Source organism: Molothrus aeneus, chromosome Z (genome assembly GCF_037042795.1).
Source record: "Molothrus aeneus isolate 106 chromosome Z, BPBGC_Maene_1.0, whole genome shotgun sequence".
NCBI classification, from domain to species: domain Eukaryota; kingdom Metazoa; phylum Chordata; class Aves; order Passeriformes; family Icteridae; genus Molothrus; species Molothrus aeneus.
The window spans coordinates 34,652,475-34,940,832 of NC_089680.1; the positions used below are offsets into that span (position 1 = coordinate 34,652,475).

Below are 288,358 nucleotides of genomic sequence, written 5' to 3' on the forward strand. Positions count from 1 at the left end.
GTTCTGAGGTCAACTATGTTTCATTAAGCAAATAAATTTACGGAAGTGCAGTGTGCTTAGTAGGGTCACTGCCTTCTAATATCTTTGAATACTGATCAGAAATAGGGGCAGGAATGTGTATGAATGAAAATGTGTGGTGAGAAATGAAAAAGTGTCCTGGAAATAGATTGTAAACTTTTCAACCACACATTGTCATTTCTCAGACTCCACTCCTCAGAATCCACACACTGGTACAGGATATCTCTTCCCTCCATCATCTCCCCTGGTGGCTGTTTCTCCTCTTTCTCACTGCTTTTACACATCTATGCATCTCATATTTGGTGTACAGTACTGCTGTCTTTGATCAGATACTTTAATGTGAATGTTATTGAGAATTTTCACATCTGTCATTTAACACAGTTTTTTTGTTAAAATGCTCATTTTAGGCTGGTTTTGTGAATTATTTATTTAAGTATAAAAACAAATATAAAATCTAAAGAATTTCAAGAAAAAATCTAGAAATGCATCAATTCTTTTTCAAACAGTAGTTCAAGTAAAAATAATATTTTTTTTCTACTGCTGTAATTAACTTTCTTCCTATTATGAAAAATACTGAGTTAGGAGCAAATACAAAGAGGAGGAACCAAGCCTCTCTTTTGGTCTCAGATTCTCTTTCACATGTAGCCTTTGTATTGAAATGCACTATCAAAACAAGACCTTTAGCAGCAAAAAAGAATCTCAAACATCTCATTTGGCCTTTCTGGCTCAAAGTTTCCTTGGAAGTTTATTTACCTAAGATAAGGTTACATTGTTGAAACTATCCTGTCAATTAGCAATAACATTTGACTTCAGATGTATTATTCTTCAAAAGCATTTTGTCAAGGATAGGGCTTGTAACTGATTTTCTAGAGAGAAGGGAAGGTATGATGGCTATAATTACATGTATCAATTAACTATAACTTGCTCAGAGTCCTTGTGAAATAAAGTGCAGAACAGCCTATATAATTAAAAGAGGAAAAGAAATTAAACTGCATTCTATACAAGCTTTTCAAAAAGAAAACACAAGGTAAGAATATTCCATTTTGATTTTCAGTGAGGTTTAAGAAGCTGGCTCAGCACTGGTTGCTCACTGTACTGTTAAATGTTTTTAAAGCTGAAGACAAATGACCTGAATTCTACTTCCATGGAGGGTTTGGGGCTTTTTAACTCTGTTATCCTAATCCATCTAAGGAAAGCACCGTTCTGTGAAGCATCCCTCCCAGATCTGCAGATTAGCTATGCTGTTTTTTTCCCACTTCTTGCAGTGGTGATGATCACAAATTTTAATGAGAGAAAGACTAAGAATGATGGGTTTGAGGCCTTGGTCTCATGGCTGTAGGTGTGTCCCCTCACTCCCTTCTCCTCTAGCTGGAAAACTGCTATGTGGCCTTTTTTTCCCCAGTATGAGCAAAGCAGATTTCTGGTACCACAGACTTGCTGCCTGCTCATCTGCAGTGTGGGCAGACACCCATGAAAGACTCAGTGGATGGCTGTGGCATCAGGTATCACAGGTGCCTTGGACCAGCACTGCATAAAATTGTTTCCCATGGAATGGGGCCCTTTTGTCACCTGGCTTTCTTGCTGGGGACAGGGTTCCAGAGCATCTTTCAAATTTAGGCAGCAGCCATCTCTTGGTCTACAGTAGCCGGTGTGCCTCAGCCCTCTTTTGGGGCTCAGCTGCGGCTTGTGGCTGTTCCAAGCTGCAGCCAGAGTGGGTGCTGGAATGCTGGAATGTGCAGTTCTGCCATGGCAGCCGGCAATCCCTAGTCAATCCTGTTGGTGTGGAGAGCTGCTGAGCTGGTGAGTTTCTCCTGTGAGCAGCTGGCACCCGAGGCGAGGCCGAGACCTGGGCATGGTTCAGCCTCTCTTCAGGGAGTGCTGAGTCTGGGGAGCACTGCTTGGGCCAGGCTGCAAACCCTGAGCCTGCAGCTCACCCCAGCTGCCTCTCATCTGGAGAGGTGAAGGGCTACCCCAGTGAGCAGCCATGACAGCTCCAAAGGGAGAGCACTCTGCACGGGAACAGGATGGCTTGCGCTGAGGTGGAAGGCCTGTGACAGTGATTTGGGGGAAGCTATGCCGAGGCTGCTAGTTTGGGAAGACTCTGGAGGGGCCAGGACCAGGAAGAAAGAGTGGGGCCATGAGATGGGGCGGGGGGATGTGTAAGGAGCTGAGGAAATCTCAGCAAGGGGATCCTGAGGCAAGAGTTGGGTAAAAAGGTCAAGACCACAGGTCCCAGCCAGAGATACCCCTGCAGAGGAGAGGACATGGCTTCCGTGGGCAGATACAGAAATGCCTTGAGCTCAGAGATGATCCTTGCAGAAGCTCAGTCTTTAGAGTGGAGAGTCCTTGCAGAGCCTGCAGAGATAGGGTCAGTTTAATCCCTTTGGTGAACTCCTGAATGCTATATATACTCATAACCAAAGAAGCTATGAGTCTCTCAGTGAGTTGCAGCAGTGAGCAGAACTCTATACCACTTTGGATAACCTGTTTTAATTGGCCATGCTGTATTTAGCAGATGAGTGAACTGCAAATGAGCACAAAAAGTAGTAGTTGCAAAAATCATGTCTGTAAATTTGCCTGCCACAAAGACAGCTGCATTCTTGAATGCCAGATGCTCATTGGGTCCTGAGTAATTCTGCTGAACTGATGAACAAATGCTTACAGGGTGTGTTGATTCTCAGCTGCTAATCAAGATAGTGAAGGGCTGCCAAGGGGTTTGTTGCTCATTAAGAGTATGACACTTACAGACTTCAAAACAATGAACCTTGAATCTCCTTTAAAAATAAAAGAGTGAAGTGACATGTTTTGGTAACTTTGGACTGAAATTTTGATAATTCCTCTGTCTGGCTTGAGAAACTTGATTACAAAAGCAGTGACCTTGCATAGGGTGTCCAGAGTTGTGCAGTGGAGTCTTGTGGTTGCATGTGAAGTCTCAGCTTGATTTTGCTTATGTTTTCCCTATTATACCATGTATATTATGTTTTCCTTATTATACATATATATCATTCAACAATATATGTTTATCTTTGTTTTGATTGAGTTCATGCTGGTTTTGGAGGTATGGCCCATTGTTACCTGGATATAATGCAAAGAAGTTTGAAAAGGGCTGGACAGATGAATGATCAACCCTACTGCACAAACTTCTTGAGTCAGAATTTAGAAAAAATCATGCAACTGTCTGTGAGAAATAAACCACCAAACCAAAATCAAACTTCTGAATTACCATTCTCTTATGGTTTTTTTTCAGTCTTATGATTTACTTGTTTCATATTTTCCTGCTCTGTATACTGAGAAAAGCCAGAAAATCACTTTCCAAGGGGAAGAAGGAAAGATAGGAAACTCAACAGCTAGATTTATGCAACTGAAGTCTTTCACTAGAAAACACAAATATTTTAACATATTACAAGGGCTAACAGGATAATACCCCATTCTGATTAAGAACTAAATACTCATGACACTTCTAAGAAAGTGATAGGCATCTTTCTCTGTGAAAGCAAAGTTTGTAAAACTTCAGGCTTTCACTCCCATTTTATAAAAATAATGACCTGACTTAAGAAAATGCTGCTTCCTTCTGGGTCATTCCAAGGGATTGTCTTCCAGCTGGAAACTCTGAAAGTCCAGGGTAAACTTCCCACATTCTCTTTGTGGTCTGCTAGGCAAAGGAAGGCTGCAATTCCAGCTCTGTACTAATTAGTAAACCATCAGCATCAATCTAGCATCATCCTATCTTACTGACATAACTTCTTTCAAGACAGTGGACATGAGCTTGTGCTCTGCTGAAGGATTCCTCAGAATGTACACAGGCAGCATTGTCTTTGTCCTGCAACAGTCTTGCTGTGCCACATAAGGTGAATCTGGCTCAAAGTCAGAAAACTGATAATTCATAACCAGGTTGGAGTGGACATACACAAAACCAGTGCCTTTGGCTTCCATTTGGGCTGCCTTTTTTTCCCCCTCCCAGACACTTTCTGGAATGAAGGTTAGAAAAATTGGCTAATTTTGTCTTGGTAACACAGTACCAAAAGATAGTAGATCACAATATAATAATCTTCCTCAAGGTCTCATTCTTAATCAATGCCTCTGTTGTCAGAGGCATCAAAAACATCATCAAAATTTGCCCAGTTGAGACTCTAGATACATCTGCTGTAAATACATGCAGAGCAGCTTTAGGCCAACAGAGCATTGTTCCAAATCAGTTTTTAAGCTGAAAAATGTACTTTTTATTAAAAGGTTGAGAAACAGTGGATTCCTGTGCACCAGTAAATGTAATGAGTAAAGTATGTAGAACTAATTATAGTAGAGCATTTATTACAAATCAGCTGTTAAAAATCTTGAGAAAAAAAAGGAAATAAATCACACAGACACAATTTAAAATCTATTCTAGTAAATAAGCATGGAAAAAAACCCTCAAGCTAAAACATCTTTTGCTGTTTAGAGGCAGATAATCCATTCTTAGTCCAGTGCACAAATCTGATTTACAGTGCATTTCAAAATATTTATCTTCTTTTTAGGGTTTCCATCACTGCCTAAGCCAATAGCCTGATGTGTTTGAAAATGTCTGGGCAGTAATTGTAATTGTTTTTAAAGTTATTTTGGAAAATAGTGAGCTGTGTTGCATTTTGTAGATTTAAGGAATGCAATTATCAACATTGTATATACAATCCAAGTGACCTGCTGGCTTCAGAAGCTCAGACCCATAGAAAAAAATTTAACAACAGAAAAATGTTTGTTTAATTTTTGTTCTGTAGTTGGTCAGTGCTAGGTGAATTATGTTATAGCCAGTTTGGCAATAATATGATTAAATAACAATTCCATATAAGTACATAACAGTGTTGAAGTAAACATACAAGGAAAAGAATGATTTTTCTGGGTGGATAATCTGACCTATTTTCATATGTCAGTATTTGATGAAGTACTCTGCTGATATGACGGCATCTGGGTACTCCTGTAATTCATCCAAAATTGTTAGCAAACAGCTAGGTCCGAAAACTCAACACAGGGTAATACATCTTAGGAGCTTATATGTAAATATGTTAGATAAGGACTGAAATTTCTTCGGTGTTGTTCATTATGAACTGATAGAGATCTTTCTCAAAGTATTTGGTCTCCTTTTTCTTCTGTTTAAGAAGAAACCTATATGAGGTTCCAGACTGAATATACTTTTCTAATAGGAATCTGTTGAAGAAGTTCTAGAGTGAGGAGATTTGAAGAATATGTTGGAATTTCAGTTCCAATTAAAAAAAAAAAGTACATCAGCATTTCTGACTTAGAACTAAAATTACAAGTCAGTCTCTAAAAGCTCTTAGCAGTCTGCTTTGAAAATATATACATGCATTAGGAAAAACACTCACAAAAAATTTTTTGGAGAAACAACTTTGAAATAAAATTTTTCAGCATACACTGCATAGCTAACATTCAATTGCAGTTTGACAGTACAAAAATATTAAAATCAGTTAGGGTCTCATTTCAGTTAAGCCTCACTCTGTTCTTTATTGTACCTTGACACATTTAACAGAATGTCTTTATTGTACCTTGACACATTTAACAGAATGTGTAACAGAAGTCAGTTAATGCTTCAGAAAGAATCTCCCAAGATCATGTGTAAATGAGCATATCCAAGCATGAAGTTATTTATTCACCAATAGTTGCATAAGATATGCATCCATGTTATACATAACCTCTGGGAACTTCTGGCTGTATTGCATGCTGCCTTTTCACAGGTATATTTTTCCTGTTAAAATGTGGCTAAAATTTTTTTGGAAAGCAGCTTGGGAGTGATTTTATGACAAAGTTACCTATAACCTCTTTTTTGCAAACTGGCCATTAGCAGTCCTATTTAAGTCTTAAAAGCTATAAGAACTTCATCCCATTGGTACGTGGAATCAAGTGCCAAATTATATGCATTGCATATTTCTAGATTGATTTAAAAATTTTCCTCTTTTCAGATTAGTTACAAGTTTCCTGTTGCTTAGCAGGAATCAATGCAGTGTCACAAGATGCATTTACACTGCTTTCTGGTTAGTATAAAATAAATATATATTTTTACAAATACCTCTTAACAGAACTACTCTTCTCAGAATGAGCTCATTTTAAATGCTCATTTACCTGTCCTGGGCTTTGAGCTACCTGATATTTCTCAAAGTCAAATCAATGAGTTTAAATTTCGTCACAAACTTGACAGCCTGTTCCTATATCTGAACTGAGACTTTTCCTTTCTGTTGTCATGCTCACCTCTGGATTTTACTTTCTCTCAAAGAAAAAAACAAATCTCAACCCTAATGAAGCTTTAGGATGTCTCTGTCAATACTGAGCTCATTTTTCTGTTCTGTGTAACCCACAGCATACCCTCTTTTACATTATTTAAGAACTTGCTCGAGGCAAGCCACAATTCTTACTCTTGTGCCATGTTCCTTATGTATAGAAGCCAGCAGAGACAGACACAGGGCAGTGATACCACAGAAAAGAGGGAATGCACTTGCTAAACTGATGCATGGATGAAATTGACTGGAAGAGTTTTGGAACAAAACTGTGTTCCTGTTTAATGGAGCTCTGAGATACTAATTTTGTGTGGCTAAACCAAAAAGCATATGGGAAGTGAACTGATGATACAGTGAGGTGCAGTCCCATGATTAATTTACAAACTCTTCAGATGTTGTACTCCAATCATCTCTCTGATGTGTTACTGCCTGGTTTGGTTCTGTCATTGCAGCTGTCTAAAAGGCCATATACACATAGAACTGCACACAAACAGAGTCAAGTATTTGCACATTTGCAAATCAGAGACTCCAAAATTCTTGTGCAACAAAAGTAGAACATCTGTCATAATCCAGCTGGGCACCGGAAACACAGACAGGTTTGAAAAAGTTTGGAAACCATTTGTGAACCTTTTGCTGAGAGTTTTGAGAAACCATTTGTCCTAGGTAACCTCAGGCACTTTCTAAAACTGATAAAAGTAGCTGTCAGGCTGTAAACTGGGTTTATTCACACTCTTCCATTTCCTCTCAAAACTGCCTTTGGGTGCCTGTCTCTGTTGGGAGGCTTCCGAGGGGGAGGTCACGAGAGGTTGTTGATGTGTTCTTTGATGTTTTCTTTGAGGTTTGAAAGGGTGTTTCTGGCATTGCTGTTGGAGCAATTCTGTCTGAAGGAAAGCTAAAACTCTTGATGATGTACCTGTGACTTGAGGTTTGAGCATACAGTTCTAGTGAAGAGAAAGTTGCTCCCAAAACTTTTTCAAGAAGTCTTTGTGGTGTTATCATGAACTGATTTCTTGAAGTGATAAAGTGGTCCATACAGATGCCTGGATTTCACAGGGGATGCCTGATTTGGAGCTGGGAAAAGCAAGCCCATTTAGGTTATGGGGATTTGTGTGGAGCAAGTGATCACATTTAGTCAATTCTAGACATTCTGTTTTATTCATTAAATTTGTATGAGAAAAATTAGGAAGATACAAAAGCAGATCCCAGGCTGTCCATGCTGTTGTGGAGTCCTATAATTTATGCTTTCTCTCTCTATTTATATCTATATATTTAATAATTTTAATACTATGTATATAATTTTAACAGTTAATTTCTTAACCCGTGGGGCATTCAATATTAGGTAAGATATACAGGACAGTTGCTGTTTGTAATCCCTTTTGAAGGTTAGAAGAAAAAGTTCTTTATTATTGATGGAGATTAACAATTTTTCCCTAGCAAGTTACTTGTTTTTTAGACATCTGCTTAAAACAAACAGGCAGTCAAATAGGCTTGGTCTGATCCCATAATACTGGGAGCCCACAACTGACCCTGAAGTCAGAAGAATTTCAGTGCTGCCAAACTTTAAGCAAATAACTCTTTTGGGGCTACAATGACTTAGAGCTGAGATTGTCTTGGTTTTCAGGTAGTTAATGCAGTTTTACTGGTGTTCTTTGCAGGTTGACAAGCAGGTCTCATCACTGATAGAGGCATCACTCATCCTAGAGGCATCTCACATCACTGTGAGAGGCAGCAAGCATTTGGTATCTGGTAATTAGGTGAAAATCTGCCTTTCAGAGGTTGTAGATCATGCAGACATTAGCAGAGCAGGAATAAGTAGAGACTTGGCCTGACTAACCAGGTCTGACGGTCCTTTCAGAAAACGAAGTAATTCTGACTGAGCCTTTGCTTTGAAATCAAACAGTTCTGTGGCAAGTGTGCACATTAAGAGGCAGTTCTAATGGTCATCACTGAACTTTGTTATTCTAGGAGAGTTAGATTCTCCACTTGTGTGATTAGCTATTTTGGGCCCTGTTGAGACAGACAGAGAAGTTGAAACTCTAATAATACTCTGCTTTGACATAGAACCTATTTTTTCAAAGAGCTGATAAATTGAAAGAGCAGTAGCTTAAAGTTGCTAGGTTTAATCACAGTTGTGGTATTCTCAGTGTTCAAAGAATTATAGATGCTGCAAGCCCAGATGGTAAAAAAACTGTGAAATGTCTAAAGTTGCTGTCTTGCTGAGTGGGTGATCACTTGAGAAACAGGGTGTTATAAAAGAAATCTAGTAATCTTAATAAAAGGACATTGCTAGTGGTCAAACTTATGCCATGTTAGTGAGAAAAGCACAATTGTGTCTTCTCTTCCTTATCCCAGGGAAATTTTAGATCAAAGACAGTAAAGTGAGATTTCCCTCTTTGCATGTTTATAATGTGTTCATTGGCTTCTCTACTAAGATGAAGCCAAAAATCCTTTGGTGTTGTAATTACTGAATTTATGGTGTGCTACTAAACTCTGTCTTATTCTAAAAGCAGTAGAAGTTGAGGTCCCTACTCTTTGCGCCAGTACTTGTGAGATCTATAAAAAATTAAACACTTAGCTTTAATCAGACTCTCTGTCTAAGTGAGGTTTCACTTGAAACCCACACTCAGAATGCATACTTAGCCCATCTAATGCTACTTATCATCACATATCTGTCACTAGCTATGTGATATTGAAACAGGCAGAAACTTTCTGAAAAGATGGAGTTAAGACATGCCCAGGAAAAACACAGCTCAGAATGTGATCAAAATATAAGCCTTCTAAGATCAACTGAGCAAAGCAGACATAGTATGAGAGAAGAAAAAGAAAGGTGCAAATCCAGATGTACCTTCATTGTTAAGTACTACTTTATCTTCACTTTACTTCCTGTTTTCCAACTGTGCTTTTGTAACTGTCAGCATCATTACAGCTTGAGACTGTAAGGATGCTTAAGTTATAGGCAGTAATTTTCTAGATATCCTACAATTGAAGAGCATCCTTAAAAATTAATATATTTTTCAAATTATTTTCCTATTTCTTTATTTCTAAATCCAAGTGGCAGGTTATGTGACAAAACACCAAAAAGGAGCTCAGAAGAGACAACGGCAGGAGGGGGAGGCTGCCTTGCCCATCAGAGGGGCCAACAGATCACTCAATGCCCATTTGCATACAAGAAGCCAGATCAAGGGCTCCTGAGGAATGATCTTATCTGGTCCCTCCTGAAAAAAATTAAGTGGCAGGGGAGGACCTTTATGTAAGGAATAGTCTCATAGGGTGTTTGATACAACTTTTCATGATCAGATAAGGCAGACCGGAAAACAAGACATTCCTGGAGCATTCTTAATGAAGGGGATATCTGCATTCTCAAGAACCTTCTGATAATTTTTTAGTTTAAATTGGAAATAAAATCTTTATTTCAGATCTGTGAAAACTAGACAAAAGTGTGTCTTCAGCTACAGTCTCATATAAAGGTGGCAAGATGAAATCTGTTTGAATGTGATTCCTGGGAACAGATTAATCGGGCCTCCACCTAAATGATTACAGGCCTACCAAATGTTCTACTTCAGTGTTCCATCTACGAGCATGTAATGGGGCTTTTTATGGCCTTTGATCAACAGCTGTGGCCTTGGTAGGGAGCTAATAAGAAACATGTTACAAAAATTTAGATGGGATTTAATTTCTGTTAATCTGGGCTAGCCTTGTGTCTTTTTATCTTCGGCTTCTAGTTTAGGGAGAAACAAGTTCTGCAGATTTGCTAAGGAAAAGTACCAAGAAGTAGCAATTTATTATTCAACTTGTAAACAAGAGACTAAAATTTGATCAAATTATTTTGATTTTATTTATCTTTACCTTTCAACTCATATATGCAGATACTATGTTGCACTTTTTGTTTACCTTGAACCAAGATGAATATTTCTGTAACATACTACTTTGCATTATAAAACAAGGCATATTTTGGAACTAGACATATGTAAATTATCATACTATCATTCTATCATACTATTAATTATCAACTTATCAAACTATCATATATCTTAGAACTGTTCACCATAAGCTAAATCAGAAATGTTGTTGATGTTGCCAACATGTCGAAAACTACAGTTTAAGGAGTGCTTACTTAAACACAGCTTTCTACATTTAGAATTAGAAATTACATCTTCTTGTTTACAATGTTTCCTTCTTAAACCTTGAGGAAGGGAGACAGGCCACTGTCAGACTTAGACATGTGGCTTTTGAGGAAGGGGAGGGAAGAAAAATGGAGTTCATTATAACCCTATTAGCCAGATATTTACCTCCTTGAACAGACATCTAAAGATAAAACACAGTCCTGTGATTAAAAGTGATTATCAAAGCATGCAAAATTGAGACATGATACCTTAATCAGGGATCCTTTGTACTAGTTTCTTACACCAACAGAATTGAAGAACTAACCTGTACTTCAACCTAAGTAAACAATCATTCTGATCATCCCCCAGCCTGTATTGATGCTGGGGGGTTGCCCCAACCCAGGTGAAAAACCTTGCGGTGCTTGGTCTTGTTGAACTTCCTGAGGTTCATGGGGATCCATTTCTTAAGCTTGTCCAGGTCCCTCTGGATAAAATCCCATCATTCAGGTGTGTCAGACACACCAATCATGTTGGTGTCATCTCCAAACTTGCTGAGACTGCACTCAGTCCCTTCGTCTATGTCATTAGCAAAGATATCAAACAGTAGTGGTCCCAGTGTAGACCCCTGGGGGACAGCAGTCATCACTGATCTTCATCTGGACTGTGGACCAATATTCTCTGCAGGTCACCATCCAGCTTGTCCCTCTAACTGTCCACCCATCAAATCCATTTCTCTCCAATTTAGAGAGAGAAACAGTGGCAAGGTAAGGCTGACAGGTCAGTAGTTTCCAGGATCCCATTCACCTTTTTAAAAAATGTGTGCAATACTTTTTTGATTGAGGACTCCAGCAATATAAAAATCAAGGAAGGTATGAAGTGTCAAGTAAGCAGGAGAAGAAATAAAACGGCTAATTTTAAGATTAATCCATGTAGGAAACCCACAATTTGTCTGTGAAGAGGAGAAAAATCACTATCTAATTGTTCAGTGTTTTGCAATGATTTTGGATCATATGAAGCCTGAAGCCTTGTGGTCAAACCAGTATCAGCTGAAGGCAGTTTATAACAAAGAAAGAGGAAAAAAGAATAAAATCTTTATTTGACCTAGTAATTAATTGTTTACTTTTGTAATAAAGTTATTTATATTTTACAGACCACAAAGAAGGAATGTACTTTCTGTCCTGAGAAATGAGTTTTAATGCAAACTGCTGAGGTCCTTCTATTAGACTTTAATTTTCTAAACAGTTTTACATTTTAAAAAGTTGTAAAGACTTCTCCTGTGAAACCTGAGAAAATAAATGGGCCTATGACTATTATTTTCTTAGTGTGAGCTATTTCATTAATGAAGTTCTAAAGATGGAAAAATGTAAATGTTATTTTTTGTGTTTAAGACAACAAAGGGCATATTAGATATATGAGAGATTCAAAAGCTTTGCACAAAATAGGAGAAAATGGCCTCTATCTTATCTTCCTCTAACACTTTATTTGTTGATGACAGTATAAAAATATTAATGTATAAAAATTGTATAATAATTCCACAGAATTACTGTTGTTTTTCTTCTTTTGAAATTTAATAATTACTATCCAGCATGACAGTGCTAGCAGGAAAACTGTTTGGAATTCTGGCTTCTGTTGTTAAAAAACCTCAGCATTTTTAAACAGGTCCTTAATGCAATGTATTTTGCACATAGGGCCAAAAACATTCTGCAGCTTTATTTGCTCTGCAACTTCTGATACTATAACTGTTGATGAAGTAACAAGCAAATCAGCATTAAACCTGACCACATTTCCTGTGTTTTTAAAAATTATGCTAAGCAAATAGTTTTATTAACTTTCTGATTGTTTCTTAAGGAAATTGACACAATGGTATCTAAGCATTCTCAAATAATAGTCAAGTATTGCTAATATTTTCAAAACACTTTAAATAGGTTAATAGATCCCATATTTCACAATTTAATAGATCAGAACTTAGTCTTGCAATTCAATGCTATAACTCACTTTGGGTATCCAGTTTCCAAAGTCTTGGATAATTATTTTCTGTTTTTTATTTTTTATTTCTTTCTTTCTTGTCTCCCATGTAGCATTGTATGGCATTGTATAGCATTTACTAAAATGAAAAGTTTTATGCAGATACTGGTCGAGAGAAAAATGCTCCAGATTATCACTTATCAGCCTTGAGTATGAAACCAGACTCTTCTTTCTGCAGTTCTGGCTTTGTTCAACTATTTCTCCCAGTGTTTTTGGCCAAGCAGAGTGCTTTCAGAAGACAGCCTTTTGTACTTCATGTGCAGCCTTGATTCACCCTCCAAGTCTCAAACATACAGAATGGGGCAGAGGTCATTAATGAAAAATTGTTTTGTGATCATTAAAGTATGCAACATAACATCATGGACAGATGAAGGGAGGGAGGATTACAGACTCATAGGGAGTGTCCTGAGGTTCAGGCTCTCCCTGCTGAAATGCTGTTACTTCCCTCAGTTTAAGGAATTGCCACGTTCACAGGAAAGGAATGCGGTGGTGTTTAGTCTCTTAGGCTGGAATCAACATTTACCCAAGAAAATGTTAGACAAGTAAGTAAATAGCTATTTACCCAACCTCAGGATTAACTCCATAGTTACAACGTTAACTTAGATGAACTCCTAAAGGATTTTTTCCTTTCGTTTGGTGAAGACTTTCATACTTCACGTCAAGACTGAGACTCAGTCCTCCCAAATTCTGCCTTGGATATAAAATGATACATGTAATACGGAACTTGCCCGGAGGTTTTGCTCAGATTCAGCCTCCTCTCTTACTAATACAAGCACAAACAGAACTGAACATCACTTGTGCTTGTGGCTTGTTCACAACCCCTACCTGCCTTGATCTAGAAGGACTCCTGGGCAAGGTTCAGGCTCCCAACAGTGAGCAGAAATTTTAATGACTGTCCTGCTGCTAAAATATACAGAATGTTACACTGTTGTGAGAGGAATGTTGGACTGATGATTTGGGATTTGGTTCTAAGTGTGTGTATAATTGCTTTGTGAACTGAAACCTATTTTTCAAATAAGAAAACTGAGAATTTCAAAAGCATGCACAAATTATTGCTATTTCTGATCTGAAACTAGCCAGGATGGTTTTAAGTAACTTTCTAAATGGTAGCAATTTTGCAGAGAATATTATTAGCCTTGGCTTTGAGAAGTGCCTTTGTAGAAGAGCTATGTCCTTTCAGCTCCCTTCCCTATTAGATCTGTCCTGAGCATAGATAAACAGGTGGCTGAATTAATGTTGCATAAGTAGGTTTTAGTTTCATATCTTTGTTACTCTTGAATGATTGACTTTGAAAATCATACTGCTTTCTCCAAGATGCTTTTTTCATTCAAAATAGACTGAAATTTTCAGCCCATCAAAGCAAGCGCTTTGAAGTAAGCAAGAAATTGGCAGCAATAATGGGTTGCTGTCCTCTATGTGTATCTTGGATGTTTTGACAGTGGTTTTCATAAATCTAGTTGGTGAGGGAACAGGGAAGTCTAAGATGAGTATTTTCACTAAGATCGTGTTTATTTAAGCTCTCAATTTTTTTTCTAACCTTTTTTTGCCTCAGAAACAGCTAGATCATTTTGACTGGAACATTAAGTATGGCCTGCTTGCCTGCAGAGGCTGCTCCTCCCAAGGTCTCAGATTGCATTACTGTCTTACAAAAACCCAAAAAATTGTCAGGGTGTGTGTCTTTACCCCTCACAGATAGGGATACAAAATAAGAGCTAGTCTTTTATTACTAGCATTAGCATAAGTTCTGGGGTAGTGTTATAGAGGAAAATCCTTAATCTTGCTATTTAATATATTACAAGCAGGCATCCTTGGGGTTTTTTGTAGTTAAACAGTAAAAAGTTAAATAATGCCAGGATTTAAAGTTGCTTACTGCTGAGTGGAATTTATCATTTGAGGCTCAATAATGTGCTAAATGCACAGTATGGCTTTTCATTCAGAGCTGGCACATGTCCTGCTGGCTCTGTTTGGGTGGAATTTTCATGTGCCTGCCTGTAAAATGCATGTAAACAAATACTATGGGGGGAATTACCAAGAATATGTAATGGCTAGATTCACAAGAGGGTGTTGTATCAGAGTAATGGGATATCTCCCTTAGTGGCACATGCCTTCACCCCTTGTTTAAGGTATTCCATAGCTTGGTGTTTGGGAAAAAAAATGAGAAAAAGCATAGGTGAAGTATCCATTCTAAGCCTCAGGACAGACATAAGTACATGTACCCTGGTCTGCACATCCTGGACACTGGACACACTCCACTGTTGAGGAGCAGAATGAGTTAAATGACATGAACAGCATGGCTGATTGGCTAAAGCTTGTGCAGCAACAACCTTGAAGCTGATCACATGGCATGAACTGCATCCAAGAAGATGGAACACCTCATCTTGTTTGTGTATGCAGTGTAACCACAGCACCCTCAGTTCACACTCAGGCACAATAACATGTTACCAATAAGCATTAAGTGGAGCATCTTTTCACAGATTTGAAAAGTACAAATATAAGTGCTTGAAACCAATAAAGGTCTTTGCATTAACACTGCAGAGTCCATGCCTTGTTCCGCTGTCAGGTTGGAATCACAGGGTAGGAGATGATGATATTTCCTTTTTGTCATGTCTGGAAATTTATGTGGTCTGAGTACATATACCAACAAGTGAGAAAAAGTCAACATCTCTATTCTGAAATTAAGGGTTAACCTAGTCCACCCCTGCCTAATGCAGCTAAAGAGGTATGCATTTAGGTACATACCTTCATCTAAGTTAGTTTCTTAGTAACTTCGGTTATTTACAGATATAGGTAGGAAGGCTTAAGGAACGAGGTTTCCATGGGTATCTAAATGGATGCAAGTCTTCAGCCTCCTTATGAGCTTAATACATTGACTTCCCCTGTACTGATAGTAACCAAAAAATACTTCTTTGTTTACCTGAAGGTCATCCTTAAACCATTCTCCTGTGCTTTTGTTAATTAAATAAGATTATGAATGAAAAACCTATCTTTTTTAATGTATTTGTGAGCTGAATGTTCTTGCAAAATTTACTCTGAATTTAAATAATGTCAGAAACTGTTTTAAGAGGGATGAGTCCTGAGAATAAGCATTGATTTTTGTGGGGTCTGACTAGCTAGAATATAGTAACTGGGTGTTTGGGGGCTTTTAAACTGTCTTCCAAGTTTCTCTTAGCTTCTTTTCCCTCTGGAGTAAGTTATGCCCTTTGGAAGCTTGAAAAGGAGGAATAAGATTTGATGCATGTTTATGCAAAACAATTCAGTTAATAGCTGGAGGGGATAGTTCTGAAAAAGTGGCATGATTTATAAAGCACAAGGTCAGCTTGGAGTTTTTGAAGCCTTAAGAAATGGATGATTACAGTGCACCATATCTGATCAGAGATAGCATAGTTTGCACCTGCAGTTGCTTTTTCAACCTTTGCACTCTGTGCATCCATTGATTGCTCAAAGGCCCCTGAGGCTATCCAAGATGATCTGGTCTGACCTGCTAAAATGAAGAATAAAAATATAAGGTAAAAACAAACAAACAAAAAAATCCCAAAAAACCTACCATGCAACCAACAAACAACAAAAAAAAAACCAAACCAAAAAAGTAGTCTAGGCAGAGAAAGTGTGTCAAAAGTTGAGTTAGAAGCTATTCTGTGTTGAATCAAAAAGCATCACAGCTCTTATTTGTTTTTGATCTTATTTTATATAACTAGCAAATAGTCCCTATGGCTGTGTAATAGTTGAAACATAGCTGTGTTAATGTCTTTGCTCAATCAATGTATTCAAAGACTGTAAGAAAATGGTAGAAATAAAGAGTGGAAAGGCAGTCCATAGGTTCTTCGTTTCTAGTGAGGTAAACTGTGTAGTTTAGAATACACAGGTATTAAATGAAAGATGATGACAATTCAGAATGGTGCTACATAGAGCTGGCTTTATAAAATATTGCAGATGCTAAGATGGCTATTTTTATTGTTTCTCTTCTCACAATTTTTACATTTAAAAATTAGTGGTATTGAACTTCCAGGACTGTTCTTACACATTAGAATTATAAATAGACTTTCCTAATTCAGCGCACTTCATCTTTTTTCCCAAATGTGCTTTTGCTATCCTATGGTAAATACAGTTCTGAATTTGTGTGTTAATTGGTTTATGACCTTGTATGAAACTTTTGCTGTGATCTTGGTACACAGGTTTGGTACACAAATACCTTATGCATTTTTGGAAGACAAAAAAAAAGTCATTCCAGATTCCAATTTTCTGGTGCTTGTACAGGCATTTTTTGTTACATAGTAAATATTTCTTTGCTTTTGATTTTCTTTTCCTCAGATGTATGTATTTTAAGCTCATGTTAATTTTCTGATGATCAGAAATGTTGTCCATAACAAGAAGCTGACATGGTGATTAGGGCAGTTAGAAGTGCCACTGAATGAACTAAACATCTCACTGAAACTAAAAATAGTGCTATTTCTTTAATTGTTGCATACTGATGAAGTGTGCCAGTCTTTTAACACCACTTCCCACAGAAACTCTTTCCCCTTCTAGAAAAGATAAATTGTGTGGCAGAGTCTGGACAAGAGTGTGCACAGGCTTGCTGATAAGAAGGGCGAAGGCCTTTATTTGAGTATAAAGGCTGTTTTTGCTCTACCTCTTCTTGTGATTATGGCTATGCTTTTCTAAGTTGCATCTCGTTTAAAATACTCATACTTCTGTTTTGAAAAAATATCTTCCATGGTTTTTAGTGCTTTTGTTCACCAGTAATGGGAAGTGGTATGAGAGAAGATCTTCAAAGAAGTTAGTGGACTAACTGCCTACCTGAATCTCAGCTCTATGTGCCAAATATTGTGGCAAGAAAATTGGTTTTGGAGTATTTTAAAATTTGGCAGATCAAATTTTGTACACAAGAGTCTAAATGCACAAATAGAGAACTGTATATACGTATTTCTGACCTTCTGATCGTAGATATTCCTAAATTACTGAAGCTAGTAAATTTTTATAAATAGAAAGTACAAATTAAAAATACAAACTAATGTCCTCCAAACTAACAGTGCAATTTAGAGGAATTATCTTGTGGAGTGCTTTGGGAGAGAAAGGGGAGGGATTGCACACATCAACTTACTGCTTTTAGTCTTTTGACCTTAAAGAAATTAATCTCTTTAATTTTTTTCCCTTTTATCTCACTTTGACCATGCAAATTATGGTGTTTGCATTTATAAAAGTGCTTACTTATTAAAGACACTTCTGAAAGTGTCCCTTCAACATTCAGCTGTGACTCACATGTCTTTCAGCGGTGTTCTGCTGCTGCTCTGTAATCTCTGAGCACTTGTCTTCATGGCTTGTAGCAATTCTGAAATTTCTCTCAAGTGATCAGATGTATCATCAGGGCTATTCAATTAACTTCTGCTTCTGTGAGGTTGGAGCCTGCCACTGGAGTGCACACATTTATGCTGTACTGACTGATGCAGCTGTCTGTGATAGGTGCTTTATCAGAACGAACTGCTCTCTACAACTAAAAATGCCCTGTGACAATCAGCACAAATACAGATACGGGATATCTTCTTGCCTTAAACACAGATAAAGGGCTTTTACTGCTTGTCCCCTTTTCTACTGCTAGGTGATCAGTATTAAAGGTGAGCAGAGAAAGAAACAAAAAACAAGTTTTGAAAACGTGAGTTCCCTGTCTTCCCTTTCTCCTTATTTCCATATCTTGTATCAGTGTCACAGAAATTGTTTATCTTTTCTTGTGAGCCTTTCCTATATCTGTGTCTACAGTTCAATGCATTTGTTCTCTGGTTCCTTCCTTCCTTCCTTCCTCAATTGAGTGTGGTAATTGCATCAATTCTTTCTCTGGCCATTTTGTAATAGCCTGTTCTCAGTAACCTGTCATAAATCTTTTCTATAAGGTTCACAGTTGTCCTCTCTTCCGCTGGGAATTTAAGTCATCTGGGTCTAGTGCTTTGTTGGCTTTCAAGAGTTCTAATTGCTTTCTTATCTGCTTTATGATGAGGGTAAAGCTTTTCAACAATTCACTCCCCCAAGCCTAAGAAAACATACCTCAGTCCCTAGGATGCTTTCTTCTTTCATTATGTGTGGACTGTCAAGAAAAAAAAAGTACACCTGCAACATATTGACCATCTATCACTAGTTTCCTTCTTTGATCAGCTAGTGTTTCTGCTGTATAATTTCTTTCTCTCTTTTCTCTTTTGATGGCATGCCTTTGTTTTTGTTGTGATTTTGGGGATTCTTTTTTTTTTTTAGTTTGGTCTGGTTTGGTTTTGGGGTTTTGTTATGTTGTGGTTTGTTAGTTTGTTTGCTTGGTTGCGTTTTTTTTTGTTTTTTTGCTATTCTTTCTTAGTAGTTTTTCCATTTATGAACTGTCTTAAGTAATTATATGTTAAATTATATGTTACAATTACTTTGGTTTCATCCCATATGTCTTATTCATTTCTTCTCTGGGAAACATGAATTTCTGACATCTTACTCCCTTTTTCCCTTGTTGATTCTGCTTTCTTCCCAGAATTTTATGTTATCTTATGTTTATGATTCATGTTTTTGGCAAAATGGCACACAAAAAGCACAAATGTGGATCTATACAATTTTACCTATAGCTATTTCAATAACTCTATCTATTTCCTTGCCAAGTGATTCAAATCTCTTTTTACTGATTGCCTAGAACTAAAAACCAAGAAGCCTATTGGTCCTATCCAAACAAAAAGACAGTCAAATTGCTTGCAGTTTTCAAAGTTCTCACTGCATGTTCTAAAGTTGATGTGTGGTGTGTTTGGTTTTGGTTGTTTGCAGCTGTTTTTTGTGTGTGTGCTAACACCTTACTCACTGTGGGAGGGGGAATGGAATGAATATTGGCTGAGTGTAAATGTCTGAATCCAAAGGAATTGCACAGGAGACTAGGAAATGTGAACTCAGTCTGAACAATCAAGTCCTATTTCAGCATATGAAAATGAAAAAAAGTAAAAGTAATGTAATGTAATGAAAAAGTATGTAATGTAAAAGTATGAATTGTAAAGGTTTAGTTATACTTGTCCTTTCTCTCTGAAATCTATCAAATGATAATCTGCCATTTGCAGAAGAAACAAAGTTATTTGATTTCCAGATACTCTCAGTAAAACATTCCCTTCATAAATGTTTAGCATCCACATTTATTTATTGCTTTTTAGTGGTATTAAATTTATTTCGCTATTACATTTATTTATTGCTATTCCAGCCTCTATGGCTATTTTTTTGGTAAAAGTTATATAGTCCAGGAGATTACATATTAGTCCAGGAAAGACGAGGTGAAGTCACTGCATGTGGCTCCTGCACATGGAGGGAAGGAGTAGCTGCTTGTTGAAAGAATCTGCAGGAGCACCAAGAGACAGGAAGTAATGTCTTTGCTGTTGTTTATTGTTCCTGTTGTTGTTTTGTATTGTTCAAAAGAATTTCTCCCTTCCCCAAAAGGGTAATGTCTTATTTATATCACTCTGAAGACTGTGATAATGAATGGGTTTCACTGATCTGGATATCTTGATTTGAGATTCCTAGTTTAAAAACCAAAAGAACTTTGGGTTCTGACAGATTTGTTGTACTTCCATAATAAGTTTTGTCTGAAAGAGGCATCTTTAACTTCATATATATTGCTAATGGTCCTTGTTTGTGTTCTATGTCCTTTTTGAACATCTCCCATTGCCCAAATCCACTAGGGAAGCTGTAGAAGTCCTTTATTTTGGATGGATGGTGAAGGATTTTAGATGATCCCATAAAAGGTGACCTTTCTCTCAGTGTTTGTGACTAAACTGTATCTAATCTGAGCTCATAAGACAGGCTGGTCCTTGTCTTATCGCTTGTTAGTTGGGAAAAGGGACAGACCTCACCTTTTTACACCCTCCTTTTAGGCAGTTGTAGACAACAAGAAGACCTCTCCTGAGGCTCCTTTTCTCCAGGATAAACACCCCCAGCTCCCTCAGCTGCTCCTCACAGCACTTGTGCCCCAGACCCTGCCCCAGCTCCATTGCCCTTCTCTGGACTCTCTCCAGCCCCTCAGTGCCTTTCCTGCAGTGAGGGCCCAGAGCTGGACCCAGCACTGGAGGTGTGGCCTCAGCAGGGCCCAGCACAGGGGGACAATCCCTGCCCTGGCCCTGCTGGCCACAGCATTGCTGATCCAGGCCAGGATGCCATTGGCCTTCTTGGCCACCTGGGCACAGCCTGGCTCATGTTCAGCTGCTCTCACCAGCACCCCCAGGTCCTTTCCAGCCACTCTGCCCCAGCCTGTGCAGCTGCCTGGGGTTGTTGTGACCCCAGGGCAGGATCCAGCACTGGGCCTTGTTGAACCTCACACCATTGGCCTCAGCCATGATCCAGCCTGTCCAGATCCCTCTGCAGAGCCTTCCTGCCCTCCAGCAGATCAGCACTCCCACCCAGCTTGGTGTCATCCAGGACCTGATCAGCAATTACCCAGAGCTATTAGACAGTGCTGGTTCCAGTACTGAGCTCCGGCCACAAGCAGCCATGAGCAGCCGGTTTCTCCAGGGGAATGTGATGGGAGACAGTGTCAAGGGCTTTAGTAAAGTCCAAGCAGACAACATCCACAGGCTTCTTTCATCCACTAAGTGTCTCACAATGCCATAGAAAGTGGTCAGATTTATCAAGCAGGACCTGCATTTCACAAATCTGTGGTGGCTGGGCCTGATCCCCCAACTGGCATGAGCTGCATGACCACACTCAAGATAATCTGCTCCATAACCTTCCCTGGCACTGAAGTCAGGCTGACAGGCCTGTAGTTCCCTGCATCTGCCTTCCAGCCACTCTTGTAGATTGGCGTCATACATACTAATTTACAGTCAACTGGAAATTCCATGGTTCACCAGGACTAATGGTAAATGATTGAAAGTGGCCCAAAGAAGTAGAGGAAATCTATCTGAAAATAAGGAAGACCAAGAAGAAAGGAACTTTTAGAGAAATACTAAAAAAATAAAAGAAGAGAGAGAAAATGAGAGAGAAATTGAGCTTGGCAATCCATTTTAGTTTTATCCCCTTGTAATTTTTCCTTTTTTTTTGCAATACGTAATTCTAAATAGACCTTTTATGCTTCAAAGAAGTCCAGTAATGACTCCAGAATAGAGAGTATGATGACAATTATTTTGAAAGAATGACTACAACTTATTTCACACAGTAATTTTTTTTAAATTTCATGGAGTAATTAAGTTTACAGGCTAACAATGAAATTATTTCCTCGTTGACTCCTTGGAAGGGAACTGACTTTCCATTCAACAGTTTCTAAGAAGATGGAGAGAGGGAATAACTTTTCAACAGCAACAATATATTTTTTAGCTGTAAGGTTGATTTATATGAGAATGGATTGAATGAGATCTTAGTTGGATTTTTCTGTCCCATTAGCTTTTAAATATGTTTTTATTTTATGAAACAAGCTTTTCTTTCACTTTCAGAGAGAAAACATTCATATGCCTTACCTTGCAGTTCATAATTAATTTTCGTGCAATGCTGAGGACTAACTCTGTGATCATGCCATAATATGTTGATTGTGGTGAAGGAGAAAAAGCTGTAATCAGCCCAAAGACTTTTCTTTCAGCAACCTCCAAAGATATATGATGATGCCCTTCAGATTGTTCATGAATGAAGAAAATCCAACTGAATCTCTGTTAATGGTATTCACATTCAGTCTATTTTGTGCATCAAATGGATTTAGAATCATAGAATCGCAGAATGGTTTGGATTGAAAGGGATCTTAAAATCATCTTCTTCCAATCCACCTGCCATGGGCAGGGAGACCTTCTCCTAGGCCGGATTGCTCAGATCCCCATCCAGCCTGGCTCCAGGGACAGGGTATCTACCACTTCTCTGGACAGATGGTTCCAGTGCTTCAGCACCCTCACAGTAAAGACTTTTTTCCTAACATCTGATCTACACTCTTTAGATTGTCCTGTTACTACATGCCCTTGTAAGAAGTCCCTCTCCTTCTTCCTTGTAGGTTCCCTTCAGGTACTAGAAGGTGATACGAGCTCTCCAAGCACCCTTCCTTTCTCCAGGCTGAACAACCCCAAGTCTCTCCATGTGCTGTGATTAACTTAGTGGCTCTCCTCCGGACTCTGTTCTAAAGGTCCATGCCCTTCCTACACTGGGTTCCACATAGATGGAGAAAAATTTTTATGGGGTTCAGTAGGGCAAACTGCTGGGTCCTGCATTTGGGTCACAACAACTCCATTTGTTCCAGAAAAATATTCCCAGAATTCTGGTGAATGAGAATTCAGAAGACTCCTGCTAAACACAAAATGCATTATGATATTTCTTTCTTTTTCTTTCTTTCTCTCTCCTTTTTTTTCATTAGAAATGTAGTCTGATGTTTAGAGCTTTCAAGACTATATCAGTTTCAAAACTCTCAAGTACTTCAGAATGGCTTTTAGGTCTCTGGCTAGTCTAAAACCAAAATCTTGAGTTTGAGAGTTGATCTTGAAATACCAGCTCAGGACTCAATACCTAAAACTTCCCCTAGTTCTACCTGCATGCAAAATGCAATCAGGGTCCAAGTACTCAATAGGGATATGCTCTGTTGGATTTTAGGGGAATGAAGTGCTGTCTTCAAGGACTTAATTTCAGTTTTGTTAGTAAACATGGGCCAGTGTAGCAAGAGACTGCAGCTGTATTATTTTGGAGGTGAGTTAAACTACTTTCAAATATCATTGTCCCTGTCTGTCTTCTGCTTCCCTACAGCTAAGAGAAATTTGGCATGGGTGCTATGGAAAAATACTTGGTAAAGAGTAAAATGTCATATTAGTAAAACCCATGCAATAAGATAGAAGCTTTAATAAATGTTTTTCTGTTTGGTCTTCTTCCAAGACAGATTTTGGCCAAAAATTAAACCCCAAAACAAACACAGCTTCTTGGTAACAGTAACTTCTAATATCAAGTAAGGAAAAATCTGTTAGGTAAAAGAGAAGCAACTGTTTTGATGCAAGTGGTGTATTAAGAAGTAGTGCTCTTTATCTCTGACACACTGTGCTTTGCTCTAACAGGAAAACAATTGTTTTTTCAAGGGACAGCATCACAGCATAAAGAAGGTGCTAGTGGACACAGGAGATGTGTTAGCCCTGTGTCTGAAGCAGCATGCAGGTGTTTCCAGCTAAGACAGACTGAGCTTCTGCAATGCGCTCCTCAGAAGTACGGCTCAGACTGCAGCACTTGACATGGCTGTGTTTTGCCTGAAAGGTTCTAAGTTCTGCTTGGGAGGGGAGAGGCTGGCCATACAATATGAATCCAGCTCAACTCTGATGTAGGACTGCTTTCATTCAGTTATTAAAACATGAATCTTTCTCTTTAGACCTGAAAAGATTTTTTTCTGATAATCCTACAGTGAAAGGTTTCAGTCTGTTTGTCATGCTAAAAATCATCTCATTTCAAAAAAATGATACTGGTGTGCCTTTTGTAGGAGATGTATCTCTGACTGTTGTTTGGCCAGCTGTTTCTTATTGTCCGGGGAACAAAAATTTGGAGTTCTAAGGCACAAACTACTCTTGCAACAGCCACATCTGTTCTGATTAGGTAATGCCCACAGAATAAGACTTGTTGAAGAAATGCAGAAGTGTTCATTTATTCAGATGATATCATATTTGGGTCTGAGGAAAGCAGTGGCTCTGTTCAAGAAGTGTCTCATTTAAGAAGGGTCAAAATTTTGAGGATGAGAAGGGATAGTTCTACAGAAGGCATCAACAGCAGAACATGAAGGCTATGTTGATACCAAGGAGTAATCACATTATATGTCCAATATCTCTCAGGAAACAACTGTCACTATTTTTTACTATTAATAGGTTGCTCTATTAATTCCCAGGATTAAAGCATTGTATGGAAACCCTATTCCCCTAAACTGTACTGCTATACCAGCAGGAGCACAGAGAGGCCGTTGCTTCCCAGTTCAACAGACTTTTCAAGACAACAGGTATTGTTTTCCTTAGATTTTGTTTACTGAACTAGCAGGTCCCATTCACAAAAACATGCATTTGATTCTGAGAAGATGGCCAAATCGAGCTATCTAAAGTCTCACTAATGTGCAGAAAAATGTGGCAGAATTAAGGGCTAGTTATAGCAAAGACTGCACTACACAGGACAAATATATTTGGACCTGGATAGTTACAACAGTTCAGATAGAAGATGTTTTCTGATTATGTGTCCAATATTTCAAAAGATAAAAGAGGAGAGATTCACCATCAGCCTGACCACTGACTGAAACAAAAATAAATTCTATTTTCACATTCAAGGTTGGGGATCTTTTTAGAAAGCATCCCACTATCTTACCCTACATGCAGTTGGCTTTCATAAATGTGAAATGCTGTTTTACATTCACAGTCACCACTAAGTATTTCACACACTTAGCGTCTCCCTTATCTTCCTTCTCTGCAGCCTGTGGGCTTCCTTTCAGTGGCAGTACATTTGACTAAAGTGTAAAAAACCATGCGAAATCCATCTAAGAACAATGGCTGGAGGCACTTCTCTTTCCTTGTGCAGACATGGCAGATCAGTCATCAAATGACAGATGAGAACAGTTATTCTGACAATTTAATTATTTTCTTTTTCACTTTCTACCTTGGTAAGAGGAATTATAACTATTCGTATAAGGACTTACAAGAAATGAAATTGTTTTAGTTACTGTATATATATGACACAATTTGCTGTGTCAACACAAGGAAGAATCCTCTACAGATTCCTTTTTTTCAGAAGGAGCTCCATACCTTTGCTAACATGAAAGATTAAGAAAGCTCAGGAGTGTTTACCTCCTTCACATCATTCTGTTCTGACCCAGAGCTGCCTTTTTATTCACTTCCACACTTTCATCCAGACAGTTTAAAGGACTTGAGGTGTGAGGTATACTAATTCCTGCTGTTTGCAGCCAGGTGTTTTATTACTATTGTTCATGACACACCTGGGGAAGAGAAATGCCTGTAACTGACTGGATAATCAGGCTTTAAGCCTCAACTCTGTATTAGCTTGGTTTGTTGCTGCTGGATTTAGTCAAGTATGAAAAGCAATTCTTATCTTACTTAGTCTATATAATATCAAGGATAAATTGTATCTCAGAATATATTGATTTGACCTGATGGTTTGACCTGTGGGTTTGACCTGTCTCACATGGCATTCTGATAAGCAATCTGTGAAGTACTGAGTTAGCAAAACCACAGCTAGAAGGCCTTCCAAGCATGTTGAGAACAAGACAAATTCATAACGATTGCAACTATTTGATAAAACACACCAAAAGAACAGAGTGCTGTTCAATATGAATACCAAACACCACTCCTGGGAATAATCAATTGCTACAATTTAAAAAAACCACACCTGCTAATCAGTAAGTTAATAGCAAAGAATTTGAGAATTATAAAGGTTCAGAGCTGAACATCATTAAAAAAACCCATGCAAATGGAGGAGAAAGGAAAGCACATGCTTGGATGCACAGACAGGGCTGTTGTGTAAGATTCATCCCTCTGTTTTTAGCACGAATCAGACTTTGGGGAGATTGCTGTTTCCCACTTTCTTTAGGTAACACAGGTAAAGAAAAATGTAGACCAGCTGGGAGAAAAGCCAGAGAAGATTAGTAGGGATGATTTAGAGATATATAAAACATGACTGTTAGGGAGAGAACTAAAATGTTGGGATTGTTTATTCTAGAGGAGAAAAACGACGTGATAAATCTTTCAATACATAAAATATTGCTGCAGAGCAGAAAAGGTTATTCATTCAGACTGGTACAAGAAGTTACGGGTTGTGCTAAGCAAGAGAGATTTAGGTAAGATTTTAGAAAAATATTTCTGAAGACAAGAATATTCATTGGAATAAAAAGTGTAGAGTATTGAGGGAGGTTAGACAAATCTCTCTCTTAAATTATGGAAGTATATCTGATTATGTGTTGTCTGTTCTGACTTGAAATGATGTTTAGTGGCTATGTTACTATAATTTGGAAACTCACTAGAAATAGGATGCTATATGTAAGCAGAGAGACAAAAAGCACGAAAAGAGAAGTTTCAGGAATATTTGTTTCATATGTAGCTCCATTGGTTGTTGGTGTAGCTTTGGTATGTAACAGTCTTGATTAATTCACTGCTGTTAAAGGACTCTAGACTTTTGTTGGGTCCTTTTTGGCATTTGTACAATAGCATACTTTTTGCCCTTATTAGCATTGCAGCCTGTATTCTCCCTTCCTAATATTGCCTATATTTCTGTAGTACAATAATTAGTGTGCAATAGTGCACAGTAATCTGTTCACTAGTTTGTGAATAAATAGCACTTCAGCCTCCAAACTCTCTTTTTAGGTGCATTCATACTGTTTATAAATGTGTACTTTAGTTATTCAAGGTAGGAATCTACAGATAACTCGAGGCACTGAATCTTTCTTTGTGTGAGATATCTTTGGATTTGCCCTCTAACCAAGAGTTTAACATATTTTTCTTCTAAAACTATATTTCCACACAGGGTGTCCAGAAGCCAAATGTTGTCTGTCCATAGCTGTGTGATACTGTATTGGCTTACTCAAATGGCTCTGAATGTTTGTGGTTTTCTGTGGTCACAAGGGACCACTACTCCAAAAGCCACATTGTAGAAATAGCAAACACTTTGTCACTGTGGAAGTTCTTTACTTGCTTCTCCCCCTCCTGTCTGGAACCTGAACTAAACCTGTGGTCTGACAACTGAAAGACCAACTTATATTTGTGAAATACAGATCAGACCAAAGGATCAGAATGGCCAGAACAGAAAGAGCAACACTCCACTATCTGCTGCCAGTCTCAGTAATGTTGCTGCTTTGACCACCAGTCTACAAGAAGTATTCTCAAAATTAAACAACGCAAGAGGTTGCTTACCCTGCTGTAGTTTTTATCATATGGTAAAAACTCCCAGATCTCTGCATGTTTTTGGTGCTGTCAGAAAACATGGACTTAATTTAACAGAGGAAGAATGGCAGCTATTCCACAGGTCTGTAGGGTAAATAAACATTAATTTAGCATACTGAAAGCAGAACTATTACAGAATATTATGCAGTGGCCTGTGTACCATGGTTGCCTGGCTAAGATCCTTACACAGATACAGTACCTTTCCAGCTCCCTCCTCAGCCCTTGGGGTCTCCTATTGTGCTTCTGTTCTTCCAAATCATAATTACACTTTCCTAATGAGTCTGATATGCTGACATTGTTTGGGTGCCAGCTGATTTTCACATGCTATTGTGCTCTGGTGTTTATGGTAGTGCTTGTCTGGTGTGGATTTTTTAATCTTAGCAATTTTCACAATGATTTTAGTTAGCAACAACAGGTTTCAGCCCCCAAAGAATTAGAGTTTGCCAGAAAAACTATTACAAATTGACTAGAAGTAAAGTTGATGGATGAAAATTGTTTTCTAAGAATAGAATTTGAGAAAAAACATGCTTGTTTTACTCTAATTGCCTTCAGAAACACTTGGTCCTGGTACTAATTACTTTGGCTTTGAAGACTGTATTGTCTTCACCTCAGTACTTTTAAAAAGCTTTTTATTTGAGTTCCTGTCATTACTCTCCTATCCCTGTTCTGAGACTGCAGCTGAGAATGTGCTGTCCTGTCTGCTTGTGAAATCATATGTCTGTGTTACAAAGTCCCTTTTGAAAAATATCTTTTTTTGCATTTTTAATATCCAGGTAGCTACTGAATTCACATCTATTTCTCACTTCATATTTCTGGTTAAGGTCAGGAATTCCAAAAATAATATCAGAGAGGAAAACTCAGAAGCTCATTGCTTTTGTGGCTTTTTTCACTGAGGCCAGTTTTAGCCCATGTTGCCAATGATCAGTCTGTACACTTTAGTTCTATATTGTATACTTAAGCTGTGTGTGCAACAAATGATGTTTTCTTAGCCTCTCCATACAGCCTATTAAACAGTGGTTGGAATACTTCCATCAGTAAAGCAAAACCTTTGGCATAAATAATATTGTCATTTGGATAGGCTAGACATACTTTTGCAAAGTGACCTTGTAAAAATATTGTCTGAGGTATGACTGAGCCTAAATTATATGACAGTGAGGTAGTATATTTTGGTCTCTCTGGTATATGAGGTCTCATCTTGTAGCAGTGAAACCACCTGAAATTAAACAAAAAACAGTAATGTGCATCAGATTTAGAAGCCGAAGAAAGCTGGGCTGAGTCTTTTGGGTTTTTTTAATCTATTTGAAAACTTTTATGTAAATTCTTTGTTTGGCAAAGGCAAACATTGCTTACTGCGGTTTTCCTGTCTGATGACTTTTATCTTTGTAAAATAAAATGATATGAAACACTGTGAGGAAAATCTTTTGACTACAGTATAAATATAAGTAAATCTGGAATAGTTGGGTCAGAATTATTTTTTCCTCCCCATTTACAGCTCTTTCAAATGCTTTTTTGTTGTCATTTGGGATAACTTGGTTATTTGGGTGTCCTCGATAAAAATATCTTGCACAGGATGCATATTTCTGTTTCCCCTCAAGGGTCAATCATCCTAAAAACTGCCTTCCTAATCTGTAGGGCAGGGTTAGGTATTATAGTTAATGGCCTCATTTACCAGCTCATGCCCCTGAATCGTTATCCAGATGTTCATACTTATTATACCATCCTGCCAAGTCTACTTGAACACTTAGGACCAACTCATGCCCTGACATTTGAAATAATTTATGTGTTTAATGTGTAAACTCTTTGGTTTGTATATTCTGTAAATGTAAGGGAGAGCATACTGTAGCTGTAATGGAAATCTTTTTTAAAATAACTGACCACATACTGACAGTTATTTTCTGCTGTTCCAGTGAAATAACTTTTTAAATGTAAGGATGCAATACCTCATTATACAGGTCAGACCACGCTTCCCAAGTCTGTAGAGAGTCTCTGTTCAAGCAGGTAAAGGAAGTATCCTTTGAATGCAATGTTGTATTAAAATCTGTTTGACTCAGAAGTTACTTCTGAAGAAGAACATATGTGATTTTGGAACCAAGTTTCAATAGTGGCTGCAAAAATGTGATCTTCCAGACTGTGTTCAATATAAAGAGGTTCAGCTTTCAGTGCTTTATTGCTGCCAAATAAAGCTGCCAAAACTAAAGGCTATCCTAAGGCCATTTTGTAACTGTGCCCTTTTACTACTACAAACAAATCACAAAGGGCAAGTGTGCAGCTTAAATAACCTTATGAATATTGGACTGGACATTCAAGTGTGTAATACCCACTGACATACAAATATGACCATCATATCATGCTTTGTTCCAAAGCCAGTGCATTTCATAAAGTAGAAACAAGAACCATAGTAAAAGTATATGAACCTGTTCATATCAGGACTTGTTTTCTCTTCCACGGAATTGTCTAGGTTAAGAAGTGTATATTTCTCACCTACCTTCCCTATAAAGCATTTCTTTTTTCATTTAGGTTTGGTGAATTAGTCTTAAAAATGCAATTTTTTTCCTGATGTGTTGATGTTTAGGATTATTTTTTCCCAGAAGGTGCTGTCCTGTTGTCTGTAGTCCTCTTTCATGTCTGTAAATTTAGAGTTGTTAAGGCAGGGTCCTTGTGCTTTTTTAAAACAGTGCTTTAAGAGTAGAAGGTTATTAGTACCAACCAATTTGTGTTTTAAAAAAGACCTTGATTTTTTTTCCAAAAATAGGAGCTTTCAGGCTTTTGTACTGCTTTGGAGCAGTACCAGACAACAATTGTAGGTTACAATCAGCAGATCCTCATTCTGTGGCCAGAGTGGGTACAATGCTATTTTGGTTTCAGGAATAATAATTTAAAAAAGAAAAGATATAGAGAAAGTGTTAAAAACATAAAAAAAAGTTTAAGTATAAATTTCAAGCCTACTGTCTGAAGCTTTGGCTTCATGTTTTTTGCATTTGTAGTATGCACAGAATCTACACAGCACATAATAAAATAAAATGCAGCTTCAGCTCTTGTGTGTGACTTATCTGGTGGTTTACAGATTCTTTAGCTAAGCACTGGGAAGCCAGGAAACATAAAGAGAGCTGGAGAAGACAATGGGGCAGAGGCTAGCTATAAATGCAAAAAGAATTGAAAGGTTGAGGAGGGGGAGGACATAAATTCTTTGTCTGGACCTTGGTAATAGAGGCTGACAGGGAAGGCATGATGATGAGGGAAGTGGTGATGAAGCCTGTGGAGGCAGAAACCAATTCTTATGTGTCTGTGTGAGATGTGTAAGAAAGACATGCCCAAGTGTGCAGTAGCTTTTTAAACACACTCTTCTAATCTGTGACTTATAAATGAAACTTGTGCTGTGTGAGCAGGTTTTTTAAAAACCAAAAGAAGTGAAAAATCAAATGGAAAACCCCATCTGTGATGGATACTGAAGTGGAAGTGAAATCCTGCCTAGAAAAAGTACTGTGAAAATCAATTCAGAGGAATATTTTATTGTGACATCAGCTGAGGTGTACAGGGCTCTGACAGGCTGTGTGCCACCTACCCTTCAGAGAACACCTCTGTGGGTACAAGGTGTCAGTTTGCATGAGGAATTTGTGATTATCAAGCTGGAATAATGCACATCTGCCCAGGATAACTGAAGGGAATCACTTTATGGCACTCAACTGGAAAGTAGCCAACTGCTGGTACTTGCTATACCAGTAGGGCAAGAATGTGCTACCAAGGGATGATCAGATGCATTCAAAAACTTTCCAGTTTACATTCTCTGTGCTGTATGTACGTCATCAGGAACTTTACAGCTACTATATGATCAGCTCATTCTTTGTTACAGTAAAAGATGTAAGCAAATACCTACATCTTTTACTGAGAACACACAGGTAAGAAGTCCCCTCTTCTTCTAACAGCCCAAATCTGTCATCATTTAAGTAATGACAGATGCACATGTCTCTGCCAGAATGAGGCAGAGTCTGGAGCTATCCTTTCTGTCTGAAGCTAGTTTTTATGTTGCCAAAACATAATTGTGTCTTTTGCAAACTTGATGTCCTCTAGACGAAAGCAGACAACATTGCTGTGTAGTTATTTTAACCATTATAGTTCAGACACTCTTCTACTGGGGAAAGGAGACAGTATGGGAAAAACCTCTTTCCCAAACCTGCTCATGCTGGAAGCCAGTAGCTAAGGGAAAGCTACATAATGTGGCATTGCAGATTACACCCCTAGCAGCCTAGGCATAGTGGCTATTTGACAGAAATAAACCAGGCTCTGTTGTAATTCAGGGTTTTTTCAGCTCCAAAGCAAAAAGGGCACATTGTGCTAGTTGTTGGCATCACTGACAGCATTTGAGGCTCTTCTCGAGGATCCTGCTATTAGCAGATGTGGCCTAGAAGGATCTTACCTACTCAAAATCCAGCTGGTTTGGAAATGAAAATGTTGACTTTACCAACATAATGGTATCTGCAAAGTTGAAAACCTTTTCCCCCACCCACTTCTTTTCAGCTATGAAAGTCACATTCCCTCTTGCAAAATGAAAGGCTCCATTAATGTTTATATTAAAAGAAAGACAGGTATGACTGGAGGGACTGTCTCACAGAACACTTGCCAACACTGGCCCACTGTGTTGGTAGCAAAGCTGATGTATTGAAATTGCAGGTTAGCTGCCACTAAATACTGGTAGACCTTTGGTAGATCTAACTCAAAATTCAGTCACAGCCTGGGCTTATATGATTTTTTAGCTTGATGTAATGAGCATTCAAAAATGCAGGTGGTGATGGTGGGGAAGTAGAGCATATCCAGCAATTTAAAACCCTGACTTGTCTACAGAAATTACATATCAGCACTGTGGTTTGCATCTTCAAGCTGGGCAATCTGTGCTCATAATTAGCATTTTTAGGAAGTAGAGCTTCACAAGCAGATGTTAAGACACTACTTTTTTATTGGTAGTGCATAGACAAATGTGCCTAGCTGTATGTTACAACTATGTAGAGATTATGTTCATGTTTATACAGACAGGTGATGTGGTGGTCATAAGGGTGGAACATGGGAGATGCTTAATAAATATTTAAGGAAATATAATAATTCAAAAATCTCATTACCATCGAACAATTCTTTCTTCAGCCACGAGACCAACTGTTCCTTAAGTTTTCAGCCACTAACCTAGCTCAATATGACTCTTTCACAGAAAGGGAGACACCTGCCCACATTGTATTTCCTGCTTGATTTTCAGAATTGACAAATAAAAGGTGTAATTATGAGCACACACATTTCAGTCTTTAAAAAGAACACTGCAATGCTGTACCACTCAACATTTTATGTAATTACAGCAATGCCAGATGATGAATGAAATAGGTTTGAGTTAAAATTATTCTCCTAGCCTGCCAGTATGGGAAACTGGCAGGATTGTTACTGGCAGAATAACAGGGAGTTACCTATGACACTGCAAACTACTTGTTTCAGACAAGTGTCATAATTTAAACTTCTTTCTGTGAGGCTCTTACTCCTTGGTGTTGACTTTACCTGACTTTTATGAAAATGTACTTCTGACATAAGCTTTTGTTAACTTTGCTCCAAATGTCTCCTAAATGAAATACAGAACTACTTTTGCTTCAGTGAAATGAATAAAATTTAGATACCTTAGCCCATTTCTAGTCAACTTCATCAACTCTCAGTTGACTAGTAATAATCTGACTTTCAATGCACACTTAACAAGAAAATGTCAACATTGTCAACATAGTTACTCTCTTGTTCTTGTCAGGTTACCAGTCCTGTGCAAGGTCCAGACTTTTCAAACCTCTTCCAACTGAGCAGAGTCCTAACCCTCAAGTTAAGTTTCCTTTTTGGGCTTCTCTAGTGCTTAAAACTGGGAATCATCTAATACAGCTTACTCAGAGCTGATGCAGGTAGTTGGCAAAAATATTCAGCTAAGAAGGGTGTTAGTCAACTTGTCCATTTTTTGACTCATGCATCCTACTTAAGCTTGCAGGAAAAATACGCAATTAGAACATTTTTTTATTCCAGGGGCAGTAACTGTCGTGGAATTGATTCTCAAGGTTTTTTTCAGATCTACCCCTCACTTTTCCCCATGTTCACCACCTTTTCCTCCTTTCCATCTCCACCAGAATGGGAGTTTGATATGCTCATTTCCTGTAATGACTGATTTAAAATCTTCTCCACAAACAAAGCAATGAATAGAGGTAACAGCATGTGACATTAGATGTTCTTCACTTTGCCAGCAGCAGCCTGACAGAAATGACTTAATGATTAAAAACCTTTGACTCACAAGTTTGTGAATGGCCATGTTAAGGAATGTAACCCCTCTTAACTTCTTTACACCATGGCACAGTATAATTCACTCAGCCTGAGAGGAGGATAATGACAGCTTTATACAGAATCTCACTTCACACCTCCAAGTTTTCTCCTTATCTCAAAGGTTGCACTATGCATTTAAGCAATAGTCTGTATTAATCTAACCTCTGATATTTGGGGCATATTAACCCACTAATGCAGGTTTATGTATCTCACACCTCAAACCCTATCAAGAAATTTGGCAGTGGCAGCTTGATAAGGACACCATACCTTACTGAACTTGTTCTAAAAACAACAGCAGCAAAAACACTCTCTGGTGGCACTTTTTAATGACCTTGTTCACTCTTCTTTAGCTATTGGCTATTTGGATAATTCATGTTCCTGTGGCACCATAATTGCTGTAAAGGAGCAATGAAAATTCCTGTTTATCTGTAAAAATATTAACATCCAGGGCTGTAAAATATGAGGAAAGTATATAAACTGGAAGCTTGAGCTCAGCTGAGTTCAATTTTAAATGACAGAATAATTGTTTAAAGCAGGGTTATATTTTTAATGAGACTGACCATATTTCCTTTGTTTCTGTACTGGACTAATTAAAAAACCAATCTTCATTACCTGCCATTTGACAGTGAAAATTCTACCAAAGGGAACCTTCTGGTATTGCATCAAGTGGTTTAAGCAACCATTACAGCATATTCAGATTCTCTTTTTTTATTCATGTGGTATGGATAGTGAAATAACACACCTAAAATGTATCATTCCAGCTTCCCAAGATGGGATCTGTACTGGAATGTGTATTTCAGAAGAAGGAAGCAATAGCCAGATTCTCAAATTAAACTTAGCTTGTTTCAAGAAAGCTGTGACCATTCTGAAAAATACTGCATCATCTTAATTCTGTGTCAGAGTGGTTCAGGCAGGCAAAGGTTTACCTGTCTTTTAAAGAACAATGGAAATAATGAAAATTGTACTTTCATAAAATCTTAAAAGCCTGCAGATGGGGTGTCCAGGTTCCAACCTGACCCTCACTTAGACAAATTCCCATTCATTATGTTGAAAACTTTTTGATTACCATATTTTGATTAAACAAAGATTTTGACTACTGTAATTAAAACACAGACAAAAGTCAAGTCAATTGTTTTATTAAATACATCATTCCAAAAACCTTTAGAGAAGCTGGATAATGAATGCAGTGAGAGCACTTGACCGTACAACTTAAGAAACAAATGATAGCTCTGCTTCAAAACTGCACGACAGGTTCTTGAGAGATTCCTTTTCACACTTGTCCAGTGGTATTTTTAGGATCAGCTTACAAAAGAGCCAGTGCTTTATTGCAGTCACTTTCCAAGGCAGCTCTGGCTAACTTTACACTCCTTTTATCTCCTTTCCTTTTTTTCTCTCATTATCTTCTTGCTTTCTTCTCTTCTCCTCTTAGTTACAGGATTCCGTGGATCATAGATCTCAAAAGTATCTTCATCCTGCATGCTTGCATCTTTCACCTTTCTGCTTCTGTCTTCAAACTGAAGCACATGTGACATCCTACAAAAAACAAAACTCCAACTCAGTGAAAGAATGGAAGCTACAATTTGTAATTATGATATGCATGGTAAGATTTCTGATTTATTTTTGGTCATAGCAAAAAAGAACTGACCTCCGTTTCTTTTGTTGGTGTGGTTTTTTAAAAATTTCTTAGAAGACCCTTATATTGTAAGGTGATAATTTTGTAAAGACTCCTTTTGAAAAATACAGCTAAATACAGATAGAGTTTTCTCTGGATTTTATTTCACATATTAAATTCTGTTTTCTTGTATTTTTTCTATTTAGCATACCTTCCAAAATATATGGCAAATTTTTCCCGGCAACAGGGAGTGTTCCTCAAGTTTTCCTATTAGTCACTTTAGACACCTTTCACCAGGGTGGAGGGTTTTACAAAAGTGGGGAAGAGTTTACATGGAAAATGCTTGAAGTAGGTACACAGAAGATCAAAAAGGGAATGCTTCATGTCCTGCTGCTTCATATTAACTTGGTTCAGATCATGCTTTTTAATTCTCAGAATACCAGACTAAACAAATACCTTGTTCAATTCAATGTTTTTCCTACTGTTCATTAGAAGTTTTCCCCCCATTAGATATTTCCTAATTTCAGCAAATTTCCAGTAATCTGAAAACATCTCTGTTACATAATGGAAAAATGGAACACGTGAACCTCAGGAGATTCAACAAGGCCAGGTACTAGATCTTACACCTGGGCAACTACTGATAACGACACATGGTGGAAGAGGAAGGGATTGAAGCAGCTCTGCCAAGAGGAACTTACAGGTGCTGGTGGCTGAGAGGCTGGACCTGACCCAGCCATGGGCACTCCCAGCCCAGAGAGCCACACGTGTCCTGGGCTGCATCCAGAGCAGGGTGGGCAGCAGGGCCAGGGAGGGGATTCTGCCCCTCTGCCCTGCCCTGCTGAGACCCCACCTGCAGGGCTGCATCAGCTCTGGGCTCCCAGCACAGGAAGGACACATGGACTCGCTGGAGGTGACCTCCTGGCATGAGGAGGCCACCAAGATGATCTGAGGAATGGAGCAGCACTCCTGTGAGGACAGGCTGGGAGCTGGGACTGTGCAGCCTGGAGAAGAGAAGGCTCTCAGGAGATCTTATTGCAGGACACAACAGGACCTACTAGGACTGATGGTGACAGATGCTTTAGCAGGGCCTGTAGTTACAGGACAAAGGGTAAACGTTTTAAACCAAAAGAGCCCATATTAAGATGAGATCAGAAAGACATTTTTAAGACAAGGGTGGTGAAACACTAGAACAGGTTGCCCAGATATGTGGTAAATTATTTTTTCAGGGCAAACTCATATATCTCGGCAAAACCCACACTTAACCTTTGGATTCTGTGTGATCAATTTCAAAAATGTCTTTGACTTTGATAGGACAACTTAAGAACTATACTGATCTGATCAATTTCTATAGAATGTCTTTGTCAACAATCTTCGTGACAGAAAATCCAGGAAAACGAGCAAGTTTCAAAAGGAAAGTTTTGTGGCCAATGAAGCACTGTTTTATTGGTCTCTTGCAACATGTACAACATTCTGAACTACACAGTTTTCAAAGAGCTTTGAATTTGAGCTAGTGCAAATCTCCATACATAAAGAAAGGGAGGGAGAACCAGCTCAGTTACTGCAGATAACAATATAGTACTATTAACAAAACCAGAAAAAAATCAAAGCTATAGACCATACGTGATCTGCTTGAATGCTTAGAAAATTCCTAAAAACAAAAATTGAATCTTTTCATCACAACTGATTCTTGACATATGTGTTTCATAAATACTTAAAGAGTTGTTTCCAGTGCAAGAAACTTAGGTAGTTTAGTTTATAACCCTGTCCACACTACTAACACCCAAACTTGTTTTTTTAGTCATCTCTACAATTCAGAATAACATAATGTACCATCAAAGTGACTCATGGTTTCATATTTGTAGTTTAATTATAAAAACATTGTCTCACAGTGGAGGGACTGAAGTAATTTATTTTAGCTAACATGCTTTCTGCATTTGTCATATTCTTTTCAATTTATTAAAGATGAGTACACATATCAAATCCCTCTGTCCTAGTATGAATAAAGTATAGGCCTAAGAGATGGAGTCATTCCTCCGTGCATGGTTTTAAAGTGTGTTATGGGAGTGTAAGTAGAAGTGTAGTCACACTTAGTCCTTTCATCAACTCAGGTTTTCTAAGAATACTATAGCACAGGACATAACCTGCAGGATACAACTAAGAGGAATTAAAATTAAATGCATCTCTAATTCTTGGATCAGGCCATACGGTGCCCCAAGTAGTTTGCAAATTACATGCAGTAGATTCAGACTAAGCAATATTTACTTCTCCCCAAGAGCTGAAAGAAGTCATAGTCTCTGACTCTTATTCATAACTTTCCACTAAGACACTCCCAGCTGTGATTAAAAATAAGCCAATATTAAGAAACTTTTTGATATTCCCAGAATCAATTTTAGATGCAGCATCTCAGAGGTAAAGCAAAATAAACACAGACTGCAGTGGAGATTTTAAGAAATATTTTCCTTCTGTGACCTTAAATTTATTTTTGCAAGTCACTCATCTTCCCAGGTAGACCTGTTCTGCACCTATACGAACAGTGAATCACAGTGAATACTGTTCTTCAAAAGCAATTAATTTTTTTTTAAAGGAACATAGCAAGCATTTAATAATTATTTCTATATTAAGCATTTGAATTTAAATTATTCTTACTCAAGTTCCTCTAACTGAAGTTTGCCTTTGCATAACTTTCCAAGTGCAGAGTTAGGGCGTAGTTCCACAAATACAAGTTTCATAAGACTTTTCCTTGTTCAATTTATAACTCTCTTCCCTTCTGCATGCTCCTGGGTTCAGTGAGGAGCTGGCTGCCCAGTCATGTTTCTGCAGTCACTGTGCTGAAACAGTAACTTTATCTCTGTGTCTCTGGTCTTCAGGAACCCACTAACTTGTGCTTATCACTGATTGTTGACAGCTCATTTTATATAAGAGAGATATTAAATTTTAAAGTCCACTTTTCTTCAAAATTTAAAGGATTAGAAGTAGTCAGTTCTACCAAGCAAAACTAAAACGAAAACAAAACCTCAATTTTGCAGCTTAGTTTTTTTGCTAAAAAGTTGTAAAATAAAATAGCTTGCCGAAACTGATTACTCTGGGTTTGAAGTACCTAGTTGTGCAAGTTGTTGTTCTTCCTAAATAGAAGACACAATCACAAGATTTCTGTTAAGATGCTCATCATCTTAACAAAAATGAACGAGCAATCTTCGCACAGATTTATTGCTGAAGAGGTTGATTTTTAACCTGACCAGATGACAGTGTCCTACAAGTTGACCACGGTCCTATCCACGTAATGGGGGGGAAGCTGCCCTGCATTTCTTTCCTTTCATATTACTAAAGAACACTCAGTAGTTGGCTCTCTTCTGTAATCCAAAAATGGAATGTCTTGAAACTTTAGACTGAAATACACAAATTAATTTAAGACAGCTTCAGAGACAGCACAGGATTTCAAAGGTACAATGATACTCTCGTGGCCTAGTGATATTCTCAGGTCAGTGAACAGATCAGGCTCTTTTGAACTACTCTAGTGAGACAGTACTTGTAAGAAAAGATATGATACACTGTAATCCCTCTGCTTTTGAGATGTGTGAGCCATGCACTGGATCTGAACCATATGCCAGCTGCTGACAGCTAGTAGTCATGTTAAGTGTAGCATAAAAAGAAGTCCTGTGGTCCAAAAGCTTTGGCCTTTCCAGAACTCCTTTTGGGAGAAACTGAAGTGGCAATCAGTGAACTGAATAATTTTGAATCTTGGCAAGAGTAAGGAAGCAGTATGCTTTTGCTCTATGGATAAAGCTGAAACCTCCAGGTACACTCATGCATCAGTGATTTTTATACTAAGTGAAATGAAAGTGCAAAGCTGTATTGCCTAAGACCACACTTGTTTTTCAAACTGATATGGCTGTTGTTTGCTACCACCTGCCTACTGCCCCCTTTGACTTTCCTTGCATAAATGGCCCTGCAGAGCAAACTTCCTGGTGCCTGGACGAAAACCTGGGACATTATCTTGCACTCAAATACATCAGCATTTTAAACAGGAAGTCATCAACAAGTGTGAGCAAAAGTTACATCCTGCCAATTCTGTTGTAAGGGTAGTAGCTTCTGGCAGAGCAGCAGTAAATTCTTAAACAGTTTTAGGCAGGTGCCTGCACTTTGGAGGGGCATGCATAAAAAATTGCAGTTGGTGACATATTCCTTCTTTTTACACTTAAATGCATACAAAATAAATAAAGCAACTAATCATGTTGCTATAAAATGTAGAGTATAATTTTGAATATTATGGCTGTGTTTTATGATAGTTATTGGTTCTTTTCATCAGGTTGCCTAAAATGAATGCAGAAGAATTAAGTATCTGTGTCAAGAAATTCAGTTGTATTGTATAGGCTGTCTAAAAAACTGGGACCAATATGAACCATAATTACTAGCAGTACCATTTGTTTCTGAGTTGAACATTGATCACAAGTAACAGGCTTCCTATATTCTCAATTTCACAATGCATCCTATATTTAATTGACATTTAATTTAATATTTCATTGACATTTAATTTAATATTTAATTTAATTCAAATGACAATTAAAAAGAAGTATGAATTTTAAATCAAGGCAAGAGAACAAGAGTATGAACAAGGCAAAAAGAATATCAAGGCCATAAAACAAAGGGAATTTTGAAGGAGGAAATACATTACCAACATCTAATCTTCTTCCATTTTTTAGAAAATGTTTTGAATTGAGATACTACAAGCAAAATAAGCCTCTTGGATCAGGCTGCTGTCATTATTCCTTGCAAAAGTGTGTCCAAGAGCTTTACAAATAATTTTGTAAACACAATGCAGCAGAAGAGAGGGAGTATTTTTGTGTCTCTAATGAAATCTGCAACTATCACTAAGTGCTCTGTGTCATACAACTCTTGTAAGCAAATTTTGTAGCTTCTGTTTGCCTTATCTCAACATCCAGATTTGTTTTCCTTCTTGTGTAACATAACCCATAATCTCTCTTTCCACGCAAAGTAGTTTTGTAATCCAAGTTTCTCTCCTTTATCATTAAAAGAAAATTAAAAGAAAAACAATTTTTTACCAAGTACTTGAAGTAGTTTTTAATTCTTACAGCAATGAGGGTTGATATCCTAAGTACCATGATGGACCCAGTCTCAAAGATGGATTAATCTCTTTAATTATCACTGTTCCACACAGCCACTTCAGTCTCAAAAAAGATGTTTCAGAAAACAATTTCCTTAAGTATTGTTTGTCTCATTAACTCATAATACTGGAGCTGTGCTAAATTACCTACAAAAGCCTGTATCCCTTTGTAGCACTTGGTATTTAAGCCTTACACTACATCACACATTTCCACCACGCCTAGTTTGCCACACCAGATGTGATTTCACTTCAAGCAAGTTAATAACCAGAGAACCATAGATACACTGAAGTTGGGAAGGACCTTTTGGATCAAAAAATTTGACCGTTGATCCAGCACTGCCAAGGCCACTAAACCATGTCCTGAAGTGCCAAATCTACATGCCTTTTAAATACCTCCAGGGATGGAGCCACTTCCCTGGGCAGCCTGTTCCTATGCCTAACAACCTTTGTGGTAAAGAAAACTTTCCCCAATATCCAATCTAAACCTCCCCTGGCACAACTTAAGGCTCTTGCCCTATCACTTGTTAACTGGGAGAAGAGACTGATTCACACAATACTTTCTAGGAATAATTTCTGGTCCTAGGTTTCTGCTGTGATTGTTACCACTAAGAGATTTCACTCTTTCTTTTTTTCAGTACATGTTTTCATCATTCCACATTCCTTGTTTCTTTTTCTCATCTCCCTTCCTAATGATCTTGTTCCTTTTTTTAATGCTTTCATAACACCCTGTATTTTTCATGTTTATTGACTTGATATTTAAAAAGAGAAATACAATTTGCTGTTCAGATCTAGCAAAATCCAAATAATTAGTAATTCCATGCAAGTTTTAAACACTAAAAAATGCCTAGAAGAGTAGTAAGAAAATAGTTATAAATACAGCTATGCGCCATATTGCAAATGTTAAATGTTCATATAAAACACTTACTACTTTGTAAGTAATTACTACTAATCTATGTAAGTTATTATGATACAGATTTTACACAGAAATTAAAAATTTTACTATTGCTATAAACACTGCCCCACCCTGCACTCTCCTTAGGTTAATTGCAAGACCCAGAAGAGTCCATTATAGTTTTCAATATTTTAACTTTCAGCTGTTTGTGCTGATTTTGATTGGGGTAGAATTAGCTTTCTTCACAGTGGCTGATGTGGGGCTGTGCTTTGGATTTGTGTTGAACACAGGGTCGATGATATTGTGATGTTTTTGTTATTGCTGAGCAGAGCTCACACAGAGCCAAGGCCTTTTCTGCTTCTCCTACTGCTGTGGTGGTCTGGGAGGGGACTGGGAGTGCCTGGGAGGCTGGGAGGAGACACAGCCAGGACAGGTGACCCCAGCTGACTAAAAGGATATTCCAGACCATGTGGCATCAAGATCAGTATATAAAATGGGGGGAAGAAGAAGGAAAGGGAGATGTTTGGAGTGATGGTGTTTGTCTTCCCTACTGTCATGAAGGATGGGGCCCTGCTCTCCTGGAGATAGCTGAACACCTGCCTGCCCATGGGAAGTGGGGAATTAATTCCTTGTTTCACTCTGCTTGTGTGTGAGGCTTTTGCTTTCCCTGTTAAACAGTGTGTATCTCAACCCATGAGTTTTTCAGGTTTTACTCTTCTGATTCACCCTGCTGGTGGGGCAGTGAGCGAGCAGCTGCCTGGGGCTTGGCTGATGCCTGCATTAAGCCATGACAACAATGGAGGTATTACTGCTGCTCTTGCACAAAGCAAAAATGTCCCCAGTATTAAGCAAGTAAAAGATGAAAACATGCTTTAAAAACATTATACAAAGTCAGCCCATACACTTCTGGTAACTTTAACTAGCCCTTTGAATTTGTGTATTACAGTTACTGGAGGACTGAAAATTGGCTTAACCTCTTCAGAATAACCAGCAAGTTTTGGATCCTTCACAGACTGAAGAATTAATTGCTTATAACTTCTCTTTGTGTTGGCCTATAGCATAAAATGATGAGAACAGAACTTTTGCAGATATTTCTAATATAATACTTTCTGAGATAGTTTATTTAAACTGTAATATGCTTAGTTTTATCACAAAATAATCACTGCCAAAATTAGAAAAAGAAACTAATAGTTTCACTAACCATGGGACCTCCAGCTTAAAAAGAACCCCTTTGTTGTTTGCAAAGCTAACAACAAAGTAGCATAATCTTGGTGAAGACTAATATAGTATTCTATCCTTGGATTGCTCAAGATAGTGCTAAAAATCTTTTTCTCTTAAAAGAACATTTAACTGTAATTAACCTTCTAAGAGAAGGGGAATCACCTTAACTATGAAAAAGCTCACCTTATTTGTAATAATCTGTGGGAAAATGTGATGACTTTTCATAGTATCAGGAGAACTATGTTAAACTATGATGACTTACTTTTTCAAGCAAGAAATATTTTTCTGAATAAAATTCAGTTATCCTATCTTGAGTTATCCTATGCTATCTTGATATTGCTTCTGTTCTATAACAATTAATATGTATAGTATATTTACACTACATCCTTGACCCCTTCACAAAAATGTTAAGTAGTTTGATGTGAGAAGATGTATGCTTTAAATAGACAACTGCTCCTGGTACAGTAGAGTGGTATGGAAGACTAAAATGCAAATTCCAGACAGCACACCCATAAAGAAAAGCTCTACATAGCATTTACTACAAGGACATGGGAGCCACCATGGTGGAACGCACCAGTGATCCATCCATTCGAGTATCCTGTCTCTGGCAATAGCTTGTACAACATCTGATACTCTGAAGTCAGTCAGCAAATCACCACCCCAAGTTAACACAAGCAGTCAGGCATTATTTTATCAACACAGCACAGAGCTGGAGTGAAAAGAAAGGAGAGAAGAATATTTCTAGCACAAAAATACTCAGATTTTCAAAACATTCAGATTTTTCTGGACACTCTCCCTTTTCTTTTGCCCTTCCCTCTCTCATTCTGAATATATCAAAATCCTTACTTCTTAAATTTGTCATTCAATGCAATGAAGTTGGGGTGCTTGGAAAGGTGTGTAAATATACAGGAAGCTTAAGCCAGGCTAATAAAGATTTAGAAGATTATTTTTTCATTCTTCACTAGATTTTCTGGCAATAAAAAAGATCAGATTTCCAGACAGTAAATCTAACACTAGATATCCCTTAACTGAAGCATGGATCATCTCTGAATTTAAGTCAAACAGTAGTCAATATTCAGATGCCTAGTCCAAATAAGCTCAGATACAGGGAATTAGCAAAAAATAAACAAGCAAAAAACCCCACTTTAAATGCTCTGAGTTTCTCAGACATGCTGAACAGCTACAGGCAATCAATATACAACGTCAGCAGAAGAACAATTTGTTAATTTGAATTACTGACTGAAGCAGTGGGGTAGGGGGTGGCATTTACAAATCAAGCAAGGTCTCTGACCATATTCTAGCAGTACAGGGGTGAAGGTGGAGACAAAACTGGAGAGAAAAAAGAAAGATTTACAGCAGAAGCATTTTTTTTCTTCCTTTAAAGGTTAGTGGCAGTACTAGAACCCAAACAAACGCTTATTTTTTTGCCAAACAGAAAAGAAACCTCTCTTTCCAATGTGTTTCTAATACAGACCTCTGGCATTCATTTATCCTTTGTAACAATCAAGTAAGTATTTTGTCAACTTTTAAAAAATGTAGTTGAGTAAATCAATGGCCTTAGCAGGAGAGACCTAATATAGAGCCAGTTTTTCCAGACTAGTGAAGGAACGCTGGCTCAAATCTGGATGGAGGAGGGGAGCAAACATGGCTTTAATCCATCTTTGTGCCTCACTGGCATAAATTACAGCAGCACTTTTTCTGTCATTCCCCAAGCAAGCATCAGCATGTAAAACAGACTGCAGCTTAGTTTTCAGGGGTTTTCTGTGTTTGTCAGTTAAGCTTCTGCAACTGAAGCTGCAAAGACTGCTGCTAATCTTGAGGAAGCTGTATTTCATAACCCTAAATTTGAGGTTTTGTAGGAAAAAAATCTGCATTTTATAAAATGTATATTAAACAAGGTTTATAAAAGAAATATAACCAATATTTTAGGTGTCTATCCTGAAGAACTTCACTCTGAAAATTTCAATAGTATAAACTACAGTAAATAGGAAATCCTGGAAATAAAATGGAATACATTATCAAATGTATATGGATTAAACACTAACAGTGTGCATTGTGATTTAGTTCTTACTAGAAATTAAATCTTGTAATATAAAAACAGTCTGGGTAACTTCAGCATTTACCAATTCTAAAATTACTATTTCAATTAAAAAATACCCCAGTCCAAACCAATTCTAGCCTATACTCTACAAAAGACATTGAAAAGTGATGCCTTGATACTGTTTTAAGACCCAAACTGCTCTGTTCCAAAACCTTTTACTGTAAGAATACAAGGTAAGTAAAATATTGTCTGTTTCCACTCCTAATTGTGCCATATTTTTCATGAAAGCAATCATAAATCTTCTGAAAGGAAACTTCCTTGTATTATGAACAAAAATGTTTCTTAAAGAAGATAGAGGGCACAACTCTTGATGGTGGATAGAGAATACCTTCATTTAATATACAGATTTATTTTCTGTTTGTTCTAGCGTAAAATGAAACTACCTCTACAAACTGGGTAAAAAATTGTACACTCAAATTGCAATTATTGTCCTGGCAAAAAGAATGCAGCATTAGCACCCAATGCTCCCACAATATTTAAGTGGCCCCACTGAAGTTTTCTGAAATTCAGAATTGGGAACAGATTACAGTATTTGACTTATATAAGCCAGGTTGTATTTTAAACGATTAGCACTGAATTTCTGTGAGTTTTCTGTCCACAGAACCAATAAATTAGTAAAACCAGACCTATTCCTTTCAATTTCTGCTAAAATCAGGTGATCTGATCTATGTAAAGCATCTGATCTATGTGCAGATCAAGATATTTTATGGCCAAGAAGAAGGTATGTTTAAAAGCTTTCTAAGACACATGAGATTTTAAACAGTGCCTTTAAAGTATGCATGTCATTACATTCATTTGAATTGGTTTTAATCCTCATTATCTTACATGAAGTTTTTTACAAATAACTTAGAAGACAATAGTTTTTTACAAATAACTTACAGGACAACACTAGTAATTACACAATATGGACATGAAGCCATCCATTAGGCAAGATATGAAATACCTTTTTGTTTAAAATAGAAGACCTTGACTGTCATGCAGTTTTCAGAACAACCTTTTGTACAAATTGGAAGGTACTTTCAGGTATTGACTTTTTCATTTTGATTTAAAAAAAGCCTATTTTTCCTATATCTCAAATTAACCAACAAAGACACAACAAAGGTAAGTAACCAGAAGAATTTTAGACTGAAAAATCATGTGAAAAACTACCACCTTATTCCAAATTCCTATTTTGCTCATTTTTACTTGTCCCACAGTATACCTGAAAGCGGAATGGATTTATTTTATTTCAAATAAAAAGAAAGACCAAGTTTCAGAGTCTAGACATACTTCCAAAAAAACTTAAATGACTTATTTACATTTGTTGCTTAGTTACAGCTGTCACAGCACTCCACAGGGAAGGAAAAAGCTGATCTCTCCTAAAGATTAAGAAGCTTTATGTTTCACATGTAACACCTTACATTCCACCCAGGAAACACTGCAGTTGTTCAGTTATGAAGAACTGGCATCACGTGCTATTAATTAAATGAACTATGTAGCATGCTGGCAGTCTCAGTCAAATTCTGAAAGGCTGCAGAGTACATTACTGAGAGCAGATAAAGGCCAGTGATGAGATCTGAATCCAGAAGAAGAAATCCTAAACTTCTAGCCAGGTGCAGAGTGAAGGAAAAATTACTGGGCTTCACTGTAACACAAACTCTAAAATCAGCTGGGGGTCTACTTGCAGCCCTGACTTGTGAACTGATGGGATTAATAACAGACCAAATCCTTCTACTGAGGATGATACAGATTTTGGCTGATTCCCTGGTGGCAGCAATTTTAATGCACTTCACATAATCATGTCCATCTGGTAAGGAACAACTTTCACATATTAATATTTCAGTTTCTACACTGAATATTGAGGGTCCAACAGAATGAATCTGGCATCTTTCATGAAGTCAAAACTGAAGAAGTAACAATTAAAACCGTATTTATCAGAACTGAGATTATCAGCATAGAAATAGTTTTCAAGCAGGAAGAGAATATTGCCTCAATGCAATGTTCATATTATAGAATCATAGAATGGTGTGGGTAGAAAGGGACCTTTAAAGGTCACCCAGTCCAACCCCACTGCCACCCCTCTGGGCAACCTGTTCTAGTGCCTCCACCCTCTGAGCAAAGAATTTTTTCCCAGCATCTAATTTAAATCTCTCAATTTAAAATCATCACCCCTCATCCTGTCTCTACCTGCCCAAGTAAAAAGTCACTCTCCCTCTTTCTTTTAATCACCCTTTAATTACTGAAATATCTACCACAATAAGGTCTCTCCAGAGCCTTCTCTTACCTATCCTGAACAACCCCAGCTTTCTCAGCCTTTTCTCACAGGAGAGATATCATTTTTGCATTCCTTCTCTGGACCAGCTCACAAGCGTCCCTGTCCTTCCTTTGCTGGGAGCCCAGAGCTGGATGCAGTGTTCCAGGTGGGGTCTCAGCAAAGCAGAGCAGAGGGGCAGCATCCCCTCCCTGGCCCTGCTGCCCACCCTGCTCTGGATGCAGCCCAGGACACGTGTGGCTCTCTGGGCTGGGAGTGCCCATGGCTGGGTCATGTCCAGCCTCTCAGCCACCAGCACCCCAAAGCCCTTCTGGGTATGGCTGTCCCCAGTCTGAGCCCTTGTCTGGGATTGTCCTGGCCCAGGTGCATCACCTTGGTCTTGCTGAACTTCATGAGGTTCTCAAGAACCCACTTCTCAAGGCTGTGCTGGTGCCTCTGGATGGCATCCCACCTTTCTGCAGTGCCACCTGCAGTGCTCAGCTTCCTGTCACTGCAGATGTACTGAGGGTGCACTCGGTCCCACTGCCTCTGTCACTGATGAAGATACTGAAGAGCATCAGACCCAAGCAGTGAATGAATGGGGATGTGTTTTCAATCAATCCAAAAAATATCCCATCATGATTTCCTAACCTCTGTGTCTTCCATGTATTATAAAGTTCTGTAAACTTTACTGGTTTTGTGTGCAATGTATGATATTTTAGTGGTATGGAGTGATGATCATTTTGATTTTTCAGTTACTTGACACAGACAATTACGTTTTAAGTTCAAGAATGTTGAGGAATACTAAAGTTGATTCCTGAACATTTTTGTGCATTTTGTCTGCGAGAATGTATGGAGATCCTATATAGATATATGCTAAACTGACTTGGCAACCAGGTGAGTTTTCAAAAAGCAGTGTGGTGGCTTCATTACGACAGAAAATTCCACCAACTCTAAAAGTTGTCATAGCACTAGATATACTTCAGTTTTCCAGTAAATCTTATAGTTTCAAGAAGCCTCCACTTGTTTTAAAAGATCAGAGGGAGAAGAGTTAAGTCCAGATTTTGGTTAAGGACATGACATGTCTTTTTATAGCAGAGAATCTGTTCCTTCCACAAAAAACAGTATTCCATATAGGAAAGTGAAGATATATTTCTCACATTTCACAAGCATGTAAGATTCTTAAAAATTCAGCTGGAGAGCCCTGTATTTAGGAGTAGACAGCCATGTTTAATGTCAAAGTGAAAAGCTTAATATAGTAATGGTTGGTTAGTTCATTTCCACTTATGACTATACTGGAGAAGAATATAATTACAAAACATATGTATAATGTGAAGTTTTGAATGTTTATTGGAGTATTCAGAATTCATGTGATTTTGGCAAACAAGAGTAGCAGTATGAAAAGTGGGATACAATTTAAAAAGAGCAATGGCTAAATTCCAATAAGAGTGATCAACAGTATGGGTACAGACAGAACTAAGTTAGGCAACCATTCAATAGGAAAGGATTTGTGGCTTAGAAAGGAATGAAAACCAGGTATGAAAAAAACAGCAACAAAAAAAGTAATCCTTCCACTCAACACAGACAGACTTAGCTGAGTACTGTATTTAGTCTCAGATTTCACATCTTGAAAGAAGCACTTGGAACTCTCAGAATTACTTGATCGAAGGGTGTTTTACAGTACTAAGTATCACTCTTATCCTATTTGAAGAGGAATATTTTGCACAGATTAAGTAAAACAATTTTTGAATGTACTTGACTGCATCAGAATTTTTTTATCCCATTGCTGGATTCTCTCTATGAAAAATATTTTGTCTCGCGTTCACAGGATCTCCATCATTAGTTTCATTATCTGCAGTTGCTGTAACATCCTTCTGGAATGAAAGCTGTGTTTGACTACAATTGCAACTATTTGTTATTATCATCAGAACTCTGAAGTGTCACTACTACCTGAATGGGTATCACATGCATGCAACTATATGTGTTACAGTAAGTCCTACACAAGCTGAGTAGCAGCAGAGTTCTGAATAAGTGTAGCCTGTGCAGTATTTTCTCATTCAAATTCAGGCCTATCAAGTAATCCAAGTGGCAAGTATCAAGCAGATTCCAGCTGGGTCTTCTGTTGTGACATATTCGGTTTTCATAATATTAGTCTCTAAGCAAATGACACCTCATTGTCACTGTGATTCACCTCACCTACACTTTTGGGAAAAGTCTTCTTGGTTAAGATTCTAAACCAAGAATGTAACTGAGTTCTGACAGATAAGCTCTACCCACCTCTGCAGCAATTTATACAATCTTTAAGAAAAAAGGATATAGTAATGCATCTGAGTCCTTGTTACTTGGATTGTAAGCAAATAATGAACCACTAGTGATCAAATAGTACTGGGAACATCTAACAAATCATTAAGAGGAAAGCACAAGCACTAGTTGTCAACATGAAGCCAGAAGGAAAATAATGGCTGGAAGAACTCAGATCAAGAATGTCTTTCTAAGGTACCCAGATGCTGTAAAATTGTGTCCACTTACTTATTGTCATACATTTTTATTCTTTGATCCCTTCTTTGAGCAGATACCATGTTTATGATGGTATTTTTGAATTCTGTAAGGGAAATTGGATTTTGATTGCTGCAGACCAATACAAATAATCATTCTCACAGAGCAGTAGAGGTTGCAATAAAATGTCTCAGCAAAGATTCTGATATCCCACATTAAAACTTAGTCTTATGCATTTCTCTTCAGCACTCCTCACAACATTTCCTCAGATGTGTTCTTAGACAGTAAAGTCTGGTAATAATTACCAAACACCATACACACTGTTTACAATAGAGTCATATTTCTTCCTTTTTTATTGCATAAAAAGTAGAATGCTGCTGAAAAGTGCCCAAATGTCTGCTGTGTGCCATGCCAATACAGCAGCTCAGCCAAATATGCAGAGAGAAGTTTGCCAAACTAAAGAAAACATAACAAATTGGTAATGGTTTCTATCTTGACAGAGAATGAAAATTATACCTCAATGTGTGGCCACTCATGGACACATAAAAATGTCTTAGAGGCAATCATTTTACTTCAGATAACATACCCTGACAGTAGAGCAAAGCATACTGGCAGGCTTTCCCTTCCCATAAAAACAGCAACCATGACCTACAAAATGGCCTGGAGGAAGCACGTTGTTTGTGTGTACCATATTGCACATGGCATACACTAACTGTATTTCATAAAAATCAAATAAAGTGAAGTCACTGTCTTTTGAGAAGCAGATTCAAATGAAAAAAGAATTTTAAAATTTAAAGTCACTATAGTTATCTCAAATATTCCTATACAACAAAGGTACTGAAAATGTAAACACTTAATCCAAAATATGCAATTTAACTTTCCCAGTGCTTCACACAATAATTCATAGCTTTCAGAAGATTTCATTGCTTTGTTAACGTTGTCTATAGCCAATGTGTGGAACATACATTTTACAATTTACTTGGCCTCAAAGTAAATTATTTGAAAACAGACTGCCTGTCAAACATTTGAGTAGGCTTCCTAGAAAGGAGATCAATTCCCCCAGCCTGTCAGTGTTCAAGAGGCAATTGGACAATGCCCTTAACAACACAGCTTTTGGCCAGCCCTGAAGCTGTCAGGCAGCTGAACAGATGATGATTGTAGGTCCCTTCCAAATGAAATAATTGCTCTATAATTCTTGGAGGACTTAAAAGCACTTTGGTAGCTCAGAAGGATCTCAAAGTATCAGTGAAATCCAAGGATTTGAAATTTATATTGTATGTTATCTCTCATCCTCAAAGAGCCTGAGGTAGGAAAAGATGTAATGAAGGAAAAAAACACTGTTTGAAGAAGCAACAAAATAGTTTTAAATCATCTGATATACAGAAATACCGGTTGTCTTAAAATATTTGCCAAGAACTTTGTTAAAGTTTCTATTTTATTGGTAATTTTGCTGTAGCTCAAATGGCTTATGCACACAACTATGGAAAAAAACCTGTAGGCAGAGACAGCCTATTTTGTTGGACCAGCTGTAGTGTTTGCCTTATAAATGGAGACAGATAGATCCTTACAAAACTTTTTTGCTAGGATTTCTTTTCTTTTTTCCAGTTATTTTATGCATTTTTGCATTATGCCTACTTTTATGAGCATTTAACTACATGCAGCCTAGACCTTTAAGATCATTTAACTGCATGCAGCCTAGACCTTTAAGATCACACTTCAAATCATATTGATTTTAATCCCCTTGAGGTGGGTAGTTTGTATCAAAGATGAATATGAGACAACAGGGTACAAACTGAGTCCTTGACTGGGAGGCATTAAGGCAGTAACTTCTGCAATGCTTTATCCACTTCAGGAATATCCCACTGCCTTGGGGTCACCCTACACTTCAGATGAGTCAGACTATCTCAATCTCATCCATCATTTACAAATACTTACCATGCTCAACACACAGTTTTAGAAAGATTTAAAACTACAGAATGCTAAATGTCATCTGCTCTCATGACATATTTTTCAGAGTGCTAAACCAGTACCTTTTAGCTGACTCCTAATGGAGCAGCTGTCTTCACATTCGGTGTTTTCTGCTACTCAAATTTATGCATACCAGTGTGACTATGTTAGTACAGCAGGATTTGTATTGGTAAACACAGAAATCCAACGGAAAAAAACTCACCATCCTTCATCATTATCTACATCAGGTTCGGACAGCTCATTTTCAGGAGTTTCTTCAATTGCCTGGGTTAACTTTGTTTTAAATCGGTCTAACAATGCCAGTGTCTGAAATTAAACATGGTTTTAGAGAAATTGTATATTTCTACACCAACAGGCATATACAACATCTTTATTATTTTGAGTAAAAGTACAATGAGAGTGATGTTTCATATGATTTGGAAGAAACACTTTAGAGAGAGGCAAGTGAGAGAGCAAGAGGTGATGGTGGATGGGAGAGCAGAACTGCAAGAAAAGCCCTGACTGAGTGAGTGGGCAGGCAATGCTGAGGCAACAAGAGAAGCAGGGAGGGGCCTGTCAGGTGTGAAAAAACACTTCTCTCACCATCTAGTGAAATAAAAAGGAATATTTAAGAAACAAATACTTGTAGCTACCTAGAGAATAAAACAGCTGATTAAATAACACTGCCAACAATGAATTTTACTTTTTGGACATGCTACTGTCCTCTTTTAAAGTAATCTACTGCATGAATTACAAACCATTCAAGCCTTGAAAACCCAGTTTAACTGATACTTATATACTTTCTGTTGATGATCTTTTAAATTATGTGTGGACATTGAAAAAACTCAATGTTTTTCTCTTAAAAAAATGAACCAGCTTAAATAATTCTGCAGATACAGGTTCTTATGCTGAATATATAAATCTCATACTCATTTAAATCTGCTGTTTTACTCTCAAACGGACATTGCCTGATCTTTCAGGGACAATGAAGTCACCAAATCTCAGATGACACCTGAAGGTCATACCATAGTTCTTGTTTCTGATAAAAAGGCAAAGAGCTTATGTTTGCAAAGCCCACAGCTTTTTTTTTTTTTTTTTTTTTTTCCTGATATTTGAGACATTCCTGAAAAGGAAAGCATCAGGGAGTAAGTGCCTAACTGAATTATGTGGCAGGCTACATTTGATTTGTAGGTGATAGGTTGGCAACCTATGTTGTAAAACACCTCTGTATGGCTGTGTAGTTTTGTTTGGTCAAGTTTTTCAAATTTAAAAGAATAAAAACTAAACAAGAATAGAAAACAGAAATAGGAAATACCAGAAGTGTTCACTGGAATCAAATGTCCTTCTGGGAGCAATCTTAACTTGAGGAGTTTCCTGGCTTTTGAATTCTTTCAAAAACATATTTTAGCACTGCCAAGGGCAGATTTTGACTTTTTTTGCATTTACTTTCTTTATTTTTTTTGTCTATTTTTCTGTTTAAGGTGAGAAAGCAGAAAGTTTTGAGGATATTTGGGCCTGCAAATCATTCTAGTTCTGTAGCTTTTCATACTATTGTAAACAAACACTGCACTTGCAACACCTGAGACAGCAAATCTTTGCTGACGTCATAGAAGGAAACAAACTTAAACTGACCCTCTTAATATGGAACTGTGACCAAAACCAGCCACTTTCTTTGTGTCTTGTCTAATTTTCTCTGGTGACAGCATTCCTGTGAATAGACCTGATAACAGAAATAATTTTGAAATATCATAGTAGCCATTTTTTTGCAGTGAGTCACTAGATGCTATACTGTGCTTTGAATAACTTTATAATTTGATCCTGGCTGAATAGGAGGTCTATTATCTAGTATTTTAGAGAAAGATACCTTTTCTCCCTCTTCCTTAATTATTGCATTGAGGATGGAAAATGGTATTTGTACTGTAGGATAAGTTACGATGGGTGTGAGACAAGAAGAGGTTCTCCACAAGTGAAATGGATTACAAAGAACTTGATTAATTATTGTTGAATTGTTGCCAGCAGAGTTACGTAAATAAAAATTAAGATCTCTTAGAATACATATCTCTATAATCTCATCTTGTTTTCCGGTGATGTCCAGGACAGGGCTGATATAAATTCATTAGACATGGTTTTAAGTCCCTTGATCCACACTGCCAACAGAGCTTTAGTACTCTTTGATTCAAAGATAATGGGATTTTGAATATACAAAGTTTCCATAAACTTCTTAGTTTAGGGCTAAATCAGCTTGCTGAATATATAAAGGTTTGCCAAATGCTGCTTTGAAGTGACTAAGCCTCAAGTTTCAAATCTCTTCTAGATTCAACATGTGAACAGGAACATCTTTGTAGCTGAACTGACATGCACTTACAAACCAATGTGTTTGATGTACAGCACAGATTTTACGTTGATGGTATTTCCATTTCATAGGCAGTTTCATATATTTAACCATTTCAGACTTTCCTATTTTAGAAAAAACAAGTGCCTTTGTAAAGCAAACCTTACTTTGCTCATATTTGCTTACTAGAGCCTACAGAAATGCTAACTAATTTTGAATAATAATTTTAATTGTATGTAAAACAGCGTCTGTTTTTACAGTGCTTATAAACCATTTCTTTCATTTCACAACAGGAAGTATCGATGAATTTAATATTTTTAAACTGTAATTTAAAATGTTAAAAACCAAATGCCAAATATGTAAACTTCTGTCCCAGTGTTATCTTATAGCAAGGAAAGCATAAGGTGAAGAAATGCGAATTCTTAAAAATGTAATCAAGGACACCTCTTCATGACTAGCATTTCCTTTCAGAAGATTTTAGCAACTAAACTGGGAGCCCTTTCAAACACACATTGAAAATTCATTTACCTGTCTACCTGGGTAATAAAAATACCTATTTTTATAAATAATAACTTTCTTTCTTTCTTTCTTTTAATAGAAAATGAAATGACAGATTTTTAAACTCTGCTTTTATACAAATAGAGATAAACATATTCAAAAATGAACATAGGTAATTTTCTGGATTTTTGTTGCCCAGGCTATCAAACTATTACCTGATCTTCACGGGAAACTCCTTTCTTTGGCTGCTGCTTTCGCTTGTCTTCATATTTTCTCTTCTCCTGAAGGTATTCTTCAACAACACTGTTTGGAGCAGGTTCCTCCTCTGAATAAGGAAACATATTTGGTTAAACAAATTTAGTTTGGTTTCATGATTTAGTGTCTTTTTGGAGATAAAATACCAAGCAAAACACTCCCATAAAACATTTCAGTTGTACTGCTTTCTCAGCAGTAGAATGATTTGCTACTTGCTGAAATGAAAAACACAACACTGTACTGGGCAGAGAATGAGTCAAAAGATTTTTGTTTCAATTATATTTTACTGTGGAGCCAGAGAAAGCAGGATAACAGAAGTAAAACCTCTGATGAAAACTGTTGAAATTCCTTTAACCAGATGACCTTAATTTCTGAAGAACTTGTAGCAGTTGAAATGTTATGTGTATTAATATTCTGTGACTATTTGCTCAAAAGTAAACAAATACCATTTATAGAAAATGTCATAGTTTTCCTCCTTTGTAGGCTGAAGTAGCCACAAATCAAGTCCTTGATTTTGCAATACGGAAAAAACTCAGTAACATTTAAATTCTTAACAGAGTCCATGTTGTTAATCAGGAATAAGCTCTTTTTTATATAACTCTTCAGGAATAAAACTATTTCTTATAAAGTGAAATATGGATGAGTCAAGAGCAACTTTGTCTTTTTTTAACAGTGTCTGCACTGCAGAGTATGCACTGTCTCATTACATTATTAATGAATAAATTATTCATTAGTAGTTTAATGGGACAAAAACTGAAGTGGAAAATTGATCAATACCATACTTTCACATTAATTTCTTCTTCTTGAACAGCATTAAGACATTGTACATATTGATTTAGTATGCTTAAAATTTATCTACTCATATTTACATAATTGTTATTCCTGGTAACAAACAGAAGAATAAACCTCCTGGATGTTCATTGCAGATGATGAACATTTGCAAATGAAAACATTTTTGGAGAAAATTGTTTCAAGAAATTTCAGGATATATGGCCTGGTGAACTGTAAATCTAAATGAATTTGTTGTTATCAGGTTTTTTAGATGACTGCTGACAGCTATACAGAAAAAGTTGCTGATTCCAAACTAAATTTCTCTTGCAACTCAAGTTTTCTATGAAGTTTATAAACACAGCTGTTTGTAATAAAATGAAATAAATTCGTAATTATATATCTACATATAAAATAATTCCTTACATATTTCTACAAATAAAATATCTTATTTCCTTTTTATCTTAATTTCTACATTGCATTTGAACAACATTTAAATGCTTTCTACATTGTATTTAACAGGTACCAGGGAAAATAATCGAACATACTTAATACCATTCAGAGCTGGTTTTTTTTTTGCTGATTTCCAATTGATATGTTGGATATAATCATGAACAGAGTCTGACAGGTACCAGCAAGACAAAGAAAGAAAAATCCATCTTCCAGAATGACCAAAATAGATAAATGCATACACACACACATTTAGGGATGATTAAACAGCTGCCTGAATGAAATCAAATCTGCCATAAAATCTTATGCAGCATACTATCAGATGAACTGAGGAGAACAGAAGTTCATAAAAAAACTACGACATATAATTAAAAAGCTCAGTATTTCCCCTTATTATGTCATTTTCTTCTACTAATTAAAAATCATGTTCTTAATTCAAGACCAACCCCTAGTCAAAATAATGCATTAGTTTTAGCATAAATGCATGTATCCAAAGTGTTGACTACCTGGAAGCAACATAATATCTTCTTTTACTAACATTTAGCCCCTATATAAATAAATTGAAGTCAAAATTATTCAAAACAACCTGCTTCCTTATAAAAAACAACCTTTCAGGTGACATTTAGCTAAATGAGTGCTTTAAAAGGAATCACATTTACCCCATGATGAATAGAATTGCCCATTTATGATAAGCAAAAGAACTGAGAAGAGCGTTCTTGAACATATTTGAAAATGACAGTCACAAACTGGCCATGAACATTTAAACCTTAAATCCACCCTCTGATATACATATTCTGAATTTAAAGATGTGATCCTTAGTCATATAGATCTTTTGACTAAAATTTAGTTTAATGTAGTGCAGCTCAAATAAAATTCTTAAACAAAAAGGGTGAAATTCCCCTGAAGCTGTGTGCTTGTGTGTTTTTATCACACTCCTATGTGTGCCACTTACTGTTAATACAAGTAATTTAAATTTCAGTTAAAGCCTTCTTTTGGTATTATTGTTTCTTGGGTCTTTGCCTGTCAGAGGCTTTCTAATCCTCAACTTCATGCTCTCTGCCTCCTAGGAAAGCCTTTTCATAACTCAGACAAAAGATAATCAGATCCACTTGAACTAACTTCAGAGTGACTCAACCAAAAGAGCTGTGCCCTTGTACACATCACAGTTTTCCAACTTTCATTAAAATTGCTTCAAAACATGCTTGTATTTCTTCATGAAGTCCTACAACCTATCACACACCATTTAAAGCAAGCAACAAAACAGGAAAGACTTTCAAGAGCCTCTAAGACAATCAGTTATTAACATTTTAAAACTTGAAAACTGCAATGATTACAAAACTATAGAGTGCTTTTTAATAGAAATTATATATTCAGTTTTTGATAAGCAGGAATTATTTGACAAAACTACTTTGTGCCTGACTGGTAACTAGCAAGCAAGGAAAAAAGTCCAGACGAGAGAGACTTGGTGGGAAGAAACCTTTTTAAATGTAAGAGTAGATTGCTGTCTACTACTTCGTATCTCCCAGTCTGCAACCCAGGCTCCCTGCAAGTCTTTTGCAGCTGAATTGAAAATAAGAGGAACAACAGCACTGTATGATGGACTTGACATTCATATCAAGCTTGACAAATTTAGGTCCAGCTTGCTCATTCAGCAAAAATACAAGGATCGTGACTTTGATATTAATCCCCTTAATCTAAGAGGATTTATTCAGAAAAAAATTAATGAAAAATGGCATAGATACACAGAAGTAAAAGAACAATTAAATTCATTTTAGGTATCACAAGGTGCAGAAGATAATTTAAGTTACAGGAATCTTGTTCCCTAGGAGGATCTCACCATAAGTGTAAATAGCATGAAGAAAAGAATTTCTTCTTTAGTTTGAACAAGCTGTTGTATATAAGGTGAGGGGGAAAAAAAAAGAAAACAGATTACATTCCTTATTGAAAATACATTTCATCCTACATTCAAAAGAATTTATAAGTAATTAGCTATTTATGTAAGCTAGCTTGTTACCACCAAGAAAGTCTTCATCTTACTGTGTCAAAATAATTTCTTTCAGATAGATTCTTCTATCCTGAAAGTATGGCCAGTACATGCCAACATGATGATGTAATCTAACCTAAAACTTTGGGTTTGGGACATGGTTTACAGTGATAGTCTGAAACTAAGGAGGAAATTCTAAATTCTTTAAAGCAGAAAGGAAGATACTGATTAAAAAAATATGAAAGACCTTATTTTGCTCACACTTAAAACAGGAACAGTTCAAATGATGTCAGTTTTTAACTAACAAATGGAGGAAGTACAACAAAGGCAAAACTTGATCCAATGGCATTGAACTGAAGTGAGTGGATGGTTTAGGAATGATCAGTTCCTAATAAGAAGTGAAGCAGAATAAAAGAAAGCTTGGTAATTTTAAGCTTAATTCCTAAAGCATCTGGTACATTTAACAGCATAACAAACACTCAACAAAAGATGTATCAGAAGTATTGTGTTTTCAAAACTGCAATTTTATCCTCCACTAAATGAAACCAAGAAATATGAATTCTAATTCAGCTGCCTGTAGTAGATCGGAACAGCATGATCACTGCTTATGCTCACATTGGTATTGCTCTTGAAGACTGGGCTCCATTCCTAGCACTGCAGGTAGTGTAACTTTGCCATAACAAGTCCACCAATTGTGGCACAGATAAGGTACAATTTGACACAAATGCAGGTCTGAGAGTATGCATGCAATTTTCCACAGTACAAACTCTTTTAAGCAAACCACCTTGTAGTAATTACTGTTCTTGTACTTAGAATCTGTATGAAACTCTACAGATTTTATTTCCTTTTGAGAAAGAGACAATGAAACTGCGCATAAAATACTTGTTGGAAAATGAAGCAAATTCGATTTGGTGAAAGTATTACCAGAAACACACATGAAGGGTAGAAAAAAAAAAACATATCGTGACAGAAAAAAAATCCTGATTCTGAAGATTTAATGTAATCATGAAAAAGCAAGAGCCTATAGCATTGAAAAGGATCAATGGAAGACTTATGACTTTTCTTTGATGAGATACAGCTAGCATTAAGATATTTACATACTTAGGTATTTAATATTACAAAACATTCTGGATATGCTAAAGCAATCCCATTAACTATTGTAATGAAATTTTTATATGTAATCATGACTTTATGCAGAACTGAGGTAAGGTAACAAAAAGAATGTACAAAGATGTGCATATAAAAATGCATCCCATTTATTTAGCAGGGTTTGTGTATGTTTGAAATGCGGTGGGCCCATAAATTTTCCTCAGTATCCAAAATGTATTCTTTAGCAACTCAGATAACACATTTCATGTGATAAAATACCTACTGGACAGAAATTCCAAAAAATGCATGGCATAGCTAGACTAAATACCAAAGGGTCAAAAAAATCCTCAAAACCTTCTTGTTGGAAGAGAAAGTAATTATGATTGAATGTTTTGGTGAATTAAAATAAGAGATGTAAAACACTTTCCTGTGTTACTTCAGTATATTCCACTTTCAGCTTATCAATATTTATATTGCATTCTTTTGGAATTGTAGGGGTATGCAGTAGTCATTTAAAAAATCTTACTGAGACTGAAATCTTAAAAAAGAGAAGTTGTTTTTGCTCCAAACCAAATAAAATCCTCACAAATTAGAAAAGAAATTCCAATATGCCATAATATTTCAGGAATTAAAATAGAATTCCTATCAGAAGTTACAAATACAGAACTTAGAGACACTTTGGATAACTAATAACCAAAACAAATAACTCACTTCTTCCCGAATTAGGAAAAAAAATTATTACAGCTTTAAATATTATGTATCTGAAACTTAAAATAGAGTTCAGCGTAAAGTAGTGTAAAAATTAATATACCAGAAAAACAATATGAAATAATTTTATGCTTGAGAAATTAGTAACATACTCTCCTGTATATTTTTGCTTAGGACTAGTTCTACTTATGTTTTCTACTTAGGTTTTCTTTGCACCTTCAAGAACTGTTTAGTTAATGTTGCTATAGCTCCGGCCTGCCTAAGATTCTAAAGAGCCACCGTTTGCCAAGAAGTTAGGTAAGAGTCAGGAAATATTTAGCAACTGTGAACAATTGAATAGATTTGCTTACAGAATGAGCTTCCATGCTTGGACTGATTACTAGATTTTCAGTTTGCTACAGTGAACAAAGCAACAGTTCTAGAACAAAAATACTAGTTCATTTAGCGAACTCAAACACTAAAATCTTACAAGTAATTCCTAGAGGTTCAAAGCACTTATCTGAAAGACCGCAAAACAGTGTGAACTGCAAGTTTCTAGTAAATGCTTTCTGACCTTTGGTAGGCACATGGTCCTAGTCTAATATACAGTTAATTTTCAAGTGTTGGTGGATTTTGAGTACATGCGTAAGATTATTACTAAAATCAAGGCTGGTTTACACTGAGGTTTTGTCCTCTTTTCTTCTGCAGACAGAGAGGCAAACAGAAAAAGCAGCAGGAAGGGGACTGCACAGGGATGCTGGGTATTAGGAGATTAAATGTAAAAAAAAATGTGGGAGAAAAAAAAGGTTTTGCAAAGATGACAGATGAATACTTTGATACAATGCAGCTCTACTGTATATACTGAAAAAATCTCCATACTTAATGCATTTATGCTGCAAAGTTCCCAAACCATCAAAATTCGGATTTTGTTATTTTCAAAATCCTGTTAAAGTCCCAGACTTCAAGAAAGTATCTTTCCATGTAAGACAGGGCTTAATTCTTTGAGTGCCCCTGACATTATCCAGACATTAAAATAAAACATAAATAAAACATAATGTTACACTGGAGCACTTGATTTTGAGAATTTTCTAAACATTTTAATAATTTGATTACCATATCACAATAAAAAACAAACAAAAAATGCCTCAGCACTAGATGCCTCAGTAGAACTCTTATCCTTGAATGTTGGTTTTCACATTAGTTTTAAGGTTTCCCTATTCAGACAGTATTTTACAGCTTTTCTGTTTTCTCATGTATGACAATTAAATTTCATAGTCTACAGATTATTTGCCCATTTACAAAAATGTTCTAACAAGAAAAACTAAAATATTACTTCCTAAATACTTCTACTGTTTAAAACCAACATATAATTAACTGGACAGATGCTGTTTGTCTGAAGCAGATTTCACTGAAGTACATTCCCAGGTTTACTCTACAGAACTTTGAAAATTCAAGAAGATCTTTTCTGAATATTTGACCAAGTACTTCAAAATGCTGAACTAATTCAGCACTCAAATGATAGTGTTTGATGTAATTTCTGGCATCACTACAACAAATGTCACATAATAGAAAAACATCTTATTGAAAGTAAGGTCTTGACAGCAGTCTGGCATAGTCAACAATACTATTCACAAATTGGAAGACTGGTTATAATCAAACATGTACGGAGGGAATTATTTTTTTTCTCTGACCTCTTGAAACAATGTAAACACTTAAATTTTCACTCTCCAGTCTTTCTTAATTAATCTAATCTCCAAATAAAGAAAAATATTAGGTAAATATAATATGAACAATTTGAAGAAGTGATACTAAATGTGATGCCAATACTAATAAAGATCAGTGGAGTAAACTTAAAATAGATGTTTCATGCTGCTGACCCTTCCTTAGCATCCTCTCAGAACAAGACTCAATCTTGTCCAGTATGACCTAAGCGTTATTCTCACCATTCTGTGATCTTCAGTGAAATTCTCCCACTATGGCTGCAAGCTCTGGCTGTGATGTATTGTTTATTAATCAAGCACAGAATCACATAAATGTGGTTACATAGCCTGTGAACTAACATTTTTTATGTTAGTTATTTTTAACATTTTATGCTTTAAGCCGGCTAATGCAGCCGGCTTAAAGCATAGGCAGACACAATGCAAGTGTCTGCACCATCTGCACAGGCACACCTGATAAAGCATGACAATTCCCCATCCCAAATTCCCCAACAGGATAGGCAGAGAACAATGGAGAAATCGACTGCTACATAAACATCAACTTCCTGATAGAAGAACTTTTAAAATATGTATAATTTCTCATATGTAAACTAATGTGGAACAGGTAAACTATTGTATGTTTAGCAGACTGTCTTCCATGTTGATAGCTCTACTGTACTGATGAAAATTCAGGCCAATAAATACAAAATGACTAAGTGGTTTTAACTTTGGCGCAAAATTTGGTACAACACTTCCGTTAGAGTTCATTATATTAAAGATAAAGTCTTTCTAAAGTCTATTCTATCATTCCTCAGTTGTAAATTCTGTTTCACAATAAAGGTATGCTTCATTCCTTTGACTTGAGATTTCACCCTTCCATCCCCCTCCCTACATAAATTACACATATCTTCAAGTATCTTCTAATAAATTTGTCCAAATAGTGTTCTGCTAGTTTTGGGTTGTCTTTTCCATTTTAATTGATTTGTTCATTATCCTTTTGGGTGGTACAATACTTGGAACTGAGTGCAATAGTACAACCACACTTTTACAGCTATTGCATTTGTAGCGAAAACCACACAGTGACAGCCACATCAGAGTGTAAATTCATGTTCATTTTCTAGTACAAACCTAAAACCTTTCACTACATTTTCATTAATAATTTTATCCTTTATTACTTGCATCTCATTTAACATCTTTTTAATTTTGCCTTAAATTTTAGTACATGTTTACTTTAAAGATTTCTAGTTAGGTACTCCACTGACTAGGTCAATAGGTTCTTTCCTGCCATCCATCTTTCTCAACAGGTACTGGAACAGACCCCTTCCTATCACAAAAAGGAAAGCCAAGATTATTCAAGATTATTTGTACCATTAGCTGTAACCTGCAGATTTTCAACTGATTTATGTCCTGCCTGCTATTTATTTCAAAGAAAATAAAAGCCCCCCCACCAACCCTGGTATATAAGCTCCCTTTGCTTGAATAGAAGGTATCCTTCCAAACTGTACCATAGTAGTAACTATTGCCCAAGTATTACTTTATTCTGTCACTGTAAAGGTGAATTTCCTCAAATAACAAAGTCCACCGACTGGCACCAGAACAGGAAGAAGTTTAAGCAATAGTGTAAGAACTGCCATGGCACTATTCAAGATAATTTATCATATATGTTCATATATGTTCATATATTTATCATATATGTTCAAAAGGACTACATTTTACCTTTGCTATACCTCTACTCACAGTTCTTTTTTTACAAGGCTAGTGACAACACTCATTATTTTGTCAGTGAGAGCTTATATTCTAGTGATTACTAGAACATTTTCAGAGTCAGCAATTCTTAACATTTGGTGCCAGATTACATCTACAAATTAATGATAATGTATTTTTTTACTTTGTCAAAATGCTGATCAAGTTCACCTGTTATTCAAGAGAATCCACAAGTTTTTCTAAAAATTATGTTGTATTTTATACCCCTCTTGCAAATTGTGTGTTATCTGAATTTTGAAAAAAATATTTTTTTATTTTCTTTCATATTTCTATGGTATTGAGAACTGAACTAAGAATTCACTCTAAAAGTGTGTCTCACCCCACAGTGTTTAAAGACACTTTTTAGTTTCTTCAGTTTGGCTAATAAAGGGTGTTTCATCCTTCTGGACTAAAATGTGCACTTTACATGCTATTATAAACGTAGCAATTTATTCACATTTAAAAAGAAACAGAATATAAAAATGGTCTGACAAAGAAGAGGGCAGCTGAAGATGCCATTTTGTCAAGGTTTCAGGAAAATAAATATGGTAGCGACTTTGTGAATTTGAGTTCCATCGGTGTCCTATGATACATGAAATTTGAAGTCAGTAGTTTTGAGTTCAAAGTTAACCATCTGCATTTAAGAACCTTTCCAAGTCAGAAAGTCAAAAAGACCTTGCAAGTGAAGCGGTCACAGTATGGATGTAACTAATGAACACTTAGAAGGAGAAATACTACCTGATTTGAGAACAATGCTATCTATACAACTTCCTTACATACTGGCATCATTACATTACTACCATCCCTAGGGAAAGAAAAAAATCTACATTTCAACAATAGTCCACATTTATGTACATTTATAAAACACAAAACCAAAAAACCCTTTAAAACCAGAATATTAACTGGAGATCTACACAAAACCTCTTACCTTCTTTCTCTTTAGGTCTTAAAGCTCTTTCTTCTTTTTTGTGCTTTGCTTCCAGCAGTTCTCGTTTCAGCTGTCGGGCTTCCTTCCGTAGCTCCTCACTGCAAAGAGAAACATTTACAGGAATATAATCTTCTGAGATATACAACTACTCAGAAGAAACAGAATCAAAGTTAATGGGCAGTAGATTTTTGATACAAACAAAGGGAAAGTATGGACTCACGGATGCTAAGAACATGGCTTAAAAATCACTTAGGACCTCAGAAAGTCCATATTTTCATTAGCAGTGATAACAAAAGGATATCTACGGACATCTTACTTTAAGACCCCATTAGAAATATGTTAAGGAAATGAATAATAGAACAAGAAATCCCCATTTGAATTTTAACATTCTAATTAGCCATGAGAAGCACACGAAATCTGAAACAGAGGTACTGCCAAATAAATATTGCATGTGTTATAAAATTTAGTTTGCTCAAGTAATAAATCTTGGTATTTTTCCTGGATTTTTTGGCTGGACAAGCAATGCAAATTGCAAGCAAGTTGTTCAGTGACAAAGACATGAAACGTATGTAAACATATATTATTAGATATGAAAATTAATTTCATTCTACAAATACCTAATGGGATAACACTAGAAAAAAGAAACTAAAATTTTCAAATCATTGTGCCAATATCAAATGAAACATTTTTCTTCATAAAATCACAATTTGTAAGGGACCTCTGAAGATCAGACAGTCCAGGTTCTTTGTTCAGTTGAGGGCCCAATACAAGAGGATGCTGAGAGCACTCACCAGTCAGGTTTTGAATATCCAAAAATGGAGACTTCAAAAAGTCTCTGGGCAACTACTTCTTAACCTCCCTCAATGCAAAAAAAGCTCTTCTGTAAATTGAATTTAAATTTTATTTCAGCTCATGCCAATTTGCAACCATCTAATGGTTACCTGTGCAAAAGAACTGATAATTAATTCAAATTATTCTGATGTTAGAATTTGTATTTTGCACTTTAAAATTTTTTTAGCTTTAAATTAGGTTCTGGTTGATTTAAATTTCATCACAATCAATGAACTGCAGAAGTTATTACAATGCAACATGCAAGCATTTTTCCCCTGCACTTGTTTTATGCACCTTAATTTTCATCTGTAATACCACTATGGACCACACCCTTTTCTAAGCAAAAGATTCGAAACTGTTGGGTGATGACTACTTTTGATTTTTATTGTCATTTGTATATATGCACAAATACAGAAAAGCACATGCAAAAAGCACTCCGTCTCTAAACTCCATGTGAGACCCTAGAGAGGCTCAAAGTCCTTGAGGTAACCCTAGCACACAGTCATTCACTGATGCTGGTACAACCAATATGAAACAAGACCACAGTCTTTCAAAACTGAAATATTTAGGTGGTGGCAAAACAATACAGATCACCTCACAGCTGGAGCATTTACTGAGATAAATGTAAATTTATAATGGAGGAACAATTCAGAGACTAAACAACAGAAAAAACATGGCATCTTCATCACTGGGCCTGAAGTTTTTCTAGAAAGCAAGTTAAGGTTGAAACAAGAATTAATTCATGGAAGAGCTGTAGTAATGATTAAATTATGATTTTTGATGGTATAGTATGTTATTTTCCCTTCTTCTTTTTCAGTATTATAATTACATTGCTTATATTTTTTTAAAGACAATTTCCTTCCATTTGCTTTTGCTGCCTTCTCATTCAGTAACATCAAAAGAAAATTATTAACTGGTTATCCTTAGATGGTAACATTATTTAGAAAGTGTTGTTCCAAGTAATCATATCAGAACAAAGAAAACAACCTAAAATACTCTTATTAATTTTAAAAGCAATTCTAGAATGTTATAAATAATAAAAGTATGTTAAGATATTACATAAGTTTAATTTTGACATGAGCAGAATCCTGTAACATCTTAATAAAAAAAAAAATGACTGAAGTACTTCAATATTGCTCATGTTAATTTCATAGCACGAGAGATGGATTTTAATTCAGTTTAGATAAACCAAATAAAAACCAAGCTATATTACAATATTATCCTTTCATCACGTAAACTAATAGCCTGGAAGGAAGTCCTGGATTCAATCCCCTCCTATTACAGGCAGCCACATCTTTCCCCAAACGTATTAATTCCATTAAAAGCACATTTCATGTTCTCATGCCTATATTTATTAATGATAATTTTCAACACTCATGATTTATATGGAAAGGTTATTCTAGAACTGACAAGCAGGTACCTTAATAATACCAGAGGCAATGAGAAAGAAAACAGAAATCTCTGTTCAGATAATAGCTTTGTTTTCTGCTAGGCACTCTTGAAAAATGCATAATATTCTGTTTGAGAGTTTCAATTCTAAGTTAAAACACAAACAGTATTTTCAAATAGAGACTCTCAATGATAAAACAAAACAATATAAAATGTCATATTTGCACAACTTGCAGAATGTGTGAAAGAATCAAGGTGAATGTTCTGCTCTACACTGTCAATTTTGAAGCCTTTTCTGATATTCCCCCTTCTGCTCCTTGGGGTATCTGTGAACATGCAATTCTTGGAATGGATAGCAAATTCCCCATTTGGCATGTACATCTAAGACTTTTATAGGGCTCAAGAATCTTATTTTTGTCTGGATTGCATTACTGTTCATCTCTGGTACTGCAAGAATTTTACAACTGTAAATATTAGAATAAAAATTATGGATTTGGAATATGCACTTTGTCTCTTTGCCAGCCTAGTTTTGCTGTAGAAGTCAGACATATATCTGTCTGTTTTCTGCAAATGGTGTATTGCAACGGTATCTCAAATAAGATGATGATAGAAAAATGGTGGCAAACATATTCAGCAGTTGGAAAACTGTAGATGAAACATTTTGATGTTGGAAAACTGTAGATGAAACATTTTAATACAGCTGCTGGGTCCTGTATGGCCACCTGTGTTAACAGTAAGGCTGACAGTTACTGTTGTGCTTGACTTTAGCAGTAGCTGTTACAGTTTGCAATTAGTACTGCAATTCTGTGTTTTAGAAAGAAAATGTTAAAAACTTCTGCACTGAATTAATTTATGCATGAATCACCAGTATTTATATATTTTACCTAGGAAAGATTTCAATGATGAAATCTAAAAGGACTGGCATGTTTATTAAAGACTACATGGCCAACTGTTACTGTCTTTTCACTACCATCAACCTGAGTGTAAATAGGTGCATCACATCACAACACTTCAGAAAACTGGCACTCTGTTTTAATTATACAAACTGAACTGTAAGCTATGTGGTATGTCAGCAGTCCCAATACTGTGCAGTGAATTGTCACAACTGACACTGATGAAGAATGTTACCACTTGACTCTACTGGGAGAAACTCTGCAAACAACAGGGCCCATAAGCTGAACATGCAGTATAAATCAGAGCAAAAAAGATACCAAAACAGAGGCAATATATTTTATTATGGTTACTAACACAGATGTAGAAGGAAAAACCCCCACAGGTTTCAGGGCACACGAGCTCTTCTTCAGCTAGTTTTTTTTCTCCACAGTTTGCTTAATAAAAGGTATTAGCTTTCACTATAAACTTTCTTTGCTTACATTGTTCAGTCACCAGTTACACTGCCAGAAAATGCAGATGTATGCATTAGGGTATGTATAGAAGCATATATCATATACCACATATCACATATTAAGGCTGATTTTATGCAGTATCTGGACCTTCTATGTTCACAGCAGATCCTGGAACAGATAGGAGACTAGGTTTTCTCAGTTTAAGATGAAAATCTAACTTTGCTTACCGCAAGATAGTTAACAACTGTTAAACAAAACAAGAAAAAGTGGAGACCAACAGCATCTCTCATCCAGACCAATGCTATGTCTATCTGGATTGCAAATGCCTAGCTTAATGTTTGATAGAAGTAAGTTTACAGTTGTTTTTTTTTTCAATAACACACCTCATTGCAACCCAACAGAACTGTTGCAATTAGGTTTTCCTCTTACTCTGTCACTTCTGAATGATGGGTTGCAGGAGGAACTTTTGGTTTTGTTCTTTATTATGATTCTATGACCCTTAAATTTCACCCTATTTCTATCATTCAAGCTTTTGAGATCATATAATTTTGCATTAGGATATTCCTGTCTCATTAACATTACCTTCCAACTTTATAGTATTTACAAACTTCTGATAACAAACTGTGGTGGGTTTTTTTGTTTAGTATTTAAAGTATTATTGAAAAACCTGGAATTAGAACTAGCCTTAAATTTGAAACAGAACAATAGCTTTCAACATAGTTTATCTTCTCTTTTGACCAGCTTCTTGCTTATTTTGCAGTTCTTGTTCTTCTTCTGTATTTCCCTCTCTTTAATTATAACCTCCAGATTAATCCCAAATAAATTTTATCATGAATATTTAGCCTAGAGAAAATCCTACATTGGCTCAGGAAATACCTATAGGCTGGTCAATTTATAAGAATCTTTTTTAGTAAATCAATTAACATGTTTTTTCTATTAGTCACTAATAAGCATATTTAATATTCTTGTTTTCATATCTAGATCATTGTCTTATATTGTTCTACAATCTTAGGGAAGCAAACCAAATCTGTAACTCTATATGAAATCTTTGAAGTGTGGTTTCACCAGAAAGGTCAAGCAGGTTCTAATATCTTAGAAAAGGTAATAAACCCTTTAGAAGTAGCAAGGGTGTACACAAAAAAAAAAAATCCTAAAAGTATTACTTGCAATGCAAAACTCACAAAAAAATGGACCAGAAAGATGAGCAATTAATTAGTGTGACTAGCAAGCAGTAAAATAATTTTTAGAAGAATTTTGCCTCTCTAAACCTAAAGCTAGAGCTGTCAGAATAGATTGTAAAAGGTCTTATGTTAGAAAGTGTATTGAAGGGGCAAAGATGAATTTTAAAGAGGAAACAGCTGAAAGTTTAATGCTAAAATGACTGAGTTAATTAAAACAAGAAAAGTAAAAGAAGCCAGAGGTCACCAGGTCACATGGGATTAAAGGGAATAATAAAGTAAAATAAAATCACTGCTGATTGGATAAATGATTGATTTGTGTCAGCTTTCTCAAAAGAAGATTCTAGAAAGTAACTCTCCAAGAACTTGATCTGATTTGGACATAAAGATGAAACAAAAACAGAGAGAGAGAAGCGTCAGAATGGTAAATTTAAACCAACTTTAAGTGTGATAAAGTTGCAGAGTACATCCTCAGAAATGAACTCAGAAATTACTGTTTCACTAACTCACCTTAAAACCAATGTTGTACCAGATGACCAGACAGTAACAAGCACTGCATCTCTAGAACAAAAGGGATGACCAAGGACAGCACAGTGGACGTCATGACAACTTCTGTTTGAAGTAACTAATCAAGTTCTCGACTTTACTTCACTCACGTAAAAATCAGCTTGAACAGTGAGTCTCTAAATTTTCTTGCTAATCCAATCCAGTAATTTCATTCAAACATACTGGTAAAGGTGTGGATGAACAAAGTCATGGACAATAAGATGAACAGCTTTATGTATTCAAAAAGCCTATACAATGTGCCTTTTAAAGAGAGGGAAAAGGTTGAAAAGTGGATTGAAAACAAAGCACAGAGTGAAAAAAATTAGCTAGAATAAGACAAGAATAAGCAGTTATATTGTTTATTTCAGTATAACTAAATTAATACTTCAGGTTAAATACTCTGAATAAATGGAGTGAAATACATTTATAGAAGATCCAAAATCAGGAATTCAGCCAATTCCAGACAAAATATGATGATTTCTCATGGTTTTACCTCAGGAACATGGAAAATCAGGTTCTCACAAACTCTAATAAAATTATCTTATAAAACTGAAGAAGGTCCTGCAGAGTGAAGTCCTACTCTTTACAAGGACTGGTACTCTAAAGTAACAGAACAAATTCATGAAAAAAGCATACAAACTTAACTAGTAACAGCACAACGAAGAACTCTACCAATCTGTTGTGGAAAACAGTCAGAGAAAATGCACATTTATTTAGGAGACTAAACCAAGAATTATTATAGTGGCTCTACAAGAGACAGCCAATATTACTCCATTTGGAATACTATAAATGAAACAGAATATCCTATGCGAAAATTGCCAACACGGTAATACACGAAACTCCAGGAAAGATGACCAAGATTATTCCCCTCATGAAAAATCACCCCTGACCTGAAGATGAAGAAAAAAGGAATTACTCATTGCAGAAGAAGATGAGACAAAAGAAACATGAAAAAGTGTAGTAAAACCACAACTTACTGCAAACTTTTATTATCTAGGCAAAGAGACACTCAGTAATACCTCAGTAATTCAGAAAATATAAAATATTTTTCATTTTTCAGATGAGACCACAGTTTCTTTGGGGTAAAAAATCTTCACATTAATAAAAGTATGTCTGACATTTACATGAAAACCAAGAATAATAATTAATAAAAGTATGTCTGACATTTACATGAAAACCAAGAATATCTATTTAGAACAGTTAGTGCTAAAAACTAATTTCAAAATAAATAGAATACTCTGTGCTTTGGGATCACCTAATTACAAATCACCTTACAGGTATTGCTGATGGATTCCTTTCCCAATTCTCTGAGGCCAATGGTACTGGCCACTGGCCAGACAACTCTACTTGCAGATTCCTACATCATCAATGGAGGTAAAGACACTTCAGACCACAGCATATGCCAAATGGAAATTTTTCTCTACAAGTCTCACTCTGACTCTCCATTTTATGCAAAGTGTCATCAGTGCTCATGATTACTAAGCACCAAGATATTTGTATCAGCACCAGAGTCTTCAAAAGAATATAATATGAGAGATGATGGAAATAGCTTTCTATATGTTCTAGTACTACTGGTATACCATAGGTTATTTAAAACATCTAACTGGACAGATTAAACTAAGAACATAATATATGCCAATTATATATCACCATTTCTTGGAAATTGGATAAAACACTTGCTCTGAGTTTTGCCTGCTGTTTCCCAACATCTGATAAAAATTTTTAACAGATGGAAATGATTGCAAAGTGAACAGCACTCCCTTCATGTTCTCCATTCTGCTGATTTAATCACAAACCCACTGAATCTGATAGTAATGAAACAATAGACTTGTTGCTGATGAGATCACCAAATGGCTTCCATAAAAACCTATCAGACACTGTAAAATATAGTCACGACAGATATAGTTATTTTCTAATCTACCATATTATCTGACAATACAAAATAGTAAATTCTATAATAGAAGCAATATTAAATAAACAAATTTTATTTGTAATTACATTGAAGAACCATATTAAAAAAAGAATTTCGCCAAAAATCTTTCATAGAGCTGGCTGGCCTAGACATTTACAGATTTTAACATTCTCCCCTATTACAAAATGTCAACATTATTTCTGAGTGAGTCTGCTCTGCAGTCTCTATATAAGTGGTATTTTAAAAACCCAAACCATGTTAAAATGATTTGCTACTGCAGACTACAACTGGGAACTCTGAGTACACAGTAGCTGGTAATTCTAATAATGTCAAAAAGGCTTGAAATTAGGTATGTCTTGAGGTGCTCTCAGGATCAATCCTGAAATGTCTGCAAGATCAGCTAAACATCCTACAGAATCTACCTAATGTATTCCTCCACAAACAACTACAGATTTTTTTTACTAAGACTTTAAATTAGTAGATATCTGAAGAGAAAATAATTTAATTTTTCCCAAATGTCAACTCTACATAAAATTGCTTTTTTGTCCATAAAAATGTCATCAACTTAATGCCAGTTTAAAGACTGTCTGCAGAATGTTTCAAGTCTAGAAACAAACATTGAGCCTCACTCAAAACAAAATCCCCCTCCTTCTTCCAACAGTACTATTTGAGCCTCAAAGGATCCAACAGGGTGATTCATCCAGCCTGGGGATCCTCCCTGGCTGCCCCCTCTTCTAGGGGCTCCTCTGATCCAGACAAGAGAGAGCAGACTGGAAAGAATTTTTCTGGCAGCAAGAAAAGAACCTAGCTGCAGCAACTGCTTTTCCCAAGCCCTCTTTTGTCACATGAAGGAACCTCATGTACATGATGTGACAGGGTAGAGATGCAGGACACTATGGGAAAGTCAAAAGCCAGGATTTCCACTGTCAAAACAATTTACATCATACTTCTTCTGAGGAACTCCTGAAGACAGAGATTGCTAGGTACAGGCTGGATAAGATGCTTTGGTAGCAGCATCCTGCTCCTTGTTTCCCTTCTCCTATTTAAGGCAGAAAAGAGAGACATACCCAGTAAACACAGCACTTCAGGGAATTACACTCCTGAGTTGCACAACGGAATGCAATCAAAATAAGCCAAGTAATATATTGTGAATTCTCTATCTCTGGAAAAATTATGTAGCTCACTCATTAATCAAGCAGTGTTAGCTCAGGCTACCCCTGCTTCTGTATCAGAACACAAGCTGGTTAAGAGGACCTTTTAAAACCCCCTGCCTTGATTTTATGATCTCCTCTCTCTAAATAAGCTGACAGAAGGAGCAGAACAGTTTCAACTGGGATTTTGGTGAGAATGGGCCATCAAGACCTTCTGGCTGTCCCGTAAAAGAAGAGATCCTCATGTCGAAGTTTGTTCAAAAATCAGATTTCAGACATCAGAGACAGGATGTGATTAGCTATTCTGGCTACAGATATTTTGTGTGGAAGGTGAATTACAATATAAATGGAGATCTGAATGAGTCTAAAAAATGCATCCAAACAAACAGAAGACAAAAGTATCTTCAACAGAATGAAAGCTACAGGTGTTATTTGCTATTTTTCATATGACAAAGACTTGCGGGTATAAAATGAAAATGCAAACCAGCACATTTAAAAGAAATTAATATTGTCCACACTGCTAACAATTTAATTGAGGAATGTATTACCACAAGACACCAAACAGATCAAAACCATGAACAAGTTCAAAGCAGCTAGGTCTAGTCACAGAAGAAAAATATACCACTGAAGATTAAACAGAAAAGGCCAAATGAACTTCTTAACTAAATAAGCCTTGAACTTCACATTGTTGGAAAAAGGAAAAGTTGCTCAGTAGTATTGTAGCACTACGCTACTTCTATCCACCATGAGAGACATGACATTTGGCTAAAGAGATCTTTGATCTAATTTGGCATAATTTCTTAAATCAGTTATGGTTTCTAAAACCTGACACTTATTATCTTAACTTAGTAACACACAAGCATGGAGTGATATCTGCCATACTGGAGAGCTCCATGTTTGAAAGTTCATAAATGTATTTTTTTTAATGGATTTTAGGAATTAAATACTGCTCATGTAAAAATATTCCTTACAGAAAATGGTTTGTCATTTTCTGTTAATGAATGGAGGGAAACTAAGTTTTTTTTGCAGCTCCAAGAAAGCTAATCCTCCTATTTTATGCAACAACTGTGAGATATGCAGTGGTAAAACAAAAAGCAAAAGCTTTCTAATTTTATGTAATGCATCAGTGGTCAAATGAGGAAGTAGATTAATAGCCAACAGATTAATTTTGAAATACAACCAAAGCCTGACTCAGTATTTATGACCTGTGGAAACTTCCTCCATATTGAATATTTAATGCTCAACCATCATGCCACATCTGATAGAAGAGTTACCTGAAGAATGAAGACTATTGAATTAATTACACCAATGTATACACGATCAGAAAAACTATCCCAGTTTCCCCACAGTGTTATCAAAGCATGTATTTCAGTGCATAGTATGTTCTGTACATTAGTTGTTTAATTTCAACTATATGAGTCACAAAAAACAGTGAAAAAAAAGCATTGCAATAAGACTACTACAAAAAAAATTATAAAATTAAAGTGACCATTTCTATAACAATTATTATAAACGGTGAAGTCTCTAAATAACCAAAAGTAAGGTCCATTATTTCAGAGTCCGACAAGCACCATTGCAGCTCTAGGTTATTTTACAGAGGAATATTTGAGCTGATCTGCTTCCTACTCCAGGTGGATTTCACATTCTTATGAAGTAGTTTAATTTCTAATCTCTTCCCATTACCCATTCTCTACTCACGTGAAAAAAGAATGGCTCCAAAATGCCTCTTACATTTCTTATCCCACACCTGTACATCAATTAAGCATGGACTATATGTGAGCCAGAAAAAACATTTTGATAGCTCTTTAGGCTGAATGAAAAAGAATTTCTAAATTGAGCTAAAGCACATCTCAAGAATGAATTCAAGTAGCAAAGACATTTTATTTTTTTCAGTAGATCTGAAACCGGACCTGAATCATTATGTTGCAATAGAAGTCTACTTCAGATGATCACCCCACAGGTGATCCACACTCAGGTGTGATTGAGAAGATTTTTAATTGACTAATAATGAACATTATCTGTATCAAGCCAATTTAAGGATGTTCAACAGGATGCTTTATTCTAGTAGCCGTAGCAATTTAGACATAACTAAATAACTAGAGGTAATTGACATATACAAGCATGTCAATTATTTGTATTGCAAGTGCAGTCTCCAATCCTTTGGTTTTGTACACTGCTTGATATATAAATAATTCTACTGGGTTATTATAGGTACAGGTTAATGTATTACACCTATCGCAAACTGAAATAAAATGAAAAAAAAAAACCCAAAACAAAAAAAAAACCAATCAAACAAACAAACAAACAAATGGACATATCTATTAATTGCATAGGCTTAAAATGTTGAGGCTGAAACATTCCCAAACAACTAGCAGTAAGTATACAAGGAAAACTAACCTTATATTGGAACATTTCTAAGACAGGTGCTACCTAGAATGCATTTTATACCATATGTAACTGCTTCAATTAGGAAATATTCTGCAAGTTTCATCTTTTTAGGCTTCAGTCAATTAAGTTTTTGTCCTTTCTAGTTGAATTTATTATAAAACAGCTGACCAAATTTTATATTTAAGCTGACATAGGTAACATTTTCACAGCTCATATCACAAGAACAGTTTGATTCTCCTATTAATGCCACCACTGACATTAATTTGATCAGTAGAGGGCTATAGAGGGCATTTATCTGTCACATATAAACATGTTGTCACATAAGTAATATTTTAAAATTGTAAATGTAGTACTTGATTTAATAAACATGCAACTGCTTTACTATAGTTTAAATAATATGCTACATAATATAACTCATACACTTTAACCATACAGTGTTTTACACTCTATGAAGTAATGCAAATTATTCTTGGTATAGACAAGTTCCATTAAACAGACAAGAAAACCAGCTGCAACACACAGAAATATTTCTATCACCTGCTGAAGGCAGTGCTCATTTGGATTAAGGAACAAAAAGCTAGTAACCAGTTCATCTCTACTTTGGAAACAAAACAGGCTTGTGGCATCATAACAAAGCTTGCAACACAGGTTTTAATTAAGTACAGAAAGATTAAGGGCAAACTCTGTTTCATGAAAAAGTCTTAGAATTTCCAGGAGTCTATTTATCCCAACCTCCTAGCACTAAATAGTGCATTATCTCTAAGCTGCTTGGTATTTAGAATCAGAATGCACCTAAAAATACTAAAGTGTACTGATAAACCAACAAAACTCAGTGCTTAAAAAGTTAGGTATACAGTTGAAATAATAATGATATCTGCACTTAGAAATCAAAGGATGCCCCTTTCTTTGAAATTTTCTTACTAAAATTACTGGCAAAGAATATTTATTGACAGTCAATAAAGAAAAAGATAAAAAGATTATACCAAGAAGTAGTCTTTCTACAACAACATAAGGTAAAAAAGTTACCAATATTCTTTTTACTTTTCATCTCATGTTTAATTTCTTCACCGCACCTGTTAATCAGTGCTAAACAATTAGGGATCACTGGACACAGATAACGGGTCTCATGATCCTCAATGTTATTTTTTCCTTATATTAAAAAAATTCCTTTCTATCATGAAGTCTCTGCATAACAACATAAAAAATAATACATATTTAGGGGTTTTTACTTCAAAATGTAATGTATAGTATTATAATACATAGAGTATATATAGTACAGTGTACTATATAGTATTATAATATAGTATTAGAGTAATAGTTACTTCTCTTTTATCATTATTAGCATTTTGGTAACTGGTTTTAATTTGCTGATTAGTCAGTCAAATCCTGTTCCTGTTTTTACTGAACTACTAAAGATTATGACTAAATATTATCAAGTAAGGAATGCGAATTGAAATACTTCATATAAAACACTCATGGCACTTAAGTTACCATATTTCAAATTTTTTGTGAGAGTCCATCTGATTTTTACAATTTAAATCTAGAAATACTTGGGAAAATGCTTGCAAACTAAAATCAGCCGTCAATCCTCATTCAAGCCAGCTGTATCACATTTCATTCTAAAAGTATTTTAAATCTGTAACATCCTTATAAATAGAAGGTTACAGCTGTATGCTCAAAAGTTCATATTCTAAAGGGTTAAATGCAGAAAAAAGAAAGTGAGACTAAATTGAGGGATGACAGACATGTCAGTTGAAGAAAACAAAATAATGGATTTAAGAACTTCTTCAGTGTTAATAGATTATTGAGGTAAGGTTTGTTATTGAGGACAACAAGTAAGTATTAGATGATATTTAAACACTGAGTGTGTTGATGCCTTTTTTTAGAAAAAGAAAAACTTGAGACACATGTGGCACACAGCCTCAGTTAGGAGGCTGCAAAAGGAGAGCAGGGGATTCAGCACATATTTTATTAACTCGATTTTCTTTTCAGCTTTGCAGTTCACCTTTAAAATAAAAGCTTAGATTCTGCTGAAAACAGCAAAATTTGTGGAAAATCCACAGGGAGGCTCCAAATCCTTGGGATTTGTGGATTTTCTGTTTGAACAGATTTTTATTGTTCCTGTTGATTGCCCCAACACTCACTTTCAGGCACCAGGCAGCTTGAGTTATGTTATCTGTGGGCATTTAAACAGTACCAGCAGGTAGCTTAACTTTCCAAACTCATTTTTCCTAGAAGGTAGAATGCCAAATAACTGTTTGGAGAGACATGAAAATGTAAAAAGAATAATCTGATCAGTTTTGTTAATTTAACTTGGTTTAATAATTGCCATTGACTTGCTAGATATATTAAGTTATAAAAATATTTTTATATGGACTGACACCTCTATTTTCATTCTTTTTGTTATTGCCTGATCACATACTATAGGAAAAATGGCTCTGTCTGGGCTAAATGCCCAGAACATTTGAAGCATCTCATACTGAAACAATAGTACTCTTTGTTGAACACCATCTGCTAGCAGATTTTTTTTTTTTAATCATTGTGTGTCTGCTAATACAGATGCACTGCACTTCCACAAAAGTGGAATTACATTTAAGCTCAGACTAAATACTATTCATGTAAAAAGTGTTTCATTTCACATAATGATTGAGCTGCAGTTATATTGATGCAACACACACAAGATAACCATGTTATATGTAACCAGATTATTCAGAAATATTTGCTCTTGCTCTTTTGATTTTTACACAGTCATCATTCATTCAGTGCCATAAATCTTACCTTTCAGTGATCATTTGTGTTGTGAATTTGTTGGTAGTTTTCATAACTCTGTATTTCTTCACTAGCTATTTTGTGTAAACTGACTTGGCTAAATTACAAATCAGACAGTAAACAGTATATTAATAAAAATCTGCTGACACTAAATAATTCTTATCTGCAGTAAGAAACCAGAAATGCATTAACAGGCTTAAAAAATAAAAATACGGGCAGAAATGAACACTGTTTTGAGAAGTGCAAGAAAAAAATCTGGGGAAGATAGTTAAAAGTGCAGTTAAGTCAATAGGAAGAACCATAGAGTAGCATGAAACCCACAGACAATGCAAACAAAACTAAAGACAGCATCGTGGCTATATTCACAGTTCTCTTAAAAAAAAATTGTGGAATTAATATTCTGATCGTACCAGTCCTGGCTGAAGTTCTACTGCAAAAATGATATGACAAATGTTAAAATGATTCTTGGAACAGCTAAAAAGGGATAGTTCAAAATTTGTAGCAAATTATTTTTAAAGCTGGATGAAGAAAATGCAGAAGATCTACTAGGTTACTTAGTTTATCTGCTTCCTTTTTCCTATGAGACACGTACCACTCTTTGGTACTCTTAGTATAAATATCTCAAACAATCATTTCCTTATGTTTCATAATTTGGAAAATATTTCTGATATCCAGTTCAAATATTCTGATTCTCCCTTCCTTTCAGCATCTTGGAACTTTTCTGTTTTGTTCTTTGAAAACTCCCATAAGAAATGTGCTATTGTACATGAGTAGACACTAAAAGTTTAGAGATGACCTTGTGTCCACTGACCAGTTATAACTGTATATACACTCAGGCAGTCTCAAATACAAAATGAAGCATATTAGCTTAACATTAAATTAAAATGCCAATTACAGCTTCTCAAGGCAATTGATCTTGCAGCACCATGTCAATTCAACTATAAGTTTTTTGGAGATTTTCTGTTTAGTACTCAAAATGCATTAAAAATTAAAATGGATAACTGGCTTCTTTTAAAGTTTCCTCATCCTTTAGTAGGTACAGTAAAAAAAAAAAAGTAATTTATAAAGAAAAGCTAGACAGCTATTTTCATGATCCTAATCAATTGATATTTCTAGGGAACAAAACCAGAAATTTCATAATCCACAATTCTACAATTTTTGGGGGTTGTGGCCATTGGAAGACAAATCCAGTACCAAAGCGGAATTACGTATCTTTTAAGTCTCGTACTTTGTGAGTAGGTGATTAATATTTTATATAAATGCTTCCCAACACATACTCCCAAGTGAATTTAGTATTTACACCACCACATCCTTAAAATTCTGACTGCAAGACAAGGCTGCTGTTCATATTTCACATAATTTAGCTGAGAAAAACTGTTAGTGTTCATTGTATTCTGAAGTAATAATGTATTTATAAATAGACTACAGGCCTATAAATGTTTCTCCTGTAAAGTATTATAAATAATTTTTAAGTTGTCTGTATAAAATAATCTCCCTTGCATATCTAGACTCAGAAATGATCAAGCAGTGATGAACCATTGCACATTTTGTTTAAAATATTGTTACAAAAACAAAACATAGAAAGAAAAGATAAATAATGATTTCTAGAACTGACATATATTGCAGAACATTTCACAATTAGTAAAACCAAACTCAGTTCAACAAAGCTTTAATAGCAAAGCAAGTAATACATTAAGAAACTTTCTTGTAACTCATTACTTTCCAAAGAATTTCCCTACTTCAGAATCTTTCTCAACACAGGATTTCAATAACAGCCAATACCTTTTTAAAGTGATCCATTGAAGCAATTACTGTACAACAAAATAATAATAGGAAATCAACAAGTTAAAACCTGGCAAGTAGTTTTTTTTTTGTTTTAAACTGTGGTATATAACACAAGCCCTTAAAAACCAGCGACAGTTTATTGGATTTTTGTAGGCATAACATGATCAAAGTGTTCCCTAAACCATGAAAACACTGAGCTATTAATTACATGTTTAGAACATTTTTAATGTACATTCCATTTAAAAATTGCACATTGCAAATAAAGAAAAACTGAACTCCATATTTATATGGAAGCTGCTGCACTCGTGTTTATGTCTCACAGCTACATAAATACATAATTTGTGCACGTTGCCTCCACCTACTCTCAGGGCATTTTTTTAAAGCTTGTTCACAGCTTCTTTTGCAGGCTAATCTATTTTTTCCTGATAATGAAACCTGCACTAGGCTGGCAGCTAGTCAGCTCTTTCAGGCACTTTTTTCACTTTCAAGTACTTAACATAACTTCGTGTAGTTTGGATGTAGGGAATGAACTACCCTTTTTCCCCTCACAAGATTACCATTGATTTGTCTTGTCCTTAACAGCTTCTCTTCTGTGTCACTGCAACTACAAGAATCCACTGAACTCTTCTGTTTCACTGTGTTAGCAGATAAGAAAAACACCAACCAGATGATTTCTGACATGAAAACTTAAAACTCAAAAATACATGAAAAATTAAATATCCAGTAAATCCAGTGCTAGCATTTATTTCAGGTACAAAAGTCCTTGATACTTGGTTATTCATCATAAGGAGACATTAATGTGTTTGACATCAGTTTTGGCTCATGGCTCGTGAGTTTTCCAGTAGATACTCTCGCAACAGTTTTCCCTGCCTTTCTACCAGTTATTTTTCTTTTCAGACTATTCTACCATCTTCTTTAGCCTTTTAACAATTCATCCTTATCTAAACTATTGCCAAATACTGTCTTTTGTATATTTGCGTTATCATTCTTGCAGAAGATTAAGCACTTGTTGCAAAGAATGCAGCAACCTTCAAATGATACATTATTGCACAATTTTTGATCTGGTATAAAACATAAGAAAAAAAAGTGAATGGATTCATTTAACATTTCTGACTGGTATATGACATACTGAAAAACCATACTATGTATACTTTTATCAATACCTTTGCTAAAACTACTTTGAAAGTCAAAGAGAAGGGTTAATTCATTAAGAACAAGTTTTTCCACAACTAGTTTAAAGTATGCCAAAGATTGAAACCAGCAGCATAAGAAGTGAGTCTTAGGAAAGTACAGCCATGTCCTTCACCCTCCAGGCTTCACATCTGCCCTTCCTAAACCACCCCTGACACGAAGCAGATATGTAAGAACCCTATGACAAATGAAAGTAATTTCTTTAAAATTCATAAGAAAGCAGTAAAATTGCTCAAGTAGATAGGACAAAATTAATAAATATTTCTTATAGAGGAATATTTAACTTCTTAGCTACATTTCACAAAGTACAGCATGAGAAAAAGAAGTAGTCTTTTAATCACAATTTTCCTCATGATATTCAGCATTTTCTACACAGGGAATTTCATACTAACAGAGAATAAACACTGCTGTAAAAATTGTGGGTTTAAGTTTCTCTAGAAAGCAAAGCAATGTAGTGAGGGCTTAGCCAGTAACAGATGTCATATAAATACCACTAATATACAGCATCAGATCTATAAAAAACCACAACAAACTAGAAAATTAATTCATTTGGAAAGAGGCATAAGTAGTAACTGCATCTACACCCCTGGCAGTATATGTTGAGGCATTACCTTCAGGCTAAGTAGACTGCAGAAATACAGCTGTTCACAACTCTCCAGAAATACATTCTAGAGCATTTAGGAAAGAAGAGACAAGTGAATATGTAATTTTTGAACCTAAGTTTCCTTAAAACAGAAAATCACAATTGTATTTTTAAGGGGATGGAATTTGCTGCTTCTGGAGAGGACTGATACCTTGAAATTACAGAAGTATAAGAGAAATGTATTAAATTTGAGAGAAGAAAAAGAAGCACAAAATGAAATTGACCCTAAGTGATGAATTAAGTCTTGTCTACCTTTGCATTAGAAAAGGCAACATAGGAAAGAAGAAAATAATGCCAGTTTTTGCTATTTTTAGCAAAATTAGCACAAGAGTGTGCTAATTGGTATTACTGAAACATACAGAGTCTGCCTTGGGTATAGCAATAGGAACAACAAGCTCAAAATGCTACCCTGGCATTCAGTAAATTGAAGTTGCCAGCACCACATGTCCCCTGTTGATTACATTTGTCCAACAGGAGATCAATCTCACACAACCGTGAGATTGTGTGTTTTGACTCCAATCAGACTCTATGGGCACAAGGAATATGAAAATATGCATTTGTTACAGACAAGTAAAAAGAGTTCAGGCAACTGCCTTTCATGCATCTACTGTGGTGTAAAAAGGTAAGCTGCTGCATTCCCATAACAACCTAGCTTTGTACATAAATGCTTCTCCGCTCCTTCCCCATAAACTCTTTTGCTTTCTGTTTTCCTGTCCCTTTTGTCTAGATTGAAATTCTGTGATAAAATACAGATAGAAACTAAAACTTCATCCTCAAAAGCCTCCTGTGTTACTCATCCTCCACCATAATATCCACAAACCCCCAACTGATACCACGTGTAAGCAGATGTCAGCCGATAGCCCCTTCTGTCCTCTTATTTTTCCCCACTGTTTTTCCCTACTCCCACTTACCAAAACAGTTAACAAGAAGAGCAGAACTACATTAATTTCTAAACACAACCTTGTGATTTTGGACTCTGTATGTGCATGTTGCATCAATGCCCTGACCCCAAATCTCTGATTGCCTACAGCTTGGAAATACACTGGCAAAGACTGTATCCTTTCCATGCTAACACAGGATCCAGCTTGAAATGGCATAAAATACAGTTAAATACCCTCACGGAGGGTATTGATACCCTCACTGTCAATAATCCTCAAGCTATCAACAGAGAATAAATTAATTTTCTTTTTAAAAATCAACTTTGCTGAGTGCTTCAAAATGAGCAGGAATATTAAGCATAATTTTAAAAATCATTATCAAGCGACCATCTTCCAAACAGGCAACACCATCAACTGGCAGCAAAGAAAGAAGAGCCATTTACAATTTTTACTGCTTATTTTGTTAAAAATAAGCACAATCTACCATCAGGTTGGATTATATATACACACATACAAAAATTAACTTTTCCTCTCCAGTTTTAATTGCCAAATGCCTTTAAAGATGAATACAATAACTAAATGAATAAAAAGACTTATTTATAGAGAGTAGATAATGTAAATGGAAAAAACCCCAATCCTGCAGTTCAAATGCACATCATGAAAAAATATTTCAGGGACCAAATTCAGGGTCTACATCATATTTTAAAAAGATAATGTTGGAACAATAACTGAATACAGCTCATGGTGTTAGTCTGGATGAAATTACTTCTGGGACAACCAGCAATCTTGCATTCCATGCCAGTGCAAACCAAACTGGCTTATGCAGGTAAGGAATGGCTTTAGGAGTTCTTTAGGAGAAAAAATCAATCTACTTGAGGGAGGAAACCCCATGATTTTTGAAAAAAATCTGCACAGTGGACTACCAAACATTATTTTTAAGAATGAAGACACTACATTTTTAGAGATTGGTAAATACATACAGAATATGTCTAAGTTGCAGTCGGAGTAGAGACCCACTTGCTATGTTGGGAAATGCAGTAATAATTTTGTTTGTGAAACTATCAGTTGCAACAATTAGCTAACAGCTTGATATCTCATCAGACAGGTGAGTAGCCAGGAGAATAAAAAGAGCATATACAATCTCTCATATATACCCAAAACCTGCAAAGATGCACATATTAAGTGATAGGCCCAGGGAAATAAAGGACAAAAGTAACAATTCATTAAACTGCTTCTTAACTGAATAGTTTTTAATATTGAAGATGCACAGATTACATAAAGTATTTTGAGATTATCACTACACATGCATTTTTACTCATGTTTCAGGCCTTTGTTTGGGTGGGTTTTGTATTGTTTTAATTTTGTGTGGGTGTAGGTATCCTATATTTATTCATGAAAAATTCCCAATTCATGATACCACTTGAAGATGAGTTTTACTACTTTGTGTCTTATCTGTTTTGAACTCAAAAACTAAAACCTAGACTAAACTGAAGTGGTATTACATATTTAATATTTTCAATAATAGAAACAGTGAAAGAAATAACTTCCTCTTATGTTTTTCCTGTAATTGGAAACTTCTGGCTTCCCCACGTTCCTTTTCATGACTGTTAGATTAACTTAATATCATGCAGCTTTCTTATGCTATTTTTCAATATAGATGAGCAGGAATTACATGCAAAGAGCTTCAAGTCAATAACCTAAAACATAGCAAGCTAAGCTTTATAAAAATGCTGGTCTGTAAATGAGTGCAAAAACATGTGACAAAACAGCAAATGTGAACTGCCTCAAGACATTGCTCACTCAGACTCTTCAGACAGTGCTAGCAGTCTTTTTCTGACCACACCTGTCCCACAGGAGTCTCCAGCGGAGTAGTGATGTTATGTTTTAGTCTCAATTCATGAAAAGAAAAAAGCACCCTTTCATCTGCTTGGGGGGCATATAAAAGACATTTCCAGCACACATAGTGAGTTTTCATTAAAATGCATCCTTTTCCTCTAACTTCATTTCCTTAAGATACCTCCAAACTCCTCTCACCTCCATTCTGTGCTATGTGTTTATGTATTTTGTAAGACGTTCTAAGACCTGGACAGTGTTTTGTCTGTCTCCAGTTTCAGTCTTAACAAGCCTCTCCTCTTACCACACAACCCAGTGCGTAGCCTTTTGAATTCAATGAGTCAGCAGCTTTTAGCTTCCACTGAAAAGCCTGCAGAGCATGCTATGTCTCCACCAAAAGGTGAACTGTATGCACTGCATGTAGAAACAACTATCAACATTTACAAAAAAAGGAAAATAGAGCCATTACCTACTTCCACTTAAGCTCACAAAATATTTAAACCAATTGTGAATCTTGTTCTAAGTTTTAGAACTCACACTACTACAGTTGTAATGTTGTGATTTTTTTTACTTGCTGTCAGTGTATAAGGCAGTGATAGACAATGCACAGAAACTGCCAACTTTAAGCAGAGTCAACAGCTAGCACCAAAGCAGAGAAACAGATACTGGCCAACTATGTAACTTCTCATAACATGATGTCAAGTGTTTGCACTGAACCATTAATGATTAATCCACAATAATTTTTAATAACAACAAAATAAGTAATTGTTAAAGTATTTATTTAATGTATATGAAAACATTTGGATCAACAATTAAATGAAGGAATTATTGCTTGACTTCAGGGAGGAGGGTGAGGAAAAACATTACAAAGATGGCTATATCAAACAACTTCTATCCACATACACAAAAGGATTAAAAAAAATACTAAACAGAGCCATAACCCATTAAGATCCCAACTTTTTAATTAAATGGTTTTTCAGATGACCCTGTTCCACTTTTCCAAGATCATGATTACAATATTAATGTAAAAAGTCAGTACCCTATGGAGAACAGTGGATGAACAGTGAATGAGACAATGAAATCAGAATGGTTCAACGTTCTAGAGGAAAATATAGAGGGCTAGGACACATGAACTCACTTACTGGAGCAGTCCTTATAAAAATTGAAAAAGATATCAGAATTGCACAAAAGATCCCTGTTAAGTATCCATACAAGCTGGATTTTAGGAAAAGGCACTGCCATTTTTAAGAACAGGACACAAAACTAGCAAAACCAGAAATACATTGCTGAAACAGTTCTGTTTGACCAAGACAATTGCTAGTACCTTAAAGTTCAGTTACTTAGTAGGAAAAACACACAGACACAAACACACAAAGGTATTTTGCTGATGGAAAACATGTTTGTATTTGGAATAATTAAGAGACATGATGGAAGTACCATTATTCGGAACATTTTGTTCTCAACAAGATTTTAGAGAATATGAAAGGGTGTAATCCCCCTCTGATGAGATGACAGACTAGATGACCTAATACATCCCTTCGGCATTTAGATTACATGAATTTGCTGCAACATCCTCAATTCTAGTAGGAATGATCCCATATTCCATGTATTATCTGATATGAAACTAATTGGTACAACTGGCTAACAGATATAATTGACATTACTGAAACCTACAGGATCAATACACACAGAGCGTTGAGAACTCTAGGAAGAAATCAGTTACTAGAATTCTAGTTAAAAATGATAGTGTAGAGTAAAAGCAAGTCAAGAAAGTGGAATTATTTAAACATACTTTTGAAGCTGAAGAGCTTTCCAGGCCTGCAGACCAGCCTGATAACTAAAAAACCTGAACACCATGAAAAGAGCATATTTAGAGATGTTGTCTACAAAACTAAACCCTGAATGAAAAAATAGAATACTCTAGAATTATCTGTTAATAAGGCACTGAGAGAAAAATCAGAAATTATAGTGCAAGTTCTGATGAAAATAGCTTAAGGAGTACTACATGACCTTTTAACCACTGATATTGCATCCAACAAAAGTATTTCAGACTTCATTATGAGAGGAAAGTTAGTCGGTTTTGAATTGGAGAACGACTGATAAGAGACCACTGATCACAAACTAAAATAAAAGAGAAAATAAGAGCAAACTGGCTCACAAGCATATAAAAACAGTGTGATATCTGAGCTGGTTCTCCAACACTGATAAAAATTATAGAAAGATTGTAGAATTATTACAAAATTGAGAATACTAGAATACAAAGAGATTGTGATTGCATTTGAAAATCCTTAAAGACATAAGTTAGTTGGCCCCAAATCACAATTCTGCAACACATAAAAAGGACAACATTGGTAGGAACCCCAGACTGGTTCACTGGGAAACTGAATGCAGTAACTTGAATTGAAAAACACTATGTACAATGAGGGATACAAACATACAAATAAAAAAATCCTTCTCTGTGTTTGGCAAAAACCAGAATCATGCTACACAAAAATGGTGCACAATTTCTCAGTCCAGCCGTTGTAAAGGAAGCTGCTATACCTCAACTAATGGAATCATAAATACATTTTAATCAGTCATCTTCTATTTAAATTTCCAAAAGGGTTAGTTGAGTGACACTCCGTCTCCTCATCTTTTGATTTATTACATGAATATTAGAAGACTAAGAATATGTCAATCTTTGCAAAGTGATTTAGGATTACCCAGCAATTCTATTGGCCAATTGCCTTGGTATCAACAAACTACTAAATACAAGAAAAATACTACTAAATACAAGAAAAAAATGAGACAGGAAGAAAGGGTATTTTGTAAAAAGTAAGTGATAGATTTTCCATTATAAAATATTGGTATGGCAAATAGTTAGTTAAGAAGTGCAACTTCATAGGCAGCACAGAAGAGAGTCAAAAAATTATTCAGCTACTGAATAAAATACTTGGTATAAAGAATCAAAGAAACATGAAGTGCTAAGGGGTTGAAATCAACCTTAATCATCTAGTCCCAACCACTCCTGCCATGGAAAGGGACAACTCTCACTAGACTGGGTTGCTCAAGGCCTTGGCCAGCCTGGCCTTGAACACTGCCAGTGTTGGGGCAACCAAAATCTCCCTCGGCAACCTGTTTCACCACTTGCGGCCTCTTTCAGATACTGGAAGGTTGCTATGAGGTCCCCACACAACATTCTCTTCTCCAAGCTCAACAACTTTCTCAGCCTGTCTTCACAGGGAAGGTGTTTCAGTCCTCTTATCAGCTTCATAGCCTCCTCTGGACTTGCTCCAGCAGTTCCTTGTCCTTATTTTGGGGGCACCAGAGCTGAATGCAGCACTCTAGCTGGGGTCTCATCAGAGCAGAGGGGCAGAATCTCCTCCCTTGCCTGCTGGCCATGCTCCTTTTGATGCAGTCCAGGATTTCCTTGGCTTTCTGAAATGGTTAATGTTGAGTTTCTCATCTACCATCACCCCAAATCTTTCACTGCAGGCCTGCTCTCAATCACTTCTCTGCCCAAGCTGTTGGTGTGTCTGGGATTGCCATGACCCAGCTGTAGGACCTTGTACTTTGCTTTGTTGACCCCCATGAGGTTTGCACTGGCCCAGCTCTCAAGCCTGTCCAGGTCCCTCTGGATGCCATCCCTTCCCTCCAGCTGTGTCGACTGCCCCACACAGGCTGGTGCTGTCAGTGACCTCGCTGAGGGTGCCCTTGATCCCCCTGTCCATATCCCTGACAAAGATGTTGAGCAGTATCGGCCCCAGCACTGACCCCTGAGGGACACCACTCCTCACTGGTCTCCACATGGACCATGAACCCTTGACCACAACTCCTTGTGACTGGACATCCCGTAGCCAGTTCTTTATCCACCCAGTGGTCCATCCCTCAAATCCATGTCTGTCCAATTTAGAGACAAGGATGTTGTGTGGGACAGTGCTCACCACTTTGTGCAAGTCCAGGAGCGGATGTCAGTAGCTCTCTCCCCATCCACTGATGCTGTCATCCCAGACAGAAGGTCACCACATCTGTCAGGCACAATTTGGCATTAGTGAAGCCATGTTGGCTGTTAGTGAAGCCATGTTGGCTGTTATTAATCACCCCTTTGTTTCCATGTGCCTTAGCAGAGTTTCCAAGAGAATCTGCTCCATGATCTTGCCTGGCACAAAGGTGAAACTGGCTGCTCTGTACTTCCTTGGGGCTTCCAGTTCCCCTTTTTAAAGAAACCTTTTTCTAGTTATGGAACTTCAAAGAGTACAACACTGTCTATTCTGTCTTTCCAAGAAAAAACAATTAAGAAGACGGACAATATAAATGTACAAATGAAATAAGAGGAAATAATACTGAGACATGAGGACTAACATTAGCAGAGAAGAGCAAAAAGATGTAGTTGCAAATTGGGCACAAATGTTTCACAGAAGGTATACCCACTCACTACCAGAAACCGCTGAAAGAAGTGCATTCTCCACATTTTCTTGTCTTCATATCATGATACCCGCTTCTTCAAAACACATTCTGAACATGTTCTGAAGGCACAACTTCTGCCTTCAAAAAACATGGATTACAGGGCTTATGAAAAGGGTAAGTGGGACAAACTGTGGTATAATGAAGGTCAGACTAGATGATCTAATAGGTCCAAAATCCATGCTTTTTTCCATTACTAGTTTACATGATGGGAAAAAGAAAATATTCACGTTTCCATATCTTTAGCCAAAATAAACATACCTCCTTGCCAAGCATTCAAAAATCTATAGTGCCCAAAGTTAACTAAGATTTATAAAACAGAACACAGACTTTTATATAAAAAGAAATGAGCAAATCATAGATATCTGATCAAAGTTTCCATCACATACTATCTCTTCAGACAATCATTAGTATGAAGGTGAATCAAGCAGGATTTACTAACTCACATAGAGAGAGCATGGTTTGCACTAACATTGTAATTTTGGATATTTATCTACAAAAAATTCAAAGGGAAATTATGGTGAAAATTCTTTGAATATGCTGTCCTTTCCAAAGCTTGAATACTATTAGACTATTTAAGCTCAACTATTCAGACAAATTTAATAAATACCATGGTTACTTGAGTTAATGTCAGAAACATGCAGACCTCAAGGAAATACTCTCCTCCCAGTCTCTTCCAGGCTCTGTGTAATCTATGAAGGATCAAGTGGTTACATCTTATTTGTGACCTACACATTTTATAAATGCATGGTAAACTTTTTTTAGAAAACCCATACAATCTTTTTAATAAACAGATAAAACCTTCTGTACTCTTCTGCACAAATCTGATGTACTTGATGGAAGAAATATTCCTATGTGTACTCATACCTCTGAGACAAAGAGGACTGCTGGACATCTCTGAAAGTACATGATGCCTCAATACATTGAGTCTATTAAGTAGGAGCTTGCCTCACCTAAGGTCCCTGTACTCTGCTGTAAAACTGCAAAACTCAATTTACCTTGACAGACAAAAACCCCAAAACAGACACTTTCATTGAGAGAAAGTATGCATGGGCTGAAATACTTGATTAAGCATTGTGACCGTCTTCACAAGGGTTCTTGGATGAGGGAAGAGATGAGAATGTTGACTCCATGTTCAGAAGGAGTCAACATTGATTTATTATTTTATGATATATATATATATATATTACATTATAACTATACTAAAAAGAAAAAGGACAGGTTTTCTCAGATGCTAGCTAAGCTAAGAATAGAAAAGAATGATAACAAAGGCAGCTCTCTCGGACTCTGTCCGTGATAGCTCAGTCCTTGATTGACCATTAATTATAAACATCCAAGATGGGCCAATCACAGGTGGACCTGTTGCATTCCACAGCAGCAGATAACCATTGTTTACATTCTGCCTCTGAGGCCTCTTAGCTTCTCAGAAGGAAAAATCCTAAAGAAAGGATTTTTAGTGAAAAGATGTCTGCGACAAAGCATAACTGGCTTTGCACCTCTTTTCAATCATAAGCTTAGATCAATTGAGACAGATCATGAAGTACCACAGGTTATCATAAGTAAACAGCATGTAACAGGAGTACTTCATACATGAATGTCAAATACTTCTCTTGATACAAAACCAATCTCTAGTACAAAACTCAGTTGCCTGTTATTTTTTGCTTCCTTTTGAAAGCCAATCTCTCATCCAAATATCTGCTAGGTACCAAATTATGAAGCACTGTAACATGTATACAGACAAGTGGAAAATACAGAGGCATTTAAGGTAAACATAGATTGAATTTCTAAACTGTTATTTAATCCAATGCAGTTTTAATTTATGTCCCTGAAGTTATTTGCAAACCCTAGTCTCAGCCAAATTCAGGAACCACTAAATGCACAAACTGAATGATTTTGCTATTCTAATTTATTGTATTTTCAAAGCAAAACATAAAACAGCATTTATTGAAATTGATTCAATTGTCTATAATCAACAACCATGTGTGGAGTTCTTCCTTGGATATTTTTTAAAACCTAAGAGCATGAGATGAAGTTAAGGACTACAGCAGTGCAGTGCAAATTGTCAAAAGCCATGTTTTTTTACACCAAGATGCTCAAGTACTCTACTCCACCAAAAAAGGCAAAAACCCCTCAAAAAGCAGAGGGGAGTCTGCTCTGAGAACCACAGCATGATCTCAAACAGCAATCACTGTACAAGTATAGTTATTGACCTTTCTAAGCAACAAAAATCCCCACCCTCCTGAGTAAGCGGATGCCTGTCTACCTCTGGAAGAAGCAGAAGTTCTCACTGAACTGAGAGTTCACATGCCTAATCCTGTGTGTCACTGCAGAACTGCTGCTGAGCTCCTGTTCTCCACTGGCTTCCCATGGAGCTCAAAGCTTAACTTGGCAGCTCAGAAAGTTCTCACTGTAAATGGTTCAAACTATTTACCATCACATCCTCCCACACACATGCAAAAAACCACAATGTCAAAAGTCATAGATATTTTTAAAAAAACAGAAAAATCATGGAATCCGTCACTCTTATGACAGCCATGACAAAAATGCAGTTTTAGCGATGGGTTGGCAAAAAGTTTATGTAACCCTAGACTCTTCCACGGAGTGTGAGTTAGAGTGCATTGTATGGTTTATTTCACACTATGGAATTTTTTTCCTGTTTTATAAAACTTAAAGCCTGAAAAGAGCCTTGGGTGTATATGAATTCCATTTTGGTATATTTTGCAAGAAATCGGTATGAAACAAATGAGGTTTTAAAATTCCTGCTATTAAAAAAATAAAGCTTGTAAATCAAAACACTGGAAATATTTTGAATTTATGGTAGCATACATTTAAAAACTCAAATCAGTCCAAGCAATGGATAACAACTTATCACCAACTGGAGAGGACATAAGAAAGAAAAAAAATCCAACCTAATTTGGGACAATGATCAACATAACATCAAAGTAGATCAGGCAGAAAAATTAAATAAGAAAGAGAAAAAACTAGGAGAGAAATAAACCGTGCAGATTTGAAAAACAGAATAATAAGATCTCACAGTGGCAAATTGCTACAGCAGTACATATGCCACAAAAAGAAAACACTACTTTAAAGTAATCAGTAATTTCTCTAGCTTTCCTTCAAAAACTTTCAGGGAGAGAGGCAAATCAACTTAAGAAAAGTTGCTCTTTTTCAATTTTTGTTGATTCTACCTCAACATAACAATGTAAGCAGAAATAATACCATCTAAGCCCTTGAAAAGACATTTGAAGAAGAGAAAAAGTCTGATCATGTATTTGAATTCATCATGTAAGTTCCCAAGGAAATAGTAGGAAGAAATGTGCTGTTCTGCATTAGGCTATTCTCTTCATTATTGAGAGAATGGTACTAGTGAAAGAAGTGGTAAAACATTGACTGTACAAGTGTGACTGATGCACTCTTTCATTCATATTGGTATAGAAAACTGTTATTGACAACATACTGGAAAAGCATATAAGAAGCTAGATTCTTACAAGTATGCATATCATGCACCTCAAATTCTAAAGGCAATAAGGACATAATTTTTAAAATAATGGAGATATATTATTCACACATACACTTTCCTTCCATTGAGGCACTGAGGTCTCTTGCCTTTCTCAGGAAACACTATTGTATCTTACTACTACAGGACTGGCTGACATAAAGGGAGAGAAAACTGTACATATGATCTTAAGTTTGGGGTTCCTATGCACTTGGATTTTCTTTTCCAGGGTGAGTGCTGCAATAGTACCAATTCTACATAAATCATATTATTTCATATTTTTGCAAAGAATAGTTTCTACCATAACAACAGTCCACATTTATCATTCACAATTAAGTAACAACTCTACCTGTAACTAACAAATGAAATAATTTAATGGAAAGGAAAAGATCAAAATATGGGAAAATACTGAATGTGTTATAATACATTTGGACAGCTGGAAAATAACAGTGATATTCTACAGAAAGATTTGAGATTTAGCAGAACGCATAGATGAAGTTCTCATTAACAGCCCAGCTGTTTTAATAGTCAGCAGACACTGAAAACAAAAGGTATTGCACTACTGTCCCCTCCTAAACTGCTTTTCCTTCATCTACCATGGGATCTAGTTTAGGCAGCCATACTTCTAATGGCTTTTGCTAAGTTAACTTTCTTACAGGCAAGTGAAGTAAGTCAGTGTTACTCTGATGAGTGCATGTTAAGCAGTAAAAATGCAAAAGCAGGAGCTGGGGTTACAGGGGTAAGAGAATGATTGAAAAGAGATTGGTAAATTAATCCTGCAGACCTGCTGATTATTACTTGGAACTACCAAATAAATTTTAATTTTTGCTAAGAAATTTGGTCACCTCTCTATTTTTCGGGTTTTTAGGTCATGCTTTAAATACTCATAATCACTAAGCTAGTTTATGGCATTTGCTGGGTTTGTTATCTGTTCTGCATCTGTCTACCCACATTGAGAGAACATACTGTTTAGCATACAGCCACAATATTGAGAGAAAAAAAACAACCATGTGATTATTACTTAATGTTAATGACTTTGTGGTACTAGGAAGTCCCTGTAATTGGATATCTTTTACATCTTCATTTTAATAGTGAAAAAGGTTTCTTTAAAAAAAATCCTCTGTTTTCTAATTCATTAAATATAGATTCCTGTTAACTGTATCAGAGAATCTTAGAGTATCCTAAGTTGGAAGGAATCCACAAGGATTATCAAAGTCCCAACTCCTGGCCTTGCATGGGACAACTCCAAAAATTACAGTACGTGCCCAAGAGTGTTGTCCAAGCACTTATTGAACAACAGAACACCTATTTCCTTTAATTGCAGATTCCTAAGAATGCAATAATAAGATCTTTTTCACTCTTTACATCAATGCTACCACAAAATATGTATTTCTGGGCTAATCTATGGGAAAAAGGACAGACTATAGAAAAAGACTTAAGATAAGAAATAAATTGTTGTACTGTGAAATATGAACACTAGAAGCTAAAACTTTTACTTAGGAGAGTTCCCTAACATATACTTGGAACAACAGTCCTTCAAAATTCCATTTAAGTACCCATTTTAAATACAAGTTTTTTCTTTTCCTGGCAAATAAAAGGCTTCAAACAGTAAACTAATATCACCATGACTGAAATTAAGCATGAAAAGAAAGTGCAAAGGAGCATATTTAGAAAAGGGAGAAAAGGACTTGGAAACAATACGACCAAATCTCTTCTCTATTACAGAATGCTATGACACCAGATCTTTTGTCCTAGACAGGAATGGAGCCTTTCTATGACAAAAATTTTGATTGATGGACAGCATGCATTATTTAGCAAAGCCTAAAATGACAAACCCAGCCCTTTGCAGATGATATGAAGAATCTCAGCTGATATGCAAAGGTTTTCTTAACTCTATGCCTTGTCATCTGTCAATGTAAGAACCTACAGATTTGTGGAAAACAGACTAGAGCACCCATCATTGCAGTTTTTGAGAGATTCTCTGAGCAGATAATAAAATTCTAGAATTTTTTAGGTTACAGTAGACCTTTAAGATCATTGAGTTCAACTGTTAACCCAGCAAATGCCAAGCTCAGCACTAAACCATGTCTCCAAGCCCCACACCACATATATCTTAAAAATATCTTCAGGGACAATGACTCTACCCAGGGCAGCTTGATTCAGTGCTTGACAACTGTATTGGAGAAGGAATTTTTTCTAATAACTAGTCTACACCACTCCTGGTGCAACTTGAGGCCATCTGCTCTTGTTCTGTTCTGGTTATGTGGGATGAAAGACTGCTACCCACCTCACTACAACCTCCTTTCAGATGGTTGTAGAGAGCAATAAAGTCTCCCCTGAGCCTCCTTTCCTACCAGGCTAAAACACCCCAGTTCCCTAAGTGGTTCCTTATAGGATTTATGTTCCTTTACACTGGGGGTAGATGTGTGTCCCACACTTACAAACATGGCTTAGTGGTGGATGTGGCAGTGTTAACTTTACAGCTTGATCCAAGCATCTTAAAAGTCTTTCTCAACCAAAACAACTATGATTCTATCCAGTGTACCCTCAGTAAGCCTGCTGTCAAGACCAAGCTGTGTGGGAGTGCTGATCTGCTGAGGGCAGGAAGGCTCTGCAGAGGGATCTGGACATTGATAGGCCGAGGACACAGATAAAAGGTTCAACAAGGCCCAGTGCTGGGTCCTGCCCTTGGGTCACAACAACCCCAGGCAGCTCCACAGGCTGGGGCAGAGTGGCTGGAAAGGACCTGGGGGTGCTGGTGAGAGCAGCTGAACATGAGCCAGGCTGTGCCCAGGTGGCCAAGAAGGCCAATGGCATCCTGGCCTGGATCAGCAATGCTGTGGCCAGCAGGGCCAGGGCAGGGATTGGCCCCCTGTGCTGGGCACTGCTGAGGCCACACCTCAAATCCTTGTTCAGCTTTGGCCCATAATCCTATGGACCACAGTCCCCCTTTGGACAAAGCAGGAATGGGTGATGACATTTTGGTAACATAAATGAGAAAACAGTATTTCAAATAGTATTTCAGATTAGTCTTAAAAATCAAAGCAAGAGTGCATCAAGAGCTTCCTTCTGCACAGCTAAAGGGAATTAAAAGATTATGCATGGAACAGAGACTTAGCCTGCAATTGACCACTATTATAAAAAAGTTTATTCCCTAAGAGGATGCACCAAATTTTCAGAAAATGAAATAATAAAAAAAAAAATTGATAAGGCTCAAATAAGTTTCAAGGAGCTAAACTTAAGCCAGAAAGAAATATTTTACTACAGTAAGAGTAACCACAAAAAGTTACTTGAACCTTCAGTTACAAGTCTGAACAATTCTTATTATTTAATAAAATAAATGTATGCAATCCTTCTTTAAGACTGAGTTGTGATATTCTGGTAATACTGTAAGTTATCCAGAATATTTGGAACCATGGAAGCTCTAAAATGCATTCATCTGCAACTGCTCTAAAACAGATAATTTCATTCCACTTACATAACAACTTGCATTGTTTGGATCTGATTGTAAGATACACTTGATAAAAATCATCACTGGAGACAGAAAAAAAGGAAGAAATAAAACGACATTTTTCATAATAGTTTCTTCAAATACATATGAATCATCATCTCTTTAAAAACTGCATTAAAATATTACTTCCTATTCAGAATTTCGCTATTTACACTGTGCTGTTGCGCATCACTGTATGGACAAGATAGGTATGTAGAACTGGCACTTAGGGACATGGCTTAGTTGAGGACTTGGGAGTGTCAGGCTTATGTTTGGACTTACTAATATTAACAGTCTTCACATCCTCAGTAATTCTGTAATTCTAAATTAAGAGTTTCAACATTTGTTATAAAATTTCTAAAAGTACACATTGCTGTAAAGATGAATTCAGAATTCTCTTTGAGAATTTCAAACTTCTGTACACATTAAAATATTTCAAGAATGACAAAATTTTAAATCGAAGGTATTTTGGAGCATGTGTTTGTATAGCATTATACAAATCACAAATAATACTTATCACAAATGCATTTAAATAAAATTAAGTATCTTTTGGAGTAGGCTAGCAGAGCCTGGTCAAACAATTATGGCATGAATGCTTATCCACAGTTAGCCTGAATGTAAGAAACACTCAAAGATATGCAGGTGTGAAATATGGACATATGATTTAGCCCTTTAGGATACAAATTTCAATAAGAGCACTGGAAATACATTTATTTAATAGACATTATGTAACTCCTTCTAAGGACCAGATAATGCCTTGGAGGTTTTACTATCAAAAAAGTAACATGAAATTAGGGAGAAATAGAACCTCATGAATTGTAATTCTTTCAAGAATTATCAAAACAGTACAAACAAGTAAGGTTTATTCCTACTTCCCAACAGATACTAGTGGACAAATTGGCTAGCTGAGAATTCTGCTGACCAACACATGAAGTTTAATAAAACTTTTCCCACCCCAAGTCCTTAGGGCTTTTTGTACTGTCATAGTTTATCAGCAAGTTATTTCCATGAACAGGAGACTGACATTGTCACTTAATCTTAGCAGGCATTCTTGCTGATCCTCTAGCCAGAGGGTCTAATGCTAACAGAACAATAGCCACCATTCAAAACCATCCTTTTCTGCCAACAGCCTCCAACTATCATTTCATCAGTTAATGAAAAAAAACCAACAATGAGCCTAAAGGTTACTGGGCAGTAAATTTGTGGAGGAAATGCTTGAATTAAAACAGACATCCATGAATGCATTTTCCCCTCCCCAATATTCTACCACCTTACTGATGACACAGTTTTTAAAAGATCTGCTTAATCCTTGAACTTACCATCAGAAAATGGCTACAACTACAACTCCAAAGCCTTGCAATGACCTTATAATAATATATCTGCCATGGACAGACTGCAGATAAAATTCTGCAGATGCAAAATAGAAGTATTTTTATGCCTTTGAACAAGTTAAGCTATTTATTTTTGTCTGTCCACTGGAAGTTTCACAGGAGAAACTTTTAACCATACAAATTACAGATAGGATTTGAGGGACAGCCACTGTAACTCACCTGGAGAGGAATATAGATTATGTGATTAAAAAATTGTCTCTGATTAAGGATGGTCATATTATTCGGATAATTTTTGTTAAAGACTTGCCAAACAAAAATCAGTTTATAACAGATAATATAACTGATAATAACTGAATTTTGATTAATACAAAAACCAATATAAATACTGTTTTCTTTGTAGGCATCTTTTTTCAATGTGGCTTACATTCAGTTACACAGGAAGGATATATGACAGTGCTTTAATAATGCCCTAAAATCTGTTAACATGCCACCAGCTAACAGCTCTTTTTTCTGGGCAGAGGTGTTATTAAAAAATCCAACAGCTTTGATTAAAAGGATTGATTTCACTGAATCATGCACTAGTTTTTAAAAATAAAGATTAGTTTTTAAGTCATTTTTTATGCTTTTAAACAAATTAAAAATTATTTTCAAATTTAATTCAATTACTTTTTCCACTAAAAATAATTATTGTGAAGATACTGTCCTCACTATGAAACAGACGGGATATCATGACATAAGAAATACAGCTATTTTAAGTAGACTAAAGGTTTTATTTTTCATTTAAGCACTTATTTTTTAGATGAGAAAAAACCACTTCTTTGATGAAACATATAATGCTAATAAGCAAATTCACATTTTAGATGGCTGAAGTGATCTATTTTTCTTTGGCTATTTTAACAAAATAGCTAGTTTCAGATACTTTATTTTGTAATCAAAGTAGCTAACAACATGAACTTACCTAAGAAATAATTTGGTAACTTTTTGTCTTAGGCTACTGTGAATGAGTACTAAATTGCTCAATGTTGAATTGTAAGAAAAAAATTAGCACATAAAGTATCTATGAAACAATCTGAAGCCTCCATAACATTTTCATTTTAAAAATAGCACATTTTGACAGAACACTCCAAAGTATATTGTAATTAATATCTCAAGTAAGTCTTGAAGAAGCTGTCAGTTTGAGTGTTTCACAGAAAATAAGCATTAAAAACAAAAATTTAAAAAATAAAAATACGAAATTGCAGTTCAGAATAAGCTGAACATATTAAGTCCATCCTCTTTTTCTGGTGGTGACTATGCAAGTGCTGACCTCAATTCACAATAAGAGTTTTTTCCATTTTGCTTTCTAGTCACTGAAACAGCCACACAACCTACTTGTTTGAGAATGCTGTCTTATAGGAGGAAAATATATTCATAAAATTAGCTTGGACCGTATCTCCTACCACAGCAGAAGTGGTATAAATACTTAATCTACAGTGAATTACAGTACACATGTACGTAAAATGAGAGTACTACCATAATACCATTTCTGTGACAATGACATGCTATACATAAAGTCATTACTATTTCTAGAGGAATTATTTGGGAAATAATGAAATATAAACACTGTACTAGGTTAGTATTTAATCCACATGCATGGAGAAGTACTCTCCAACCCATATACAACTCACAATTTCCAAACTAGATGTTGTGATCTCACAATCAATATTCAAATGTTAATTCAATCATGAAAATCCTACCAATTTACATCTTCTCTAAAAAACCCTACATGATTCCTGTGCTGCAAGGTGTCATAAGAACAGCCCCAGTAAGAACAACTTGGAAATATCCAGGAGAAAATGATGGGTCTGACCCAGCAATGTGCAATTGCATCCCAAACAATCAGCCATGTCCTGGGCTGCATCCAGAGCAGGGTGGGCAGCAGGGCCAGGGAGGGGATTCTGCCCCTCTGCTCTGCTCTGCTGAGACCGCACCTGCAGGGCTGCATCAGCTCTGGGGGCACATCATAGGAAGGACATGGACGTGCTGGAGCAGATCCAGAAGAAACCCATGAAAATGATCAAAGGATTGGAACATCTATCCGATGAAAAAATGCTTAAAGAGTTGAGGTTATTCAGCCTAGAGAAGAGAAGGCTCTGGGGTAACCTTATTGCAGCCTTTCAGTACCTAAAGAGTTCTATCAAAAAGATGGAGATAGTCTTTTTACAGCAGGACCTGTTGGGATAGGGGTAATAGATTTAAGCTAAAACAGTGCAGCTTCAGATTAGATGTAAGGAAGACATTTTTTACAATAGGTGCAGTGAAACACTGAAATAGATTGCCAAGAAAAGTGGTGGATATCCCATCCCTGGGGTTCATTCAAGGTCAAGCTGGTCAGGGCTCTGAGCAAAATAATATGGTGGAAGATATCCCTGTTAACTTGCAGAAGTGTCAGATTAGGTGACCTTTTTACATCCTTTCCAACCTACCCTACAATTTTATGATTCTCTGGTATTATAACTTTTAGCAAGATTATTTCTATTTAATAAAGAATGTTACAAGAGATGTTTCAGTTAGGTAAACTTATTCAATTATTTTTCATTACAAAAGAGAAACCTACAAATGAATACATTCTTAAAAAAATCCCTGTGCTCTTAACTAAGCATTGACTTGCAGGAAAAGAACAACAGACTTCATTTTCCAGTTCTCTACGCCATTCTCATTTTGAGAAGCTCACATCATGAGCTGAAAAGTGACAATCTGGACTTAACAGGCATGACAGGTTGCCAAACTAAGATTACCTCTAACAATGCTTCACAGTGCACCAGACTCTCTCCTGCTGACCTTTCCACATGTGGTTCAGAGACCACTGGATTAGAGCTGTTAACAAATTACAGGTGCAGCCAATTAACCAAGAAATGACGTAACAATGACTTCCAGTTTTAAGCATGAGGCCCGTTCAGCAAATAATGCTTTTCCATCAATGAGCTCAGTATGGATGCTTATCAGCCAAACTTAAGAACTTCAAAAGGCCTGTACTGCTGATACACTTCTCATTAAAAAGCGATTTTACTATTAAATTATCCAACTGTGACTATGGTATGCTTTGCTGTTCCCTAGCTTGGGAAGTTGTCAAACAATGTGCATTAACCTTTTTACTGAGAGGATCACAGATTTGCAGGTGCACAATGAGCCAAAATGTGAACTAATGGAAATGGTGGTAAGAATTATGTTGTTGTGTTTATTGTGGGTTTTTGCTTGGTTGCTTTTTTTTTAATAATGCGTTCATTTTGTTGGTTGGTTGGTTTTGTTAATTATCTTTCCACCCCATTTCTCCCAGGTGAGTATGTCTCAGAACATTCCACATTCTGGAGCTTTAAAGAGACTATGGAGATATAGCTGGGCACAGCCTAGATTTTGCAGGACTCAATAAGCCACACTGACTCCACACACCATCATGTAGTCCAAAAGAGTCAACTCCACTCTAAGAACGTGTGCAAGAACACACAGCATGTCTCCACATGTTATCTGATAGGCTAGGCATGATTTTAAGACTTCCATTCTACACTGAAGTAACAACTTTTAACAACTTTTGCCCACAACTTTTAAAGCTGAGTTCTCTTTGCAGACAGTTAAGCCCCATTTCTTTAGTAATGCAGAAAATCCACTAAAACTCAGACTGACTTCTCATTAACTTGTGCAGCAATATGTCCTTCTTTTGTAATATCCCTTAGCTAGAAATGAGTGGACAAGAATGATACAGCATAACAGCATTCTATACTTTTCTCTCCTGCTCACTTTTATGGTCCTTATCTGTCCGATGCCTCAAAGCATTACCTAATTCACTGGAAAGTGAAGGGGCAGTGCCACTAATCTCAGAGCTCTGAGACCCAGGAGACCTAGAAAACATGTCACAGTGAAAGAAGCAAACTGTAAAATGAAAATTCACATGCTATAGCCAGCTCCATGAAATTGTGTATTTTGAACTGCTAGTCCCACTGCCATTAACAGTGCTACTTGTATTACCAGAGTTATTTCCTCATGCCAGATGCTATAATATCCTAATAACCCCTCAGAGTAACAGCCATTCTATAGCGTTAGTCCAAACCTCTTAGACCTTCTTGGTAAAAAAGGCAGACTCTACAAAATGCCATGCTCTACAGAAACTAGTAATACCTCTTCCAATTATTAGTAAAAGTATTTTAAGACAACAGTAATCTCCAGCAGAATAAGGAGAAGCTACATGAATTCACCAAATCATTTTTCTGTTGGGTGTTCATTCACAGACACACATATTTACAGCTTTTAACATACTTAAACACAAACCCCCCCCACATTACTTTATAATAAAAATTTTATTTAAAAAGATGCCACAAACACATGATATTTGGCTTTATACTTTGATTTTACCAGTGTCATGAATTTTATACTTATGGTCCAGGAAAATACAAAGAATAAACAACTGTACGGAATAAAGGGTAAAGATGGGTATTCGTAATTTGCTCCCAAAGGCCTTAATCAAAAAATGGGACCATATAGGGAAAAAAAAAGTTTAAACTTAGCCTCAGATTTTATTTCACAGGGTAAAAATATTTTTACATAGAAAACTGATGGTTTAGCAATCATTGTCCATTTATTTACAACAACAGACACAGCTGAAAATATACAGACATTCATCTCTGAGCACATACAGAAACCCCCCTGCATTATTATTGTTGTTTTATGTTAGGGATTAAACCCCCCCCAAAAAAGAAAAGGACTTAAAATGTAGAGAAGAAAAAAAAAAGATTCAATAGCTCTTTCTGTTCATGTATCAGAGAAAGGCTGATATGATATCTGAGAATGACATATTTTTCTGTTTTCTTGAATTATCCCAAAACAGAAAGAAAAGCAAGTAAAAGTAAGCATCAGAGGGAAAAATGAAGCAACATGGTCATGCAGTTTGCTTCCAAGTGTTTTTTAGAAGGCTTTCTTTGAGCCATGAGGAACACTGGTTGTGAATAAAATGGGAGGAAAAATTTAGAGAACCAGGGGGTGAAAGAAGAAGGGAAAGCCGTAGTGTTATTCTTTACAATGAGAAAATATAACTCTGATAATTATATTACTCAGAGTAATATTATATACTCAGAGTGACAAAGTGTTCCTCAGCAAAAAAACCAGAACTGTAACTTAGATTAATAAAAAAAATTATTTCTACTACTTGCAGACACAGAGAAAAGATAGACTATCAAACTATCTTGTGAGAAGAAAAAAACCAGAGCATAATATTTTATGAAACTGACACATAATGAAAGCTGGGGAAAACTGTAAAATGCTGCAAAAGAAGGTTAATGCTCAATCTACCTGATGCACCAAAATCCAAGAGAAATTTGGTAGAATTTGCAATTTAAGATATGCTAATAGAAGGCTAGCAGATGAGTGAAAAAGGGTACAAGAGGAGCAAAAAAGACTGAAAAGCAGTAGCATTTTTATTTACTTAATAAGAAATGTAATTACAAAAAAAATGTTTGTGGGGTTTATTCTTTACATTAAAATGGGATTTTTTTTCCACCAAAAGATAAGAATGAGATAAAAGAATTTAGGAGGCTTGCGTGCTCTATTAGGTAAATCACTGGATGAAATGATCATAGCAGCCTTTTCTGCCTTATCCTCACAAGGTTCAGGCTTTTTGGATGTTTTCCACTTTCATAAGATAAACAGCTTCTTCTCATTAGAAGCAGATATACCCTTATAAGGATTCAAGTTGGGTTTCCTTTATTCATGTTGATTTAGATTTTATTCAACCCCTCCAACCTTGCCCATTCTGTGATTCAGATCAGAAAGTTTTGTAATTTATTTTGTTTCACTATTATCAAAATATCAACTACTATTAACTACTAATTATCAGAAATGTAACGCAACTTTTTAGGTAATGATTTAATTCCCTTCTTTTTATTTACAAACCATTACTCATTATAAACATTCTGTAACCAGAATCTGGTAACCAACATCACTTCTTCTACATGATATTAAAAATACTTATTACCTGACTGGCTCTGTAGAAAGGCATGTACAAATAATAAAAATATTGAATTGTAATATGGATTGAATGTCTACAGTTAAACAGCAGATGCAACGTTTAAAGAAACTGTTTGAGTATACTCCAGTCATCCTTCACTTCAGTGCCACTTTAAGATATACCACTCATATTTACAGAAAATATATTCTATCATAGAAAGAAAACCCTCAAAAAGTCTTTTCCCATGCTACTCAATTCTGTTGAAACAAAGAAAGGAAATGGAGCATGAACATTTAGCAATTAAAAAGTACATGGCTCTACCACTGCTAAATCCATCTTGTTATGTTACAAGAATAAAAAAATCACATGTGCAGCTAAACAACTGAGAACTCTCCAACTCTTTGAAATGGTATCTTGCCCACTATATAGTGCTAACAATTCACTGTGTAATAAGGATTACACGTTCTCACCTCCCATTATGCTAACTGCATTTTCACGGGTCATATACGCATCCTTTTTTCCAGGTGACTAGACAAATGCACACACAAACTTCACCTAAAAATACACTGATTCTTGCCAAGTAGCAGCAGGATGAAATATACCACAGTAACAATCCCATCTTTGTCCCAGCCTAACACTCTACCTATTAACAGGCTTTGATGCTTAGCCAAGAAAAATCTCAGTGCTGGGATTCTGGTTTTTGTGCCCAAACAATCTGGGCCTGTGTTTAATATAGTATAGTCTGCTTTTAAGTTACTGCCAATCATTAACTCTACAAAGAGTGTGTCAGGGATTATTTTGCCTTTACAATGAATATTATTAACGTAAAGAAGGGAGAAAAATTTACATTATTTTGAAAAGAATAAGTGAATCGTGCAATCCTTAGCACTAAGAAAATAGGCTTATTCAGAATATAAATGTATTGCTGAAAACAATTCTGAAGTAATCTTTTTATTTTCTGCGTGTCAGTAATATGTGTCCAAAATACTGAATCTCTTGAATAAAATATAAAACTGCAGATTGAAAGAAACACTAGATTCTTAAACTTGCAGATAACTTCAAAACACATTTTTACTAAAGGAAAAGTAGGTAATTGTTTACAGTTTCTTAAACAATTACAGAGACACTATCATCAGTTGAAAAATGACTTAGGAATATATTAAAGAAAAATATGAAACATTACACTTAGATAAACGAAATTATTATTGCTATCCTTACAAAAAAATAGACTGAAGTGAGTGATCCCTCATGCACTGAGGAAAAGAAATATGTAAAGCAAAAGAAATTATCAATTAAATATACTTTTAAAGCATTCACGCTATGAGATAAGTGCAGAAGATGAGAAAAAAACTAATAACAAAATGACGTGATAAAACATATAAAGATTAAAACAAGAGTAAATGTCATTCAAGGCTCTAGTCCCAGCAAGAGGCTGCTCCCATTCCACTGTAAGACTGATATCTTTTATACAGTATACTGTGGACAGAAGGTCATGCCCACCCTCTATACCACTAAAACTTGCTTAGAAGTCTCGTGTCTACGACAGCTTACTTCTGGCCTTGGTTTTTGTAGCTGACTTTTTAGAATTTGATGTACTGAGATTGTATAAGCAATCTATTCTACAGAGAATGCCACAAGCAAGTAGAATACTCTAGTTGTATAAAAATTAGCAAGAAAACCAAGCCAAGTGGACAGGAACAGAAGACAGCAATCTCTTGAGACAGTCTTAAAAAGAAAGTCGCTCAATCCCAAGGGTAAGGATGTTTTCTGTCATTTTCACCAAAATATTCTTTTCTCTCCTTCATCCTCATACCATAAAATTATTATCTAATTCCAGTCCAAAGGAACTTCATTGGCTGTGAGGTTTATTTATGAATTTTTGTTTACATTAATAGTTTTACTGCAATCATTGAGTCATGTAAACATTTGCAAAAGTGAGCATTTTCATATGACTGTGGATAAATGGTAATTTACAAATTAGGAATTTCATTTCAAATCCTTATTGAATTTATATACTACGACAAGTCACTCAAAGCATACAAAATACACATTAAGTAATGTAGAGTCTTATCAAAATAAACCTCTGACATGTGGGTAAGGATGACTGTAAGAATGCATGATCTGTGGGTGACTGTATACAATATAATTACAAAATTAGGATATCAGTACCAAACCAAAATACTCTGAAAACGTTTCCCTTCTTTCATACACTTGAAATATATAAAACTAAGTCTCTTCCTTTTTTCTCTTTACATGTGTAGTGAATTTGTGTGTGTGTGTGATTTTCTAGTTTAACATTTGCCATAGTCAATATCAAGTGAAGCACCATAAAAGTATCTAACATTCTTTTCCTGGGGATCTGGTGTATAAAGACATCTTCATAGATGCCAAAGAACTCCCAAACAGAAACAAAGAGAAAGTTCAGTTTATAAATTACAAATATGTGGAAGTATTTATACCTTCTGAAAGACAGAAATTTAGAACTGCTATTGTATTAACACACTCAAAACTGGGTTTTAAAAGAATACATAAAAATAAGTTCCTTTTCCAGGTTACTTTCCATTCCCACTGTTTTTGATACCTAGCCAATGAATTCCCACCAGTTAGTGTCTGTGCTTCTTCTCAGCACCACAGGAGAAAAAAAATGTTTTCAGGTAGCTTCAGATTATGCATATCTGCATATCATTGCTGTGGCTATAAAACACAAGATAGTGTTAACACAAGTTACACTCTTTGGTAAAACAATTTTAAATGTGTTTAGAATTCAGAAGAGTCCCATCTGCAAACCACTGGAGGCATGTGACATTTTGTCTACTTTATTTCTGACATAATCTCCAAAACTCTTCAAAGGCAGAGCTCCACTTGTGCTCTCAGTACAAGCTGAGTTTGGCATGTGAGGCAAGGATTGTATGTTGGAGCACCTGTAACTACAGCGTAATGCCTGGAAAATGTGTTGATCTTGACAACTGGCAGGTGCTTTCCCTGTCCTAATGCTGTAAAGTCAATGCATAAATAATGGAATTACTTTCAATAATAATCCAAATTCCACCCCTTTACTGAGGCTGAGTGCTGCTCAGATTTCCATAAAGTGCTTCTCTAGCGAAAGAGCACTGTCCTGGTACACACTGAAAATATGTAGGTAAGGTACTACTTGCATTATCTCCTACAACCTTGTCAGGTCTTCACAGTCAAGTTTGCATTCTTGAACTAATACCTTCTCAACAATTTATATGATGAACAAGAAAAACTGTCTAATATGATGAACTAAGAAAAAGCTAGTGTTGTTGACATACTATATCTAACGCAAATAACTAACCTTATAAAATTATGCTTGGAAACAGTTCAATCAAGATACAGAACAACAGAAAGACTAAAATACTGCCATACTGTTCTCTATATGTATCAGCACATTTCAATGCCTAGTACTTCTCCAAGAAGCTTTTCAAAAAACAATTCAAACCAAGAGTGATAGAACAGAAATGGAAATATATTAACCACTGAAGAACAACAAGGAGAACACTTAGAACAGTCCTAAATAAGTTTAGTAGTGCAATAAAGGCCACTGAAAGTTATGATTTTAAGGGAAACATTTCAATACCCGGAATCGAAATAGGACTTGCTTATTTGCTCTCTTGAAATTCATCATTATAGGAGCTTTTGCACTCTTACAGAAATACTGGTAAGAATTTTGCTCAATATTATTTAAAATTATTTCAGTATGTGATTAAATCGCTACTTTTGCATAAAGGTGAATTTTATCCATTTAAATATAAATTGTTTAAAGCTTTGGACAGTTACTTTAGTGTCAAAATGGCCTGCTTCAAATTAAGTTAAAATTGAACAACAGAAGCTGTTTTGCCAGTTTATTACTAACGATGGCTCCTAGTTTTAAAAGAACATCCATACAAATGGAGCACATTAAACACAGAGTGAACAAGCCTTTTTTGAAATACAGAATTAATGATTTTTAATAAAATAAAAATATTCACAATTTCCCCATGAAACACAAGCATTAGCCTTAACAAGAGATACAGAACTGTAGAATGGTTTGGGTTGGAAGGGATGGCCTCTGCCATCCAAGCTACTGCCTCCAAGCCCCTACAATGGGCAGGGACATCTGCAACTAGATCAGGTTGCTCAGAGCTCTGTTCTGCCAGACCTTGAACAAACCACATGGTGGAGCATCCACCACCTCTCTAGACAACCAGTTCAGCGTTTCACCACCTTCATTGTAAAAAACATCTTTGGTAAATGTAATCTAAATCAACTCTTTTTTTAAAAAAAAAAACCCACTAAAACCATTGCCTCTTATTCTTACTGCAAAAGACCCTGCTAAAAAGTTTATTCCCTTCTTCCATACAGGTTTTACCTCCCTTGCCTGGCTGGCCATACTTTTGAAGCAGCCCAGTTGGCTTCCTGGGCTGCAAATGCATGCCTCCAGCTCATGTAAAGTTTCTTGCCAACCAACATCCCCCGGTTTTCTCCTCAGGGTGGCCTTCAATCCATTTTATGCTCACCCTGTGTTTGTGCTTAGGATTGCTCTGACCAAGGTGCAGCACCTTGCACTTGGCATTTCTAAACTTCAGAGTACAAATGAATTTCATTTTGAGAAAAAATTGAGAGGGGAAATTTAGGTTTCAGAGTAGCATATAAATTTTGACACAATGCTATCAGGGAGTTTCTTAATAGAACTAAGCATAAGTTCCTGACTGGCTGCTAACTTGGCTAATTTTAGAGTCAATCCAAAAAAGCTGAAAATGTGCTTCCCAGTACATACGCGTAAGGAAGTCTTAAAAAAAATAGCAACACAAACCAGACCAAAAGACTATCTTCAAGAATTAGATTACGAAGTTATTGCTTAAAATAGTTGTCAGAGGCACATAACCCACTGAGTAGAAATATACCTATTCACTCCAGGGAACTCTACTAAATCCATTAGTAGTGAATTGCACAAACTGTCACAGTAGCAAACTGTCAGAACTGCTAGGCAACCCGGGCTTGCTGAATAAAACAAAACCTGAAGATCTAATTGCCAAAATCTAGAAACTAAAAACCAGAGAAAATGACAAACTAATTCTCAGAGAGCAATGATTGAAAAAAAACTGGAAAGCCCAAGCAACATAAGTGATACCAGTTGAATACCTGTAAGAAGGGCTGACGTGGTCAGCCTGTGAATGAAAAGGGAAGTGGAAGTAAAAAAAAAAAGTTGCTGCTCTCTGCATACAGCATTATTAAAGCTAGTAAGAGATTAATGATGAAAGAGATTTAAAGAATGTTGAAAAATTTGAGATGGAAAAGAACCCAAACCATAAAGTAATTTGAAGACTAGAAAAAAATTTCTTACTGTGAAGGCCAGAAAAAACTCAATGTCTACAGCTTATTGAAAGGACTCAATTAGAATTTAAGTAGTTGAAGTAAGAGAAAATACAGCCTGCTGAAGTGAACTTCAGAAAAAGGCACAGCAAAAAGTAATTCAGTGGCTACAAGCTGAACCCAGACAAGTTAAAATGTAAAACTGGAAGAGGTACCATTAGGAATCATGTATCTAAGTACTGAAAGAGAATATACTCACTGACTAAATATGGAGCAAACTACGCTCTCTTGATATCTAAAAAAAATTATGTCTGAATGCCTTTCCAGTTCAGCTGTAGCCAAACAGTGAGTTCAATACAAGGGTAACTGGCAGTAAATTATGGCATGAGATACACACTTTATCTAATCATCTCATTTGGCTTAAAACACTTAAAAGAATACCTGAATTTGCTGTATGAAAACACCAGCAGTTCTCTAGGTACAGTGAAATTTGAAGCCAGTTGCAAAAAGAGTTTTTATTCAGAACCTCAAAAGCCAGTTTTACTAACATATATGTCTATTTTCTGGTGCTAAACTGGAAAACCAGGAGACAAACTCTATTGTTGGACAAAGCCTGATAGTAAGTTACCCTTACTTTAAGAAAACCCTGGTAGGATTAGCAGTACAGTTATTAAATTTAAAATAGTAGTTTTGTGAATAAATATATCTGTTAATATAGAAACAGATAAAAGTTAACATTCCAAAGTGAATAAGTAGCTTTAAATATATGGTATTTGCATCACATTATTACATTTATTAACAGCCAACATTAACAGAAAAGTAGTTGCTGAACACAAGATGAAATACTAGATTAAGTTTAAATAAGTAGAAACATATAAATACACATTTTTACTACTTTTCACTGTGTAATGCTTGCATTTTAAGCACAAGGTAACAATCACACAATAAATACATTTAAAACAACATATTTCAACATAAATTATTAATTTACAAATACAAAGTACCTAACTCATCATATATAACAACTGCAGATTTATAAAGAGAAAAATTTTGATTTCAAGATCTCTTAAAAAAGATTTCCATGTGATCATGTAAGATTACCTTTGGCTTTTCCACACCACAGTACTATATGAGCACTTTAGCAAAGCAAACTCGCATGCTCAGTGTGGCAATGTTTATTCATGTTGATGCCAAGTAAATGTTGAGGTGTCTTGACAATATTCAATTTTTACTGTATGGTCTGAACTGGATTTAGCATGAACTTGAAACCCTGCCTGGCATTATTAATTATTTTTATTATGATTGTGTCTAGGTGACAGGACTGTGGGGGTGTAAGTTTTTGTCCAAGTTATTTCATGTTGTCTTTCAATAAAAAACTAAGTCTGAGGAAGTACATCTTAAAAACTGTTACATGTTTCTGCTTTAAGGTAAGGATGAAGGAACTAATTACTTATATATGCACAGAAAATATGTAAAGCTTCACATATGATTTATTTTACCCATGACAAGCAAATTGATGTACGAAAATAACAGGAATGCAAAGGAGTGCCAATAGAGCTACTATAAAATACTTTAATAATTATTAAAGTAGTTAATAGTAGTAGTAGTAGTAGTAGTATTTACTACTATTCATCTCCTTGGGATGGTAATAGTTTGTAAAACAAAATAAATGTGATTACTTAGTTCAACTGCAAATTATAGGATTATTAAGAGAAAATATACAAGAGGAAATGCCAAATTAAATTCAAATGATATTAACTACTCAAGAAGTCAGCTTCTCTTCCTCAATAGTTTCGCTATTTTAAGCACTTATTTCATATTGCCATTTAATACCACACCCATTAAAAGGATGCAAGTGAACTTGATTATACAGATTATACTGTACAGTCCACTGTATTTCACCCCACACTGCATGTCTTGCAAACAATAAGCACTGAAAATTTTTAAAGCTAGTAAGCAGAAATGTGTAGCATCTGAGCTCCACCTACAGGATGAAAAGAAATGTGTAAGAAATATTTTTAATTACCAGACTACAAGAGGGCTATTTACTCTGAAGCCTTCAGGTGGTCATCTCAAGCCACTGCCATTTTACAAACTCAATGCAATGCTGAGAAATTTCATTACTTATGCAATGATGGCAAACACTTTTTCTATCTCTAAATATTCCTATATGTAAGCAGCTGTTTTACAGTGTGAAGTGTAGGTTTAAGCTTTCTAAAAAACCCGAGACCAACAGAACTTCTCTAACAACTTGCCAGAATGACTGGGAGGCTCTTTTTCTCAAGTTTCCTTACCTAATACAAAGTTGTCAAAAAAAAGCTATTTTAAAAATATACACAAGAGGTTAAAATGCATACTGAAATGACTAAAATTAACTTCACCACTTGAGCACTTCAAGTATGGTTGCATTTAGAAGTGGTATTGGATCTTAGTACCATGAATTTGAGAAAGTATCTATGGTTTCTATACTGCTTCTCTAAAACAGACCTTACAAATGCATTTGGATTAAAAGAAACTGATACAAATGAATACAGTTTTGCAGAAGATGTCATGCATGTTAAAAACTGTTCTCTGAAACAAACGTTGTTAGAAGTTTAATTATTCTACTAGCACATTTAAGTATCTGATGAGAAGAATAGATATCACAACTTTCTTCACCCTATGATATGTCAGTAGACATTACCCTCAAGCTATGGATAGTCCATCCAACTTTTTGTTTGATATTTACACCTCCTACATCTCTGCCTCTGATCAACACAGGCTTTGAGTACAGTAGGTGGTGAACACCCATGTGTATATTATTAAACGTTGCCAGTACACTGAGAAAATAGTCACTATTTCAGACAATGAAACTTGATATTGTTTATCTTACTTTATCTAAACAGACCTCAAATGTAAAACCACATTATTTATAACAAACAATATTGTGCCTTTGATTTTCGTGCCAGAGGACTGCAGACAATTATTTGGAAAACAGTAAGTCTAGAAATTTATGTTACTTGTGATACTAAGCAGTATTTCCTAAGGCTATGGCTCCCAACTGCTAAAAATGCAACCAATAAAACCCTCTTCTGAGTTAAGATAACCCATTTGGCTTTAATACTATTACTACTGCCTCCCTGAAAGAACAGAATAACCACAGAGCATATTGACTGACCACATGTAGAGCCAGCAGCTTACAGACTGATTACACAAATGTCTCTTAAAATAAGCTATAACATGATGCAAACTTGGGCCTTTTGTACCTCATTCCTATGGGCATCCTCTTGCCTCGTATTCTCTTCATGCTACAAACTTGCCATTACACCTTAGTCAATTTTGTTTCCAGCAGCCATTCTAATAAAACCCCAGGGACAATTAAACAGATTGGTGCACAGGCAGTTGAACAAATAGGTAGGCAGTAAACATGTACAGATTCCAAAGCCCTTTGCTACTGTAAAGAAGTTATTTGGCTGCTACATAGTTCAAGGTTCTTTTTCAGAGAGAGCTTTTCTTAGAGACCTTCAAATTTCTAAGTCCTTGCCTCCACTACTGAATATGGCTGAACTGTAATTGTTTATTCTCCCCAACCAAGAACAATTCACTGACTCTCAGAAGCTTAACATTGTGTCAATCTCGACCACAGGACTAGTGACCAGATTTTGGGATTGAAGTTATCCATCATCCTCATTGATCTCTACTTCCTGGGGACCATCTGTCTACAGCAGCGATACTACAGCCACCAATTCCCAAAGCAACACACATCACAACTTGAAAGACAACAGAAAGAAAAGTCAGGGAGTCTGTTTTACAAGATGTTTTGTACATGTTCTTTAAAAAAATACCTAGTTATGTCTAACATAGCCATAAAATCATGATACTCTATTTTATGTACTGCAATTTATGCTATATGTACTGCTATATTTACTAATATGTACTGCTCTTACTGAAAGAAAGGAAAACTGAAAAATAGAAATCCAGTGCTCCAGAATCAGAGTTTCATGCTGGTTTCAGCTGAGGTAGAGGTAATTTTTTCTGCAGTAGCCAGCATGAGGATGTGCTTTGGACTTGTGTTGAACACAGAGCTGTTATACAGAGAGCCAAAGACTTTTTTGCTTTTTTGTACTGGAAGCAGGAGAACTGGAATGCCTGGGAGGTATAAGAAGACAAAGCCAGGACAGGTGGCCCCAATTGACAAAAGAAGTATTTCAGGCCATGTGACATCATGATCAGTATGAAAAGTGGTGAGAAGAAGGATCATATGAGTTGGAAGGGATGTTCACAAACACTGGAATAACTAAATTACATGACTGCAATGCATGCTGTTATGTCTGCAGAGAAAAAGGGATGTGACTGCTGCAGCGTTGGAAAGCTGGTACACTGCAGGGTGAGTACTGTGTTATACCAGACTTCACTGGATGATCCTCCTTTCTTTGAGTCTCAGTGGTGGGCAGCTACTAAGTGTTACTACTATGTGTTAACACAGGTACGGAAGCTGCTAAACTCAATCTTATAACTGAGAAGAAAGACAAAGTAAAGACTGACAAATACATATAAAGATACTTTATTTCTAACTCACCGGGAAAAATAAAACTCCCATACAAGGAATCAATAAATTATGAAAATCTTAAAACTGTAAGCAGTCTAAAGAAAAACATCTACCAAACAACACAATCCTTACCTGCGACTAGTTGTTTTCCTTTCTGTCTTGGTTTCTTCCTCTTGAAGTTGCTGTTTAATATTTTCACTTGTATCAATTTTGAGTTTCTTGGCAATGCGTTCCTTTATTTGAAATCTCTCATTACTAGCAGCTTCATCTTCTACACTATCAGCATCTTCATCATGTTCCTCTTCATCCTTTATTGATTTAAAATGATAAAACTACTTTAGATTTTTTTCAGTACAGAATGACAAATATGGAAATCTTTTTCTTACAAATATAATCTCTTCCAAGAAAAAAGCAAACTTCAAACAATATATCCTTATTTGCTTCAGAGGTAACAAAAATTTACAAACATGACAGTTTCTTTTCCATACACAAATTTCTTCTTATCTGTAAGGGTTAAAAACCCTAAACCAGTCTATTCTAGAGTATTAACGTTTACAGCTCTGTTGATGACATCACAGCAGTGTGATATTACCCATACCATTGTTCATGAATCAAAAATTTGATTGAGACAATACCATTGTCTCAATGGTATTGAGACATGATGGTACCATCTTTCATTTTCCACTGAAAGAAAAACTTAACTCCCTACCACATGGGTATACTACAGTCATGATGGGATAGAAGAGGTTGGCGCATCAGCTCCTGTTAGGGAATTTATAAATACTAAATTGATCATAACTGTGAAATTGTTATAAGCTTAATGAATTGATCATAATTGATCATAAGCTGTTAAAACCTGTGGAATTGATCATTGCAGCTTGCTACAGAGGTCAAAGGTGAGGCCTCCATACCTAGCACAGGTAGGCAAAAGGGGATAAAGCACCTTGGATCAAAGATATTTGAAGGGAGAAATAGTTGGAGAATGAACAAGTGGCCTGACTAGACCAAGGGATCTAAGTTTGTCTATCTCCTTCACTGAAGAAGGAAGTCTGTATGAACCTTAACTGAAGAATGACAGCTTAAAGATGACATGGGATATCTTTTCACATTTACTTTGGTGGGATGCTCATCAGCAAAAGGAAAGTGTAAGACGCCACATGATTCTAATTTTAGCCAAAGACAGAAAGGACATTTAGAAATAGCAAGCCAGAGGACTTCACTGTATCCAGGAGACTGCCAGAATGTAAGCACTTGGGAAGGAAAAACATGTACATGTCCTGGGTGTGAAACACAGGTAGGAGGAAGAGTAGGCATGAAGACCATGTCCATAAACATGAAGGAGGAAAGAATAAAAAAAGTAAGAGCAGCAAGAGGCAAAATTTGGCAATAGAAGAGAAAAATCAAGAATCGGATTTCAGAAGTTGTAGTGGAGTCACTGTTTAGGAATCTTTAGATTCAAGATTTAGACAAGACAAGACCAGTCAGAAATAAGAAAGAAATCTCTGAATATTTAGCACAGTAAAACAGCTGAATATTTTGCCAATGAAAAGACAGAAAAGTTGTTGGGGGAGTTTTGTCTGTTCCTTTTTAATAGGGAAGAGAAAACTGCAACAGGATCAGCATTTCCCTTAGTTTACCAGAAAGATATTGTTTGACAGAGGAGATAATGAAACTTTGTAGAAGATTTGCTTACATGATAAATTGTCAGAGAGATGGGTGACTACAGACCTCAATAGCAGGGGAAGGTCCAAAAAAAAAGTGACAGGACTGTGTTTGAAGTCTTTAACAGTCAAGGATAAAGACAGGCTCCTGGTGGAGATTTGACTAGGGCTTAGGTAAAAGCATTTCACTGACACACAATTAATTGGACAGAACTTCTGGAATAAAAATGCACAACTCTAGACAAATAGCATTTGCTAAGTAGTAAGCTAGTTAAAAATTGCAGACATCTGAGTAACAGGAAGAGGGTTAACAGTCCTTCTCTCTCATTAAGTCCATCTGATACCAACAAACAGATCTAACAAGAGTCAATAATCCAGACTGAACTGCATGGCACCTCAAAAGGGAAGTGGCTGTTCTGTTGGCTGATAGTCGCTCTCCATGTGACACAGAAATGCAAAAGTGCTTGCCTGAAAGTTGTATTACTTCTAACTGCTGTTGTTAGCTGGGTGGAGTTGTCCTATTCTCCTCCTTAATATGAAAATAAAAATGGTAATGAGGCATTTTGTGACAGAATGACTACTGGCTACTATATGTAGTATGATTTTCCCGTTTAAGGAGATTATTGAACTGAGGGGTGGATAATTCATTTTATCTACACATAGTACTGCATGAAACTTACTGTTCAGCAACTGACAGACAAATAGGGAGAGGAAAAGAAATTGTGCAGAAAAGAAATGTCACTGGTGAGAAAAAAAATTGTTAATGCATTTCATATAATGTTTTCATTAATGACTTGGGCACAAAAAGAATCCTAACAAATAGCTATGAGGTACTGCTAATACAAAGGCTCTCTCAAAGAATTAAATGTACAAATTTGAGGACTGCAGTAAGAGAAACAGGATGGTATTTACTAGCATGAACAGCAAGGCCATGTGCTCAGGGAATACTAACAAGAGTTTCTCTTACATGCTATGGGCTTGTAGGCTGGGGGAAGTAGGAAGATCTGGAAGAATTATTTGCTCCCAGGTTTGCCTATAAAACTACCAACATGTTTCAGCTGTGTAAATGCAGAAGTGATCCTGTGATGTGTTAACTAAAATAACTCCAAGAGATGATAAAATAATAGTACCACTTCAAAAGACCCAGGTAACTGCCTGAAGTGCTAGATCTTAGCTAAAATCTTAAATGTAATGAAATCTAAAGAGAACACTTCCCCAGGAAAAAATGAGAAAAAGCCTTTATATTTCCAACTTTGGCTTAATTAGTATATTTATTTAAATTTTTATTCTTCAACTAATAAATCCATGTTCTACACTCCCCAAATCCAGTTTGTTTAAGAAAGGGATATTTGAATATCTGAAGAATTACTAATTAAATAGCATTTCCAAACCCTTTTTACACTAAAATGCTCCTGCATACAGCAGGAATTATAAAGGAGAAGAATGAAAAAGCCTGAATTCATACTATGCCTTATGAAAAAAGGAAAAGCATATAAGCAGATCGTTTTTTTAGGCAAGTGAATGTGACAGACTGTGCTCTTCCTTTACTTCCACTGTGTCAACACACAATATAGTTAATACTTGTGCATGATGGACAGATACAGAAAACAATACTTTCCAGGATTCAATTAGATCAATGGGAGATTACAGTCCTAGTCATATATTACAACCTTATCTCAACAGCAATTCAAAGAGGTACTCCCATGATCTGTGGCTGGAGACAGAGAGATATTTCAGGTAACAAGCTTATGCTTACCTGCACCGTGTACAACAACTTTCTTGTACTTAAACTGCCTCTGTATTTAGTTCAATGTTACTGCATGACTATTCAAATCCCATGTCTTTCAGAGGTGACAGTCTTCAACAATACAATTTCACTGCTACAATTTAATAATTCACTGAGTTTTTGTTCTCTTGAAGAAATCTTTCAAACAAGACTCTGACTCACATGCAGACTTACCCTCAAACATTGCAATTATATAACTAATCATGACAAACTTGATTTTAATTATTTTTTAAGAAGCAGTTTCAGGGTTTTTATCACTCTGGTGGTTTGTCACCCTGTGGTACACAACCCATATCCCTATGGGTTATTCCTGTATAACTAATATTCCTATATAACTAATATTCCTAAATAACTAATCTACTAACTGAAATACAATACCATCAGTTTCTATAAAAGTAGCAGGTAGTATGCTAATTCTACCCTGATGTGAATAGCCAAACCTGAGAGCCTTCACACTTTTGCCAGAAATCTGACTTGTGCTAGTTCTTAAAGATCTCTAAAGTAACATTTGTTCCCCAAAGGAAATCTTATCTGCCCACAGGAAAAACCAAAGAATTTTAGTAAAAAAAAGTAATACTTGCCTCACTCAAATCCTTTTCTTCATTTGCCGCTTCACTAAAAGAAAAAGAAAAGGAACTACTTTGAAGTGCTAGAGGAGATTCAAAGTATTATTTAAAACCCAACATTTCTTAAATAAAAAAATTGTTAGCCAACTGAAATTTTAGTAAACTTCCTACTTTGTATCATCCTTGCATTTATCTTAAAAGTATCAATATTATTTTCTATCATTCGACTATCACAATCTTTTCTAATTAAAAAAAGCTTAAAAACAAGAGCATTCATACAATGGAGAAATCCTAACCATATCTTGAGCTATTCAAGCAAAACACTAATATGTACAGTTAAAACCAACAAAACTCAGTTGAGCTGTTTTTGATCTCATTTATCAAACAATTAGTAGCATTTCATTGGTAGCACTGCAACTAGTTCATATTTTGGAAGATGCATTTTACTGATACTGAAGCTTAACATCAAGATTTAAATTCGTTCTACAGCTACAGCTTGGTGAATTAAAAAAGAACTTTATCTGAACACACTAAAGCTAACATACCCACTGTTAATTATCATAAACTAATAATAAGGGCCCTTGAACCATTTTAGCCCACATTTAAAAAAAAAGAAGTTTTGCTACAGAAAAACCAAGGAATATTAAATAAGTCTCAGAAGTCAAGGCTTTGAAGTGTGCTCAAAGCAATCAATAAGTAATCAAGATCACTAAAGAAACTCTAGATGTGTTGCAACCAAAGTTGCAATCAATGACATTATTTAATAAAGTGCTGCAGCTGGGTCAGGGCAATTGCTGATACCAATACAGACAGGGGATGAATGGACTGAGAGCAGCCCAGCAAGGAGGACCTGGGGGTGCTGGTGGATGAAAAGTTGGACATGAGCTGACGATTTACACCTGAAGTCCAGAAAGCCAACTGTGCCCTGGGCTGCATTCAGAGCAGTGTGGGCAGCAGGGCCAGGGAGGGGATTCTGCCCCTCTGCTCTGCTCTGCTGAGACCCCACCTGCAGGGCTGCATCAGCTCTGGGCTCCCAGCACAGGAAGGACAGGGACCTGCTGGAGGGACTCTGAAGGAGAGCCATGAAGATGATCACCTCTCCAATGGGGAAAGGCACGATTGCTCAGCCTGGAGAAGGGAAGACTCCAGGGACACCTTATAGCATGCAGCATTTTCATACTTAACATGGGGCTGTAAGATGGGGACAAATTTTTTAGCAGGGCACATTGTGAAAGAACAAGGGGTAGTGGTTTTAAAGCAGAAGGGGGTAAATTCAGACTAAACATAAGGAAAATGTTTTTTATGATGTGGATAGTGAGACACTGGTGAGCAGGCTGCCCAGAGAGGTGGTAAATGCTCTATCCCTGGAAACAATCAAGGCCAGGTTGAATGGGGTGCTGCACAACCTGATCTAGCTGGAGATGTCCCTGCTCACTAATGGGGGGGTTGGATGTGATAAATTTTAATGGCTCCTTCCAAACCAACTAGTCTAGGATTCTAAGATAAGCAAATTCTCAGAGTTAACATATTTTCATGGAATTTTCTCACTTTATAGCTCAACTGTGGTTAAAAATCAGAATTTATAAAGTACTAAAAATAGATAAGAAAATCAAGTTAATTCAAGCATGCAGATTTATGATTAACCTGATATTTTGTTTGTTCTTTAGATTTGGAAAAAAATAAGACATTTTCAAGCATAAGCAGGGTTAGAAGCTTGGGAAAAGCAACCCTCTAGAATAATCACAGCAAAGAACATCTTCAACATGAAGAAAATTTAAGTATCTTTAAAAGTTTAGGCTACGAAAGAGATAGTAGGAGTAAGAAAGACTGTGGTAAAGAGAGGTATAAAAGGGACTGTCAGCTCACTGTCTCTTCCAGAATGTGAGTTAGAATTTACAAAATGCCACTAGTAGCATCCAGGTTCAGAATAAAAAGCGGAGATACTTCCTCTGGTAGTGAAGAGGACGTTGTGAACTGAAACAATGTTACAAGAGACTTAATATACACTTTGAGGAGAGCTCTATTAAAGGTTACTAAATAGAGGAACCACATCAAACTCTGACAGTCCTCTGAGGTGAAAGCTGAGAGGAAGCTGAGCAACTACTCAGATAAACTTTACATTTGCACTGCTTTCACTCTTTACTGGGCATCCATTGAGGGCCAGTGGTGGTGACAGCTTAGTGGGTTAGAAAAATATTTGGTCTGATCTAGCACTGGCACTCTTAACTTTTTAAAGTGTAACGTGAATTGACATTTCTCATGAGTATACATGTGGATAATTGGGTATAACATATTGAAAGTAGATCTGTTCTAGAAATTGGAAATCACATACTAACCTTTTGACAGCAGGAACTGAGCTAAGATGTGGATCATCCTTCAGGAGATCATGACTACTTTTACTTTTTCCCTTCATGCTCTGTTAAAAGAAAAAAGTTATTATTCATTTCAGTTTAAGAGGCTAGATAGTGAAAATGGATTATGGTAAGAAAAACATAACTTGTTTCTTTTTAGCTTTAGCCTATCCAGTAAGCATAAACACTTTTAAGAACAGAAGAAAGAGAAACATCAAACTGACTCCACAGATTTATTTTTGCAATAGGAATGCACTTAGTTTTAAAGGACAGAGAGAGAGGAAAAAAACAGATATTGTTTAGTCATGTACAATTATTACACATCATAAAGATGATAGGTCTAGCACATATACACTTGAGAGAATAAAGGGGTAAGAACTTAACTTTCCAATAATGACACATGACAATTGAAAGAACCACCATGTACAAAACAGTACTTATTAATTACACTAATTAGATCCCTAAGGAAAAAAAAAGAAATTAACAAACTGCTATATATCAATCTGGAATACATAATTTAAGAATCATTTACTGAAACAAGGAGTCAAATAAATCTAACACATAAGGTCTTCAGGCAGAAAGATCGCAGTTAGAAAGCATTCTACATGCTAATCTAAAAAAAATATTCTTAATTTTCAGAGAAAAATCAGACTGAAAATCTCTCTTACAGGAACAGTCTATATTGTGACCTGTACTGTGAATGTCTCCATTGCAGATGCATTGTCTAACACTTTTGGGAACACATTCGACGTGTGGACAAAATCTTACTCATTTAAATGCAATTGCAGTTTTTCATTATGTAGAAAACAAAGACTAACACATTCAGCAACATGAAAAGATAATTGCTTCATTAAGGAAGGGGTGGTGTGTTTGGAGTGATGGTGGGGCTGTGTACGGCACAGTGCTCCAAACAGGTACAGACAATGAGCAGTTTGGACACTGAAGGCTAACACTGATCAACAGCCAAATCCCCGACTGCACTAATAGCCTTCATGGGGTTGACAGCTTGAGGGGTTTCACCCAGAACTTCTCTGCCCTTCTTAAACAAGCAAGACTTACTGCATCTAGCACCCACAAAAAGCTCATAGGATTCTAAGTTTGCAGGTGTCAAAGGATCTCAATAACAACTTTGACCTTCCATTTTTCTTATCAAAAACAGAGAATGCAAGTCAGTGCTGATATTCATGTACTTCAACTTAAACAGATTAAGATAATGACCAGAACTACAGAGACATTGATCTAGACCTATTATGAACTAACAATGAGGTATCAAAAAAAAAGGCTTAATTCTGTTACAAAGAATGAAGATAAATTCTTCATAAAGAGTTGTTATGGTTAATTATCTAGCTACAACCAATGCAGAATTTAGTCAGGACAAATAGGCAGATGAGATTTTGAGGCTGAGCTGAAAGAGAGCATTAAAACACTGGAACTAGGTATATCATGAAAGAAGCATTCTATTTAGACAATTTTAAACTGAAAACAAGTATTTGGCATGAAAAGAAAGGAAGTCCAACCAACTGAATCAAACCCAGTATTACAAGCCAGATAAAAAGCAAGAGCAAAACAGTAGATGAGCAGATTAAGGTAAACAAGTAAAATTTGTCTGACCAGTAAGTCAAAAAAAAAAAAAAAGAAAAATAGTTAAAGCTGCTGTTGTAATAAATCTCTACTGTCATTCTGACTGATATCATATCACTATAATATTGTCCATCATTATTCACATTATTCATTATTTTCCTTTTGTATTTCAGCTAACTTCTGAGGACTAACAACTGTTTTTTCACTTATGTGCTACAGGATGCAGGACCATGTAGTCTGATCACTAACTGAAGCGGTGAGGTACTGTAGAAAGCCTAGAAATCTAGCAAACAACTTGGTCAGCAATAGAAATGAAATCAGAAATAATATTTTATTTAAGAAAATATTTAACTAGCCTTATTTAAGTGCCAAGTCAGGGAAGGAAATGTTAGACCAAAGATTACATGTGCAATCCTGGAATGTGAACATTTCACTATGGTGCACTATTAAATTATGATAATGGACTATTTTCTCCACAATAACCACACTTCATTTTGCTCACAGATAGATGAATATATGTAAGAAAATGGAGCTAAGCCTGCATTGGAAATGCATAAAATGATCCTCAGTATTCAAGTATTTTACCATATAATTGCAATCATAAATAAAGGACATGAAAAAGAATAATGTACTTATTGCTTCCATGACTTTTAAACAGCAGACACAGATTTATACTATGAAACTTTTTGTTCATGGAAATTCCATGCAGTAACTGAAGGTACCGTCAAAATCAAGAGAGCTAAAAACTTCTGTTTTTGCAAAATGCTGTAATAGCAGAATCCTAAAAACTGAAGCAACTGCTATTATTATTGTTCAAAATATAAACATAAGAAGAAGACTAAAAACTTTAAAACTTTCCATAAACATGCAGAAAAGGTAATTAGGTTGAAAAGACAAATAATGATAATTTGGTACAATACCTGACTAACTCTACTGACTTCTTCCTCTTCTTCTTCAGCTTCTTCCCCAAAGGAAAGCAGATTAAAATTTCTTTAAAAGATAAAAGAAAATTCCTAGTAAAATTTTAAATATTGTCTTACTAACATTCCATTAACTTTAAATACATTACGTTCATGCTGTACATGACCTTTTAAAAAAACTTTTTTTCCTGCTAAATGTACCAATTTCAACCAACTATTGCATTTTGCTTTGCAAAATATCATAAATATTCAGAAAAGCATGTTGTATTATACTCCTGAGATAAAACAAGGATAGCAAAGCATCAGTTAAGACACAATTTAAGAAATCCTGTCTTGACTAGCTTTCCCAGCTGACAGTTCTGTTGTATTTTTTTCTCAACAGAGCAGCATTCAAGACACAAGATTTTCAAGATATGACAGCTCAGAAACGTATCAAATGTGTATACATTCACAGAATGCAATTAAAAAATTATGAGCTATAATTTATTTTTCAAGAGTTAATTGTTCACAGTGTTGTAACCAGTCAGTTGCAACATGTTCTATTTTTATGCAGCAGAACTGACAGCATGCCCACTTTAGAGTTCCTATTACTTTTCATTGCATGTTTGTGAATTTTCATTCAGAGAAACTAAGATTTCCCATGTCAAAATGTCTGCCTCTTGCTAAGGACTTCACTGGGGGAGAAATGGTATCTGATAAAGTAAGTTCAAAAAATCCCAAACAATTGCGCTGTGACCCAGTTACTCCTACCAGTAGGTTTTTTACCTGCAGTGTCATCTCAGTCAGATGACTGCACTTTGTGGGACGTGAGAAAGACAAACTACCTTCTATTATTTTCAACAAACTATCACCATCCATGAAACAGTTACAGCTCAGCAGATGCACAGTAACGTCTAAGTCAGAGAAACTAGATTTACAAGACCCCACCTGCCGGAAACAAGGAAGTGCTTCAAAGGCAGAAATGGAAGTAAAAACCTGCCAAGCTACAAATTAAAGGTGAAAGAAAATGAACCACCGTTTCTGTTGCATATATTTACTTTGTGCCTTTTACTTTGGACTTTTTAGTTTCTTCTTCTGGTTTGTCTTTCTTCAGTTTTCTGTTTGGTCGTGGGATAATGTCATCAAAAGGATTAAACAAAACCTGTTTAAAAAACCAGTATTTTAAACACATCTTTAGTAAATATTTTGTAATTAAGTAGCTCAATATTTTAAAACAATATGCAAAAGGACAAGCCAAATTTTCTGAACACTATGCACAAAAGAATTTTAGAATGTCCCATTTCAAAACAGAACATACTCACCTCACTGCTTCTTATTTTGTGTGGACTGAGAGGTCTCTCTTCCTTGTCAACTTCTACTTCAGCCAGGCGCAACATGTTATATATTGTATCCCCTGTAACCTGGCAAATTTACAAAGAAAGGCTTGAAAGTTCATGACTGTAATTTGTGTTACTTATTCTGCAATATACAAGGCAATTACTATGCAAATAATTTTGTAAGAACAAGTGCTATAGGGAATATTGTAAGCATGTAAGACTTCTAAAAGACAGCAAGTACAATGTACAAAAGTTTGCGTTTTTTAATTTAATGGCAAAAGTTGAAGGAATACAGGTAGTTTTGAGAATGTAGGCAGATGAAGATGTTGAAGTATTACTGTGAGCTATGAAACAGGAAAACAAAAACCACTGAAATAAAAAAATATTTGCTTTATTTTCTTTTAAGTAAATCATGAGAGTGTCAAATTCATCTCATGTTTTTCATCGTCCTGACTCTTCTTGAGTAATTAGAATCAAATTAATTCTAAACGGAATTTTCTAACATGTCATTAGTATTAGATGAACTGATTAATAACAGAGCCATAATAATACAAATAAGATTATTTAAAGGCAGCACAACATGAAAATACAATTTAGAGGAATAACAACAACAAAACAGATAATAACAGGAGCAATCCATAGAAACATTTCTGCCAGATATAGGAAGCAAAGAGAATGGAGAGAGCATAGAAGCACTAAAATAAATTTCAAATGCACATAGCAGCAAACAATATCAAACTGGCCTTCAGAGAAACTTGTAGCAGCTTCTGTCAGACTTAAACTGGGACTCCAATTCACGTAACAGACCTTTCCAAAGATTGTGTGCTTGTTGTTAAGCTCATCTGCACGACCCAATGTAAAGAAAAACTGACTCCCGTTATCGTGGGGCCCAGCATTGGCCATAGCAACAAGTCCTCTTCGATTAAATCGCAATCGTGAGTGGAACTCATCCTGGTAAAGGCAGGACAGAAAAGAGAACAACTTCAGTATAAAACTATCTTTTCACTCCTTTAGCTGCAGCGTGATAGGAGATAGGAGTGAGATTACTTACATCAACATGCACACACAGAAAAAAATGCTGCTAGTTTTCTTTTGAATTCAGGCAGTAATAAATCCCAAGTATTTTGAAACTCAGTGCCAGAATTATATTTAAAAGTTCCTACTATTAGTGGCAAAAATTATTTTTAGTCAGTATTTCTAATCCCTAGTGGCTGTAATGATGCAAACAAATGAACAATCTTCAAGAGAAACCATAAACACACAACAAACAAAATTAAAAACTAAATATCAATAACAGAAAGACACATTACTAATTTAAAAAATTCTAAGTTCTGTCTTGTTAATTTAATCTTTTTTCACTTATTTCCTAAATATCAATTGTTATTCATTGTTTTTATTTGCATTTGTTACACCCCTAATATTAAGAAAATAAAAAACATTTTAGAAAGTAACTGCATTTCATACATTTCTTGCAAAAATACTATTCTTGACAACAATTACTGTATTTATGTGAAAAATAAATTTAGATCCTAATTCATGTAAGGTTACTAAAAGCACAATAACAGGTTGTAATAGTAGAGTAATGCAAAAATCCATAGGAAGAACATTTTCTAGAATTAGGAAGACAAAATAGGACTCCTTTCAAAGCAAGGAGAACATGAAGAATACCACTGTAATATCACAATGCTAGACACTGCAATACTGAGATACCCACTACTGTGAAGCAGCAATGCTACTACAATATTGGTAATTTTTGCTTTGTTCTCTGCTCAGGTACCATTCCCTCCCACAAACTTCAGGCTCGTGCTAGATGTAAAAGTCTAGCAGCAAGAAGGTGGAAGGGTCAGAAATAGGCTTTGCAGCTTCAGTCACAAATTACAGGTGCCTGCCCCACCTGAAATAAAACAGTCAGGCAGAACGGAACACAGCTGCTGAGCCCCCAGGTTTATCATTATACCAGCATAGCTGGGTCTAAGAACTCTCAATTTAGAAGAGCATATTCAAACACACTGAAGCAGCACATGAAGGCAACTACTGCACATGCATGCACTTCACATAAGATTTGATTTTTCAGAACTTGGTAGGAAGAACAATGGGTAGAGAATACCAAACAAATTAATGTGTAAGTTATAGATACACACCTTGAAAGGAGCTCCATAGACTGACTCTCCTCCTGATCCAGTACCAGTAGGGTCACCCCCTTGCACAATAAAGCCAGGCACTACTCTGTGAAATATTGTGTTATTGTAATACTCTAAAAAAAAAGAAAAAAGAATAAGATATTAAACTTTGATATAGATCATGCAGAGATGTCCAGAGAATGAAGTTCCAGAAAGCAAATACTGAAACTAAATTCCACTGTTGGCTTCTATTTGGTTCCCTTATGTTCTCCACAGACTTATGAAATCACATCCTGTGGTGTCACATGTTTCTTTTGCAAAAAATCTTGCCCATCACTGACAAGATGACCTTGAAGAATTACAGTATTTTCAGCTTTTAAGTTTTTATTACTGTAATGACACTATCAAAATACACCAATTTAAAAGGAGAACTAGAAATACTGTGTTCTGTCCTGGATGAGATCTCACATGCAACATTAGCAATACCCATATACAGATGATTTGCACTTTCACTCACCAGCATAGAACACTTTTCATCACCTATACTACTATACTGTACCTAAACCAATAATTTTTGCAGAATGAAATATGTGGTACATTTTGCTCTCTAAATTATCTTCTTTAATCTATCTATTTATCTGATAGAGGTTACAAGATCATAAGAAAACAAAAGTAATGAAAACAAGAATTTACCTCAACCAAACCCCTGGTTGATACAACAATAACAAAAAATAAATCTGCAGCATGCTGCAAAACAAAGTAGGGTGTGCAAATGTTGCAGCGTGACTAGACACAGTCGTGGATGGTTATATGCTGGGATATTAATGAGAAACACTTAAATGTATTACCAAGCACAAGATGCTATGCAGCAATTAAAAAAAAATCAGAAAGCAAATAAAGCCCACTGAGTATACACGAACCTTTATCATGGGCTAAGGAATTCCTTTACCATTGCAAAAAGTCTCAACATTAGGAAAAAGAGATGGGACAAAACAGACTGGATCTGTGCTGGAGGCACAAAGCCTAGATTGCTATTTTTGTTTAACAGATGAAGGCTAAAAGAACACTTCACAATTCTACAAATGCTTAAATGGGAGAATAACATGAGTTAGAAAACATATAAAGGTATCAAGTCTTTCACAGATTTTTGTTCCAGTTTTCTCAGTAGGGAGCTTCTCATTCTGGCACCCACTACTTCAGTGAAAAGTTTTACAGATTTTTTATCAACAAAAAAATACAGAAATTGAAACATTAGGAGCACTCACAGAAAAAAAAAAAAAAGGTAGGGTAAATTGTGATGCAGAAATGAGAATTTTGGAGAATGTCCAATATTGCATCACTGTCATTTCATGCACACATTGAAGTTGCTATACTTTGTAGATATTTGCTGGAAGTAAGCCTCTCAAGACTCTGAAAGACAATGTTTCAATACTATGTTGTCAGTTTAATTTGAGAAAACCATCCAAAATTTTTACTTTTTTTTCTCCACCAGCTTCATTGGCAACCTTAAAAAACATTTTCTGACTGTAAATTAATAATTCCTTAACAGAAATAAATCTATTAACATACCAAAGTCAAAACGTAATTATGACTTTCATTTTACAGAAAGGCACCAAAGATGGCATAGAAATTAATTTCAACAACTCCCATCCCATTCAGTCATTACCTTCCATACATAGCTGGATGAAATTTCTGCATGCTTTTGGTGCTTCTTTCGACCATAATTCTATATCTATCTCTCCTGCTGTAGTTCTCAGCAAAACCTATAAACATACAGATAAATGCAGCCTCAGTTTTATTGTTACTTAGTCACTGATCAACGAGTATAACTGCCTAAAAAAATAAATCTGAATTTGTTATATTTGTAAGAGTGGTAGACATTTAAGTGTGTCAGGTAGCTACTGTTAGTTCTAACATTTCCAGAACTTGAGATAATGCTCTGAATCAATATGTATAATAAAGATGTATAATATAGCTGTAATAACATAACATAACGTGGCTGATGCTTTATAGAAACTTAAGATGCCCTTTATCATTTCTATAACGAAACAACATGGAAAAAAAAAACCCCGTAAATATCCAAAGGTATCGCTCTTACAAGGAACATCATTACATTCAGCGAGAGATCATAACAAAATTAAGGAGGTAAAACATAATCGGGAATAGAGGAAATTAAATTAAACGCTCCGAGGACTGCTGTGTTTTACGTCTCCAGACATCACGCATCACGCCTCATGCTTTGACTCCAGCAGCGTCAAAGAAGTAACTTTAACCAAATCAATCCACCACAGAAACAACGACCTCCCCACCCCCAATCACCATGTGTTCCTCTCGCCTGTTCCCCCATAACCCAACAACATACAACTTCTCCAGGATTTCGCCCTGGCAGCCTCACCTTCCCGTTGGTGGGCGGCTCCTGGATGTAGATGTTGCTCATGGTGAGGAAAAGACCAGCCCGGCGGGTGAGCCCTCCCCAGCAATTGACGCGAGACCCCCTTCCCCTCCGACACTTCCTACCGCCCCGAGCTGCCCGCCATCTTGGGCGCCCGTATGCAGTTCAGAGAAGAGGGGGATGAAGTTGCACAAGCCGGAAGAAAGGATGAAGGAATGAGTCCTCGGCCGGAGCCTCTCCAAGATTCACTGAGAAAGAATGTGTCTCGACAAAGATCCGCAGGCTTCTCCACACATCTGTGGTCCCCCACCGTGGCTCCCGCCCTAGAGGTGCTGAGGTCCCCTGCCTTCCCTGGGAGTGGTGCGGTCCGGGAGTGCGCCGGGCAAAGCCTTCCGGCTAGGGAGAGACGTCGTTGCGCGTGCGGGCCGGTGCAGTCCGGAGAGGGCGGTGGGATGGCGCTGCCGGGTGAGGGGCGCCCGTCCGGGGCAGGGGCAGCGCCGGCCGGCTCCGCCCGGCAGCCTGGGGACGGGAACAGGAGCGGGAACGGGAGCGAGCGGCGGGGGCGGTGGACAAGTGGGACAATTGCGCGAGTAGGGCGGGCGGCTGTGCGCGGCACGGGGAAGCGTGCGGGGGGCGGCGGGCGCTGCTCCGGTCCGCGCTGCCGGGGGCAGCGGTAGGGAGATGGAGCTGGAAATGGGGATGGGGATGGGAATGGGGCCGTGCCCCTGCCCATGCCCGCGCTGGGCAGGGGCAGCGCTGCGGGCGAGTCCTCTTGGGGGTGCGGGGCCCCTCCCCGAGCTCTGGGTGACCCAGCGCTGCGTTCTCATGGCCCCCTCTGAGGTTAGGTGGTTGTCAGACTTGGCTTTTCCCCTCCGCTCCGGTTCTGGGTTAGTGCTTGTGTCCCAGTAGGTTGTGCTTGTGAGTCAGGGCAGGCAGAAACACCTGCGCGATTTGCTCGGTGAACGCGATCGCCATTGCTCCGTAGGGTTTTCTTGCCCTGAAAAACCGGGAGTGAGTGGTTCGAGAGCAGCTGAGCAGGCCTGAGCTTTGGTGATCTGCTTCTCTGACGAAATGAAGACCTTCATAAGCTTGTTCGCATTCTAGAAGGAGGTTTTGAGGAAGACGTGTTTGCATTCAAATGTTTCCAAAGGTTTTCTTTTCAGTCTTATGCTCCACTGAACAAATGAAGTCCTTAGTTTTGTGCCACTTACTGTCTTGAGAATTAAGATGAAGGAAGAAGGAGTGAGAAAGGAAGCTTCTTGCAATGAGTTTGCTTTAGTCAGCTAACATTTCATCAAGTCTAAACCCTTGCTTCTAACATTATTATTTAAAGCCTAAAACAATAACAAAATTTCAGTCCTAGGAATTTGGTCTTGTTATCTGCTGGGTGTCTCTTTTGGAGATCCTGACTTACACTGCAGATTTCTGTATGGTGCACATGACTGTACTGACCTCCCTTGGCTGCAATACCAAATCTTTCTTTACCTATGGGTCAGCTATGCAATGGTGTTGAGGTTGACTCAAATATTTCAGAAAATTGGGACAAAGTAGGTGGCTTGTGTGATCTTGTTTTCTAGTCCCAAGGAGTAGTGAACAAGCAAATGCTGGTTTGATTGTTTTTCTGATGTGACATTGCATTGGTATGCTTTTGATTTTTATTTTGTGACTCTTCCTCTATGTTCCCTACCTCCTTATCTCACTCGTGGGTGTCCTTCTAAAGGTAGTCACAAAACAGGGACCTGAACACTGCTGACCTTGAAGGGGATGTGTAATACTAAGGGTTTGGGATCTGCAGAAAATAATCCATTATAATGGAATGTATGGATCTTTGTTGCTTGGCTTTCCAACACTCTTTAAGGCATACACCTGAGCTGTCCAAGTTTCCAAGGTAGTTTTTTCAGCTTGAGGTTTGAAGGTTTCTGTTATTTTGAGTAGAATTTTCTAAAGACACTGCTTGTTTCAGTAAGTCATAGTTTAAATTAATGGGACTGATGTAGTCAGTTTCTGCTAGTATATGACTGCTTAAGGTGCTGGGGTGTTTCTGCTGTGTTCAGCTGGGAGATAGAATGGCATCCTTTGATTTTGGGAATTCAGTTGTCACTTTCATTACCAATGGCTTAAATGATTAAAGTTAAGATTGATCTGTTGGGGGGTGGGGTAAATCCCTGGTGCTTCTCCTGCATTGTGTCCTACTGTGTCTGTTTAACTTAACTGTTGTCTCACATGGGAGAATCACACACTTTCAATAACTAAAATTTGCATTATTCAGATCCTTCTTCCTGTTTAGAATCCAAACTTTACTGTTACTGTCTTCACTTTCTTACACATTTGCTTTCTTTCGTTTTTTTTGCTTGGTCATGTTGTCTGAATTCAGAATAATTTAACAATTTAACAATTGACTTTTTAATTTCCTTCTTTGTTTTCAAGGATTGATTTTTGATTTGGTTTGGTCTTTTTAATTGCCTTGTTAAGTCAATTCTTATTATTTAAATATAAAGCACTTCAGAGTTTCCAGTGAATGCCTTTCAACATCCTCGCACTGCTAGAATTTATATTGTGTACTACAGATCACTGGAATGTTAGATGTCTATTACTGTGTTCATATTGTAACTAAAAAAGTGGAAAGGTCACAATAAATCAAATTAGGATTTGGCAATAAATTTTGTAAGACCAAATGATCTCTAGCAGTTTAAAATAGGCAAGTGTGTTCTGGTAGATTACTGCACAGAAAAGTAGCCTTAGAAATGCAGTTTTTTAAAGAGATCTCTGTGTACTTAATACTCATGAGGGGTGATCACTTCTGGCTGTGTATTGACATTATCAAGCCACATTTGAAAGAAACCTGAAGGTTCACCTCAGCAACACCTAATTGGTGAAATTTTCTCTTTCAGGTGGAAATAAGGATAATATCAGAGCTGGATGCAAGAAGTGCGGATACCGTAAGTCTGTAATAAGCAACATAAAGTTACAGTGTTTTCTTCAGTTTCCAATGTTGGTTGGAACTGCCTTTTGAGGAGAGGGGAAAAAAGGAAAGAAGTATTCTCCCTTGTTGCCCAGGCATTTGTCAGTTTAAATTACCATGTTATCTTTCTTCTGTTTATTTCATGTTTGTTTTCTGGTTTCTCACACTTATCAATGCTCCTTGAGTGTCTCAGCAAAAAAATTATGCTATTATATTCATACATACTGCATTTCAATGCAATTACTTGAGAAACTTTGAATTGAAAGCACCTTGTTTGATATATACTGAGATGAGCACTTGTGCTTCTTCTGAATCTGACTGCAAAGAGGCAGGCATTTCAGTTGAAGTTAAGTACAATCTAATTTACCAGAAAAAATAGTTTAAAATCTGTATAATCTTTTATTCTAAGAAAATACTATTGTGTGCATTTTATATTTCAAGAAACAGCTACCTTTATTGCTTACAGTTTCTGCAGTTGGCATTTAGCTCATGCTTTGGATTATACACTGATTGTAAATGCCTGTGGCTACTTTCCTGATTAATGGAGACAGGTCTTAGTGAAGATTTCAAATTTTTAATCACTGACTCTTATTTTTAGAACATTGGATGAACAGACACTATTTTGTACTGAATTGTCTTGAACTTTTAGCACAGTGAGTTAAGCTGTTTGGGTTTTTTATATGAGTGTTACATTGGGTGACAGGAAAAAAAAATTTTCTTCATTCTTTCACTTCAGGCTTTTGCAACAAATTTTGTCAATTACTTGCTTTGTGTATCTGTTCTTTCAAAGAACAGTGGATATAAATATAGATTTAGTGCTTTCTCTCTACATGCAGCAAGTATCAGAAGCTTTCTGAAAGAGAAGGAAACTTGTAGTCATATCACATGATCCATGTTTATATGTTTCTAAAATCTCTGTCTTGAAGGTGAAGTAGTTTGTCATCATCCTTACTAAGAACATGATCTTATTTCAATTACTCCGTGACTTACTGTCTCTCCCAAACCATATCTTCCTTTTTTTTAAATGTCACTTTTTTTTTTTTTTTTTTTTTTTTTTTTTTTTTTTTTTTATTTTATTTCAATGGGTGTATTCAGCACAAGGTTTCTAGCTGGTCATGATTATTAAGATGCAACTTAGAAAACTAAAAATACTGGTCAGGCAGTAGTTTAGTCAGTATTAAGTGCTGGCTGTTAAAGATTATGTCTCATGGGCAAATACAATTCTACAGTTTCACTAGAGGGAGTTAAGCAATGCAACACTGCAGTTTTTGAAATATTTCATGCTGCATTTTTAGGTAATTTCTTAGGAAATACCTAAGACTATTAAAAAATAGAACCTAAAGTTGGAAAAAATTTTCAAATTAGCAGAATAGGAGAGAGGCCGTAAAGCACTATTGAATAGAAGAGCATTGCACAACCTGTTATATTTTTGGAGAAGTTTCAAAGTGAGCTTTCTCCTGCCCCTTTCACAGATCACAACCTGCCTTTTTTCCTTTCACTTCTCAAAACTGAATAATACAAAAATCAATGTTTTTGATGTTTTTTTGATAAAGTGTAATTTTTCTTTCTGTATATTTATTTTGTTCAGCTGGTCATCTGACATTTGAATGTCGAAACTTCCTCCGAGTAGATCCTCAAAGAGATATTGTTTTAGACGTTAGCAGCACTAGCAGTGAGGACAGCGAGGAAGAGGAACTGCAGAGATTACAAGCCATGCGTGAAAAAAAGAGTAAGGTGTTTTTTGTGGGTTTTGGATAATAGTCTTCTGATGTGCAAGGACTCTCATTTTATCCTTTTTGATAACTACTTTTAGTTCTTCTAGCCTGTGATTTAAAAATAGGTCTTTTACTTTATGTGTTTAGACTTCAGAGGTTTTATACACACACACTCTTTTAGTATTATGATTAATTCCTTCTATAGTTATTAATGTACCTGTTTGGAATATCTCAAAAGGGGCTCCTAAATACAAGAGATTAATTCATCTTTTACGAAGAAGCTACTTAGAAGAAAATAGCATGAGTGTTCTGAGTTAATCTTTTGATTATGACATGTAGTTTAAACATGTCATATTCAAAAGATTACTTCTAACTACTGAGAAATATGACACCTGAATTTCTCTCCAGTTTCTAAGTAGGATTTTGATTGAAACCGCTAGTAGACTGGAATTCAGTCATTCATATTTTGAGAAGTACTGTTCTATATTTGGAAGCTCTGAGTATCAACTCCTTGTCAGAGTGAGAATAGATGAATTGTTTATCAGATACTTGAGTTCATTTGAATTTGGACTCCAAAGAGGTTGTGCACCTAAGAAAGAAGGGGAGTTTCACCTCAGTGTGTTTTAAATGAATGAACATTCTTCTCCTCAGCCCTCCTGTTTTTCAGTACGTTTTGTTCTTTTGCTCTCGTATGTGCTGACGTTTAGTTCCTACGGAAGAGGCTATTTAAAAAGGAAAAGGGGCAGATAGAACCCTATAGTTAGTTGTATACTTCAAAAGAAATGGATGGGCTGTTTATCAAGATTGTTGAATTGGTACTGCAATGGTACTTTCTTGGAACAAGTCTCTTTGGAAAAAATACTTACCACTTACTATGTACTTTTGAATGTAAAAATTGGGTTTTTTCAGTCCTAAGCTTATTGAAGATGGATATCTGCAGGAAAAACAGCTGCTTACTTGATCTTCTAATCTTCCTGGTTTATTATATGTTCTTTTCCAAATTGTGGCTGCTGTGTATATTGTAAGGAGATGTGTATCTTATATTCCACTTATCCAGGTAGAATTTTGCCATTTTCTCATCTTCTCAAGATTTTGCACTATTTTCTTTAAAAAATACTTGTTGTTCACCCATTATCGTTCATGTTTTTTCATTGCTCCAAATGTAATTTGCTCTATTATGTCATACTAAATTATTTCAAGTTCCACTCCATAACATACAGACCAATAATTTGTTGTAGCAAAGGAATAACTACACTAGCATTCAGACTTAATGGAAAGGGTCATAGGAATAAAATTAAATACTCAAAAATGGCTATCTTTTTTTAAGGATAAATTGTAAAGGCAGTATTTTCCTGTTAGTGGAATGTGTGTTTATGTGGTGGATTTGCCTTTTGGAGAGTTCAAAAGTACTTTTTGAACTGGTATATAAAAATCTAAGGTTCAGAAATTTCATCAATGTCATAAAAACATTGCTTGTAAGTGAAATGTGAAGTCATGCTACCACACTGTAGAGCATTAGGGCAGGGGGCAGACACAACCAGATGAGGGGAGACTCTTTTGCTGGTTTCTGTAGGCAGTACATTGACAATTAACTCAAATGTGTCTCACTTATGGCACTGCTGTTTGTGAAGCATGAAATAGGGATGTGTGGAAGTAACTTGGGGAAGCCTAACAGAATATTATTTTATTTGTTCTAGTTTTCAGACTTTGACATGTATGTTAAATGTTAAAACTGTTAAAATACAGAAGAATCACAGAATCACTAGGTTGGAAGAGACCTTCAAGATCATTGAGCCCAACCCATGCCCTTAAACCATGGCACTCAGTGCCACATCCAGTCTTTTCTTCAACACATCCAGGGATGATGACTTCACCACCTCCCTGGACAGACCATTCCAGTACTTTATCACCCTTTCTGTGATAAAGAACAGATATGAAAATGTGAATCTGGTATAAATGTCTAGGAAAAGGTCTTTTTGCTACATTTTACAGGCCTTCCTTCATTCTTAGTGCATAGATCAATGTCAATACAATGTAAGTTGTGTATAAAAGTTTTGCTGCTACTGCAATATATTTCTGAAATTGCTAAACTAACCAGAATTTGGGGAAAGGAAAAGAAAGCCTTTTAACAAGAATTTTGTAGTAACTTGACGTTGCCATTGAAGCTACTTTTTAATGCTGATCTTAATTCAGACAAGTGTTTTGTAAACTTTAACTTTCTACCTATAGATCTAAATGAAGAAGAAGAAAAAAAGAAACAAAAAAGAAAAAGCAAAGAGAAAACAAAATTAAAAAGATCAAGGAAAAGGTAACCTTCACACACCTCTTTTCATTTCAAAACACAGCTTTAGAAATATTTTTGATACTTGTGTTTTCTCAGGAAATACTGCTTCTATTGATGCAGCATTATTTGCAAATACTTTTTCCATTTGAAAGGTTTTCTGTTTTCCAGTGAGAACTGACTAATGGTAAGGTAATGGTAAAATAATGGTAAGGTAAATGTTCTTAGATTAGTGGTGGAGTCGCAGGCTTTCTGCTGTGCAGTTAGGATCACAGGAGTCTTGAAAGCTCTAGCAAGCTGCAGGTCTGCAGATCAGAGAAAGCGGAACTGCCCCTGACTGTCCAACTCTAGGCAAGCTGTGATAGAAAAAGAACAAGTCAGGAGGATTGTGGGGTTGGTCCCCAGCCTAGCCAGGGTGGAGAAGGCTCTCTGAAAATGGAGGGACTGTAGGGTTCTTTGTGTGCAGACATGCATGTGTAAGCACACCTGTAGGCACACACATGTGCTCTGAGTAACTTGCCATTATCAAAAGGGAAACTTCTGTAATATTGAACAGGTGTTGAGTTTTAGTCTACCTGTTAACATAGAAGCCTAAAAAGAGTGTTACTCCAGTTTCAGAGGAAAATGTCATAATGCCCCAATGTATTGCGGATCTGAGTTCTGGCCTGTGGACTGACTTGGTTTTTTGAGGTTTTTTTGCTTTTTTAAGGTGAGACTATAGATGAAACTAATGTTTCGTCATTAAGACAATTGATAAGACAATATGCTAGGAATTGCACTGGAAGGTATAAACTGTAAAATGTATATGGAGATCACAAGAAGATGTACCTCCAAAACAAAGAAACAGGATTTAATACTTGTTGTATTTGCATTTTTCTTTTTCCTTATTTATATTGTATAGCTTAAACGTCCACTTTTGAAGACAGCCCTTACAGTTGTGAAGAAGTAGAAGAGAAAAGAGTCAATCTGGTTGTCGGTTTTGTGATAAACGAGTCTTACTCTTTAAAATTTTTAAAAGTTTAATAAGGGATAAAGCAAAAGTAACAGCGCTGGATGCACAGCCGTAGCCAGATGCATGTGGTTAACTATAACAACTTTTCTTACATACTTTTTCATTGCCTTGGTCAAATGCATATTCATGAAGATTAAACATTCCTTTGAATTTACATGTTCCAAGAATTATTTAGCTTAGTTCAACTCCTGGCCGCATCTTCTTAGAGTATGTGCCACAATGCAGATGTGACTTAAGAGTCTTGTATTTTATTTTCTCACAAGACCCCCTGATCTGTGGTTTGACAGCTTCTGATAGTCAAAGGGTCAGTGGTAGATTTCTCCTTGCTCTTCCAGTGTTATTTGCCTGGTTCTTTTTCATGTTATCTTATCATACAGATGTTTTGGCCATTTTTACAAGTATTTTCAGTTAATATTAGCTATTTCACCATTGTCAATTAGTTAGAAAAATAAAGGCATTAATCACTATTTCACAACTACAATTACTTCTACAAAAGTCAATGGTATAATATACAGCACATAGCCTCTATTTCAATATTTTGTAAAAGCTTAAACTGTAATATATATCTGTCACACTAAAATATACAATCTATACAGGGATTAGCGTATTGCCCATAAAAGGCTGTCAAATTATACTATATAAAAAGCAGTTAAAAAGAGATTACAAAGTGTACTATATCAAAGTAATTTGCAAAAGCCCATATATAATAGCGAAAGCCAACAACTACATAGTTATCTATAACAGTTTTCTTTACATTCAAGTAATAGTTAATCAAGTAAACAATAGCATAAAACTCCCCTCTTTAGTATTCATGAATATTTAATGATTTATTGTCCTCATAGTTTATATATGTATGTAATCACTCATCACTGCTGGTTAGAGACCAATAGTATGAGCTGCAAGAACATAAAAATTTTTCATAACAATTTCTCTTAGATTCTTGCATCAGAGACATATATCTGAAGCATTAATTAACATTGTTACTGATCATGTGGTATTTAAAAAACAGAAGCATACTGCTTTTCTGGCATAAAAGTTTTGTTAGAAAAGTAATAATTTAAGTTAAACATGCAGACTCAGATATCATAAGCTTTCCAGTGGATGCTACTGTACAAATTCTACACCAAATGTGACATTACAAACATGCTGACACCTTAAATTATTGTGTCATTTTCCTTCTTTAATTACATATTGATCTGCATTTTTTTAATAGATCTTCCTCATCTAGTTCAGCAGAAGAGGACGAGCCAAAGTCAAAAAAACAAAAATCACACAAAAAAGAAAAGGAAAAGGGGAAAAAGCATAAATCAAAGAAAGGAAAGCATCATAAAAAGGAGAAGAAGAAGAGACGAAAGGAAAAAAGTTCATCTTCTAACAGTTCAGACAGTTCAAGTAATGACTGACATGGTGATCTGTTTTGGCTTTCGCTTCTGCAGAGAAGATGATTTTCCTTTCATAGCAAGTTTATTTATGCTTTGCAATGCTGTTTAAAAATGGGATATATTTTTTTGAGAAATCTATTAGCATACATCAGTGCATCAGATTATTAGATGGACCATTATATGAAAAAAACCTGCTTTTCTATTTCAGGTTTATTAATACTAAACCATGCAACTACTTCTTCACTCTTATTTTTAATTCAGTTGTGATTGTGTTTGAAATGCTTTACAGTAGGATGTGGTCAATTTCAGTTCACAAGCTTTTGTTTAGAAAGATATGGACTGAAATATGCTTAATGTCAGAATGGTTACATCAAATTTGTAAATTCAAGTAAGATTTTCTATTACCCTGTAAATAAATAAAATGTTTTACACAACAGTTTCTGTTTACGTACATTAATCAGTAAGTGCAAATATGAATCAGTGTTCAGGTCCTGAGAGGGGAAGAATGAGCAATGAGAAGCTAAAAAAGATTAATCCTTCAAAATTATCTTCTAAAATTGATCTAGTCATAGACTGTGAAACATGATTACACATTATTTTGGCAGGATCACTATAACCAAGTTGAAAATAAACAGAAGCAAGCAAAAGCTGTCAATTTTTAAAGTCCTTTTTCCTTGGGTTTTGTTCTTTTACAAAATGTTATGGCCATTTCATCTTCGACATAGATGTAAGGATGTCAAAACAAGACTTCTGGTGATAAACTATTTCTTCATTCATGTAAATTGTTATTAGCTTCACTTTGCACGAATCAGACTTTTGAAAGCTAACCCTGGCATAACTCCTGCTGTTCTACAGGCCCCAAGTAATGACTGCATCCCTGCTACTCTGCAGCCTCCAAAGCTCTTGCAAAACAAAGGTGATGCTAGTATAAAAGAGTGCCATTCCCTGTCAGCTTATCTCAGATACAGAATGAAATGCCTATTTCCAGAAAGAAAGACATGTGAGTACTATGTGGCATGGGCATGGCACATGCATAGAGTAGTGAAGAGTCAACAACCTCCCTTACAATAAACTCTGAAAAATGCAAATCAGTCTCTGGCTATAGGCACAGGAAACAAAAGCAGATACTTGGTGTTTCCTTCAGTCATCTTTCCCAGGTAGTGGAAGAGAAATATGCATATTGGCAATTGAGCTTCTAAGCTGGGAAACAAACCATGCTGTAAAATGCACCAAGGCTTGGAACAGCTGAATTGAAACTGAAGGAAGCTCTTGTTTCACAAATAGCCAAAGGAAATACCCATTCACAGCACAAAAATTACAGCTTCAGCATTCTCTGCAACTTGTGAGACTCCAAGGAAAACCCTTCAGTCTCTTTCACAATGTAGAGTAACGTACATTTCTTCAATGTACCTAGAATAATTGAAAGCTCATTTCAACACAAATAATTTTATATAACAGGTATTGCCCTATTTTTAATACATATCAGATGAGGACCATTGAACAACAATTCAAGAATATTTTTCTCTTTAAATTCTGCCAAAACTACACTTCCATGCTTAGTAGTTTTCACGGGCTTTAGAGGCATTTTAACAATATACTTGCCATCTTCATAAACTTCTGAAGACTTTTACCTGCTACTAGCATTATTTTGCAGTGTGAGGACAGCGGTGTGTACATCACTGATTGCAATTTAATATTCATTTCCTGTGGTCATGCCATTTGGGTTTTGCCTTTTTTTTCCTTTTATATGTTCTCTGTATTCTTTACACATAGATTTGTAACACTGTCACCTATTGTGTTAGTAGTTGGTGTTCCTAGCAGTTCTCCATGGCCTTTCCCTAAGGAGAAAGATAAAACAAATTCCAGAGCTCCAAGCCCCGACAGGTATAAGGTACTATCTTGGTTCTTCCTGTGAACCAAGGCTGAGAACAACTCTTTGAGATACATTCTCATGGAAAAAGTAAAACTAGTGCTGAAGAGGGGCTCCAGAGGAGGGGCTTGACCTGGGGGGAATTGTGTCACCACTTGTCCTCCTAATTGGTGCTTTTTATCCGTTATGCTAATTTCCTAAAACCTATAAAAATGTACTCACCCCTGTGGGCGGGGGTGGGCTTTTGTGGATATCTTTCCATAACTGCTCCTGAAGGCCTTCAAGTAAAGATCCCCTTTTATATTACCTCCTTAATAAAAAGATCTCAAGTTTAATTTCCAGGTTGGGCAAAAAGGCAACGGTGTTACCACAACATGCTCTACTACCATTGAAATTTGTAGGAATATTACTTTAAAGATTTAGTCATTTGATAGTGTCAGCTTGTGTTGTTTTTAGGACTCTTTCCTGAATATTTCCTGCAGTTTAGTCAGATACTTCCTCTGTTGTATTCTCTTCAATGGTATGTGTTGGTTCTTGTGCACTCTGCAAGGGAGCATAAATGATGGACAAACAAAAAGTCTTAGCCATAGGTACTCAAGTGTTAGAATAAAAAGAAAAATAAATTCTTTGTGATGCAGTATTATTATACAGCTTTATAACTGTAAGGTTTTGGCTTCTTTTTCCTTTCAAAAATAAGTCATAGTGAAGAATCATAGCTCAGAATTGCAATAACTCAATTATGGAAAGAAAAAAATTGCAGCATCTAGCTGTGAACTTGGAATGGACTAATAACATTTACAGGCTTGTTCTTTAAGCTGCTGAGATAATGCATATTGAACTCTGTATTTACTCAGTGCTTTTTTAGTTGACAGCAGGAAAGAATGTCATAGCTGCAGGCCCCTCTGAAAAGTATCATGAGTAATGAACCTGACATGGTGCTTGTTATCTGTTTCATGTAACAATCAGTTCTAGGAACTCCTGGGATGTATTTTTAGATCATCTTTTGCAATTCCTCACGTCATCGCTCCCCAGTCAAAAAAGGACACAAACTCTATGTATGCAAAACAAAATGTCACACATGCCAAACTTTTTCACTGAACTGATGATTCAGTTGTGCTCTGAAGTCTCCACAGTAGAGCCACTGTTGAAGGTGCTAAAAGGTTTTACTGACATTGCCATGTCTTGGGCAGCCAACCTCCCTTACCTTGTGAAAATTACCACATCACAGATTCTCTTGGGCAAACACACACTTGTTGCCTCCTTACTACAACGCCTCTGCCCCACGGCAGTAGTACCTGAGAAAGGCATTAACAGAAATTCTAAGATGCAAATCACAGTAAGTAATAATAAGAGTGAATAGAGAAAAATATGTCAAAAATGCTTCTGTAGTAAGAATGCCAGTACATTTATACTGCTCACAAGAAGTTCTAGTATAACAGTCTATGAAGATGAATTTAGGTAAAAACACGAAATGAGGTGGTGGTAGCAGAAAACAAAAGAGGTGCAAGAATAAAGAAACCTAGCAATAAAGGAGAGAAATCTGAAAACGGCTGTTTGGTAGTGTTCATTTAAATTTCAGCAAGATGTACTGAAGATGTGGTTTAGTTTTCTGTGTAAGCTAAGTATTTGTCCCACTGAGAAAGTGTACTGTAAAGGAATGATTAATCCTTATTTGTCTGTACTGTGTATTTTCCTGAGGTTTTAATCTAGCATAATAGTTTATAAAATATCATGGCAGAATTTTGACCATCAGAGAATTTTAACAAAGAATAAAGTTGACCTGGGAGAAACACATTGTATGTGTTATTAATTGTCCAGGAGTAGATTTAGGCTGAAAATTGGTAGAAACTTTGTTTTCGTCAAAGAACTGCAGTCCCAGAAGAGCTAGAAATAATTTCTGGAAGAGGGACCTGAGCACATATAATGGGTCAAATGACCCATTGCATTAGACAGCAACAGACTGGACAAATAGAAACAGGGGCTCTCTTGGACACTAGAATTCCCATTACTACTAGCACTTAATACATTTTTAAAAAATGGAAGCGAGAGAAATACCAATCAAGGAATTTTAGAGATGACACAAAATAAGGTAAAGGCTCAAAGTACTAGTGAGATGGAGACTGGAAGTTCAAAGCCAAGTGAGTTCAGGGTGGAAAACGTCTAAAACTGGCAACATGAGGCTAGATCTGGACAACAGATTATGCATATGCTGGGAACAGCCTAAGTTGAAAAAAACCAAACACTGCATTAGAGGGTACAACCGCCAATTAAAGAATAAAGGTATACCTCTTCAAACATGGCTGGGGATACTTTTGTAAAACTGCTACAAAAAGAAAACAAAACAGAATCTCAGGGAAAACAGTTTTGGATTTGAGATGAATTATTCAGCTTTAGAACAGTTAAAAGTCATTATTACAGCTTTTGCCACACCATGATCCCTAGAAAATATGTCCTGGCCACCTATATTTAGCCCAGCTCAGTTCTTTTTGAAGCAGAAGAGGTTGATAGTGCTGAAGGTTGATTGTACCCTTGGTAAAGGGTAACTTTTCCTGCATGTCAGTCAGTGCCTTCAAGGTCCTAGAACTTAAACAGGACCACAATCTTCCCAAAATACTGCTACAAGTCTCCTCATTGACTGGAGTAACTTACGACTAAGTACAAGCAGAAGATGTATCTTTAGCTTCTCTTGCTTCTTGTCCATGAAGCTGGACAATAGGTATGGTATCTCTTACAGAGGTAATAAGGAATTTCACCATTACACGGATGTGAGACCAATAGGCATTTAATGCACCACTGTATATTTATTCCTCAGATGGGATGGAAGTTGGTTATTGTATTTCTCCCATTCTCTGACACAGATTTTCTGAGTTGTATTGGATATAATGGACCTATTATGTAAATTAACATGCTGATTTTGCAGGGTAAGTTCTCATTTTGGGTAAATTAACATGCAACCTGCCGCATGTGTGAGTGTGCCGTCTACTGCTGTAAGCTTGTATTTTGATTCTGCTCTGAAAAATGTAGACCTTACAGTGTACATAGATATTTGATTTCTTAGATTGGTAATTTATGACACATGAAATATTTTTTTTCACATTAAAAAAATGGTATCTTTTTCACATGAAATATCTGTGAAAAAAATGTGCTACCAGTGGAAGGTGGCTATAAAGAATTTGAAAAGCTGGAGCTGCACAGTTTTAATAAAAAAAAAAAAAAAGAGTTGCTGAAACGACATATTTGGTGGGAAGAGGAATTTTTACTTGCTTCCTGAAAGTACCTACCCTGCAAAGTAATTATGGTGCCTTTAACTCATAACACTTTCAAATAAAATGTTCAAACTCCAAGAAGGATTCAGAAAGCATTCTCTTCTCCCTCAGTATTCTCCCTGAATTGCTTGTTTCCACATGTTTAGGAGTTTAAAGTGAAGTATTTCAAAGTACTTGGAAAGTAAATAATAGTTCTAAATAATCTCTAAATAATTTGTGTATCATTTCGCTGAGGGAGCTTTCAAACTCTGATCCTACATTGCTGTATTCCATTAAACTAAAATGTAGTAATATCATTAACTTTTATCTTTCTTTTACTGACATCATGTTCTGGGGCTTAAAAAGTTTTATTTCCTTTCAAGTAGTAAAAGATAATCCACTACATTCCTAAGTAAACCAATTTTTATCCCTTGACATCAGTTCAGATACTTACCAGGACTTGGTTCATGTCACTATCTGTTAGGAGAACTTCCATTCACCCTTAAGTGGCTATAAAGCTTGGGAATTACAGCATGTCTCTAATTAGGATTAGTAGCAATACAAAAGGCTTCAGGTAAGATGCTAGATTGCTTAGAATTATAGAAAGGCTTCAAAATGAACAAAGACTGCCATTTTAGCAGTCTTTAGCTGAGGAAGAAGAAACACTGCCAAAGTTTCCAGAATAACAAAAGGTACAAGGATGCATATCATTGTACATTTTAATATACTGCAGTCTCAAAGGGCTTTGAAGACAACATGTTCAAGTCTATCACAGAATGTGATACTTCTCACTGAAGTTAGGGAACTTACTGTGATATGACTGATGTCAAGAGTTTGGTAATATTAAGATGTTTATACATTTGTCTCACTAATGTATATTCCATTGTAATATCTGTGGTTAAAACACAGAGATATGAGCTGTCATGTAACTTGGCATATGAAATTCCTCGTGATGATATATGGGCAGGTAATGAATTAGACAAGGTCACTGCTTTATCTGCCCATCTGATTCTCTGTGTGTATCAAAAAATAGGACTTTTAAAGAAATCTTGTATAAAATTTTCTTTCCCCCTTTCTTATGGCATCACTGTACATTGTCTTGAATTCATACACTTTTTTTGGCATTAATGTCTTTCTTTTTCACTTATGCTGAAAAAAAAATTAATTGGTTAATTGTAACTACTGATCAGTTTTGCAGACAGTATTTTTGATAGTTATTAGACACCAGGAGTTGTTTTTCCAAAGTTCTAGCAGTTGCAAAATCTAGTGTATCTGTGGGGATGGAATCATAGAGTGAGTCTCTTGCTTTGAGACTTCTCATGAAGACATGCTAGTGCTGAATGTTAAGGACAACAGCTCTGATTACTGAGCACAAGGTTCATGAGAAATGTGCAGAAAACTTTAAGGAATTAACTCAGAAAAACATTGTGCTGTGGACTTCGATTCCATTCTTCTTAAAAACGTTGTTTGCTCTCACAAGCACAACTTTTGTGTGTGTAGGAATCTCCCCATTTCAGATGCTTTGGAATATATATGCCTAAGAATAGTTCATGACTTGAAATCTTCAAATACATTGAAGTTACCTTTTTTGGTGCTATATAAAGAATTTAGTCATGCACATTTTTTAATCTCTCTTTGTAAATATTCTTGTTGAAATGGAAATATTGTCACAAATTTTTGTAGTACTCTGACAACAAAATTAGAAAAAAATACATAGTCTGGCAATACAACTAGAAACAAGACAACATTTAATTTAAATAAAAAACTTTATTAACAATGTAAAACGTTTAGTATCTTACAGTCTGAGATAATTTTGGCATGCCTTATAAGATCAATACTTGATATGCAGACACCATGCTTCGAATTCTACTGGCAACAAAATGGGTTGGTGTTGTGTTTTACATTGTTTATTTTAATACACCTTCCTTTAATAAATTATTTATTTTTTTCAAAAGCTTGTAGATATACTATTGCCTGAAAATGGAATTTGTTGCTTCTAAGCATTGTACAGTTTATAGATATTATGATTTCTCTGTATTTACAAGTCCTATCTATTTTCATATATGATTTTTTTATCATAAATTAAGATATTTTTCTATAAAGCTTTGAAGTTGAGATACAGTGGAAGACTAAATATGAATGAGAGCACAAAAAAAGCAACTGGAGATTTTGTACAAATTCTGTTACAATACTGTTTGAATGTCTTAGAACTTTAATAGTTTTGCTCTTAAATAGTTTCCTATGCTTAAAGACTGTGAGAGAATGATCAAATGTTCTGCTATGCTTAAAGACTGTTATAGTATGATTTTAATATGATACTAGTAAGAGTACTGTACTACACACAAACTTTTAGCTGCAGCTCAAACAATTAAAAAAATCCTCTAAAATTATATATGAATCATAATTCATGTGTCTTCTTTGAGTGATTGAAAGTAAGCATGCAAAACATACTTTAAAAAGTTTTAAATATGCTAGATCTATTCCACAGCCATTTTTTGACCACCATAATTTGAAAGTATTAAAACTCTTAGTTGAAAAGGGGGATGGAGCAGAAGACAAAAATGAATAGCCTAGTGTAGAAAATATAATTTATAATCAAGATTAGCCGCTTTCATCTTTTCAGTGGTCAAATAATAGTGGTTTAATCAAAGTCATGATTTCCATGGTGCTTCTGTGCCTAATCTTCTAACTTGAGACAAGACAACACAATCCAAAGAATCTTCGCTTCCGTCTTCTTACCAGTGGATAGGGAGTCAAGTTTAGGAGGCTGCTATCATCTGTGATGAAAAACCCCACGTTTTAACACAAGCAAGTACACATATGCACAGAAAAGAGATTTTATCATTTATGTGTCCTAGCAGCACCTACACGATCACAGAATCATTTATGTGTCTAAGATTGAGTCCAACCTGTAACTGATCAGCGCCACATCTCCAGAACATGGCACTAAGTGCCAGGTACAGTCCTTTCCTGAACATCTCCACCACCTCCCTGGGCATTCATTCCAATGCTTGACAACCCCTTCCGTGGTAGATCCCATAGAGCACAGAGAAAATAATAACCTGAATTTTGAGACTTCTCATGAAGACATGAGAGTCTTACAAGAGAGTCTTACAATACTAATTAACAGGATCTCCATAATAATGATGATGATTACCTGATCCTGGGGCATATCTCTGAGTTTTAAAACCCTGGGATGCTTCCTATCCTGCTACACAGGGGCAGTGATTTTCTGGTCATTGTTGAAGGGCAGTGTTGACACCAGGCAACAAAGAATTCTGTATGCCTTTATCTCTGTTCTAAATTCAAGTTTCTCTATGCATTATATGCCCCAATTTGTCTTTCCTTTCCTTATTTCCAGCATACTCTTTTCTTCTAGACTAAGCCTGGACCTTTCATCACTCTTCCAGTCTTTACAATGGTACGTCTGTATCACTCGTGATTCCCTTTTACCTTTCAATATAGTTTTCAATCAAGCTCTCCTACCATGAAATCTTACTTGAATAATGAATACAATCATTCTATATTCATCTCTTAGCATATTATGATGAATGCCAGGCTGCTTAGTTACTTGGGATAAGATCTAGGACACATTCAATACATTTCATCAGCTGCCACTGTGCAAAGACTGCACCACATTTAAGGAACACCCATTATCAAGAAGAAATCAAAAAGAAAAATTATTATCTTACTGCTGTTCTCACAAAAAAAGAAAGTGTGCCTGTAGATGTGGAGTATTTAACATGCCAACAAAATGAAGGCCCATTGCTAAATACATGCATAGAATGGAGACCCTGCCCACCTGTGCATTTCTACGGGATACCTGATAGCTGTCTGTGGGAAAAGCAGCCTGGTGGCAGACTCAGGGCAAGTAGCTTTTCTACAGAAAGTCAATGTCAGGTCACAGAAGCTATAAGCCTTGTAGAGGTGAAGCAAATCTCATCACTCAGAAGGATCCAAGGATCCCTGTCATAGTCTGTGCAAATTGCACCTTCATTACCTTTGAGAAAGAAGGACTCCAGTAACTGCAAAGTAGTTCTGTTCCTGCCTTTGTATCACCAGGAAAAGTCTATTATTTTATCTACAGATACTGTATCTATAAATTCCAGAATATCTCATGTGAAACTCAAGAGGCCAAAATCACATACTAGATTCTGGCTCCACTAAATCAGCAGGGAAGAGATTTTACCTAGATTTTTCTTTTTGTAGTTTCCATAAAAGGACCGCATATTTTTTTGTATATAAAGAAAGGAAAACCCTTAAATTATCTTAATTTGTATTAAATAAAGAAAATTCAAAACTTACCTTGATTTTTCAATGGTAAAGGCATAGTCTCCCTGAGTTTACTTAAAAGGTTTTTCATTTCTCTCATATCTCTGTGGATACAACAGTTTAAAAAGATACAATGGAACAACAATTGGAGACTGCATGGGGTATGGCTCAGTTTTATATGCAAAAACAATGGAGCAATAAACACAAAAATCTATTGAGCAAGCATTTGGTTTACATACATGTCTCAGAAGATGCGTACCAAAAGAAAGAGCAATGAAATTAATAGGGGAGCACTTTTATAAAAGTCTGATACTGACTTCCTAGTTCAAATTTATGACCTATTCTGCCACTTGAGTACTTAACATTAAAAGCCTCTGGGGGCACAATGTGACCCTAGAGGCAACATACACAATATGTCTTAAAATTAATATTACCTAGTACTAATATAATCTTCATAATCCTTATCAGCATTTTGTAGCTTGCACCATGAATGTGTTTCACTGTTCAGAAGAAAATTACAACAGATGCAACTAACCCTTGGTACTTAACACTGCACATTAAATGAAAATTTTAGGAATAGGGCTATCATTCTCACCTCCTTGGGAGGACTCTGGCATTAGATTTTCTGGAAGGGAGATGATGGAAAATATGATAACAACACATCATCTCCATAAGCAAATCACGTTTTGATACATTTTGAACGAGGCCAGAAATTTCCTAAGAGTTTCCGTTTAGCACACAGATGGCAGACCTACAGGCTGGTAAAGTCTTAACGCTTTCAGGATTTAAATCCAGTATGGTCTTGCTTCATTCTTCTACACATAAAATGGTTCTCAGAAATGCAGCAGCATGATTAGTATAATCACTAGTGCATAAAAAATTGCACTGTTTATTCTCTACACTATGGCCCAGTAGGACAGAACTTGGCTTTATGCAAATGAGCATGTTAACAATTCAAATCTCAGCTGCAACTTAGTATACAAAGCCTCAAAATAGGACTTTTTGCAAAGAAATGTTGGCCATCAGGATTATTCTCTAGTAAAGGGTCTCATTTTTGTATTTCAACTGCATAGTTAAGAGAGTAAGATAATACCGCTACAACATTCCCCTTCCCCTCCTAAAACTTCCAAATTTAAAACTATGGGTGGAACTAAATGAAATTAATTAGATTCTTTGGTTTTGATTTTGAAATGCATAAGTCGAGTCTGGCATATTTCAGGCGTATTTCACAAAATCAAAAACTCTGTTAAATGTACCAGAAAAGTTAACAGGTTATTTAATTTATTTATAATTTTCATAGTAGCAACACTGGCTGTCAAATTAAAAAAAAAAAAAAATCCTAGAAAGAAATTTGTTTGTTTAGGAATGAGGTACTGAACATACCCTTCAGTGTTTTCAATATCTGTGGAAACCTGCCATAGATGCTGTTGAATATCTGTTGGTGATAATGATGTGTCTTCTAAAATAGGTACTTCAGAACTCTCCTCCACTTTAGTATCTAAGATCTTGGGTGGGCCACAAGGTTCTTTTCCTTTAAAATATTTAAACAAAACATGTATGCCTATTATTTATTGATTAATACAGATACTCAAACTATCTAATTGATGCTTTGAACTTGACTTTGCACAATACAAATGGAGAAAAAGACTGCTCAGATGCAAACTCTGAGTAAGAACTGTTCAGAAACAGAGCAGACCACGCCAAGATAGAAATCAGTGCTGCCATATGTTACCCTTACCAATTTAAAAGGGTTCAATTAAATTCCAGTGGCTCTCATGGAACACAAAATAACAGCCAGAAGACAAAACAGAACAAAATAAGTGAGGAAACTACAACACACACTCTGGAAACAACTTCAAAAGTCTGACACAAAAGAACACTGCAATCCTTGTCTCCAAGTACTACAGCAATACTGAGGGAAGACCAAAGACAAAAACGTGAAATTTTGTACTTTATGATTTAACAGCAATATAAAGCTGCCACCCCCCACAGCCCAAATGCATTACATTCTGAATTTCTGTGTTGACACATACCTAATTCATGCTCCCTCTATGAAAATTAAATATAGTGTTGAAATTGAAGGGCGGTGCTTCATGACAGATCTTCCAGGGCTTTTGTGAGGAAGAGAATGGGATAAAGGACTGGATCATGATAATGGAGCATTCTAGAAAGTTAACCATTATAAGATTATTTTGGTAAACCTGCAAATCTCCTTTGGACTACCTGACAGCATTTCTTGTCTGTAGTGGCAAGAACAATTCTGGCACCAAATACAGAAGAAAATTCACATTGGAGTGCATCCCAGACTGTCAACATTTAAACCAGTAGTACAAAAAGTTGCATAGGAAATGTTTTTTCATTTCACAATTGTTGCAACTGGAAAAGTTTTGACATCAGTACAAATCTGAGTAGTTCCTGTAAGGTTTGACAAAGTACATGAAGAACAAGAACAGCGAATAGAGTCGTGGTCATTCAGGCTATTTTTCTGGGACTCTAGAGGCCAAAACTGCAGACCATGGTATACTGCTCTTCCACATCACAAATGCATATCCCTGCTATCAGGGAGCTAAACTTGTTCTTTAAAATATAGAATTTCCTGGATCATAAGATAACATTTTTTAATGTTATCTTAAGATCCAGTAAGTTATCTAATAGTTGCATTCTGGTAAATTATTTCCTTGAAAAAAAGAAAGAAAAAAAATTATTCTTAGCTACGTGTCTCAAACTAGATGCTGCTTATGTTACAGAGGATACTTGTTTATGTTTTAATGCTCTTCAAATCCAATAGGAAGCCCACAGTTACCTAAATGAATCCTAAAGAGTGCATGACATGACCATAACAAATTTAGCCTCCATGAAAGAATCTCCTGTGTCCCTTCTTTGCTGCTTACTGGCATCCACTGCTAACTTATGCTTTGTCAAATCCTTCTGTAAACCACAATTGAAATGATAGATCACCCCAACAAAAGGAAAAGTAAAATGTGATGTTTTCTGATGAAGTTGTTTATGTGAGGTCAGTCAAAAACCCTACATGTCCAGGATCAAGTTCCAAAGAAGGATGATCATATTACTCCTTTTCCAAAAGCAGTGGAAATGAAGAAGTAGTGAAGGCATTATAAGGGGGGGGGGGGGGGGGAAACAGAGAGAAAGAGACCAAAACCTTTCTGTTGGTTACAAACTGTTATGCTGAAAGATTATTCAATTGCTTGTGGAAGAGCAGACTAAACCTGCTTCACAGATTACATGTTTTATACTCTGTACCATCCTGTAGGTTTAACTTTCAAATTTTTCTTGTCCTTAACTGCAGCTTATGCTGTTATTTTAAGGTGATTCTTATGGTACAGTTTTCATTGTTCAATCATATAAGCTTCATTATTTTTTCCCATCACAAGAAGTCCATAACACAACATAATGTTACCAATATCTCACATATTACTTTTTCACTAAAAAGGTTTCAGGTAAACCATCTTATGTGCCACTGATATCACAAGGCATTACTCATGAAACAGGGTATGGAGATTGTTCCATTATCTTTAAGTGTTATGGTGGAACCCTGACCTGACCTTTGGTGACATGCTGGAGAGATGCATTCTTCAGGGATGTGTAAGGTGTTTCAATGGAAACAGTAACAACACTAGATGAAATAATAGTAAAGGTTCTTTTTCTCAGCTTGAGAACAGAAGCAGAGACCATAATGTTCTTTTCATCAGCACAAAGACAAGCTCTTGAAGATTTGGCAGAATGAACTACACAGATCTTTTTTTACCTGGAAAAAGATTACCAGTAATTCTGTTGTATTGTGAGCAATCCATGAAGCCTTTCTTGAATTTCAGATCATTTGCTCAGTCTTTTGAAAGCAGTTGAAGAGTCAGCTAATAATAAAGGCTTTGCTTGAATAATGTATGACTCACGCTTAACATTTCTACCCTGGTCACAGCCTATAGGGAAACTAAAGCTTCTAAATCCTTACAGTCACTGGTAAAGATATCTTCTGTCATAGATACTTCAAAAAATTGATATGAACCCTTAATTTTACTTTCAATGTAGTCAGTGGAAAGATTTTTAATAATTTTAGTTGCAATGATACATTATTTCTTTTCTCATCAGTAATTCAGTTTGGTTTTTTTTACTGTAAGAAGCAGGAAATGCTTTTGATATGAAATTATATCAATTTAGTTAAATAATGCTGAGGATCAAACTTGAGTATGGATAAATAAGAGGGCAGAAAACTGTCAGTTCAGTAAGGTTACATGCATCATCTGGTTTTATGTGTCTCACCTTTTGTGCCCCTTATTGCTTCTGTGGTGATCTCTGTGTTAGTTTTCTTCATGTAACCCTAGGTACCTACTCTTAGTCATCACCTAATTCGCACAGAACTGTGATGAATGAAAAAAAAGAAAAGACAAAAAAAAAAGTCCCCTCACTATTTCACTGCAGAGGAACTTAGATCTTTGGGTGGCATACCAGACTAACAAAGCTGAGAGAACCCCTCTCTCAAAAAGACAGCAGTGTTTACATCAAGTTTCTAACCTGGCAGTTAAGGATAAATGCACAAACTATCTATCACAGCTAAAGTGCATGAGCAGGAAAATCTAGAAAGGGGAATAGGAAAGAATTGTGCAGGAACTAAAAAAAGGTATTTGACAAATATGGCTAACAGCCTGAGGAATTTAATTCTCCATTTACACTCGGGACCTGCAGAACTTGGAGACTGTCTCACTGGAAATACTATTATTAAAGAAAATGCAATAGGAACAACAATTTTATGATCAAAGTCGTGTTACCCTCCTTCCATGGCTGTTCTTGTCCCATTCCTTCACTTCTTCATAGGGTGCACATAAGAATGGGTGTCTCTTGATTTTGTTTCTCCATACCTGTGTGCTCTTCTACACTCCTGCATCTTAACCCTCCTTGCGTAAGTGATATGTGTAAGTAATAATACATAACTACCAGTCTTTAAATAGAACACTGAGATTGTAGCACAACCATTAAATAATCCTTCCTTTCCCCTTCAAAACTCTAAAAAGCATGTCATTTAAACAAAGCCAAAAAGCAAAAAATCTCTCCACTGAACCAGGGGTTTATTTTTGTAGTTCGTAAAATAAGCTATCACTTTTAGGTACTATTTTAAGAAAATACATATTTTTATCACAAAACAAACACTGGGAATACAATAATTAGCTATATGAATTTCTTACATGAAACACAAGTAGTATGCATGCTTGATTTTCCGGTAAGACTCAATTCTTGCCTTTTTTGCATGACTATACAGGTACCTGTACTTTGGTTTGTGCTGGTATCATTCTGCCCTCACCTGTTGTTTATACATGTCAGGTGGGACTCACACAACTCAATAACTGTTATTTTTTCTTCATGATGTCCAATAAATAAAATATATGACACTAAACAATTAGGGATGTTTAGTGAGAGAGATGTATGCCCACGTAAGTACTTATATGTGTATTAGTTAGCCAGAACTCCTGGCATTATGGAAAGGAGGAGTAATAGAATAAATTATCAGGTAGCCAGACAAAGTAACTACAAAACACTTGAATTAAAGATACTTACACATGATTCCTTGTGCTCTTTGCAAACTTTCTGAATGCTGAACTGCTGAATATATTCTCAACAATGGGCTTTTGTAGTGTAGGCATCTTACAAAGAAAAATTATTGAAGAGCACTTACCTCAGTTTACTTACTGCATAACATAGCTGCAAATATTTATGGCTTTTGGCCCCACCGTGGCTGTTACATCTCAAAGAAATAACAGACTATCTGACTTTTCTAGTAGCTGCTGTTCTACAACTGCTGTTCTATAACAGCAGTAATTTATTCTAAAACACTGTAACCATGCAAGGAATTTCTGTACAGGAAGATTTATATATATATATACAGCAAATAAAGGAATATTTGTTCAGCTGAAAAGAAAGATAAGGAGATATGAGAAGATATGTGCTGTGAAAGGCAGTCAAAGACCCTGAGCTCAGACCTTCAAATTTTTATGTGGTGTTTCCTTAAAAGAATTTCCTAAAAAGATTTCTTTCCTAGTAAGAAATCTTTTTTTCTGCTAGCTGAGTTTCTCTTAGGAAAAGAATATCAGCATTAGCAAACTGCCTTAGTTTTACCAGTTCTGTAGCTTATTTGATAAATTTTGATCAAGATACCAATAGCTACATTATTATTTATAAGCCACAGGTTGCTGAGAACAGTCTGCAGGTCATTCTACTTGAATCTCTGCTGTGTCCTGAGTAAGAACATGAATTGGTGAAATCTCATGGGAGGTTTAAAAACCTAACATAAAAATTGTCTGGCAAGTAAGAGGGCTAGAGAAGGGAAATACTACATCCACATGGAAAATATTACCCACAGAAATTAGCTTCAAGACAGAACAAGAACACCAGACATGCACATTTACAGGTTAAGCAAAAGTTAAGGGCAGTACTCTTTGTACACAAGAAACTTTTTTTTCTATGGTCACTCAGATGAAAAACTGTGAAAAAGTAAACAAGTGGAGACACAAAAAACACAGCAGCATCACAATATATTTTATAATGGTGAAGTTATTTTCTCTTTCCTTCCTAGAGATAAATTTATGCACTTTGCCTACACTAAACTATCATTCTCTGTAAGTAAAGAAATCAATGAAAAGTATGGGTTCAGAATGCTCCTCTGAAAATGGTATGTTCTGTCAGAACATAGAACAAATAAGTTGTAAAGTCATGTAGTGGAACATCCCACTGAAAGCAGGGCTAGCTTGCATCAGACTGCTCAGGACTATTTGAGTCATCAGTATCTCCAAGAATGGATATTTCACGGCCCCTCTGGGTGCCTGTCTAGCATGCAGCTACCTTCATGGTGAAAAAACAATTAACACAGGACTGGAATTTCCATCATTGTATGATGCCCTTGCAATACTTCTAGGTGTTGCCAATACTAAATATTTAATACAAAAGAAGCTATTGTCTATTGGGTATTCAAATTATTTGAATCCCTGTCATATAGTTTTTGCCTCCTATGTATTTTTTTAAAAAATGTCACAGAAGCTTGGAGCCAAGTTACTGTGTTTATCTCTAAAACACTCTATCTGGCAAGGACAAAAATCACTCGGTAGGGCCAGAATAACTAACATGATGATCTCTGTGGTGAGTTGTGAAACAGATATCCATCGAAGTTAACCTACTGCAAGGTAGGAACTAAGGTGTAACTCCTCCTCTAATCCAACTTCAGACATTGAATAGTTTGATGTTTAGCTTAAATTATTAATGCAAATTCCACCCAGAAGCAAAAGGGAGAGACAAGACATTTCAGAGTTACTCAGGTCACTTTAAGCTATTTACTTTCAGCAGTTCAGCAGATGGTTTGACAACTGTTGCCAAAGCTAGGAAATGCAGTACAATCTGTCTTAAAAACAATGACTCATTTCAACAGCTACTATTATCTTGTTCTACAATGACTCTGCTAATTCTCTCTCTTCCTGTTTTATAGACTTATTTTTGACTTCAAAAAATAATTGAGAACCACAGTTAAGCATTTACAAATCTCCCATTCTTACTTTTGTAATAAAAATATCCCTGGCTTTAGCAGCATTCTACAGGTAGATATGAAAAGTACGTTACAGGATCTTTTAGCATGACAGAAAATGCAACAGGCTCATTACAAGATCTTTATTAACAGTTCACTACAGAACTTTTCCTTGCTTTACCTAGTTTTTTATTGATGAGATACTATCTGGGGAAAGAGTAGTTACAATCAGCACAGGTACAGCCCTAATCAACCTGTGTCATCACTGAGCAATGAGGTTACTAAGTAAACTATACAGTAAATTATCAGCATTTCTACATCTTCCTTTCAGTAGGCACCTAATCAAGAATGAAATACTTGAGACATGCATTTTCACTGAAGTGAGGACATCTCCTTTCAGTTCCAAGTCTAGTATTTGTTTTTATGAAGGTGGGTATCTTTTGAACCATATTTATCTACCTTTTGCTATGGTAGTGTTTTAGTAATCATACTCCCCAATTTAGCGCTATCAGTGACATTCTCCTAAGCCACAGGCCACTCTCCCCCTCCTCCTTCTGTTGGGGCAGGCTGGAGTTGAGAATTGGAGGCACGACAGGTGAAGATCACAGGTTAAGATAAGAACAATTTACTGGAACCAGTAAGAGATAGCCAGCAGTAAGAGGTAAGCAGCAGTGAGATAAGAAAACTAATAGTAACAGCAACATTATTAATAACATATCTTGCCTGACAAATATGTCTAATAACATTACTAAGTTTGCCTACTCATCTGACTAATGACACCTAAAACTTAAGGAACTACTTTTTTAAAAAAAGAATTTTAAATGGTGAGGACATTACTGGTACATACCTGATAAGACACACTTCTGTAAGAATGATGATGAACCTATAGATAGGTTCCTATAGATACCTATAGGACCTACGTATAGATACCTATAGAACCTACGTATAGATATAATATATATAAAATTCACTTGACAGTTTGGTGCTTGTTGTGATTTAACCTTGGACATCAATGAAGCCCCACACTTGCTCACCCTAGTGGGATGAGGGAGACTACTGAATGGGTGAAAGTGAGCAAACTCCTGAGTTGAGGTACAGACAATTTTAATACGTAAAGCAAAAGCCATGCAAGGAATTTATTCACCTCTCCCAATGAGCAGACAGGTGTTCAGCCATCCCCAGGAAAACAAGGCTACCTCATGGTGACTTGGGAAGACAAATGCCATCACTGATATACTCACTTTCCTTCATCTTCCCCTTCTTTATATGCTAGGCATGATGCCATATGGTCTGGCATATCCCTTGGGTCAGCTGAAATCAGCTGTCCTGGTTGTGTCCTCTCACAACTTCTTGGGCCCCCTCAGCATCCTTGGTGGGGTAGGGTGAGGAGTAAAAAGGCTCTTGACCTCGTGTGGGTTTAGCAATGACTAAAACGAAATCCCTGTATTATCAATGCTGCTTCCAGTGTAAATCCAAAATATCACTCCATGATGGCTACTATGAAGAAAATTAACTCCACCCCACTCAAAACCAGGACAGTGTTTCATCTTTCATGAATATCCAGGCATGCCCCAAAAGACTGTTCTTTTTCTAAAACAAGCAATCCAGTACCTTTCCGATGAAACTGCAGCGATCCTAGCAGACATATGGACTTTAGCATTTCTGTTGTGTACATTTCTAAGCAACACTGTAACTGGATATATAGTCTACAGATTTCAGGATGGATTTCACCATCTTCTGGGCTGCAATAAAAGAGAAAAATGTAGTTAGGAACGAGACTAGAAGAATGTGAGGTCATAAAGTCCACTTCCTTACTGTTGCAACCAACCACACCAGAATCTGCTTCACAAACTATTATGCTTTTTCTACCTAACAGTATTTACAAACAATTCATTAGAACTATAAAACTCTGGGCTTAGCATAGCTGAACTTGAGCTGTCTTTGGTAAGACTGTGTGTCCTTATTATCTCCTGTGTGTGTTTTCAGAAAATGGGTAAATAAGTGACTGAGACATCTTCTCTTTAAATTCTTTGGATAAGTATTTTCTGTGAGAGTGAAGCTGTCTTCTGCCATTCTATTTCAGTTACCCTTGGTCCTGACACAGATGCAGGAGATTACTAGGTAATTTTAACAGTCCCTGTTCAGATTACAAATCCTCTATCAAGCATGATCAACCCTACTTTGAAGACACTTTCAATAGAAACAAGTCAGTTTTAGCCTACTCATTCTATACATTCTGCCTGAACTTGTTTTCCCCCATATTTAAAGTAGTGATGTGATATTGCACTGTGAGGAGAATGGGATGCACAAGACTTTTTTCAGGAAAGTAGAAACAATATTGGAAACAAAAACTGAAATCCTACACCTCCATTTCAGGAACCAATTCTCATGCCTGGTTGTAAAATCAGACATTAAGTATCACTTTTTTAGGCTGGAATCACAGAAGTGGAAAATAGTACAATGCTTAAACAAGAGAAAAATTAAGCTAAAAAAGAAAAAAACCACCCCAGAACACACTAAAGATTGAAGAGAAATTATTCTGGAATTGGAAGAGACAAAGGACAATTGGTTCCACCTGCCAATCCATTACAAAGCAGATGTTATCAAAGAGGCAGGAAATTACTGGAGCATAAGTTACAATTGCTGTGGTCTATTACCACTACACCAAACTACATGGTAATAAACCTGCCAATCCTAGCAGCTTTATTTCTTTTGGCTAGACTATAATATTTTTACTTCCCTTAAGCCACATCTACTCTTCTACTACTGAAGTGAAGCCTTGATTTGTCTAAAAATTATCATGCATGATACTTTCTGCATCTTATCACAAATACAGAATAAAGCTCTGGTACAGAACAAGAAGAGTTCAACCACAATTCTGCTTCCCACCCCACAATGTGTGCATCACTTACTGTTTCAGCCCTTTTCTCAATGAGCACATAGTTACTTCCTTTAAAGGAAAAAACTTTAGAGTTCAATTTGCTTTCCATATTTAGAATGTATGTCCAAAATTTAGGTCTTCAAACTTACTGCTTATTTCACGCAATCCCTAAGTCTTGAAGCCCCACCAACAGACACATAGGCTTATTCAGTTTCTGTTTAAGTTTCCTAGATGTCTGAACACTTCTCTGTGACCAAGGTTTCTTCTGCCCTGAAGCCATTGGCTTGTCTATTGCACCTGAAGGGGATTTGCCCATACATGTTCTTGTGCAAAGCAGGGCCTGCAAAAAATTTAAGTCACCAGAAATGGTAATAATTAGCTTTTTCTGTTCAATTATGAGAGCTCTTTTGATTGGGAGATACAGTTCTACTCCTCTTTCTCATGCAAGAAAAGCTGAATCTGTCTAGCTCTCCTAAGCACTAGAATTATTTAACTACAGGTCTGTCCCTAAGAGAATTAGACACTACATTGTGACAAGGTAATTTCCTCGTAGCAGATTTAGATAAATTAAAAATATGGCTGTTCTATTTTTCTCTGCACTACTTCAGACAGTTAGCAGTCCTCAGACCCTCTTGGAAGTCATGGCTTCTAGAGGAATATTGTTTGCAATGTTTATTTATAATTTATGGTGTTCCTTTCTATCTGTCACTGACAAAACTATTTCAGGGTCTACACACAGGTGTAAGGAAACAGTGTTTTCCTTATGCAGCTGGTAAATTCCTATAAAGCAAAAATATGAAAACTTTTAAACATTATTGCTTTTAGTGACAGAATTTTTAATTGTGAAGACTGGGAAGGTGGTAATTATAAATAAGATGCTTGACTCATGAGCCAATTCAGATTTATTAGTGGCTTCCTATTTACAAATAAGTTGGAAGAGTATTCAAAAGCATAGTAATAGACATTTTAATTGACTTTTTTTGCTGTCATAAATCTAGTGTGGTTTTTATTTGCAAACTCTATTTATGAACAGTATGAGAGTAAGAACTAGAAACATCAATAATATATGCATGTTCCAACCCATTCTTGTTTTCTCAAGAGTATAGAACATTTCTAACTGGACTATGGGCAAAATTCTTCTCTCATTTGCAAATCCAGAGTAACAGCAGTGATATCCAAGAAAAATATTATACAAAGTTTATACAATGAGAATCCTTTCCAGCCCACTATCCTCACTAATTGCCTCGAACTATTTAATTAGTGTTTAGTTGTAATGGCCATAATAATTCCATCAGTTTGCAACCAAACAATTTGCTTCTATATATGTATATAGGCCTCATTTTCATCTCTGAAAGCCAAATGCTCTGATATGAATGCCAATGAGGATTTATTTTATAATCCCTGAAATTTGTGTACAGGGCTCAACATCTCCTTTTAAAGCATTATCAATTTTTCTATTTCTGTGTGTACAATGCCATGTCATAAGAAATGCTGAATAGGAGACTAGTACAGACATAAATTTCAGAATTCTGGTTACGATATGTTTATGATTAACTATTATTAACTATTATTTAAAAGTTATATACCAAATCAATATTTACATACAAAGGAAAGTTAATGCAAACTTCTAATATTCTCCCTCAAGTCAGCTGTTCAGTTAGTCCAGCCCATTTTTTTACAAAGACCACTTAAGTTATTCAAAAGAAACCTCATATAACATGATCTTATACAATGCCGTGCTAAATTGTGTTTGTAACAGAGCTATAACATAAAATACCTTATGTGCACGTGGATATATCAGAACTAGCACAGCACTGAGCACCTGCCCATGAGACACAGACCAGCAACTCATTGTTAATGGTATAAACGTAGTTACAAAAGTGAAAATTCTGTGTTACTCCTACATAAAACAGCAGCTTAAGTTACACAGCTTATCGGGCTGCTATTAAAAGTATAATTTTTTTGTAAAAACAAAAGTAAGTCTATAAAATCTGTAATATATTATTACATTCTCATACTTTAACCATTGGTAAAATCTATGGATTTCTTTTCATAAAATCCTGCTCTTTAAAAATCATGTAATGTTGTTCAACTGAGTATGTTTATAAAGCACTGACAATTAGTGGAATTTCCTTTCCTTTTTATTTTCCTAAACTGAGATTTAAAATAAAACCTACAGAGGGAGCTCTTACACCAACCATATAGTACCCAGTATCATTAAGACAGGTAAATGAAGATATTTTGGTAATTATTTTAAAATTCAAAGAAGAAAATATTAAAATGCTCTTCCTTAAATACAAAGGAAAAGAGTAAAGATTCATTAAAAAAATATTTTCCCTCCAAAATAGTTGACAGATCGTTTTACTGTACTGCTAAAATGTTGGTTACAACTGAGAAATACCTTGAGATTTGCCTGAATTCCCACAGGGTGCCCAACATTCACAGTTGCACTAAAATGAGTGAAATTTAAGTGAAATTAAGCAAAAAATAAGACTACTAAAACTGAAAAATTATTACAGTCTAACTCAAGACTTTTAGTTACACATTTACAACAGAACAGCATTTTACTTTAAGTATCAACAACATAAAAAATATAGACAGATATACTGTCTCTGGTTAAAAGAGTAGCTAAGATATATGAAGGGTCTGATAAACCTTTTTGTAAAAGCACTGCTTTGACAAATTCTATGCTTAACTCCAAATAAAAGTATTAATAGTTCCAAAATACTGTAAGCCAAAAAAACTATCTAGACATATAATGAAGTCTGTCAGTCTTCAAAGCCAAAGGAAAATAAACATTTGTCCAGTCAGAAGTGAAAACTAAATCATCAAATTCTGTCTAATGCTCTATATATGTGCTTCCCTTGAAAAATAATGTAACTTGGCTTGATAAGTAGTGAAAAATTACTGTCCACAAATACTACCCTGTAGACTGTATTTTAAGTTAGTGTCTGAAACACTGTAGTTTAGAAATATAAAGCAGTAGAAGGATGAAAAAATGGAAAACCAAAACTTACCTCAGATACGTGGTGCTTCTGTTCGGATACAAAGTATGACAAACACTGCAGAGGAGATACCACTTAATCCCCTTATATACCAAGTACCAGAAGCCCCTCTGATTACAGCTCAGGTTCAACAGCCTACTAACCCTGCCCCTGCTTTTGTATCTTAAACAGATTGCTTATTTCTTTCTCATGTAACCATACATATTTGAAGGAACAAAAGACTGGCAAATTCATTTTGAATATAGGAAGAGAAGTTGTCCAACAATGGTGTTTTCTTCTAAGCAGTTCCTGGGAAAATGTTCTTATTTGTGGTCCTCCCATTTGCTAGGGTAATTAAAAAAAAATGTACACAAACTGCTGTCAGCTTCAGTGCCATGTGTTGATTTGTTGTTCTCTATTTATGTAATACTGCGATACAATTGCTATTCCCCACCCAGTCCAGCCAGGAAAAAAGCAGGGCTTGTTCTTCCTAGCAGACCCATAAATGACTGCAGTACTGTTCTTATTAAATCAGATTGTTGTTTTGAAGCAGTTACAACAGTGCTTGCAGTAACAGAAGGCATGATCAGGTTTAGTTTTGTTAGAACAGTGTAAATCTCCAGTAACTCTGGTAAGGCTGATGAAGTCAATCTGAATATGTGATACAACCAGCAGAACAAAACCACAATGCAGTGGCTCGTATTTTAGACACTGCTAACTCCCAGAGTGGTAACATTTTAGATATTTCCATGTTAGAACAATTTAGATACAACATTAAAAAAAAAGAAAAAGGTTTGAAATTATCAGAATCAGAGACCAGAATTTTCTAGACTTCTTCCCTCAGAAGTCAGTTTCAATGGCTGAACTAACTCAAGCAAGGGCAATAGGCAAATTACCAGAACACTATCCAAACTACTCCACTAGAGGACAAACCCAATCATAAATCACTCAGTACATGAGTAAAACAGCACTGAAACAGAAGATTGCATGTAAACTCCACTCTAGGCAATACCAGATGTATTTGATGCAGTTGCAAGGTTCTGGTGGTGATGTTGGCAACAGGGTGCCCATTGTGGGATGAGTTGAGGGTCTTACTGTGCTGGAAACAGCCAGTTCCTGCAGCTCCGCAAAGGATCCTTGGCAGGACACGGCTGAACCTATCTGCGGAGCAAAATACTTATTTTCAAAAAGGGCAAAAATAGCCACAAGGAGAAGGAGTGAGGGGAAAAAAAGGAGTAAGAAACGAGACGGAATATCAGTGTAAGAGAAAGGAGGAGGCTCTCCATGCCAGAGGAGATCTTCCCTGCAGCCCACAGAGCACACCAGAGCAGATGGATGTTCCTGCAGGAACTGCCACCTGTGGAGAACCTATGCTAGAGTAGATTTTTCTGACAGGACTGCTGCTTGTGGAGAAGCCCACACTGCAGCTGAGGAGACATGTGCGGAGGAAGGAGAAACAAAGCAGATTGGTTATGGACTGTAACTCCATATTCCCATCCCACTTATACCTCCCAGGAGGGTGGGGGTGCGTAGAGGAGTCTGGAGTGAAGTTTAGCATGGAAGCCAGGCAGAAGAGGTGCTAGCTTGATGTTTCTTTTCTCGTCTCATTACTTAAATTAGTAATTATTTTAATTTTAATTGGCAATAAGTTAGGATAATATTTCCCAAGTCAAGCCTGCTCTACAGACAGTCGATGTGCCTGTCTTTGTTTCTACCTAATCCTTCTCATTCCTCTTCTTCCTGTCTTCTCCTCATATTCTGCTGAGGAGTGAGTGAGCAAGCAACTGGGTGTGAGTTTGGCTGTTGTCTCAAAATAAGATAAGCTAAGCTTAAAATCCCCAGCAGGATATTTTTAAGTACCCAGAATTTCAAATGAAATTGCATGTGTGTCTTCAGTTACACTTTTGAGTTCTCATAAAATTAAAAAAAAATCCCAAAAGGCCTGGCTTGACCACCACACCCTAACTCCATTGTTCCTTCCTTCAGCTGTCTGACCCTTGCTTCTACTTTAGAGAAATCCAGGAGACTTCTGCACTAGTCAAATATGAGCTGAACAGGGCCTTTTTCTCTGCAGGTTATCAGACCTGTTGAGAAGGTGGTGTCCAGTTAGATGAAAGAAAACTTTGGGTGGGCTCTCAAGTCAGCCTTGTTAGCTTTAGCCTCAGCTGAACAAAAAAAAAAATCCCACAGCCTCAAATTATGTAATACTGAAGAACAGATAAATCGAAACCATTACACCGACCTTTCAGAAAAGATATGTGCTAACCAAGAAGGAGACAGTGACATTAGCTGTATATGCAATAACTTGTAAGCTTATCTAGGAAATTCCTATTCAGAACACTGCCTTGTCAGCATCAACAAGTTGTTCTCAAATGAATTTGATAAAAATGTAGAGAAAGCACAGATAAGTTTGTGCTGCCCAACAGGCTCAAGCCCAGCCTCTTTTAAATCCCCTGCAGGCAGCTGATAGTCATGCTGCCCATGGATTTGCCCTTTGACTTTAGTTAAGCTTCTGCGTTATTTAAAATGCCCCTTAATCACTCACTGTTTGTTAATGAATGATTTATAAACTCCACCTTTCAAAAGTCTGAAAAATATATATGGATTCATACCTACACGCCCATCCAGTTCCTTTGATTAACAGTTGTACAGTTGTAATTTTTTTTCATAAAAATTTTATGAAATAACATAGTATCTGATGTGAGGTCATTTATGAAATTGGTTCTGATCTGTGTGGACAAACAGGGTAAAATTTTCCAGAGAGCCTGAAGGAGAGTTAGGTGCTTCAGGTATTTGATGCTGTAGGATATCTAGGTCACAACGGGCTAGAAAAATACTGGATGTAGAAGGAACTCTGCTGCAGGCAAGTGATGCCATCTGCTGTTGACCATTCTCAGGACACTAAACCAGATGATTCCTAGATTTGAGACACTTCCTTTTTTCATTTTATTTCTGTCATTAGTACCTTCTTTGAATATAAATTTCAACATATTTTTTCCAAAAGGCATTCCATAAAGCATTAAGAATAATCTGGATACCCATTATCTGTTTGTAACTCAGATTTCTGGTTTTCCATATTTCAAAATGAGAGAACCGGAATGGTTGTGAAGATATGTTAAAATGAGACGAGGCAAGGAACAATGCATTTACTTTTCCTCAAAAATATTACATATCACCTAATTAACTATTTAAACTGAAGGAAGGATGTTCTTTAAGTTTCACTGTGATTTGGATAAGAGCTATATTGTATTAACAATTATTGAAAAAATCTATACATTTTCATAATGTATAGATAATGTATAATCCTTTTTTTTTTTTGTCTGCTGGTCAAATAGACCAATACTGTGACTGCTACAATTCTAAACTAGAAGGAAAACAGTGCATACAGTAGATATTTCCAGGTTGCTCAGAATAAGGTGGTGTTTGGGATTTTTTATGTATCAAATGCTGCTAGGAGTGCTTGAATATATCATGCTTATACCTCAGAGTATTTTTTATCTTTTTTAAAAGAAATATTATAATTTTTTACAGAAAAATTCAAATACCTCCATAGAGAAGTATTCCAAGTGAAAAAGAAATTGTGTTATAGAATTAGTAGAATCTCACACAGCTCCACCAGATACTTCACGGATCAAATCTGTAAGAATAGTTAGAAATCACAGCTGAGAGACTGAGAAAACTTGAATGTGTCAAAAAAAAGAAAAAAAATAGAAGGAAATAGAAAGAAAAAAAGAGATAGATTAGCTTCCTGAATTTAAATTCATATATGGAGAAAGAAATTTTTAAAACCATCTGTTGATAAAATGTGTTCAGGAAGCAGTATTCTAGCAAAAAGATCTTTGCAGCTTTTTCACTTAGATTTTTAATCCTGCTTTGGTCTCCACATGACTTTGTGAACTGGTGTTACTTTTGTTTTTTTCCCCTCTTTGAAAAGCCTTTTTTTCTGCTTGGGAAACAAGGATTTCTCCATGAAGTCTTCCTTTAGGCATTCAGCATTGTATGTTAGCAGCTGCACAGACATAATTCTTGTTTCTGAGTCTTGAATGATGCAAAATTAATTACAAAAGGCTGTACACACACTACTTTGGGTAGGTCTGCAGCTAAATTATATGCCCAGACTTTGGATTGTCCACAACTTTGGTGCACTGGGACTCTTCACTCTGCATGAAGGGAGTGCTTCTTCAGCACACAGCCTCACCCTATACTCAGTCTTACACACTGCAGTTGCAGTTGTCATAAAATTCCCAAGTACCAAACACTACTTTGTTGGTGTTGGCGTTTTTTTTTGGGAGAGCTTATAAACACATATGGGTGGATAGTGCTGTTTCACCACAATAACAACTCCAGAACTGTTGGAAATAATTGGAAGCTGCTGTATAAACATGGCACTTTAAAATATTTTGCCACTCAGCCATTTGCCATGCTGCCAAGGTTACCAGCAGTACATTTGCAATGATCTGTCTTGCCATGATAGACAGAGATATGAAGTGTCAGCTTCTCTTTGCTCACACAATAAATGCAAACTTGTTTTCTCCTGAAATGGGAAAGCAGTTTCTTCAACAACTTTGAGCACAGAATTTAATATACCACTGTTTGAATCCTTACATGAGATCTGCTGCCAAGAAATGTTCATGATGGAACCACTCTTATGAAAGATAAGAACAGCAAGATAAAAAATGGAATATAAGAGAAAAGAAGACCTCCTATGTTAATGTACAAATAATTCAGTATATTATTTCTCTGAGAGTTAATTATATGGAAAATGTAAATGTAGATCTCTAAATATTCCCATCAAGGAGAAAATTCAATTCAATTCAATAACAGCCAACACTTCAGCATAATTTAACTTTAAAACATGAATTTAAACAGCATTTAACTGGTAATACTGGAATACTTCATTTAATGCTGTGTCGAGATCTTAATGCCCAGATTCATTTATTTAATTAATTGTTCAGAAACAGAGTGATAAAGCAATTAGAAAAATTACAACAGATTTTGTACACCTTGTTGAAACCAGTTGGAATTTTTACGGGGGAAGCCTGACAGAACTGGTCTCTCCCATGTCTGGAGACTGATCATCACAAGGTACTGATGATGCTGTTAAGAGTAGGTACTGTTTGCTACTGTCACTAGAGCAAGCCTCCATGTACCAAGCAGCTCACAGTAAGTGTAAAGTTTTTTCTTAGTTGACTAGGCAGGAAGTGCAGCACTTGAAAGAGCTTGATCAAACACGGGTTGTGAGAAGGACACGCCCTTAACTGCATGGCCCTGCACAATTAACTTGGCAATGTTGTTGGCTGATTTCAGTGAGGGGCACAGAATCAAAATGGTTCCTTTCTAACTAAAGAGCAGTGTTCCAGAATGTTGAGAAATACTGAGCATTAGTAAAATCATTTCCATTAACTGGCAATTCTCAGTCCAAGACTTACAAAAAAAGAGGCAAGAAATCAGAAGCAAAATCCCAGTATATGTGGAATTCTGAGAGCTCATGCTGAAGGCTTTCTAATGCATAACTCCATTATCTCATGTTTTTATTTCTCTTAAGATATATAAACATATTGTCAACATAGTCTGGCTTTATAAGATTCAGTGAGAATCAGAAGAAGTTTCTGAGAACAATATTAAGCCAAGCTAAACAGAACAAAGGCAAAGCATCTATCACCTAAAATTGCAGACATGTGGGATTTCTTAATCGAACAGTATTTAGGAAAATGATCAGGAAAGAAGCACTTAAAACTCATCACTAAATTCCTAGCTTTAGCTGTGTTTCATTAGAAACCTACAGAAGAGAAACACTGAAATATGCTATTGAAACAGTCTCAAAGCAGTGGGCCTAGTGGGGACAAAAAAGGCACTCCTCTTGGCCATCCTGGTTACAGATTAGCACAAGCGCAACTTTCATTTACATCTGTGAAGATAGGTGTGAAGTGTATATTATTTTTTTCAGAAATATTGCAATGAAAAAGTTTTTTTAGATTGGTCTAACATAATTCAGAATATTATTTTGAATTGAATAATTTTGAACCACGCAGGCTTCTCTGGTACTCCTAATTTTTGTGGGCATAGAAATTAGCATCACTTGAAAGGCTCATAATCAGCTACACTTCTATCTTCAAATACCTTCTAAAATTTATCTCTAGATCTCCTTGTGAAGCACTATTTACTGACATAAATTAGTAACACTCTGGTTTTTGCTCAAGAAGAGCTTATTAATTGATTCCACTTGGGACGTGACATGACAAGACATAGCAACAGGAGTTGCTATGTGCTTTTACATGTTAGGGCTTAGAATTCCAGCAAATTGACATTTAAAATTAATTTCAGAAGAAATTAATTATGAAAACAATGATAAAAATGTAATATCTACATACACTATAGCAATAATAAAAGAGAAGATTTGAAAACAATGCTTTTCCTTGAAAGACTCTAATATGCTGTAAAATTGTAAGTATTTTTCAGAGATAGTAAGTACTGGCACACCTATTTAATAAGTGATTCATCTGAAACATCAGTGAGAGGTTGAATGAGATTTTCCAGACTTTTCCCAAAACACAGGAGTTTTTTGTTAGCCATGTTTACTACAGTAATGCCACAGATCTAAAGATCACTGGATTCCAGGAGGCTTGTTATATGTACATTCAAGACTGCCATGAGAAGTTCCCAAATAGTTAATGGGACAGTAGCACATCAGATGTTCATTTCATTACTATTTGGAGACAGGCTATGAGGCAAAAAAGCAAGAAACACTGAAAAAAGAAATGACAAAGGAGAAAAGGTCATGAGAAAATCTGAAGTGAAGCAGAGGTAACAGCAACTGTCAAAACAGAGTCCACACTTAAGTTCTGTGGGCTTTTCAAAATCCCCATAGTTCTTGTTTCTAGAGATGTACCTAACTGCTGGATCCTCTGGCTGATTACTCCCCAAGAAAATCACTTGGAAAGTAAAGGTGTGAAAAGCTTTTTATGTTCAGCAATGAGAGCAGATCTTTTGAAAGGACAAAATGGGGCAAGAGAAGGGCACAAAGAGACAGAGAAACCAAATTTTCTACAAAAGATCAGCTCTGATTCTGCAGCATTTCTAAAGAGACCCTGCCAATGTAATTCAGTCCCCAATTTTCTCATATAAAGGTTTGTATACCTCGGAATAGGAATGTGAAACAGGTTGGTTATTTCAATCATTGCTACAGATAGTCTTACACCTATAACTGGAATACTCCATTATTAATGAGTTAGAGTTTGAGAAATAACCCTTCTAAAATCTAACTGTAGTAGAATGCTGTTCATGCATAGCAGAGAACGGTCCATTGAAGGACTTGAATTACAGTAGTATCTTAGTTTTTGGTATTTCTTTCCAGGAACCCACAATGGGAGTGATGAATGCAGAGGGCATGTTAAAATGGAAGGGAAACCACCTTAAAGCTGCAGGATACTTTGATCCTAGGCCATGGTACTGTGCAGTGAGTGTACAGTTTGCCAGGCTGAAGATATAAAATAATATGAATAGTCATCCTTTACCTGAGTTTCCCTGTGTCTTTATGTGTTTTATCTGCTTAAAACATAGGAAAAAAAATATGGGAGCAAGGATTAGAATACCAGAAAAGAAGTTCCCTAATGGTTTTCAGTGTTTACATGCAATGGCACTGCTTGAAGTCCAAGTACAGAGCAGACCTCAACATCATTTTGATTCCTCATGCAAAATACTCTTTCCACTGGGTTAGACAATGGCAATGTGCCCCCTAATTCTCCACAACTACCTCACAGCTTCAGGTCATGTCACAGAGGAAAACCTACACTGCTTTATGTTTCCCAGGGAGAATACTATTTGTAGCAGTATCCTCAAGCATGGGCAGCCTCCCTGGCTGCTGGGCTGGGACACGGCTTCCCTGCTATTAGAGGGACCCATCATGCAAGCAGTCTGGCTTACCTGTCTGGCTTACCCAGCAGTCCTGGAGTGTCTCAGCAGTGGCAGCACTGCACTGGAAGGGGTTGTGGATGTGTTAATTGAGTGTCAGATGGAAGAAAGGGGCAAATAACTGACTGACAAAGACAATGTCTGTTCGACTTTTAGCACTCACTTTTCCCTTTTCTCACTTTCATGCCTTTTCTAGGACACAGGTGCAAGTGGTCTAGAAATTAAGTTTGACTCACCTTCAGCTTTGGCTAAAAGGAAGTGATAGGGGCCACTGTGTTTTGTGAAGGGCCCGAAGTTGTCAGGCTCTGAGGATGCTTTGCCAGCACCTCTGGGAACAATCTTGTCAGATCCTGCACAAGGCAAGAATGTTGTCCTTCTGACTGCTGGTGAGGTTTATCATTAAGCAGGTTGCCATAAGCTCTTCCACTTTGTCAAAATTAACTTTTGCTGTGTTACTGCAGATATAGAACTTCTAGCATTTTCAAAATGCTGTTCTGAACATAGAAAAATAATAAGAGTAATAAATCCACTTTTAGGTCTGTTTGCCCTTGACTAAATCTGGCCTGCAGTTATGAAAGACAGATCTATAAAGGGAGATATTAATACCTTAGATCTTCAAGTCCCAAACACCTATTAAAGCACCTCCAAAGCCAGAGGTACAAAGAAAATGCCGGTCTATAGAGGTCAGCTATTTTGAGAGTTCTAGCTCAGTAAATAACCTTGTTTTTCTTCCATTATTTGCTTTCTGAACTTGAGGTGCCTGACTTAAACAACTTCATTTTCAACTTGTAACTTAAATTGAGTAAATATATTTTGTTCTTAATAATCAAAGGTAACTTAACTCAGTTCCACAGAAAATAGTTTTATCTTTTTGCTCTCCTTTTCCATCATTTTAGATGCATATGGATTATATAATCAGAGAAATTTTTTGACAAGGAATCTATTCAGAACAATACATGTGCATCTTACCCTCTTGTGAAAAGAGTAAGCTATGGTATACCTACTTCACTATCATGCACTATATGGTCCTTAAGGGGTACATTAAACTATCCACATCTGAGCTTGTTTATCAAAACATTCCCATTCCCATGCACAGGAATTCCCATTAGTCAAAATAGGATTTGAGTCACTGGAACAGGTGTAGTTTCTGACTACGGTACTACATTTGCAATCACTTCAATGTAGAAATCAGTGAATATGTGCCAGCCAAACAAAGTGGAATAAACACTGTAATTTGCTTCTAGAATCTGATATGCTCAAAACTACAAGAAAATTTTAAGCATGTAAGAAAATTCCAGTAAATCTTTACAGAAGCTGAATGTCAAAGTTGAGGGACAATGAGACTTTATACCATAAGAATGTTTAGTAATCCTGAAAAGCTCTTCTTTGAAGGCAGACAAAACTCTTCCTGACTTTACCCATTTCAGACAGTCATAGTTACATCATCAGGACAATTTCCTAAGTAACGTGCTATAAAATGATTATAAGAATTGTGAGGTCCAGGATTGAAACAACTTACTGAGATGCTTTTAGTATAGCCCAAGAGAGCAAAATGATGTTTTATATTTCCAAGAGTTTTCTGAAGTGGAGGATCTCAGTATTTTTTACTTGACAGATTTTTAAGGTCACAACTTTAAGCTGTTACTATTTAAAACACTTGCAACATTTTAGCAAGAAATCACAAGTTTCAGAGAGCATTAAGCTACTGGTACTACACTGTATAACAGTACTGATTCTTGCAGTGAATATTGACTACTTTCCTTGTTTTCTTACATATCATAACATTACTTTTGATATTTAACTATACTTTAATCAGGTCACATTCTGGTTATCATACTGCAATATCTGTGAAGCACTTACCTTTTTTCTTAACTTTAATCTGGCAGTTGAAACAATGCTAACAACTCCAACCCAGAGCTGGGTACAGCCAGCAGTGCCTGTGATTCAGAACCCCATGATCGACATTATCACTCTCCCCACTTGTGATACACACACTGACAGGAGTACCATGGCAGTGACTGCAAAGATGTCTACAAAGGACAGAGATCTCCATGAATGCTGCTCCATCTGTATCTAGCTGGGACAGACCTCTGGTTTGTTGCTCTAACTGCTGGTATAAAGTTGGTTTTGAATCACAATTATAAAAATTCTTCCCTCTTGAGCTAAGTGTTGCTGTGCTTTGTTTCTGCTCAGCTAATACTGACTGCCAGTAGAGCTTTATTTAACATATGCAGTTAAAATTATTTCCCTTATGCCTATCTTATTACAGTTGCCATTAACTTATGGGTCTGCAGTCTTCTTCTCACCTAATGTGTATAATATTTGAGGCAATCTTTTTTGTTTGCATCCTTTAGAAAGCAGATAATTTTGTAGGGTTGTAATTCAGGGAAAATTCAGACAGTTCAATAAAAAAATTGGCCACAACTGGGTGTCAGCAGAATGTTTTAAAACAGCCTTAGGAAGCAATCTAATATTAATTAGCTCTGAGAAAATTACCATTTGGTGCTTATTGAAAACATGAGAATTCCTACTGTAGATGGCAAAGAAAAACAAAAGTAGAAATTACATAAAATTAAAAACTTAAAGCAAGACTATGATAATCTTTTTGTGCAAATGATTGCAATCAGGATGTGATTTTTAGCTGACTTTCTCAACCTTTCATGAACTTAGGGGAACTTAAAATTAACAACTATTTAATAAAAGTAACAGATGCACATGGGTGTCAAATAAGGAAACTTTCTTTGAATTTTCCCAAGGAGATTTATGATTACTTCATCACAGGCTGGAAGGGACACCTAGAACTAAACTGGCCCAAGCCTCCTCCTACTCAAAGCAGTGTCAACTACAGAGGGTTATGGAGGGCCATGACCAGGTGAATTCTCAGTATTTCAAAGGACAGAGCCTCCAGAACCTCTCACTGCACCTGTTCCAATATTCTACCTGCCTCACAGGAAAAAAAGGAATTTAAAATTTTAAATCAATTTTTCTTTGTATTTCAATTTCTACCTGATGTCCTATCACTGATAATAGTCTGACTGTGTCTGCTTTACACTAGTCCAGGAGGTAGTTTTTATGCATATGGATAATATCCCCCTTCCAGCTTTCTCTTCTCCAACCTAAACAATCCCAGAACTAGCAGCCTTGCCTTGTACGTGGGATGCTGCCGAACCATCTTTAAGGTAGTTGATTAGACCTGATTTGGATGTCCTTTCCTCCTTTCTACTAGGGAGCCCATTGCTGGACCCAGTATTCCAGACATGGCCTCAACAGCCCTGAGTAGAAAGGAATGATGAACTCCATTGACCTTCTGGCAATATTTCCTAAAGCAGCATAGGAGGCTGCTGGCCCTCTTTGCACAAGGGCACAGCACTAACTCATGTTCAACCTGATGTTCACCAGAACCCCCAAGATCCTCTTCTGCAGAGCTGATGCCCCAGCAGGGACTAGTGTAGCGAGAGGTTTAATCCTCCTTACATTTTGGACTTTGAAACACCAGTTAGAAAAACAGAGAAAAATCACTTTTAGAGCTACGCTCACACAGATGTACATTGCCATGCACCCCTGAGCTCCTCACACAAGTTTTGTTTCATGCAAAAAAAGCCACTGCCAACATATATATATATATATCAGACTGCCACAGAGACACTGCCAGTTCTGGTCTCAGTGTGCCAAGTGCACACATTATGTAAGCATATCAAGTGCCTGAGACTATGTAAGGACATTTACGAAAGTGTGTGCACAGTTGTGCAGACGTGTATCTTAAAATACAGTTCTGAGTTATCTCTCTCTTGACATCCCAGACTCAGTGGACTCCACTTATAAAACCAGCTGATGAAACCCCATTTGATGAACTATAAAAGATCACCACTCTATCTCTCCATAAAGCAGACTCCCTTCCATAACAGAGATTCACATCTTTTTCCCCCTCATCTTCTTACGGTTACAAATATTTTTCCTGTCTTTTTCTTTGGAAAAAATCATGCTGACTCATTTTCTTGTTGCTGTACTTTCTCCAGTTTTGACCATGACAACTAATACTATAAGGATGAACAATGTAAATACTTAAAAAATTTTTAATTTCTGCTACATTATATAGAAGAAAATGTGATGAAAGGACTGAAACTTTACTCACCTTCTTCAGAAGACAGCTCATTAAAAATCACTAACAACTTTTAGTGTAAGAGCAGGAATTGACCTAAAGTCCTGAGAAAACCAACACTGAAAGGAGGATATACTTTGACTTGCATTCCTAAAGGAACATTAATTAGAATTAGGATATTTCAATTTAGATTATTTTTATTTCTAATCTTTATTCCCCTCTGGTAACATCTCACTACTTCTATAAGAAAAAGATATCAGAGCAAGTAAAGAAGAGGATGTAGTATCTATGAGGCCCTATTAAGTTGGAGACTTAATTTGAAATTTCGTTTTTCCGTAATATTTTATTAGTAAATAGGTTTTTAAATACATCACAGCATAAAGATGTCCTTATTCAATCTCAGCATGTTTTGAGTAAAAGATCTTAATGTTTAGAGAAATCACATTTGTCAGATAGTGATTGTTCACATGCAGCCTTTACTTACTGAGTGCTGGCAAGACAAGTCATCGTTCTATGCACAACCTGTTTTTTTATCTTTGCTTATTTCTTAATGAAATAGCTGCTACCAGCAGCTGTCAGGTTTGAGCTAGATGGGGTGATATGGTCTAACCCAGTGTGGACTTTATAACATTTTATGTTTCCTTGCTACTTCATCTCTTTTTCATCATCTCCTTTGTCTTTCTTTCTCTCAGTTTTTAAAACATAAGCGTGACTTTCACTTCCTCTGATTCTACAGCTGAATCTGCTTTTGTTGGCATATCAGTGTAGCCTTTTTCTACAGGTACAGTTGCAGCCCTCTCTTCTTGTTCACATTACATCACTATCCTGCTCTGATGTCTGTCTAATATTCCAGAAATGATATGCCCATGACCAATGTATTTTTTGGTCCTCATGACTTCTATCCTGCTCAGTTTCTAATGCATTATCTCCACTTCAGTATTTCCTTCCCTTTCCACAATTTCCAGATTTCTTCCAAGAGCTCACTTCTCCAGCATAGAGGATTTGCTTTTGTTTTTTTCTTTCCAAGTCTTTGCATCTTTCCTATTTGTTGCCTTGCTTAGTCTTGTAGGACAAGTGAATTACAAAAGGGAATTCTTCTTATTGTCCAAGTCAGATGTGTATTTAAGAGTCTCACATGCACTAGTGCCAAGAGGAGCTGGACTAGGTGATTTCCAGGTGATTTCCAGAGGCCCTTCTAACCCTAACAATTCCATGATTCTGTGAAATCCTGATATATTCAAAGAGGAACAGTATAACATTAAGGTGTCTGCTAATTTTCCAAGGAAAACAGCACAAAGAGAGAAATGAACTTAGTATTCTCTTAAGACACTGACACCAACTTCTCAATAGTAAGAGTGCCATGCAATACCTCAGGTAGATCACTTAGAGACTAACTGAACATTACTGATGACCTTAATTAATAGAATGCTGTTCCCTCATGAAATGTTGTAGTCTGGTAACATAAACAGCTACTTGCTATTATTATTTCTGGGTGGAAAAGCAACACATTTTCTTTAATAAGTTTTGGAAGACAGAACTTGTCATGTTACCCAGTGCAGTGTTGTGCATTTTGAACTAAACCAGTGAACTAAGTAAGCCTTCATCCCATATGCTGAATAACAGTGGTTTCTGAGCAGCACACTACCCTCCTGACTAATACTAAGGATGATTTAATGCATTCCTGTCCCTAAGCATTTTTCTTCCTGATACCATTTCTTCCTATCCAATTAGATTCCTATTCCAGATCCTATTTCATACACGCTTATATCAGTCTTTTTGCCAAAATGAAGACTAAATGTCTAAGACTATTTATTACTCCTCTCCTTCTATTTCTTTTTTGCTTTCTTTTAATCTTCATCTTCCACAAATACATAAAAAAAGTTAATGTCTCATATGGCTTTCCTCAGCTACAGAAGGGTGGGGATGCGAAGCATATCCTGCAAATTGTGTGTCAAACCAAACCAGTAATTTCCACATAGTTTCCAACACCTACCAGTTGTTATGGATATCACAGTATTATCAGAGTTATTTAAAACAGTTTTAGATTAGCCAAATGTCAATCTCGCAGCAACTGCACAACCTTCAGGACATCTTTGTGCATATGACAGACTTCCAGCTGCGAAATGATTGCTTAAAAAACCCACGTACTTTCTAAACGAGCATGTACCAATTGTTTTCTTTACAGGGGAAAAATATTTAAAAGTTACAAAATAGGTTCAACTATTCAAATGTATTATTTCAGCTCATATTACTTTTTCTTTTGAGTCTGAAAGCAAAAACAATAAATTTCACTACTGTTTTCACATTTTCAATGTACTGTCATTGCTGTTTTTTTAAAAGTTCCCACTGACTTAAGTATTTTTAAAGCATGTAATTTGTTTGAGGAACAAATCAGAGGTCACAAAACCAACTTAAGTGACTTTGCACAAAGTCTTACTTGAAAATAGTGACAATTCTACTAAAATATCCAATCAGTACCCTCTTCTGTTTGGTTTGTTAGTTCGGGCTCCCCTTATACACCAAGCCTATAACAGATTTCTTTATATATTACAGTGATGAAAAGAAATTCAATGGGCAGAGCTACAAAAAAAGGTGTTTTCTTTTTCTAGTGGTGCAAAATAGCTTATGGTAGATAAGACAGATGCAGAAAGTTCTGACAAAGTGTAATCAGAAAGACATGACTCAGGGGGTACATGATAAATACAAATGCCCCAGTCACCATACTGTGAAGAACCCACATGGAATTAGCTGCACGAATTCCCATTTTTTAGGAAACAGCTATTTACGCTGGTTGATCTTGCACTGAGGCATAGTCTCAAGTATGTGATAATACATTCTGTCACCATGGAAAGGAATGTACATAATGTAATACCAAAGAATAAATTAGAACATTATATGCTGGCAAAGCTTTCATTCTTATTTCAACACAAACAAGGGTTTAAAAACGTGTAGAAGGTAAACACAAGTTCGCAGAGTGGTTTTTGTATTCCACTCACTCTGTTTGCACCTAATTTTGGTTTAATTTTGTTGAGTCTCTAGTTGAACTGAGCTAGTTGTGTCTTAACTATTCAATTATGTATACTCAATGAAAGACTGGACAGAAAGCTATTGCTACTTCACCCTTGGAGGGCATGACTTCCCCCTTGATCTGTAGTGATAAGCAGTAAAATCCTGTTAGTCTCACATAAAAGCATCCAGTGAAATCAGAAGGATATGTTCTTAGTGAGGGGACCAGAATTTGATACAAAACTGTACTATTTTAAGGATATAGACATTCTGCAAAATTTGTGGTCATATACCCCTACGCCTAAAACAGAAAGATAAGTTAATGCAAACTCTCAGGCAAAGCATTATGTAGTACTTAACAAAGATTTGCACATGAATATGGCTTTAATTAAAGATAAGTTGCCTCCTACCCAGAAATTGCTGCTAGTTTTTGATGAGCCTGATAGGCCATCTCACATCCTCGGGTTCGAGTTTTGTGCAATTCTGCATGCAGAGAAGGACAGGTGACTGAGACATCCCCAATAGAAATGACCAGCTCCCGATAGAGAGCCACCTGGGTATTGAACTCCTGGACAAGCTGAAAAACAAAAACAATTTACATGCATGAGAATTTTTAACTACATTGGTAAAAACAATCCAGTTTTTTAAAAACATGCCCAATCTAGGGCTTGTTCCTGCTTCTCACAATTTCGTACCACACAGGATCAAGAGCACACGATTCAGTAAACAACTAGAGCCTCCATAGCAGCTGCTTCTTCTGTGAGCTATAAATGTTCATCTGTAGGAAAGTAGTGTTTCTGCTTTTAATATCTGAAAGTGTTTGAGTTATTAGTATTAAATATTAAGCAGACAAAAAAAACATCTGCTTTACTAGTAGCATGAGGTTATTTTTTGCTATCATGAAAGGCAAAAATATCTCCAGAAATTACTGCCTATGCTTCTCCTGCTTCCTGATTAACAGCATGTTCAGGGACTGGAATGCAGTATTTGCTTTTAAATTGGCAATTTTGCTAATTTATTTTGTAATTATTTCTGTTCTGTCACTTTCCTTCAACCCAGATTTCTGACTTAAAACTCATCTGCTGTTACTGACTGAGAAGATGTACCAGATAGGCACTTTCCTGTTAAAATTCCAGAAAGCACCTTTTCTAAAGTGCATGTGGGAAAAAGAAACAAATCATTAAAAAAACACTACAACCTGTACAGAAATCCAATATCCAGCAGATACATACAGATTTTATTGGATAAATGGATAATTTTAGTGTTATGGAAAGATCATTATTGTTTAGTTCCACTGATCACGTACATGGAATGATATTTTAAAGAAATGAAGCATTTGCTGTCTTCTGAACGAATGCATATAAGACCATTTGCTCCACATGGTGGTGGGGGTGGAAGGATTAGAGTAATAGAACAGAATATTTATTTATCTGTGTTTTGACCTCAATTCCAAACTATATAAAAACAGACAAGAGTAATTGCTCGTAATTCTGCAGTCATCATTACCACCAGAAGTTCAACATACCAAACATAAAAACATACTGAGAACCTGGAGTCTATCAGAGCTACCAATTTTTAAAGTCAAGTCCTCAAATTCTCATGCTCAGGAAATAAACGAGTCACTTCTGCAGTATTATATTCATACCCTTGATGCATCCCACTGCAATTAACTGTATAGCTGAGAACTGGTATCAAAAATAGTTTTGACCATGCTTTCTGAAATTTCATTTTAAGAATAGCAAATATGTTCCTCTGCTTCAGAAGCAGCAAGTCAACCCAAGTGCACTTCAATACATCTGCACCCTCCCACACCCAGATCCCAAACAAACCCAAAAGCACACACCAAACAATGCCCTAGGCACAATATTCGCTAAACAAGTCCTCAACTTTTATCACTCTGTAGCTTTAGAGAATGCATGAAGGCAATGGAGAGGAAAAAAATTGTACTGGGTTGTGTCATAGTGTGATTATTCTGCAATGGGAAGAAAAATGTCGCATCCTGCAACTGGTAACTGGTTGCACCAGACCCATTTTGCCAGTTCTCACCTGTTTAAACAGACTCATCCAGCCACCCTACCACTGCCCAGGAAAACAAAACCACACATATGTTGCTAAATTGAGACACAGAAGAAGAAAAAAAACACACTGATTTTACCTCCCAAACCCTATCACAACTTGATAGTCCACCTATAAAACAGAGTTTATTTCTAATCGGTCAATTCTAAAAACTTCTCTGCAACTAACATTATGCTGTTGAGAATAAGAAAACAGGCAGAACCTACTAAGATCCACTTGTTGGGTATATTTATAGAGCTACTGTGGCAGCTTTTGTTCCTCCATGCACTGGGAATTGCTCCCAATCTTGAAGCATCAGAGCGGATAATCTGCCAGCACATTTTTCAGCACCAGAGGAAAAAAAAATTGCCAGAATCCAGCAGAATAGAACTAGCAGCTCCATTGCTACTGGACAGAGATTTAGCCAGGTACAGATTTAGCCAGAAAAGTAGCAGTGACTTCATTTTTTTCCTACATCTGTCACTAGCTAGAAGAGTAATTCTGGGGCCCAGTGTCAGGCTGACTGTAGCTCAAGAAGCCTGAAAGGGGGCATACGGTGCTGATTTGGAGGAAAGTGTCAGAATCCAAGCATTTTGAACATGACTGAGGAAAAATCTCATACCAGAATATGACAGTCCATAATAACACAGACACAGGTGTTTCACCTGAGGTTTTACAACTGCAACCAGCTCTCTGGGAAGACCGGTAACAGGTACCATATATATCAGGAACAGCATTTCAGGGCCTCTAATTCTGGGTCTCCTTATTTTTTAAATAGGATACCCTAATGCCCTAAGGATATTAAGGCAAACATGCGGTTGCTGCACAAGATAGCAAGTAGTGCAGTGATTCATTGGAGGCAACTATTTACCCATTCAGGCTTCAGTGCGCCCAAGCCTGGGTACAGATTTGGACGGGTCTACCAAAAAAGCAACTCCAGCTGCTTTGCGGTGTGTGTAGTGGGGCGAGGACTCCTGCTCCCTCAGGACTGTCCAGGCGCTGGCTCCGCTCCCTGTCCCGCAGCCGGCTCCCGCAAGTCTCCTCGCACCTCCCGGCTCCGCTTTGGAACCGCGGCGAGTTGGGGCGCAGGGCAGCACCCCGGCGGGGACTGCGGTTTAAAAAACAGTGCAACTGCACGTGATGGGAATAGCCAAGGTGGCGGGAGGAACGGCACCGCTGCCTGCGCCGGGAGAGCTCGGAAAAGGTAAAAAACTACGGCAAGCCCGCCCGGGGTACCCACCATCTTACAGTCGTCCAGGGTTCTCTGGATCTGGTAGGCGCTATCGGAGCCGCTGCCCCGGCGTTCGCTGTCGCGGCCGTGCGGCGAGGTCCTGCTGCCCTGGAAGATGGAAGCGGCGGAGCGGGGGCGCTTCCTGCGCCCGCTCGGTGCAGCGCTCATGCACACGCATCCGCCGCGCGGAGCCGCCCGCGGGCGCGGGCAGCGCCTTCCCCGCCGCCGCCGCCCCGGACACGGGTGCGGGCCCGCGCCGCTCGTCGCCTCGGCCGGGCCGAAGCCGCGCCGCTCACGGCAGCGAGCGCGGCTGCTGTGGGCGATAGCCTGGCGGCTGCGGGAGAGCCCGGGGAGCGCCCTGCAGCATCGCCTCCGCTACCGCGGGGAGAGGCGGAGGGGCTGGCGCCTGCCCTCCTTTAGCAGCGTGTCAGTCCCCGCGGAACCGCCCCGCTGGTGGCATGCTCCGCCGTCCTCCTTCGCGCAGCCGGCGGGGGGAGTGGGGGGAGCGCGACCCTGCCCGCTGAGGAAGAGCGCCCATGCACCGCCCGGTCCTCCCGGCGGGGAAGCCAGACCCGCCGCGTGTGACCAGGCGCCCGTCGGGAGCGGCGCGGAAGGTTCGGAGGGGCTGGCGCCGTCAGCAGCGCCGCGCCCGCGCCCGCCGCTCCGAGCCCGCCCGCGCCGTGAGGGGGCCGGGTCAGCGTGGCCCGGGCGCGTAGGGTACCGCCCGTCTCCCATTTGCCGAAGCTCATACCGGTCTTCAAGAGGCGTGCTTAGGCGTCGCTTTTCTTTTTAAAAACGACTTGATTCGCTGCTCAATATTTACCAAATTTAGTCAAATGTTAGATAGTGTCCCACCGAGGGACACGAAAATGGTGGAGGATTTGGAGGGGAAGCCTTGTGAGGAGCAGCTGAGGTCACTGGTTTGTTCAGCCTGGAGAAGAAAACACTGAGGGGAGACCTCACTGTGGTCTTCAACATCCTCATGAGGGGAAGCAAAGGGGCAGGTGCCTATCCCATCGCTCTCACAACCAGTGCCAGGATTTGAGGAAATGGCATGAAGCTGAGTCAGGGGAGGTTTAGGTTGGATATCAGAAAATTTTTCACCCAGAGGGTGGTGAACGCTGGAACAGGCTTGCTAGGGAAGCGTAACAGCACCAAGCCTGACAGAGTTCAAGTGTTTGAACAACACTCCAATTCATATGGTGGGATTATTGGGGTGTCCTGCACAGGGCCAGGAGCAGATTCAGTGGTCCTGATAGATTCCTTCCAACTCAGCATATTCTATGATACTATGACTTTCTTTCTGTCTGTAAAAATACTTCATATTTTGGGGCTCTAACAAAAAGTTTGGTGTTTGTGATGCAACAAGATTGTATTTGTTACTTGTAGGAAAGATTAAATAATAATTGAGTGGAGAAACTCTGTGCACCTGCAGTGCAGTTGTGGTTCACCAGGCTGATGCTCACAGTGCTCCCAGCCGTGGGCACAGCCCCTCCAATGCTGTGGGGGCTGTGGGGCTGTGCCCCTTCTGTGTCTGCAGCTCCCTTTCCCAGGGTCTCCTGGGGACTGCACTGCCCCAGCACGAGCTATGGCCTGAGCTGGCTTCAGCTTCTGCTGGTCTTGTTCCTTTCTGTACCCAGGGAGCTATGGCTGTTTAGCTCTCTTTTGGTATAATTGTATTTATTCAGGCAGCTGAATAAGAGCTTTTTTGTGTTTTGGTAATGTTCTTGAATCCAAAGCAACATTAAACACATCACACAGAGTCACCTCCATCTTGCCAGGGAGCTTGAATATGCCATCAATGGCACTCTGGCAGCTTGAGGAGCTCTTTTCAGGCTGTACTGAACATTACTGTAACACAGACAACCTAATATCCACTTCAATGTGGATATGGCCTATGAATCTACTTTGAAACTCTCTTTAGACTTTTGCTATTTTCACAAAAATGTAAGCTACTGGATATGTGGTTGTTGGATGGATTCGCAGCACTTGCAAGTGCTGTCATCACCTTAGTTAAAGCTAAAATGACCTTGTAATTGTAACTTTACTTTTGTAAACATAATACTAGATTTTCAGCATTCTGTGCAGAAAAACTTGCAGTTTGATAGTTTTAAGGACATCACTTTATTTTCCATGGTTAAGTTAATTCTTTTATAGGAAGCAAATGCATGAAATTATTCTTTGCGCCAGAACATCGTGCAGCTACAATATAGAGAAAAGACATTTCCTAACGACAAGAAAAATATTTTTAATACTGGTAAAAAGCAAAATGAACACATCTTCTCCTCACATCTATATAGGTAAGGGAAAATAAATTTGTAAAGGGAAATTAAATATAACACTGTGCTATACCAGTGCTAGTGTTTATTTGTTGCTTAAGGATCATTTTAGTCAAATGTTGTAGTATTTTTTCAGTCTATTTGTAGTCTTATTAAGAGCTACTGCAATAGCAGTAATGAAAGAATGCTAATACTAAACCAAACAACAATAACAATAAATCTATCAAAGAGTCCAGCATGTTTACTTTTATGTTACCTGTCTTGGCTGAAGCTCTGGTCCCCTGAAATCAGCACCCAAGTCCCACTAGCTTTTAAGAAAGATTAGAATTTAGTTCCTGGTGATATCTCTGCCCTGTATAAAGCTGAGTCACAGCTGAGTTTTGTCTGTCAGCCAGCATCTGGAACATTTTTGAAGTTCTAGTGTCTTACTTCACTTCACATGGTGTATTCAATATGTCCACATTTGGAAGTGGATATGGTGATTCTATAATTTGTAAGACTCCATGTTTTCATAATTGTTCTGGCTGACCTCTGGAATGTGGTGAATTTGATGGTACTTCATCAGCATAACCCAGGATTATGTTGGAGAAACATATAAGTGATAAGTATCTGGAGTGACAAGTATCATCTCAGTTTGGGATGCATAAGAAACAATGATTTTTGTAGGCATCCTGGGAATGAGGATGGGGGAAAGAGCTCCAAGCTAAGCCACCCAAGGCTGTTGCAGGGTAGGCAGTGGAAGCAACAAGAAACAGCAAGGTTTGAAAATATATATCACCAGGAAAAAAATGCTCTCTCTTGAAAGCAGATGCATGTATGTTGAAAACTTTCTTGAAGAGAGAGACATGATTCTTTCTTCTTGTCTGAACTAGTGTTTCTGCCATCTTTTCCTTGCTCTAGCTTCATCTCCTGATGTTTAAAGGATTGCAGGAAGCAGGGACTTGTTTCTCCCTCCTATGGCATTCTCTCAAGACCACAGGCAGGTGACCTTGAAGTAAGTTCAGGAAGTGCATGGCCTGTTATAGTCAAATTCTTTGCAGCTCTATAGCTCATAATGAACCAAAAGTGTATATGCAGGCTTTCCTCTGCCTAGCCTGTATGGTAATTCCAAAACATCAACTGAGATGAATTGTTTTTAACTTGTGGGTTTCTCTTATTCCATTTTGTTGTAATCTTTGTCCATTTATTGCTCTGGTTGTTGGCTTCTGATGATATTTCTCAAGGGAGTATAGAATGTAATGGACTAGATAAGTTATGACAGAGAGACTGAATTTCTGAGAAATGTGAGGAAATATCCTTGTAGGGGGAAAAAAAGGGGAAAAAGATATGTAAAATTTTGGAGGAAAAAAGGCCATTTCTCTAGATACAGATACATAGAGAGAAGAGGAAAACAAGAAGATACCGGATACTGAAGAAAGAAAGAGAAAGTATTTCTGCATGATCTTCATAAGACAGAAAAATAAACTAGAAGTTTTAGAGTTAAATTGAAAATGAAAACAAAAAATTATACACTTTTCTACATTTCTATGAAATTTTTATTTTTAAAGAAATTCTGTCTTTCTAAAGACATTTAAGACAGTGCACAGATTTATACTCTGAAAATGTGGGGTGAGATCAGTGTCTGGAGATAAAGCACTTGATTTTTGCACCAGGCTTCCTATGGAGTAAAACTGTTTAATTATCACAAATAAAAATTTAATAATATATAATAATTCATTTGAAAATCACCACTTTAATGGCCATTTCGTTTTTATAAATAATTTCATAAGACTGGGGAGTTAGGGAAAGGAGTGCCACAAGAGGGACTATTCCATACTTACTCCATAAAGTCTTTTATGTATTCCTGACTTCAGAGGTCCTCCAGCAGACACAGCTCCCAGTACTCTTTCTCTTTAGCCTGTGCTCAGTGCAATGCTTATCAAGTAAAGTTATTTTGTAGCAAAGTTTACAAACATTAGTGTATTTTCAGTAGTACTACTTTAATAGCAAGATATAGAAAAATATATTATTCAGTTCCTTTAGAAGTGCGTGTTTTTTGACTACAGGTGCATTTTGAATCTAAAAACAATTTATATAGATACCCTTCAAATCAAAAAAATATATTTGTGTTGATAAATTTATAATCAGTCAATTCCACAAACACAGACAGTCTGTCGTTTAACTTGTGAAGAAGACAGGAACACTTTCCCAAGTTCTGTAGTCTTAAAAGTCTCAATAATTCTAAGTTCACTTAGGAAGCTTATGTCCATGCAGTGTATTATCAGTGGAGATGCTGAGGAAAAGGCTTACTTTGCTTGCTGTCAAATTTTTATAAAATGTAATCACCAGGGAGACTGTAGCTGTCAGCCCAGTACAGGCATGTTGCTCTTGGTTAGGAATGCATGAAACAACATGCTTAAGCCAGCAAAAATGTAAAAATGGCTAAGTCTGCTTTAGTTGCCTTCTCTGTAAGTATTGCAAAAGATTGTTCGTAATATTTGTCATGCCTTGAGGATTCTAGAAATTATTATGGTAAGATATTTGGCACTTAATAACTATTGCATTCTTTAAACCAGAAAGTGAAAGAAATTCAAAATGGGATAATCCACGATGGTGTTCCCATCTTCTCTAGTTCTTTAGCACTTATATTTACATATGTAATTCCAACATAAGCTTACACTGTAGGAACAGTCTGTGGGAAAATATCTGTGGGAACACTCAGGAAGGTAACCAATTAAATTTTTCAAATTTATCTGCATTTGCCCAGCACTATATAGGATTTAATTACAATGAAGTCTAAGAAAAAGGCCCATAGAACCAGATACCTTTTGCTTTCACATCTATATTTTTTTAAAAACACAATATCATTAATAACATAATGTTAAGGCCATCGGCACTTCTCTTATTAATAGGGTGCAAAAAAGCCTTCTTTAAAAACCCAAACATTAGCACAGAAAATGTTCAAACTGCAGAAAGGAAAAATCATTTCTGAAATGAAAGAGGTTAAGATGAGTTTCTCATTATGAAATTATGAAAGCAAATTATTTACTTTTAGCTCTAATGTAGTCAATGCAATAGAGAATGACTATAAATAGTGTAGACGATGCAATAAATTAATACAATTTTGCCTTAATATTACCTACTTTTTTATTATCGTAGAAAATCTGACATAAAACAAAGCCACCCAAGAAATGGAAGATAAAAGAGACCACTAATCTTTCTGTAAAAGTCTTTAAAAATCCAAGAGAAAATATCTTTAGTGTCATAACACACAAAGCCCAAAATTATTAAAAGATATGTGTAAGAACTAACAATTAAAAGCTAAGTTTAATGATATTATTAAAATCCCTTAAGAGTCACAACTCTCATGACAATTTAATAAAAGACTGCAGAATAAAATATTTTAATAAAGTCTTACAATGAATCTGTACATTATTAATCAACTGAAGATTAAACTCAAAGTGAAAGATTACTGTTATTAAAGAAGAATAGAAAGAGATATGAAAAAGAAAACACAATGGATTTGTGAGGAGCTGTTAGAGTGAGACTAAGAGAATAGAGCTTTAGGCAAATGGATGTTTAAGTAATTAAAGTCTTTAGATGTATCAGTGCTCTACTACTTAGAAAATGCAATGTTTGGTATATAGTGGTCTAGAGAGTACTTGATGAATACAATAAGAGAAATATGTGGGGTTTGTGTTTTTATATTAAGTGTATAAACTGCAGTAATTTATGCATTCAGTGAACATATACTCAATTCAAAAAACTAAGTATGGTCGTTTGAGAATCTGAGAGTATAAATACTAGACCCAAGTACTTTTCTTCTTGCTTATGTCTACAGGAAAAAAGCCTGGATCAATACAGAGGTCCTCTACCGCATCTTCAGAAACATTATAATAAGTCCTGTACTTTATAAAAGTGGAAGAGATGGCAAAATTTGTGCTCATTGTCATGTCCATGGCTATTCTGTAGTGGTTTCTAGAAATAAAAGGCCTATACAAAATCTCTGGTTTATTCAGTGTAAGAAATGGTCTTACCACTGTCTGCCCTGCCTCCTGGTCACACAGTCCCAGAGCTCAGGAATGGAACAGCACACAGCATAAACTATGCCTACAAGAGGAAGCTTGCAGGTAGGCTACATGTTTACATTTTTAAAATAAATAGTAGTTTTATAAATTTTTTACTGTTCTCTTTCACGATTTTTAAAAGCAAAAGTCAAATAACGTTTAAAAAAGGACGTATATTTTCAGATAACAAAAGCAAGTCAAGGATAGTAAAACTTTGCTACTGTATCTAATGTAAATATAGCACAAGAATTGTGCTGTTACAGGGAATAATCCAAATGTATGTAATGTCTCAGAGAAAGTGATCTAATGAAAGTCTGGACACTAAATCAGACTGGACACTCAGGCTTAGTAATTTTGACAAATTTCTATTTATGTTATGCGAAGATGAGACTACAACTCAAAATAGGTAAACTCATTGGAAGCAACAGTGCTTTGAAATCTTTTCTACTTGTCATCTGAATTTAGCCTTGTGAAACAGCCTTTATGGTTCAGTTTGTATCTCTACTCCTCCGCTCTTCCTAATAACTATTCTCTAGCTACATTTTAAAGATCTTGTAGCCCTACAAACTAATATTTTACATCAATTTCAGTTATTCTGTCATGTTTGTTACCTGGTTGGAAGAGGTTTTGAAGTGATCATTACTCAACTTTGGAATTAATGTGTTATTGAAATGAACAGAAATGGATCAGATCCTGTTAAGAACTATCATCTGGACTGTTACACTGCTAGTTAAATACCCATTTGAAAGATTTGTTTTAATAATCATATTTTCATAATTTCTTTAAATGAAAGCTTAGATCTCATGGGAAATGATGCTCTTTCCATGTAAGTGTCATTATGGCACACCACCATAACTTAATCTTAGTTCATTTTTACATGAAAAAGCAGTTTGGATTGAAGCAACTGACCAGTGGGGATTCCATGGGGGAAAGCTGAGCTCTTTTTGGCCTTGTTGTTCTAACTAACTGCCCTCAAATCAAGACTTTCTTGATGAGAATACATATTGCCAAATGCTTTTGTTGTACTTGTCCTTAATCAGTCATCAATCGTCTTTTATTAAGCTCATCAACCAACAGAATTGACATTTTTTTAATACATGGGTAAAATTTTCAACACGCGGAGCAAAACCTGTAATTGTTCTTGATGAACACCATGTATTTCTGAGAATCTGGCTGTGCATTGTGACATACAAGGACAGTAATGGGGACTTTTCTTTTTTGTTTGCCTAACTTTGAGATATTACATTATTCTTTCAAAAATCTAGAAAAACTTTGAGGCCCAATGATGGTATTGCCTGGTGTTATTCCAATGACAGTCACTTGAAGCAGGGAGAATTTTAAGGAAAACTAGAACTGAATAAACTAGGGAATTTCAGAAAAATACAATATGAAAATTAAATAAAATTTAAAAAAACTCAACCCCAGCCAACCAACGAAAAACCCCCAAACCAACAACAACAAAAAAAACCCACCCAAGCCAAAACAAACAAACCCAAACCGTACATATCATCCATGTGAAAGCAAATAAAAGATTCTCTCTATGCCCCCCTCCACATTATATTAGTATGGTGAAATGGTGGCTTCTCAGAAATACTCTCCAATACTCTCCAGAATTTCCAGTTGTGTTGCTTCATTATATGCACAAGTCACCAAACTTTACTCAGTTGAAGATTGCTTATATTTTATCCCTTTACCTATGTAGAAAGGTTGTTAATCATTATTGTGGGTGTGCTGGTTTGCTGGTGTAGGCTTCTGGATTTACCTTTGTGGTTGGTTATTGAGATGTGGAGAAATTTGTAATGAGAAAAGCATCCTTCTGTTTGTGGTGGCAGGTGCATTTGTTGGGAACTGAGAAACATGTGGATGAAGGCTCTGCCTGGCAACTTCTTTCTCCTCTAATTCCTCCTTCTCCTTTCTTCTTTGCAGGTGATGGAAACAAAAAGAACCCTTTCTAATAATTCTTCATTGAGCTTTGTATGATAATGAATTAAATATCCCTGTAAGAATCAAGGAGTTATTAAACACAAGTATGAGTTCAGAAGAGGTAGGGTTTAGGGAGACATACTCACTAAGATCATTGTTTCTGACAATGTATTTCAAAGGAGAAAAAAGAAAAAGCAAAGCATCTTAAGCTTGAATGAGTCTTCCTTAGATTCGGAAAAGGACATAGCATATGGGAGGACCTGAAGTGATTCAGAAACATATAGCACATGCTTTTCTTGAAATTTGTTTTTAAAATCCTGAATGAGGCTGTTGTGCTGTCAGTAAAGAGCTAAAGATCTGAGAATGTATGACTATTCTTCTGAAAATATAGGACTGAATTACTGTATAGAGGCAAAGAATTAAGTCCTTGGTTCCAATATTATTTTATGGACTTGCATTTTCTTTGTTTTGTCTTTTTTGTCTGTTCTTTTTAACTTTGTCCTTTTGTTTCTTTGCTTTATGTTCTTCACAGTTTATGTCACATATTTTTAATTGGCCTGTTCTCATCTTCTTTTTTTTCACTATTTTTGCATTATCCTTCCATTAAATGTTTTGTACTTATTTTTCTGGTTTTGTTTCTCACTCATTTCTCTGTTTTCCATACTTACATTTGTTTTTTCTATGTGATCAAAGAACAGTTTTGTATTTTGTTCTTTTAGATAACAAGGGAAACTAGTTTTGAGATTAGCACATCACACCTCCAAGTATGAGCAAATTTCAAAGCTTACCCTACACAGGCTAAAACTTATGATGAGAGAGGAAGATTTATTATACAAATTAACTTTAAAAATTACATTAAAAATTCATATATAAACCCAGACTACACTACATGACAGACTTATGGGACCAGAATCCTAGTCCTGTCTTTGTTCACCACAGGTAACCACAGAGGACTGGAGAAATCCAGTGAAATATATGCTACGTATATGTAGGATCTATATAATATTGGTTAATATTTGCCTATATATTATTTCTTCGCCTTGTCTCTGGGGAGAGCTACAGTTAAGGGAGGAAAAAACGGTTCAAACAACAGCTCCATGTGTAATCAGTGGGTTGCTCTTAACACAGGCTAATGTGAGTGGGGCTCAGCAGATGCCTGCTGAGAATCCAGCTCTCAGTGTTCAGTGTTTTCCATGTTCCCCAGATGGTGGTATTGGGAATTTACTTATTAATTTAGATGGCACAAATGTGAAAGGACAGCTACTGGAACTCAGCTGAGAATTCATTGTGATCCTGACAAGTTGAAGATACCATCTTAAAAAAAGTTGTGAAATCTTGTAAGGGAATGTTTAAGTTACTGCACTTTGGTAGAAGTTATTCATCAAGGGGTAGGTAAAGCCCTGCAGGAAAAGAGAAAATTCATATTTTGCCTGTAACCTTTTTCTATTTTACCTTCCATTTCTATTTATAGAACACCTGCTATTGACATTTGAAAGAGAATATAGTGTTCTAAACATTCTGATCTGTTTTGTTTGTAAATATTTTCAGTTATTTTGAGGAAATGCCAAATGAAATCTTTACCAAAACATCAATCAAAAGGATGCTAAAAGTATAGATAAGCAGCATGAAGAGTATGACAAATGGCCCTGGTGGGTTTGTTGTTGTTGTTGTTGTTGTTGTTGTTGTTGTTTTTCTTGTAGACTTGCAATAGATATAAAAAGTTTGATTCCCTGAATCCACTTACTGGTTTTAGATTCCCTGAATGCACATACTGGTTTTAGAGAGATGGGTTAAATTCATCAGCTTTATGTGTAGCGACAGCACATGATTCCTGCAATGTACTTCCCATTTGCTGTCTTCAGTAAGGAAATCTAAGTTGAATTTCATAATATGTGTGGTTTGTTGGTTTATTCCAGGTGTGTGGCTTCATCTGTAGCTTTCGTAAGTTGTCTCAAACATAACCCTATATTCTTACCTTTAATGCAGTCTATGGTATTTTCTGTGTCAATACAGCCTAATTACTTCACATGATGGGTAGAAAATATATTGTTTTTAACTAGTGGTCTCTCAAAATAGCCCTTGTCACAGCAGGACAAGCATACAATTTGTACAGTAGCAGCATCTTGGTAGCTCTTCCAGTTTTCAGGAACAATTACTTCAGGGAAGACATCCAAGACCATTTGAATCTATCTAAGATTTTTGCTTTGGCCTATAATCTTCTTTGGAATTAACAAGCAAACCATATAAAGTGTGCTTTTGTGCAGAAATACTTTTTAATAAACAGAGTAATTAAGTCTTAGTTGTAACAGACTTTGCTTTAATTGTAGGCAGAAAGTGTTCAGATTCACAAATGAGAATTTGACAAATAGCAACCAACAGAACTGGCTGTTGAGAACAGCAGTGCAGTAACCCAGGAAATGATAAAGCATAAGTTAGTTTGTTTGGCAATGACATATGTAAGTAAACCAGCCTTTAGATTTGTGAAACACAAAAGTCCATGTCAATAATACCGGGACAGGCTCCCCTGGGAGGTGGTCGCAACATCAAGCCTGACAGTTCAAGAAGTGCTTCAACAAGGCTGCCAGGCATGGGTGAGACTCTTGGGGTTTCCTGTGCAGGGCCAGGAGCTGGGCTCAGTTATCCTGATGGATCCCTTCCACCTTAGCACATTATATGATTCTATGCATACTGGGCCACAAAGCAGCTCCATATCCTTGGATGTAGAGTTTTATAAGATCTGTACCTTGACTTCACATCTGAGCATGAATTTAGGTGGTGGGAAGCCCTAAGTACTCCTATATTCTGTATTATTCTAGTTGCAATTAACTGTACTGTGTTAACATTATGGTCCTGGGATTCTCCTGCTTTTTTAAAGCAGTTTATATTTATTTTTAGCAGGAATATTTGAATTAGTTTACCTGTCTATCTTGGGATGAGATCTGCACTGTCTCCTAATACAACTTGACTTACTTCAGTAAACTTGGACCACAGAGGAATGTAGTCTATTATTTATGTATTTTTTCAGTTTAATTATTAATGGAACATTATGCAAGTGGTTCTATGAATTGATTACCCTTAAAAACCATAGAATCATAGAATATCCTGAGCTGAAAGGGGCCCACAAGATCTCATAATGATCACTGAGTCCAACTCCTGACCCTACACAAAGCAACCCCAAAAATCACACCTTGTGTGATCATGCCTGAGAGGCTTGCCAAATGCTTCTTAAGTTCTGGCAGGTTTGTTGATGTGACCACTACCCTGAGGAGCCTGTTCCACTGCTTGAACATCCCCTGGATGAAGAACCCTTTCCTGATATCTAACCTAAACCTCTCCTGACACAGCTTGATGACATTCCCTCAGGTCCTGTCACAGCTTGCCAGAGATAAGAGATCAGTGCCTGCCCCTCCTCTTCCCCTCAGGAGGAAGTTGTGACTGCAATGGTGTCTCCCCTCAGTCCCCTCCAGGCTGAACAGACCAAGTGACCTCAGCCACTCCTCATCCTGCTTCCCCTCAGTGCCCTTCACCCCTCCATGCCCTCGCTGGACCCTCTCCAGTACTGTCCTTCTTACACTGGAGCACCCAGAGCTGCCCCCAGCACTGGAGGTGAGGCTGCCCCAGTGCAGAGCAGAGCAGGACAATCCCCTCCCTTGCCTGGCTGGTGATGCTGTCCCTGATGCCCCACAGGACACGGGTGGCCCTCCTGGCTGCCAGGGCACTGCTGGCTCATGTTCAGCTTGCCATCAGCTTGCCCAGGGCTCCTTTCCATGGCACTGCTCTCCAGGCTCTCATTCCCAGTCTGTCTGTACATTCAGTGTTGTCCCATCCCAAGTGCAGAACCTGGTCCATGTCCTTGGTAAACTTCATATGGTTTGTGATCACCCAGCCAACATCACATCAATTGAGTCTTAAGCTCAACTATGAAAATGAGATTCAGAAATCTTGCAATTTATGCAGTTTGATTCTAAATTATTACTTCATCTGCATAATATATGAAAGCAGATAGTAAAAATCAGTATCCTGTCTGTTACTTGCTGACTTGTTGAGAGAATTTGTTGATAAGAGCATATGAATTATATGGCATAGGAATTATGTGAATAGTATATGAATTAATAGGAGGAAATTTATTCTTGACAGTTACTCATTAAACAGTTGGAGACTGTTATTTGGCAGAGTAAAAGAATACAGCTTCCAATAACATTCTGTTTTATAGATGATGGGACTTTCTAATTGAAAGGTTAACATTTATAAGGATTTCTTTTTATATAATTATGTATTAGTAGCACATAATCCAATCCCTAGACCTTTAAACTTTAATTACCTATGTGGTTATTGCTCTTGAGTTTCATTGTGCATTCTTACTGTGAATAAAATATTTCTTACAAAATATCACTTTAAAATAGTCAAATTTCTCTGATATACAGCACTCATACCATTCACAGTCTACCACAGGTACATTCCTATAAGACCCATGCCTAAAACATACTGGACTAGCATGTCAAATGCTCTATACAGAGAATTATATCTCTCAGAGATATTAGACAGTCTCAGAGGGGACTCTGGAGAACACAAGACAGTTTAAATTAGATCATTGGTACTCACAAGGGATGCTAAAACCCACCAAGCATTACAGTAAAACTTTGAGATTGTTAGATTGATTGTGAAGTTGTCAGCAGTTCCTGATCTTAAACCTGCAGAAGTGTTTCTGCTGTTTACCACAGGTGAGTTTGTTTTGAACCTTTAACTGGGAGAATAGTTAAGAAAATTGCTCAGGAAATGCTTGTGGGTGAGGATGGTTCCAAGAATGGATTTAAGCACCAAGCTACAATCTGTTAATTTGATGTACGTGACTATGTGCTGTTTTCATATATTCTCAATTCTTCAGTCTTCTCTATAGGAGTCATTAACATAATTAGAATCCTTTTACCTTCCTTTTGAAGAGGAAGCATGAAACAAGCAAACAAAAAAAAGGATGATTTTGACTTTTCAAAGCTCATAAGTAAAATCCCACGTACTCTTTGCAGGTCAAAACCGACTCCCCACATGAGAACAAATTCCCCTAGTTCATTCATCTTCCAAGTTGTCTCTTGCCATTCAATCAGTCTTTCTTCCTAAGTACAATGATAGATAAAACTTTATTTTTTACTCTTGGGGAAATACCTTGGATTTATCATTTTACAGCAGGTCTTCATCACTTCTACTGTCTACTATTATTACGTGCATGGGATCAAAAAAGAAATGCTGGACTGGAATTCCCCCCTGCTTAGATAAACTTGAACTTGATTTTGTGGCTTTGCTGGTTTTGCTAAATTTCTCAAAAGCAGGAGCATAAGCTAGGTGGCTTCAGAAATGTTGGCACTAATTAGGGGCAAAACTAATGATGCTTTGTATGGCTATTCAGATTTATGGGACTAAAGAGATACTACATATTTTTCATGGTTTTGTATTTCTGCTGAAACTTACAAAATGAATCTATTTTAAAAAAATATTTCTACAATTAAGGAATGTTTGCTGTAAATGTGTATATTGAAAATCTTATTATTCATCAGCCTTTTGAAGTAGTCCTTTGCTCAGCTGATAGAGAAGTAGATGGTCATCAACACTGTGAGAGTAGAAAGCATTCTAGGAAGTTCTATAGCCAGCATCATACTAGAAGGTGCTTATTATGCTGATATAGCAGTAACTACTTCAGGTCATCATTTAAAACATTTTTAGAAATCTAAAATCTTCTGAATATATTAATATTTAACTTTAGAAATGTGTCTTAATGATTTGGTTTGGAGCAGTTCTTCCAAAATATCTGAGTAAGAGCAAATCCAGAAGTCAGGGACTTGTAACACAAAAGGAAGCATTAAAATATAGTTCTATTAAAAGAAACGTCTGAAGAAATTAGGAATTTAAAATTAGCAAAAAAAAAAAAGAAAATCTTAATGTTTTGTCTATCAATATGTATACTGAAAATATCAGCATGTTAACACATGAACTAATCACATAGGCTAACTGCTACAGGTTATTACTGAAGTACAACAATATATTGGTATAAATCAACACATAGTCTTACAATAAATAATTTAAAAATTGGTCTATATAGGTTATAGTGTATTGGTGAGTCTTATAAGTTAAATATCTACTTTTCTGTACCTTCTCTATGTGGGGTTTTTTTGGTGATTTTTGTTGTTCGTGGGGGGGTTGTTTGGTTGGTTTTGGATTTTTTTTTCTTTTGTTTTGTTATGTTTTTTTCTTGTTTTCTCTTATTTTTTTCATTTTAAAATACCACATCTAAGACAGAAATCAAGCACATGGTCTCTGTAGAACAAATATGGTCAGAGTTAAGAATTATGCTAGGTAAAAGTACAGCAGTGATGCAATGAGACAAAAATCTTGGTAAAATCCTAAATCTGGTCTTGAAAGACCAGAATTATTTCCATTACTCAATCAAATAAGAAGAAATTTGAGAATAAATTTCTCACATTTTTATGTGCTTGAACTGAATCTGCAGGACAATTGTAATTGCCAAACATGCTTGAAACCAAAATGCTACCAAACTATTTAAAAAATGAAATTATCAACAAATCTTCATATACAATATTTTTGGATGGTATCTCTATCTCTAATTACCTCTTCTTCTTAGCTAATTACTCTCTTTATATCATTTTTATTGTGGAATTATGATTGAGATTTGGCTTGTCCACATTCCCACGTGTGCAAAATTTTACAAAATCAAACAACATGTTTTTTAATAAAAAGTCATTAACTCAAGATGCTTGCCTAATTTTCTAAGGCTATTTCCTGCACATGAATATGTGTATACATCTTTGTGGTATTGACTCCTATATCACTGTAAATTGAACAGCTTTTTAATACACATTGCCTGTCATTTAGGATAACCTCAAACTACAGCTGACTTGATATCTTTCAACAAGATAATGTATTATGTAGCCAAATATTTATGGAAGAACAATCTTACTAGAAATTTCATAATTATCTGTTTTGATTTTGTACATACCCTTTGTTTAAACTGAGTATAACCTGCCAAAGATTTTACAATGTATGTTCTTTTTGCTATATTCACTGTTTTAAATCCCCTGCTAAGAGTTGGAAATCCAGTGAAGAAAAGTATTGGAAGTTTTTTAAAAGGTGTTTTACAGATACTGAGCTCTTGACGGAAAGTCTGTAATCATCCAGTCTGTTTGACCTGTGTATAATAAAATTAATTTTTTTAGATAAAGATTTTCACACAGTTTGATTTAATGGTAATAATGGTATCACTAAACTTGTGTTACACTTTTGCAAAGTGTGATTATTACTTCCCTATAATAAACATTACTAACATGGGAATATAAAAATGTAGACACCTTCCATTTGGTAGTGTCTTAACACAGATAATCAGTTAGAGACTGCTGGCAAAAAAGCTAACAGCTACGGCTTCAAATAAGCTTAAAATATTGAATATTTGGTGCAAGTATGATGATTAGTCTTATTTTAAGAGCAACGTCTTATTTGCTCTGAGTCTGGCTCTTACACTATTTTTCTGAATGGTTCATTGATTTGATTTATTCCTTTTTCCTATCCAGTATTTGTGGATGGGAAAACCTTTGAGCTTCCAGATTTCCTCAGGTAGCAGGAATAGAATTTGAGTTCCATCCAGATGCAGAATCAGGACATAGAGCTGTAGGAGACTCAGTAAAAGATCAGGGACTACATTTGAAGGAGAGCAACATCTACCAACTTGTTATTAAGAAATATTTGGCTAATTTAAGTTTTGATATGTTTATTATTATTATTATTATTATTATTATTATTATTATTATTATTATTAGTGCTTGTGAAGCAAGTAAAATACGATTGAGTGCTAAATCATGACAATATATTGGATTATAATTTGATGTTTTCCTTTTTTTCTCCATCAGTTTTCAAATTTGTTGATTTCCTGACACTCCTATGTGTGCATTTAGTTTGATAAGTATTCATCCTGCAGAAGATTAAAAAACATACATTGTTTTTAAAACTCTCCTACTTGCCTTCTAGTAAAGTTCACACACGCAAGTACTATTTTTGCATATTCAAATCAAGTATAGGTACTTGTAGTCGCAGTCTCTTTATCTTATTTGCAGGCAAAATGCACATGTTCAATCGAGAAGTTATTTAAGAAGGTAGCTCCAAGCAATTTCAATTTACTTTTCAAAGGAATAAATAAAAAAAAATACTAAATCAAAAATGGAATGCTTTTCTTACTAATGCTTTTAGAACCTTACAATTTAAAGTAATTTTCAAATAGCCATTTAAATGTGTACTTTTACACAATTGTCATATATAAGAGTGTGACTATTTCTCCAAGAGACTTGGGTTTTATGATCATCTTTTAGTCATCCAGAATCGCGGGAATAAAGCAAATAAAGATATGTAATACAGAAAATAGAAAATATTTGGGCACCAGTCGATGGGAACTTCACACACTTTTTCAGAGTGTAGCTGAGAAAAGGCAGAAAAGATATGTGACAGCTTTTGAGTACTTGACACTCTAAGTCCACAGAGCTGCTATGTTATGAATATGGTAATAATTCCTCAGATAAAATCTGCTTCACAGGCTTTTCACAGTTGATCATTTTGGGACAACTACTCCTGAATGCATGTAGAGATGTGTTCTGAAGAGATATGGAAATGGAGGAGATAAAAAAGACTCTTAAGAATGTTAAAACCTGTTTTGAAATCCTAGTCTCCTTGCAGGGATGTGAATTAGACATACAGAGGCTTTGGATTCAGCACATAAGGCTTTCAAGGAACAAAACCTTTCTGAAAAATTTGCCTCTTTACCCTCACAAAAAATCTGTGGCATAAATTTTTTGCAGGATGTAGGTCTGCTGATACATCCTAGCATTTTCACCATTTATCTCCATTTCTTTGTTAGCCTCTAAAAACTTTTAATAAAAATTTATAAATATCTTCAGAGAGCAAAGATTTACTGCTCTATCTCCTCCAGACACCAATGGCTGAAGTTTTATTGTACCATGATTTCCATGGTTACAAAAGTTGAAGTTAATTTAAAATAATTTAATGCCAAAAAAGGTTTCAAAGGAAGCTATGACCTTACTGTTTCTTGAAAAACACATCCACCTTTGATATACATGAGATTAAGGTGGGGTACATGGACTTTAAGGCCTAACTCACTTGGGGAGGTCTAAATAAGCCCACCTACAATTTTATTTTTTACCATCATAAACACAGCTCTAAAGGGATTTCTTAGGTTTTTTTTAATGGTTGAATGAAGTTGTTTCTTTCCAAGCACTTTTTACTTACAAGAAGGGATTAATGTTGATTTAAGAAATTCTTTAGATGACTGCAATACTTAGAGGTGTTCTCTGTAAGAGACTTTTGTTTTAATCTCATCCGGAACAAGATGGGGAAGTCTGTATTCTACCTGACATGCTGTGATAAGTATGTGTTACACACACACACACGTTTGATCCAAAGAAGGGTGTGAAAAGCAAAGACAGCTGAAACCATTTTCACAGGTCTAAATTATGTAAGCCAAGTCACATGAATGGTGTTTGAAAACACCAAAAAGTCTGTCTCAAAGCATTCATATAAGCTAAAATCATCTATTTGTAATTTTGGTCAAGTAATTTTTAACCGATTTCTTTAAATGTTCCAAAACTTCTTTTGGCAGTAGATGGCTTTATTTTTAGAAAGGATGAAGGAAATCAGGTCAAAGCTACAAAAGAAAACTGGAAACGCTATTAGGATTTTGCAATTGAGAACTCCAGATAATGTAATAATGAATTAATTGCTGATTAAAGTAGATGTCTCAAAGTTCAGTGGGAAACAGAAGCTCTTCATTTTCCCTCTAAACCTTTTCTTTTGCTGTCTTCCCTTAGGTTTATTGGCTGTGCCTCTTTATGTCTGTACTGCTGTGTGAATGCCTCAATTCTCATTTTTTTTCTCTTTGAAAAGCTAATGAAAAAAATGTGATCTTTTTTTTTTCCCTCCCACTGTACCCACTCCTAACACAAGCATCTTTTGATGGATGATAAAAGGGGCCTTCTTTTCCCTATTGATCCTCTTGCAGCAAGTCATTCTCTTCACAGCCTGGGCAAAGCTGACATAGTCCACACATTCCTTTAAATAGCTCATGAGAACACTGGGCTGGGGCTCTCTTCCTAATACATGAATACAGGACAAGCCACCTTAATCTCCCTCCCTGAATTCCATACTGGCTCCCTCATCATCACCACATCATATTTAAACTCCTTTTCCTGACAGTGAAAATTAAATTTCTCTTTTTCACAATTTTCTCTCTCTTATTTCTTGTTGTCGTACTTTTTCAACTCACTCTCCTCTATGAATTAATTGATCACCATATTCACTTTGCACAATACATGTACTGTTTTGAGTCTATGTATCAGCAGGTTTTGAACTTTGAAAAGCTCCTGGGCACTAAATTCTCATGTCCACCCTATGCATTAGACTCAGCATGTACAGAGATCTCTAGTCAACTCACAGCATGGTATGTTAATGGTATTTCTGAAGCACCTTTATTGGAATTAAATACCAATATAGCCGGATGGAACGTGCCTGGGTTCGTCTGGCCCTTGCTGCTTGACCAAAGGCGGCAGCTGTGGCGGTTTCACCTCAGAGACACCTTTGGCTGGCTGGGTGCTGCAGCTGGGCACTTGGGACAAGTCCAGGCCTGCAGGAGCTCAGGTTTACCTCTGGCGGAGAGGCTTCAAGGCAAGGTGAAGGAAAAGGAGTCGGGTTCTGCTGGAGGGTTTTGATCCAGAGCTTTATTCCTGGCACACAGGCCTCTGAATGCAGCAACAGCTCCAACAGAACAGAGAACCGCGTGGTTGCTGTGCCTTTGAACCCCGGGAGAGGGGGAGGGAAGGGGTAGGGATCCCGCCGACCAGGTAAGGGGGGGAGTCTCAGGGGACAAATGACACCCGGATGGCCCAATGTTCCCAAGGGTTGAAAGGCATCTTTTGAACTCTGCCGATCACACGATGCCCTTTCTAGAATGCCAAGATTGATGGATAGCAGTCAGCAGGGGGCAAGGGGAGGGAAGGGAGAGGGTATTGGCACACCTTGGGAAAGAACCGGGATGACTGAGACAGGCTATTACATCACACTGCAGCACACCTTCTTTCAAGCTGTGCATTTGCAGTCCAAAATCTTAAAACAGGGTTGTATATACCTGGCATGTAAGAAATGCTTAGAAAAAAAGCAGTAGTAGTTAAAGTGAAGATTAACTTTTAGTTAAAACTCATAGAATGATAGAATGGACTGGTTTGGACTGGAAGGAACCTTAAAGATCGTCTTGTTCCAACCCCCTGCCGTGGATAGGGACACCTTCCATTAGACCAAGTTGCTCAAAGCTCCATCCAACCTAGTCTTGAACACTTCCAGGGATGGGACATCCCCAGTTTCTTTGGGCAATGTGTTCCTGTGCCTCACCACCTGTAGCGTACTCTTTCCCCATTTAAAACCATTATCCCTTGTCCTGTCACAACAGGTCCTACTTAACAGTTTGTCACCATCTTTTTTAGATGATCCTACTGAAAAGCCACAGTAAGATGTCCCTGGAGCTTCCTCTTCTCCAGGCTGAACAGCCCAGCTCTCTCAGTCTTTCCTCATAGGAGAGGTGCTCCATCCCTCTGACCATCTTGGTGGCCTCCTCTGGATGTGTTCTAGCAGGTCCATGTGTCCTTCCTGTGCTGGGAGCCCAGAGCTGATGCAGCCCTGCAGGTGGGGTCTCAGCAGGGCAGGGCAGAGGGGCAGAATCCCCTCCCTGGCCCTGCTGCCCACCCTGCTCTGGATGCAGCCCAGGACACGTGTGGCTCTCTGGGCTGGGAGTGCCCATGGCTGGGTCATGTCCAGCCTCAGCCACCAGCACCCCCAAGCCCTTCTGGGCAGGGCTGCTCTCAATCCACTCATCTCACAATATTTTTCCTTATGACAATTTTAAATCTGCAGGGTTTTAATTTGATATACTCTGGTTTTGATATTCTTAGTATTATAATTATATCTTCTGCCAACATATACCAACTATAAAAAGACCTAGTAAGCACATTCATATATACTATTGCATTAATTAAATATGAAGACATTTTAAATAGACAGTGGTTTTAGCTGCATTTATTTAATTTTTAAAAGATTTCACATAAAGTAGCCTCATCAAGTTGTTGCTTTTGGAACACTTAGTTTCTTCTAAGATGTAAAACAATAGTTGTTGTCTAGGAGCTGAGTTAATAAAAGATCATGATTTAAAAAAGCTTAAGGTATCAATATACTGAGATCATCTAGTTTTTCGACACAGATGACAACAGTAGTTTGATGACTTGGGGAAACAGTCTCTAGAATGTGAAAGGCATATCCAAGAGCAGCATTTGTCTCTCTTCCCCTTCTCCCATATATTCCTGACTAAAATATTTAACTTACAGAATAAATTTCAGTGAAACTGAAACTTAGAAACTCCATCTTCTGTACTTAATAAAGAATTTAAATTCAGATAGTGTTATTACGGCTGAAAGGAACCCTTAAGGATCATAAAGTCCAACGAATACAGAGCCTTTCTTTCATTTGACAATGAAAGAAAGTGGTGTTTCTCCCTGACATATCTATATGTTTATCTAGTGCTTAGAGCATTTTCTCTGGACAAGGAAAGTTTTGATTGAAGGAGGATATGTTTAACCCATTTTCCTGAAACACTCTGGCCACCAAACCACAGAAAAAGATTATTGTTATCTGTGATTAACACAGGCATTATTATCCATCACAGACACTGCTATTCTAAGGGCAGTTAGGTGTCAAGGATCTTTGGAAAATATAGACTTAATTTTATATTACTGTTCATTCCTCTGAGTAAACAAAAAATATTTGGGTAAGTGCAGACACTCAATATCCACTTTTAAAACAGTCACTCAGAGCCTATTCTGGCAGACCACAGGCACTTTGCATTGTCACCTGACCACCCTGCCTGCCATCTGTATGATTCCTAATGCCAAGTGGTACAGCACACAGCCAGCTATGCTGGCTCTAGTCCACATGAGGATTCCTGCACCAAAAGGTGGGAAAAGCAGAGCAATTTCAGGTGCAGCATGGCTGCTGCAACAGCACATAAAATGGCCTAGTGAGAGAGTAGATTTGTCTGTCACAGTAGGTTAAAAAGAGGGAGCTGATGGACAATGTTCATTGCTGAATCAGGACTTCATCCTTATCTCTTTGGAAGACTCTCTTCTAGGACTTGATATTTTCTCTTTTAAGTCCTTGATTTTGTACTTTTGCTGTGACGTGTTTACTGTGCAGTCATTCAACCTACTGCTTCGCCTTTCAGGAAGAAAATTACCCACAGTTGTTATTGCATTTTGAAGATTTAAAAAATTTTAGCACTATTACTACATTTTGATTAATGTTACCTGATAATGTTACCTGATAATGAAACCTGTCCATTATTAATGTTTAAAACCCAAATAATTTCAATAAAATTAAAAATATAATTTCTATATTAATTCTATGTAACAGCTGTAATGTTTTTCTGACATAATGCTGATTATGGCAGTGCTTTTCAAAGAGACAGTCCCAAGTCTTTACTAACATCCTTTTAAATAAAGAAGTATGATTGCTATGATCTCATTGCTGATTACTGATGATGCTGACAATGGAAATATTTCTTGACTTTGTGTAATAATTCTTGGATTGCTTTACTTGTATTTGTAAAAAAGCTGAGATGTGAAATAAACTCAACTTTCTTTTCAGTTGGTGCAAAAGCCAGAAACTCTGTTTACTAAATAACATTGTGATTTATAGTTTGCTGCCTGAAGCAATTTGCTCTCTGCTCTATTTAAGGGTTTAGACATTCTCCCTTTTTCTTGATGAGGGTACTTAGCTAAGCAGTATGTGGAAGCTAGTAGGAATCTTCCAGAAATGTCCTTCCAGCCAGTGGGTCACAGACATTCCTGAAAGGCTTTTAATGTTAAAGTTCTTGTAAAGCAGTAAATGCTACCCTAGGGGTAGGGGTGTGTTGTGGGTTTTTTTTTTAATGTAGATAAAGAATTTAGTTAGTATCTATACAAGTCATGCATATATAATTTGGCTGCCCTTTGATTTAAATTATGGTAAGAGGATAATTTTGTTATTGTTGCCAAAAAATGTGTTAACCTGTTATAGTAACACAGTAATACTTACATTTGTATATTCCCCAGCGTTTGTAAGAGTGCCTTTAACTTGAGAAGCCCCAAGTGATTTGCACATTGAGCATTCTACTAGACTCTGCATGAAAATAGAGATTAAAAATAATGAGAATCAAACCTGCAAATTACTCTGAAAATAAAACAATTCAGGAATACCCAGGGAAAGAGAAGGATATCTTCATTTATGCTATTGTTACCATTAGACTAGATTCCTCTCTTAAGCAGAATTAGAGATAAAATAGTAGTATGGCTTGACAGTTTAATACCATTATGTAATTTTTGTAGTTTAGAATTTAAATCATAACCTACATGACAAATAAAAATTAGTTTGTGAGGCTTGATTCCCAGGTGAGTGTAAAGAAAACTATCAGATGATTTTGTAGGTCTTGCAATTGCTGTTCATGTGAAATTGCAGTATATGAATTGGAAAAATCTGTGACCATAGAGCTGTTTTACTAACGTTTATTAATTTTTTAATTCCCAAATTTTAAAAAAGATAAAAGGTGGAATCTAATTCTATAAGATGGAACCAGAGAGGGATATAATTTGACTGTAATATTAACTTCTTACACACATTCTCTGCTTGATAAAATGTAAAAGAAAATTAGCATATTCTTCCTCCCCTGAAATTTAATTCAAATTATTTTAGAACTAGTTTAACTTCTGACAGCTGAAATGCATACATTAGCCATCTAGAGCCATCTGCAAGGCAAACACATTCTTACCTCATATGTTTCTAATTAGAACGTGTTGTCTTGTAGGCACCCTTTGATGCCATGCTCTGACTGGTAATGAATTCTGGAATCATGCATCTCCCCAAGGATTTATACTGCATGGATTAAGGACAGGTTTTTGAGAATTTCAGTTATTTTCTCACTTCGATTGTAAGTGTAAACATCATTTCTTGGGTAGCAGCCTGATTATATGAAATGTTACTCTCCCCCAAACCAGGGGTTACTTTAGGTAGATAGGTATTACATAGGATTTTTAAAGTATTTCATTTCCATTTTAATTTACCAGGATGGTCAGCTAATTTTTTCTGTCAATATCTAATATCCTTCACTTTATACAGGTAATACAGTAAAGCTAAATGAGACTTCCTGTCTCTATAGTCTGAATTTCATTCTCCAGCTCAGAAACAGTGGAATATATTACATGATTAGCATTTTAATACTATTTTTTTGAATGACAGATAAAAAAGGATTTGAAATAATTAATTTTTCATGTTTTCATCAGTATCAAATGACTTATCATAATCCTTTTATTGGTGGCATTTACATTCTCTGCTTCATTGTCTTGTTTGAGGATAAAATATTGCATATGGAGTATTTTCAAGTTATTGCCTGATTACATTTTAATGATTTAATGGAAATGTGAAAATACTTCAACTAAATGTTGAAAATGTTTGATGGAAAATGAAATAGATTTTTCATAAATTAAAATGGTATCTACTGAAAAGTCAGAATATAATTACTGCAGTTTTCTCATCCTAAAACCAAAGTACAAATTTAAATAAGCCATCACTAATACAGTAGCATAATGATTTGTATCACTTGTATATCATCAATCTAGAAATCCTGGGAGAAAATTTATTTAATTTGTAAATTAGTATTGAGATGTCAAGGGCATGAAGCTGAAGGAGTCTTTCATTACATTGTAAAGTAGAGTGGACAATAAAAAATGTGACTGAGGGAAGGCAGCATTACCGTTGAGTACCAGAGTAATATTCTGTAGTATTGAGTTCCAGAATACTTTTCAAACTCAAAAACTAGTTAGATACATGCACACAGGACAATGACTGCTGCTACAATATTACAGGAAGTGCTAACAGATAGATTTTAAATTTCAAGCAGTCCCATGGGGCCTTTTCAGTAACATTTCCATGTATCATGAACAATCCTGAATGAAGCGGCATACTTTCCTGACCAAGGACCAATGTGTAAAGAGCCCTTAAGAAGATCAGGTCTAGCCAGGCTGAGCCAAGACCTTGAGGGGTTTCATCTTCACAGACACAATGAGCAAACAGGCTCATAAGCCACTCTTCTGTTCTTACCAGCCTCAAACAGAACTGAGGGAACAGTCAGTTTTTTTCTAGGCAGCAGTCAGTAAAATAATCTTGTGTTATTAATATTGATCTTGAGTTTTCTAAGCCAGGCTGAAGGGCATTTATCCTGGCACTGCTCCCCAGTACTGATATCCAGTACCTCCCTGGAAGCAGTTGCTTTGCTGTCCTTTGCTTATCTGCTATTTTACACCTTCATGGTTGCTTTCTTGCGAGAACGAACCATACTCTGGCTCCTGGCATCTTTTTTACAGGGACACAGAAGTTCCTTTGAAAACATCCTGAGGTTTTATTTATATCTAGTACAACAAGGTGTTTTGTTCCTCTTTGTCATGCATATATATTTTCCTTCCATTTATTTATGCCACAACTTTCATTAAAGGCTGTGGAATAAGTCAGGTTAGGATTCCCACCTGGTTATAAGTTCAGAATTTTGGGAGAGTGGTATGTCATGCCTTAACAAAACCAACTGATTGAAATAGAAGAGCAGCTCCAGAGGACAGAAAGCAATGAAAAATAACAGTACATAATCTTGCCTTCTTTGGATAGATTCCAGCAGTCATAGGTGAACCTAAATACCTTAAGAAACCTGGGAATATTGGGGAATCTTTTAATGTAGCAGAAATGGAAAATCAGTGTGTGCTGTCAGATGCCCTGGATAGCTCCTGAGGACTTGTTATAGGACACCTGCTCAGTTGAGGACCCCAAAGTGCCAGGGGAGATGAGAGAGTGCCCTGGACGGCACTCAAAGGACAAGGAAATCCATTTGGTCTCCTACATAACTCTGCCCTGATGAGAGTCTTTCCTTGAGAAGCAAGCCCTGAGATTTTTTTTTCCCCCAGTGTCAGTCTGATGACTTATCCAGAAGCGTTCCTCTGATCAAATTTGTCGGCTTAGTCAGGACATTTTCTGCAGTATTCATCAGAGATGAAGTTTGTCATGTAGGATTTGTCTGTAATAAAATAATTTTAGTAAAACCTAATGTGGGCTTATACATACCCTTGGTCTTCATTTAGGAACTTTTTTTTAACAATAAAAAAAAACCTGTAAAAATTATGATCAAGTGAAAACTTGAATGTCCTCAATTACACATTATTACATTTTATGATTAAACTTCCACAGTGTAATGGCGGAAAGTACTTTCAAATAGGTCTACATTTTAGTGCCTCATCAGAAATGTATAAATATTTCAACCAAAGAAGATGTCTGGTATAAAATTAAATAGATTATTATTAAGTTATTTTTAACTAAGTAATTTTACTAAGCTATTATAGACAGTATTTTTTCCAGGGTTATATCACAGCAACAAAGAAATCCTAATACATTTAACACTCTGGAGGTTCAGTTTAGTTTCAGTCATAGAATAATCAAATATAAGTAAACATAAAATTTGAACTTGCTTTCATGAGAAATTTGAAAACTCCAGAAATGCCATCAAAATACGTTTTACAGTAATACAAAAAGTTTGTAAGACACAAATCCAGCTGCACATGTATATGAGAAACCATATTCTACAGTGATGACTCTCATTGATTCTGCTGGGATCCAGATCCATCCTAAACACACCTATTTAAGGCTTAAGATCCCAGCGTTTGAAATCCTAAAGAACCCATTTTGAAGAAATGTGATCTTCTATTCTGCATCAGGTCACTTTAAAAGGAAGGTCTCATATTGGGAATGACAAATTGAGGCAAAAAAAATTAGGAGGTACTGTTTGAAATTTGAATTCAAACCCTTACTGTAAAAAATTAGATTTTACATTTGAACATTTAAATAATAAGTTTAGATATAAAGTTGGCATATCAATTTCTGACACTAAGATTACTAATACGGAAATAATATAACTAAACCTTCTGTGATTCTTTCCTTAGTACTTTTCTGAGTACTGCAGAGAACTGCAACAACCACAGATTTCAATCAGTAGGAAGAAAAATAACTCTTTAAAGATTGAACTGGTTACCAAAGAGAGACTGGTTGTATTGAATCAAAATAACAGTGAAAGAAGAGAAAATTGTAATTAATTCTAGATGGATATGTACAGAAAAGTACAGAAAGGGACAAAAATGTAGGCCAAGTTTTTCTAGCATTGTACTACTTTTTGGTTTTAAGGGAAAACATGATGTTCTCTTCAGACATTTCTGTTTTATTTACCCCTTATTGAGGAATTAACTTATTCTAGTCCTCAACCAGTCAATTCTTGTGTGATGACTTCACAGAATTACTCATATGAGAGAGACTTCATTCCCTTAATAATTTCCGTGGTCCTTTGCTGGCATCTCACTAATAACTCTGTATTCCTATTGTACAGGGTAGCCCTGAACTGGACAGAGTCCCCCAGAGATGGCCTCACCAGTGCTGAGCAGAGGTGAGGACCGTCTTCTGTGACACCATTAGCCTTCTTGACACAAGGATGCACTGCTGGCTCATATTTTGAAGTCTACCAGAACTCCCAGGTTTTCTGGGAGTGTAGAGCTGCTTTCCAGCTGGGTTACCTCCTGCATGTATTGAGGCGTGGGGGAGCTGTTCCCAGGTGCAGGACTGCTCTTGATGAACAGCATGATGTTCTGGTCAGTCCATTTCTCCAGCCAAAGTTCCACTGGACAGCAGCACAACCCTCTGGTGTACTATCCACTTCTTCCTATTTTGTCCTCTGCAGCTTGCTGAGGGTGTGCTCTGCCCCAGAATCCAGGTCACTAATGAAGATGATGAACAGGATAGGATGCAGGTTTGTTCTCTGGGATATACCACTAGCTACTTGCCTTCAGGTAGACTTTGTGCCACTAATCACAGCACTATGAGCTTGCTCTTCAAGTCAGTTTTAAATCCACCTCACAGTTTGTTAAGGATACTATTACTGACAGAAGCCTTGGCCTGAACTAAGGTGCAAATGGGACCATATGGACTTTATTTAACAACAAACAGATTTTATTTAACAATAAAATGAGAGGCAGAAGGAGAGGGAGAGAGCAAGTGAGAAGAAAGCGAGAGAGAGCAGAAGATAGTCACCACCCATGGATCCAGAAGTGTCCTTTTGGTCCTTCTTAACCCAGGGTTCTTGGTGGTAGTGTTCTGAGGTCATTCAAAGCTTTTCACTGTTTATACATTTTTGTAAGCAAAGGAACTAATAGTCATTAGTTACATAGTTCTCTTATTCTAATGCTTAAAGGATTCCCTCACTTCTAATGCTAATTAGTCCCATGCTCAGTCTTCCTCTGGGTTGAGAGTTGGTGGCTGCAACCTCTGCCTGCCAGAATTAACTTTTACCCAGCCTGAGCTGGCTTCGGCACAGTAGGTGAGTTGGCTTTCCTTGTGGCCCATAAATTCAGCCATTATCACTGATACATTCTTCTTCCCCAGCTTTGTTAACTTCCCTCTAGGCCTGAGATAACACTCAGACAACATCTTATCTTGTCTCATGTATTCCTCATAATGTCTTAATTCACAGCCCAGGTTTCAGGTATCCACAGAGGCATTGGTTGCAGATGCCAGTTGTCCCATAACCTGCTGATCAGGATCTTTGTTTGACCAGTGCAAGCATACGAGCAGCAGATTCTTTACACACTTTGTCACAGTGTGAATTTTTGTCTGATTACCCAGGATGTGATAGCTAGATCTTGCAGGCTTGGAGTTAGGTCATTCTGTCACTCCAGTCTGTGCTTATTTCATGGAAAAGTCTTTTTTTGGTAACTGTGTTTGAGATGGAAAACTGTGATCTTTAAGTCCTTATACTAGTCCTGTCTGCCTTAGAACTTTCTGGTAAATAAAAGGCATCTCTAAGGATAGCTTTGGATTGCTCTTGGTCCATATGCAGAGCAATCCAAAGCATCTTTCCTCACAGCCTCTGCCTGGGTACGGGGCTGAACACCAGCAGATGCTCTCGATGTCCTATCTTTCTTTTCTGTTCATCTGTGACCTAGAATTCCCCAAGTAGAGTGTGCATCTCATAATGTTGTCAGGATAGCAAAGAACAGAAGATCCTGAAAACACATCCAAAAAGCAACACTACACACCATGAAGACAGTTACTTGTCAGATGATAGCTACAATAGATAATCTTACCCCCAGACTTTCATGTTATCAGCAATGATTTTCTCTAAAAATGACAAAACACACTGGTTCTTCCTTCTTTTCCATCTCAGTATCACTAAGTGAGGCAGTTGACATGTGATAAAAACACGAGGTGTATATGCAGAATACTGGGAAAAGCTTCACTTGGATCTGAGCTTCTGTAGGCAGGCACAAGCCATGAAAGACTCTGTTGTGCTTCACAGCAGCTGCTCCCTGAGCAGCTATTTTTTGGGATTTTTTTTTAGAATTGTCTCATGAGAGAAGCAAGATGACTGAACCTTTGGCAGGTAGGGGAGCTACAAACATACCCACTGGTTGACAAAAAACTCACACACTTCTGAGTAGGCATGAAGGTCCTTTTCCTGTAAAAGTGATACCTAAGTCTTGTCCTGGATTTCTGCTGTCTTCAACAGCTAAATGGTCTTGACTAACAGCACCAGTACTGAGAATTCTTCATTATCGGAATATGTTAAGAACCAGACCATGCCCCCGGATGATTTCTGACAAAAGATGCCTGGAAAGTAATGGAACAAATAAAAGGCTGCTAATATAAAAAAAGTTAATCCCAGTAGTGAAAAAAATCAGCAAACCTTTGATGCTCCCCAAGCAGAAACAAAAGGGATACCACAGAAGACAATGAATGAAAGAAAATAACTCCACCAAGCAAAATCTAGTGAAATGACTGCAAAATATTAAAAACAACTCAAATTTTATTGTAAACATTTTAATACTATGTAATTAAGAAATACAAGCTTGCTGATCAGGATCAATTTAACCAGAAAATAGCCTACAAAGGACCTGTTCTTGCTCGAAGAGATATTGACAGCATTTTACAGCAGACTTCAAGAAAAAACAAATTTAAGCCTTTAAACTGTTTCTGCTTTTTTACAAAAGTATGTAGCTCATAAAACCCCAATATATGACAAAAAATGTGCATCTCCACTCTATGCTTCTTAGGTGTTTTCCTCCTATGGAGGATTGATCCATATCAATCCATATTGATCCAAAGAGTTGGATTGATCCATATCAATCCATATTGATCCAAAGAGTTGGAGTAGTCTTCATAATGTACGTTTTTGATAATTTAAGCATAATCTTCCTCTGGAATTAATAACAATCCATATAAAATAAAACAATATTGCTCAAGAAACAGTTTAGGCCTTGAAGAAAGGTAGAGTTAAACAATTAGAAATGTCCTGCAAAATTGTGAGTCCAACTAACTTTAGAAAAATGTCTCTCTCAGTCATCAATTCTTGTTGAAAATGTACAAAAGAAGCCAATATTAGATTGTATTTTTACTCTTCTTTGTGACCCTTTTTCAAATAAAGCCATGGTAACATGCTATTAAAAATGATGTAACTTTTTCTTATATAACCTGTTAGCTTCTATATTACATTTCTTATGTATTAATATATTTTTGAATATTTACTGAAGGATATTGCTTTACCAGACATCCTGGTTAAAAAAATTTAAATAATATTATTACTGGAATTTTAGACTATATCACTTAAAGTAATTTTTCATGACATTTTTTTATTTTAGGTTTTTTGAGATCAAAATGTAGAAGCAATTTTGTCTTAACAGGGAGTTTGTCTCTCTTTTCTGACATATGAACTGTAATTTCAGAAGTTTAGAGAGGCAAATAAAAATTGCAGTTAGAATGGCAGTCCTGGCATATATGAGAGAACTGTTTAAATTTGTGGATAATATTTTAGCATACACACCCACACATCTGCATGTAGCCAAACAGGAGCCTATGACTTATACCCCCTAGTTTCTAAAATACTTCCACCAAATGTTTTATTACAGCCTTAAAGCTTTTAAAACATTATGCTTAATGTCACTAATAATAGAGCTAGTCACTTTTAGGAAGAGACAAAGTAACTGGATGTGGATTATTCGTATTACAAAAATGTATTTTTGGCAAAGCCACGAGTATGTGGTGATAGTGAATTTCAGTTCTTACATCTCTTTAAATTTGCACATATTAAAAGAGACAACAGATTATTTAGTCTAATCAGTGTAGTTACTGTAATTTTTAATTCTACTAATATGTTTTTGAAAAGATTGTTTTATGCAGCCTGTTAGAAAATGAAATATTTGTAGTTGATTTACTGCTGATTTTCAGATTAAGTGAAAGTTTCTTTTCCTGATCTCTTCATAGCCTGTAAGAGGCTGACCATGCTGGAGCTGCTCCAGTAAAGGAATATAAGATCATTCTTAATAAAACTCTGATTTCATTCCATCACATTTGGCAGATGGCACCTTCCACAACATATTTCTCCTTGTTCTCTGCTAGAACAGGGGAGTACACCACCTACTGAAAAACCACAGGTCTCCCACACAAATTCCAATACTAGAAGGACAATATACCTACACTCACATGCTTTTCTAAATGAAAGTACAGTGTACTTTGAAGAGTCATGCCACTAGAAATAAAAACTTCCTTGTACCTCCCTGAAAAGTGAAGCCCCAAACTACTGTGTGCCATTCTTCAGAACCTGATTCCTACATTCATTTCTAGTATCTTGTACTATAATTTAATAGATGCTCTTCCACTTGAAAATACTGTGTAAATAACAAGTCTGGAATTATTGTTGAACTGGCTGCAGTTTGTTACTGTAACTCATCAATTTGTATTTAGAGTAACTATAAAGTGCTTTAGAATAGTTTCACAAGAAAGGTGCAAATAAATACTGCGCCCTCTTATGTCCTGTCCCATGAGACATAAAGTCCTGGAGAACCCACATTTAAAAGTATCTTCAATTTTTACAGCAATTTAATAATGATACTGATTTCTTATACTGGAGAATGCTTTTGTTTCCATTATTTATTTGGGTCAGTGTTTCACAGCATCATAGCCAACAGGCCTGCTGCTTGCCCTCCATTAGTCTTGCAGGGTCCAAACACACTCATCTGAATGGGTAAAAAAGGTATGGTGCTACACTGGGAATCTGCACAAAAATGGTCCTGTTATTCTGCAGAACTTGTGGTTGTTAGTTGATTCCTTTTGAATAATATTTGCTGAAAAGATGAACTGGCAGCACACTGCAGTGTAATTTTTCTTTTTGGTTAATAGGCTCAAAATATCACAGTGGAATGCTGACAGGTCTATAAGTTGTCAAAATTTTCCAGGATTTGGATCATGGCACTGAAATAGCTCTGATGAATGTCTATGCAGTGTATGTACAGCACTTCTCCTGCTCCCAAAAGATCTGAGTAAAAATGGTAAGCATCTTTATTGCTTTTATGTATGAGGAATTGAAGCACCAATGAGTGAGTGAAGTGTGTCAACACAGAGTCAAACCCCTAAATGACTCTATAGATTACATTCTTTTGTAGTACACAGACCTCCCTAAAAACTGGGAGTACTTCTACAGAGTAATCATTTTATAAATTAGGGGTAAATTCTTTTCCCATCAAAATTTCCCAAAGGCAAAACTCCCACTGAATGAAGTATGATGTGGATTTCACATTACATTTGTAACCAAACTCAAGCACTTTGTCACATATAGGAGAAGTAACGAACAGCTTCACAGCATGCTTGACGCAGTCTATTCCAATTCTGAATGATAAAAATGCAATATCAAACATTTTAACCTTTTTTCAATATTTTTCTAGTCACAATTTTTCTGTTCACATGACTCTCATTTTCCTTAACTGTTATTTCTACAGCCTAAAGAGGGAAAAAGAAATAACAAAGGAAACAGAAAACAATAAATCCTATTATCCAGTTGATTGAATAAATGTAGATGATCACCAAGTCCATATCAAACCGCCATCCACGGCTATCATCCTCGAAGTCCATGAAGTCCATCCTGTGAGCAGCATGTGGGAAATGCCTTCTGGTCACAGTATTTGAGCGCCTTCGAAAACCTGCTGAAAAACAGACAAGGAGTTAAAAATCTTTTTAAAAGGAACCAGATTGACTAGCAAAAAAAGTTAACACTCCTTCCTCCAGTTATCAAAAAGACAAATAGAAGCAGGAAATCTCACACCTCACTGCTAAGTTTCATCACTTTGTTGGACAAGAAGCTATCTTTGGAATTGATTTTGAAGGATTTAAAAAGTAACACTGTGTTCCTTAAAAAGTAGCTCTGTGTTCCATGTCTAGAAAATAATATGTTTGTTTGTTTGAATATGGAATTCTCTACCATAATAAAGTAATGATATCTGCTTAAGTTTCCAGATTTATCAACACCTCTCTTTTGGTGCCTTCTTTCACTGAGTTTGACTCAGTGGTCTAGAAGTGAAAGGCTCCATATACTGTAATGAATCTCTTCAGCAATTGGTTAAAATGGGTTCCCTAAGATGGGTTCTATTCATCTGAATTCTTCAGTAATCAAAAATATCCAGATCTGTACATACATAGTTCAACAGCTGATACACATTTGAATTCCTTTTTACTAGAATCTGAGATAATTTTTCAAAGATAAAATAAATAAATCTTCTAAATGAATTGTGCTTGCTTAAATAGAATGTTCATTATGCTTAATATAATGCATACCAGGTGAAAATTAAACTTTTAAATCACTGTTTGTACGCTGATAACACCTTAAAAATATATAGGCAGATGCAAACAAGTCAAGTGGAAGTAAAAATCCTGTGTCTCCAAGATGGCCTGAGGGTGGGGTCCTCCTCTTCATTGTCTGCCAGACTTCTCCATGTAGCAAGTGAGGTACTGTGGAAGCAGACCTCTTTCCTGTGTCAAGACATGAGTTTGGAGAAGAGTCTGTGCAGCTGTGTCAAACAGTAGGCTGTGGCACAAAAAAGAGCCTGGGAGCTGTGGTGCAAAGGCAGAAAATCTGTCCAATTCTGATAAAGGACAGTTGTACTCTGGATTTTTCCTCTGTTTTCATGTAATGAGAAATTTTTATGATGCATTCTGTATTCTTTAATAATTTCTGACAGAAAAATACCTTTTGTATTTACAGCTAGAGTGTAAACCACATTTCTTAACCATCTGATGATAAAAGCTGAGAGCTGTAGAGCTGCTCAAAAACTGAACAGCAACATAGAGTAGAGGTTTGAATTATGAAACAGAAGACCTGAGGGAGCACCAAACACCTTTTAATGTATTTTTCTACTTCTTAAAAAAAATCCTATCATACATGATTTCAATCCCTAATATAGTCCCCAAATAATTAATGCATGGGCATGTATTTGTGCAAAAATATATTTTATTTAACTTTCTTGCATATGCCTGTGTTGCTATACTCTGAACAAGAACTTCTACTGAAATCACATGAATATGCATGCACAGTGCTGGCAGAATCTGGCAGACTGTTAGTGGGAACCTGTTACTAGATAACAAAAACAACGTTGTGTGCAAATCACACTTTTATATGCACCAAAGTGTGCAAACCAAAAAGGTTTTCAGTAAGAATCAGTAGGCACATCTGTTGCACTTTGCAACCTTCTGATGAAGTACTAGCAAAGCACAAAATAAAACTACAAAAAAATTAAAATATCCTCCCAATTTTATAAATTGACCTACTTTTTTTAAACTCAAAAATAAAAGGTACCAGATAGAAAATTTTACTCTAAAAATGTTCCTAAATGAATAATATGCAAGCTACAATAACCATTTACATTAAAAGTGCTCATGTAAAATTAAATTATGTATGAACAAGTGTTCTAAGGTTATCAGATATACCAAAGTACATAATTTTGGCACAGCCTCTTCTTTCTGCATGGATGAGAAAAGCTATTGAAAGACTGTGAGAAAAAATGCAAGTACAGACTGAGACCTTCCCATATGTGCCCTTGCAGCACCTGGCAGCTTGGTGAGCTAGATCTTTGGAAGTTTTTTCCAGAACAATGTGTTAAAACAGCATTGCATGTGTCTCTGCATGCTTGTGAACCAGATCTCACACTGACTCCATTTACTGCACTTTATGTCCCTTGGTGGAGCAGTTTTGGAGTAAATAAATTGTTTTCCTTTCAGGTAAAACTAGAAACAGAAGATGAGCTCCAAGAGCTCAGAAGTGTTCCAGTAATATGCTTCAACCACTAATGGGCATTTAGCCCTTGGGACTGCAAGTTGCCTCACATGCAAATGTGGACATCTGACCTCAGAGCATCAATTTTTGTGCTCTATTATAGCTGATATAATTGCTAATGCAAGAATGCCTCTGAGAGACGGGGAATAATCTTTCCTACAACATCTTTATGCTATTCATAATTTTACAGATCTCTAGTATCTGTTTTCTTTAATATGTTTTCCAAACAAAAGAACTTGTGAATTTCCTTTGTATGGAAAAAGCTTCAAAACTTCAGACTATCCTTTCCACATTATGCTCCACCCTCCTTTATTTTTCTCTGAGATGTAATCTAAAATTATGTGCAAAATTTGAGTTGTGGGATCACCAGAAATCCAGACAATGACAAAAGATTTTGTTATTATTCCTGCTTACCTTTTTACTGTGGCTGTGCATGAAATGTTTTCAAAAAATTAATCCCAGTACTATCCAAATGTCTTTTTTTAAATGGCAATAGCTGATTTACAGCACACTACAGTGAATATTATGGATTATGGAGATGACTAATGCCTCTGTGTACACCTGACTGTCCTCATAGTGAAAAGGTTTTACTTGCAATCTGAACTTTTCATATGCCTTAATGCTCATCCTCTTGCCACACACCACTGTGAACAGGTGGTCTGTCCTCTTGGTGGTCTCCTTATAGGTATGATAAGGCTGACTGGAGATCCTCCCGAAAGCGTACCCTTTCCCTTTCTGAAGAAGCCAGTTCTTTCAGCCTCTCCTTCCAGGTCAGGTTCTCCAGGCCTCTGAGCATCCCAGCTAAACCTGGGTCGCTCTGCTAAACCTGCTCCAGTCTACTGCTGTCTTCCCTGTACAAGGAAGGAAGGCAAAACTGCAGGATTTTAGATGTGATGTCTTGAGCAGTAGGGGATAAAAGCTTCATCTACAGGTTTTCATACATCATACTGGATGTAGGAAAATCATCGTACAGCCAGGATGCTGCTGGCTTTCTTCACTGCCAGGGCATACTTCCAGCTCACCCACAGCTTGCTCTCCACCAGGATGCCCAGGCTCTTTCCAGAGATCTGTCCTCAGGCTTTCAGTGCACAACCTGTCTCATTGCCAAGGGCTCTTCCTTCCCAGGTGCCGGTCTCAGCATTTGTCTTTTTGAATTTCAGAGTCCTTCCCAAACATTTCTACAGCTTGTCAATGTATCTCTGAATGGTAGCCCTGTGCTGAGTCTATCAATCTGTCCTTAACTTTGCTGTTCTCTGCAGGCCTGATGAAAATGTGTTCTGTTGCTATCTCTAGGTCACAGATCAAAACTTGACAACTATTAGTTGTCAAGTTCATATTTACTATCATTAGTGAAGTGAATAACTTAATATCACTATAAATTTTACCAGCAGTATATGTATCACTTTACACAGACCACTGTGTCATTCTGACAAGGTCTCAGTTTGACTTGCTACGTGCTCTTTTACACTGTACTTCCCATCTCCTACTTGGGTCTGTTTTTCTTTTTTAGGCGCCTGGCAAAAGGGTCTTTGTCTGATGCAGCACCTGCTTTTCTCCAACTTCTTGTCCTTTCTGAATAGCAGCCCCACCACTGAGTCTACCAATTTGTTGTCACCTGCAGACTTGATGACAGCATGGAGGAAAAGAACAAAATTTCCAAGTATTCTATAATTTTTCAAGTATACAGGTGTTTTTATGTTGCTTTCATGCTTTGACAAACAAGGTATCATCCCAAACTTCTTGCATAAACGCCAGCTTTCTCCCATATGCACATCAAGAGGCATTATATTCTGATTATGCTAACATAATAGCTAAATTGCGAGATTTGCTAGTTAAGATGAGCTGTGAGATTTGTATTTCCAAGAAAGAAAAATCATATATTGCTGGAAAGGTTTATGAGAGAGCAGAACTTATTCTGTGTGAATGACTGCAAGCATGTCCCATTAACTTCTCATCTCATGCCCCAAACTTTTAGTCTCAAGCTCTCCACTGAGACTCAAGTTCCCAAAATATTCAGTTCCTTCCCCAAACTAAGACCATTTAATGAAACCACCATCCTTCTCAGATCCAGAGGTCTACTTCTTCTGCATGAAAAGCTTGAACCTCACCACCCTCTTGCCTCAGTATTTCAGCTCCGCAGACCTGTTGTCTCAGAAGTCTTTTCATCTAGAGAGAGACATATCAAATTACAAACTTCTTTCTCCAGGATGCATACCAGAACCTTCAGCTTTCCTATGTTAAAACTTCTACTGTCATCTTCCAAGGCCTTTTCCACAGCAAAATCATCTTTCTAAACCTCCCTCACTATCCTGCTCTTACCTTCCTCGCACTTTCTCTCTGCTTTCCTTGCATATTTCACTCCTCTTGCCCTTCTGATATTATCTGTGGTCTCTTGCTGGCTGCCAGCACCTTATACCCATGACTAAACTTACATGATAGCTTAAACATCTCCCCTTTTCTTTTCCATCACCAAAATCCAAGTCCTACTTTCTGACAGCTGTTGGGCTCTAGAAAACCTGGATGTAAAATGTACTTAAGGTGTAAAAATGTACTTTCCTTTCCTGAAACCATTTTTACTTCCACTATGTTGTCTGTCTTACCAGTTATAGACTTTTTCTGGGCTTTTGTTTTAAGTGTTAAATTCTATTGCAGTCTCAGAGAGGTAAATTGTGTTTAAGCAGTAATTTGTGCATGCTTAAAATGTGATTTATTGAACTCACTGTGCATATGATACTGATGGCCTCTGCACGTTAATAAATCAGTTGCACGCAGCAATTTAATGAGAAAGACAAAGAAACTGCTTTTTAAAGGTGTCAAAGACCCCCATCTGAAAGAGTCTACATAAGCAATCAGTTACTGTGAAAATCTGAAAATGCCATGTCCTGAAGCCTTTCATATGGGACAAGACTTGATTCCATAAGGGACACACCTTTCCATAAGGCAGAGCTGGGAACCACTGCTACAGCTAGATGTCTGCTTTGTCACTTTTGTAAGGCATTTAACATGAAAAGAAGAACAACAGGCTACAGACAAAACTATGTAGAAATCCCAAAACATGGAAGTGTCACTGATGTACATATCATTTGTCAAAACAAAAGGCTTGCAAAAGTCCTACAGAATCAAGCACCAGCCAAACAATGCTTCTTGCTGTCTGGTATTAGCAAAACTATTGGGATTTATATCTAAGAATAATCTCCCCTCTCTTAAAACTTTATAAATCCTTTGTGGATCTGAGAAGAGAATATAACAAAATGAACCAGAAATATACAAAATTAAAAGGATAAAAAACCCCAACCAAAACAATTAATAGAGGTTCCAACGGCAATAACAGTTCTTAAAAATAAAATATTTATTTCATACAGCTCTAACTTTCCATATTATTTTCAAAATTATAAGTTCAATTTTTTTGGTAGCTAATCTCAGAGTTTTTCTTCAGAGGTGTGTAAACAAAATAAATGCAGAATTTAAGGTTATTAATTACAAATCAACACATAAAAGCCATACTTAAATTTGGCATTTCTTTGGATCATTTATGGTCAATCCCTTAAATTAACATCTCTCAGGCCTTTAGGACAGAGTGACAACTTATAATTTGGACTTTTTCCTCTGTGAAATACTGTAAATTGCATTCCATCACAATTACAATTATTTTCACTTGACAAATTTGATGGTTTTACTCTAGAGTGGAAATAAATATAAGATCTTCTTCCATTCAAATACAGCTTGTCAGATTTCAGTGAGAATTATTTAAAAGTGAAGTTTTTCGCACATTCCTACTATTAGTTTGAATTCTAAGAATAAAATATAGCACCACTTTACCACTTAGCAATGATGTTCAGAATACTAAGCAAATAAAGAAATAAAAAGTCTGAAGACAGTTACCTCTTGCTATTTTATAGATAAATAATTCAGCTTTTACAAATTAAAATATGAACCCATATTAAGTTAGCTTGTATATTGTGAAAAATAAGCAGATTGTGAGAAAATGAGTTTGAAAATTAATTCCAAAAGCCATAAAGCCACATTAAATGCATGCATACACATTTTGCATAGGCTATTCTGCGTAACTAAATATCTCACTCTTTAATAAATAAGAAATATATTTATCAATTTTATGAAAATTATTCAATAGCTACTGTGTCCAGTCCCTCTCAGAAATTCAAAGAAAAAATAGAACTCATAATTTCTGTCTTGGGCTGTTTATTTTCCTGAAAATAACGGAATCAAGAAACGAGAGGACTGTGGGAGGGCATAATGACCTTAGAAAACATGCTCAGCCTGTGATTATTATCACAGAAAACATAATCATCTGTGATTATTCTATAATTATCAATACTCACAAATAGAAGCCACTTGGCTAGTTCAATTGCTAGGATACGTACTAAAATGGGAGTAATTAATTCACATATCTCAGTGTAAAAGTCACTTGACTTTGGGAGACTTGAAGGAATTTTGGAAGATAGTCAGCAAGCAGATCCCTTTTTTTTTAAGTAACTAGGTGGATTACCAGTTTGCTTTTTTTTCTTCCCCCAAATCATAACACAAAAATACCAAACAGTCAGAATATTATGTAACAGCCGAGGACTGATATCAAGGAATGAAGCTGCATGGTCTCATGCATGTCATAGAGATCTAAATGCATAGGTTGCATACATTCTAGACCATAAAATGTCTTACTTTGATTTTAAAGGTAAGACTTGTACATGCATATTGATGACATACAAGTTACAGTTATGGTAATTTTCATACATTTGCCTTCAGGAGGGGGAGTTGTAATGACTTTTGCTCACATTTGCTTGTAAATAAATTGTATCTTAACAGTGAATTTAACTTGTGGACAATTTCTCTCTTTACCGTGACCATGCAGACAATAAAAACCAGGGAATTTCAAACAGCAACTTGAGGTTGCTTCTGCTTCTGCGGTATGTGCATCAATAATCTATATGAAAAATAATTTTAAAAAGTATTCTGAATATTCTAAATCAATGAGATTTCCTCTTATTTTTCATCTACTTTCTGTTTCTCTTCCGTTCTATCTAATCTCTTACTCATCATCAACATCATTCATCTCTCTCCTGCTGTTCCTACATTTTACCACTGAACGTTTCTGTACATCGTGTTGTATTTGTCATCTTCCCAGATGACCAAATACTGTATTTCAGCTGCCAGCAACTCTTGCTAAGTTATCATCACAAAAGCCTTCCCCTGTTTGTGTCATATTGCTGTAATAGCATTGGCTACCTCTAGCTTCATTCTTCCCTCACTAAGTACTTACATCCCTTTAGGCTCTATTTGTACAGACTGCTACCTCACAATAGATAGAGAGGCAAACACTATCGATATTGATAGGTAGACTTATTATATAATAAGAGATGACTGAATAAGTATAGAATAGCATTTAAAAAATATGTCATATTGTTTCTTGTCTTTGATGTGAATGCTACTTGGCATGATGCTTAATTCTCTCTAGATTCTTATTTTGTAACCTGCATGATTGCTGTATTTTTTCAAAACATAATATTTAATACTAATGATGATTTAAGAAAAAACTTTGCAGAGTTTTGTAACTACTGTTAAAACCCTTTCAGTGCTTAAGGCTTCAATGTTTTAAGCCAGTGTCAGTGATAACAGTAGATAATAGTAAGGCAAATACTTTCTTTAAAATAAATTAATGAATCATCCCTACTTCTCCTAAGACAGGGGCAGTGTGATGGCAGAGATCAGAAGGAATACCTGTAATAGGCATGCCTCACCACACCCCTCTGTAAGACATGTCTCTGCGCATTTACACAAAACATTCAGTTCATTTGCAAATCTGGCAACATGAGTCCCGTAATTTCTCTAGAGAAACTGGTGAATTACCTTTCTTGGACCCATGCATCTGTCTTTAAAAAAGGCATGTTCAGCTTTAGCTATTATCAATGCTCAAAATTTTTATTTCCCATCTGAGAAAATAAAAGAAATGTTCCTCCAGATAATGAAAAAATCCAAAGTACAAGATTGTATCTTTAGAAAGCTGGCACAGTTTTTCTGAACTGAAACTTTTCTGATGCTGACAGTACTTAACCAGTTTTTAGGAAGTTAGCCAAGACTTCACAGAATGAGCTGTCTAAAAAGCCTTCATAGTTGTTCAACATAAAAATAAAATAAAAATAAATTTTCACAAAGCAGATTTATTAAAAAGTTAACTGGAAAGAAGTAATTTGAAATAAAAAGAAAATGCTTATGAACTGTTAAAAATTCCTTCCTTTAATCCTTGTTTAGTTGTGTAATGGTTTTTACCTCTGATTTTTTCTGATGCAATTTCAAACATTCAGCTTTATCTACTCAGTAAGTATATGCACCAAAGCTCCTGAATTTGCTCTGTTGTTTGCAAATCTCTGGCTTCTTTAAGAAGGTATGGCTAGTCTGGCTCTGGACTAATTAAAATATTATCACCTTTTCATGTTTATTATTCTCACTCATCACCTTGAGTGCTTTCATGGTTCTTCTTTTGTCCTTCATCAAATCAAAGTGTCAGCTTTTGTTTTCACTTTAAAGGGTCTCCATGACTCTGTATTGCCTAAAAAATGTTGCCTATCTTTTTACAATTATGCTGTGCAAGCACCACATTCTTCCAAAAATCTTGTCAAGTTTCTGTCCAATAAATGCTCCAGGATCAAAGTGAATTTTTGCTTATGTAAAGATTTGGAATGGGTACAGAGTTATCTGTCACTGGTACAGGTGTATGAAGTAGTAATCACAGCATATTAGGCAGGAAAAACACTGTATGTGGTTGTCCTTCTTTCTTCCCTATCCACTCATTGACAGAGATGAAGCCAACTAATACATCTACCATCTATTATCAACCAAAATTTATTATTTTTATAGCAAACAGAGTTTCTGTGAGGTATCAAAGAAACAAACTGAACACCAGGCAAACTTAACTTTTAATTTAAGATATATTTACACCATCAGAGTTGAAACTCTTTAGTGGTTGCATGAGTACAAACTGGTCTCTAGGCCGTGCATTTCAGCGCTGGGGAAGAATGCACAACATAAAATTTATTAAACATAATAGTTAACAGCTATAGCTGCTATAGCTAACAGTAATAGTAGAGCTAACAGCTAATTAAGAATATAATACAATCATTTTTTTCCCTATCCCTATTCTTCTTGGCGTAGCTGCCAAGGATTATTCTCCACTTCCACTAAAACACATAAAAAATACTTGTTATTTCCTGTCATTGGTGAAGAAAAAAGGCATCTTTGCTTTCACTTGTTCACAGAGACCAATCTGAACCTGAACTAATCACAGCAGAACTTTACACAAAACATAAGTATTAAAATCAAGAGATATTTTATGCTCTAAACAAATTCTGTAATGAAAGACTACCACTTAAAAAAATTAATTATTCAAAGTTTACCCAATGTGGTTAAACTAAGATTATGTATTGTTTTCAGTTGTCTCTAGAGAGCAAATAGTAAATATTTATGTGATCTTATTTAATAAATAAATAAAATGAAACCCTTTTATGATGGCTTAAATAAAATCATAATGAAAGAGACTATTTTATCAAACTGCAGAACATCTTATAAAACAGGCATACTGAGTAGTCTAAAGGTCTTCCTACCCTATCGTTCTTTCCCTGACAAGTCAGACTATGAGGAATTGGTCAGGATTGAAAAAAAGTAAGAACAAGGCAAGCATATTGCAACATTTTTCCTTCTCAGTCCCAGGGACCGCATTTCCATGATCTCTGCAGACAAATGTGGTACCTTTGAGTTTAACAGGAACAAGAATCTGTCTTTATTTGAATCCATGCTTTGGGGTAATGATAATTTTATTTAATGTCTCTTAGTTCTTTTGCAGAGTTCTAGTTCTTTTATTATGAGACAGTGAATAACAGCAGCAGACATACACTTCTGTCATGCCTTTCGTGATCTTAATTACCGCAATCATCCCCCCTCTTTTAGTAATCTATTTCTTTGTGTGAAGTATTCTAGTCCATTTACATAATCCTCATCAGGAAACAATTTAAAACTGACTTTCTCTTTTATCTTTTCGGTACCCTTCCTGCTAACTACCTTGTTTTGTGATGAAAAGAAAACAATGTAAACATTGCTGAAGAACACTAGGTTCCAAGACAATCTCCTGCCACTGATTGCACTTGGTTTTAATTTTTATTATCCCAAATATTTCATACTGCAAGCAAATCTTACATCTTCATGTCTTGTAAAAAATATGCTGGATAATACAAGCTGTAATTTAGACCCATACAGGACCCATATGATATCTCTTCAGTGAGAAAAATTAATCATATATTTGTATTCTTTGTTTGGTATCTTTTAACTGGCTATTAATGCTTCAAAGGACTTTCCCTCTTATCCTGAACACAGATATATTTTATCAAGCATCTTTAGAAAAAGACCTTAAGAGTTTTTAGGAATTGTTAGCTGCAGAGTCAAAACCCTGATATCTGTAACTCCCCTACAAGTTAATTTGGGTGTCTCTGGTAGAGCTGTGGGCCATGGCTCCAAAGGAGGTCCAAGATGTTCTTGGTTTGTCTCACTGACCAGCATGAACACTTGGCTGCCTAAGCAGAACTAAAGATGCCAATATAACATCCATTCAGGGACATGTCAAATGGGGAAAGGCTACAGTATACCTTTTTGCCATGGCCATTCTAGCACAACCCTTGGTGTTGCATAATTACAGCTACCAATATTCCTGCCACACCAGTCTTACAGTACCACGGTTAAATGGAAACAAGCAATCCTGATGACACATACATACTAGATAGAATTTGATTCCTTCCAGTGCATTGATGAACCAATAGAGACAAAACAGCAACCATAATTTCTGAGTAGTAAATTACTCTCCTACACAGGCTAGTGCTGGAGGCAGTCTTTAGGACTGGAACATCCTTTTCAATGAGAATGTGGCTCTGAAAGAGTCCCTAAAGAACAGCCTCTGCAAAACTGCTTAAAATATAAACAAGGCTATTGATACACAAGATTTAGTTCTAACACTGTTGGCAAAGTAACAGGGAAGGAAGTGGCAGCCCTGAAGCTGAAGCTTAAGACTTCTCTGTAGCAAAGACCTTTTTATTTTAAACCTTCCCTTCCATTTTCTTTTCCTTTCAGATTGACTTCTACTTGGCAAGATGCAGAAGGAGAAGAATAAAGGCTATTTAGAGCATAGCTGGTCCATGGGACCCAAGGGGGACTCTGGAATCAAGAAATCAGTCTTGCATTTTTTACCAGCAGGAGCTGACAGAACTTGTGGGCAAGGAAAATGGGTGCAAGAGTTAGGGCCCAAGTGCTGAAAAATCACAAAGTGGCCATTGGTAGAGCTGAGCTAAGACACTCAACCAGCAGGTTCGGATTCTGTCTTTTCTGTATTAGTGTACTATAAGCCTAGCAGATACTGAGACAACACTTCCCAGTGAAGTGTGTCTTTTTTGGGCAGAAAATTCACTCTATGTGAAGACTGCAGATCACAAATGCATTTTGTGACAAATAGATGTGTGCAAATTAACTTTTGTGATTTGACAAGCTCTACTGAAGAATTTTGTGAAGAGAGGCTGAGAGAGCTGGGCCCATTTAGTCTAGAGAGGAGAAGGCTGAGAGGGAAGATCAGTAACATATATAAATATCCCAAAAGTGGGTGTCAAGAGGATGATGCCCGGCTGTTCAGTGGTTTCCAGAGACTGGGAAAAGAGCAATCGCCATGAACTAAAACACAAGAAGTTCCACCTCAACATGAGGAAGAACTTTGTGTTGAAGGTGGCAGAACACTGAAACAGGCTGCCCAGGGAGGTTGTATAGCCTCCCTCTCCAGAGATATTCAAAACCCAGTTGGATGAGTTCCTGAGTCATGTGCTCTGGGTGACCCTGATGGGATGGAATAGAAGAAATTGAGAAGAATAGTCCAAAATAAGGATTATTCTGGGAGCCTTCTGCCAGCATTACTCTTTATAGCTAAAATTACACGCTGCACCTTCTATTTTCAGTAACACCTGTCTTGTTTCTTCTCAGTAGATCACAGTTATCTGAACTTGAAAACCAGTATCACTTTATTTGGTTATTTATACAAGGAAGATTTAACTTAAAACTTGTACATTTTTTTGTTTCCAACATCCTGCCTTTGTTACCTATCAAACTGAAATCACGATAAGAAGAATCTTGAATCAAAAAAGTAAATTTTAGTATTGTACCCCTATTTTAAAGACAGAGAGACAAAGAAATGTACCAACTGGCATTATTAAAAGTTTTCTCTAAAGGAAATGGTTCACCATTTTCTTTAGAGAATGATTACATAAAGGGTCATAGCAGATGTGACCTACTGAAGTGATGGTAATTTCCACCAGGTTTTAGTAGGCTTGGAAAACACTCTATTGCAATCCTGATGCAGAAGTCAATATTTTTATTAAGTACCTAAAGAGATGAGATCAGGAAAGAATCTGCACAGATTTCATCGTATACAACACTAGAGGAATGTTTTCTAGATTAAACATTTAAAAAGATAGAAACAAACATTCTATTTTTAACTAGACTTTCAATTTAATTGCCGAGTTTTAGATAAAAACATCAGCAACATTAACAGATGGAGGGGATTCCTATTAGCCAAGGAATAATTATGATTCCAAATAGTAACCAAAGGCTGTAACTCAGAGGTTCCATAATCCCCTTCTGCTCTTCTGAGCATCTACTTCTACTTTTCTTGAGCCATCTCTACAACCTTACTCTACATGCAGGCAGCCAGCATCTATCTACAATGCAATCATCATTATCCTGACTACTTTATCCTTCATCTCTGCAATGTATTTCTATCTCAGATTTATGCAAAAGCTTTAGAAATAACACTTTCAGGCACAGTGTACTAAATATCTCAGTCATTTGTAATTTCTGCACTTGATTACACCGAAGTCAATGTCAAATTAAGTATCATATTTGCAATTTAAATTATTATAATCTCTTATTTTAGCTGTCATTTCTGTATCAAATTACTGTTGGGGCCTACCTTTAGTTGGTGAATTTCCTGTGACTGTACTGCTCTTACAGAATGCAATTCCACTTTAATGGCATGCAAAGGCCACACTTAAGGTACTCAATTATGATATATGATAATAAGATCCAATTGAGTGTGTTTGCTATTTAACTTTTCTGTTCAAACTACACTATTTATCTGTTATAAAATCTATTTAAGAAAACGATTAATTGTTATTTCTATCATGAAATTGCAATTTTTTAAAGTTGTCAGTACTCAAAAGAATAACTAATATAATATCTTTGTTTATCTCATATGAAACCAGAGATATTTTAGGGAAATATTTAAAATTAGTTTGTTAACTTTTCCATGTATTAAAAATCTGAATGGGAAAAGAAGAATTGCTTTCCTTTGTGAACGGCATTGCCATTTCCCCATTAACTTATCCTTGACCAAACACCATATAGACAGCAATACCATAAGCAATGTTTATGAAACAAGTGGGAATTCTGTTGATTATTTGATTGGAAAAAAATACAGTGCATTACAAGGGCAATCTAATCTGGAGAAATTTTCATCAGTGTAAAGCCCAAAAGTGCCGCATTGCTGAGGTTTCTTTCTTTTTGTATAAGAACTGAAAAGTTATGGTTGTTTGTATTATGAAAGATAATTCTACATTCCCTATGGAAAATCTCATATGAAAGAAGTCTCACATGTAGATGAGCAAATATATTTGGCTAAGTGAATAAGTTCAGGAAAAAAAGTAAGGAAAAAGAAGAAGTGCTTGATTTTATCTAGCAGTCCTGCAATGTTCATTAAGTCAAAATTAGTTAACCTGATAAATTTTGTATATCATCTAAACTTCCTAACAGTAATTTTTGTCTCCTCATGTCCCAATCTAGTTCTGAGGTCTGATTTTATCTAGCATATCTAATGAGTGATTTACTGGCTAAGGTATACTATTTTTACATCTCTGGTATTAAAATGATATTGTGGAAGAGGTTTTGTCACAATGAAAGCTAGAATAATATGAAAAGAGCTTCCAGATACTCCATGAACACTGGACCTGCTGGATATGAAAGTGAAAGAGCATATGCATTTCTAACACGGATACAGAATTTCTTCTTTGCCAATGTAGTTATTGTACTGCAGTATTTGACAGTGCACTCTTATATAGAGGTGGTTATTTTCATGTTCAAATTTGCAGGATTTCATTGCTTTCTAAGCACTGAAATGACATCCCTTTTCACTCCAGTCACTCTACTCATGTACCCACCCTATTCCTCTTCCCATTCTTTATATTTGACTTCTGAAATTATAACATCTTATTAGGCTATTAGGTTCTTAATTAAAAGAAAATTAATCTAAGTGCCCTCTTTATCCCTTCAGATCTCAGTGGTATCAGGGTTTCCCTTTGCAATGGAATCTAATATGGTGTCAGAAGACTTTTGCTGCCACTATTCTCAGCATTTTATGCCTGTTAAGTTTGAGCAGTGTCCTGAGGCAGTGAACAAAACCAATTATGGAAACCAAATATAGAACTTTAGGTGTTGCCAAGCACAATTTAGATATAAGGCAAATACATAGTCCAGGTAGAAAATACAATATATTTGCATTTTGAAAGCACACAACCTGCATTAGTTTTTATTGAAATAAAAAGTCAGAAGACAGACAAGGCAGCAATCCTCTTATTGAGAAATGCAAGGACAAAGTTTCAGACAGCTTTGTGGTTTGTGTGTCTCATTAACTAGATTTAACCATGTTTCCATTTAGTGCGGGACTTTTAGACTATACTTTGGAGACACATAATTCCAGCATTCAAAATTACCTTTGGCAAATTTTCAGGTGGCACAATACTGAAACTTTATGATGTCTCCAGATCTTTCTTTTATTTCTACTTATTTATGCTTTGTATAATGCTTAGTATTGTGAAAGATATTTATGAAAGGCATAATTTGTATAAGACTACAAAACATAAAGGAACTATGTCACATGCATAACATATATTAAAATAAACCCATAAGCCCAGCATTAACACTCATACTGTATTAACTCCTGTTAGAGAAAGTAAATAGTCATCCTCATTGTCCTGCCAACAGTTTTTTTCTCTGAGTAATACCAAAGATAATCTATGAGTCCTCAAATTTCTCAAGTCTGCTACTTTTGATAGCCAAGAATATTTCTTGATATTATCAGTATCAAATTGTGACATTACTTGACATGATTTTATAAGTAGAGTTCCAGAATTTATCAAATTTCACCTTTACAAAGCCCTGGGTAGACTTATAAAAGGAATATAAAATGCAACTCCTGTTTTATTTTTTCCACATACTTTTAGAAGGCATCTGCTCTTACAAACAGGAAAAGTACATCTGCTAGCTAGAATCAGCACTATGAAAAGTATATCAAGTAACTACAAGTAAATTTACATGAGGCCTGGTGAAGAAAGGCCATTAGACTGAAAGCTGGGAAATATGGGTAAATGGTGAATCCTGCATTTAGGTGGTCTAACTTAAATTTGTTCAGTTCATGATCAGTTAATCCTGAAAATGTTTAGTGTTAAAGTAGCAACAAGAGGCCTAAGTTTTCTTCATATAATAAAGAGAAAATGAAATGAAAACACCCATACCCATTACTCTATTTTGTATGCATTATATATGGAATAATATATATTATTCAAAATTTTTATTTGACTTCTTTTATAAAATACTGATTCTTTTGATTTTTTTTTGAGAGGTCTTTATTTACCACACTCAGAACTAGCAACTTTTCTCCTAGAGTAATTTTCTTTATTCCACTATGCAGACAGACATTTTTCTAAGAAGGACGCTACATAAAATTATCCTGATAATGTGCGCAGAATTAAAGATTCAAAAATAAATGAAAAGGTACAAGCACAATTGTCTTTTTACAGTTTGCAGTTTATCTTTAGATTCAGAGCACTGTGTATGAATCACCCATGAGAATTAAACTCATCTCTACTTTAAGAATCATCTGTCTGTTTGCCAATGGCATGTATTAATCAGAGTCTTATTTTCAAATATTGCACTTGAGTTTGAATGACATTTAGGCAAAAAATTAAAAATCTTACCTTCAAAAACTCTGAATGCTTTCTTGCAGCTTGGTAGAGGCCATTTAGCAGAATTGGATTTTTGAAAATTTTCCTTTAGATTCAAATATTCCATAGGGAAAAAAGATCTGGTAGAGTTATTCAGATCTACAATAATTAAGGGGAAAGAATACATACATCAATGCCCTAAATAAAGCATAATAATAATGAGCACAAATTTACACAAAATAAAAATGCCATACCTGCTGTGTAATTCTTCTGATTATAACAACTATTTTTTAAAAGTCACATTTACACAACCATTTCCATACATAGCAAGAGCAAGTTGTAAACATTCTACTTTTTTGGAAAAAAAATAAATTAGAAAAGATGATGTCATTATGATAATTTCTGGCAAAATTATGCATTGAAGAAATCAAGCTATTTAACTTACAAAACTATGATGATCTCTCTTAATAAAAATTATATCCATAAAAATGACTGTGGTATTAATTCTCAGCTTTTTGTTTAACATCACCATTCAGTAATAGTCAGTAATGCAAAGGAAGGGGAAGAGCCTGACATTTTTTTTAGATTTAAAAAAGTACTTTGGATTAACAGGAAGTTAATCCTGTTAATTAATTAATCCTGTTAATTAATTATTTTATAAGTTTTTAAGAAAACATTTGTAGAATGATTCATGACACATTGCAGGAGTTGGCATTATGGACTAATCTCAAGAAATCAACATCTTCTCAGGGTATAATTTGGGGAAATACCTATATGATTGCAACTTAAAACTGCCAAACTAAAATATTCATAGCAATGCAATGGAAAACTAAAAACAACAGTATTTTCCTACCATAGAATTGATCTACTGATAACAAACAGGGTTGCTAAGCTAGTAGTTAACAGGAAAAACTTCAACCCCCTGCTCATCAATTTCTGCCTCCAAACCAAGATGGCTCCAGATAAATATTAATAGTAGCTGGTACCATAATTCTTTCTGTACCTTCAAAGTAAGAAAAGACATTCACAGGATTTTTGAGAAGGCTTTTCTTATTACTTCATGTGGTCCAATGTAATGGAACATACTTTTCCAATAATAAATATTTTATGAAAGGATAAAATCTTTTTCTCTGGCAAATTTAAGAAAGCTAAGCTTTTTGTGAGCAGGCTCCAAAAAGAAGAAAAAATGCCTTTGCTTCCAGTAGCTTTTTCTGTGTAAGATGAAGACATTAACAGATTTGAAGTAAAAACCCCATGCTAGTTTGATTCTAAAAATTATCCTTTATTTCACCATGTCACAATGCAGGTGGAATGAAGCTACACAATACATGAAGAGCACAGAATCTTCAAATCCTCCATCCCATTATGTGAAAATAGAGCTAATTCACATATAAACTGCTGTCCCTGAAGAAAAAAGGGCCTTTTCTCTCCAAAATGTAAAATGAACAAACTGTGTATTTTTCACTAGTATTTTTAAATTTTTATGAAAGATCTTTATATGCTACTGAACATATTTGGATTAAGTATTATTCAGATTCAGGCTTCTGATGAGACTCTGCTTGCTTCTCACAGCACGGAGAACATTTTATTTTCCTGCTACAGACCACAGAAATCAACACAGATCTTTCAATTTTATTCAATTTTGAAAACTGAAACCTCTGGTGAGGCATCTAATTCCTGTTTCTCAGAAAAGACAGTGGTGACAAGTCTTACTGGCTTCTAGAAGCCTGCTTGGCTGGGCTTTCAATGAAAGATCCCCTCAAGCTGGCCAGGTCACCTGTCCCTCTGTATGCACATGACCCTCTTACCCTGCCACGTGCCTGGACCTCCCTTGCAAAACCACTACCCTCAATCTGCATTTCTCCAAAGTGGTGGATTTATTGCACATGTGTGTCAGATCTGGCCCTTCTTGCAAACAACATAAATTAAATTTTTATTAATGGAAGTGTAGGAGATCACTCTGTCCCTGTAAGTGAAGCATTTAAAAGATACTTGCTAACTTAGAAAGTTACTTGGTGGAGTCAGCTCAAGAGCTGTTTTCTTAGGTGTATCCTGGGCACGTTGTCATCTGATCAGATGTGAGTTTAGACTGATGGGAGAAGGGCTTCTAAGAAAGCCTTTAAGAAAGATGGGAACACATAGTAAGCACCATCAGAGCAACCCATCTGGACTGGAACTCATGCTTAAGGGATCCTCTAAAAAAGGCTCATCTGACCAAGGAAACTGGCCAGAGGAATTACCTTTGTGAGTCAAATATGGCTTTGTAGCTCTCAGTTAAACACTGATTTTCTCCATAATTGATGGATAATTGACCTCTTAGCCCTTTTTTTTGACCCGTTACATGCATCCTTCTGTTGCAGTTATGTTCTGCAAAACTGTACAAGCTAAAAAGTGAACTTCTGAGTATATCCTTAAATGTTTTTCTTTTTGACATATCTTTGTAAAATAAATGCACTCACACAAAAGGAAAGCTGCAGAGAGCATCCAAAATAAATTAATGATGGAAATAAGATATCCCAGCTGCATCATTAGAGAAGTATATAAAGACTACAAGCAACTTTGCTTTGCTGCCAGCACAAACCTATAGTAGCAGTGACTTTAGCATAAGTTTTTAAAGGCTTGATAACTCTTCTGAGTGGAAAAAAAATAAATTACTATGCTTTACATTCCTCTGGTGCCATTCATCTTCTTAATGTGCTGATTTTACTAACTTCTCTGAGGATACAATATCATCATCAATACCCCTTAGTTAATTTAAAAGTTGTTCAGTATGTTATACACTGAAAAATTTCAAAATATTTTTTGTAGTATATATAATAAAACAAAGCTAAATTACTGTAGCTATTTTTAAATATATTGCTAAGTCAAGCACATATTGCTATATACTGAATGGCAATATACAAATAGTTGTAGATTTCTCTCATCTGAAGTAGTTAATACAAAACATATATACTGTTATGGTCCACTATTTATAGTAGACTCTATCTACAAATCTATGACACCTCATGTCCTCCTTAGGCACATAAACCCTTTTCCTCAAAAGAGCTACATACCTAATTAATATTTTAAGAGTGGGTAAAGTTGAATGGGATGTCTTGAGAACAGCTAGTCCAACCTGCTAAGGCAAGGTCAGCTGCACAGGGGCCCAGAATCAGTTGGGTTTTGATGGGTGTTACACAGCCTCTCTGACCAGACTGCTTGAGATCCTCACACACAAAAAGCTCTTTCTTGTGTTCAGATGGGATCTCATGTGTTTGAATTCATGCCAAATGCCTCTTTGCTGGCAGTGAGCACCACTCAGAAGAATCTGGCTCCTTCTTCTTCATTCCCTCCCACCAGGCATTTTTACATATTGCATGTTAGGTACTCAAAGGCTACAAATAATCCTAGTAATATTTCACTTAGAAAACTGTAACATGTTGAAACGTTTTGCAAATACATTTTAGAAAGCATCTTTATTCTCCTTTTGTGCTCTCCCAGTGGTAATTTTCTGCAGCAAATCTGCTAAATTGTTTTTTTAAAATTTAAATAGCCCTAGAAAAACCTAACTATCTATCAGTGAAACATACTTCATCTGTACATCAAATTGAAGGGAGCATCAAACATTAGGAAAATGAAATGAGAACAGCTTGAAATCTCTATACAGCAGACAGGCAGGGAGTTGAGAGTGCTCAGGCTGCAGCTTTCCACCCATTTTCTCTGCTGCAGTGCATCAGTGCAGGGATAGCCAGTCTCTATCCCTGGCAACCAGCAGCTGCTCAGTGAATCACCTTGGGGAAATAGGTTCACCTGAAAACTGCTTCCTTCCCACCCTAATGAGTTCTTCTTTATCCCAGTCAGTTCCTCAAACTGACCTGTGATCAAATCATACAAAGTTAGGCCTGTGGACAACAGAGTCTGTCAGAGTCTGTGGACAACCAGAAACAGAAGTGGGCAGCTCTGCTGATCAATGTGAAACTATACTTCAGTCTGCATCCCTAACCTGTCATCATCACAGCACTCACAACAGCTTAAAGAAGATCTCTGCAAGATCTCTGTAGCATCTAAAATGAAACAAACACTCCTGCATGGCTGAGTCATTTCCATTACTTTGTGAACTGTCTATGCACAGTTTTAAGTGCTGTAAATGATCTAACTCCAGATACATGGTGCAATTTTATCAATGGCACTTGAATCTACCATATAAACTTTGGACATAAAAGACTGACTCATGCTGTTCCAGACATTCTATCTGCAGAACTACTTACCCTCTTCTATTTCTATACCCAATCTGACACCAAACACCCTACCCACCATATTTTCCTACTGTTAAGAGTAAGGAACACTAGAGATGAGGGTATAGGAGGCTAGGACACAAGAATTTAAGAAGATGATCAAGGGTTCTCCCAGCCTTTAATTTCACTTGTCTCCAAATTTAATGTCATAAATGAAAAGAGCGTTTTTTGTGTGTGCCATGAAGTGGGCAATTTTGAAAATACTTTTCCAGTAGGATAGTTTGAGAAATGTTTATTATGTTTGGAGCTTGTTATTATTCAGGAAGAAGAAACAAAGAATTCTACCAGAAAAGAAAGCAATCGGAATCTCATTTCTAAAATAAAAAGTTTAAAAGTACATGTCCTGAATAGCTTCTTGACATTGAAGAGAACCTGCATGGAATGTTCTTAGGAGGAGGTAAATGGAAAGAAAATCTCACAGTGGACTAACATTACCAAAATTTGCTCTGAATGCATACAGGAAGGAAAAGTACAAATAATTTTTATTTGTAAAAAATAAGTAATTGCAAAAACCTTCATTTCTATACCTGTTTGGAAAAAGACTCTGGCAATTGTAGTGCGACACAGTGGACATGGAGTGCTGGCTGGATTGTCTTTGGCAAGCATCCTTAAGCAAGGTTCACAAAAGATATGGTGGCAGGGATAGCACATGTAAGGGTTGAAATAAACATCCAGACACACAGCACAGAGATAGCTTTCTTTATCTCCTCTGAGTTCATGCTCATCATCTGTATGCAGGTTATCATTTGCAGGCTGCAAGAAGAAAAAGACAACATATTTTCACATTCAGCTCATAACTATTTTGGATAAAACAATTGTCCAGAAGATCATTTTCAGTACTGGTTAAGAAGACAGTACAAACATGTGATATTCTTAAATTTAATACAGGTTAATACTTTTAAAAAGATGATGAAATATAAAACAGGAATATCAGAAAAAAGTCCTCTGTGGGAAAGACGAAAAATCACAAGGCAATAAAAGAAGGAAGTAACAAAACCAAAACGGCTAAGTAAAACTGTATTATGATCAGATTTCTTCTTTTAAAATTAATTTTTACAGTTTATATGTATCTGCATTACAAAAAGGCAGAAACATAGAATGGTATGGCTTGAATGGGACCTTAAAGATCATCTAGTTCCTACCTTCCTGCCACGTGCAAGACACCTTTCTTGAGACTAGGCTGATCAGAGTTCCATCCAACCTGGCCCTGAGCATTTCCAGTAATGGCACATCCATAACTTCTCTGGTCAAACTGTTCCAGTGCCTCACCACCCTCACAATAAAATTTTTTTTACCTAGTATCAAATCTGCACTTACCCTATTGCAGACTGAAGTCATGCCTCCTTGTTCTATCACTACATGTCCTTGTAAATAATCTCTCTCCATCCTTTACGCTCCCTTCAGGCACTTCTCTTTTCCAACCAAATACTCAACAAACAAAACCAGACTTTGAACAAACCAAATACTCAGTCTTTCCTCCATTCCTCTAATTATTTTGGCGGCCTTGTCAGAACCTGCTCCAGCAGGTCCCTGTCCTTCCTGTGCTGGGAGCCCAGAGCTGATGCAGCCCTGCAGGTGGGGTCTCAGCAGAGCAGAGCAGAGGGGCAGAATCCCCTCCCTGGCCCTGCTGCCCACACTGCTCTGGATGCAGCCCAGGACACGTGTGGCTCTCTGGGCTGGGAGTGTCAAACATGGGAGTGGGTCATGTCCAGCCTCTCAGCCACCAGCACCCCCAATTCCTTCTGGGCAGGGCTGCTCTTGATTCCTTCATACCTCAGCTTGTACTGATATCAGGACTTGCTCCAACCAGTGCACATTTCACTTGGTCTTACTAAACCCTCAAGAGATTCCTGTACACCCATTTTTTGAGTTTGTGCACGCTCCTCTGGATGGCATCCCATCCTTCAGGTGTGAAAATACCTTTACTGTGCCAAGAAAGGCAAAAATAAAAAAATTAATTTGTGAATGTTTATGTTTGTAATAATTATTTCATGTTCCAGCGAGAATGAGTTCAAAACAAGCCACAGCTTTATTACTACAAAGCACCTTAGAGTAGAAAGTCTAGGAACTCCTATCATCTTTGGTAACTGCTTGCTTTTGTCAGCACATGTGCTCCAAATTTCCTTGCACTGCTATATTTGTAGGAAGATATAGCTGGACTTCCCAAATGGTGCTCATCCCATATGAATGTAACAACTTGTGTGCATTACCATGTTCCAGCTTTGCTCCTGTAAGATGACTAAACCTTTCCAAGTAATCTGAAGATCTGGTATTTATGGCACCCTGGGTTTTTGGCTGTCATGATTTAGGAATGGTACTCTTCAATTTAGTGCTCCCACTGAGATTCTCCAAACCATGTGCTACTCAACTCTCCCCCTCCCCTCTGTGGAGTGCTGGAGAGGAGAATGCGAGGCACAAAAGGTGAAGATCACTGACTGAGATAAGAACAAAAACTGGGAATGGCAGTGAGATAAGAATATGAACAGTAACAGCAACAATACTAAAGGCGGAGAGTATAAGGAAAAACATGGTTATTGTTCACTGTGGAAACCTCTGACATAAATACCACACTGCTCCCTCTGGCTCACAACCAGTGCCACCTGACAGCCCCCTCCAGCTTGGAACTGATGTTATCCAACCCTCCCTCCAGCTCAGAACCTGCACCACACTTACTCAACTGGAAGGAAGCCCTTCTCTTTGGAAAAGACTCTCTTTCCCTGACCCCAGCAATGACACAAGGTAGAATAGAATAATCCCTGAAGAGCTTAGCCATGCCCCCTCCTGACTACTGCAAAAGTTAACCCTATCTTGATTGGAATGAGGATATTGGGTTAAAGAAGCAACCAATCTTTTAATCATTATGGGAGACACTCAGGAAAAATTTACTATGCTCTGCCTCTTCTATCCATCTTCTTTGTTTCTGTTTCTGGTTTTCTCGTTCACAGATCACAGAACCCAATATAGTGCAATAACCAAGAGATCCACCACGAAAAACCAAGATAGGAGCATATCAAGACACTTCTCTCATCCCCCTTACTCTAAACTCCCAATCCTTGCCTCCCCTGTGCAGCTGTGGTGGGAAGTGATAGAGAAGCTTTGGTGGCTGCCTGGAATCCAGCCAGGGTCAATCCAACCCACTATGCATTACAGAGACCACTTTTGACACTCATAGGCCATGACAGACCACTACTGCCTGACACTGGTACCAAACGTTAATGACAATTGTTAATATTGTGGTTATGTAGATATGGGAATCTATAGATGTTTCAGAGATTACATTTATGCTTATTACATTTATGGCTTATGGTTTGGATTGCTGTGTTTCTCGTTACTCCCAACGGGTATCTCTCTCTATGGGAGTTACTGAACTCTGCAAATAGTGAGTAAATCCTTAACAGTATGCAATCCAATACTGTGGATCGCATTAAAAATACAGAAAGATTTAGCCAGGATTTATCAGTTCTGGACAAACACTTGTTCTGTCATTCTACCTTAGCCTTTGCATGGCACTTTCCAAGATATTATGTGGCAAGAGTGCTTGTAAATTCTGAGCTGCTGTGCCAAAACCACATTGCACTGTGTTCAATCACAAGCTCTTGTACAACCATGATTGTCAGTAACTGTTTCTCTTACCTTAGAATTTGGTCTAAGAACTGTCAGCAACAGTTTCTATTACCTTAGAACTTACTGCTCCAGTTTGATTTTCTACACTTGACAGGGCCGCAGAAAACTTTGGTGTGTACTGAAATTTACAACAGGGGCAACTAGGATGTACTGATAAGCAGGAAGCATAAGTCTGGCTGCACTAGCAGCCACAGAAGCTAGATACAGACAGGAAGAGCTTGGGACCATTACTTCCAGCTCCATGCTGTAGGAAAGGTTCTTAAGGCAACATTAAATACTAGAGTATTACAACTATCTGTAAAACTGTTTAACTCAGACTGTCTCTACACTTACAGCACAGAAAACCCACACCAGAACAGAATGGCAAAGGGTAAAAGAATTAATTACAGCTAAGTAATTTAAAATGAAGGAAGCTTCATAATACCATTTCTTTGGGAAAAAAAATGGCAAATAATTTCGCAGAGAAAGTGAGGAAAGTAATCTCATGACTGATGGTAATTACATGACTGATGACTTCAGCAGAAATCAGGAAACACTAATACATTGTGAAAGTCCCCTCCAATGCTGCCACATGGGCTTGGCAGGGCTGAATTAAGTGATTGAACTTGATCTTAAAGGTCTTTTCCAACCTAAGTGACTCTATGATTCTATGCAATGTCAAAAATGTCAAAAACAAAAATCTAGCATGAAAACAATATACAGGGAACAGAAAGCTTTTGCTAACTGGTTTCGATGAGAATTGTTTGGAAAGAAAATATACCTAGTGTCTAGAGCTGACTGCAAGATAAATGTCTTTCAAATGGCAATTAAGTAACTAAGACAGCTAGAGGCAAAACTGCTGAGGACTCACAGGTAACAGCTGGTTCTGAGACAGGTTTGCAATCATGGTAAGGTGCACGGACAGAGGTATCTCAGAACCAATTGCAACTATCAAAGGTTGCAATTTGATCAAAATATCAAAATTATTCTAATGTGCAAACAAGATCTAATTAGGAGTAATTTTCTTAGTGGAAGAGACGTCTTTTCTACAGCTTTGCGCCCCTTTTCAAAAGATCTATGTAGGCACATGGCATTATTCAGTACTGTAAAGCTAAAACCAGAGCAACTTCCTTATGCAAGAAGCTAATGCACAAAAATTTAAAAAGTCATTATTTTTTTGGTTTGCAATTAAGTGGTGCCTATATATATTACTAGAGTCAGGGCTTTGGTGTATGAAAACAAGCATAAACCAGGTTGGTTTTCTCACAGGATTATAGTACGAACAAAATTAAGAAAGTACATGTAAACATCAAGGACAGTGAAAGATTGTCAAATAATAACAGAAAAGGCTTGAAAGCAAAACAATTACTCCTGAGAAATGAAGGAAAGGTAAGAGCCTTTCATCTTCCCACATTATTGGGAGCTGCTAATGCGGCTTTGACAGTAACCCCTATATAGGGGGACATCTATAGTGGGACATCTGAAGGATATTAACGAAAGAAAAGAGAGGAATCAACTTCTGCTTGAGAAGCCTATAAAGCATGTTAAGGAACAAGGAGTCTGATACAGCAGTGGTTGAGAAGGGGCATGAAGCTATGAAATTTGGATATTGGAGCTTGTGAGAAGTCTCTGCTACTGGACTACAGGAAAGTAGTTGATTCAGTTTCACATTCAGAAAGAATACATGCATCACTGGATATCTAATGCAACACAATATCTAATGTATGGTTTACCTGTAATCATATGAAAGACCTAGACCAAGTGGTCATACACACAACAAAAGATTTTGTATGAAAGCTATCAGTAAAAGGGAGTTCAGAGTAAAACCTGGAAGTATGATCAAAACAGTGGCAAAACCAAATAAGGCACATATGTCATTTGACAAAGCTGCCCTATTATGGAAAAAAACCCAACCTGCAAAACCATTCATTTTAAAATGACCTATTCAGAATACCTTGTTAGCTCAAAAATGTCCACAGTTGAAAGGAATGATGACTGAGGGAAAATCAGTTATATATTTCACATTATTTTCTTGCAAAGAAAACTACCTCTAGAATGATTTTTAGCCTAAACCAGACTTTAACTCTTCAATTATAATGCAGAATTGGAATCATACACCTCAGGTCTGAAAAAGTGAGAAAGAATGAATATTGATGCGGTTTAATACAAAAACAGAACAAAAAGAAATAAATGCTTCTTGGTTGCTGCTGGACAAAAATATCAGTTGCTTCACATTGTCCCACAACAGCTTTAAACCTCTTAGACAATTGCAAACAGAACTGGTACAAGACTTATTACATCAGGTACATTGCTTCCTGAAAATGTCTTAAAATTGACAGGTATATTGGGTACAGGGACTGAAATGACTGTCGTTATGAGAAAATTTTTAAGTGTTCTTTTGCTTCAAATGGAATTTAACTAGACTTATTTCTGTAGAATAAATTAGTGACTTCTAATGGCATTTCAAAAGTAAACTCAGAAAAAAAAAAATAGACCCAATATTAAAATGCAGAAAAATCCTACTCAAAAATGTTGCTAGCTATACTAGCAGAAGTTCTTCCAAATCAGGCCATAAGGTATGCCAGGGTTTGTATGCCTTTGAACACTGTTTCAGTTGACTGGTATAATGAATACAAAAGGACATATTTTCCAGTGTCTGGCAGAACTAAGCCTGAAACATAAAAATCAAAATAGGGTAGAGAGATCAATGCCCATGGCTTAAACATCTTTACAAATGAATAACTGAGTCTAAATTCCCCGCACTTTAAATTTCTCACCATACAACATTTCAGAAAGGCTCAAAGGCAAGCCAAAAACTTCAAAGCAGAGCCAAGCTGCCCAAGCAGCTCTGAGGAGCCACCTATTGCCATGTTCTCCATTCAGAATCACAGAACCACAGGATGAGTCAGGTTGGGAGGGACCACAGTGGTTCACTTCAACCAACTCCAGCAGGGAGTAGGATTGACACAGGGATGTGTCCAGACAGTTCTTGAGTGTCTCCAGTGAAGGAGACTCACAACCTCTCCAGATAACCTGCTCCAGTGCTTTCTCCCCTGCACAGTGAAGAAGCTCTTCCTCATGTTCAGGTGGAACTTCTTGTGCATCAATTCCTGGCCACAGCTCTTCTCCCATTACTCAGCACCTCATAGAAGAGCCTGGATCCATCCCATTGACACCCTCCTGTCAGACACCTGTGTACATTGATAAGGCTCCCTCTCAATCATCTCTGTGAGGCTGAACAGGACCAGTTCCCCAGCCCTTCCTTATAAGAGAGATGCTCCAGCTCTTTAATCATCTTTGTAACCCTCTACTGGACTCACTCCAGGAGTCCCATGTCTCTGTTGTCCTGAGGAGCCCAGAACTGGACACAGCACTCAGGTAAGGCCTCACCAGGGCTGAGTACAGGAGCAGGATCACCTCCCATGACCTGCTGGCAATGTTTTCCCTAATGCATCCAGGACAGTCTTGGGCACTGCACTGCTGGCTCATTCAGACTCTCTCTGCTGCATTTGGGATTGATAAATTACTCTAGGGGAAACAACTGAAAGATACTTTGTTCATTATTTTTCTAGAGAAATTTCTTTCTAGAGCTAAGAAGCTAACAGTGGTATTTTTTATTTATGTTTTATTTTGGTTGTATTTTTGTTGTAGGTTTTGGTTTTTTTCTTTTGTGGGGGGGAGAGGTTGTTTTGGTTTTTTTTATTTGTTTGCTTGTTTTTTCATTCAGCCTCATTTAGAAGTTGCCTTAGGCACTGGAGTTGTTCATCAAGGACAAGTACAGACTGGATGGAGTACTGAGTGATCCAGTCTAGTGAGTGGCATCTCTGTCCATGGAAAAGGGTTGGAAGTAGATTCCGATGCAAAGCATACTATGATCTTGGGTGATTAAGTGCATTGTAGACCAAGGCTTCTAAGGCATCTACTGAGAGGACACATATACTAGAGTACTTTAAGAAAGAAAAGAATTATAAAATAGCTGAGACATAGCAAGTTAACCAGTTTGGCTCAAAGAAATATTTTTACTTTGTCAGGAGACAAAGGCTTATTTTGTTGAAGAAGTGGGAAAAGACCACAAAAAAACCAAACAAAGGGGAAGAAAATGATCTAGTAACTTTTCTTTTCATTTGTGTCCATACCACATAAAATAAAACCAACTATTTTCATTTATTGCTGATTCATATTTTTTTAATCAAGTTGAAACAGGCCATACAAAACTGAATGTATCTTGTGCTAGACACTGTACATAAGTATTATGCACTTATCCCCTTTCTTTCCAAGCATCTTATATAATATACTTCAGTTTCTCATTATGACAGATTTGAAATTTTTAAAGCATTTTTTGTTATGCAATTTGGTTAATCTCTGCACTTCCTTCTGTGGAGTACCAGACTTTAGGCTTTTGAAATACACATCTAAACTGGCATATTATTACCCTTTTGGAAATTTCTCTAAGAACATTCGTATTTAAGGAACATCTCTAAACACAGCTTTTATGAAAATATTTTGAAGATCCCTGCAACTAATTTATAGGCTTATAATAAGGTTTTATTCCTATTAAAATAATTCAATTATAAAGAATAATTGAGAGATGGGCCACTGGAATAAATATTACTCAAAATTCTTGTACCACAATCATATAAACACCTTAATATTTACCCTTAACCAGTATATAAGAAATTAGTGCCATGTTACAAGCTTATCTTTGTTTTCATTTTGCATTTCATAAAACACATACATAGTTTATACAGGCATGTAAAAAGACAATGTCAGCTTTATAGTTAAGTAGCAAATGAAGCTTCCCACCAGAAATAAACATCCAGGCACAGCTATTAGTGTCACTAGATCTAAGAATAAAGCAAGTATTAACAATTATTAATCTTTATTATAACCACTATTTCAAACAAAGAGAAGGAAAATTCATTCCCAGAGGCCTGCAGAAACTTCTGTGAATCTCACAGAACCTTGACACGATGCCTCAATGATAGATAAAAGGATCTGTTGGCCCTTCTGGCGTGAATTGCAGAGAAAACTTTTTTAACAACTTCTTTTCTCTTTTTACAGATGTTGTATGTTTTACAAATATATTAGAGCTGGAAGGTCAAATTAGAGTCCTAAAGAAGTAAAAAATTATTGGTTTTCGTTAGAGCAAAACAGCTGATATCTACGCCTGAAGCCCACCTCTATAGTACAGTGAGTGCAACTCCCCGCTAGGTACAAACCTGTAGTTGTTCTGGTTCCTGGTATAGTCCTGTTCTGGTCCTGATATAGTCCTGTCAGTTTACATACAACTGAGATGAAGAATCAGAAAATATTTCGGCTTTAGTTTAATTTTTTACCTGCAAAACCAGATTTTGTTTTCTTTTTTTTTTTTTTTATTTTAGCAAAAAAATTTACAGCACTGAAATAACAGACAATGCTTATTTTTTAATTCTTTCTCCAGGATTTGCGTGAAAGTATACACTATTACTTTTAGGGGAAATGCTCATAACAAAATGTCCGTAAAAGCATATCTTGAACAGTGCTGCTACATTTTGGCATCTTTGCATAAGTATAGTACAGGAAAGAATGCATTTGAAATGCTTCTGGTCATTCAGTATAAATTAAAGGCAAATTACAGCAATGCACGACACGATCTGAGGTAATACCATACAACAGACACTTAGTGAAGAATACCAACTCCTACCATTTACAAAGGTCTCTCCCCCAGCACTATACAGCAGAAAGTGGAGTAGGCAACATGGAAGAGTGTTGGTCAGATGTGGAGGTTGGTTGCTGTTCTGAACAGTGTTTATAAACTGTTTATAACTCAACGTCACTCCATTTGTGGAACACTGCTTTCCAAAATAGTAAGATAAATGTACAGATTTTTAGTTTCTTACCAGTCTTACTGCTCCTGGCATTTGCCTGCTCGAAGGTAAGGTTCTTTATACTCATAAAGTCTACAGCAAGTACAAAGATCTGTCTGCTAGCAATTAGCAAAAGATCAACATAATGAGAGTTGCACAGTTTTTGGCTGCTAGTTACAGAAGACTTCTTACCATTTGGGACAGAAAGATGAGTTTGCTGAACTGAACTCTCAGTACAAACTTTTTCAAAAATATCTTCAAATGATTTTTAAACTAATTCCTCAGTATTATTATGTAGCCATTACCATCCTTTCAGTCATCAGCTGTGGTGGTAACATGACCACCCAAATTTTATTAATACAATAATAACATGTCAAACATAGGTTGGAAAAAGTTCAAAAGACTGGGGTAGAAGTCACAAAATTCTTCCCTTTTATTCATCAGATAGAAGAGATTTTAGTTAGGATTCATAACAACTGTGACCAAAGGAGGTATTTAACCCAGATAAATTAACTCTTTTATTTTTATTCACCAGGATGTGCATTATGGTACAACCACCTCTGACCCTTCTTTTGGACACCTGTGGAAGGTGACATCCTTCTTTCTGGGGATGGGTGACCATTGTGTGCCTTAGATTGAGCTCACTGCTCACCCCAAAATCAAGAGTTATGAATCTGCAAGCATCCTCTGTTTCCACAACTGCGATATAGTTTGTGAGATATCACATTAAAAGAAAGATTCACTTAGTGAGATGAATTGCTTTAAAATAAGTTGCCTAAAATTAGGAACCTAGAGCTATATTTAGACAATTAAAGGACTGTCCCAGTTTTCAAAGAGTTTCCTTATCTGGCTGGAGCAACTGGGTGATCATCTTCCTTAGAACAATCAGGCCACTGATTTAAAGTGTGTTGGCTAAGTTTTTAAAAATCAATTTAAATATTGATTACTTAAATAGAGTCCATCACTAAACAATGTTTAGAGTACAGCATTCAACCGTTCTGAAGGAAAATTAAGATAAAGGGTTTAAAAAAATTATATATATGAGAAACTTAGATAAAGGTTAGCAGATTGCATCACTGTTGCTTTTTTTATATCTACTAAGATGACTATGGAATAATCCTAGATTCATCAGAATCAAATAATTTAATTCACTTCTTACGCAGTTCAGTATGACTTGGAAAAATTAATGTACAGTTTTCCCTCAAAATGCAAACAAACAAATCCCCAAAATATACAAGTATTTGTTTCTACTTAGAAAAAAATAATGAAAATTACATTAGATTTTCCATTACTACAAACATAAAAGAAGCAAAAATCTGTTTGATTTCTTACAGAAGCTGTATTGCCTTTCTGGAGATTTTCTCAAAGTTGTAAAAAACATTTTTAAAAGTAAAAAATCATTTAAGGTTAAGAGTCATCCACAACAAGACCTTTATCTCCATTTTCATAACATAATTATCTGACTCAGTAAAACTTACAGTTTGTAATCCTCCTGTAGTAGACATTGCAATGCTAAATTAAAACAATAAACAACCAAAATACCAAAGTGCTTCAGATGTTCTCATGCAGCAATAGAAAAAAAATACGTCCCTTTTGTTTCTTCTTTTCAAGCAAACCTTGGTGACTGACACTGAAATTTTATCCTGAGCTATGGAAGAAAATAATCCAGGCGGACCTGCAGTAATAAAGTGCAGCCCAAATGTTGTATACGTTGTTTCTTTCTGACAAATAATATCTAGATGTTCAGTTTGATTAATCCTTGTCTCTTCAACTCTTAATCTTTATGATACTTTGTCAGAAATACTATTGTAAACTGTGGTTCTGTATCGGCAGCAATCAGCAATAAGCAATACATTCTTTCCTTGGTATTTTATTTGGTCATATTCAAAGTCATCCAAATTGTGCAAAAGCTTATTTCCCTCAAATGTAACTGTTAGATGCCACAATCTGAAAGTGCTAAACATTGATGGATTCAAAGGGGTCAGCTGTCAGTATTCTGGTACCTGAATAAATTCACTTTCCAGATACTTAAATTAAGCTGCTGTTATCTTTTCTGTCTGATAAACAGAGCAGAAAATATTGCTAACTTTTTATTTCATAGTACAAGTGAACAATTTTGTATGCATGCATCTTTCTGTAATTATTAGTAATTTCATATACACATCTATAAACACTTCATCTCATGAAGAGCAAACTACATTCCCTGAACAGCTATTGAACCACTGTCACTCTATTTTATGCAAGACATAAATTTTCTCTGTTGTATAAGCAAGATATTGCACCCTATTTCATTTTCCCCAGATGTTATTTACAAAGACAGTGAGGCCATTTTAAATTCTAGGGTGACATCCTTCCTCATGAGCCTTCCTACAAAAGCCTTGAGGGGTCTGAATAATGACCTCTAAAGATTTCAATCTTTTCTCTTTGCAACAGTTTAATAGTTCAGATTTTTCTTCTAATGAAGTATCCCACAAAGTCTTTCAGAAACTGATTATGAAAATCCACCCTCCCAGAAAAAAAAAAATGGAGTCTGTAAAGCTTTTCTTTGGAATTGCAGGATGCTGAAACAGAAAAATCAAAGTGAACATCTGCTATTTCACATTTCTCTGCCTGGATTAAAAAAATTAGGATACAACTACAAATGTTGTTGCGACACACCAACAGAAAACTGAATCTAAGTAGCTGCTACTTACCTTTCAACAACATTACCACAAAATATGATTTGCTTTAGATGAAGGCAAAATTCTTGTTTGAGGGTTAAAACTTTTCAAAAAGTAGACCAGAAAAAAACTCATAAGCATAATCACTTTCATAACCATCATCATAAGCATGGTCATCTTCTCATGTCTAAAATGAATAGTTTTGTATTTAGCTTGGCACTGGTAAACCTTATCTAAAAAGCTTAACTGCTCATGCAACAAATTGCTATCTACATTCATTAAAATTCTCAAAATACATGGATTTACTAAAGTGAATGCACTGCCCTAATACTTCACATATTTGACCCAATTTAGATATATGACATAATGAATACTTGGATCTGGCCATGATAGCCAACATGTAAAATAATTAATCATCAAAATACAAGGCATCTCAAAAATTTCACTGCTGACATTCTAAAAATACTTGCAAGACTGACATCAAGAAGATATAAAAGAATTTGGAAATTTGTAGAAATACAAAGAAACTAGAACACACAGCTTACAATGTTTTCATGTAGTTTGAACTGAAGAACAGTTCAAAATATATACATGAAAAAAAAACACCAGGAAAGGTTATTTCAGACTTATTGTTCTACATGGTGTAAAATAAACTGCAATTTATTTTTGTGGCAAAGTACTGTACTATAGTTTGATATTAAATTATCTATCCCTTTTCTGAAAAATCCAAGAGATGCCCACTACCATTAACATATTAAGTAAAGATTGTTTCATTTTTAATTATCCATAGTGACATTAAGAAAAGACATTACATACTTTGCATATAGTATAACAGTGAGGGGAAAACTGCAGTTACTATAAAAATAATCCTAGCAGACTGAGGTAGAGGACAGACATCACCCAATAGCCTCCCTCAAATTTCTAGGGCTCTCTAGTAAGGTCTTAGAAACTTTCTGATGTTAGCTAATAATTTTCATCTCCTTAATGTGGGCAGCATGCTATGTCCTAGTTTAGCAGGACAGAGAAAGTATTTTCTAATGAGGAAAAGTAATAGGCAAAGACAAAAGACCCAACAGAGTAAAGCACACAATGCAAACCAATGCCCTTTAATTTGATTGTGCTGGGTTGGTTGCCTCCTTAATGTAAGTTTGTAGCTGACAAACTGAGCATTTTTAGATGTATTATTTATGTCATTCTTCAGGCAAAAGCAGGGCATGATTGGAGCAACAAAGCTCACTTTTACACTGTTCAAAAGCCTGCCAATCTTACAAAGAATAAAACTTGTTCATCTACAAACTTTTCATTTTATGACTTTCACAGTGCACTCCATGCAAGGGTAGCACTTGATTTTGGATCTTATAGGACACAAGCTAAAGCCTTTAAGCAGAAGATGTAACATAAAGCCTTTGTGAAGGGTACAACCAGCACAAATTCTTAGAGTGCATGACAAATTCAAATGTTCTAGTACCTAATATTCTGTTGCTAAAAAGAAGTTTTAGTACTCAGATAAACCTTCAAAAGTAATAAAATTTAACTGATGGAGACAACCTGAAAGAAAAACTCAGTGATGCGAGCTCTGCCCTGCTTAAGCCTGAGTGCAGTCTTAGTTCTGAAGTCCATCAACGTCAACTGTAGTCATTTAACCTTGATCATTTAGTGGATACATGGTGTATGAAACAGACTCAGGAACTGGAGGGGCTGCTGGGGGGAAGAAAATGCAGTGAAAAGCTGGAAGGTGTGTCAAAAAACGAACTAAATGCAGAAATAAAAAAATTTCCTCATACATAGTATAAAGATATATGGCACAGACATCTGTCTGTGCTTTGTATTTGTGGCCAAAGTAGTGCTGATAGCACACCTGTGTTTTGGCTATTGCTTCATTCCTTGGAATGCTTCCTTTCCTGTTTCAAACAGGCTGAGACTGGGCTTGAGGTTGGGAGCTGATAGAGTCAAGACAGGTGACCCATACCACTGAGTGTCATGTTCAGAGAGTTGAGGAGGAAGGGGTGAATGTTTGTGGTTGTATTTCTCTGTGCAAGCAACCATTACATGTGCTGAATCCCTGATTCCTAGGAAGCAGATGGACATCTAACTGCTGATAGAAAAGAGTGAATAAACTCCTCTTTTTGCTCTGCTTGCACACAGAGCTTTTACCTTGCCTGTTAAATTCTCACTATCTTGATCTGTGAGTGTTCTCACCTTCCTTCCGTGTGCCCCCACAAGAATGGACCCCCTATTTGCCTTTGCAAGAGAGATGAGCAAGCAAGAGGCTGGCTGGGTGGGTGTTTGGCTGCTGGCTGGGGTCAGCATATCACAGCTCTGAAAGAACTGAGCAGATATAAGTGTTTAATTATTCTTCCAAAGACTGTATCTTGACAGGAATAAAGAGGCATACATAAATAATTTTATTAAAAACCAACCAAACAAACAAAATCTCCCCAAACAACAAACAAACAAACAAAACAAAACTAGTCATTTGTTCCATAATGAGGGATAATAATTGCACAATAAAAATAAGAAACCATTATAATACTAGGTTAAATGATGTACACAAGTTTTTAATAGTTCTTCAGCCTTCAATCACAGTTCATTCATGTTGCTCCTTAGATTACTGTATGTAAACTTTGAGTTTCAACAGTTATTTTTTCAATGCCAGAAGAGACCAATTAATATTAAGTGCTTTAAAACTTTATGTAAAAAGATCTCGTCAAAAGCCCAAACCAATTCCATAATGTAATAAAACCCAGTGAAATCTTACTTCTATGATTTTCATAAAACGCATTATCATAAGTCCCCTCAAACTAAGAGGAAGGAGATCAATGACAGATAACATTGCAAAGGAGATTATGAACTTGTCCCTAGGTCTGCATTATATACCTGCTCTCACTAGATCAATCTATGTTCTTCCCAGCACCAAATCTATTCACTAAGATACTCCTGAGATTGCAAAGATAACACAGCAACACAGAATCTGATAAATTAATGCCAAAATATGATGCCTGCCTTGTCTCTGGGTGTTGTAGATTTCCAATGACTGGTGACTTTCTGAGTGCCTAAATGTGGTACAAACAAAAATTTAAATCAAATAGTGCAAACAATACATCACTGCCTTGGTAGCAATGACACTTTGAAAAGAAAGGACCACAGACATCGCCCTTGACAAAGATTATGACTTTGTTCTCATTTTTCCCAGGAAGAGCATTTAATTTTCTGTGTTTACAACAAAAGCACATAATCTGACAATCTAAATGATAAAGTTTTCTAGGTCTGTATTTCAAAAGGACAATCTTGCAGAAGTTTAAAATGTATACACACTAACATCAAACAGATGCTGGCATCTCATTTTTCTCTTTACACTCGTTTATAGAACAAATACCATAATTTGGCTCTCTACTTGTATCAAATGAAGTTACTCTATAATGGAAAAATATTTTATAATGGAAAAAGTTACTTTATAATGGAAAAAATACTCTCAAATATTATTTTATAAAACGTGTAGCTGTACACATAGTAAAAATCATCATATGGCTATCTGATATAGTTCCTTGCTCTAGAGCTGCAATTCTTTCAAGAATTCAAAGGTTCACAAGATTCTTAGAAGAACTATGACTCATTTCAGTTAAAAATTACAACAATTTTTACAAGGCATAAAAATCCAGGAAAACTCCTCACAGAACACAGGCTCTCCAAATTTGAATTTATCTGTTTTAACTTCAGTTTTCAGTACAGCAAAACAAATGTATGTTATCATTAGAAACTATCCTTATAGGGAGCTACTGTCTGTGCTCTTAGACAGTTAAGTGTGAATTTGTTTTACCTAATTAACAAAGGTTATTTGCCAATTAAAGCTTTAAATAAAATTACTCATTCCAAAGATATTTGCAACAGTAACCCAGCAAACAATTAATGTCTTGGAACTTAAAATCTATTCCCTGAATCAGAGCCTTTTAAACACTTCTGATAATATTTATTTTTAGGTTTTGATTATACTGGCTCTGAGCATCCTGATTTATGAATATCAAAATTAGATATTCATTTAAAACTTTCAAATACAGATAACAGCTCAATGAAAGCATATGTTGTAATTTATAGCATAATCAATTAAAAACTATTTTACTTGTAAAATGAAACTAAATTAATAATTCAGACTGCTCCACATTACCAAAATCAATGTAGTATCATTCCTGCATCTGAGAAAAATACTACATAAAATTGCAATCTCCAAGACTGGAGATGATTTGTGGTTTGCACCAGGCATATACCTATATACATACATATATGCAAAAAAAAATTCTCTCAATTGGGTAAGATGATAATTCAATCAATGTTTGGGTTTTTAATCATTTTTGTCTCTTGAAATACCCCAGGATTCCTAGTGCTCCGATGAAGTACCTACACTGTACTCAACAGTCTCAATGAAAACACTGCCTGGAAAATGTGACATGCTTAATTTTGCATCAGTTCAAACTAAAATTTGAATTGGCATATCCTGGTCTTCCAGCCTCACCATAGCATGTCATTGCTCTCACACCAGTCTCTAAAAACTTTCTCCAGAACTAACTAGTGGTCTTCAGAGTAGAGCCACAAAGTTGATCAGAGGGCTGGAGCACCTCTCCTTTCAGGAGAGCCTCAGACAGCCGGAGTTGTTCAGCCTGGAGAAGAGAAGGCTCCAGGGAGACCTCATAGCACCTTCCAGCACCTGAAGGGACCTACAAGAAAGACGGGGAGGGACTTTTCACAAGAGCTTACTGTGACAGATGAGGAGGAATGGTGTTGTATTGTGTTGGTTTGTTCCATTCCCCCTCTAGGTTAAAATGGTTCTGCCCTGGTTCTCCCTCCCCTCCCAGTTGCTGCCTGTCACCCCAGTTGTTATAGCGACCATTGTATCTTTTTACACTCAACCCCAGTTTCCCTAGTAACCGAATGTATCCTTTCCTCAACCCCACCCCTGTGCCCTGCCAGTCACTCCCTGACACCACCTTTTTCTCCAAAAACTTCTGTCTAGCGCTCGGAGTGATTGGATCAGGGGCCGGGGACCCTCCCTCAAGTTATTTTCATTGGTCTTTTCTGTATGTCAATTCCGTGTACCCCACTTCCCCCTGGATTCCTATTTGCTCCCGACTGGTTCTACCCCTGCCTCCCACACCCTTTATAACCTCATGTAATCCCTCCCCCGCCCTCTTCCGTTGCTGGCCTGCCTAGGATCTTCAGTAAACCTGGACATTGCCCTGACCGGAGAGCGCTCTCTTCTTTCCCTGTTGCCCGCAGCCCGTCATCGGCCTCGTCCTGCATCTGGCAATGTCTTCAGCTATAACGCTGGGCATTTGCCTGAGGCGCTGACCGAAGCACGGCTATCGGGTTAAGTGCCCCCTGTGCTGCTAGCTGGGACGCTTTTCTCTGGCTGGACAGCTGCAGAATGGCTATAAAACAAAAGAGGGTCGATTTAAATCAGATATTTGGCAGAAATTGTTCACTGTGGGGAAGTGAGGCACTGGCACAGGTTGCCCAGAAACGCTGTAGGTGTCCGTCCCTGGAAGGGTTCAAGGCCAAGTTGGACAGGGTTCTGAGCAACCTGGTCTAATGGAAAGTGCCCTGCCAATGGCAGGGAAACAGATGGCTTTTAAGGTCTTTTCTAAACCAAACCATTCTGATTCTATGATTTCCAGAACACACTCTCTTTTTCAGACAATATTTTTAATTTTCCAAAATTCTGATATGACACTAAAATTTTTCTACAGAGATAAAATTAAAATGCAACCAACTCCTCAAGCCTTGAAGTTCTCTGAAAAATGGCTAGGCAATTTTTCTGCTATCAAATGTTAAAAATACAGTCAGTTCTGTAATTTCAATTCAGTTTTAAAAATGCTTGTAGAGAGGTTTTAATTCTATAGTTCTATAGTTAATATGCTTATGATGTACAATCATGTCCACTCAAACCAAATTTAGTACAAAGCAAGGAGCCAAAAACAAGAGTGAAAAACTGTCTTTCCTAGAATAAACTGAGGACTAAGTTCAGTCTTAGGATGTCACCCTGGTTTTTTAAGATTTTCTAAGCCTTCTGATGTTGACATTCTTGCAGTGAACTTTTATCACACACTTCCTGTAAGTAACTCATTGTTTTGCATTCTTTTATGGAGGAGGAGAGAGTCGATGCACTGTTGGTTTGACCAGTGTCATTGGAGAGGTGTCACTGTCACCTTCCAATCTGCTGTCACTTTTAGAAAACTATAAATGTTGGAGTCAGAAAATAAACTGCCCTTTTTTCTTTACCTTGAGAACAGCGGTGTTCGCTTGTGCTCTTTCGTGTCCTAAGGACATTAGGGTTCAGACTTTGGTTACCCAACACTATCAGCATGAAGGTCACCCAGGCACAACTGCTAGGTAGGATGCAGGTAGGATGCTCCTTTTCATTGCTCTTGCATCATTAAGTATAAATAAAAATTTATGCCCTCTAACTATTGTAGTATTTTAGAAAATACTGGATTCACCAGATACATAGTTTGTATTGTACTTTTGCTGTGTTTACTATATAATTTTTTAACCCAAAAATAACCTCAGTGCCTTGTGGAAAGAGGGCAATTGCATGACTAGATGAGCAGGCTGTTCTTAGTGCCTAAGAAGTGCTCTCTAAAGTGTTAACTGTTAAATACTTTGCATTACAGAAGTGGAACAGACAGCTGGAACTGGGGGTTCAGATGTGTCTTTTTGTAAATGAAAAAACAAATACTTGTATTAATATCTTTTATAAATTCCCTTCATAAATGGTAGTGTGCAGGTGCTTAAACTGATCTTAATTAAATTGGAAAAAACACAATTTTCCACAAGACTGGTTCTCCCTATCCCCGCTCTCCCCCATCCCTCCTCCCCACCTCCCAGGTATTATAAGATTTCTTACATAACATAGGAGGAAATTTACTTTCATAGTTTTTAAATTTTGAAATTATATTTTAGACTCTGTTGCAGAAAAAGTAGTCCTTCCCAACATTACTCCACCCAGCAATCCCTATAATTTCTATAGCAGTATAGAAATGCTATAGAGGCAAAATACAAACTCCCTGACCATGCAGCAAAGCAATGTATCACCATATATGCCATATGATTTAAGCACAGATGGTTAAATACATTAAATATGTGAAGCTAGAAAATCTCAAAAGCAGATACAAAAGTCCACCTTCAAAATTTAGAGAGACAGAAGCTGATCAGTTTCATATTCACATTATAACGGGTTTCAATACACAATGATAATACTCTAGCCGTCAACTTAATTCTGTTCACAGCAAATCAGTTCTGGATAATGTCTCACACACTTCCACTGAGAAGAATTACATTTTTTTATAGCCATCATAGGAAACATCCAGCAAGTGAAGATGATTAGCTGATAAGAAATAGTATGACTCCAAACAACCAAGACTTTAACACAAGAACATTTCCTATCAAGATTAGACTATGGAACAAATTAGTAGCAAAACTCAAAAGTATAAGCCATATTTTCATGTTCTAGCTTAGCTGATCTACCAGCTAACATTTGTTTACCTCCAATCACACCATTTCAACTATAGTATTATGCTGGCTACAGCAAACTAGTAAACCCAACAGGATCTGATATGGCAGAAGAAGCAATAGAGAAATATTTAATTTTAGGTTTTTTCCTCTCTGAACCTGGACAACATGGGTCAGATGAGACAAGAGAAGCAGCCAGTTCTGGCCGGAATTGTATGTGGGTTCCTTTTCATCCACTTTAACTTGAAACCACCACCTACGCTGCCTACTCACACTATCATTTAAACTAAAAAAGCCATCAGATACTGGCATGTTCTGGCTCTGCTATGTGGTTCTGATTGTGTCGGTATTTTGAACAAATAACTGTGCAAGTTTCCCAGAATATAATTCATAAAACTAAATTGCAATAGCGTATCAGCAGGATGGTGAGTCATTCACCTTTCATTGATGTTCATGCTTGAGAAAAACAAAACATAATTCCTGGAAATTTCTGGTTCAGTCACAAACACCCTGTGCCCGTCCACCATTCTGACAGCCTCGTGTTGTTCCAACAGTCTAAAAAAATCACTAGTAAGAGCCTCACAGAAGGGAACATGATGCAGCATAATACAATATCATACCTTTTATTCTTTCTTGTGCCAAAGATCTAGCTTGGCTAGCAACTTGTCAAAAGGACTATTCTGTAAAGTAACAGAGACCTTGAACTCTCAGTGAGCTTCCACAATCATGTGTCATGGGAGATTCATCTTACACCAACAGGCTCCAAATCAGGAAGGATGAGCTACCGGCATTGATAGGAAGTTTGTACTTCAGCACAAATTTTTGGTGGAACAAAATTTAAACAAAGCACTGTCTTGTTTCTAAATAAATTTGACACTAACCACAAAAATTTCATAAACATAAACATTCTACACTAAATTAGGGGGCGTTGTGTCCTTAGAAAAATTCCCTAGATCAGACAAAAAAACAGGCGAAGTTCTGGTGCAACTATGGAATGGCTTCACTTTGGTTTTTACTAATATGTCTTAACTTGTTTCTCAAAAGTAAAAGGATAGAGCTAAATGAATAAAAGACATACTCCATCCTGTGTTCTATATATACCCACAGGTTTATGGTCTATTTCTTCAGCTTCAACATAAGTGCAAATTGATGGGCACCACCCTGTTTTCTACTTAGATTTCACTGCTGTAAGTAGTCATAGCCTCTAGTGAGTTTGCTCTGTTTCACACCATTCCCCTTTTATTTTTTTATAGTCTAGCTTCACAACAAAGCACAGTAGAAGCAGGGAAGGTACATGCATTTGCACTCAAGCTCCACTACCTTTTGTTGTTCCTCCATCTTCAGCTGCAGTTCCATGCATCATAGCAGGAGAGCTAAAGAAAGAGACAGAACCCAGCGAAAGAAAAAACCTGAATTTATTTCTTAGGCTAAGTATTCTCACTCTTGGATTCCAGAGGTACAGTTCGTCAATGAACTTCCAATCAGCTCTGCCTGTGCCAGGTCTCTTCCCTCTCCGTATATAAAGGACTGCAAACTAGAATGGGACACAAAGGAGTGCAGACAGTGATGTGAGCGACATTTGGGTCATAATTCACTAGCTGAGGGGTTTTGCTGCAGAGTTTCTATACCTATGGCACTAAAATGCAGCAGTTCACATTCCATACACCATGTTTATGGTTGGAAAATACTGACAAAGTTTCTTATGGTATCCATTTTGAGGTATAAGAACTGTTTTTTTCCACTATGCGCAAAATCCCATTTTCTGCCTGTTTTTTCTGAAGAATTACTTGAACAATTGCATTCTATGTACAATAAATGATGATAAAAAGCACACTGCCTACAAAAGTACAGCAAGTCTGTTCCCACAGCACATGCACAACCATATTTGAAAAATGGCAAAAGATTGATGGAAGACAAGTGGAAAAATACCCCAAGGTATTTTAAAGTTCAAATAAGAAGTTGAAGATAAAGTGCTGAGAAAACACATGAGAATTCAAAAAAGCAGCTGCAATGGTCTGAAGCCTTTTGATATGGTATCATGTACAGCAAGCATATAGAAGGACAAGAAAGGCGAACTGCTGCCAAGAACACAGGTAGAATACTAGGTAGAGAAACTTAGGACAGATAAACAGATGCTGTGAATCTCACTTAATCAGATCACTGGATGTATTGAGGTTCAAAATGCCAAATGAAATCTGTCAAGAATTGACATGAGAAGCAAGGGAACAATGTATTTCTGTAGATTTAACTGATGAAATAGTGGTATAGATAAAGAAAAACAGAGAATCATAGAATGTTTTGTTAGAGACAATAAGATGTTCACTGCTGCTGCCCCTAACAGGTTTTACATAAGTTCAATCTAGAGAAAATGCAGAGAACAACTGGGAGCACATCTTAGCACTAGGGCTGAGCAACTACATTCTACTGCATCTTTCTATTATAAAGTAAGATTATATTATACTAATTGTGGCTCAAGTTAAGCCAATGACATCCTCAAAACATTCTGTCCCCACTGTGTTAGGTCACATACTATGCTTTCCACATTTATCCCAAAAATTCAGTACTGTGCACACATTTGTATTAAAACAGTCTCCATGCACTAATCAATGTTACATTTATACTTAAGGTAAAGGGAACTGGGTTACTTTTAGAACAAAAGGAATCCAAAACCCACACATCCCCACGATAGTTAATACCGTTCTAAATGTGTATTCTATAGATTAACAGATTTCAATCCAGAAAGATTAATCTAGTAGTAATTCTAATACATTATTTATATCCTCATAAAACAGCTTTTAGAAACCAGATCAGTCTGTTGTGCTGTGCTACAGATAGAAAGAGCAGCATATTGTCACAGCAACTGCAAAAATGGTGTTCTGCCTTTCAGTTTAGTGGTTCCCTGATGAAGAGAATTGATTATCTATTAGAATTCTTTCTGTTCAGCAATTTTTCTAAAGCATAAACCCAAAATTCAGTTTGCTAATACACCAAAAACAGTACTCCTCTTTACCATAATATAATTGACATAACCCATTCAGTCTGGATTTTGGACCCACCTCAAAAGGACTACTCAATAATACAGGCCTCGTCGCTATGCAGCCAAGAGGAACTACCAGGTGTGTCCATGTCTACTCTTTAAAAAATCTCTTCACGTTATTTCTTCTATAGCCTTGTCTGTCCTGTAGAAAGTGATACGGAACACCAAACCCACTTCATGGGTTTTTCTGGAAAAATGCTAATTATAAAAACCATATGCAATTGCCCACATGCAATGCTGTCTTTTTCTCTTTGCTATTCTAGAATTCTATTTTCCAATACTGTCAATAAAACAAACAAGAAATTCTCTAAACCACATATTTGATATGCATCAGAGTAGAGGAATAAAAGCAAATTAATCTAACTGAAGAAGAGCAGGTCCTATGCAGGAGGACACGCTCCTTCTGGATGTACCAGTGCTGACTGGTCTGCTGCAGTGGGGCTTGATGTCTACAGATTTTTGCCTTGTGACTTGTATCTTTCCCTATAACAAAGCTCCTGTACAGCATTTTACATAGAGTATTTAGGAGTCTTCCATGTATATCTAATTTCCTAAAATTTCCTAAATATTAGCAGTTATCTGAATAAAACTTACCACATGATAAATTGTAGCTAGAATGAAAAAAGAGGTCAGAAAACATTGAGGAAACACACAAAAAGGAAGATTGTAAATTTTTTTCCATACAACTGATCAGCCCACAGTTTTTATTTTTTTTCCAGAAAAATGACTGGCATGCAGTTTTTACCTTCTTCCAAGAATCACAAGTGTAATGTTTCATGCTATTCATATATGTTTGTTGTTTTTTTAACAAACATTTTGCTACATCCAATTGGAGCAGAGTCAGAATGCTCCACAGTCATCTATTCTTTCCAATTCAGGGAGCCTACTCAATGCAACACTCCACATTTCCTGGTTTCTTTCATTATTTAATGTATTTTAGTTCCTTCACCATGTCTGACCTTTTTGATGTTTTAATGAATGTTATTTCCTCTGTTTCCTATTAATTAAATAATTTCCATTACTTACTTTCTTAATCTCTAAATTGCTTGGCTTGAAAACTAGTATGACAAGAAAAACAGCGGGATAAACAGACAGATGGAGTTTTTTTTTTCTAGTAAAGAGCATTTCAGAGTTGCACTATAATTCTAGCTCTCCTCTTCCTGAGACATACTAATTTTAATCTGAAAATGGAAACTTAGATATTCTAGATTACATCTACTTTTGATTTTCTAATTTTACTTTTTAAAAAGTCCCTAAAATTCTTGTTTCTTACACATTTTTGGTGTGTGTGTGTGTGTGTGTGTGTTTGTTTTTGTTTGGTAAATTTTTTTTTGGTTAGTCATTTCACCAATTTCTATACATGTTTTACCAAAACATCATTTAAAATTTTTGCATTTATGGAAGAAGGTGAGAATCATCTCTCTTCACCAGTTGCTTCCTCTCAGTTCCCCTTAGGTAAAATCCCGTATTAGTTCCCAAGCTGCTAGCTAATTATTTTCAGTTTGCTTCAGAATCTGTATTAGCAGTGCACTTTAGCAAAAAGTCTAAATCCAAAGTAAAACTCAAAATAGCTTTTAAAAGCTATTGAACAAAATACAAATGAAAGAAACAATGCCATTACATTAGAGAGAAGCATCAAATTATTTATTTAGTTGAGTGTTCATAATGTCAAATATTTATTTGATTGTACATAGTTCTACTAATCATACAAGATTGATTAGTCTAAGTACTGCAATCTCTCCTCACACTCTAGACAGAAGAAAATGAGATATACATGATATGAAAATAAGACATCTTCAACTTTTTGACCTACAAATATTTAGATTTGATTAACATTTTGTCAAAGTTTAAGATTGTTTTTATAAAGACTATAGGGAGAAAGCCTCATCCAATGAATAAGTTTCTTCAGACTGGTAGCATTTTCAAAAAGGTAAGATCTTTAATGAATGAGGACATTTACTTTCCTCATTTTCAATATGTGCAAATGATTTCTTGCTCATACTCCAATCTCTACCCTTTAGAAACAATACATCCTATCTCCTAATGCTCAAATGAAAGGTAAAATAGAAACTTGATTACAAATACTAATAAGGGGAAGTGACAAATTTTTAGCATTCTCACATAAAGCACATATGCTCTTGAATGCAAATTAAAAGAGAAACAAACTCCCCACACATTCTATCCTCCATAATTCTAAACTGTAGTAAATGAGAAGCATGTTTAGCTAAATCATCTATAAAGAAAATAATTCCCTTCTGATGTGTAATCATTATAATTTAGGTGTTGATATAAAACATTAGCAAATTACAAATCGTTATAATTTAGGTGTTGATATAAAGCATTAGATGATCATGTGATATCAGAAAAAGCAGTGTTTCAAATAAAACCTTGGCAACAGCTAGCTTTAGAAAATGACATCACAGCTTTACAGACGTAAGGGTGTTACATCATAGCATAGCAAGCTTTTGTTTTATCTAAATCTTTGGTACAAACTTGTTTTTTGGATGTTACAAAGACATTCTCATGCCCGAAAGACTGCCAGCTTCTTTAGCTGTAAAAGTAGGTGCTATCTTTCCTTACTTCTGAATTATTTCCTTAATTCTGAAATGCTGTTACCGTACAATAGCTCTTCAGTATTTTGCAGTACTATATATATTACTTTCACTAATTCGTTACTTTAACTTTGCCATTTCCTACTAGAATCACTGATTGCTTATCAACTGCAGAAACAGTTTGTATGAAATCTGATCTGTTCTATTAGCGTGATGTCTTTTGGATGTGTACAATGACTTTTACTCAGTGATTGCCTCCATAATGAAAGAAATGTAAAGGAAAAAAAATATTTTTGGATAGCATTATTTTATGCCATAAGAGATGATGATGAAAAAAAAATGCTTTGGAGTTGAATACCATTATATTTAATGAGAGGTTGTGGATTAATAACATTCATAGACACATTGACTGCTATAAAACATGAAGAAATAGCTGCGGTTTCCTTATCCCCAGAAGTGTTCAGGGCCAGGCTGGATGTGATTTGAGCAACATGGTCTACTGGAAGGAAGACAGAGGGGCAGAGGGGTGAAAATGAGATTATCTTTAAGATCCCTTCCGATCCAAACCATCCTATAATTCTGATTCTGTGAAATAGTAGAGAGCTTTAATTCTCCCAGATCTTAGGAATTTTTTTCTTTAAAAAAAATTAAAAAAAAATTGGAGAACCAAGTCCTGCACTCGAATTTCCATTCAAGCCACCTTTAATTTACTTCAGTTACATGTATTGAGAGAGTTTAATACCCTGAAAGCTAATCAGAAATACAAAACCTACTCAAACTCTTAGTCACTGAGAATGAGTCAGTAACAATTCATAGAAAGGAAGAACTAGGAGCACAAAATTTGGTTTTTTTTTTTTTTTTTTTAAATTCTTTTCTTACTGTGTATTTGATGTTGTTCTTCTGGTTATACACAGGAAAAATCGTAATATGAAAGCACTCTTGTATTATTGTTCCTAGCATTGTTGAACTTTGATTTTCATCTGCCACAAAGCATCTTATGTAACTGTAATTTAGTGTGCTTTTCACTCTATCTATGTAATAAGAATATTTGCTGAAATTATAGGATTCACCTAACTGCACAATACTGCAACCTACCTCTGTGAACTGGTCATTTTCTTTCTCAGCTGAGAGACTGCAAATTTCATAAACTCTTATGATCTAAATTGTCTGTAAGCTTCTAGGGAAACTAAAATTATAGTTTCTAGACCTTACAGCTCATAAAAGAAAAGAGCGTACAGTACTTCTATGCTTCTAGGCTGATCATCAGTATTTTCTTGGAATAGCAATCAATAGAGCCTTGGAACAGCAGCAAAGATTCTGTGATCATCTATTGAAAAAACACACTGGTTTTTGGGTTTGTTTTTTTTTTTTTTCTTGGTTTGGTTTTTTTTTTTTGTTTTTGTTTTTGTTTTTTTTTTTTTTTTACAGACAACAGTAAAATATTTAATTAATTTCAATGGGCTGTTTCTTTCTCTTATTGTTTTCATTCAGCAAGATACAGTGCCTGTGAGGATGGATTAGGATCTTATTTGTGGCATCGGACATTACCCCAGCCATTGACCCTTTGGGTTGTAGCACTTTGAGTATATTATTACTTAAGAGGTGTCTGCATTTGCAGACTTTCTGTGTCTCTCTTCAGAAAAACTACAGATTACTAAGGATGCAAGAAAAGCACAAATAGATCAGTGAATACTATTGTATCCTAGCATTCTGAACACCAGTGCTGGCCTGGCACAGCAAATAGCAGATGATCCCCTCTGTCTTTTGTAAGATGGGCACATAATGCGTAATAGTTCCTTGAATTCCACTCTGCTGGGATCATTCTATATATCCTAAAAGCGTTTTATAGACAAGCAGCTTAATAACCTGTATTTCATTTAAATTAAGGAATAAATTCACAGCACAGCCAGCTATTTTGGCCTTCATTAGAGCTACTATGACAGTGCAGCTACACTATATTGTAGTCTAAATTATCTAGCTTCAAGATGATCATAAAATATATTAAAATCCATACAGACAATCGTGATATATTGTGTTTCTATCCAGTAGCATCCTGAGCAATTTTCTCTCCTTCCTAACGCAAGTGTTGCTTACAACACAACTCATAACCAAATGCAAGCAAAAGTTCCTCCTGCAAATTTGCAAAACTATCTATTCCACTTACTATTAACACCAAGCTGTGTAGAAGACATGTCAAACAGTAGAAGAAGTCAGGTCAGAAAATACCCTTAAAAGCTGTAATCGCAAATAATGGCATAAAAAGACCGCAGCTAAAAGTAATTAGAACTCTTAAATGTTGACATTTAAATGCTTGAGACAGGAGATTTAGGTGCACCTCAGAGAACAGTAGCTGTTACATGCTATTTTACTCAGATACAACTTCTATACACACCACAACTGCAGTTTTACAAAGGTATGCCATGCATTTGGGCATGAACCCATCATTCCTAATACCTTCTTCTTCATCCAGTCCTAATCAGTGACAGAATGAATGTGCTAATAACCAAGGTCATGTAGCAACAATAGTTACAACCAGAGCAAAAGCAAAGAGAAACTTTGGCTCAGCAGCAACCCACCCCTGAAATTTATTCCCTCCTTTATTCAGGAAGTTAAAAAAGACACTACTTCATGTACCCACATAGCCCTGTAATGCAGTATTGCTGCTGTAAGAACAACCACTAGCTCAGCACTGACCTTGAAAGGCATCAGGGCTGAGGCTAGCCACACTTGCTGTGGCTGATTCCCCTTGCCCTGCCTGCTGCTTAGCTTTACTTTGTTTAGCTGCAACAGCAATTTTTCTAATTGACCAGATGTCTGCAGTTAATTTGTTTTACTTTTCTTATCTTTATATGATACAACAACTAACAGCAGTTGTTCCATGTATGTTTTAGCCCCCCAGCAACCAGCTGAGAGATCCATATGCAGTCTGAGAACAAATCTTGTTTATGAGCATCATCACAGAAAGAGTGAATGAAGTCCAAGTACATAAATGCATAACTGGACACGTGAAAGATTTACAATTGCAATAAAAATATGACTGTGCAAGAAAAAGAACTGTAAACTATTGTGCTCATTAACAAGAGACTGACATAGATGAAGATAACTTTGGTCACAAGCTAAACCTTCAAAGTCTAGCACTTTCACTACAAGACTCTCAAATGCTAGAAGGTATCAGTATGAACTTGAAAACTCAAGGCTGTGGGGCAAGATAACAACACCTGACAGTGTGGATAAACAACACTATATCACCCACCTATTTGTCCAGAGTTTAGATTATCACTGGGAGCATGAAAAGCAAATGGACTTTTTAGAAACTGACCACTAGCCATCTTTGTCAGAGAAAACACTGATGTTTTTGAAAAGATACAAAAGAACCAGTGAAGTGTCATTAAGAAATGAAGCAAGACTGCCAGTATTTTTCCCTACAAATTAGGATCCCTTCCAAGAGGATACTGCAGTTTTGAAGCTGATTACAGAGCCTTCCTCTATGTAAAATGATTTTGAGAAAAAATGCAATGTATCTGGAGGAATCACAAATCATATTTTTCTGAGATCTTCCAGAAAACTAATACAAGCTTCCTTATTAGCAAACAATGTAAACATATAAGATACACACAAAATGGAATTCATAAAAGAAGTACTTCATCTGCTTAGCTACAGCAACCATAACAAGTATCATTACTAATATTGGCAACTCCTAGACTTAAGCAGCTATTATCATACCACAACAATTTACATAATTAACATGTTCTAACCATGTATAATCATGTCCTAACAGAAGCCTAAAAATCCCCCATGAACACAGATATGCACACACACATTAGAAATGCAAGCATGCCCTGCACAGGCATGAAGAGCCATCCTTTGCAGAACAGAGAGAGGAAGCTTGGGTCCCTCTACTGTTAGCTAGCTAGTTCAGTCCTGCTCCTACACCTCAAAACCTGCATTACTGCAAGCCTCTGCAAGAAGTGCAGGTCACGAGCTCACAGAACGTTCCTGTGTTCAGTTTAATAACAGAGTGCATTCTGCTGCCACATAATGTTTGTGGCTGCACTTTGGTTTTCTGCAAGATAGAAGAAAACCTTTGACAGATACTTATCTTATTACAAAATAAAGCAGCCCTTGCATTTACAAAGAAATTCCAAAGTCTGAACAGACTTGTTATCTTAGACTGCTCTCCAGAAAATTAAAGATAAAAGTGATATGCTCAGTGCTTTTGTGACATCTTTGAAAATATTTACGTCATATCAGGGTTCGGCTGCATTAAAGTAATTCTTAAAAAAGTACTTAAATTATATGCTTCTCACTGCCATTTATTAAAACTCTTTCACTCCATCCAGCCAGAAGTTTATGGTTTTTTCTTTGTGAAGTTTTACTGATTGCTTAAACACATAGTTGTGTTAGCAGTCATGGTTACAAAGTACCCCAGATCAGCTTTCTATTGGAAGTACCAGAGTGACAAAATCCACATTTTTACAAGGAGGATTGCTAGAGCACCAAAAAAAAAAAAAAAAAAAAAAAAAAAAAAGTAAAACTTGCAAAAAAAAAAAAAAGGATAGCAGATTGACATGAGAGGCAAGCAGCCATGAAATGGAGTGCGTGGCAGAGGACCATTACGACACGTCAGGCTGTATAGAGGATGTGACTTTCTAGAATAACATTCTCCTGGGAAGATCCCTCAGCACTGGGAAACACAGCTGCACTAGCCACATGTGCAGCTTGACACAGTCTAAGAAGTAGACCCATTTAAACATTCCATGCCATGATTGCAACCTCTCACCAAGGATAAAATAATCAACCAAAACCAAAGTATCTTCTTCTGAAAGCTACTACTTGAAAGCAATCACTTAGTTTACACACTAATTTTGAAATTTTTATATTTTGTAAACTATGCTTACTGATGAGAACTAACATTTATAAACTGTATATAATTTTCTATATAATATTGTAAGAGACTTAAAGATCAAAATTGCCTCAAATACTGTTAAGATCACCAAAGAACTTTGCTCATTCTGGCAAACCAACACCACAAGGCAACTGTTCATTGGTTACGACCCTGTCCCCCTGCCACCCACCCTGCCACTGTTGGATATGCCTTTGTGACTTCCTGGAAATTTGGACAGTAAGTTAAGTCACATGACAGGAACTAGGGATAAGATAAAGGTGGTAATACTGTCCAATTATCTCAGACTAGGAAGAGGTAAACAAGCTGGGAGAGCACTGATAATGAACAAAAAGCATCCACAAGGAAAGCCAGCTCAGTAATTGTGCTGACAGTCAGCTCTGACTAGGTTCAGCTCAGAAGGAAGAGGCCGTGGCCCACTGACTCAAAAGAAGAGGAAAACTGAGCATGGCACCACTCAGCATTGGAAACAAGCAGATCATTTAACCAACAGAATGGGAGAACTCTGTATGCAATGAGCATTGATTCCTTTGTTTGCTAAAATGTACAAATGGGGAGAAGTTTTGAGTGACCTTGGACTCCTACTACTGAGAAGACCAGAAGAGGACCATTGGGATGATGTCTGGAGCCATGGTTGGTGATACCTTTTTACTTAATCTGTCTGTCTCACTCCTTTCACTCCCCTCCTCTCTATTTCTTTCTATCTCTCTCTACCTCCCACTTACTGTTAGATGAAGTTCATACTATTGACTTCAGCATTTGGTCTTGTTTGCACCTTAATTTGGGCAGAGGCCTTTCTCAAATAATGGGATCTTAACATTATTTTGTCATAGTTGGCAGGATACTGTGATCTGAATTGTCTTTGACAATAGTACAGTTCCCTGGGGGGGGGGGGGGGGTTGTGTGGTTCCTTCCCTGGGAACACCTGGAAACTTTGCCACAGCTTTCCTCTGAGGAAGGTTATATGTGTTCTCCTGTGGGAACTTTCGAAAAAATGGCTGTCCAGGGTAGTCAGTGCAAAAAAAGTATTTTTTTTATCCTTCCTTGAAAAATTTGTTAGTTTCCCTCCTAACTGTCAGGTGGGTTTACACAAGAAAATTAAGCTATTGGCTCCTCATAATGAGCTATTGGTTATTCAAAAATATGAAGATGAAATAATGGTATCCTTATGAGATTTAGTGAAAGAATAGCACTTTCAGTCAAATAAGGAAAATGAAAAAAGAATGCAAGTAGAGGAATTGCTAGCTGTCAAGCACGGTGATGCCCAAATGCTTCAGGCAGAACTTTTGGAATATGAATGAGAAAGAGGGAGAATCTTAGGGGGATAACTGCAGGATGCAGAACCTCTAACATACTCTAAAACATGATCTTGTAACTCGACATTATTTTGTTCAGTGGAGGAGTTGGGAGACAGTGCATGAGTCTGTGGTTCTGCAAAAGAGCAAAATGTAACATTAAGGTTAACACTGACGTCTGATGACAAGGCAGTAGCATGTTGATACTTAAAATTGAAACCCCAAATGACTGCCAGGATCAGCAAACAGCTACTGAAATGGTGCTTTATGTATCTACTAAGATATCAAAGCCTGGTCATACATCAGGCAAGACTGAAATCCATTAATACTAATTCATTAGGATACTGAAAATCTGAGTATACTTTCAGGATGGCAAAGAGGTAAAATCACTGGAGTAAACTGAGCCAGTGTTATCTGCCAAACTGATAAGGTTAATTCATGGCTCCTGGATGAGAAACTGAAGTCTGCTAATCTTAACTCTAAAAGAAATCTGGGTTAAGCCATTTAAGTACTCCCTAATTCACAAATTCAACACTTCTCAAAGTTTGCAAGCAGTCTTATTTCCTCCAGATGCGAAATAAATTAGAGGACTGCCCCATGAAAAGATGAAGGAAACAACAAGAGGAGTGCACCAAACACTTCATGAAACAGAAGTTAAAACTCTAAGGGGTAATCTGCCAGGAAGTTTGTGTTGCTTTCTTTTTCTAGGAGTGCTGGCATTCCCTGCCAAAACTGAAGATCAAAAGAACCAGCTCAGATTGGGTGAATCAGTGGATTTACATGAGAAAGTTTGCAGAAGTCAGCTAAGATACAATAACGACTTTTCCTTTAGGGCCTTTATCCTCCCTGGTAGACACAGGACCTCTGAATCAACACTGGATGGATTTTTCATCCTCCCAGTAATCTGTCTGTAGTCGACTGAATTTTCACTTTTCTTGTTATGGGAACCAGCCAACATATGAGACCAAGCTGCATGAAACCAATGAAACTTTTAATTGCCACCATAATTGCTTGTAGTATCAACTTACTAACGTTTGTGATTTGTTTGTGTTTTCATTGCGAGTGAACCTGTTGGGAGACCACATATTAGTCAAACCATTTTATGTGTTGTTAGTTTGATTTTTTTGCCAAGCTTATTTTGTCTTTTACTGGAAGAAAATGGTGTGGGAAGAGCTTTTACTTTTGTCTCATAAATGTATAATTTTGTCTAAATCAAAATTAGCTTGGGAGTTGGCATAAGAATTTACGCATATTTGGAATCATACAAATATGTATTAACCATTTCTGCCTCAAAAGGCTTAAGATTTAGGATGATTTGGCTACATTTTACAGAGATATTAATGCGTGAGCTGAATAATCCTAACAAAACAAATGTTCCATGAGAAATGGAACATTTCCTTTTTAGACCAGAAGGACAGACAGCCGTGGACCAAAAAAGGAGCATGGGTAAAATACAAAAAGGCTGTTTACCAGATCTTAAGCAACTTTACTTGGGACCAGTTTTGGAACCAAATATGTTATCAAGCATGAGACATTCCAAATCAAATCAGAGACTTATATTCCCTGTTGAACGTGTCTGATATACACTGACTTTTTACTGTGTGTCCTAACAGAGTATTTTAACTTTACCTAATTTATTTTATTTATGCTAATCAATATAGTTACTCTAGTACATTCTGCACCACATGTGCTTCTCAGTTGTGGGTGCAATTTACTCTGGCAGCAACGAGGGCCATTTGCACCCTGAAATAAAAATTAAAGAAAACAAAAACCCAAAAAACCCCCAACCAAACAAAAGCCAACGAACAAAAAACCCCCAAGTAACCAAGCAACCGAGCAACCAACCTCCTGAAACAACAAACAAGCAAGCAAACAAACAAAAATCAACACCCCCCCCCCCAATTAAGAAGCAATCTAGCATAATATAACTAAATCAGAAAGTTTTAATCTAGAAGTTAATTTTCCATGGTTTATAGAATTACTCAGCTGGACAGGAACATTACCTATAAAATTCTTTCAACTACAGTGGATATTGTTGAAAGACAACACTTTGAAGTGTTTATTTGAAAAAATTTGAAGTATGTAAGCACACCTTTTCAACAAATCCATTCACACTTATTCCCAGTGTGCAACTGTGTAATCAGCTGTACTAAGTGACCTGAAAATCTACTTCAGAGCAGGCCAACTGACCTATCTTAATACATAATGTATATATCTGTTGGGGATACTGGCCTATCGGATTTAAAAATCAAGACTCTCTCTGTAATTCTATGGCTAATGTTGGCGTACATCCAACAGGCACAGTATTGCAGAATCCATCACATCCACTACCAATTAAACAACACTCAGATCCTTGTGTATCACTGGTAGGGGCAGTGCCTAGTCAGGATTGGGTTAATAAGTGGAATTGGATTTGTATTTTTAATGACTGAGGAAAAGTCCCTGGAACCCAGTGTTTGAGCCACAGGCTGGTGTGAGAAAAGCCAGCTCAGGAACTGTGCTGACAGTCAGCTCTGACTAGGTTCAGCTCAGAAGGAAGAGGCCGTGGCCCACTGACTCAAAAGAAGAGGAAAACTGAGCATGGCACCACTCAGCATTGGAAACAAGCAGATCATTTAACCAACAGAATGGGAGAACTCTGTATGCAATGAGCATTGATTCCTTTGTTTGCTAAAATGTACAAATGGGGAGAAGTTTTGAGTGACCTTGGACTCCTACTACTGAGAAGACCAGAAGAAGACCATTGGGATGATGTCTAGAACCACCTTTTTACTTAATCTGTCTCACTCTTTTCACTCCCCTCCTCTCCTATTTCTTTCTATCTCTCTCTACCTCTCATTTACTGTTAGATGAAGTTCATGATATTGCCTTCAGCATATGGTCTCGTTTGCACCTTAATTTGACTAGACGCATCTCTCCAATAATCAGATCTTAATAAATATAATTAAAATAATGTTGGAATAGGTTAAGCATGTCTTAACAAGAAAAATTCTCAAAGTATCTTTCTTCCTTAGCTATCAAAAATTCAGAAAATCTGTACAATGTCTTATTCTTGAAAGTAACATCTCAAGATTAAAGTGTCTGGAGACACTGTAGGTGACATGATGAAAATGAAAAATACACATTGTGCTTGTGCATCATCATTTCATTTACCAAAACAATGAGATCTGGAATTTTTAAAGCCATTTTAAGGATCTGAACAGCTAAGAATCTTTATAGGCTTATAAGAAAACAAGTATTCAATATTAAGACATCAACATTCTCAGCTTCATAGATGCATTTTACAAGAACAAGGTTTCAAAAGGTCTCAATAGCAGTTTAAGTCTTAAAGCAAAACAAAAAGCCTTCTTAAAGAAGAAGGAATATATGCACACCATACTGCAAAGACTCATAATATTTCCCAGACCCATTACGTTTTCAGGTTGGTTCTCATGTATAATTGAGAGAGACACCCTCTGAGTATCTTTTTTAAGTCTTGAATGCAGAATGACAAATCTACTCAAAGGAGGAGTAATTGCTTGAGTAGATACTTCTTCTCTGATTATTTAGTAAGTTTGCTCTTGCTTACCACACAGGTTTTTTTTGCAGGAAATTTATGATGAGAAATTTTCTTTTAAAGGCATGTTTATCATTAGTCATTCTACTAAATTTGAGAGCAAACCAAAACTGTGTTAGTCATTTCAAGACTGGCTTTCCTTCCCAGTCTTCCACCAAAAACTGTGACTGCCTACTGCCTTTAATTCTATTCTGCTTTACATGCCTTAAAGAAGGAAACTATTACTGTACAATTGATAAGAATGTAACAGTTTGATAAGATTTGCAGGCCAAAAATTTACCTATTAAGGACTAATATTTTAAATAACAGTAATCAACTCTTTACTAATAGAAAAATATTTTCTTATAATAATATCTTACAAGAAATAATAAAGGCATTTAAAACATACTTAACTATAAAGTTAACTCAAAATGCCATTAATTTAGTTAGAAAATTCTGTTATGGTAGGGTTCCTCATTTAGAAGATTCAAATTTTTAGTTTTTCTTTAATCCCACAGATTAAATTTCATTGTGTTTTTTCCCACTTCAAATTACTATTACATTAAAAAACAATAAGAAGGCCAGTGAAAACCCATCATGTTTTGATTTTGCACAGAAAGAAAACCTGATATGATGGAATTAGAAAAAAACTACATGTAGGAAGGGTTCATACATCTTTGCTTGCCTGATACCCGACTGCAGGTCAGGTAGGAACTGTAGACAGTTCCACATTAAGCCAATATTAAAAGACAACGTTAAAAAAAAAATCAGAATTATTTCTAAAAGCAAGTCAAATTATACCAAAAAAGTAGCATAATTAATTTTAAACACTTACCTGCTTCTGTAGACATTGTTCTCGCCTTCTTTGTTTTCTCCTCAGGCTTTTTGACTTGTTTCTTTCTCTCTTACTCAGCTTTTGGTTGAAGGAGATACTCGTAGGCTGCACAAGACCACCAGGTGTGATGTATTGTTTGTCTTCTACAGCCCTTGTAGGTGAGGAAAGATTCATCACAAATGGTGACCCATCAGCAATGACACTACCAGAAGATTGTCCAGTAACTTCAAAATCACACTCACTTTCAGTGTCTCTGTGTAGTAATGTGGTAACAGAAGTAACTTGAAATTGGTTTTGTAGTATCTCAGCCCTGGAACTATACAGATCCTGAAAAGAACTACCATCTTTTCTACTGGCCTCTAATTGCAAGCTCCCTTGTACATAAGCAGGTGAATTTTCACTTTGGCCATGGTAAAGTTGTCCCATGCCGCAAGTTTCATATAACACAGGTGACAAAACAAGTCTTTCTCTGATATTTAAGTCCAAGCTACATGATCTGTGAAAAGGTTTTACAGTGCATGCATCTTTTATAGGATAGGAAGAAGGGAGATTTCTTTTTTGATTTAATGTCTTTAAGGGCAGTTTTTTACTTTCTACCTCATATCTGGGAGCTCTTACTTCTAGACAAAGTGCTTCTGTTAATCTTCCAGCACCATTATTACTTCCAGCTGTGTATGAAAGCCCTTGATTTATGATTTCCAAAGTTGCAGTTACCACTTCATGGCAGGTATCCTTGTTAAAACCAGACTGAATTTTGAGAAGCAAATGTTTCTCTGATGATTTTGACAATTTAACAGAGAAAGGTGGCTGATCCTCAGTCCCAATTTTGAAGAAATGTATATTTACTAACTGTCCACAGGAACATTCTTTGTTGCAAACAAATTTAAAGCCCCCTAAGCAGGCCTCACAGAATGGACAGTGCAGTTTTCCAATTGTCCACTGCGCCTATTGACAAAAAGAGAAAAAAATAAAACACACAACATGTTCACTGAAAATAAATGTGCAAGAAATAATTACTGAAGTTATTTTCTCCTTTAGTAAGAGGATTTTCTTCTTGTTTTTTCAAATAGAATAAAAGATACTTCACAGCAGAAAGCAAATTCACCATAAATAATGTTCTGGTCAAAGCTTGGCTTGCTGCAGGGATAACAAATTCTAAGAAAACTAAAACACACATTGTAAAATGTACGAGCTTTGAAATATGTTTAAAATTTGTCCACAGATAGAATAATGCTGCAATACTAATAAAAACATTAGATCTTTAAAGTAGTGAAATCAATTTCCCAAGTTAATCTGGAACTGGCAAGGACAGCTTCTCAGCTGAATGTTCTGAGCACTGATACATTTCTTGCATACTAAGTATGGTAGAAGAAGATTTCTTATGAAAAGAATATAGCTTTTCACTTTGATTACCCCACAAAAGCTTAAAATGGTATTTGTATTTTGGTGTATGTAGCATTACAACATAATCTCTGTGCAGAAACCATGACAAATCCTTAATACTCTATATATAGGGAGACAGTTATTTTCATTATTTATAATTCTATGAATTCTTTTCAACACTGAAGGCACTTTTTCAAAAGGAAATACATATCAAAGATCTATAAATGCCTACATATTAATACAACTATTAGTCCTCCTATATATTTAGACAACTATTAGTATTTTCAGCAATTATATTCATTTGTCAGCAGTACTGTTGAGGACTAAAGTTATTCAAGTGTTTGTAGGATCAAAGCCCAGATAAGAAATGACATTATCAACTCCAGTCACACTTAACTGAAGAACTATGTGTCTGAAGAACTATGAATACAGAAGGTACACAACCTTTCTAGTTTAAGCATTGCTTTCAGTTGCAAATGCCCTTCAAGGTGATTTGGACAGCTATGTCCATAACTGATGCTTGTCCCATTGAAAGGTACAGAAAATGTCAGAAAGACCAATTTAGCAGTTTCAGAAAAAAACCCCAGCAACTTGTGTGGAAAAAGTTATTTTCAAAAAGAATAGTTTACACATAATCGCAGGTTTTCAAATTCTTGAGGATTCTGTAAACATGCTCAATCGCTCTCAGTTTACTAAGACTGACCAATGTGTACACAGGCCACTCCCAAAGAAGAGTTAAGCTTCTTCAGAGATTTACTCTTAAGTCTCCCACAGTCCATTTCCCAGATGGCAGGGGCTAGACACTAAAATTAAGGGAAAAGCACTTTCTCGTGACTTTATTGGGTCTCTCTGGGATGGAATAGCATCCAATCTTCAAATGGAGAGGCGGAGTGATTCACAGAAGGCCAGAAGCCTGGAAAAAATGGACACGCAAGACACAGGAGGGAAAAGGACACCTCCATGCCCCATGTGCACAGAGACTGGGAGATGAGGTGTAGTACCAAGGAGCCTGGGACTGATTTAGCATGAGTTTGGCAATGGAGTGTGGAAGCACTGACTCAGTAAAAGAAGAAACAGCCTACTAGTGGAGGAGGTGGTAGGGGGAAAATCAGCAAGATCTGAAAGGGAGCTGAGGGTACATAGATTTAGTGATGGACTGCATAAAGAGGGAAAAATGGAAATGGTAAGAAAAAGAAACCAAAACAAGAAATAAGTGATGGGTAACAGAAAATCCAGGTCAATAAAGGTCACTAGCAGCACTAGCTACGTATTTATAATTATTGAAGATTAACTATACTAATATGTACATGAAATCCAAGGAGATTGGTTAAGAACAGGGACAGATGGCAAAAAAGAACCGGCTGGGAAGCAGTGGGTTTTTACAGCCTGCAAATAGACTTTGCGCTTATGCAGAATGATTTAGCCTTTGATTCAGGAGTCATACAGGAGAAAATAACACATGATCACAAAATTATTCAGAGCTCAGGAGGATCTGGAGGTAAGTCAGAATTGTTTAACACCCTGCAACCCCCGCACTTACCCATAAAAACACAGGATCTTGCCAGAGGAGACAAAGTGAATGAGGCAAGAGTTCCAAGGATATTAAATGACATAATGAACTTTGACAAAGATGACAAAGATGTCAGGTGTACACAGAGAATTGCATTGTCTGCCTTTTTCACCAGAGGAGAATTGCTCCTCTGCATCCTTAAGCAAATGTATCAAGCATTCAATGGGTTTTGTATTTCCTCGGTCCCCAGTTTGACCCTCCAGGTTTTCAAATGCAAAAGCTAAAGGTGCAAAATAATAATTTAAAAGCTAAAAGTGAAAAGAATAATACTACTATCAATATTGAATTCAATTATACTGAAATAATTTAAGAGGCAAAAAAACCTCTAAAAAACTGCCTTCTTATTATTAAAGATTCATGGTTAGGCGATACTGTAAAGTGACTCATACTATAACTCAACTCATGAACCGTAATTTTCAAACACACCTTTAAGATTAGTGTTTCTGAACATAACTGTTCTAACATAAGTATTCTGAACATAACTATTATAACATAACAATGTTTAATTCATTGAAGTAGAGTAGATCACTAATTTAAAAGTTTAATTAATGTTTAACAGAAAAATCCCACATAGAGGAATACAAAGAAGGAAGATGAAGGTTTTCTAAATTTCTGTATGCTTAGTTCTAGTCATAACAATTTTTTTTCTCTTTGCGCATTATTTTCAGTATAGGTTTGCTTAGGGCAGAAATTGCTTAAAATACAGCAAAATTTTACACTGAAGTCTAAGGAGAAGTCTAAGGAATGCAAGTAAATTTACTTATCAAAATCAGAGATACATAAAAGAAAATCAGTGAGGCAAAAAACCCCACTGCTTCTGCTTATTGATATCTATGTCACAACATTAACTTCTAGATCTACAACAACTTAGAGAAAATACCAACTGAAGCAGTCAGTACAACAGGAAATTTATGAGATGATTTGTAATTTACAAATGGGCAGTTAAAACTCAAAAGCAGTCACTGGCTTGTCATCAGACCTTTGAATTGGCAGAAAAGTATCTACTTTATATTCATATGACATAAGAGCATATTAAGTATAAAAGACTTAAGTATAAAACACATCATATTCCAAAAACTGATCTCTTAACAAATCTGGAGTCCACTTTTATGGGGAAACATGCTTCCTGTTGTCCCTGTCAACCTGTATGTCAGTACTGCAAGATATGATGCTCAAAACAAAGAAAACCCCAAAGCCCAGGTAACAAATACAATATTAAGCATTGACAAACATGCAGAGATGCCCATGACAATTATTTGGACAGCCATAAACACAATCATCTGTTAAAGAGTAGGAAACGGAATTTATCACTTGTAGCACTTCTGCATATATTAAAAAGCAAAAGAAAATTAAACAGCATTTAAGAGAGGAAAAAAACGGTAATGGTAAATGGTAATGATAGAAGTTCCTGAGAAGAATTCCCTCAGTAACAAGGTCTCTGTAACATACATGGACCTTGCCAGAATAGTGTCCTTGAAATTTGTCCCCCTTAATTATTTTACATGCTGAATAATGAAGATGCAAGGAAAAAAAAAAATCTACTACCTTTTCAATCACACATTTCACCCACTCTGGAATGGCTTCTAAGCTCACATGCCATACATTGCAAGAATTCTGAGCAGCAGCTGAAGGTTGTGATATCTGTTAATAAAACAATTGTACTGTTACTCAAAATTTATGTAAGCTTTTTATTCTTTGAATATAGCCAGAAGACAGTTCCCCAAAACCAGTAAACATTAACAATTAAAAAATCTCAAATATGATGTGCTTCTTTAAGCTAAAAATCAGATAGATATTGTCAGTAATTCTCTATTTCTGAATCTAAAAATATTGGGCAACTCCTATGGAAATGTAGGCATCTGGAGGTGGTTTTGTTTTGTTTAAAAGAACAGAAAGTATGCTGTTGCAGGCCTCCCAAGAATATCTGGAAATTGATTTTAGAATCACTGTGAGCCTGCATAATTTTTCAGTAAAGACAGAAAAATATACGTTATTATTTACATAAAGACTGTGATCAGCAATGCACAAATGCAATGAGTAGAATTAATTTTCTAATTTTTTTTAGAATAACTAACAGACTAACCAGGTAATCTTATCAACTTTAGAGTTTTTACAGCAATAACGTGATCAAGTGAAGAGAAAAGAAATCTAAAAACCTGTAGCATTTCACTAATTGATACTAAAATAAAACAATTGCCTAACTAAATAAGTGTTACAGGGATGGCTAAAATTATAAGGAAACTGGTGAGAAAGTCCTAAAATCAGTTGTTAAAATTTATCAATAAGGAAAGTTGTCAACGCCCATGTTATTAAAGTCATTGAAATAAAAATATGATTCTGCTGAAAATTAGAAGTGGGGCTACAGACAGAAGATAGAAGCTTTTAAAAATTTTCCAAGTATTGACAGAAGACAGATCCATTTATCATGTCTATGCTGGCTTTTTGTCCTATCTGTGAAGATCATCTGCACTTCAATATGCATTTAACTATTAGTGCTTAGACCGTGTTCTTAACTTCAACATTTGTTTTAAAATTTGTTCTGCATTTTTTTCATTCGTTATTCAGTTATGTCTTTGTGTGAAGGTCTAAAAATGATCTGTGAAAACACGCTTATGCAGATGAAAACATTAGTCTTCTCATCCTAGTACTGTCTTTCCCTCCCAACCTCTTTAGATACAGTGTTAAATTACACTTTTGTATTTGCTATCTACATAAATGGAGGAGAAACTACCTCAGCCATGTGCAATGATGGGTGGATCTCCACTCACAACTAAAAGCTCCACCATAGGGAACTTGGATAAAGATATCTTTTTATTTTCACTACATTTTTTTTCCATGGAAGGAGTTGGAATTTCCACATTCCCCCCCCTAAAAATCACTTCAAACCATGCATAAAAGAACCATCAAATATAAAGTGAGAAAATTATTCTAAAACTTCAAGCTCTGTAAGCAGAGTGATTAAAATGGGGTTTATTGATAATACTATCATAAAATAATCTTAAAAACTAACTTTATTTCTACATCTATTGGCTGTACCCCTCTCTAGTGTGCAAAAGAATGTTATTTCATTACTAACACATTAATAAAAAAACATCACCACCTTCTCTTCTATTTGCTTTTTAACTTTGATTCAAGAGGCTGTAAGCCTTTTTGGCACATTTGGAAAGACCCTAGCTCTTTATGATTAGTAGCTGCCATTATAAAACAGTAGGAAATACTTTGTCATGGTTTTATTTAATGTAGTGTATTTTATTTAATTTAGTGTAATTATCCTTCTGTTTATTTTAATAAAAACAATATAAATTACTGAGCAGGGTATAACCCTGCTCAGGGCAGACTAATCTTCTGAGCTATTTTTGTGCACAGACTATGGCCCGTATTTAAAAAATGAAGAGGAAAATTTTCTGATGTAGGGATATTTTACACACAGTTAACTACCACAATGGAAATTAGAGCCAGTCTTTAAAATATACCTTATACACAAAGAGTTGTCCATTAAGAGATTTAAAACAACAAAAAAAAAGACTGCTTTAAAACCATCAAAACCAAACCCCATTTTTATATTAGAAATGGTAGTGCTTTATACAAGCTAGTAGCCAAGTGTCCATGAGCACCAGCCTGCATATGGCAGAACATGAAGGTGATCACTGCCTACTTGGCTTCACTAAAATTACTTCCTCCACTACTCTCTACAGAACTGTCTCTTCTTTACTACATACAAGAGATTAATTACAAAGTGAGGCTAAGTCTAATACTTCTCCTTCATTAAGTCTAATACTTCTCCTTCATTTAAAATAAATGGCACCAGAAGAACTTACAAACTCCCTCAGAAGAAGCTATACTTACTTTGGGTGTTTTCTTCCCACTACATTTTGCAAGAAAAACAGAATTTGCTATATATTTTCTACATCTCCAGCAACAGAGAGCACCGGCCTCTTGGTTGTTCATTATGTCAGCTTGGGATTTTGCAGCTCTGTATGTTGACCTGTAAAGACCACAAAGCATACAATTTGGTCACCCATTGAAACACCAGTTTTCTCTTGAGACCTTGAAGTCTATAAATACTCTCACCACTGTAGTGGAGACTAATACTCTACTTACAAACATACTCTGATCTTACATAGCATGCATCTAGATGTTTTTAATAGTAATGTGAAACAGCTAGTTTTATTTCCAGGTTGCAAAAAGAACTAAATAGCAACAAAACAAGACAACTAAAACTAAATAAAATAAACCAAAACTGACCAATCAACCAAACAAAAAGCTTGTCCAATATTTGGACAAAAGATAAGAGAACTCCAGTTTTTATGGAATATGTCCACAGCAATTAGTCATTGCTACCCTAAGCAATAAATAAACATACACAGATATAATGCCAGATAACAATAATGAATGCCAACATAAAACTATAGATGACAGATTCCTTTCTCAACATGCCCCTGGAGGCTTGCTCCCTTAAATTATTTTGTGTGCAAGGATGAACACTACTGGTGCAATCATTTTTCAAGGGCTACATTAAGACACCAGAAGGACAAGACAAATATTCTATTTTTCTCTTTTTGGGTCTTGCTGCATCCTGATTGTCTCTCTGGTCTTCTCCAGCTTCTTCCAAAGTCTTCCCTTTTTGTCATGTTTTCTCTTAAGACCCTCCAACTTTTTTTTCAAAGTACTTATGTTTTTACCCCCTTGTGCTAGCTACATGAAAAAAGTAAGAAAATCTTTTTCATCTACATAGCAATTCAGCCCTATAGTAGAGTCAGGCCTACTCCAAGTGCTGAAGTGCATAGCACTCATTGATGGGCATGCTGGACTATAAAACTAAAAATCAGTGTAAAAAGTTTCAGAGTCCAAACATCTAATTTTGCAACTATTTTAACATTGAATTTTTTTTAGTTTTCACTAACTAAAGAAACTTTGAGGTCTTCACCAAAGGCTGTCTGAAGAGCAGTTTGCCTTATTGAAAACATACAGACTTTTGCATTTTCCCCATTTCTACCTTTCCTTTTTCTGCCTTGTTTTCTGATTTAATTAAAGACGATGAAACACACAGAGAGGTTACTTATTATCTTTTATTTACATCTGAGGTCTTCATTCATCACATTTTTTACTTTTCTACAAAAATAAAGGTCCAAAATATAGTCTGACAAAGACAAGCAGAAACATGTACGCATATAGTAGACTCTGAGTATATGCGCAGTTTTTAACAATCAGATGGATCCACTCTCAGCTTAAGAAGTGAAATTAAGGTAAACATTAAATAACTCCTTGCAATATCACCATTAAAATGAATTTTTATTAAGGGTCCATTAAAGAATCTTAGGACAGACAAGCAAAGGATCATGCAAGAGACAATACATAAAAGCTAAGAACTTATACTAGCAACCTGTCTTGCTTGTTCCTGACAAAAATGGAATGATTCAAACACTTTGACTTAAGCAGAACTTCAGTTTTTACTTAACTAAAACTTAGTTTTTACTAAGCTACCTTTGTCAGTGCTGCTACTTTCTGTATCAGACACATTTCAGAATGTAACATATAAAATAATGAACCTATCTATGAATGATTTTTTTAAAAGTAAATTCATTCTCTGGAAATTTTTAGAAGTACTTTGTATCCCTTTGCTGTTATAACCCTAGGCACCACAGCGTATTGAGAGAATGATTATCAGTTATGAATTTCTTTATATCACTCAAACACTTTAAAGCTGTTCTAATGAATTTATTCTTCACAAATTCATAACACACTTCTAGAATGAATTTAATTTTACAACAGTTCAGTGTGAGCATCAAATCTAAGATCAGCCAGAATGGACTGAAAGATATTTTGCACACAGCTAGCTCAGACATTCTTTTTAGGTACAGCCATATCCTTATCTACTCAAATACCTTCTTGATATGAGGTGATACATACTTGCATCACTTTTTATGCTGTATTTTTTTATCCAAATGATATATTTAAGTCTCTATATACATTCTGTTCCCCTTAGAGAACAGGATGTCTTGCTATCTTTTGAACAGCTGCTTCATTTGAAGCTGATGACTGGAGCAGGGCAAAAACCACTTGGGGATAGACCTCTCAATAATCAGATAAAAGACTGATGAGCACCTGCTCTATTTAAAAGCCAGGGTTCAAATCATGCAAACAAAGGCTCTCTAAGGATCTCAATAGCATTTGAACTGATGTAAACATCCTCCTCATCTCTATAACATCTTCCAAGCTTTACTCCAAAATAACACATCTTTTAATTATTTATTTTGTTTAGTTAGTTTTACCCTTTGAGAGGTTCTTCTTAGTTCAGCATATACTTTTTATTTAAAATTACACTTACGTAAGAGAAATGAGTGCATAGTGTAAGTGTAATGACATACATAGCATGGTTGTATTTTGTTGTGTTTTGTGTAAGCAAGAGTGCTGATAGTGAACTACATGGAAAAAATCCAAGTCAAGTGGATACTTTTTAAAATATTACGGTACAGCAGGCTAAAGTGTTCTACTGGCCTAGGAGTATTTAAAAAGTAAGTAGGGATATTAAAAATCTGCTTGTCTTTTGCAGACCTCACAAAGGAGAGAAGAAACTCTACAGATGCATGTCAACACACTGCAGAAGTTTCTACACACATCATGTTTCTCATTTATTGCATCAGTATGCACTTTTATTTTGTTTTGCATGTAAGCTCAAATGAATGCATATGACCACAGAATTTTGAAGGTTTTTTAGTTAGTTAAATGCAGTTTAACCATAGTGTCTTGGTCTCCTTCAGCAAAAAGTGTCTACATAAAAAGTTTTTCATTTGGAACTCCAAAAATAGTGTCAGGCCCTGAGTGGGCCTTTTTATCTCAGTACTAGGTCACATGTGGCTGTACTGCTTTCAGGCCAGTTGCTTTGTGTGAGCTCATGCTTGCCTCCCAAGTAGCATGCAGATGTATCAGAGTGTTTAAAAGCCTATATTCTTCCATGGTGACTGTCTGATGACCTTCAAACTCTTTTTTATTATTTAGTCCCAGTAAAACTAATAGCAGAGTCCTAAGACTTCCTTTCCAAGTCAGTCTCAGTTCCCTTTCTCGGAACTCATTGGTCTAATCTTCTCTTAGAGACCTTTGATGAAGATTTTACAGCCTTCCCAAACTATTTCATTGTCTTCTTATCTTTTATTAACTTTTTCCCTAATACTTAAATGGTATTTTCTTCTAACTTCCCTTATTTGCTGTGAATACAGAGAACGAAATTGCTCCTTTTCTTTTGTGCAGAACATTTTAAAGCTTTAAACACTTTAAATTATCTAAATCATCTAAATTTCTTATAAAGTTCAAATTGTATAATATATTAAATTTTGGACATTCTGTCTTCAAAAAGATTGCTAAAAAACATGAAGTAGGACTCCTATTAAAAATTCTCATATGTTCACAGTGAAGAACGAAACACAATCCCCTAAATTTCTGTTTAAATCCGGTCTAGAATTTCAACTTGCCCTTCATTCAAAATACATAAAAATGAGAAAATAAGTGTAGCAGCACAAGTGGTTATCAATGCCTTTTCTTCAAAAATCACCTATGACCCCTTCAGAGCATTGCAGCCATTAAAATTACAATACTATTTACACCGTAGTAAGAAACTAGCACACTGAAACTTCAGCAACAGTTATTGACAGTCTTAAAAAAAATTTGATGAGAGTCAGCTTTGTAGGAAGATGACAGAGAAAAGCTAAATGAGCTGTCCTAGCCAACAAGAGTCCATATCCCAAGTTCCTGTTCCCAGAAAAGGAGGAACTGATACTTTACCAGACAGAGAGACAACCATGGAAGACATCAGGGTATGCTTTAAAAACTTCCTGCTACTTTCTGATCTCCAAAGTATTTCTGATTGAAGAAATGCTTAAAAAAACTTACTTCAACAACGATTCTCAATAAAATAGCACTAAGACAGCGAGACAGAAAAGAAAATTTAAAGGACTGTCTCCAGGCTGCCAAAGAAGAAAAGCAGAAAGATGCACCATCTGCTTCTGGACATCTCCTTCTTGTCTACAAATTCTTCTAGCAGTTCAGCCGTTGTGTAATCAGCTTCCGTATGATGGAAGTTAATGTCAAGAGGGTGGCCAGCATGATACTTTTGTACCAAGACTAACCAATGTAATAAACCGGAGTTAAAAAAAAAAAAAAAAAAGTTGCTTGCAACAAATTTCTTGACTTGCTGAATCCCCTGCTGAATGCTGCCTAAGTCAACAGGTCGTCCAGGCACAGCTGGGATATAGAGCGTGTAAATGGCTTTGACAGGGAACAGAGCTGGCGGGTCACTGAAGACCACGGATGGCGTGGTATCTCGTTTTTCCAAGAGATCCCAATGTCAGAGCTGCCTGTTTTATGCTCTTACACATACTAGCACTAGTTGTTGCACAAAGTAAAGACCGAAACAAGCAGGAACGGGGTGGCACTGTCCCAGCACAGCGCAGGACACCGGGCTGTCACTGCCGCTGCCCCCGGACACCCCGAGCCCGCCCAGGCCCGACAGGGCGCGCCGGGTGCTGAGGGCCGGCGGCGGCCCCGCCGAGTTAACCCCGGGAGGGAAGGCACGGGGCTGCCTCTCAGGCGGGGGCCGGGCTCACCCGGGGGCGGACAGCCCGGCCGCTCCCCCGGCTGCCGGCGGGAGTCCGCACCGCCGCGCTCACCCCGCGCCCCCCGCGCCCCCGGCCCGGGCCCGCCTCGGCCCCACGGGCGGCTGCGGCGCCTCCCGCCGCCCCGGCCCCGCTCAGCTCACCGGGCCGCGCCGTGCGAGGCTGCGAGGAGGAGGCGACGGCACTGGAGCGACCGGGCGGGCGGGGAAGGGGCTGCGCAGCAGCAGCTGCTCCCGCGAACGGGAAGAGACGGGAGACAAACGGCGTCGGAAAGCGCTCCGCCAGCGCGGCCCCTGCCCTCGGTAGCCCGAGCCGCCCTGGCGGCTGCTACGGCCAGCGGGGGACCCTCGGCGGCGGCGGGGCCAGTCCTGCTGTCGCACGGACGAAGGCAATGCCCGCACCAGCTTGCGCCGAGCCCTGAGGCCGGCACGTCCTCTCGTCTCCTGACTGGCAGAGATGGAGCGGGGTGGGGTCAGCGCCGGCGGCAAGCTGTGACCAGGGAGAAGAGAGGCGGAGAGAATTAAGGCTGAGGGAATGAACTATAACTTTTCAATGGGCACTGGGGAAGAAACTGCATTCCCTCAGGCCGGAGGAATCAACCCAAACCCAGAGATGGTAATCTCATAGAGCGAGGCCAGGGACATGGCAGAGACGGGCGAGCGCCCGCCGGCCGTCACCTGCTAGGCTGGGTGTCCTCAGAGCCCCCGGCTGCCCTAATGTACAGCGAGAGAAAGGAGGAAGCATTAAATTAAATGAAATGGGGCGGGGGAGTGAAGAACACTTATGAATCGGTGTAGGAAATTGCTGCACATCAGGCGGGGCTCCATGGAAGGAAAGGCGGCCCCAGGCCCCAGGCCGGTGAGCGTGTGTGCCCAGAGAACCGAGCTGGCCGCTTCCATCCCTGCGGCGTCCCTTGCACCTCAGCGGGGATTTCGTCTCTCGCGGTGACACTGTGGCTTGACCGGGAGCTGATACGTGCTGACAATCTGCTCATGAGACTAATGACAATCTTCAAAGACGAGAATGGAACATTTTTAAAGCAATGTGAGAGTAAGAAAGGCTGGAAGATTGCTGACGAAAATTAAATTAGAGTCTGTTCACTTCTTTGCCTGTGGAGGTGATTTGGAAAAATGAAACCTTTATTTCAGGCTTTCTCCTATATTTATGATATATAGTTTCTGTGATCTTTCTTGTATTTCAATATACAATCCCTGCAGGTCAAGACAAGATTATGTAATTAGATGGCTGTAACATCTGGGCTCTCATGGAGACCAAAGTGCCCTGCAAAGGTTACAAAGTACACAAAGACTACAACGTGAGATGTTGTGGTAATTGCTGCTTTTTCTTAGTGTAGACCCAGTAAAGAACATCACAAGTAGGATGCTCCCAGTAATTAAATTCTGTTTAATTCTGCCACGTGCAGTACAGTAACTATATATAGAAGAAATGGACTATTATATTCAAATAATTTATAGTGTGCTACAGTATGCTCAAATTTAGACTAAAATGACTATTAGAAAAAGCAATATTTATCAGTCATAAAGAATTGCAGCTTATAAGGCAAGTTTTAGCAAACTTAATTGATAAAACTATAGAGCAACACATGAACTCAATGAACGGAAGAAATAAAATGCAGATTAAAATAATGAGTTCAAGACATTTCAGGCCTCAACTTCTGACATAGAATAATGTTGGAAATGTTAGGAGAGAGATATCTTAATTTTTTTTCATCTCATTTGCTTCAGTTTAAGTAGGATGTAGGGTTGGACTACATGAATTTAATGGAATTCCACAGATAAAAAGAAATAGTCATGAAGGTGGCTCTGGGGTTAAGAGATGAAAAGGACCATATGGCTTACATTACAGCAACAGCAAATGGAATGAGGAAGAATGAAACTTTGCTGCTGGCTACAAGACTATGTTCAGAGCCATTCAGCTGTACTGTGTGGGTAACTTTATTAATTATCTTATAGATAGTGTTTGTCTATCACAGGGCAGCTGGACTGTGGAATGCTAGAGAGGCTGAATTGTGCTATGGCTTTGGGACTCATGACAGGCTGATGCAGTAGTTAATTCCAAGGCAGGCTATGTATGAAATGCCTTTTGCTGGGATAGCCCCTTAAGTCTATGGTGGAAGTTGAAGGATCAGTGCCAAACAGTTAGTCAGCAGCCAGAGAGCGTGTTTGCTGTTCTGAGGCATTGATCGTGTCTCGGGAGGACTGCATTGAAGGCCTGTGCAGTGAGCCATTGTGCACTGAAGCACCCTGCCGGGCTGTAGTGACTGCTGCATACACAGTGGCACATTCTGTTTTCATGTCATGACAATGGAGAGTGTATCCAGCTCACAGGTACTCTATGGGAACCTCTAACAAGTGGTCATGTATTCCAATAATCACACCAGGAACAAGTTGTTTCCATTCCAGTTGTGTTCATACAACTGCCTAGGGGGAGGGATGACCTAATTGTCATTCCTGTAGAGCTCCTTTCTTTACCAAACTACTTCTTCATTAGAAGAAGTTACATTTTTGCAGCTATTCAGTAGTGCACTAATGACCATCCAAGGCATTAACCCAGTCTGTAATCCATGGTTCTTCAACACATTAGGGTGCTCCATTATGTGGTCATAATCTATTAAGATTATCTATCTGCGTATCTATTATTTTGGTCACATGTTCTGGAAAATGGCCAGAGAGGGAGCATTAGGAGAAAAGAATGAAGAAATAGAAATTGTTGGGTAGAACTTTGGGGATTTGATATTGAGCATAGAAGGAAAATCATCTTTACCATTACCTGCTGGGGTTTTTTTTTGTTTGGTTTTGTTTGGGTTTTTGTTTATTGTTTGGTTTCTGTTGTTTTTGTTTGTTTGTTTGTTTGTCATCCCCCCCCGCCCCCCTCCCCCCCTTTTTCTTTTCTTTTCTTTTCTAAGCAGCTTGCATATTTGAACAGCATTGTATCAGGAGAAGCCCAATGAGCAGCCTTGGCCTCTTTCACCCTTCACTATCCAATGATTAACTGTTGGAAAATTTTGTTAACACTAGGCACTACAATAGCCATCAAACATAACATTTTTACTGTATGGAGATTATATTTTCGTGTACTTTTATCCTATTGAGAATACAGCTTGACTTTCAATTCAGCACACTGCTGAAAAGCTTTTCCTATTAAAGGTAAATTGTAAGAAAATGACATTTCATACTCTTTTACTTGAAGATAATGGTTTATATTTGTTTTGTAAATCTTGTCATACTCCTATAATAAATGTAAAATCTATACAGAATATCCATCAATTAACAAAACATTTGCTTTGCTTTGCTTTCTCTTCTATTGGAAAAATAATCAAATCCATCTAAAATTGTGATGATAAGCTGGATTATAGCTAGGAAAAACATTTTTAAGTCACATAGGACTACTAATAAAGTAATTTTTGATATAGTTTTCTTAATTTGTAGTTGCTTATTCCCTGGGATGGAATCCAGAGCTGTGTTAAATGTAGGGATCCTTTCTGTACTTCACAATCCTGGTAGTCAATCCTGCCATCTTGAGAGAGAACAAAAGAAAACATAAAAAACCATATACTGCAAATATAGTAAGTCACTGAACTTTGTTGCTTATCAGCTGTTGAAAGCTAGTTCCTAGAAGGGAAACTACTTATACAGAAAAGAGGTTTATCCTACATTTCCCTTAACCTGGGAGAACATACTAGTTATCCAGCTGAAAATAAAAGCACTGGGGGTTTTTTCCTCCATGGTGGCATGGTTTCAAAGAATTTATGTTCTGTGGGAATATACAGGATGGAGAAAAATGTCTGTGCCCAAAGAATTGTGGAGCTTACATCAGAAAGGGAATGTCTGGGATCTCCAAGGAAGAACTTGAGTGTTTTTCACTAAATAGACATGAAATTGCACTAACCACTCTTTGAAGGAGGTTTTGTACTATGTAATATTTAGTTTGTGTAAGTAATACCATTAAGCCAATCATTGTAAATTTTCATCGAGTCTTTTGATTAAGTTGGTTCAGTTTAGTTTTTAGTGAAGAAAAACAAAGTATTAAGTGCTTGACTTGTAAAGTGAGCTTACATAAGCTAAAGAAATTCAGCCAATCTGTACTGCTCAGGAATTTGGGGAAGATATCTGAAACTGAAGTTAAATTTCTTTAAAAACCCAAGAATTTCTATCCCAGCACGGATAATACTTCCAGAAATAATGTTAGAATGAAATGGATTGTTACTTGAAGCAGTATTTTCAACAGACTTTCAACAAATAGAAAAGAACAGAAAGGAATCAAAAAATACTGATCAGCAGATGACATCTTTTTTGAGAATGTGGAATAGCAATTAAAGCTGCTTAAATTGAAGCTGGATTTGAACTTGCAAAGAATGTTACTTTATAACCTTGGCTGTCAGAGTTGGAAAATGAATGAGATTCAGGTGAATAATATATAAGTTTATGCACTTTGAGATTGCTGGCAAGAATTTCTGCTATCAGGTGGTGACTCATCAATTGGAAGAAATAAAGAGGTTAAGTAATGGAGTATATTAATTGATCACAGGATGTTTGTCCATTGACTGTGTGATGTAGTGCTGAAAAAAAAATTCTGTCTTGGCATTTCTAGTACATGCAGGTGAATATCAATGCTCTGGTAATTTTTAATTTGAAATAATATGGATAGTGATGATAATAATAAATTTTTTAAAAAGGTAATTTGGGCAAGTTTGGGCACAAAGAAAAATACTAAGGTGATAAAAAATGTATAGAGCCTGCCTTATGGGAAAACAGAATTGGCTTTGCTACTCAGTTCAGCAAAACAAATGCTGTGCAAAGTTTTTCTTGAGAGGTCATCATTGAGGAAATAAAATATTATTGCAGCCTTGTATAACTTAGGAAATGTATTAAAAAAACCCAAACACCCAAAATTATTTGACCAATAAGAAATTTAGTTGTTGAAAAGTTGTATTTGTACTACCAGGGAGATAAATGGAAAACTTTCATAAGAAAAATATTGGAGAAAAAAACCACCAACTAAGTTTTCCAAAGTTGGTGGTGGCACTTTTATTTTTAATTTTATGTTTTTTGTGAAAATAAGATTATCCTTGGTAATTTGTTACCTCATGACTCTGTCTCTGTGTTCTTAGTCCTGATTTCCCTTCCCATGAGAGGCACTGCCTTGTCAGTGCTTAGTACATATATAAAGATAATATTTCCTAAGTAGTGTAAAAACATCTTTTACTTCCTTCAGAGGGAATATAAAGGAATTCAGGTTTTTTTCAATGTTGCTGTCATTCAAACATTCTGAACAGCTCTGCATAATAATTTCTATTTGGTGAAGTTTAATCTTTCATAACATTGCAGCATCATCCTCTGTTTTACCATTGTAAATGACATCTTTGTAAATATATTTTTATTGCAGCATTATATGAAACAGTTTGAAATGCATTTCTTTTCTAGAATTATCAGTTTAACTTTTCAATAGGAATGGGTAGAAAAGAGTGAAATTTTCCTTCGGTCATTAGTCCTAATACCTACATGTACCAGGCTTGTTCTTAGGCTGAGATATAAAGAAATTACTATAGAATGGTTTGGATTGAAAATACCTAAGAGATCATCTGGTTCCAAACCTTCCTGCCATGGGCAGGGACTTCTCCCATGAGACCAAGTAGCTCAAAGCCCTGTCCATCCTGGCCTTGAGCACTCCCAGGGATGGGGCATCCACAAAGTGTCTGGGCAACCTGTCCCAGTGTCTGAAAACACTCACTGTGAATAATATCTTCCTAATATCTAATCTAAACCTGCCCTCTTTCAGTTTAAAACTGTTACCCTTTTCCAGTTGCGACTTGTTCTTGTATAAAGTCCCTCTCTGGCTCTCTTGCAGGGTGCCCACTTTAGGTACTGTAAGATGCTAAAAAGTCTCTGTGGAGCCTTCTCTTCTTCAGGCTGAACAGCCCCAGCTCTCTCAGCCTTTCTTTATAGCTGAGGTACTTCAGCAGTCTGATCATCTTGGGTCTGAACTCATTCCAACAGAACATCTTTCCTGTGCTGGGAGCCCAGAGCTGATGCAGCCCTGCAGGTGGGGTCTCAGCAGAGCAGAGCACAGGGGCAGAATCCCCTCCCTGGCCCTGCTGCCCACCCTGCTCTGGATGCAGCCCAGGACATGTTTGGCTCTCTGGGCTGTGAGTGCCTGTGGCTGGGTTTTTTCCAGCTTCTTTCCTGGTTACTATCCTCTTAAACTGAAAATTGCTTTGAGTTTATCTTTTAGGTAGTGTTTGTCTTTTATGTATGCCTAATGTATTTAATCTTATTCCTTACAAATATAAATAGATAGTAAGTAGAGAGAATTATTAATTTGGCTGACTGCTGAAGAGAAATGTAACCTGTTCTTGATTTTAGGAGACACTCAAACTTAAAAAATCACTTTATCCTTGAGAACAGATCAAAATATTAATTTCATATTACCTGTTTGAGTGGATATATACTGTGAACAAAGTATTTTTGTAGAAATAATGATTTCCACGTATTTTTATGTTGTAGTAAATATTTTTTTTATTTCCTTTTAATGACATTCTGAACTCTATTCTCTGAACGTGCTGGAACTTAGCAAATAAAAATATTGGTACATAATAAATCAATGGGTAATCAATTAATCTATAAATTACTCTGGAATTAGCTTGCTAATGTATGTGTTCTAGTTTCAGTCACATAATTATGAAAAACTTACTTGTCTTACACTCAGTAGACAATATCCTCATTCAGATACCAATTTTAGTTGAGGACATGAAGAATTTTGAGATAATTTCTAGCTTTACTTTTTTGAAAATTATTTCTGTTTCAGTTTCTGAGTTGAGAATTTTGGTCGAACAAATTCTACGTTGCACTTGCTATTTGCAGTTTGATGGCACAACAAAACCAAAATAGAGTTCTTTGAAGCTTTCTAACATTAGACTGTGTTCAAATACTCTTTTGTTGTAGTTGAAAGAACCTCCTACACTACCTCCTACCCACCAACAGCTACACTCATTATGCATATTATTTTCATTATTACTGAGAAATGATACCTAGGAATTCTCCTGACAGATCTCATAGAGATCCAAAATCCTTATAATAGAGTTATCAAAAAAATGTAATATAATATGCTACAGTAAATAGTGTTTTCACTTTAGTTTTTTATCCCTTACCAGATTCTATATAATTTTTTCCTCACTGCTTTTGCCGTGGAAGTCCTTCTCCAATCCTTGAATGTAAGCTCTGGTTTTATCCCAACAAACAGGCCTCTTAAAGTAACCATTTCAATTACCAAAAGTAAGTACTGATGAGCTGAAAGGAAGCTCTCTGCTTTACCTATGATTCTTGCAGAGTCAGTGCAGAGTGAGATTCCTTAAAATGTTCTCTGTTCCAGCACTGAGGAGGACACTGCCAAAGCTCTCAATAAGAGCAACCAACCATGTAGCCATGACTCTGAGCTCCACATGGAAGCAGTACTGCCACAAACTAACACTGCAGTTGATTTTATTCCCTTTGACATGGTTTAGTCACACTCTCACTTCAGGCTTAAGCCATAGGATGAATGCTTAAGGTAAAAGCTATGTCCCCACAGTCTCTAGGCTTAAATAGTTTAAAAATCTTGTAGTTTATATTATGGACTTTATAAACTGCAAACAACTTAGGAATTGCTTAAACCTCATCTTCTGAGTCTCTTTTTCAATTTTAATGCAAGGCTTGAATGAGATACCCACACATACGTCTTCAGTGCTACTTAAAATTCTCTCTTGTTTATGATATTGGAACATATGACATGGTCCTCAAAAGCAGCACTTAGAAGCCAGGTTTCATACCTGAGGGCATCTTATATGACTCTAAGAGTTTATTTACTGGCAGCTGAATATTCCATTGAAGTGTATCTGAGATGCCTAAAAAGTAACTGTTCTTATTTGCCTAAATATTTCAGTTTTTAATGACGACTGGGAAAACGAAAGCAGAGAATGCCGTTTTGGGCATCAGTTTCCAGTAGTGAACACCTCTGCAAAGTGAGATACGTGTTTCTGCTGAATTCAGGGCATTTTCCATGTAAATTATGCCTTTGTTTTTGAGCTTCCTAATAGGACTTGGTGGTTCCCATAGACGGAACTTGAAGCTGTCCATATGGGGACTGCTTGGGAAGTGCTTGGGCCATGGGGAGCTAGATAAGTATCCTTCTTGAGGGACCTGGGCTCTTCTTCCTTCCCTCTGTGAAGCAGTGAATTTAGATGGTCTTCTCCATTCTGCAGTGTGTTGTGGTGCTAGCCAAGGGGAGCAGCTCCTGGTCCTTGGGTTTCTCTGGCCTCTTTCAAGACACAAACATGGTTGTGAAGACTGGGTGGAGCTGCCCATCTGCTCAATAGAACCTTGCTCAATAGAATCTTGCTTATGTTGCTCCCTGCTTTACCAATCCTGTCTGGGATGCATTGTGTGGTGGACAATGAGGAAAACAGAGTTTCCTCCTTTTCAGGCAGACTGTAAACACCAACATTTACTCAATGGACTCAATTTTTTGAGATGGCTCAACAGCACCCTCAGATCCATCAGTTTTCAGCCACCAGGATCACCAGGTGCTGTGGGGCAAGAGCCCAGGACTTACATGGGTGTCTTTCGGCCTGATGTCTCAGCAGACATTTTCTAGAACTGCTCAGAGATCCTTGTGGCCCTGCTGCCCTGGCTAAAACAGTTGCTGTATGGGGCCACTGGTGGATGTGGCTTTGGCCACGTAAATGGCAAAAGAGTAAATCTGTGGTGCTGGGTGAGGAGACCTTGGTTTGGAAGTTGCAGACCTTTCTACAAAACCAGACAGTCATTTTTGTGTGCCAGCTCATCAACATTGCTGGAGGCAAGTGCCCCACAAAGAGAAGGGCCAGTGGCCTCCAGAACACCTCCAGGAGGTCATACCTTTGGCAACACTAGGGCAGTGAAACCAGGGGCAGGTCAGTTCTGGGAAACGTGCTGGCCCCTAAGAGGACCTGAAGGCACTTGTAAAAGAATACAAAACTATGGAAACTGCAGGAAAAGCCTTGGTCTCCCATTAAAATAGTGTAGCTGTTATTGCTATGCCCTCTTGTGAAGTCTTTTCCTCTTTTTCTGGGTTCTGTGCACACCTTTCCCCTCATGTGTCTGCAGCAGTCTGAGATGGATGGGGCCTGTCTGGTGGGATGGGGTACAGCCACGTACTCCTTTGCCAGGACAGGGAGGCCTTCAGGTCCAGCCTATGCCTCATTGCTCATGAGCCTAGACCTGGCCTCCTCCATGCCTCACTCTGTGCTGACATCTTGAAGCTCTTCTCCAGCCTTTTCTGTTCACTACAATCTTGATATGGTTGCACTCAGTACTTCCTTCTGCACAGAAGCACAACTTTGTGCTTCTCTTTGTGCAGAACTGTCACTGTACTCTGATGAGGTGAGCAGGACTACAGTAGAAGCACCATGGCTGCCTGGTCAGAAGGGGAAGTGTTATGGCAGCTCAGCCAGGTGGAGCCCATCTCCAGGCTGGCCAGACCACATCCTGCAGAGCATGCCTGAGCAGTCTGTCTGTGAGGTCTTGAGCAGAATGCAGAGCCTGTATCTTGCTGCTGGCAGTGGCTGTGGCCTGATCCTCTTATGGGGCTCAAAGGTGGGGCTCAAAGGTGGGGATGCAGGATCTCCCTTTCCACCCTAGGCATGTGGAAGGCAGGCAGGATGGGGCTCAGATCAGAGCCATAATCCCATTTGCTTTCATCGCCTGGGCAGAGGACAGGAGTGACTTAAATCAAGCTGTTCCTCACAGATGCTCTGAATTTAGCAAAGGTGCTCTTCACTGTAAACATCTTCCCAGCATAATCTGGGTGTCTTGCAAGCAGTCTTTGTGTGGAACTCTGCTGTGGAAGCTCTTTGTGGTGTGTGAAAAGAGAGCTTTTCTAGCCAGGAACCTGGCAAGAGCTTCTGAACATATGGGAGCTCACAGCATCTGCAATCAGTCTGTACTGTCTTCTTATATCCCCAGTCTTTGCAAGTGTTTGTGTGGCCTTTTATGGGGAGAGACTTCCTGTTTCCATCTTGTTTTTCAAAACCAATGCTTGCACCCAGAAATGCTTGGGAACTTGCTCTGACCTGACGATGGAAAAACCACACAGTTCATAGAAGCCTACGTACTTGATCTGTTCCATTCTGGGGTCTGTCCCTTATGTCAGCCCCCAAAAGCCAAATTTCTTTCCTGTCTGCCTTCTCATCAGAAGTGAGAACACAGGGACACTGTCCTCCTCACTGGAGCTACTGACTGTTGCATCATTTTTGAAAGAAGGTGTCAAAAATCCACCTTTAGATCACTAGGGTAGGAAGACTTGTTTTGAAATGTGGCCAGGTATGTCCATGAGGACCAATAAGAACTCTTTCCTGAGTTTCTTATACCCAGAGAAAATTCCAGCAATTGTGGACATCATACAGGACTTCTAATGCAGATTGGTATCACAGGTAATTTCCCTCTTTTGTGTACATATGAGAAACATGCCCATTAATTTTATCATGAAACTTATTAAGCTGAAACTACGAACTTTGCGTAGTGTCAACATTTTTAACAAGGCACAGAAAAAATATCTGCTGTTAATAGTGGGGGGAAAATCTGCAGATAAAAAACATTCCAGGGAAGATAATGAAAATGTTCTTCTGTAAGACAACAGTTGTCTGCAGTTAAGTTTTATTTCCATCTGCTTTCACTCCCCTGACTGCTGCTTGCTTTGCCAAACCCAGACTTTAAAATAGATTAAGGAACCTGAAGTTAGGCAGCCTCATTAGTCCAGTAGAGTTGGCTGCATGCATCATACATTTCATTCTGTGATAAATATGCTTTCCTGTCATGTCTCAGGACGCAGATACTGTTGAATGAGCCCAAAATACATAGTAGTTAGTCACAACATTTTATACACAAGACTTTCCAAATATGAGAAAAATATCAGGAGCTGGTAGGTGATGAGTATTTAACATATATCAGAAGAAT

General features: G+C 36.7%; 4 protein-coding genes across 6 annotated transcripts; 1 reads left to right on the forward strand and 3 right to left on the reverse strand.

Annotated features, from left to right (window-relative positions):
- Positions 1-34,708: 34,708 nt before the first annotated feature.
- CWC27 (CWC27 spliceosome associated cyclophilin) lies at positions 34,709-126,880 on the reverse strand. Of its 2 annotated transcripts, XM_066568986.1 has the most exons (14): positions 126,752-126,879; positions 126,023-126,119; positions 124,378-124,490; positions 123,044-123,187; positions 122,222-122,320; positions 121,958-122,061; positions 120,921-120,990; positions 118,405-118,484; positions 116,084-116,117; positions 112,188-112,363; positions 63,641-63,738; positions 54,255-54,364; positions 51,433-51,536; positions 34,709-35,121 (listed from the first exon to the last, which is right to left on the reverse strand). In XM_066568986.1, the coding sequence occupies exons 1-14, from the start codon at positions 126,791-126,793 to the stop codon at positions 34,959-34,961; spliced, it is 1,434 nt and encodes a 477-aa protein (XP_066425083.1). In that variant the 5' UTR covers positions 126,794-126,879; the 3' UTR covers positions 34,709-34,958. The 2 variants fall into 2 exon arrangements, with proteins under 2 accessions (XP_066425083.1, XP_066425084.1); XM_066568987.1 differs by lacking the exon at positions 51,433-51,536 and having other exon boundaries at positions 34,985-35,121; positions 126,752-126,880.
- A 273-nt stretch (positions 126,881-127,153) lies between these two features.
- On the forward strand, positions 127,154-136,536 carry SREK1IP1 (SREK1 interacting protein 1). Its single transcript, XM_066568896.1, has 5 exons — positions 127,154-127,213; positions 129,640-129,687; positions 131,299-131,439; positions 133,655-133,733; positions 135,932-136,536. Exons 1-5 carry the CDS (start codon positions 127,201-127,203, stop codon positions 136,119-136,121), a joined length of 471 nt encoding a protein of 156 aa, XP_066424993.1. The 5' UTR covers positions 127,154-127,200; the 3' UTR covers positions 136,122-136,536.
- Positions 136,537-142,962: 6,426 nt separating this feature from the next.
- Positions 142,963-177,400, reverse strand: RGS7BP (regulator of G protein signaling 7 binding protein). 2 transcript variants are annotated; one of them, XM_066569460.1, is made up of 6 exons: positions 177,186-177,400; positions 174,301-174,467; positions 154,621-154,751; positions 146,871-147,018; positions 145,521-145,591; positions 142,963-143,992 (listed from the first exon to the last, which is right to left on the reverse strand). In XM_066569460.1, exons 1-6 carry the CDS (start codon positions 177,342-177,344, stop codon positions 143,901-143,903), a joined length of 768 nt encoding a protein of 255 aa, XP_066425557.1. In that variant the 5' UTR covers positions 177,345-177,400; the 3' UTR covers positions 142,963-143,900. The 2 variants fall into 2 exon arrangements, with proteins under 2 accessions (XP_066425557.1, XP_066425558.1); XM_066569461.1 differs by lacking the exons at positions 174,301-174,467; positions 177,186-177,400 and adding an exon at positions 156,040-156,061.
- A 29,026-nt stretch (positions 177,401-206,426) lies between these two features.
- RNF180 (ring finger protein 180) lies at positions 206,427-272,724 on the reverse strand. Its single transcript, XM_066569238.1, has 6 exons — positions 272,608-272,724; positions 270,307-270,402; positions 265,809-266,753; positions 230,570-230,795; positions 225,802-225,927; positions 206,427-209,615 (listed from the first exon to the last, which is right to left on the reverse strand). Exons 1-6 carry the CDS (start codon positions 272,707-272,709, stop codon positions 209,413-209,415), a joined length of 1,698 nt encoding a protein of 565 aa, XP_066425335.1. The 5' UTR covers positions 272,710-272,724; the 3' UTR covers positions 206,427-209,412.
- Positions 272,725-288,358: the final 15,634 nt, after the last annotated feature.

Coding starts and splice junctions, on each gene's coding strand:
- CWC27 (XM_066568986.1), bottom strand. CDS start 126,793: ATGAGCAACATCTACATCCAGGAGCCGCCCACCAACGGGAAG. Junction 122,062..122,221: donor ACAAAATAAGAAGCAGTGAG/GTGAGTATGTTC, acceptor TTTTTTAAACAG/GTTTTGTTTAATCCTTTTGA. Junction 120,991..121,957: donor TCCAAAGTAAAAGGCACAAA/GTAAATATATGC, acceptor TATCTTTTAAAG/AAATTTTAATCTGCTTTCCT.
- SREK1IP1 (XM_066568896.1), top strand. Junction 131,440..133,654: donor AGCCATGCGTGAAAAAAAGA/GTAAGGTGTTTT, acceptor TTCTACCTATAG/ATCTAAATGAAGAAGAAGAA. Junction 133,734..135,931: donor TTAAAAAGATCAAGGAAAAG/GTAACCTTCACA, acceptor TTTTTTTAATAG/ATCTTCCTCATCTAGTTCAG.
- RGS7BP (XM_066569460.1), bottom strand. CDS start 177,344: ATGAGCGCTGCACCGAGCGGGCGCAGGAAGCGCCCCCGCTCCGCCGCT. Junction 154,752..174,300: donor AAACTAGCAGCAATTTCTGG/GTAGGAGGCAAC, acceptor CTTTTATTGCAG/CCCAGAAGATGGTGAAATCC. Junction 145,592..146,870: donor GATATTGAAAACACTGAAGG/GTATGTTCAGTA, acceptor TTGTATCCACAG/AGATATGAGAGAAATGAAAA.
- RNF180 (XM_066569238.1), bottom strand. CDS start 272,709: ATGAACAACCAAGAGGCCGGTGCTCTCTGTTGCTGGAGATGTAGAAAA. Junction 225,928..230,569: donor CAGAGTCTTTTTCCAAACAG/GTATAGAAATGA, acceptor TAATTATTGTAG/ATCTGAATAACTCTACCAGA. Junction 209,616..225,801: donor AGCATTCAGAGTTTTTGAAG/GTAAGATTTTTA, acceptor TCTGTTTTTCAG/CAGGTTTTCGAAGGCGCTCA.